This window comes from Pan troglodytes, chromosome 19 (assembly GCF_028858775.2).
Source record: "Pan troglodytes isolate AG18354 chromosome 19, NHGRI_mPanTro3-v2.0_pri, whole genome shotgun sequence".
NCBI lineage: Eukaryota > Metazoa > Chordata > Mammalia > Primates > Hominidae > Pan > Pan troglodytes.
Window position 1 is genome coordinate 49,125,135 of NC_072417.2, and position 282,806 is coordinate 49,407,940.

The 282,806-nt window shown below is 50.2% G+C and overlaps 7 protein-coding genes, 1 long non-coding RNA gene and 1 other non-coding gene across 64 annotated transcripts; 2 read left to right on the plus strand and 7 right to left on the minus strand.

Annotated features, from left to right (window-relative positions):
- Positions 1–879: 879 nt before the first annotated feature.
- ALKBH5 (alkB homolog 5, RNA demethylase) lies at positions 880–29,610 on the minus strand. 3 transcript variants are annotated; one of them, XM_063798883.1, is made up of 5 exons: positions 29,212–29,610; positions 26,036–27,735; positions 16,006–16,086; positions 3,884–4,039; positions 880–2,624 (listed from the first exon to the last, which is right to left on the minus strand). In XM_063798883.1, exons 2-5 carry the CDS (start codon positions 26,803–26,805, stop codon positions 2,447–2,449), a joined length of 1,185 nt encoding a protein of 394 aa, XP_063654953.1. In that variant the 5' UTR covers positions 26,806–27,735; positions 29,212–29,610; the 3' UTR covers positions 880–2,446. The 3 variants fall into 3 exon arrangements, with proteins under 3 accessions (XP_063654953.1, XP_063654954.1, XP_054526320.1); XM_063798884.1 differs by lacking the exon at positions 29,212–29,610 and adding an exon at positions 28,705–28,792; XM_054670345.2 differs by lacking the exon at positions 29,212–29,610 and having other exon boundaries at positions 26,036–27,988.
- Positions 29,611–31,243: 1,633 nt separating this feature from the next.
- On the minus strand, positions 31,244–92,358 carry MYO15A (myosin XVA). Of its 50 annotated transcripts, none has more exons than XR_010152944.1 (64): positions 88,643–92,358; positions 86,490–86,572; positions 85,824–85,887; positions 84,610–84,719; positions 84,201–84,275; positions 83,901–83,991; positions 79,710–79,813; positions 79,521–79,584; positions 78,486–78,599; positions 77,666–77,827; positions 75,220–75,333; positions 74,570–74,628; positions 74,359–74,482; positions 73,366–73,461; positions 72,799–72,930; positions 72,109–72,234; positions 71,434–71,511; positions 70,380–70,528; positions 70,213–70,258; positions 69,902–70,026; positions 69,275–69,392; positions 68,792–68,967; positions 68,206–68,290; positions 67,256–67,337; positions 67,052–67,182; positions 66,458–66,553; positions 64,934–65,169; positions 62,847–63,028; positions 62,489–62,561; positions 62,105–62,296; positions 61,682–61,842; positions 61,478–61,572; positions 60,519–60,633; positions 60,297–60,364; positions 60,149–60,226; positions 59,772–59,952; positions 59,535–59,667; positions 59,111–59,216; positions 58,878–58,950; positions 57,155–57,276; positions 56,861–56,920; positions 56,296–56,371; positions 55,826–55,941; positions 55,619–55,737; positions 54,715–54,856; positions 53,986–54,097; positions 53,821–53,895; positions 53,151–53,329; positions 52,413–52,528; positions 52,054–52,126; positions 51,704–51,776; positions 51,372–51,445; positions 51,034–51,116; positions 49,604–49,734; positions 48,376–48,470; positions 47,734–47,811; positions 47,217–47,313; positions 44,518–45,500; positions 43,315–43,448; positions 41,420–41,559; positions 39,266–39,399; positions 38,747–38,880; positions 37,117–37,257; positions 31,244–32,281 (listed from the first exon to the last, which is right to left on the minus strand). XR_010152944.1 is itself a non-coding variant. In XM_054670318.2 (63 exons), the coding sequence occupies exons 1-63, from the start codon at positions 92,267–92,269 to the stop codon at positions 32,180–32,182; spliced, it is 10,551 nt and encodes a 3,516-aa protein (XP_054526293.1). In that variant the 5' UTR covers positions 92,270–92,358; the 3' UTR covers positions 31,244–32,179. The 50 variants fall into 50 exon arrangements, 7 of the variants coding, with proteins under 7 accessions (XP_054526293.1, XP_054526292.1, XP_054526302.1 ...); XR_010152939.1 differs by having other exon boundaries at positions 44,518–45,648; XR_010152961.1 differs by lacking the exon at positions 52,054–52,126 and having other exon boundaries at positions 31,244–32,333; positions 44,518–44,678.
- Positions 55,633–56,911, plus strand: LOC129137590 (uncharacterized). Its single transcript, XR_008540283.2, has 3 exons — positions 55,633–55,799; positions 56,332–56,444; positions 56,817–56,911. It is a non-coding gene; the product is annotated as an uncharacterized LOC129137590 (long non-coding RNA).
- LOC129137785 (small nucleolar RNA U13) lies at positions 64,390–64,489 on the minus strand. Its single transcript, XR_008540576.1, has one exon. It is a non-coding gene; the product is annotated as a small nucleolar RNA U13 (small nucleolar RNA).
- Positions 92,359–103,096: 10,738 nt separating the features above from the next.
- LOC129137588 (developmentally-regulated GTP-binding protein 2) lies at positions 103,097–123,106 on the minus strand. Of its 5 annotated transcripts, none has more exons than XM_054670348.2 (13): positions 122,899–123,106; positions 117,042–117,202; positions 112,703–112,792; positions 111,985–112,045; positions 111,343–111,433; positions 110,631–110,703; positions 110,407–110,497; positions 109,476–109,573; positions 109,069–109,145; positions 107,181–107,269; positions 106,389–106,447; positions 104,586–104,639; positions 103,097–103,912 (listed from the first exon to the last, which is right to left on the minus strand). In XM_054670348.2, the coding sequence occupies exons 1-13, from the start codon at positions 122,960–122,962 to the stop codon at positions 103,826–103,828; spliced, it is 1,095 nt and encodes a 364-aa protein (XP_054526323.1). In that variant the 5' UTR covers positions 122,963–123,106; the 3' UTR covers positions 103,097–103,825. The 5 variants fall into 5 exon arrangements, with proteins under 5 accessions (XP_054526323.1, XP_054526325.1, XP_063654956.1 ...); XM_054670350.2 differs by having other exon boundaries at positions 106,389–106,510; positions 117,047–117,202; positions 122,899–123,099; XM_063798886.1 differs by having other exon boundaries at positions 104,602–104,639; positions 122,899–123,091.
- A 22,630-nt stretch (positions 123,107–145,736) lies between these two features.
- LOC129137716 (glucose-induced degradation protein 4 homolog) lies at positions 145,737–167,751 on the minus strand. Its single transcript, XM_054671132.1, has 7 exons — positions 167,638–167,751; positions 167,356–167,394; positions 156,835–156,942; positions 154,295–154,351; positions 152,082–152,183; positions 149,078–149,208; positions 145,737–145,880 (listed from the first exon to the last, which is right to left on the minus strand). The coding sequence occupies exons 1-7, from the start codon at positions 167,749–167,751 to the stop codon at positions 145,817–145,819; spliced, it is 615 nt and encodes a 204-aa protein (XP_054527107.1). The 3' UTR covers positions 145,737–145,816.
- On the plus strand, positions 165,829–181,908 carry EVPLL (envoplakin like). Its single transcript, XM_054670988.2, is given in 11 exon segments — positions 165,829–166,076; positions 168,997–169,095; positions 169,462–169,616; positions 169,704–169,831; positions 170,621–170,755; positions 170,939–170,977; positions 171,138–171,184; positions 171,186–171,299; positions 171,385–171,488; positions 171,602–171,700; positions 176,352–181,908. Coding segments are annotated over 10 exon segments (924 nt in total). The 5' UTR covers positions 165,829–166,076; positions 168,997–169,032; the 3' UTR covers positions 176,392–181,908.
- Positions 181,909–211,839: 29,931 nt separating this feature from the next.
- LOC749948 (C-C motif chemokine 3-like) lies at positions 211,840–213,782 on the minus strand. The gene is made up of 3 exons (XM_016947700.4): positions 213,625–213,782; positions 212,760–212,874; positions 211,840–212,342 (listed from the first exon to the last, which is right to left on the minus strand). The coding sequence occupies exons 1-3, from the start codon at positions 213,728–213,730 to the stop codon at positions 212,252–212,254; spliced, it is 312 nt and encodes a 103-aa protein (XP_016803189.1). The 5' UTR covers positions 213,731–213,782; the 3' UTR covers positions 211,840–212,251.
- Positions 213,783–221,541: 7,759 nt separating this feature from the next.
- On the minus strand, positions 221,542–250,984 carry LOC129137717 (keratin, type I cytoskeletal 14-like). Its single transcript, XM_054671133.1, has 4 exons — positions 250,406–250,984; positions 242,211–242,293; positions 241,781–242,088; positions 221,542–221,714 (listed from the first exon to the last, which is right to left on the minus strand). Exons 1-4 carry the CDS (start codon positions 250,925–250,927, stop codon positions 221,542–221,544), a joined length of 1,086 nt encoding a protein of 361 aa, XP_054527108.1. The 5' UTR covers positions 250,928–250,984.
- Positions 250,985–282,806: the final 31,822 nt, after the last annotated feature.

Sequence of the window (282,806 nt, forward strand, 5' to 3'; positions counted from 1 at the left end):
ATAGAAGCCCTTTACCAGGCATAGGGAGCCAGGTCTGAAGTCTAGAGGGACTAAAACCCTCTGGGCCCCAGCCTTACCCACTGAAAAACATCTGCTTCATGCCAGTACCTGCACTCCACACTATCATGAGCATCTTGAAAGGAGGGACCAGAGTTTTGCTCACTATTGGGGTCCCAGTGTGGCTTGGTATACAATAGGAACTCAAGAATTTTTTGTTGTTGTTTTTTTGAGACAAGGTCTCGCTCTGTTGCCCAGGTTGGAGTGCAATGGCACAATCTCGGCTTACTGCAACCTGTGCCTCCCAGGCTCAAGCAATTCTTGTCTGTCTCAGTCTCACTAGTAGCTGAGACCACAGCTAAACGCACCTGGCTAAATTTTTGTATTTTTAGTAGAGATGGGGTTTTGCCAAGTTGCCCATGCTGGTCTCGAACTCCTGAGCTCAGGTGATCCACCATGCCTGGCCAAGTATTTGTTTAATGAGCAAAATCACTCGCATATTTTCCACAAAAGCCAGGTTCTCCCTTGCTTTTGTGCCTGCCATTTCCCCCTTCACCAGCACCAGCCTCTCAGTGATCATATCTAAAAGAGGGACTTCCAGAACTCCAGAAGGTGTGGTCCCTGGGCACCTGGACATTGTGGTTTATGAAGTTCACCCTCCTTGGAGTGGGAGAAAGGACAGTGGGGTGAGGGCAAGTCCACCTTCAGCCATAAACCCGAGGCTAGGCACACAGGAGGCCCAGTGTCCAAGACCAACCAACTCCTCTGGGACGCTGGTGGCCAATGAGCTCTGCCTCCCCAACCCGTTTCAAGTTTAAGAAAGTAAAGGGATTAAGGAAGCACCAAAGGCAAGCCCTCTCTTACAACAACATCAGACAACTGTTTCAAAATATATTAGATTTGGTTTTTATTGTAGAGCACACATATCAGGGCGAAGTGCTGCACACACAACTACAAATCATTTTTGGGAAAAAAGCTGTAAAAAAAATAAAACTGCAACTGCTTTAATTATGCAGTCCCGACTTGAGAAATCCACGCTGGCAAAGGAGTTCTGGCCCCTGAGAGGGGCTTCTTGATGGTGGCTGCCCCAGATTTCTGCAGCCTATGAGGTCTCAGACCCGGACCTCTGTACACAAAGCCCCCAAAGTGGTGGTATCCTGGTTGCTGGGAGGGCCTCTGCTCTTGGCAAGCCCGGGTCCTGGCCTGGCTGACAAGAAGACATTCCTAATGCATCTAGATCCACAAAACCTTGCTGCCTTCCAGGATCTGAGTGGATAGAAGCTACCAAAGACTTTACCTTTTTTTTATTATTATTTTTTGAAAGCCCCTTCACCAACTCCCATACCCTGAAGCGGAGGAGGCACCAGCCCAGTCTGCAGGCCTGAGCTCTGGCCTTGGATGCATGCTGCCGGCAGACAAGATGGGGCAGGCGCCTTCCTAGAATGATGACATGAGGATGAGGCCCAAGCTGGCCAATGGAGAAGGGAAGGGAAAGGAAAAAGCCAGGAGACTAAAGGGGGAAAAAAAAACTCAAAAAAGAAAACAAAAACCCTACCACACACCACAACAATTTTCCATACCCCAAATGCTAGACTTGGAAGGACACCAGTCCCTCTAGCTAGAAACAATTTCTAAAACTGACCCAACGTGGCAAGTCTAACTGTTCCAAATAATCACACGCATATGCTCAAAAGGAGCAACCAGCAAAGAAGTGTGCTCTCGATAAGAGAGGTCAGGACCACTGCACTAGCCCCTCAGCAGCCCAAGGAACTGTGGACATGGCAGGCTAGTGGGCGTGGGTGGAGGACGCCTGGGGGGCTTAACAATAGCTTTGGGATGGCAGGGGCTGGCACTGTTTAAGCCCCTGCCCAGGCAACCTGAACAACTCTGCCACAGGAGGAAGAAAGGGTGTTTGCATGAGCTTGCAGGGCGTGGATGGCAGGTGAGAAGTGGAGAACAGCAGAGCCTGTGAGGCTCCAGGAGACCTCAACCAAGTGCAGACATCAGTGGAGGAAAGGGGCGAGCAGAAGACTGAACTTTGTTTAGAACACTACGAAGATTTACACTGAAAGCAAAATAATTTTCTTAACCAAAACATTTTGTTGCTTTTAAATAAACCCAGCCTGATACAGCCCCACTTAAAAGATGGCTGCTCTGCTCCACCACCTCTACTGGCCACTCCAGCATCAGCCTCTGTCCCCTATTGATGCCAACAGCCTTTCCATCCAGGAGGAATACCAAGAATATGAGAACCTAGGTCCTGGCCAATTCTATTCTTCAGCCTTAACAGGCAACAAAACCAAGGAAAAATATATAGAATAAAAAAAAACAAAAAACAAAAAACAAAAAAACAAAAACCCCCCAATAAACAAAAACAAAACCCTCAAAACAAAAGGAGGGGCAACTACGTAAGGATGAGCCAGAGTTCCCAGGAGGGCGGCGGGTAGACTCAGTGCCGCCGCATCTTCACCTTTCGGGCAGGGCTGCCTGCTGCCTCAGAGCAGTCCTCTGAGGACTCGTATGACTTGCGCCAGTAGTTCTCAGAGCTGAAGCTACCCCTCCGCCGGTGTGTGGGCAGCAGCACCGAGCGCCGGTTCTCTTCCTTGTCCATCTCCAGGATCCGTGGCCTGCAAGGAAAGGGAGGTAGGACGTTATCTGAGAGGCTGGCAGGAGGCGCCTGGCTTTACCGCTGTACCTCGTCTCATCCTTGGGATGGGTCACTTCGGCTCAGTGGTCCTCAACGAAGGGTAGTCCTGGCAGAGGCCCTGGTATCGGAGGTTCTTGCCCACTAAGTGCCAGTGACCACCCCAGTCTTTGGGACATTTCCCAATTACCCTGTGGGGTCTGCCTGGCTTGGAGTCTGGTGCCCTGGGACACTGCCAGGGCTGCTGGACAGAGGTCTTCCCTACCACAGCCTCAAGACTCTGCATGGTTCTACCATCTACCTTTACTTCCCAGCTCTACCCACTTTCTCTCTCTTGGGCCTCCCAACACCCCCTTCTCCACTTACTAACCCCATTACCCCCTGAAACCACAAAGCTCTTTTTTATCTCAGGGTTTAGCTCATACAGTATTTCCTGCCTAGAATGCTCTTCCATGTCTTCCTTATCCTTCTGGAATCAACTTAAACATTACCTCCTTGGAAACCTTCCCCAACACTTAAAAAACATTTTTTTTTTTTTTTTTTTTGAGACGGATTCTTGCTCTGTCGCACAGGCTGGAGTGCAGCGGTGCCATCTCGGGTCACTGCCAGCTCCGCCTCCCAGGTTCACGCCATTCTCCTGCCTCAGCCTCCCGAGGAGCTGGGACTACAGGTACCTGCCACCACGCCTGGCTAATTTTTTGTATTTTTTAGTAGAGACGGGGTTTCACCGTCTTAGCCAGGATGGTCTCGATCACCTGACCTCGTGATCTGCCTGCCTTGGCCTCCCAAAGCGCTGGGATTACAGGCGTGAGCCACTGCGCCGGCCAAAACATTTTTTTTTCTTTTAAAAAAAATTATCTCCTCAAATATCTTTTATCCAATCCTTTTTGAAATAAGTCCCGGGTTCACTATTATCCAAGTCCCAAGATTCCCTCCTGACATCTAAGTATAATTCCACAAGGGCGTCTGTCTGGGTGAGACTGAACAAGGAAAGTCATGGGAAAGCCATGATATTGCCATTTGTTACAGTCTCTGCCTGACCCCTTCTCTCTGGGTGTACAGGCAGTTGGCCAGGGTTAGATGGGAATGTCACCAATGCCACCAACCCAGAGGAACCAGACATAAGGTTTTGAAAGGATGAGCAAGCCAAGGCTCCTAAACAGCCTACCCCAGGCTTCTCCACCCTTCTCACCCTGCAGCCAGGCCTTTGCCAGCCTTTGCTGAGGGTCCTAAACTGAGTACCTGTGGGCAGCATCAGGGTCTGCCTTGCGGTGGGACCGCTTGGGTTTCAGAGCAGGGTCCCTGTTGTTTCCTGACAGGCGATCTGAAGCATAGCTGGGTGGTAACACGGAGCTGCTCAGGGACTTTGTTTCCAACCGGGGTGCATCTAATCTTGTCCTGCAAAGGAAACATGCATGGGGTCACCAAAGGGCCTCTGGTGAAGGTGTGGGCACCATCAGACCAATTCTCTGGCCAGGCCAAGTGGGAGCCAGCTAGACCTGGAAGCTAGCAGTCTCTGCTCTGTACCTCACTCTCCTTGAGGTTCAACTAGAGATTGGTCTAGCTGACTTTCAAAGACCCTCCTCAAGTCCACGTTTAGGAGTAAGGAATGGGAACACTTCTGTCTGGAAACTCCCAATGACAGGCTGTGCTACCCTAGGGGCAAGATTCCAGGGCTCGCTCTTAGCTGAACCAAGCAGCCTCACCTCACTCCACTTGGACCCACAGGTTCTCTGGGGCCATCTACTTCATTTGCCAGAGGACCAACGGCCCCACTGGTGGGTCCCAACACAGGAAGGATCCCTGGTCCAGGCCTGTAGAGGGGCTGGAGAGAAAGAGAGCCAGAGCTACCCTATCTTCTCACTGTACAGACAGGGATGCTGAGACTGAGTGGCAGAGCCAGGGTAGGGAACCCAGGCCCACTCCACAACCATGAGCAGTCATCTGGCAGTTTCTGCTCATTTCAGGATGCTGACAAGGTAAAGGCCAGAGGGCTTTTGAAGGCACAGTCCCCACCAAGCAGCAGGTGTAGCTATAGGTTTCAAGGAATACATTGCCTAGTAAAGGGAAGGCACACAAATACAGATGAGGAAGAGGGGGATGGAGAAGCTGGGTAGAGGTAACTCAGGGCAGTGATCCAAGTCCTTTATGAAGCCAGAACAGAAGGGAGCTGGCATGGAAAACCTCAAAGCCCTCAGGCTCCTTGTGTGGTACAGAGAAGGCTGGCCAGTCAGGCAGGTGGGAGCAAAGGGCAGAAGGACCCATGTAATAGACTGCGTGGGAAGCTATAGGACATAGCTAGCAGAGACCCTGAAGGCACCTTTTCCAGGGTCTGCTAGACACAAAGTAGTAACTTAGTTCCAAAGGAGTAGGGGCTGCAGACAGAGCAGGACTCTAAAGATACTAGAGGATGCTGGGGAGAAGTAAGCAGGAGGGAAATCCAAGAACTGCCTTGGGCTAGGCTGCTTGGCATCCTTGGTAACAACTGCATCTGGTCCTCAGTTTCCCCCATTCCCCATGGCTGCCTCCCCACATTCCATTGGCTGGCCTACTGTACATAGATGGGAAAGATCAGAAAGGCAGTAAGTCATGCATCCTGCAAGTCACGGGGGAAAGTTTAAAGCCAAAGTGAGACTTCAAGCCTGACAGGCAAGAGTTACTCTGAACGTGGGTAGGAAATCTCTCTCCTAAAGGCAGCAGGGGCATCTCCTTCCTTCCAGTGGGGAACCAATGTTCTGATGCCTCAGGCCCAAACTGGTGGGTAGGCAGGTAGGACAGGCATCCCCATCCCTTTGGGTTGGCCTTGCAGAGGGGGATGCCAGTAGGGCCCAGCTGCAGTGAGTGGCTCTTCAGTCTGAGACTCCACTCTGGACTCCTCCAGACTCATGGATGCAGAACCTAACATCAACAGGAGGATGATCTAGTCTTGGCACTGCCATTCAGAGTCCAAGCTAGTCACCATCCTTCCTCGGGCCTCAGTTTCCCCATCTGAGCAAAAGAAAGAAATGTGACTAGCTCTAAGGCTTCTTTGCGCTGAGGGTCTAAGGAATCGAAGGCAAGTTGCCTCCTTCAAGGCTGGGATTCTCTGGGTAGAGGTGGTACTGGGCAACTACCAGAGATGAGTATGTGAAATAGAATAGAATCATTCTTTTTTTTTTAAAGAGAGATCGTGTTTTGCTCTGTCGCCCAGTCTGGAGGGCAGTGGTATGATCATAACTCACTGCAGCCTTGAACTCCTAGGCTTAAGGGATCCTCCTGCCCAAGCCTCCCAAGAAGCTAGGACTGGGCCACCATGCCCGGCTAATGGTTTTTTTTTGGCGAGACAGGGTACCACCATTTTGCCTAGGCTGGTCTCTAACTCTTCTAAGTGATCCTCCCACCTCAGCCTCCCAAACTGTTGAGATTACAGGTATGAGCCATCAAGCCTGGCTCCAGATGAGCTTTTTATTTTTATTATTATTTTTTGAGACAGGGGCTCCTTCTGTCGCCCAGGCTGGAGTGCAGTGGCGGGATCTTGGCTCATTGCAACTTCAAGCGATCCTCCCACCTCAACCTCCCAAGCAGCTGAGATTATAGGTACCCGCTGCCACACTCGGCTAATTTTTATATTTTCAGTAGAGACAGCATTTCACCATGTTAGCCAAACTGGTCTCAAACACTGGGGCTCAAGCGATCTGCCCATCTCAGCCTCCCAAACTGCTAGGATTATGGGCCTGAGCCACCACACCTGGCCCAATTACCTTTTCTATTTTATTTATTTTTTTTTTTTAAGAGAGTTTTACTCTTGTTGTCCAGGGTGGAGTGCACTGGCACGATCTTGGCTCACTGCAACCTCCGCCTCCCGCGTTCAAGCAACTCTTCTGCCTCAGCCTCCCGAATTGCTAGGATTACAGGCATGCACCCCCACGCCTGGCTACTTTTGTATTTTTAGTAGAGACGGGGTTTCTCCATGTTGGTCAGGCTGGTCTTGAACTCCCGACCTCAGGTGATCTGCCCGTCCTGGCTTCCCAAAGTGCTGGAATTAAAGGCGTGAGCCACCAAGCCTGGCCCAATGACCTTTTCTTTACCAGGCTTCGTGTCACCAAGTTGAGAGGTCCAGGTGGCAGAGATCAGACTAAATAAAATGTTAGCCGTTATACTTGACTTAAAGGACTCTAAGGGCCTCATTGAAGAAAGTCCCTCCTCTGGTACCCATAAAGCTAAGACTCTATAGGTGCCAGGGAGCCCATGTTCAGGGAAGGAAGTCCCCTGTGTGCCCCAAAAGCCCCAGTGAAGCCCTAGTGGGGGCACTCTGGAGTTGTTTCTTCGGGTGAATGATGGATGGTAGGAGAAAAGCAGAGCCACCAAGATGAGAGCTCTTGACACATCCCCTGGGACTGTTATAAGTACATCTCATAACAGCTGGAGAAGCTCCTGCCCTCCCTACACTTCCAAAAATTCACCAAGCTGCAGGATGCCAGGCTAGAGCTTGACTCCAAGCCCAGTGCCCACCAGTAGCTTAACTTCAGAACATGCCCCTGTTAAAAGGCAACCAACTCTCATGGCGTAGGCCAGGTCCTCAGGGGTTAGCAGAGAGTCACAAATCTGGATTCAGGAGGCTCAGTTCTAGCAGTAAGGTCTGGACCCAGGCCTCCTCAGGTGGCAACAGGAATGAAGACCTGCCTTACAGATGAGTCAGTATTCAAAGGTCAGAGCAAAGCACCTCGGGCATGTGACCTCGGGCATGTGAGGTTGACCGTGATACCCAGAGCGGCCACCTACAGTGTCAGGACAAAGCAGGGACAAGGGAGGTCACAACAAAGGATGGCTGTAGCACTAAAGTGTGAACCGAAGGGAAGGGAGGGAGTTGATCCTATCCTAGGTCCTCCAGAGAAGCTGCTGGGGTGAATTATTCTCCCTGTAGGGACTGGAGAGCAAAGCTAAATCCCAGAGCAAATCACTAGCTTGAGTCACAAAGCTACTACCTACTACTCTGTGATGGCCTCTAAAGCACAGGTGGGGCCAGTGCTTTACTTACACAGTGGCTCACACCTGTAATCCCAGCACTTTGGGAGGCCAAGGTAGAAGGATTACTTAAAAGCCAGGAGTTTCAGACCAACCTGGGCAACAAAGTAAGACCTTGTCCCTATTTAAACTCTTTTTTTTTTTTTTTTTAAAGACCATCTTGCTCTGTCTCCAGGCTGGAGTGCAGTGGCACGATCTTGGTTCACTGCACCTCCACCTCCCGGGTTCAGGCAATTCTCCTGCCTCAGCCTCATGAGTAGCTGGGACTACAGGTGCACGCCACCATGCCCAGCTAATTTTTGTATTTTTAGTAGGGACAGGGTTTCACCATGTTGGCCAGGATGGTCTTGATCTCTTGACCTCGTGATCCGCCTGCCTCAGCCTCCCAAAGTGCTGGAATTACAGGCGTGAGCCATCGTGCCCGGCCCTAATTTTTTTTTTTAATTAAAAAATAAAGTGCAGGTGGGCCCTCCTCAGTGCAAGAGAACACTGTGCATGCAGGTGGCAGCACCACCATTTCTGGGAAGATGGTAAACCAGACCGCACTCAGGCCACGATGACTCTGGAGCGAGGGCAGTCCCCAGCCAGCTACCAACTACTCTCCAACGTCTGGCACCACCTTTACCAGGCATCCTTGTGCTAAAAGCTTGGCTTTCCAACAAAGCGAGGCAGAGACCAGTATTGTGAGCCTGTCCAAGCACCCTCTTGCCTATTTAGTAACCTGGGTCCCTAGAGCTAAGGTCTAAGCTCCAGCACCTTTGAGAATCAGACTCCCACAAAGCTCAGGTCTGTACCTTGCTGGCTCTCCTGCAGTAGTACCCACTCCCCTCACGGGACTCTCCCCACCCATCTTCCACCAGCCCCCTGCCAACATCAGACTTCTGTTTTTTTTTGTTTTTTGTTTTTTGTTTTGAGTCGGAGTCTCGCTCTGTCGCCCAGGTTGGGGTGCTGTGGTGCGATCTCGGCTCACTGCAACCTCCGCCTCCCGGGTTCATGCCATTCTCCTGCCTCAGCCTCCAAGTAGCTGCAACGACAGGCGCCTGCCACCATGCCCGGCTGATTTTTTTTGTATTTTTAGTAGAGACGGGGTTTCACCGTGTTAGCCAGGATGGTCTCGATCTCCTGACCTCACGATCCGCCCGCCTCAGCCTCCCAAAGTGCTGGGATTACAGGCGTGAACCACCGCACCCGGCCAATTAATTACTTTCTTTGAAACTAGGTCTATCACCCAGCCTGGAGTGCACGGGTGGGATTACAGCTCACTGCAGCCTTGACCTCCTGGGCTCAAGCGATCCTCCTGCCTCAGGCTCGCGAGTAGCTCGGACTATAGGTATATGCCACCACACCTGGTTTTATTTATTTATTTATTTAATTTATTATTTCTTCTGCCTCAGGCTCGCGAGTAGCTCGGACTACAGATATATGCCACCACACCTGGTTTTATTTATTTATTTATTTATTATTTCTCCTGCCTCAGGCTCGCGAGTAGCTCGGACTATAGGTACATGCCACCACACCTGGTTTTTTAAATCAATCAATCAATCTATCTATCATCTATCTATCTATCTAGCTATCTTATCTATCTTATCTATCTATCTATCTATCTATCTATCTATCTATCTATCTATCTATCTGAGATGGAGTCTCACCCTGTAGCCCAAGCTGGAGTGCAGTGGTGCAATCTTGGCTCACTGCAACCTCTGCCTCCCATGCTCAAGCGATTCTCGTGCCTCAGCCTCCCAAGTAGCTGGGACTACAGATGCATGCTACCATGCCCGGCTAATTTTTTGTATTTTAGTAGAGATGGGGTTTCACCATGTTGCCCAGGGTGGTCTCAAACTCCCGCGCTCAGGCAATCCGCCCACCTCGGCTTCCCAAAGTGCTGGGATTACAAGTGCGAGCCACCGCACCCAGCCAGGAAGAGTTTAGAAGACCACCTAGCATTCACAAGTTTAACCACAACTGCCCAATTTACAGGTGCAGATAAGACTGCATTTGGAGAGGAGTGGCAGAGCCAGGGCAGAAGCACAAGTTTGTCACCTCCCTGGTGATCCCATTGTACCCATATTCCTTGGGCAGGCCACAGACACATCAGAACAGTCAGGCTGCCAAAAAGGCAGGGTGTATGCACGTGGACACAGACTTACTGAACCAGGGAACCAATGTAAGCTAAATCTAACCACAGGAGACACAAATCATGGAGAAAGGAGCAGCACCAAGCCCTGGTCAGAGAAACTAAAAGCTAGCCACCCCTCACCCCACTGCTGAGGAACGAGGTCCAGAATGAGACCTCCACTTCCTTCCACTGCTCATCCATCCACTCAGCCTCACATTCAGATTGCTCTGCTCTCATGGAAGGTCTCCTGACTCCTCGAACTCTGTGGATCTAATGACCAAGTAAGCTATTGAGCTTCGCTTCCTACAATCTCTCACATGCAAATCCCTCACCCCACTGCTCACATGCCTCCACGGCTCCCCAGCGCCCTTAACATTTCTCTGCACAGCGTGAAGCTTTTGCTGTCTTAGGCCGGTGTATCAAGTCCTCCACTCCTTATCTATTCTGTGTTTCAGAACAGAGTTCCTGGACTCCAAGCCTCTGTAAAGAGCATCTCTTCTGACTGAACTATCTTTGCCCCTGAGCCTCATTCTATGCTGGCTAAGGTCCAAGCATCCTTGACTACCTTCAGGTGGCACTTATCTGGAAAGCCTTCTTTGACCAGTTCCTGTTGAGATGCTAAATGTCTGCCTTTTCCCAAAGGACAAAAGAGAATAGGAACCCATACAAACCCCATTCCGGGCACTAGCACAGAGCCTAGCACACACCAGCTTAGGTTACCACTTGGCAAAGGGATCTCCAGCTGCATTTCCCAGCTTCAGACCACTCTGAGCTGAGTTCCACTTGACCAAAAGCAAATAAATGGGCTATATATACTGCTTTGTGCCACTTTATCTGGTTAACTGGAGAGTACCAATCTCAAGAATACAAGTCTCACAGTGCAATCCTGAGGGCCTCCTAAAAACCAAGGGATTGGGTGCCCTAGTTACCAACTAAAGGCCCCGAAGACCCATAAGCCATCTCTTGAGAATCAAATGTTGACCTAAGGCCTCCTTCCCTCTTTCATTCCTCATCTACAGAAGTCCCCTATATTTCCCTGCCTCCTAGCCTTTGAGCTTACCATTTCTGCCTGGCCAGCAATTTCTAGCTCAGGGGCCAGATCTACCAAGCTCACCTTTACCCTTCCTCCCGCAAAGCTGGATGTAATTTAAAAAAAAAAAAAAAAAATTTTTTTTTTTTTTTGAGATGGAGTCTCGCTCTGTCTCCCAGGCTGGAGTGCAATGGTACAATCTCGGCTCACTGCAACCTCCGCCTCCCAGGTTCAAGCAGTTGTCCTGCCTCAGCCTCCCCAGTAGCTGGGATCACAGACACCTGCCACTATGCCCAGCTAATTCTTGTATTTTTAGAATTTTCATCACGTTAGTCAGGCTGGTCTTGAACTCCTGACCTCAGGTGATCCAACTGCCTCGCCCTCCTGAAATGCTGGATTACAGGTGTGAGCCACCACGACTGGCCTGGGTTTTTGGGGGTTTTTTTTGCAGGGCTCCCAGAGAATACCCTGTGCTTTTACACCAGTGTTCACTCTGCTTTGTGTTGGAATGGCATGCAAAGTGCAAACTTATTACATGTGAAGCACCAAGGGGGCACTAAATTTCCTGCGGTGCCCACCTCAAGTGCCTTGTACATAGTAGATACTTGATGTTTCCCTCAAGTCAGAAATCCCTGCTCAAAGGTCATTCCAACTAGCAATGACCTGAGGCAGCTCACTTCCTACCTGAGCCCCTTTCCAAACAGAGTTCATACCTTCTAGCTTCAAGGTTAATATGTGGATGCTTGGCACAGGGCAGCTAGCAAGGCCTACCAGGAGCAGAAGCACAGAGTGCACTAGTGCAGGAGCACTAGGGAATCATGGAAAAACTGGAAGACTCCCCTCACAGACGAATTATTATACCCCAGAAGTTTGTCAGCCTCTTGGTTATCTAACTAGTAATTTAGAACTTTAACCACACCTCCAGTAAGGTTAGGTCCAGCCTCCCCTTCCAGGGTTACCAACGATTACAGAGAAAAGACTTGCATGTTGCGGCAGCTTGCCCTCGGTCGGCTGGGAGACAGTAACATTCAGGGAAGTTTGGGGGTGCTGAGGCACCTCAAAGAGCCGACTAGCCTGTAGCTGCTGCCTCACCCCACTCTCTGTAGAGTGCCCCCTACATACTCATAACATTCTCCCCAATCAGCACAACTCTCTACTTGCACAGCAGAGGCAAGAAAGCCCTTCTATATCTGAGCTCCAGTTTCCTAACTCAAAGCATCCATCCCAACGACACACTGGGGGAAAGGGCAGGACTTGGGGTACTCCACTGTGCAAACCACCAAGGAACCACAAGACCCAGGTTCCAGGTGTCACTCAGCCATTTATTGGCTAAGTTGTGACCCCAAACATTGTAACACCAAGGGACAGTCTGAGGATTCCACTCTGGGGAGACTTTTTTAAAAGGTTACTTCCAGCCTCCCCGTGAGAAACAAGGGCACATGTGCATGAAGACTTGGCACCACCCATGTTCACAGAAGCTGCGTTCTGTCCAACCAGAAAGCACTTGGCAGCTGCCCACCCATTTCCTTCTGTGAGGCCCTTAGAAAGACCTTTCCAGCTCTGACTGACCTGAGCTGGTGACAGAGCTCCCAGGGTCTCCACCAGCAGCCTGTGCAATCTTTATCTGAACTTATGAGAAGGCAGGACCGGCTCTAACTCCTCTACCATAATCAGGGCCAGGCTCAATGCCCAGATTCTACCCACTGTAACACAACCACACCAGAAGACATCAAACCAGCCAGGTATCTTCCAAGGCCACATCATACTTATCTCCGGGCAATGCCTGGGCCAAGATGCTCCCCTTTTTAAACTTGTCACAACCCGTCCTTTCCCAAGACAAGCCCATGTAGCTACTCTGGAGCTGCTCCTCACTGGCCTGAATTGTTCTCCACACTAGTTGATGCCTCCTCTGGGCTGCACCTCATGCTAGGCACCAGATGAACAGGGATCTCCTTACTCCTACAGAATGCAGATTTGAAAATTCACAATGGCAAGCGTATGAGCTGTGACAGTCCAAACAGGGGTGTGTGTATGTGTCTGCATGTGTGCTGAAAGGGCTTTAGGTGATGCTAAAAAGCTAAAGGGTTTATATGATGCTTTCTGCATGTCAAAATGGTCAATCTGAACGATGAAGAATGACTAGGTTATCTGAGGAGTTGGTTATCATGTAGATTTATTTGGGGAGTTGGGATATGAATCAGAGGATGAACATGTTAGATGAGAAGGTATGCCCAATGGAGGCCACACTGCCACAAGAGCCCAGGCACAAATCCATAAACCGTAACAGGAGCTGCAGATACTTTAGAGTTCCCCACAGCTGTGCACTTCCCCAGCTCAGCTACCTGGGGAAGCTGGGACATCCTCCCACTCTTCTCCAGTCCCCTTACACCACAGCTCTGTGCTTCTGCACTCCAGCCCAGTCTGTGAATGGTTCCTGGGCCCACTGAAGTCAGAAGGTAGAAGAGCTTCAGTCACCCAGTAACAGCCATTCCCAAGGTCAGGCCACTGGCAGGGACCCAGCTGGCTGAAAAGCTTCCCAGGGAGCTGATTAACGGTGCAGACTCCTAGCTGTGCTGAGGAGCATCTGACTCAGTTGGACTGGGCAGCCAGGTATGGGAGTCACCATTCAATAAAAGAGTAGCAGGTGGAAGACTGACACTCCAGCTATGGCCACTACCACCTGCACATCCAACTAAGATTTCTCCAAAATAAGCTATTATGGGAAGATGAGAGGAACTCTTGGGAAGTTACTGCTCTGGTTCTATATAACATTAGAAGTTGCTCTCCAGGTTCCTGGCCTGGGCAGGCCACCCATCCCTGGCTGCAGTTGGAGGTACCAGGTACAGCCTGAGAAGAAATGACTGGAGGAGAGGCTGGAAGAGTGCTACACTCTGGACTCCATTGTTTCTGAGTTCTTGCCTATGCTGGTTATCACAGAAAAATAAAGTACAAGGCAGATAAAAACTCTTCCCTTCCTCTGACAAATTCTGGGAACAGTCTTAGGCTAGAAAAGAGAGGCTGCCAACCCCACCAAGTTGACCCAAGTTTCTGGAGCTCCCACGTGTTCACTGCTCTGCCTGTACCATAGGACTGTCCCCCAGATATGGATCATACCCATCTACTATAGTTAAAACAGACTAAAAGTTTTGACTTGGCAAAGTGGCAAAGCCATACCAAAGAGACTTCACCACTACAATATTCTGGAGTTATGGGCCCAAAGGACCAGGATGCCAAAGTTATTGTTTACTGACTAAAGTTGATGAGCCAGAAAAAATTCCCAATGACCAAAGCTGGAAGAATTTGAGCATAAAATAAATTCCCAGGAGTCCATACTTACATAAAAATTATACTTATATAAATAAATGATTGAATAAATGAAGGAGAGTAGACCAATCCCCCCTGCAGAAGAATTCTAAGTAATTCACCTGCATGCTCCCCCTCAAGGAGATGGTGCTAACTCCCACACTCTTTAACTGTGGGCATGCATGGTGACTTCCTTCCTAAGGGTACAGTATGGACAAGGAAAAGCAGTAATTTTACAGTGGAAAACCTGACAGTGCATTGGCCAGGTGATCAATATCAATAGTGTTAAGTTACATTGGTAGTATATATTCTTGGTTATGTAGTAAAAATGGCATACACTTTACCATAAAAACATCAGACAAATTCTAATTGAGAGATTTTCTATACAATACCTAACCAGTCAATATCATCAAGAATAAGGCAGGCTGGGCATGGTGGCTCACACCTGTAATCCCAGCACTTTGGGAGGCCAAGGCAGGTGAACCACTTGAGGTTGGAAGTTAGAGACCAGCTTGGCCAACATGGGGGAAACCCCATCTGTACGAAAAAATAAAGTTATCTGGGTGTTGTGGCACACGCCTATAGTCCCAGCTACTCAGGAGGCTGAGACACGAAATCACTTGAACCTGGGACGCAGAGGTTGCAGTGAGCCGAGATGGTGCCACTGCATTCCCGCCTATTCCAGCCTAGGCGACAGAGTGAGACCCTGTCTCAAAAAAAAAAAAAAAAAAAGAATAAGGCAAAGTCTGAGAAACTGTTACAGCCAAGAGGAGTCTAAGAGGAGTCTGAGTTGATATGTCGACTAAATGTAATGTAGGATGATCTTGGGACAGAAAAAGGACATTAGGAAAAACCTAAGGAAATCTAAATAAAGTATGGACTTTAGTCATACCAATAAAAAATTAACAAATAGGGGAAATGGGATGCAGAGTACATGAGAACTCTGTACTATCACAATTGTCTATAAATCTAAAACTATTCTAAAAATAAAGTTTAATAAAAGGAAGGAAGGAAGAAGACAGACAGACAGCAAGTTATATGGGTCAAGCCTAAGTTTACGTGCTTGTTTTGCTCTGCTCACTGACTTCTATGACTCTGGGCAATCACCTATCTTCTCTGGGACTCTATTCAAAAGGTAGGTGTGAACCAGGTATGGTGGCACTTGCCTCTATTCCCAGCTATTGGGGAGGCTGAAGCAGGAAGAGAGCTTGAGTCCAGGACTTTGAGGATGCAGTGAGCTATGATGGCACCACTGCATTCCAGCCTGAGCAAGATGGGTGGACAGTGGGGCAAGGTTTGTCTTGATCCAATGTCTGTGAGGCTATGGCTTCTTCCACTCACCCCGTGAAAGAAATAAACGCTGGTGAAGCCAGGTTTGTTGATGTTAAGTAGCACATCCCTGATTCCCTCCCCAGAGAAGAGCCACAAGCCATGATTCTGCCGAATACTACATCCTAACCTCCCACCCTTGTCTCCTCTCTTCACTCCCTGTTCCTCCCAGCAGTGAAAACCCAGGCATTTTTAAAGCAGGCTGCTAAAGGCACAGTTTAAAAATAATCACCAAGAGTACGTGTAACAAATAAGAACCAAGGAGGTGAGGAATAGAGGCTAAGGGGTGGGGTGAGGTTTGGAAGAATGTTGCCCAAATCTTGTCTCAAGATTATACCCACAAATATTGGGCGTATATGCTTTTGCTCAGTCCTAAACTCCCTAAATAGAGTACTTAATTTTCTGATAAAACAACAAAACAACTTTATCCTCACAGGATTCAAATAAAAAGAGAACTTAACAGTTCTGCTCTCCACTCTGCCATGCCACTGATACATAGGAGCTGAGTTCTAAGTGGACCCAGAGCTACATCTCCAGACAGGCCTGCAGGTGAGGCAGAAAGTCAGACATCAAGGCACTTACTTCCTGAGGATGATGACTGCTCGGCGCTCCTTGATGTCCTGAGGCCGTATGCAGTGAGTGATTTCATCAGCAGCATATCCACTGAAAAGAAACACAGAACATGTGACCATGAAGAGTAGACAGACAACCAAAGTTCCTGGGGGATATAACAGGACAGGAACATGGCCTAGGTCTTACGGCTGCTCTCTACCCATTACTTGAGAGTTTCAAGGATCTACATGGAAGGGAATATCATATTAAGCTCCAGGATGCTTTTGCCAAGAGACTGTAATACTCAAGGAAAAACCTGGTATGACACAAAGGAGACCCCTTGGCCACTTAAGGCAGAGGCCCGAAGCAAGACTCTCCCTGAACAGGCCAGGAACCCTTTTTTAAAAGGGTACTCCAGAGAGTACACTGTAGCTCCTCCTCATTCTCCCTCCATTTAGCAGGTAGAGAAAGCCAAGGCAGCCACTGATAGCACTGAGTCACCAGGGAGAGCTAGGACTGCCTCATTCCAAAATAGAATGTCTACATGAAGTCTCCATTTGGGGGGATCCAAAATTTTGAAGACAGTTGTGTGTGAATATTTTAAGAATTTCCGGCTGGGCGTGATGGCTCATGCCTGTAACCCTAGCACTTTGGGAGGCCGAGGTGGGCGGATCACCTGAAATCAGGAGTTCGAGACCAGCCTGGCCAACATGGCGAAACCCCGTCTCTACTAAAAATACAAAAATTAGCCAGGCATGGTGGCGGGCGCCTGTAATCCCAGCTACTTGGGAGGCTGAGGCAGGAGAATCGCTTGAACCTAGGAGGCAGAAGTTGCAGTGAGCCAAGATCACGCCCACTGCACCTGGGCAACAGAGCGAGACTCCGTCCCCACCACTGACCCCCACCCCCTGCCCCCCGCCCAAAAAAAAAAGGATTTCCATCATACTCAGATATCTGTTTATTTTCAACAAGTTACATGACTTTTAAAACCGCTCAGAGACCAACTAATGTGGGTAGATGACTGTCCTCTTCTCAGCTAGCGTCATTCCAATTTGAAACTCTGGAAGCAAGCTCTGAGCTTCCTATACCCCTCACATGCTATCACTGGAAGCATGGCAGCCACAAGATACTCCCACTCCAAGTTACTCTACTGAGCTGCAGCAGTTCTACACACCCAGAAACTCAGCCACAAGCCTAGTAGGACAAGTATGGCTTAGTTTCCCTACCTGGCCCTGTACCACAAACCCTTCTCTCATGGCTGCTGATCAGCTACCTTCTCAAAGGCTAGTTGTACAGACACAAACTTAACTATTAAAAACACTGCAGGCCTGGGAAGGACCCCTCAAGATGGCCAGGTTGGCCAAACCTCAGCTCTAATAACTGGATGCAAGAGCCAACAAGAGATAAAAAGCCAGACTGCTTCAGGCTCAGCCTTAAGGAAGCACCTCTGATTTGGAAATCTGATTTGAGCTCATGCTGGGGATAGAACAAACCTTTATTTAATTTTTTTTTTTTTTGAGACAGTCTCACTCTGTCACTCAGGTTGGAGTGCAGTGGCACAATCTCGGCTCACTGCAACCTGTGCCTACCGGGTTCAAGCGATTCTCCCGCCTCAGCCTCCCAAGTAGCTGGGACTACAGGCGCACCCCACCACGCCTGTCTGATTTTTGTTATTTTCAGTAGAGATGGGGTTTCACTATGTTGGTCAGGATGGTCTTGAACTCCTGACCTCGTGATCCGTCAGCCTCGGCCTCCCAAAGTGCTGGGATTACAGGTGTGAGCCACCGCGCCCGGCCCAAACCTTTATTTTATAGATTCCACCTTCTCCCTCAAGCTGCTCCTAGACAAGAATTTTTCAAAATTTTCTCCATGAACACCAGTCCCATAAGAGACAGTAGACAGGCTGGGCACGGTGGCTCACGCCTGTAATCCCACCCAGCACTTTGGGAGGCTGAGGTGGGCATGTTGCCTGAGGTTAGGAGTTCGTGACCAGTCTGGCCGACATGGTGAAACCCCGTCTCTACAAAAATACAAAAATAAGCCAGGCACGATGGCAGGTGCCTGTAATTCCAGCTATCGCAGAGGCTGAGGCAGGAGAATCGCTGAACCTGGGAGGTGGAGGTTGCCGTGAGCCGAGATAGTGCCACTGCACTCCAGCCTGGGTGACAGAGTGAGACTCCGTCTCAAAAAAAAAAAAAAAAAAAAAAAAAAAAAAAAAAAAAAAGACAAGACAGTTGACAAATGTCTACAGCGAAATCAATTTGTAAAATACTGATTAGAGTTTCAAAAAGCATTAATATATTTAAAGCACATGAGAATTACTACAGCAAAAGAACCCACTGACTTTGAGCACTGACCAAAGAACCTTCTCTCATAATACCTATTAATACCCATCAGCCCACAGTAAGAAGTATCACACAGGAGTTAGTGAGTTGAAGAGACCTGGGTTCAAATGTGAGCTTTGTCTCCTACTAGCTTTGTGACCTTTGTTAAATCACATGCTGAACCTAAAAACCTGTACAGTTTCTTCATCTGTAATAAGGAGAACAGTAGGTTCTTGGGTATTCATTTTGTTATGCTTTATAATTTAGCTATTCTTTTGCTGCTACTAATACTACAAGATTTTAAAAATGGGGACAGTTTTAAAGATTACAAGATTAAAGTTTTTAAGATTACAAGATTTTAAAAACGGGGCCTCCTCCCTTCCAGGCAGAAAAACAGCATTATATGACTACATGGTTGACACTCCTGGAAAGGGGTGGTGAGAGGCCTACCTGCAGGGGTATTGCGAGAATTAAGTCAGATAATGCAGGGTGCCTGACACCCTACAATCTTTACTAAGCACTCTGACAAAAGTCAGAGGGCCCTGGACTATCCTGGGGCAAGCCAGAGCCCTGGATTCAGCATCTGCCAAAGAGACATGGTCTGGGCTCCCCCTGCAGGGATCTGCCAGTAGTGGGGGCCGCCTGGGCCCCATTTCCAGAGCTAGGAACTCTAGTTCTCATCCCATGCTTTTATCATTCCACACTGGGGGAATGGGGGTCTAGACTGCAAGACTGTCCCATATAGACACACAATACTTTCCCAAAGAGCTGTCAAAGGTCTCAAAGGCACTTTTTTTTTTTTTTTAAAGACAGAGTCTCACTCTGTTGCCCAGGCTGGAGTGCAGTGGCATGATCTTGGCTCACTGTAACCTCCACCTCCCAGGTTCAAGCGATTCTCCTGCCTCAGACCCCCAAGTAACTGGGACTACAGGCTAATTTTTGTATGTTTAGTGAAGACTGTTTCCCCATGTTGGCCAGGCTGGTCTCGATCTCCTGATCACACGTGATCCACCCACCTCGGCCTCCCAAAGTGCTGGGATTACAAGTGTGAGCCACCATGCTCGGCCCCAGAGGCACGTTTCTAAGTCCTGAATCTGCAGTGCTGGCTACAGGCAACCTTCCCTGCCATTGACAAGTGTTATCAATCTGTTTGACTAGGCTATATGCATAACCAAGGGCCCTGACTTCCCATCTCCAACAAGGAACCACTTTTCTTAATGCAGTTCTGGAGCAAATCCAGATGTTTGTCAAAGCTTGACTGCCCGCATGCTCCCTGACCCCATCCCCCAAAGGGCTCTAGAACAAACAATAAGCCATGTCAGGTTCCTGCCACGGAGCCCAGGCCTTGGAAGAACTAGTATGGAGGTAGGGCTGCATAGGCCCACAAAAATGACTTTGGCACTGACCCAACCTGGAAGGCTTATTAGTACTGGTCTTCTAGAACTTCCTAGCAGCTATGACACAGCCCACTGACCCTTTCCTCAGAATATCCGGCTGCTCTGGCAACATGAGCTCAAAGTCCTGATTAAGGGAAGCTCTCCTGGCCAATCTCACAAAGTGTCAAGCAGAGACCACAGGGTATTATTTACTATTAAGGAACCTACTTGCTACAAAATAAATTGTCTGAAAGTCTCAGTCGGCCAGCTTGCAACTTAATATGCCCTTGGGTCCAGCCCTACTGCTGGCACGAAAAGTTCCAGGACCTCCTGCTTTTTTGTTTTCACAGGGAAAGGAGAAGAGGAAATAACCTTATGCCATCTGGCTTGCCTGCTCCCTCTCTGGGCTGAGCCCCCAGCCCCAGCCCCAGAGGCACTGACCAGTATATGTTGCAAATGTCACCCACTAGTCCTATACCTCAGAGTGACTCTCGAAGGAGCTGACATGTCTATCTCCTCTTTTGGGGGCCTTTCCCTGACTCCCCAGGCTGGGTTCCCTCCACATTGCTCAACCACACCCTCTCATGCCTCTTTGCTATTCCATCTGGCCTGGTGGAAATTGTGTCTTCCCTTCAAGACAAAGCTCTTCAAAGGCCTTACTCATCCCTGCACAGTGGACACTAAATGAAATGTGTGTTGAGCTGAACTATTCTACCACTTAGAACCTGTTTCTGCCTCTGCAAAACAAAGATCACAGCAAACCCCTCCTCAGAAGATTAGGTGCAAACTAAATGAGGTGTCTGGAAATTTTTTTTTTTTTTTGGAGACAGAGTCCCACTCTGTTGCCTAGGCTGGAATGCAGTGGCGCAATCTTGGCTCACTGCAACCTCTAGGTCCTGGGTTCAAGCAATTCTCTGCCTCAGCCTCCCGAGTAGCTGGGATTACAGGTGCCTGCCACCACGCCCGGCTAATTTTTGTATTTTTAGTAGAGACGGGCTTTCACCATCTTGGCCATTCTTGTCTTGAATTCCTGACCTCAGGTGATCCACCCGCCCTGGCCTCCCAAAGTGCTGGGATTACAGGCATGAGCCACCGCACCCGGCCCTGAAAAATTCTTTAAAGGAACTATGCAGGACTGTACATCTCTCCTCTAGGGGACGGTCTTGGAAACTGAGTTGTTATGACACATTTCCAAGATGGCCACCATTTTCCATCTACTCCATGCCCTGCCTAGGCCAGGATGAACCAGAGATGGAGGGACTGGCCAAGATTCCAGCCTGGTGACTGTCTCTCTCCGGCTATGGCTACCTGCCTTACTGACAGACCCACAGGACCAAGAAGGTCAGGCTTTTGGGGGCAGCAGACCAGCCACCTGGACCCAGGGGCAGGATTGTGAGCTCAGGCTCAATTATTTACCAGACCCAAGCCTCCAAGACGACCCATGGCCTAACTTTATAAGAAGTCCTGGGGCTTTCTGAATCCAGAGGGAAGGTCAACCTGCCAAGTCCCAATTCCGTACACACCAAGATAGACAGTACTAAACACAGAAGGTAGCCCATCTCCTGAGACACTTTTAGCTAAATTTCAAGCATTCAATAGATGACGAAGATTCAACTTTGTATAACAACTCTATAGCATCATTAGACTGGTTTTGCAGATGAGGAAAACTGAGGCCTCAAAAAGATTAATTTCCCCGAAGTCAAATTAAAATGGTGGTGCTGTAACTCCAACCAAGTCTGCTGTCAAACTTTTTGGATTTTGTTGTGGAGGCGGTAGGAAGAAAAGCCCATCTGTGTTTCCTGGTAACAAGCCTGTCCAGGGGGCCTTGCTGGCCTCACCAAAGGGCACACGTACACCCACTAGCCCCATGAAAGAGATTTGCAGAGATGAACCTATATCCCCCAGAGAGCTAGCACTGTATCAGTGAAGGCTATCCACCAACTGGCCAGCCAGCTCTGAATTTTCTTTTTCTTTTTTTTGAGACGGAGTCTTGCTCTGTCGCCCAGGCTGCCAGGCTGGAGTTCAGTGGCATGATCTCGGCTCACTGCAAGCTCCGCCTCCCGGGTTCGTGCCATTCTGCCGCCTCAGCATCCCAAGTAGCTGGGACTACAGGCGCCCGCCACCACACCCAGCTAATTTTGTTTTTGTATTTTTAGTAGAGACAGGGTTTCACCATGCTAGCCAGGATGGTCTCGATGTCCTGACCTCGTGATCCACCCACCTCGGCCTCCCAAAGTGCTGGGATTACAGGCGTGAGCCACCGCGCCCGGCCTTGAAATTTTTTTTTTTAATTTTTTTTTTTTGAGACGGAGTCTCACTCTACAGCACAGGCTGGAGCGCAAGGGCTCGATCTCGGCTCATTGCAACCTCCGGCTCCCGGGTTCAAGTGATTCTCCTGCCTCAGCCTCCTGAGTAGCTGGGATTAGAGGTGCACACTACCATGCCCGGCTAGTTTTTGTATTTTTAGTAGAGATGGGGTTTTACCATGTTGGCCAGGTTGGTCTCAAACTCCTGACCTCATGATCCGTCCACCTTGGCCTCCCAAAGTTCTGGCATTACAGGCATGAGCCAGTAAGCCTGGCCAGCTCTGAAATTTTTATGGCCTATTTATTCTCTGCTTGCTCTGAGCTTCATGATTAACACCATGGTTCACTGTTAGCTTCCTTTCTTTTACTGCCCTCTGCCTTGTCAGGCTCTGGCAGCAGCAAGGGCAGCCAACCCCCCTGGCCCAGAGCTCCTCCTGACGGTGCACAGCCCTGACTTCATCCTGTGGTTCCTCCCCCTCCAGTGGAATCAGAAGAGTCCACACAAGAGATGTGGCCCAGGACCTATCTGCCCTACTTTCCCAACTATTTTAAGCCAGAAAGCTAAATTTTGCTTTCAACCAGCTGAACAAGATCAGACTCTCCCAGAACTGACAGGGGTGCCCACTCCACCCAATATCAACCGTTAACTGGAAGAGTCACAGGCTGAGCTCACCAGTGCATGCCCCGTGCCTGGGTGATACACAGTCATTTCCAGACGGCAGGCCTAGGCCTGGGTCTCTGGGCATGTGGCCACCACACCACAGACCACGTAGCAGTGATTAAAGATAGCAGCAAGTAAGCAATTAGCCTTGAAGTAATTATTCTAATTAGTCCAATCAGAGTCTGTTTTAATCTGCCCCATGCAGCCAACAGGGAATAGGAGAATGAATGACAGATAAAGTGATATGAAGATAAAAAATATTTCCTGAAAGAACAGCCTTAAGAGGGGATCCACCCAGGCCTAACATGGGAAGGTTACAAAAAACAACTGACGATTAGGTTTGGAAAGGAGTTTGAAGCACTTCCAGAAGATTCTGTGAGGCCTTGTTCTAAATGCCCAGGTTTAGACACTGCTGAGTCAATGTTTGTGACGCACCAACATCCATGCTGATCACTATTAAATATAAAATTGTATTCTTGCCATGCGGTCTTAGAGGGGTACAGATACCATTGCCACCAACACCAACTGAAGTCTCACTAAGATGCCTACTACTAGAATCCCTCCCCATCTGCACTGCACCACTGTTTTCACCAGCCCCTCCCTTCCAATCTGCAGCTTTACTGCTCATCACCTCTGGGCTAGGATCTGTACCAGGAAAAGAGAAAGCACCACTTCTTAGCAGTTTATATGCAGGATTTGACGATGGGCACTACTAATAGGCAGGTGTTCACCCACCTGCATGCCAGGTAAGCTAAGTATGCAGGTGCAAGAAGATTTAATCAGTGGAAGGGTCCAGACCCTAGAGCAGTGACTCTCAACTAAGGATTCTGCACTTCCCCTGCCTCGGCATTTGGCAGTGTCTGGACACTTTCTGGTTGTCATAAAAAACACTATTGGCACCTAGCAGATAGAAGCCAGGAATGCTGCTAAACAGTCTACAACGCACGAACAGCCTCAACAATGAAGCATTATCAAGCCCTGAATAACAATAGCACTGTTGAGAAGCCCTGATCTAGAGTTCACCAGAGCACCCTCAACCACAGTCTCTACTAATGAACTCCATCTGCCTCCCATCAACATCCACCCCCTCTTACCTATGGCTACTCCTGCTACTGCAGCCAAAGACACTGCTGTTGTGTATTTCTCCACCTTTCTCTGCTTGGCTCATTCCTAGTCACTTTTCACATTCCAGTTCATTTCCTCCCCTAAACTTCCAACACTCCAAAGTGGAAAAGATGTCCCCCTTCAGTGTGCTTCTGCAGTTACCTTCCTGGGCTATAACTTATCCTCCTGTCTGAGGCCTCCATGGGGCTTGAACTACATGAAGGGAAACTGTCATGTTTCAGGCTCCACCAAATCCCTAGTTCCTTTCCCAGTGAGGGAGCAGGGGATCACTGAATGGTTGTATATGAAAGCAAGCAGCCATTTAAGTACCTACCCTGTGCCAGGCCCTATCTTAGACAACAAATCACCACATTTAATTCTAATAGGCTTTGGAAGTTGGCATCATCCCCACTTACAGATGGGAAAGCCAGCTCAGAGAACGCCTACAAGATCCCAAAGCAAATGAGAGAAAAGCTGGATTCAAAGCCTGGGGCAGCACTTTTCAGGACATGGCTGAGCCTCCCACACTAACACCACAGCCAAGTCTGAATCTAGAAGGGCTGACAGGGACTGGGAAAGCTTTAGGACTTTACTATTCTGAGGAAAAGATGAAGAGAATTTTCCTGATGATGCAATCCTGTTGCTGATCACTAACAGACCTGCATACTAAGAACTCGAAACTTCTGTTCTTAAAATACAGGGTGGGCATGTGTTAAGGAGAGTAGTAGTCCCAAAACCAAAAAAAATGCCTTGTGATCCCCTCATTAAGCACCAGACCACTACTAGACCTCCTGACAACCACCCTGAGGGCCAATGACTACGCAGAAAATTAATATCCCGCTAAGAGACCAAATGGTCCTTGTGTGAGGTAATTTTTGCACTGAGAACCCGTCAATGGGGTCAGACCCCAACCTGCCTTACACAGCAAGCACCCTGAGAGGGTGTGTCCTGGAAATCCCATCTTAAAGCATTTTGCCAAGACATCCATCTAGGAGCGCCATGAAGATCTGAGAAGCTCAGAAGCCCATTATAAGAAGGCATCTGACAGCTAGGTTGTCCTCTAAGTTTCAGATGCCTAAAGAGCTAAAGTATCGCTTCTGCTACTACTGACTTCCCACTTTCCCACCAGGAGGTCTTGGACATTACAAGGCTCTGCTGCCATCCCCAACATGGAAGCAGCCTCAGCTGTTAGACTCAAATGAAACAGATGACCTGCTCTCATAATATCAAGAAGGCTCCAGGGACCCTGCTTCTCCTCATGACTTTGGCCCTACGGACTCACTTCAGAACCTGGGCTGCTCACGACAAAAGCCCAGTGTGTCCTCACCTTGTGTTTGGTGGTGGTCAACCAAGCTGCTCTGAGAACAGCTGCGGTCTAGACCTAAGAGGTTTTGGGTATTACTCAATTACATTACTAGGTTTACCTTTTTCAGGACTGGAAGGAGGCCGCTTCCAAATAAATTTTCACTTCACATAAACAGCAAAGGTGTTCCCAATGGCAATCTCCTCTGGGGGCCAGGGCACTGAGCTAATTCTCAGCAGGATCTGGGAACCGAATATAGGCCAAAAGCCTAAGTTCTGCTGCTCACGCAACTGTAAGGCCAAACAGTCAAGAGACCAGCTGTATTCTGTTGTATTCAGTCCTGACTACAGGTAACACGTTCTTACAAAGAACTGATGGGCTCTTCTGCAGCCAGGAGGGAAGAATTTTAAGAGTGTGCTGCTCTGTATGCCTGACCCAACCACTAATCTGTTCAACTCCAGGGAAGTCACTCCCCCTCCTGGGAATGGAGAATGTGCTTCAATTAAATAATCTCTGGGGCCTTTGCCTGTGACTACTTTCTCTGTTAAGGAATCCAAAAATGGCAGAACAAGAAAGACTTTTAGATAAATTCAAAAAAAATTTTTTTTAAAGCATAGATTTGTAAATGGAAGGCCAGAATGGAAAACCGGAAAATCACAAAGGGACTTATGCTAAGAAATGGATGGTGGGGAAAAAAAAAATCAAAGGGAACAGCCTTCTGAAAAGATGGCTTTCGATGAATTCTCAGCCAAGTCAGTGATCCCGTCAAACCTGCCTTCGGGGACAGGATTTCCACATCGGTTCCCTATTTTCTTGCTATAGGTATCTTAAACACAGAACCCTTCTCTCGCTCCCTACAATCTACAAACAGAAGAACTGGTCAGAACTGTAAAAAACGCAGACTCCTACGGGCTGCTGCTTTCTGGGCCAGGGTGGGTAGCTAAGGCAGCAGGCGCAGGGCCGCCCCCTCCACCCGGGTGGGTTACCTGAGCACAGTCACGCTTCCCCTGCGCACCGGCAGGGAAAGCACTGGTTCCGACACCCGAATAGGCTTGAACTGGAACTTGCAGCCGAAGCACAGCGCAGAGTCGCTAAAGAAGGACACGGACACGATGGGGCGCTCGAAGATGTGGATGGGGTCCACGTGAGACACGATGCAGCCGCCGGGCTGGTAGTCGTTGATGACGGCGCTGTTGACGAAGCCCTCGGGGATGACGCGGTGCTCCACCAGCTTTTGGATCACCAGCTGGTGCACCCACTCGGGGATCTCGTCCACGTCGCCCGGCGGGTAGAGGCGCTCCTGGCCGGGCCCGCGCTTCTGCAGCTGGGCGCCGTAAGTGTAGCCTTCGCCGAAGAAGTACTTGTTGCGCAGTGGGGCCCGGTCCACCGTGTGCTCGTTGTACAGGCCCTTCTCAGCGCGGGACACCACCTCGTCAATGCGGGCCTCGATCTTGGCGCACTCGTCCTGGCTGAAGAGGCGCATCTGGCGGATGCCGCTCTTCACCTTGCGCGCCTCCTCCTCCTTCTGCAGCTGCTGCTCCTCATAGTCGCTGCGCTCGGGGTCCGAGTCCTCCTGATACTTGCGCTTGGCCCCGGACACAGGGTAAGGTTCGGCGGCAGCGGCGGCTGCGGCTGCGGCGGCTACGGCGGCTGCGGCAGCGGCGGCGGCCTCCCGGCTGCCCGCCTTATAGTTGTCCCGGGACGTCATGGACTTGAGCTTCTCACGCAGGTCCGTGTAGCCGCTGGCGGCCGCCATGGCCCCCACGACGCTGCTCTAGGGTCCTCCGGGGCGGGCGGAGCAGCCGGGCATGGCTCTAAGGGGACGCGCCCCGGGGCCCCCGGAGGGAGGGGGGTCCTTAGCGCCGAACCCCCATGCGTGAGTGGGGGACCCGGCGGGGGGCGTCGAGGGTCCGGGCGTGGGGTAGGGCCTCAGGAGCGGCGGGTCATGCAACGGTGGCGACAACGGGGCTTCTTCTTCCTCCACCTTCTCCACGTCCCGCGGGGCAGGGGCGCCGGCAGCGCCTCATGCCGCGGAGGGCTGCTGCGGATATGCGGCCCGACTCCCGACCAGACCCTCGGACGCCCGGCCCGGCCCGCACTTTAAAGCTCTCCGCACGACGTCACGGGCAGGCAGCCCGACGTCCGCCAGCGCCGCTCCTTAGCGGGCTCCTCACCGCGCACGCGCAGTGCTGCCGGCCACCGCGGCTCCGCGCGCTACGGGCATGCGCGTGCGTGCAGGCCGGGTCGGCAGAGGCGCCGGCGCAAGCGCAGACAGGAACCGCTTGCCGTCTGCCGCCCCTCCCCCACTCTCTGAGGAGCTTCAAGGGAACGCTCTCAAATAGCAACCTGTCTTCACGCCGCGCCGCCTCCAGGACCGAAGGGCTCCCTCTACAGGGGTGCGCTCACATTGCCAACAGTGTCGCCATGCCGCGTCACGGCATCGTCCGAACGCCCGCAGACGCCTCAACCCCAGCGCGCATTCACCAGGGAACCGCCACAACGTAGGCCGCTCCGTTACCTCCCCCTTTGGCGCTTCCACTTCTTTAATTGGGCCGTGGGCCACGCGCCGGGCAGGCCCTGACTGGAGTTTCCGGAAGTCGGTTGGTAATCATGCGTGTCAATCAGGCAGTCTCCTTAGCTACTGTGTCCGTCACTTAATTAGCGGCTGGGCGAGCAGCGAGGACCCCTAAAGGAGAAATGGGTGGTTAAATAAGTGCCTGAATGGAGACTCCACCTGAGTAAAGCCCTTAGAACGCCTAAGGAGACTTCTGAAACCCGCGAAAACTTCTCAGACTGCGGGACCTGCAGCACCCGGCCCCAGTTCTGAACCCAGATAGGAACGTCCGGCAGAAGCCAGACGCGCGTTGTCGGGGTACAAGCCAGCCTGCCGCCGCTGCCGCCGCCGCCCGGAGCGGACGTTTCACGAGTCACGTCCCGGTGACGGCGAGCGTGGGGGCGCGCTGGGGTTGGCGTCGAGCCTCCTTGGTGCTGGAGATGGGCGTGGGGGCACCTCTTACGGGGACGCTGGAAGAAAACTCCAGGAAACGAACGGGCGCAAGGCTAAGGCTAAGCTATAGATAATGACTACAGTCAATTCAAAAAAGTTTTGAAGCAGTCAGCAAAGGCGTTGCCGGGCGCGGGGCCTCACGCCTGTAATCCCAGCACTTTGCGAGGCCAAGGCGGGCGGATCACTTGAGCCCAGGAGTTTGAGACCAGCCTGGCCAACATGGCAACCCCATCTCTACAATAAAATTTTAAAAAATGAACCGGGCGTGGTGGCGCGCGCCTATGGTCCTAGCTACTCAGGAGGCTGAGGTGGGAGGATCCCTTGAGCCCAGGGGATTGAGGCTGCAGAGAGCCGAGCTGGCGCCACTGCACTCCGGCTTGGGCGACAGAGCTCCAAAACAAAACAAAAAGGCGTAGCCGTGCAGGATGCACTGGAGGGCCCCGACAAATGGGGGTCGGGGGGGGGGGGGATCTGCTGGAAAATCTCCCATGTCTCCCAGGATAAAGTTCCCCTGCTTTATTTGGCACTCAAAGCTTTTCTTCAAGACTCTTCTGGCCTTGGCTCCTCCTCTCCTCTCTTTCCATGTACACTGAGCCCCAGCCTGGTCCTCATCCTGTAAGCCAGGTCTACAAACATACTGTGTCTCACCTCCTGGCCTTTGCCCAGGCTGTTTGCCATGGCTGTTGCCCATGCCAGTTCCTTATCACCCGTCTCCCTCTCTCCCTCCCCCTCCCCCTCCTCCTCCTCGTTCTTTTTTGACAGAGTCTCTGTTGCCCAGGCTGAAGTGCAGTGGCACGATCTTGGCTGACTGCAATCTCGACCTCCCGGGTTCAAGACATCCTCCCACACCTCAGCCTCCTGAGTAGCTGGAACTACGTAGAGGCGTGTACCACCACACCCCGCTAATTTTTCTGTTTTTAGCAGAGATGGGGTTTCACCATGTTGTCAAATTGGTCTTGGAACTACTGGGCACAAGATCCTCCTGCCTCGGCCTCCCAAAGTGCTGGGATTACAGGCGTAAGCCACCGCGCCCAGCCTGGAATGGACATTTTTTTAAAAAGCTTATCAAGTTTTTACTATGTGCCAGGACCTGTGCATATACTAGCCCAATTAATCGTCCAAACAATTCAATGAGGAGGGCATTATTATTATTACCATTGTATATATAGGGAAACAGGCCCAGAGAGGTGAAATGACTTGCCCAAGGCCATACAGCGAGTATGTGGCCTAGTGATGATTCAAACCCAGGCTGCCTGGTTCCAGAATCTGTGCTGTCCCTCACCCTCACCGGGGCTCCGAGAGGGGAGAGTCCTAGCTCAAGAGCAGTCAGGGAGGAACACAGGGAAGCTTCCAATGCAGTGTCCGTTATGGGAGAGGCTGTGTCAACCTAGAGAAGAGGTGATTCACATTTTGGCTCAACCTGGATGATCTACTTCCAAGAAGCCGCTTGTAGTCTGTGTGGGAGGCCCCAGTTGTAATCTGAAAGCCAAAAGGGCCCCCTCGTTTTCACTCTGCCACATCATCCCTTCCTGAGCCTCACAGTTTAGCTTGACTAGGGAAAAGGTTTTGGGGCAAAAGAATTAGCCTGACACCCCCACCCCCTCACACACACCATGTATGATCTCACAACAATGAGAAATGAGGGGCAGAGGGCAGGCCTCAGGGCTGCCTCATGTTGGAGCGCACTGTGCTCTGTTTTGGGGGTCCCTATACTGAGCATCAGCGCCGCAGGCAGAACCCCAGGGGTTAAGTGAGCTGCTGCCAGGCATGGCCCCTGCGCAATGGTAACTTGATTGACACCACACTCTTTCTGGTGAGTTCCTTACTTTCCTCACCTTGGGGTCTGCTTCTGGGGAAAGCCAACCCAAGGCAGTGGTGAAAAGCAGGACAGCCCTGTGGCATTTGTATCAGGGGCTCTTTCTTGATCCTCTCCATCCCAGGATGGTCTGATTGACCCCCTAGTCCTGCCAGCTGGGCCTTCTAATCTCTCCCCAGTTACCAACTTCTCCCCACCCATCACCACCACTAGAATCTATGACAAGTTTTCCAGCTAACACTGCAGCAGCCCCCTCTGGTCTCCCCAACTCCTACATTCGCTCACCGTTCAGTGGTCAGAATGGCTTTAACAAAGTACAGTCTGTGCAAGTTGCGCCTCCCCTTCCCCCTCTGGAAAACCTTTGAAGGCTGCTCATGGCTCTTGGGATGAAATCCTAAATTTTTTTTTTTTTTTTGAGACCGAGTCTCGCTCTGTCGCCCAGGCTGGAGTACAGTGTCGCGATCTCGACTCACTGCAACCCCCGCCTCCTGGGTGCAAGTGACTCTTGTGCCTCAGCCTCCTGAGTAGCTGGGATTACAGGTGCATGCCACCATGTCCGGCTAATTTTTGTATTTTTAGTAGAGGAGAGGTTTCACCATGTTGGTCAGACTGCTCTCAAACTCCTGAGCTCAAGTGATCCACTGGCCTCAGCCTCCCAAAGTGCTGAGATTACAAGTGTTAGTCACCATGCCCAGCCCAGAAATCCTAAATTCTTTTTTTTTTTTGGAGATGGAGTCTCACTCTGTCACCCAGGCTGGAGTGCAGTGGCATGATCTTGGCTCACTGCAACCTCTGCCTCCCAGGTTCAAGCCATTCTCCTGCCTCAGCTTCCTGAGTAGCTGGGATTACAGGGGCAGGCTGCCCCTGTATATTATTCGTATTTTAGTAGAAACGGGGTTTCACCGTGTTGCCCAGGCTGGTCTCGAACTGCTGAGCTCAGGCAATTCGCCTGCCTCAGCCTCCCAAAGTGCCGGGATTACAGTCGTGAGCCACTGCGCCTGGCCCAGAAATCCTAAATTCTTAATGTAGCCCAGAAGCCCTATCGAAACCATCTTTGCCAGCCTCTTCAGTCTCAGATCCTGCTACAAGTAATGCGCACCTCAGGGCCCCTGCGTATGTTGTTCTCTTTCCTCTTTCCCTAGCTAACTCCCACTCACAGGTCTTATCCTAGTTTGCGGTGATTTGACTGTGATTAACTGCCAGTGCCTGGTATTTGCCCATTCACAGTAGGTATTTAATAGCTATTGAATGGCTGAATAAGTAGATAAATCCTTTCTCTGCTGCCATGGATCTCGCAGCTATGCCCCCATCTACCTATCTAGTCTCCCCAAGTGTCCTCTGCCCCGCACAAGCTCCCCAAAGCACCAGCACTTTCTATCAACATTCATTCGTTTATTTTTTCATTCATATGACAAATATTTTTTAAGTGCTTACTCTCTGTTAGGCATCCTCCTAGGTTCTGGAAGATATAGCAGGGAATAAACATGATTTTCTCTGGAATGTTTATCCTGCTGTCTTCCATCTATTCTTAGCAAACTCCTACTCATCTTTCAAAACTCAATGCTAATGTCCCATTTTCCAAGAAGGCTTTTCCCAAACTTCTCCCTTGTACCACTCTCAAACTTGTGTGGCCCATCAAGTGATGGGGGTCTGGGGTTGGGGATACCCAAGGAGTGGGGGATGGTCTGTTCGTAGGCAGTGAATCAGGGGCCTAAGGTAACTCCAACTCCTGCCTCCTCCCTCAGGCTTGTTTTCCAGCCACTTAGCAACTCCATGGAGAAATGGCTGCCAGGCACACCTTTTGTTTGCACAGAAATAACCAAAGACCAGAAATCCAGGCTGACTGGCAGCACAAGGAGGGGCCCCTTAGGAGGACATGTAAGGGCTAGGGTGTGGAGTTGGAGCAGATTCCAACATCAGACCCTGAGTAAACCAAAGGCAGAGGCCAGTTCATCTGGGCAACTAGTGTGGGGCTTCTGTGTCATAGGCAGGAGTTAGGGGCAGGGTCTGCAATGGGTACATGGCAGGAGGCCTCATGGTCCTGCCTTCTGCTCCACTGCACAGTGGGCCAGACTTTTGAAAGTTCCTCCTGCTATCTGATCCAAGTTTGCATGCTGCCATTCCATCCCAGTTCAGGATGGGTCTTCTTGTGTTGCTGGGGATTTGAGTTGCTCCTCCTGCCTCCTCTTAGTGTCCTCCAAGGCTCTGGCCCCTTACAGGGGTCATTGATCCTGAGAGGTTCAGTGATTTCTCTGAGGCCACACAGTGAGTCTTCTGGCAGAAGGTACTGGAGAGCTGGGGGCTGGGTCAGAGCAGGGTGATCTCGCTGGGGGGCAATGTGAGCCGCTTCTCATGGGCACTGAGCAGGTTCTCCACGTGCACGGCCACCACACGACACAGTTCCAGTCCCTGCAGGTGACAGTGACAGTCCACGCCCATCCAACACTTCCCCAGCTCTTACCTTGGGGTGGGAAGTACAGAATGGAGAGGTGGTTGGGAGATAGGTGGAGACCATCATTCATGCAGGGACCCTTGTCCCCACCTCCCCCAGGGCCTGAGAGGAGCATGAAGGGCTGGAAGGCCGAATGGTGGGGTGTGGGCTGCAAGGGGTAAGCAAGCAGGAGACCAAGTGCCTCTTCCGGCTTTGCTCCGTGTGAGCTGTGTGACCCGGGGTCTATCGCTTCACCTCTCTGAGCCTCAGTGGCCTCATCTGTAAGGTCTCAATTGACCAGGGGCCTGCCTCACAGACAGGGCTGTGGTGAGGATTCAGTGAGGCTTTATTGCATGTAAATTCTTTTTTTTTTTTTCCTAGACGGAGTTTCGCTCTGTCGCCAGGCTGGAGTGCAATGGCGCGATCTCGGCTCACTGCAACCTCCGCCTCCCAGGTTTAAGCGATTCTCCTGCCTCAGCCTCCCGAGTAGCTGAGACTACAGGCATGCACCACCACGCCCAGCTAATTTTTGTATTTTTAGTAGAGACAGGGTTTCACCATGTTGGCTAGGATGGTCTCCATCTCTTGACCTCATGATCTGCCCACCTTGGCCTCCCAAAGTGCTGGGATTACAGGCATGAGCCGCCGCACCCGGCCACGTGTAAATTCTTTAGATTTAAAAAATATGAATCCAATCAATAAATGGTAACAGTTTCTAACTGTCTGTTGCCATGGTTACCGCCTGGCTCCCACAGTGCACAATGGGCAGTGACCCAGGCTTAGTGCTCCCAATTGGAGCAGGGTAGGGGAAGGCATCAGGGAATTGCGGAAATCAATCTGTGAATGTGGTTCTCAGACGAAAGCCATTGTTGGAATCCCCCCAGGGAAGCTGCTCTGAGAAAGGATAAAATCATGTTAGAGGCGCACTCTGAGTGTTAACTGTGTGCCAGGCCTTGTCCTAAAGGCCTGATGTGTCCTACCTGTTTTAATCCCCACAGTGTCTCTAAGAGACAGGAGCTATTATATCCCATTCCACGGGTGGGGAAACTGAGGCACCGAGCCTTGAAGCTCCAGACTGCACAACTGGTAGGTGGTGGGATTTGAACCTGGATGGTAAGAGGCTTGAGGATCACACTCTGAAGTGCTCTCTGTTGAGGTTAGCTGTGCTGGCCCTGCCTTGGGGGCCACCTCGACTAATTAAATCAGCGTGTGCAAATGGAGTCTTCTCCTCCAGCCAATCCTTTACCTACCTACATGCTGCCATGTTCTAGGCCTTGCTGGGATTGTTGCTGCATTTGACAGTGTGGAACCTGAGGCTCAGTGAGAATCAGGGACACCTCAAGATTCCCTCACACAGCCTGTCAAAGGTAGGCAGGATAGGGACCCAGGTCTGTTAGTGCAACACTGCTGCACTTAGACATCACCTCCTCCTGGAAGCTCTCCCTGATTACCTCCCAGATAGCTCAGGTCCCCTGTATACCCTCCCAGCACTGATCAAGGTATATTTTATATCTGAGACCTGAGGCTCTGTGAGGGCCAGAGCTGAGGGGGTCTCAGTCACTTCAGTATCTTTGCTACACAGAGATGCTCAGTGGATCTATACTGAATGAGTGAATGAATGTAGCCCCTGACACATACAGGCCAGAGGCAGAGAGGGCAGCATAAGGAGGTCAGGTGGTGCTGCAAGGAAGTGGGAAAAGCAAAGAGGCCTTCATCCATCCATCTATCCACCCACCCACCCATGCAACCAACAAATATGTATGGAGCATCTACTATGTGCCAGGCGCTGAGTTATGGACACAGCATGAACAAGATGGATACGGTCCTGCTCTCTTGGAGCTGACATTCTGATGGGGGAATGATACAGTTTGGATATTTGTCCCTTCTAAATCTCGTGTTGAAATGTGATCCCCAGCCAGGCATGGTGGCTCATGCCTGTAATTCCGGCACTTTGGGAGGCCAAGGCGGGTGGATCACTTGAGGCCAGGAGTTTGAGACCAGCCTGGCCAACATGGTGAAACCCCGTCTCTACTAAAATACAAAAAAATAGCCGGGCATGGTGGCACATGCCTGTAATCCCGGTATTTGGGAGGCAGAAGAATCACTTGAACTGGGGAAGCAGAGGTTGTAGTGAGCCGAGATTACTCCAGCCTAGGCAACAGAGCAAGACACTGTAGTAAAAAAAAAAAAAAAAAAAAAAAAAGAAAAGAAAAGAGAAGAAATGTGATCCCCAATGTTGGAGACAGGGCCTGGTGGGAGGTGTTGGGTCATGGAGGCAAATCCCTCATGAATGGCTTGGTTACCCAAGGTAATGAGTGAGTCCTCACTCTAATAGTTCACACGAGAGATGGCTGTTTGGGCCCTCTCTCTCTTGTTCCCTCTCTTGCCACGTGATGTGCCTGCTTCCCCTTTGCCTCCTGCCTTGAGTAAAAGCTTCCTGAGGCCTCCACAGAAGCCAAACAGATGCTGGTGCCACGCTTCTTGCACAGCCTGCAGAACTGTGAGCCAGATAAACCTCTTTTCTTTGTAAATTATGCAGCCTCGGATATTCCTTTATAGCAACGTAAAACAGACTAATATAAGGAGACAATACATAAACAAATAACTAAATGATTTCCAAGCCATAAGTAGGGCTATGGGGGCAGGGATCGTGAGTTCTTAGGGAGGAAGGTTAGGGAAAGCTTCTAGAAAAAGGTGATATTTGTGCTGAAACCCAAATAAAGGGAGAGAATGGGCCCTGTGATGAATCAAGGAAGAGCATTCCAGGTGGAGAGGACAGTGAGGGCAGAGGGCCCAGGGCAGGGAGAACAAGCTCAGCACAAGGGAGCCAGGGTGGCTGGAGGAATGAGCAGAGATGGGGGAGGTGGGAGAGGAGGCCACAGAGGTCATGGGAGGAAGGGACAGGGATGGGAAGGACTCCCAGATTTGGGGCCTGAGTGCCTGGGAGGATTGGGAGGAAAGCTGGAGCTGTTGGTCTCCAAGGGGGATGCTGAGGGAGCCTGGAGCTCAGGTAGTCTGGGCAGGAGGTAGAAGTATGGATGCTGTGATGGTAGACATGGTTTTGAAAGCCTCAGTATCAGATAGGGTGCCCTGGGGAGAGACCCAGACTCAGCAACGTTTAGAGATTGTCTAGGGGGTTAGGAGTGGTGGCTTACACATGTACGCCCCTCCCTACACTTTGGGAAGCTGAGGTGGATGGATTACTTGAGGTCAGGAGTTCAAGAACAACCTGGCCAAAATGGTGAAACCCTATCTCTGCTAAAAATACAAAAATTAGCCAGGCATTGTGGCATGCGCCTGCAGTCCCAGCTACTTGGGAGGCTGAGGTGGGATTATCACTTGAACCCAGGAGGTGGAGGTTGCAGTGAGCTGAGCTCACACCACTGCACTCCAGCCTGGGCAACAGAGCAAGACTTTGCCTCAAAAAAAAAAAAAAAGATAGTCTAGGGGAGGAAAGACCAGAAAAGAACCAAAGAAGGAATGACCAGGCTCACACAAGAAGGCTGGAGAAGGCTGGGTGCAGTGGCTCACGCTTATAATCCCAGCACTTTGGGAAACTGAGGTGGGAAGATCATTTGAGGCCAGGAGTTTAAGACTAGTCTGGGCAACATAGCAAGACCCTGTCTCTACTGAAAAAAAAAAAAAAAAAAAAAAGAGGTAGGAGAACACCACAGAGCCACTGCAGGGGCTCACGGAGGTGGCCTCTGGGAAGGAGGCAGCAGACTCCAGGCAGGAGCAAATTGGGGTGTGGTGAGGAGTGCATTAGGACCCTAGACCCAAGTAACAGGCTCTCCAAGGGGCACAGGGGGCCAAGGAGACTTTGTCTGGTCCTGTCCCTCAGAGGCAGAGCTAGGACAGTGGAAGTCTCTCTCTCTTGCCCTGGGAAATCACCCCCTCCAAGACAGGCCCTGTCATGGGAGTGGTGCTGGGCCCAGACCTGGAGGGGGGATGTTACAGGCTGGACAGGGCAGACGTGTGGGTGTCAACCTCAATTCTGCATCTTCTCTGGGCCTGAATCCTATCTCTTCAGTGGGGTGAAAACGCTAGTCCTGCCCTGACCCCAGGGGCGTGTGAGACTTGGACAGGAGTCTAGAGGTCATCCATGCTTTTTTACATTTTATTTTAGAGATGGGGTCTCACTTTGTCACCCAGGCTGGAGTGCAGTGGCACCATCACAGCTCACTGCAGCCTCGAACTCCAACTCCTGGGCTCAAGCAATCCTCCCGCCTCAGCCTCCTGAATAGCTAGGACTACAGGCACTTTTTTTTTTATTTTTGCAGAGACTAGGTCTCACTATGTTGCCTGGTCTCAAACTTCTGGGCTCAAGTGATCCTCTTGCCTTGCCTCAGCCTTCCAAAGTGCTGGGATTACAGGCATGAGCCACGGTGCCTGTTTCACCCCTGCCTTTTAAGTAACAGCCACAGTTGCTACAAACATAGGAAGGCACAGGGCAGGTGGGTCTCAGTTTCACCATCTGTCACACAGGAAGCCCAGTTTCTCCACCCTCAATCCTGGGGCCTACAATCCAGCCTCCACATCTCAGCCCAGGTGAACTTTCTCAAACCTCTAGTGTCCTTGCCCTCTCATCAACCTTCTATGGCTCCGTACTGCCCTTTCCTGTGTTCCCACTGCCAAGTTGCTTCCCTGGATGGCCACCCATAATGATCTGCAGTTCCGTGCTGTGCTGTGGTTGGTTCTGTCCCATGCACTGGCCTGGATACTCCCTGGGGCATGGCAGGGACCTGACCTATCTTGGAGCCAGGCCCAGAGAAGGGCCCAGTGAGTGGAATGTTGGGCTTAGCGCTGGGCCCACCTGCTCCAGCTGCAGCTGCAAGGTGCGCTGGGCTGCCACGTCCCCCAGCGCAATCTCCACGTAGGGGTAGCTGGAGTTGGCCGTGGGCCGCTGGGTCCGCGTCGACTGGATCTCCTTCAGGGGGAACTTCACCATCAATTCCTGGGAGTAGGAGGAGAGGGGCCGGACAGGCCTGTGGGCGAGGATAGTCTCAACCACTCTTACCCCTGCCCTGCAAATCAGATCTGTAGGAGGCAGGAGACTCACTCCAGTTCAAGTACCAGTTCCCCAGTGACTTGCGTGACCTTGAGCAAATCACTTTACCTCTCTGGACCTCAGTTTCCTCACCTATAAAATTGATTCAACAAATACTGATGAGATGATGCATCTATCATGTACCAGGCACTGTTCTAAGTGCTCTAAGTGCTTGGGATAGAGAGGTATTGGTGCCCTGAACTTCACATCAAAGTTGCTTCTTGTGAACACCTCCACCTCTTTTTTAAATTTCCTTTTTGTGGAAAATGGGGCCTCCTGTGTTGCCCAGGCCAGTCTTAAACTCCTGGGCTCAAGGAATCCTCCTGCCTCTGCTTCCCTAAGTGCTAGGACTGCAGATGTGAGTCAAGTACCTAGCCTGTCTAGGGGCTTGTTTTCTGGCCCAGGAAGCAAACCTGGACCACATACAGGGAAAGTCAGAGTGATAGATAGTTAATGCCTCAGAAAGAAGCTCTTGCTAATGACAGATGGGAAGTGTTGAATGGACACCCCAGCTCCCTCACCCCCAGGAGAGAAGGAAAGCTCTAGTCTGTCTCTCAGGGCTCCCCAGCTGGACTGACCTCCAGGTGCCCACATCAGCAACTTGCTTGCTAACACCCCCTCTACTGGCTCCATCCCTTCCCTGTCTCACTTCCTCACTCCAGTGTTTCCTGGAATCAACTCTAAATCAACCACTTGCCCTGGAATCCCTGTTGCAGGGTCTAGTTCTGGGAGCAAAAACTAAGGGGGTAACAGGTCCTACTTATTATGGGCTGAATTATGTCCCCCACCAAATCCCCATGTTGAAATCCTAACTCCCAGTGCCTCAGAATGTATTTAGAAATAAGGCCTTTAAAGAGGTGACTAAGTTAAAATGAAGCTGTTAGGATGGGCCCTACTCCAATATGACAGATGTCCTTATAAGAGGAAATTTGGATACACAGAGATACCAGGGCTGTGCGCACACAGAGGAAAGGCCATGTGAGGACACAGTGAGGACAGCTGTCTGCAAACCACCAAAGAAACCAAACCTGCTGACACCTTGACCTTGGACCGCCAGCCTCCAGAATTGTGAGAAATAAACTTCTGTTGTTTAAGTTACTCAGTCTGTGGTCTTTTATTATGGCAGCCTAAGCACACAGATGTACTATTTGAGTGCATAGAGTATGTTTTACCTCATCTCACCTTCACAACAGCCCTATGGGTGGGGCTCAACTCTTATCCTCATTTTCCAGATGAGGAAAGCAAGGCTCAGAGAAGGGAAGAGACTTGCCTGAGATCATGAAGGTGGTAAGCAGTGGAACTGGGCTTCGGCGGCTGGAGGTCTTGGCCTCTTAGAGGGGGTTGGGGACCAGGGAACAGAGGGTGGCGATGGCAGTGCCAGGCTGAGGCCACTCACATGAGTCTCTGTGCTGAGAAAGTTGAGGCCATTGTGGTTGATGGCAAGGATGCAAGGGGCTGGCACAGCAATGTTGCTGCAGCTCTGGATGAAGAAGAAGGAGGAGCCGAACATAGGTAAGGCGCTGAGGAGGCCTGGGCAGGGAGAGGGGGTGGCAGTTACGTGCTGGGCAGGGCTCACTGACAACAGCCATGGCCCTGAACTGCATAGCTTCTCTGGGCTGTGTCCAGCCAGTGCAGAAGCCCTTGGTCTGGGTCTCCTCCCATCTCTCTGGCCTCCCTTCTCATGGCCTCTTCCTCTATCCCTGCTTGCAGCTCTTCTTCCTCTGCCCAGGGCCACTTTGAGCCTAGGTGACATTTCCATAATGTAAAGACATGTTTTCTCCAGGCAGGTGCTCAGCTTGACTGGCACTGAAAAATGCCTTTGTGCAAAGAAAGAGGTGCCTCCATACCCATCCTCCATGACCACCCTCCTCAGCAAAGCCCCCTATGATCACCTCCCCTGCCCTGCAGCTCTTACCCAGAAACTGGGCACGGGCCTGGTGGGGGCTGAGCGCCTGTGTCTGCTGCCGGTGCTGGCTGACCAGGTTGAGCCAGGTCGAGCCTGCCGTTGTACGGTAGAGCTGGGCTGGGATGTACTCCTGGACTTCCCGCCTGTGTACGGAGGAAGGGGAAAAAGGTCCTGAGTGAGCTCCCAGGCTCAGGCAATCCTCACTGTGCAGCGGGCATGCAGAGCAGTCCTGATCTATGCACCTCCCTGGAAGACTAAATGCTAGGGAGTGTAAATGGGCTGAAAGTGGGGTAGAGGTGCCCACAGTGCCTTGGTACTGCTTAATCATGGCTGGGGCCAGTACTGCTAGGATCCCTGTTTGCAGTTAAGGGAACTGAGGCTCTGAGAAGTTCACTGACTAGTTCAAGGTCACACAGTGACTGAGTGAGTTAGCGGCATGGGTTGGTGGGGGCAAGATGTGAACTCAAGGCAATTTCATCCTTCATACCTTCTGCCCCCAAGGAGAAGCAAAAGCCGGAGGGGTGAGAGGAAACATCAGGGTAGGCAAAGCAGCCACAGGGCTGTGCAGAGCCTTGAGCAGAGGAGTGCTGGGCCTCCAGGCTGAGGCCCCTGGGCATCAGCTTGCCCCAGCCCTCTTCCCTCTGACATACGCTGGCTGCTACCTCAGGCAGCCCCTTTACCTCTTTGGACATCTGGAAAATACCAATAGCAGTACCAGCCCATCCTGACCAGCTGGAGCTGCAGATGAAGGAAGGGTGGGGAGAAAACCAGGGGAACCCCCTCCTCCCAAGAGATCCCCTGGGTAACATCTGTCCTTCTTTCCACTGCTGGGGTAAGGGTCTGGCATCTGAACCCAGCCTCCCCAGTTTTGGATTCTAGTTCCCCCACCATTAGCTGGCTAGTCTTCAGTAAGCCATATAACCTCTCTGGGCCTTATCTGTAAATGGGGAAAATAAAATGGAGTTGGGAAGAATAGCTGACATAATGCAGATGCAGAGTCCCTTGCAAAAAGTAAGAACTCAGTGATTATTTTCATCCAGGATTGGGATTATATCTTTATGTGCTTCCTGCTCTTTTCACTTAAAATTATACATTAAAAAAAGAGCTTTGGGCAAGGCGCGGTGGCTAGCGTTGAGATTACACCTGTAATCTCAACACTTTGGGAGGCTAAGGAGGGAGGGTAACTTGAGCCCAAGAGTTCGAGACCAGTCTGGTCAACATGGTAAGACCCCCGTCTCTACAAAAATTTAAAAATTAGCTGGGCATTTTGGCATGCACTTGTGATTCCAGCTACTTGGGAGGCTGAGGTGGGAGGATCACTTGAGCCCAAGAGGTCAAGGCTGCAGTGAGCCGTGATGGGGTCACTGCACTCCAGTCTGGGTGACAGAGAGAGACTCTGTCTCAAAATAAATAAAATAAAATAAAATAAAATAAAATAAAATAAAATAAAAATAAAAATAAAAATAAGGAGCTTTACATATTGAGCCCTTACTGTGTTACAGGCACTGGAATACACATGGTACGGACATCATCTTACTATTCTTTTTTCCAGGGGTTCTCAAAGTGTGGTCGAGGGGGTTGAAAATCATTTTCATCACATTAGGAACTTGTCATTTTCTCTCTTGTGCTCTCAACAAGTGTACAGTGGAGTCTTCCAGAGGCTGTATAACATGTGAGATGGTAACAGGCTGACTGCAGAAGCAGATCTGGGAAGCCAGCTGCCTTAAGTCAGACAGTACAGAGCTTTGAAAATGTAAAAGTACAGAGCTTTGAAAATGTAAAATTCTCACTAATGGTTTTTTTTTTTTTTTTTTTTTTTTTGAGACAGGGTCTTGCTCTGTTACCTAGGCTGGAGTCCAGTGGTGCAATCACGGCTCACTGCAGCCTCAAACTCCCAGGCTCAAGTGATCCTCCCACCTCAGCTTCTCCAGTTACTGGGACTACAGGCATGTGCCACCACGCCCATGAATCACTAAATTTTTTTTGAAAATAGAGTTATTTTTCATAAAAAGTTATTTATATTGTCATTTAGTGGGTTAATTTTTATTTTTAACTGAATTAATAAATCAATATTTTAACAGGGTAAATATATTCATTGATATAACCCACATAAACAAAAGCTCTTTGAGGTCCACTTTTTTTGTTTTTGAGACGGAGTCTTACTCTATTGCCCAGGCTGGAGTGTAGTGGTACAATCTCAGCTCACTGCAACCTCTGCCTCTTGGGTTCAAGCAATTCTTCTGCCTCAGCCTCCCGAGTAGCTGGCGTTACAGGCGTGCACCACCATGCCCGGCCACGAGGTCCTGTTATTATTATTATTATTATTATTTTGAGACGGAGTTTTGCTCTTCTTGCCCAGGCTGGAGTGCAATGGCATGATTTTGGCTCACTGCAACCTCCCTCCACCTGCCAGTTTCAAGTGATTCTCCTGCCTCACCCTCCCAAGTGGCTGGGATTACAGGCATGCGCCACCATGCCCGGAATTTTGTGTTTTTATTAGAGATGGGGTTTCGCCATGTTGGCCAGGATGGTTTCAAACCCCTGACCTCAGGTGATCCACGCACCTCGACCTCCCAAAGTGTTGGGATTACAGGCGTGAGCCACTGTGCCCAGCCTATTATTATTATTATTATTATTATTATTATTATTATTATTATTTTGAGATGGAGTTTCGCTCTTGTCACCCAGGCTGGAGAACAGTGGCACAATCTCGGCTCACTGCAACCTCCACCTCCGGGGTTCAAGTGATTCTCCTGCTTCAGCCTCCTGAGTAGCTGGGATTACAGGCACCTGCCACTACCCCGGGCTAATTTTTTTTTTTTTTTAATTTTTTTAGTAGATATGGGGTTTCACCATGTTGGCCAGGCTGGTCTCAAACTCCTGACCTCTGGTGATCCGCCCATCTCGGCCTCCCAAAGTACTGGGATTACAAGCGTGAGCCACGGCGCCCGGCCAAGGTCCTCTTTTCAAGAGTGTAAAAAGGTCTTGAGACCAAAAATTTGAGAATGACTGATTTACATTGTGAGCATTAATTATAACTTAGAGAACATCAGTTTAAAGGCTGTCTAGGCCAGCCAGGGTGGCTCATGCCTGTAATCCCACTGCTTTGGGAGGCTGAGGCAGGAGGGTTACTTGAGCCCAGGTGTTCAAGATCAGCCTGGGCAAAGTAGCAAGACCCTGTTTCTTTTCTTTCTTTCTTTTTTTTTTTTTTTTGAGACGGAGTCTTGCTCTGTCACCCCGGTTGGAGTGCAGTGGCGCTATCTCGGCTCACTGACTGCAAGCTCCGCCTCCCGGGTTCACGCCATTCTCCTGCCTCAGCCTCCCGAGTAGCTGGAACTACAGGCGCCTGCCACCATGCCTGGCTAATTTTTTGTAGTTTTAGTGAGACGGAGTTTCACCATGTTAGCCAGGATGGTCTCGATCTCCTGACCTCATGATCCGCTCGCCTTGGCCTCTCAAAGTGCTGGGATTACAGGCATGAGCGACCACGCCCGGCCACAAGACCCTGTTTCTACAAAAATAAAAAAGTTCAGCCTGGTCAACATAGCAAGACCCCGTCTCTATAAAAAGTGGTATATCATTTTTTAAAAAATAAAGAGAAAATCAATAATTAATTAAATACATAAGTAAATAAAGGCTAACACCCATAATTTACTTGACGACTCCCTGTTGCTGGATATTGAGGTTACTTCTGATCTTTTGCTCTTGTAGCAGCATTGCAGTGAATGCTTTTGCGGCTGAATCTTTCTGCATAGCCACATGTATTTCCTGGACCACAGGGAACATGTGTCCTGAAAGCTTTTTTTATCATTACCTTTGCTCTGAGCTAATAATACCAGCCAGAAGCAACTTGCGAAAGAGAGGCGGGGGTCCCAGCTCCTGTGGCTAGTTGGAAGACTTCAGCCCCCAGGCAAGGACAGCCCCTTCCCAGACAGCCCCACTGGTATAAGAGGGGAGTCTGAGGGCCTGGGGACTGCCAGCTCTGAGGAGGGTGGAGGTGGGCTGAGAGGGCAGGGTTGCCTGTCCACCCCAGCTGAGACGGGAGGGCAGATGCTCACACGCTCGGCAGGTAGAAGTGGTCCTTGGCGCGATGCTGCAGTGAAGCCAGCTTGGACACCTGCTGCAGCAGCTGCTCGCTGGGCCGGCTGGCCGGCACACTGCTGAAGAGTCCCTTCAGGTAGTCAGGCAGGACCTGCAGGGAGCACCTGGGTGAGGGGCTGCCAGGCAGGCATGCGTGCAGGCACTTGGCTGCAGGGGACCTGGGGACATGCATGTTTAATGATTGCAGCCCCATCCTCTTCTGGGATAGGATGGCCTATTACTTTCCTGGGTTTTGGGGAATGATGGCAGAAGCACATAAGGGTGACGTGGGAGGGCTGTGGCCTTGATGCCCATGAGGGAGTCCCCATAGCAACCTTGTGTAGGATGTGGGCTGGCTGGTGAGAGCAGAGCATCAACACTGCAGTGTGGACATGTATCTATCAGGCCTGCTGTTTCTCAAAACTGAGTGTGCCTGAGCCACGGGAGGGCTTGCCAAAACAGACAGCCAGGCTGGGCTCCTGAGGGTCTGAGGCAGGAGGTCTGAGGCGGGACTTGAGGATTTGCCTCCCGTTTTTGCCAGTCCACAAGCCTCAGGTTGAGTAGCATGGTGCTGGACTGCACAGGGCCATGCTTCAACAGTGACACCACGTGGCCACAAAATCTACGTGACCATATTGTGTACAATTCCTGAAGTTTTGGCACCAGTTCCACAAAAACACACACTTTCTGTCCAAGCACTTCCACACATACTGGCACAGTAGGAGAAAACCCAGACTTTGTAAACTCCATGATCCTGACTTAGAGGACTTCTAAGTCTCACAGAATAACACACAGACAAAAATGACAGTACTAGCAAAGCCTGGCTTAGCACTTGGAGCAAAGGACAGGCCCACGTTCAGAGGAGGAAGATATCCAAAGGAAAGGGGAATGCAAAGAAGGCCTAATGGAAGAGGTGCTGTTTGGGGGCAGCTTGCTGGGAAGGACTTAAATAAGCCAGGAAGCGCAGATGGAGGGATGGCATGCGCAAAGGCTCTCAAAGGTGGTGAGGGCTGTTTCGACTTCTCCAAAGAGACCACATAGGGGAGCAGAGGCATCAGGGCTAGAGACGTCCACAGGGCCTGAATCATGAACACTTCAAACACCAAGCCTGTGGAGTCTGATTCACAGGCCCAGGGGAGCCTAGAAGGTCCCAGAGTCCAGAGAAGCCTAAGTGTGCTGACCTGGTTGTAGTGCATGGTCACATATAGCTCATTCTCGAACTTGAGTGGCTGATCCCAGAGCACACGCCGGAACCAGAGCATGTAGCCGCCGTCCACCTGCTCCATCTCTGAGGCCACATCCAGGATGTAAGCACGGCGACTGAGTGGGCACACATGCTGGCCTGCAGAGAGCAGGGAGGCAGGGCTGGGTGGGGGCATGTGTGCACACACATGTGTGCACCTGTACAGAGCATGTGTGCAGACCCCAATCTGCTACCCAGGTGAGGTATCACCTCGGACAAGCCACCTGCCTGTTCTGGGACACAGCTTCCTCATTAAATTAGGAGAGCATGCTTGTCGAATGGGGTGTCCTATGTTTTACTGAAATATTGATGACCACAGATGGTAATAACTCCAATTCAAAGCTTTAAGTAATGCTCCATTTCTCCTGGGGAAAGAGGGGCTCCTGAGGAGTGCCCCGAGTGTGGCCTGCCTGGATCTGGGAAAGTGCCCTGCATTATTCTCAGAGAAGGCCCAGCTCCTTTCCAGAGGAGGCTGGGAACAAGGACAAACACAAGAGGCCTCACACTATGAGACCCAGTGGGTGCCTTTCTGCAGACCTCCTTCAGGAGAGACCCCTTGCCAGGTACCTGGCATAGGTGGGGGTGGGGAGGATTGGGGTCTGAGCCTGGGAGAAGCCCAAGTTTTTCTCTCTTGCACTGACATTTTTGCCACCCATCTCACACCTGCAGTAAAATCTTACTAAAGAGAGGGAGTTTGGTATGATTACATGATTACCACTGTGTGACTGTGAGTAAGTCACAACTTCTGTGGCAGGCTGAATAATGACCCCTCCAAAGATGTCCAGGTCCTAATCCCTAGAACTTATGAATATGTCACTTTCCTGGCAAAAGGCACTCTGCACATGTGATTAAGTTAAGGATGTGGAGATGGAGATGATCCTGGATTATCCAAGCAGGCCCAGCGTCGTCAGCACATGGGTCCTCATAAGAGGAAAGCAGAAGGGTCAGAATCAGAGGAGGAGATGTGAGACCAGAAGCAGAGGCTGGCAGGGAGAGAGATATGAGGATTCTACACTGCTGGCTTTGGAGATGGAGGAAAGGGCCATGGGCCAAGGAATGCGGGCAGCCTCTAGAAGCCGGAAAAGGAAAGGAAACAAATTATTCCCTAGAGCTTCCAGAAGGAACCTGGCCCTGATGCCATTTTCATTTTAGAACTTCTGACTTTCAGAATTATAAGGTAATATATTTATGTTTTTTTAAGCCACTAAATTTGTGATAATCTGTTATAGCAACAATAGAAAACTAATACAGCCTCCCTGGGCCTCAGTTTTCCCATCTGTAAATGGAAAAGCTAACAGTCTCCATCCACTTCATAAGGTTGTCATGGGGATTAAAAGAGTTCACAGAATGAAATGCTTTTTTTTTTTTTTTTGAGATGGAGTTTCACTCTTGTTGCCCAGGCTGGAGTGCAATGGCACGATCTCAGCTCACTGCAACCTCCTGCCTCACCCTCCTGAGTGGCAGGCAAACGTCACCATGCCTGGCTAATTTTGTATTTTTAGTAGAGATGTGGTTTCTCCACGTTGCTCAGGCTGGTCTCGAACTCCCGACCTTAGGTGATCCACCCGCCTCGGCCTCTCGGAGTGCTGGGATTAAAGGTGCAAGCCACCACGCCTGGCTTTTTTTTTTTTTTTTTTTTTTTTTGAGATAGAGTCTCACTCCATCACCCAGGCTGGAGTACAGTGGCATGATCATGGCTCACTACAACCTCCGCCTCCCAGGTTCAAGTGATTGTTGTGCCTCAGCCTCCTGAGTAGCTGGAATTACAGGTGCACACTACCATGGTTGGCTAATTTTTAGTAGAGATGGGGCTTCGCCATGTTGGCCAGGCTGCCCTGAAACTCCTGGCCTCAAGAGATCCACCCGCCTCGGCCTCCCAAAGTGCTGGGATTACAGGCATGAGCCACCACACCCAGCCTGAAATGCTTTGAATTGTACCTGGGGCACAGCATCCGTTCAATAAATATCAGTTATTAGGACCGTTTTGTTACCTGCCATTCTCCCCTAATGTCTTAGCTGGATTTGGGCAGGCAGGGCTGATGGCACATGGCTGAGGGCTGAGGCAGCGGTAGGGAGAGCTGGCTGGGGGTTGCTGGAGCTGACCAGCTGGTGACAGGAGGCAAGACCATGATCTAGAGTGGGCAGTCAGCAGATGGAAGGGGCTTTGGGATGCATGACAGTTACCTAGGGTCCCAGGAGCCCTCGAGAGGGGCTAGTGACACCTCGGGAGGGGCTTCTCTGGCCATTATTAAGGCATGAAAGACAGGAAAGAAGGCTTGCACCTATAGGTTCCTACAGGTTCCATAATATGCGGCGCTATTAATGGAAACCTTCCCAGGATGTAATCTCCTTGAGGGCACAGCCTGTGTCCTCACATTGAGCATGCCCTGAGGGACAAAGGGAGGGATGAGAGAGGGCTCTCATCATAAGGTGAGGCAAACTAAGCAAAGCAGAAAGGGACAGATAAAGGGCTGGGCGTGCTTGGTACACACAGAGATCCTTCCACATGGGGGTCAAGGGGCTTCCTGGAGGAAGTGGCACCTGACTTGGGCCCTAAAATCTGGGTGGAAGGCCCCACATGGCACAAGGCCCGGGGATGGGAATGGGCCCAGCATGCTCAGTCTTCCTGGCACTCACCACGGTTGGTGACAACGAAGATAACATATTCATTGAAGGCCTCAGGGCGTGTCAGAGCCATCTCAGCACATATCTCTTCCACCACGTCCAGGGCCACCTGGGGGTGGGGCGGAAGAGATGAGGCCATGCCAGTTGGGCTTGACCTCTGTCCTTCTGGCCCCACTCAGGCCCCCAGAGGCCATGTGTGGAGTTCCTCAGCCCTCTTCACAAAGGCGCACAATCCTCTGAGGTCTCTGAGAATCAGCCTCAGGCAGGGAAAGAACACAGCTTGTGGTCTGAGACTTAGGTTTAAAATCTGCTTCTGTCCCTTTTTTGCAGGATGACCCTGAGCCAGAGGCTTAACCTCTCTGAGATGCAGTTTGCTCTTCTGAGAAATAAGTCCTGCCTTGTGGGGCTGTGGGAGAGCCTGGGAGGGCTCAGCATCATTGGGGGCTTACTCCACCCCCATCCTGGAGCCTGGGCTGTCCTTGTCCCTGCCCCTCCAGTACCTGGCTGCAGGAGACATTTCTTCACTTACAGTGCATGTTTTGATTTTGAGATGGCGTTCAAGGCCTCCAGGAAGAAGAAAGAGTTGCCTCTTGGAACTGCGGCCTGCCTGGGGTAGGTAGGTGGGAGAGGGATGACAGGTTGGGTCCTAGGATCTGGGACAGCCCTTGTCTCCTGCCCTGGGAGTTCCCAAGCCAAAGGATCCTGGGCTGGCACGTGTAGGAACACTTGAGCACCTGGACCGCGCAGGGCCTGTCTGCAAGCCCCTGAGTGCAATGCACCTGACAGAGAGGTCTCTGGGCAGGGCTTGTGTCTCCCATTCATTTTTTTGTGTGTGTTTGTTTTTGTTTTTTGACACGGAGTCTCGCTCTGTCACCCAGGCTGGAATGCAGTGGCACGATCTTGGCTCATTGCAACCTCTGCCTCCTGGGTTCAAGTAATTCTCCTGCCTTAGCCTCCCGAGTAGCTGGGATTACAGGTGCCTGCCACCATGCCCGGCTAATTTTTGTATTTTTAGTAGAGACGGGGTTTCACCATGTTGGCCAGGCTGGTCTCGAACTCCTGACCTCAGGTGATCTGCCCGCCTCGGCCTCCCAAAGTGCTGGGATTACAGGCATGAGCCACTGCGCCCAGCCTCCCATTCATTTTGAACCCACTCCCACCCCATGCTCACCAACATGGCCCGAAGCTCTATGCTGCTGGGGAGCTCCAGACGACCTCCGAAGCGCAAGGTTTTCTGCAGGTTCTGCTCACAGGCCTTGGCGATCCCTGCAGAAGCAGGGAGTCCAGGCCTTGCCCAAGGTGGACTGTGGGAGAAAGGGGCTCGCTCCTCTTGCCACCAACCATGAGCCCACTGCATTCTCTCCACAAGCTGTGGGGAAGGCATTTACTCCCCCATTTGACAGTTGAGGAAACAGTTCAGACAGGGACAGTGACTTGCCCAAGGTCAAGAGCTAGAGGTTAAGAGCTGGATTTGAACCCACATCCCACGTGGCTAAGGACCTTTTATCTAGCCCATAGTCCCCTTGGCAACCTATACGCCTGGAAACCGCTGTCACCCTGAGCTGCTGACTGGGGAGCTTGTATCTCACAGGCTCTGTGGCTAGGGTGATGCAGCTCTGCTCATGCCAGCTGGGATACCCTGCCAGCTGCCCTCCCTCACCCAGGCCTCCCAGTGCAGGAGACCCCAGCATCAGTGCTCCATTTCTCTGAGTCAAGAGTTCTAGGGCACATTCTGTTGCTTTTATGCATCTGGGAGCTCTTCCATAGGGAGCTGGGTCTATTCATCTGTGGGTTGAATGTTTGTTAATTGAATCAGAGAAGCATTCAGAGGCAGGAAGGGTAAGGTCTCCTATCTCCTCCACGGCTGCCATGGTGACTACAGGGGCCCCAGCCTCCTTCTTAGGGAGCCCCAGGGGTTGCTATGGAAACAACGCTGAAGAGCGGCCCCGCCTTTCTCCATATTCTAAGGGGGATGATACCAGCTTGGGCCCACCTCTGCCCAGATGCCTCAAGACCCTTGCTGAGTCCCAACAGTCAGAGAGGCAGGGCCGCACCCCAGTACTCTGGATTCTTGCCCACCTCCTTCTCTTCTCCCACGTACCACATATTCCCACTCCTGTCTTTGCTCCCGTCACTCACTCCACCTGGAAATCCCTCCTACCCAGGGCAATACTTCCTCCAAGGAGTCATCCCTGACCACCCCCTCCATTAGATCAGAAAAACCACCACGCCGGCCCCTGTGAAACCTTCACAAATGTTTGGGGAGTATATTAATATTGGTAAACATTGCTCAGCACCTGTGAAGACGAGGCCCTCTGGGTTTCCCCTCCCACCAGCTGCCCACCCAGTCCCCAAGGGAGAAGCATGCAGCCCTGGGTTCCCACTCATTGACCTCTCACCCTGAAAGGGCAGGCCTGGGGTCCGGCTCACGTCTTGGAGGAAGCGAGTGAGGTGTGGGTGGAGGACCTCAGAGCAGCTGTGGTAGGCGGTCACGATATACAGCAGCCTCCAGCCTCGCTGGCAGCTGTCCCTGCAAGGACACATGGGGGCCACATCACAGGTGGCCACAGCACTAGAGTGTGCCAAGAGCCTCCTGGGATTGAGCTGAGACAGATTCCAACTCTCAGGCAGCTCCTGTCCCCTGAGGATGCCCCTCCCTGCGCAGTGATATGCAAAAGGCATATTCTGCTTGGGAAGTCAGGATTGGGGATAGGGACAGAAGGGGATGGGGCCCCAGACATCTTCCCCAGGTAGGAGAAGCACTGCGACTCTTTTCTCTCCTATTCTTCTCTTTTCTGCCTCACAACAGGTAGGGGATCTCTCTAGGGAGGCTTCTGGGAAAAGGGGAAGCTGCTGAGACTGTGTAGAGGTCATGCCAGGTAAGGCCCAGGGCTGGGAGGAGCAGGAGGACAAGCTGAGTGCTTCTAAAAATCCTGAGGGGATGGAGAGCAAGTGAGGAGGTAGTGCAGATGGAGACAGGAGGGTGGACCTGATGGTAACAAGAGCATGCACACATTGGGCACCCACTGTGTGCTGGCCCTGCATGAGTGGAACACAGTAATTCATCTTCACATGGTCCTGGGTGTGAGGGTTTCATTTGTAGGGATATCTGGTGTCTGGGAACAACACTTGGGCTTCCTTTGGGAAACCACCCACCCCGCTCTGGATCCCTGTGGTTTGGAGATGGGCATGGAAGTCAGGTTTGGTCAATGTGAACACCGCAGCCCCTGGCCACAGTGATTGGCCCAGGGATAGGCATAGTTGGTTCAGGGTTGAGCCTGTGACCAACTCAGGCCTGTAAGGCTGGATTTAAGAATTTCTACAGCAAATATTGGGTCAGTCTTGCTTTCTCTGGGATTGCTGAGCTGTCGCCCCAGACCTGCCACCTTGCTACTCTGTGGGAGAGGCTGTTTGGGAATGATCAACACAGAGGAAAGCAGAGCCAGAAGATGGAGAAAGCCTGCTTCCTAATGACACCTGGATCCAGCTATGCCTGAGGCCACATACTCACTGACTTTTCACTTCTCTGAATCAACAAGTTCCCTTTTGGTTAAACCAGATTGAGTTGGGTTTCTGTCACTTGCAACTAAGAATCTGGACTTACACATTATCATTGTCATTTTACAGATGAGGGCACTAAAGTTCAGAGAGCAGAAATGGTGTGTTCCAGACCAAGTAATTCCAAAAAACGTGCTCTATTGAGTGAGGATGAGGGTGAGGGGAAGATAATCCAGGAGAGGTCAGGCCTGAGGAGGTGGGAGGCTGAACTGGTCCCTCCTGGAGCATGGACACAGTGAGGGGATGGTGGGGTAAAGTCCAGTTCACTCACTGCTTGGAGCTGGTATTGTCTGTGATCTGCTTCACAACTTGGCAGTAACATTCATCCCGCATGACCTCATGGTCCCCGCACAGCTGAAGGAGGGCAGGGAGGTTACACACCAAAGACATGCGAGGGGCTATGTCATATACCAGGTACATAAGAACAGGGTGGGCACCTGAAGACCGGCCTGGTGTCCCTTTCCCAGCCCCCTCCCCACCAGCATGATGCATTCCTCTTTGGACCATGGGAGAGGTTTCCCACCCTAACGTCCTGTGACTCATTGACAGATGGGGAAACTGAACCACAGAGCAGGAAAGGGGGCATCTGGCAAAGTTGGCTGGACTGACCTTCAGGAGGTTACAAAGCACGTCCAGGTCACTCTGGCCCTTCAGTGGGGCATCCCCCATGAACCTCATTACAGCTGTAGGAAAGACCTATCCCACTCAGACCCACCAAACCCCCAGTTGCCCACCCACCCCAGGAAGCCCCAGGGCTGAGCCCCTCCCTGGGAGCCTTGGCCACAGGCAGCTGGGAGCTTCTATTCTCTTAAATGTGTTCCATGTCTGAGCTGGCGGGAGGGAAAGAATCTGAAGATCAGGGAGGAGTGGCAACCAGTAGAGATCACACAGTGCTGGATCCCACCTAGCCCAGAGCCCTGGCTGCAGTCCCACTCCCACACCTAGGAACATGTCGGTGGCCATCTTGCTGAGGCTGCTGTCGCTGAGTTCGATGAGGGATTCCTGGAGGGGAGTCTGTGGGGGAAGAGGGCTGTGTCACGATGGAGGAGGGACACGTCAGAACAGAAAGGGGACACATTGTGTTCCAAGGCCATATGATAACAGGAGGGTCCACGTCACAAAAGGGGAGCCAGGCCCAACACTGGGGACAGAGGCTGTCCTTGGGAGGGAATCGGGGTGCTGAGAATCAGAGGGTCTCACTGAGAACAAGTTTGTTGGCCCCAGGGGCCTGGGAGGGGGCCCCTGCATCACCATTTTACAGATGGGGAAACTGAGGTCCTGGACTGGACACCTTGGTGAAGCAAAGCATGTCCTCCAAGGTTCTGGACTCCCTAGGCTCCTTGGATTTCAGCCTGAGGCCATCCCTGCAGTGGGAGGTGGGTGCTACTGACCTGTCCTGCCCAAGCCTTGGCTACATCCTTTTCCACATGGGAAAGAACCCCCAGGGAGGGGGTTCTTGACCCACCACTGATCAGTCTACCGGTCACGAAGACCCCCAGAGGCAGGCACTGAAATGGGCCTCACACCTGGGTGGTCTCTCATCTCTCCCACCAGAAGTGGGGCCTCCAAGACTGACAGCCTACAGTTTGGATGGCAGCAAGAAGCCCAGCACCCTCCCACTGTGGGAAGAGGGGTGGGGCCGCCACTCACTGGGGTCTCCTCTGAGGGTCTCGGAAATACTTCTGGGCAAACTCGAGCATTGTGTAGGGTGGGAGCGCCAGGGCGTCCTCCCCATGGTCAGCAGAGCGGGCCCTGACTGGGGGACCCTGTAGAAGAGGCGGAGCTAGGAAGGCCCAGTCCGGCCACACCACGCCTAGCCCTTCGGTCAAAACTGACAACGCAACCCCTAGCTGACTGGACCCAGATTCTCAAGCCGCCCACCCACCCATCCCTCTGGACCCACCCGCATCCCGTTGTTCTTACCCCTTCAGCCCGCCCACGCCTTTTACTTGCTGTGCTAACCTGGCTCCCTGCCCCACTTGGCCACGCCCTTGCCCGGGGTTGACTTCCGCAACTGCCACGTCACAGCTGACCCCGCCCCTCGGTAGCTCCACAAGCCGCCCACTCACCTGGCCCCGCCCCAAACCCAGTAGACTTCACCAACTGGCGGGCCCCGGCTGGTCTGACCCCATTGTCCTGATTACAACCAGCTGATCTTCATCCTTCCCTACCCCATTTGGCCACACCTCCAACCATCTCTGGTCCCATCTCCCGGGTCTCACCTGCGGCTCACTCTCCCTGGTTCACCCTCACACTAGTCCAAGATCAGCCACGCCCCAAGAGCCTGGCCAGGCCCTTGGCCCACCTTATCCCCACTCGCCTCACCCCTTCTGCAGCGGCCCCTTCCCCCTGGTCTACCCCGCCCCACCCCACCCACACTGGTCTCACCTCTCTCCTGCGGCCCACCTCCTGTGCAGCGGCTGCAGAGGCCACAGCAGCGGCCACGGCGGCTGCTCGGCCGCGGCCTGGCTCCGTTGGCAGCTGCAGGAAGTCGGGGGCAGCAGCGGGCTGCACCAGCTCCGAAGGGAAGCGGCCCACACGCCCGTGGATGGTCCCGAACCTCCAGCCTAGGGGTGGGTAAAAGGTCTGAGGCAAACAGGAGGGTCTTGTCTTGTGACTAAGGGGGTCCTTTAGGGAGATTTGGGAACCTTCTTAACCCTTCTCTGGAACTCTATGAGGCAGGCCAGGCCATCAAACCCATTTTACAGATGAGGAAACAGGCTCAGGGAAAGAAAGGGATTTTCTCAGGGCCACAGGACCATAAAGGGGAAGTGAAGCAAAAAGGCAAAGCAGGGTTTGTGGACTCTCAGGTCATGTGGAGACATAAAGAGAGATTCAGGCCACAAACATGGAAATGCCCACGGAGACCCCTCAGGCAAAGCAGAGGGCTGGGCTGTCTGGCCACCAACAGATACTGACAGGCCACGGCTGGACCTTAGGAGACCTGACTAGCCCAGGCCACTTTCGGGCACCAAGAAACCCTCACTGTGCATCTGCACCACGAGTGGGTGAAACTAGGATGCGCCCTGTATGGGGTTCCAGGTTCTGGGGCACACACCAAAGTCGGGGCCTCTACGTCGCAGCTCCTCCAGGTACACCACCTTCCTGCGAACCACGCAGCCAGCACTGTAGCCTATGGGCCAGGCTCGGGTCAGCATCTGCCAGGGAGGCCCCCTTGGCCAGCCTCCCCTTCCTGCCCCCAGCCCACCCCAGTGGCACTGACCCACTCGAGGTGGCTCTAGGGGCTGCAGGTGTATGATGTCACCCTTGTGGAAAGCCAGCAGCGCAGGGTCCTCAGGCAGGAAGTTCCTCACAGCGACCACGTAGTCAGAGTCCTGGGTCAGCCAGAGGCAGGGTGAGGGCAACAGCCCTATCACCCCACTCCCAGAGGCCTAGGGCCACCCCTGCTCCTCACATCCTTCCTGACTCATCAGGGAAGGGAGCCTTCATTAGGTGAGAAGAGGGAAGGGCATTCTGGGTGGAAGAAAGGGCTGGAGGGTGAGTCTGAGGGACACAGATGGACTTTAGGGCACACACATAGGCCTTCCCCACTCAATCCCTCACAGACTTTCCTGCTGAAGTCTTCCTCGGGCCTGGGGCACAGAGATGACCTGCCCTAGGCCTGGGGGCTGCCAGTCAGGAGTGGGCAGAGGGGATGGAAAGAGATTGTGATGCAGTGGACGGGCCATGCAGCCAAGGCAGGAGGGTAAGGAGTACAATTGCTGCAGACCTCAGAGGAGGTGCTGTGCCACCCGGCAGGGGGCATTGGCAAAGGTTTTCTGAAGGAGCAGGCAAAAGGGAGAAAGGGTATTCCAAGTGGAAGGCACAGCCAGTGCAAAGGACTTAAGGTAGACAGAAATCTATGGACACAGTCATATTTCCCCGGAACAGGGAGATCCCTGTTGCTGGCCCTCAGCCTGGGTGGAGGGAAGATCTGTGAGAAGATCCTTACCTTCTTCAGCTCCAAGATGAAGTCATCTACCAGGGTCTTGACCTGGTGCGCTCGGGCTGAGAAGAGGATGACCTTCTCACTGGCCAAGTTGAACTCCAGCATGTTCTGGGAGGGCATGGTCACAAACAGGATATCTGCAAAGCTGGAGGATGGGCCGGTGGCATGACTCCCCTGCCAGAGGGATGCCCTCCTTCCACCTATTGTGCTGCTTCTGATCCTGTCCTGCCCCATTTGAAGCCCAGCCCCACCTTGGCCCCATTGTGCCAGCTCCCACAGGACCCTAAGCTTCCTGCTTCCCCTCTCTGACCCAGGCTGTGGCTTCAGCTCAGTTCCTACCACCCTTTGGGCCGACACTCCGGCCCCTCTCCACCCTTTGTCCCTTGGTCCAAGCTCTAAATCTAGATTTGCACCTACCCAAATCTCTCTTTCACCCATTGACCAAATTCTCTCCATCTTTCAAAGCATGCAGGTTTTACCTAACCAGTTGGCAAGGTTCCATTCCCATCCTCGTGTTAAAAAGGACAAAAGGGACTTCTAGCAGGGGAGGGAGTCTGAGTACTCAGTAAGGTGTCACTGCTGGCAGTGGTTCCCTCCCCAGCTGCATCAGGATTTGGTCATTTCCAGCACAGCTGCCCCTCTGCACAGTGCTACTGCTGTGCAGGCTGGGGGGAGGGCAGGGGAGTGGGTGCCTAGCTCAATCCCTTCCTGGCTGTGTGACCTGAGACAAACAACTTCTCTCTCTGAGCCTCAGTTTCCCCAGCTCTAAAATGGGTTTGCTTCAATGGCTTGGCACAGAGCCTGGCGCATCATGGGTACTTGGTAAGTGGCTGTGGAGGGGAAGGAAATGCCGATGCCAGTCTGTATCCCAGTCTCCAGCCAGCCCCACTTCACCCCTGCTGGTCACCTGTATGCACGCAGGACCCGCAGCTGCCCGCCGGCCTCCTGGCCACCCTTGACCATCCTCAGGAGTTTGATGCCCACGTGGGACACAGCTAGGAGCTGCACACCAGTGCCCACGCTGCCCTGGGGCAGAGATGAAGGGCGTGTGAGGATCCTCTTGTCTCATCCCTGAATCCTCTGGACAGGTAGGGGGCAAGTGAGGGGCTCGCACCATGGCGGGGAAGATGCGGGAGAAGTAGACCTCCCAGGTGTCTCGTGCAGTGCTGACCACGGCCCGCTTCACACTTTCCGTTACCAGAGGCCTCTGTGTGTCCAGCTGGTTCTGGGCTATGGGAGGCCAGGTCTGGTCAGGACCCTCTCCCCACTCCCCTGGCAACCCCCATCTCGGGGATGTCAGGGAGGGAGGTGGCTGATACCCAGCAAGAAGGTATCTGACCAGTGTCTATACTAGAAAACTGAAACCCAGAAACGGATGAGATGGCCAGGACACACAGTGTGTCAGGCATTGCCAACCCCAAACATGCAGCCCGGCCATGTGAGAGGCCAGAGAAGCGGAGCAAGGAGGCACATGTCTGGGAGATAGTGGGCCTGGGCTTGTCAGCCTCAGTCTCCCTCTGGGACAGGGCTGGCTGTGCCTCTGACTGGTTGCCCCATCAGTACCCCTCCTCTCCCCCGAGATACCAAACAAGGCCTTCATCCTGAGCCTCTCATCCTCAGAGATGCGAAGGCAGGCCTCGGAGAGCGTGTCGTGCAGGATCTGTGGGAACAGGCTGTGATGCAGGCAGCACATGGGACTCCCCCAGCCGGGACCCAGGCTGGACTATACTAGGGTGAGTGGCAATGTGGGAGGTGTCCCATTTTGCAGCAGTGGGGTCATCTGTAAGCTGGGTCATCTGTGTAAATCAGATCCCACTTACAGGGCCCTCTCCTTTCTCCTCACCCCCACAATCCAGGCCACCCTTCCTAGGCCACCGTTTCCTAATCTATATAGGGGGGTTTACAGGGTTTACATTTGATCTCTGGGCCATGTCTAGCTCAGACAGACTATGGCTCTGATTAGGTTGAACTGTGGGCTCACTGACCCTGCCCATGGGAGGGGGAGATTCAATAAAACAGCTGCCCATCCTCACCCCTGTCAAGGACCCCAAATCCCAACATGCAGAGGCAGGCTTTGCAGCTAGCTCATCTTTGCGTCCACACAGCCCTGCTGAGTTCACTGAGGCAGAAAGGGGAGACAGGACCTCACCTGCCGGAACAGGAGGTCAAGCTGCACAGGATGGCTGTAGCTGTCCTTGGGGTAAAACACCTGCAGGGGCGGGGCTTCAGTGGGTACTGTCCGACTGCCCCCTGGCCTTGCTTCACACCCGGCCCCGCCCCCTAGATGCCGTTCCGCCCCGGCTGTAACTCCACCCCTGGTTTCAGCCCGGCCTTTTTCTGTCCTCCTGGGCTCCCTCCCCAAGTCCTAGACCCTCCTCTGCCCGCTTCAGCCCCTCCCCTGCCCCGCTTCAGCCCCTCCCCTGGCTACGGCTGTGCTCGGCACCTCTTTGCGCAGGAAGATCTTCCAGGGGGCGTCCTGATAGCCGTAGAAGTTGGGATTGATGAGGCGGTGCAGCCGCGTCTGCGTGAGTTCCTCAGGGGGCTCCAGCGATCGCGAGGGCAGAGCTGGAGAGCGCGCGGATCAGGGAGTCAGGAGAAGGCACCTCGTTTTTTTATTTAATTAATATATATATATATATATTTTTTTTTTTTTGAGACGGAGTTTCGCTGTTGTCCCCCAGGCTAGAGTGCAGTGGCGCAATCTCGGCCCACTGCAAGCTCCGCCTCCTGGGTTCAAGCGATTCTCCTGCCTCAGCCTCCTGAGTAGCTGGGATTACAGGCGCCCGCCACGACGCCTGGCTAATTTTTTGTATGTTTAGTAGAGATGGGGTTTCACCATGTTGGGCCTGCTAGTCTCGAATTCCTGACCTCAGGTGGTCCGCCCGCCTCGGCCTCCCAAAGTGCTGGGATTACAGGCATGAGCTACTGCGCCCGGCCACAGGCACCTCTTAGGATGAAGTGGGAGAGGCAGGGCGGGTGGAGGAGGGGACCCAGGAGCGGTCCACGGAAACAGCTGCTCACAAGGGTCACATATGACCCAGCCTTTCATTCAACACATAAAAACACCTATTGGATGTGCCCACCACCACGCCCAGCTAATTTTTGTGTTTTTAGCAGAGAAGGGGTTTCACCATATTGGCCAGGATGGTCTTGATCTCTTGACCTTGTGATCCGCCCGCCTCGGACTCCCAAAGTGCTGGGATTACAGGCGTGAGCCACTACGCCCAGCCAAAACACCTATTGTATACAGGCCTGGGCTAAAGGCTGAGATGGCCCCGCAAATAAGGTAAACAATGCCCCTGCCCTGGAGTTTAGTGCCCATGGCAGGTGTGGGTGGCACAGATCATTCAGAAACAAAGCTCTCACTGCCCGAGGCTGGGGGGGCAGTAAAGCAGGGTGGTTTAGGATGGATCCTGGAGAGCTGGTCTGTGAGGTCCTTCACTCCTAGCAATCTAGGCAGACCTTGCCGAGGTGACAGAGGTGACATTTGAGCTGTGACATGAATGGTGAGAAGGAGCCAGGCATGCAAAGGTCTTGGGGAAGAGCATTCTAGGCACAGGGAACATGCAAGGCAGGAGCGGGCTTGGAGTGTTCCGAGAACAGAGAGGAACAGAATGTGCCAAGGGGAGGAAGAGAGGAGATGAGGCTGGGGAGGTGGGCACGTCATGTCGCGTCTCATAGGCCACGGTGAGGAGTTTGGAGCTTATTGTAGGAGCCATCAGAGGGTTTTTGTCAGGGGCAGGATGGGAACTGCTTTATAGCTGTTAAGATCACTGCAGCTGCTGAGAGACAAAGGGTGTAGAGGTTAGGGCTTCAACTGTGATGCCAGGAGGCCTGAGCTGATATCCCTGGTCTGACACTTTTGAGCTGTGTGACCTTAGGCAAGCCAGTTAACCTATCTGTGCCTCCATTTCCCCATCTGCAACATGTAGGAACAACAGTGCTACCTTGAAGGGTTCTGGTAGGATTACATGAGGCCAGGATGGGCCTGGCCTGAGATCTGTGCTACTTAAGTATTGACATTATAATTACACCAATGTGCTCACAAGATGTACACAGGGGCTCAGGGAGATAGACACACACACTCCACCGACACACTCACCTGTGCCCACAGACTTCCTCATATACTTGGACACCCTGCCCTCCCTCCCTCCTGGCCCTCTCACCTGAAGTGGGTGCCATGGATGGCCTTGGTGCACTGGTCACCGGCTTCACCAGGGCCACGGCCTCTCTGGACACCTGTCCCACCCCAAAGAGACTGCTCAGGGGGCAACAGGCAGGCCCTGTGGAGGGGCAGTGGCAGGGCCACAGCTTATAGGGGTAGCTGGTTTCTGAGGATCCCTGAGGCCCCTCTTTGTCTTCTGTTCCACCTGGGCTCAGCCCCACCTTCCCCCCTCACCTGGGTGCCAGGTGCAGCTGCCAGGTGGGTCATCTGCCCTTTCAGGATCATCAGGGCCTCCTCGTGAGGGTCTGGCCGCTTCATGAACACTTTCCCGCCATCCTTCCTGTGGGCATTGGAGTACTGTGGTGGGTTGACACTGAGTCTCCCTTTCCCATCACATAGTTTGACAGTAGGAAACTTCCTCCTCCTCCACCACCCCCTATCATTATAAATGAGAATCCAGGGAGAAGCAGAGACTGGCCTGAAGTCCTACAGCACAACCTAGACAACAGCAGGGCCTCATCTGGACTCATCAGTATAAAGAAACTCCCTCCCTAACAGGAGCTGGGCAGGGCGCTTCAACCCAGTAAGCTGGTGGGCCATGATGGACACTCAGGCACAGTGAGGGGGCTGGAGGGCTGGGGGCAGGGGCAGTGCTGACCTGAGGGCCTCAGGCCGGCCTCCCCGGAACGGCTGCTGGTACTGCCTGACAATATTCTTGATCTGCTGTGTGGGCTGTGGGAAGTGCTCAGAGTTGAGCGTAGAGTACCGGACCAGCTCTGGGGAGGGTGAAGCTGTGGGCAAGGGGCGTGGTGGGAACAGGGTGAGGCCACAAGGGGCACAACCACACCACCAGGCCTGTCCTGGGAAGCCCCAGAGGCTGGGATAGGGCACTCACTGGTTTCTGGAGAAGCCTGATCCTGAGCTAGAACAGGGGCAGCCACAGGCTTGAAGGGGAGCCTTGGAGCCTTGGCCAGAGGGGCTGGGGCTAAGGGCTTTGGAGTGGCACGCAGGAGCACGGGTTTGGCAGGGGGACCGGTGCCTACAGACGTCGGCTGTGCCTCTGGTGCTGGGGGTTTCTGTGGAGAACAGGACGTGAGGGTGGGCTGCCTGGGATATACCAGGCTGCTCTCTGGGACTCCAGATCTCTGTCAGAGATGGGTTGTGGAGCTCCTGGGCTCAAAGAGGCACAATAGTGCCCTGGAGCAGCACAGCATTCCTCTTTACAGCTTGTGTCTCCAAGCAACCCCTGCACCCTGGGCAGGCCAGGCTCACCTCTGCGGGCAAGGATCTCAGGGCAGCACTCAGGGGCTGCTGCTGGAGTGCCATGGCCTGCAGGGTCATCTCCCGGGCCTGGGGAGAGGTGGCAGTGGTGACCAGGCAGGTCCATTCTCCACCCCCCAGCAGTCCCTCCCTCACTCACCAGCAGCACGGCCTGTTTGTGGATGAAGGCTTGCTGCAGAGCCAATGTGGAGGCATCCAGGCCTGGGACTGAGGGGAGGGGGCAGAAGGCACAGATGGCACCGGAGATGCCCTCCTCCCTGTCCTCTCAGCCCCCATCATGCTGTGGCTGCCTCCATTCTAGCACACCAGCAAGTGGCTCTGGCCCTGCCCAACCCTGGAACCACCCTGGGGAGGCACTGACTTGGCTTTGGCTCTGGGGGTCTCCTGGGGGTGTCTTCAGTACCACTACTGCTGCCTCCACCGGGCTGGCCTCCCCCTTTCATGCGGTAGGCAATGGCTGTTGGCTTCTCCAGGTCCTGGGGGCAGTGGGTGGCTCAAGTGACCATCTCATTGTTGTACTCCCAAGGTTCCATGGCAACAGGCACCTGACACTGGCCTCTTCCCCACTCTCTCGTGGGAGGGGGCAGCCTCCCACCGGGCTCAGTGTCTGCTGTATGCTCAGCCTTTACCCCTATGGCATCCCAATCAGTCGTATCCATAACCATATGAGCTCCCAACCCATCCCCTCATCCCCAGAGGAGTAAACTGAGGCTCAAGGAGGGGTTGTGCCCTGCTCAGGGCTGCGTATCATGCCAGGGGCAGTGGGGGTGGGGTGGGTTCTGGAGTTTCCAGAGTGAGTAAGGGTACCTGAGGGGTCTCGTGAGATCTGGGGCTAGAAGACCCGGGGACCAAGGTCATTCAACTCCATCCAGATAGAGATATTTTAGTGGCCCCGGGGGGCTGGCTGCCACCAAAGGTGCACTTCTTCCCTTTCTTTTTTTTTTTTGTTTGAGACAGGGTCTTGTTGTTGCCCAGGCTGGAGCACAGTGGTGCAATCACAGCTCACTGCAGCCTCAGACTCCTGGGCTCAAGTGATCCTCCCATCTCAGCCTCCTAAGTAGTTGGGACTACAGAGGCATGCCACCACACCTTGCTAGAGGTGCACTTCTAACTGTGGGTCCTTCCAGGATCAGCCAAGAGCAGCTCTAGCTGTGAAGAGACCCTCATCCTTTGTCCAGCCTCCAGCAGACATCCAGATGGGACACACCACCCCATGACCCTGGCTGTGAGAAGCTCTCAGGTCACCCTGTACAAGTGTGTGACTTGGGTGTACATGCTGTGCCTGCTGTCTGCAAATGACCCACCCCACACCATCCCTACCGCATCCCCGTAGGACAGCACAGGGTCGAAGAGGCTATCCAGGTAGCAGTCCAGCCCCTTGTGGGGCACAGCAGGCTCTCCAAGACTGTCTGACTCTGGAGGGGAAGGCACAAAAATGTCAAGTTCTTTTTTCTTGATGATTTCCACCCCACACAGTCTCTAAGGCTCCCTCCCCACCAGAGACAGCAGCCATTGTTGGTTGACCTTGGTGGGTTGCTGTCCCTCTTTGGGCCTCAGTCTCCCCATTTGTACCGTCCTGATTGTGGCTGCTGTACCCATCAGAGTCAAGTACTTTGGGCATGTGCTCCTGGGGCTGGGGTCTAGTGGACATGTCCTCATCCGAGTCCCAGCTGTTCCCAAACACCCTGTGGAGAAAAGGAACATGGAGCTACTGACCCCCAGAGAGATCCCAGAATCCCCCAAATTTTCTTCTGCACCCTGGTATTCAGTGGCTTTCTCCATTTAAAAGCAGGATCCTTTGGTGAACTCTACCTCCTTAAGAACTGAAGTCTAAGTTCAGGGCTCAGCCTGTCCCAGCAGCTGGGAGGGGCAGGCCTTCTGCCTGGGAGTGGCCGGCCTTCTGCCTGGGAGTGGCCATCTGTGAAGGGGTCCCCCATAGCTACCTACACTTTGGGGCCTCCCCTGCTGGCTGCAGGCCCCTCTGTGCCCACAATGAAGTAGGACTTCTGTCGAGGGAAGTCCCTGAGCAGCTCCAGGTCCGACACCAGGTCTAACACGTAGTCGTGGCCAGCCAGCTCTGCCCACTGGACACCATTCTTCATGGCCACGGTCCAGCCGCGCCAGCCATCTGCCAGCCCCCTGGTGATGGCATGCACAGGAATGGAAATGAGGGACAGAGTCATCAGGCACTACCTGGGGAGATCCTGGGTTATAAGCCAGACCCTAAACATGAACAGAGTGGACCCTATGGGACCCTCTGGGGGATCTGACCTCCCCCCACAACATTCCAGGTACATAAGAGTGTGCTGGGAGGGCATCCTAGGAGCCAACCTGTGCCTCAGAATGTCTCCAGCCACCTCTTCCCCCGTACTCCAGGAGTGCACCGGGCAGGAGAACTGGTCACCTGGGGCGCAGCAGGTGCCGGGCTCAGGTTGGAGCATCTGAGTCCAGTTTGGCTGTGCCTCCCTGCTTGCTTCTTCCTTTCAGGCTTCCTGTATCTGTAGCCTCACTTCCCTGGCTCCCCTTTCCTGGGCCAGGTCCCACCCCCACACACAGACTTTCACGCAGAGCCACATCTGAGAAGGCCCCTCGCCAGCTCCAGAACATTCAGTGGCTTCTGCCATCCCCGGGGCTCACTGGGCCCTGCTGACTCCCACTGCCCTCACTGAGGTGGGGGAAGGCAGCTTACCATTGAAGCAGCCCACGTCCAGCGCCATGCTGGCCTTCTCATAGGTCGCTGTCCACTCGAGCTGGGTCGGGGGTAAGGTGCGGGCAGCCCCCGAGCCCTGCTGTTGGGCCCGGCCCATGGCCTGCATGAGGCGGTGCTGACACACAGCCTGGAAGCCATTCCGCCCATAATCAGACACAAACCTGATGGGTAGGAGTTGGAGCCAGGATCAAGAAGGATCTGAAGCTAGCTTGGGGCTGAGGGCTGGGGGGTGGGGGTAGGAAATTCTGAGGCTAGTCTGAGAAAGGCCCAGGCTATTCCAGAGCTCCAAGGTGAGGCTGAAAAGGCTCCAGGCTAGTTCAGAAGGGTCCCAGGCTAGAGTCCAGTGCTCTGGGACTGCACTTAAGGGGTCCCAGGCTAGCCTACAACAGATCTCAGGGTAGTTTAGAGTCCCATGGCTAAACTGAAAGGGTCCCAGGCTAGTCCAGAAGTATCTCAGGCCAGCACAGAGGTCCAAGGATAGGCCAAAGAGGTACCAGCTTGTTGGAACAAAATGTCTGCAGCTGGGTGTGGGCAACAACCAGAACTCTGTCTCCATTCTCTCACAGGGCAACCTTGGATGATTATCTGCCCTCTCTGAGCCTCTCCTCCAAGTTTTCACCTATAAAAGGGACAGCTGAGGGTTCAACTCAACCCAGGCCCAATGAGCCCAATCCCTACCAGCCATTCCTCATGCTTCCCTCACCCCCACGTCCTACATCTCCTGCAGCTAAGCCTGGCCAAGAGCAGCACTGGTGCAGGCCCACAGTAGCTAGAGAGGGAACCTAGCACCATGCCCTCAGGAAAGCCCCAGGCAGGCAGACCAGCAACGGCCTTACCCTGCTGTCAGCTGCCACAGAGTCACAAGACTGGCCAGGTGATGTCCATTTGCTGCATGCTGGCCTAAGCAAGATTCTGTACACTCTGTAACTCACAGCCACCCTGTTAGGTGGGTTCTGTTGCCATCCCCAAATTATAGGGAAGAAACAGGTTCAGAGAGGGACAGTGACTTGTCTCAGGCCACACAGCAGGTAAGTATCAGAGCTGAGATTCACACCCAGGGCCTGCCTGAGCGATTTCCTTGCAAATCATCCTTCTCACCCAGCAGGGTGACATCATTGTGATGGTTATACCCACATAGCACCCACCACGTGCCCCTCTCTGTTCTAAGCACTTTACGTGTGTTTATATATTTTATCCACACAAGAGCCTAAGAAGTAGGTATTATCATTATGCCATTTTTTTTAACATCAGACAGGGTCTTGCTCTGTTGCCCAGGCTGAAGTGTAAGTGGCATGATCTTGGCTCACTGCATCCTCAACCTCCTGGGTTCAAGCAATGCTCCTGCCTCAACCTCTTGAGTAGCTGGGACTACATGCCTGTGCCACTATGCCTAGCTAATTTTTAAATTTTTTGCAGAGACAAGGTCTCAATACATTCTCCAGGCTGGCCTTCAACTCCTGGGCTCAAGCGATCCTCCCATCTTGGCCTCCCAAAGTGCTGGGATTACAGGCCTGAGCCACTGCGTCTGGTCTTGTGCTGATGTTTTAGCAAGGTTTGAGGGTGACACATCTCATGCCTGAGCATGAAAACTCAATCATCACACTTATAAACTATAAAAGAATAACCCCCATTTGATATGTAAGGAAACTAAAGCCCAGAGGGGTTAAGTAACTTACCCAAGGTCACACAGCTCATATATGGCTGAGCTGGGATTTGAACCCTGATTGTCTGAGTCCCGTATCCATGCTCCTAACCACCCCATTAAACTGTCATGCTGTGAGAGGTCAATGCTCTTTTCCAAATTCTCCACATGCTGGTCTTGTCCCACTCTGAGTTCTGGAAGTCCCTCATCCAGTCTGACCTAACTCCTAGCCCCTGCAGTGAAGGCCTGCCCTCCTTTCTTGCTCTGAGCCCAGCAGAAACGCAGAGCAGCCCTGGCCAGCCTCCATGCCTGAGCTTCCCAGCATAGAGATCTGACTCCTGGCCTGACCTTTAAGACCCTGCCTTGGGCTCCACTGCTGGTGCCACCGTCCCTCGTGTCCCAGCCCCTATCCAGTCCCACTCACTTGAGAAGGTACTTGTTGAAGCACGGGGAAGGTGCAAAGCCACTGAGGCAGGCGGCCAGCAGCAGCCAGCCCCGCTCAGCATTGTGGGCATTGTGATTGTGCCACACCTGATTGGCCAGCTGTGCCAGGATCTCGTCCCGCAGCTCAGGCACCGCCAGCCCCTTCTGCACAATGTAGTTCCCGAAGATGTTCTCCCGGGCACCATGCAGGTGGGGGTCGCCCATGAAGCGCAGGATCTGGGCCACGAACAGAGTCTCCTGGGCATCTCAGAAAGTTGTTCCTTCCAGTCCCCACCCCACAACATGCATCCCTCTCATGTCCCTCCCATGTGTGCCCCTGCCCATATAAATGTCACTTATATTACAATATAACTGCTATATATATAGAATATTTTTTTGAGATGGAGTCTCTGTCACCCAGACTGGAGTGCAGTGGTGGGATCTCAGCTCACTGCAGCCTCAACTTCCCTGGGCCTAAGTGATCCTCCCACCTCAGCCCCTCAGGTAGCTAGGATTACAGGCACATGCAGCCACACCCAGCTAATTTTTGTATTTTTAGTAGAGACAGCGTTTCACCATGTTGCCCAGGCTGGTCTCAAACTCCTGGACTCAAGGGATCTGCCTGCCTTGGCCTCCCAAAGTGCTGGGATTACAAGTGTGCGCCACCGTGCTTGGCCTACAACTGCCATATTCTATGCCGAATGACCAGGCAGTTTACCTCAACTATGGGAAAACTAAAGATCCAAAGTATGTGTCATCTTTCCTGTTCATGAACCTTCTAGAGCTCCCCATGCAGCCCTAGCCCCCTCCCTGCACCCCTGGCCTCCAGCCAGCCCCCACCTCCTGCTCTATCTAGGCCGCAGAGGGTTCTTTTTAACATTCAGATATGACCACAACCCTCCCATGGAAGCACCTGCCTTGGCTCCCTAGGTGCCTTGGGATGAAATCTAAGCTCTGGGTCTGTAATCAAGGCCTCACTGGCCAGTCTCACCCTTGCCCTCTTGACTCTGTTCTGACCACACCAATTTCCTCTTCTCTGTGTACTTTCTCCACTCTCCCTGCCTGGCAAATTCCCCTCCAGCTCAAATGCCTTCTCCTCCAGGAAGCCCTCTCTGGCCCTGCCCAGGGCTGAATTAGTGGCCCCATCAGACTCCCTAGACTTGGTGCTTCCCTCTGTCCATACTGGTGGTCACTGGCTGGGTCAACTCTGCCTCCCCCTTCAGACTGAGAAGTCCTTAAGGAGAAGATCTGGGTCTCTTCTTGGTGTCCTTGAGAGGCTCCAAGGCAGAATTTTTTTTTTTTTTTTTTTTTTTTTTTGCCAGGAAGATGGCTGGGAGAAGAAAAGCCACCAGTCCTCAGAGAGGAAGCCAGATTTCCCCCTCTGACATAAAAGTCTGTCCTTTGGGGAAGAGGTGTGGGGCTCATGGGTTGGGCTTGGGGAGGGCTGGGAAGACTGGGAGCCTCATGGCCCAGCTTCAGGGCCAGGGGCTAAGAATTAGAAGGTGGGCTGAGGCAGACCCCATACCAGCTTGAAGATGCTCACGGCTTCTGCATGGTGCTCGGCTGGCAGCTGCGTGAGGGGTGTCCTCAGGGGCACTGTCAGCATCCCAAAGGCAGGTTCCTAAGACACAGGGCAGGCACATGAGCAGACAGAGCTGGGACTGACAGGCACATCTGGACCCACTGCTCTGTGCCACATGGGGCTCCAAGGCCTATGAGGCAGGGGCTTTGGTCCTCAGTGTATGGATGGGGAAACTGAGGGCTGGTGAGGGGCCACCACAGTGGCCCTCAGCAAGTCGGTGGTAGGGACAGGATAAACCTTCATCTCAAGGGGAGGAAATCAGAGCTGGGCTGACATGCTATGGCTCCACCAGTTGTTCAATTTCTGAAATATTTCCAGACTGGTTGGTGGTAAACAGCCCTGCCCGAGCCCCTGAGGGCTCTCCACTGCTATCCAGACCTCAGGGATCTCCCAGATTCCCTATGATCCAGCAACTAAAAGGCTCATACCCAACACCACAGGGCACAGCCAGGAGCCTGCCCCAGGGCAAGGACAATGTCCATTCTAATTGGTCAGCGCCTATCAGCCAGGGAGCCTTGGACTTCAGCTAGCCCTTACCTTGAAGTGGCACTGGACAAACTTGGCCATAGGATAGTTGTTGATGTCCAGGGGCAGTGTGACACGGGGCTCAGCCTGGAGTCGAGGAGTCCTCACAGGGGCCACCTGAGGCACCTGGGCCAGCCCGAGGCCTGTGGAAAGAGGAGAGAATGCGGTGCCTGCTCTGATCTGCCTGGGCCCTCCCCCCGCCTGGTGCTGACCCACCTGCCACTGCTTGCAAGAGCCCAGCCAGCTCAGCCGGTACCTCCAGGTGCCCCACAGCGACTACCTCCCGCTTGCTCAGCTCCTAGAGGGACAGTGCATGGGACAGGGACAGGCCTGCCACATCCCCACCTGCCAGCCTCCCTCCTTGGCCCTGCTGCCACCCAGACCCACACCCACCTCCTGCTCCCATAGCAGCGCCCCCTCCCCCTGGCGCCTCCACTCTGCCCTCAGCTTCAGAAGAGAAGATGTCAGGTTGGGGAGTGGCAGGCAGAGGTGACGACGGGCACCCAGGCAGGCCAGGCCAGCTTACGCAAGGCGGCCACACTCAAGCAAGGGGGGCAGCTTGCCTGTTGTGTGGAGGTGACTGCCCCACTCCACAGGTGGGGCGGGAGGGTGAGGTTGGCCAGAGAAAAGGGGAGGGAAAAGGAGAGAGCAAGAGAGAAACAGAGGCAAGCGGAGGGAGAAAAACGCTGGGGAAAGAGACCCACAAGGAGGATTTGTGGGAAGTGGCTGAGCACTGTGTCATGGGAAGCCCGTAGCGCCACCTTCAGTAAAGGCTACCTACTGCTTCATTGCTTTGGGAACTGCATTTGTCTTTCTGGTGGCTGGTTTACATGACAGTGGGTCAAGACATGAAGGTAAGAGCAAAACCATACCCAGTGACATTCAGGTCACCAAATTCTAATGGCCCTCAATTCCCGAAGACCCCACTGTGAACCCAGCACCAGGCCAAATCCTTCAATGCAACATCTCATTTAACCCTCTCCACAATCACAAGGGGTAGATGGGAAAATCGAGGATAGACAATGGCCAAAGTTAAAGAGCTAGTGGGTGGCAGAGGCAGAATTTGAACCCAAGACTGCCTGAGGCCAGTAGTCTCCTCTTGGGTGCTAAGTGCCCTTTCCCCTTCTCTGCTGTCCCCTTGGACCCAGATAGGGTAGGGCCTATACCTTGAGATAGCGTCGGCGGCTCACGTATGCGTGTACCAGGGACCGGAACTTCACCAGACTCCTCCTCATCTGCTGATAGCGTTGCCTGGGTTGGGGGAGTGGGGAGGTCAGGGATTGGGGCCACAGGGTGACAGGGTGACCAAAAGGTAGAGAGGCCCTTGCCAGCCTGGCCTGGGAGCCAGTGCCCACATCTCACTCTTGGGGTCCTTTGGCTTAAAGGGAAACTGGAGCTCAGAGAGGGGCAGTGACTTTGCCAAGGTCACACAGCATATTAAGTAGCAAGGCCTGGATTAAACCTGCCTGAATAATTTATTTCCCAACAGCTTATAATCTCAGGTCCCTGAAATGCAGGGTAAGGCCCCTCTTGGCTGAATGGATTCCCACCCACCAGTCACAAGGGCCTGGGGTTGGCTGGGAAGGGCATTCAAAAGCAGAGACACAGAGAATCTGATCATTCTCCTGCAGAGGCCTCCACCCTCAGCTTGCATGCCTCCAGGGATAGGGAGCTCACCACCTAAGTTCAGGCGTGACCTCTCCCGAGCCTGACCATAGGTCTCCTAGGAATCCTGCCTTTTCTGTGCCTCACCTGGCAAGGTAGCCACGGGCCCGGCTTTGCAGCAGGATGATCTTGTGGCGCAGAGAGCGGAATTGCCGCTTAATGAAGAAGCCACGGAGGCAGCGCTGCAGAGTGAGGGCTGCCAGATTCAGGACATGCTCTCGCATACTCTCCAGCAGCTGGTATAGGTGTTCCTTAAGGAACAGCTAAGGACAGGAGGAAGGCACTGAGGCAGATAGGAGCCAGGAGGCTGGACTAAGGGCCCCTCCCTCTCTAGAAGTCCGTGGAGACAGAATAGGCAGGGCAGCCTCCTGGAGCAGGGCTAGAGGGATGCGGTGGACTTGGAGAGGTTGAAGAGAGGATGCTGGTGAATCAGGTAGTTAGCATTCCATATCCCAAGCTCATCTGGGTTGCTCCTGGGATGGCAGTCTCTAGCTTGGACATTTCTGACTCAGTAGTTGTGGAGCCCCCAAACTTGGGGTCTCCAAGGGCTGACTGTCGGGCAGGACTCACCTTGCTGACCCCAACACGGTACATGTTTGGCATGACTTTGCACAGGCGACTCAGCACTGACACACACATGTCCCCATTAGCCGGCAGGTCATGCTTGAGGGCCACTAGACAGCAGTACCTGGTAGGGGGCCCAAAGTTAGTCTGGGGCTATGAGACCTACCCGAGGTGCCTGCTAGACCATGGGGTTACTGCCCCCAGCCAGGTGTCCAAAAAGCCTGGTCCCAGTGGTGGCTCCACAAATAGTTTATTCTAATCTGAAAAAAGGCACTCCATCCTCAAGACTCTTTACTTCTGGATGTCAGACAATTGTTATAATAGATGATTTCAGTACAACAGGACACTTGACTGCCACCTGCTGGAAACTTGTCATTGTAACTACTAAAACCTTTCTAATAACACGGAGCGTTGATTAGACATATTATATGTTATATAACATATAACTACAAAAAAAGGCAAAACAATAAATGTATCTACCACATTAACAGTTAGCATGTGGTAGCCTTGTGAAGTGTACAACCTGAGCAACTGTGCATGGCAAGCCCTGTACTGCCTGGGTTGTGTATTCCTGGGGCCATGGGGAGTTGGGCAGGGATTTGTAGAGCTCAGGAACTACCGTAACCAAGATACCTGTCGATGAACCCCTGGAAAGGCAGGCGCACTGGAAATCCCTCCTTGCGGATCCTCACGGTCTCCAGCACCCCTGAATAGCGTAATTGTGCCATTACCACATCTGGCTCAAAGAGACCTGGCTCCTGTAGGGATGCCCAGAGAGGGAGTCTGCACATTGGCTCAGCCATGTGCAAAGGGCATTATCATGGTGAATATTCCCAGTGCTAGGCTGGGCAGATGCAGGTCCTGAGAGGCCAAGCCACTTGCCCAAGGTCACACAGCATGGGCAGGAGGATTTGGCTCTCTCAGAGGCCTCAGCTCTCACTCACCTTCTTGTGGTTGGGCTTCAGGCAACGCATGAACAAGGGGTTACACCTGGCAGTGGCAGGAAGACGACAGCATGAGGCCTCAGAAAAAGAAGGCGCTCAACCTCTGAGGGTCATGAGGTGGGTTAAGGATGAGGCTGGGTGCTCCGCCCACCTGCCCCCCACCCCACCTCTCCATCTTTTCCACCAGATCCAGGAGTGACTGCTGGAACTTGGCGGCCACAGTGTGCGCCTTGTAGAGCCGAGTGACGGAGCTGCTCTTGCCCAGGCGCTGAGGGGCAGCCTGTGGGGCATGGCTGGAGAAGAGGTGTGCCACCACCTGGGCAGGGGTCGGGGCAGGGAAAACAGACAGGCAGGGTCCGGGAGACCGAAATGAGGAGGAACAGAGAGCAGGAGTAAATCTCCGGATCAGGGGGATCTGAAGACTAACTGGACCCCTGTTCTCTCTGCAAGGCCTCTGTCATCCTGGCTTGCATGCTTCTCAAAACAGGTGGGGCTCAGCATCTTCCAAGGGATCCATCCCATAACTGGCTTTTTCCCCTTCAGTCTAAGGAACACACAGTTACTGACTGTGTGCCTGGCCCCAAGGTGGCCTGTTAGATACATGGTTGTGAACTCTGGCTATGACCTCATGAGGAGGTTGCCCAGTTGACAGGAGGAAGCGGAGGGCCAGATAGGGGAGGTGATGTTACCAGGCCTGTGCTCTGTCATAGGGCCATCTGCTGGCCGTAGTGTAGCTGGGATGCAGGGCCTCCCCAAGCCTTCAAGGAACCCAAAGTTGGTCCCCCTAGCTCTTCCCCGGGGCCTTATGGGTGGGGTGGGAGAAACTGAGAACACCAGGAGGTGGGACTGGGGGAACAGGTCTGGCAAGAAGCCAGGAAAGAATGGGCCAGGGAATGGGGTTGGGCCCAGAGTGGGGTAAGTACAGGGCAAGGCCACAGCTGGTGGGGTACAGGGTTAGAACTGGGAGCGGGGCCAGAGTCTAGCCACTGGGGCTGTGGGGAGCCAGAGGACAGGATCAGGATGAGGCGCTAGGTTTAGGGCGGAGCCAAGCTAGGTGGGAACAGGCCAGGAACAGGGTGTCCAGGCCACCCTTGTCTTTGTCTGGCCAAAGCTAAGCGGAGCCAGGACGTGGCAACACGGTCCCAGGCCTGAAGGCAGGCTGGGTGTGGGGGTGGGGACATGCCTGGGGGCAGGGCCAGAGCGGTGGAAGGCGAGGCTTACCCGTGTCCGGCTCCGTACAAACAGGTCCAGCACATCCTGGCGCACTTGGTCGTGGTTCTTGTCCAGGAACTTGTGCACCTGAAAAGGGGAAAAATGGCCTGGGTAATCCTGGCTTCTGTCTCTCTGTCTATCCTAGGAGGGACTGGATCCTCCTCACTTCTATGGTCCCCACCCCTCCAGCCCCCACCATTCTCCCTACTCCTGGGGGAGGGGAGCATTCGCCATGGCTTCTCATGACCAACCTGGGTCTTGGCCTCACCCTCAGTGAAGGACATTGTCCTGTGCCCATTCTACAGATGAGAAAAATAAGGCCCGGATGGGGACAGAGGCATGGAATCCTAGCCTGAGACACCTCCAGGGCAGGAATGTGCCTCAGATAATAGTGATGAGGGTGACCACAGTGATGTCACTATTGATGAGCTACTCTTTATCAAACCCACCCTACATTTTTCACACCCACCCCATGAGTTGGGCACTATTATTACCCCATTTTCCAAGTGAGAGAACTGAGGCTCAGACCGGCTAAGCAATTTGCTCAAGGTCACAGAGCTGGGGCACAGCAGAGCCAGAATTGGACCTGGCTGTGAATGTCTGGGGCCAGTGTTGTGCTTCTGTGTCTCGAACAGCTAGCAGCACTGCAGCACCAGCGGCCAGGCCGACTGTCTTAGGGCTCACCTGGTAGGTGACCTTGCCTGCATAGTGCTTGATGGTGAACTCAGGCAGCGGCATCTTGGGTTTGGAATAGAGTGGGTTGGCGCCATGATGGTAGTGGCACTTCTGTAGGAAGGTGTGGTCTGTAGCCTGGAGGCAATTTAGGGATCAGTGGGTGGGCAGGAGGCCTGGACACCCTGTTCCTGGCCCGGTGGCAACCTCACTATCCCCGACTGCTCCCAAATGAGCACCAGAGAGGAACAACTCACAGCTTCCCATGGCTGCCCATCTCCCTGGGTCAGAAGGCGAGTGCCTTAGCTAGGCACTGGAGGCCTGAGTGGTCCCTTGAAGATAGGTGTAGCTGGGTGAGCTCCTAACTGCCTCCCCTCCAGGCCAACTGCCTTTGCACTCTATTGATCTCACTGCCATTCCACCCTTGTGTTTTGCAATCAGGATTTGAGGCCCAATCCCAAGGTTACCTACTCCAGGAAACCTTCTGTGGCTTTCCAGACTGGTGTAGCCTCTCTTCTGAACACCCACAGCGGCCCATCTGGCCTCAATCACCCCAGGTTGTGAATAGTAGGTCGGGTGTCCCAACCCCCCACTGCCTGACTCAGGCCAGAGCAGAGAGGAATGAAGGAGTCAGGGTGGGATGAGGACATGAGGCTGAGAGATCTGTGACCTGACTAGGCTCACACAGTGCCTGCGGCTCACCTGGGGAAAGCAACACTGGTCGTCAAGGATCCGCAGGATGCCATAAGGCTTCAGTGAGATGAGGTTGATGCAGGGCTGGTTGTCAGCAAAGGTGATCTCCTGCCAGTCGATCTGCTCACGGATGTACTCCTCCTGCAGGCAGTGGGCAGCAGGAGCTCAACCTCCTATCCCTGTCCAGGGCCCACCCACCCTCCCTCCCATGTTGAATCTGAAGGAGCCTGGCCAGCAGCACCTCTGCTTGCATACCTCCCAGAACAGGGAGCTCACCCCCTAATAAGGCAGCATGAGCCAACTCAGGGTCCTGCTGCTCCCTCTGCCTGGGACAGCCCAGTAGAGGAGAAGAAGGACCCCCACCAAGGGGACTCCTCTCTGAGCACAGCACCTCAGCACCTTTCCCTCCAGAACAGAGGCCTTCCCATGGGCTGGTCCCCAGCTTAGAATGCCTTTCCCTCTACTGTCTACTGATGTCAGAATTGCCCTTAAACAACCAGTATATCCTCATCTGTCTCCAAGGAGGTCCACTGGCCAGTCAAGACAGGGACAGGAGTATTAATGGGGCCCACACACCTGCTCCTCCTGGAAGACGATCTTGTTGAAAAGGTACTGAAGGTTCTCGTTTGCGTAGTTAATACACAGCTGCTCAAAGCTGTTGAAGCTCAGGTCCTGCCAGGTGGATGGGGGTGCTGGGACTGGTCCTTCCTTGGCCAACAGCCTGTTTGCCCCTACCTTCCCTGGTGGCAACTTCAAAAAGCTGGAGCTCAGCCACAGGCCCTCAGCTCACAACCCTCCACAGCTCCTGCTGCACCCAGGACAGAATCTGACAGGCTCTGTCCTGACAGCACAGGCAGTGCCTGAAGGCCAAGGCTCTGGGGACTTCTGCCTGGGTTCAAATGCTGGCTCTGCCATTTTCTAGCTACATAACCTTGAATAACAGCCCCATGCCTCAGTTTCCCCATCTGTAAAATGAGGATACTGACAGTACCTGCCTCACAGGGTTGCTGTAAGGATGAAGTGAATTAACAAAGTGCTTTAAACAGCACCTGGCACATAACAGGTGCCACGTGAGTGCCTGTGATGGCTGCATGGTGATCTTGCCCTGTCCCTCACCACTTCCTTTGCTGTGCACTCGCACAACAGTCACCCCCCAACACACGAAGTCCAGTCCCAGACCTCATGACCCGCCACCCCTCCCAGCCCTTGCATATTCTGTTCCCTGCACCTACAGTGCCTTTGCTGGGTCTCAGGAGTGTCTCATCCTCATCCAGGAAGTCTTCCCCACCCAGCCTCACCTGGAAGCTCCCCAAGGGCAGGGCCCTGGCTGGTCCTTTCTGGGCAGTTGGTATTGCCCAGCACAGGGCCTGGCCCAGAGGCCTTGGGAGTACTTGTGGTGAGTAAAGAAAATGGAAGGAGACAAGGGAGATGGTGACAGGGAGGGGTCCATGAAGGGAGGATGGCACCTGCTGCAGGCACAGAAAGGGATGGGAAGGGCAGCCCGAGACGCCTGAGGGAGGCGAGACCTTGCCTATGTCCCCCGCCCCTCAGCCTCCTACACGGCCCCACCTCGAAACCATAGATGTCCAGGATGGCGATGGACAGTGTGTCCTGCCTTGGGGACACCAGCGCGTTGACCCTGGTGATGAGCCAGCTGAACAGCAGTGCATACAAGACCTTGGCGATGGCATCCCTGGAGCAGAGGTGGTGCTGGTGTGAGCAGGACACCGTGGTGGGGTGCTGGGCCTCGGGGCTCAGGCAGGGGAGGGCGTGGCCTCACCTAGCATCCACAGCGCTCTCCACAGTTAGGGGCGTGAAGATCTTCTCTCGCATTGTCTCCTAGGGAGGGGCACAGCCCTTGAGTGACATCAGGCTGGCCACTCTGCCTCCAGAAAGCCCCCAGGGGACTAAAAGAGTGGGATCATGGAGAAGGGAGGCTGGAGGGATGTTGTGACTGTGCACACAGAGACTAGGCAGGACCACCCCTGCCCCCACTCTGACTCTGCCTGGCAATGCTGGTAGTAGTGGGGACTGCAGGTCTAATGGGGGAGACAGAGGCATCAGCAGATACAATGAGACCAACCCTGGGAAGGGAGAATGGGCCTAGGACTGTGAAAGACCAGAGGAGGCACTGACCCGTCCAAAGATTAGGGAAGGCTTCTTAGAGGAGGGGATACCTGGATAGGGTCTTAAAGGATGAGTAGGTGTGAAAAGAGGAAGAGCATTCCGGGTAGAGGAAACAGCCTATGCAACAGTCTGAGACTGGAATCTGAAACGTCTTTGGGGTCTGAAATTACTCCCCTCCATGCCTGACCAGGGGACAGAGAGAGCAGGAGAGAGGGAGAGGCTGCCCACAAAGGATCGGCACAAGGCAGCTCTGTCCAGGCCCTGGTAGAAAGCTTTGTTCGAAGGCCAGATGCCCACACTCACAGTCACTTTGAAGGTGATGGCCTTCTGCAGGCCCTCAGGGGAGATCTGCAGCAGCTCTGCCACAGCCTGGATCTCTCGGGCACTCACCACTGAGGCCACCTCCTGTGCATCCGTCTATGCAAAATACCAACAGGAATGTGCTTTGAACTAGATAGGCTAAATTTAAAGTTCATATGAAAAACAGGGCCGGGCACTGTGGCTCATGCCAGTAGTCCCAGCACTTTGGGAGACTGAGGCGGGTGGATCACCTGAGGCCAGGAGTTCGAGACCAACCTGACCAACATGGAGAAACCCCGTCTCTACTAAAAATACAAAATTAGCCGGGTGTGGTGGCATATGCCTGTAATCCCAGCTACTCAGGAGGCTGAGGCAGGAGAATTGCTTGAACCCGGGAGGTGGAGGTTGCGGCGAGCCGAAACCGTGCCATTGCACTCCAGCCTGGGCAACAAGAGCGAAACTCCATCTCAAAAAACTTAAAAAAACAAAAATAGCCACGCGTGGTGGTGGGTGCCTGTAATCCCAGCTACTTGGGAGGCTGAGGCAGGAGAATCATTTGAACCCAGGAGGCGGAGGTTGCAGTGAGCTGAGATCGCGCCATTACACTCCAGCCTGGGCGACAAGAGTGAAACTCCGTCTCAAAAAAATAAAAAACATAAACAGGCTGGGCACGGTGGCTCATGTCTGTAATCCCAGCACTTTGGGAGGCTGAGGTGGGAGGATCAAATGAGGCAGGGGGTTCAAGACCAGCCTGGCAACATAGTGAGACCCTGTCTAAAAAATGTGCTGGGCATGGGACCTAGACCTGTAGTCCCAGCTACTCAGGAGCTGAGGCAGGAGGATTGCTTGGGCCTAGGAGGTTGAGGCTGCAGTGAGCTATGAAAGTGCCACTGTACTCCAGCCTGAGCCATAAAGTGAGACCCTGTCTCAAAAAATAAAAAGAAAAAAAAAGCCGATTAAAAGAAAAAAACCAGTGTAGTCATAGACACAGTACATAAATAGATTAACAAAGCACAATAGAACGTCTGGAATTAGACATAAATGTATATATAAACTTAGCACATGACAAAGATGTATTTTTCTTTCTTTTTTAAAAATAATTTTTTTTTGTAGAGATGAGGTCTTGCTATGTTGCCTAGGCTGGTCTCAAGCTCCTGGGCTCGAGCAATCCACCTGCCTTGGCCTCCCAAAATGTTGGGATTACAGGCATGAGCCACCATACCCAGCTAATAAAGATGTATTTTTCAAATCAAGAGATTAGGACAATTGAGTAACCACCTGGGAAAAAAGTTGGATTCCTACGTCACACCTTACTGGGATAAATTTGGATGGATCAAAGATTTAAAAGTTTTTTAAAACTCACAAAATCCATAAAAGGTCTTAGAAAAAGTTATGGAAGAAGGCTGTTACAATTTTAGGAAGTTTCTCCAAAAATGAAAAAAAAAGTTAAAAATTTCAAATATAAAATTTAAATGTACTAGAAAATATTGATAAATGAACTATCTAAAAATAATTTTAAAACAATTTGCATAAAAAACCCAACAGGCCGGGGCACGGTGGCTCACGGCTATAATCCCAGCACTTTGGGAGGCCAAGGTGGGCGGATCACGAGGTCAAGAGAGTGAGACCATCCTGGCCAACATGATGAAACCCCATCTCTACTAAAAATACAAAAATTAGCTGGATGTGGTGGCACACACCTGTAGTCCCAGCTACTCAGGAGGCTGAGGCAGGGGAATCGCTTGAACCTGGGAGGCAGAGGTTGCAATGAGCCGAGATTGCGCCACTGCACTCCAGCCTGGCGACAGGGCGAGACTCCATCTCAAAGAAAAAATAAATAAATAAAAATAAAATAAAATAAAATAAACACCAAAGGGCTGGGCGCGGTGGCTCATGCCTATAATCCCAGCATTTTGGGAGGCCGAGGCCGGTGGATCATTTGAGGTCAGGAGTTCAAGACCAGCCTGGCCAACATGGTGAAAACCCCCCGTCTCTACTAAAAATACAAAAATTAGTGGGGCGGTAGTGGTGTGTGCCTGTAATCCCAGCCAGTCGGGAGGCTGAGGCAGGAGAATCACTTGAGCCTGGGAGGCGGTGGTTGCAGTGAGCCAACAGGAGTGAGCCAAGACTGCGCCATTGCACTCCAGCCTGGGTGACAGAGTGAGACCCCTCCCCGCCAATAAAAACCCACCAAAAAACACTGTAAACAAAGTTAAAACATAAATGACAAACTGGAATATATATTTGCAATTCATATCAGACACAAAGGGCTGATTTCCTTAATATATATAAGGAGGAAAAAGATGAACAACCCCAAAGGAAAGAAGAAAAAAACAGGAACAAGTGATATGTGCATAGTGTAATCTGAAAGGGAAACAGAGAAGGCCTTGGAAAAGATGGCCAAGTCCAGAGGGTGCGGGCCCCATGGCAGGCTGTGGCGTCCCCTCACCTCATACTTCTCAAAGTAGACGTTGCCCAGGTGCAGGATGGAGGCCAGGATGCGGAAGATGCTGTCCTGGTCCTCACTGCTGAAGCCCAACACCTCCATGGCAGCCAGGAGCCGGCGAAAGTCATCTGCATCGCTCTTTCCTGCTATCTCACAGTTCCCACCCTGCATGAGGGCAGAGGCTGAGGGTCAGGGAGCTTGGGTGGGGCTGGGGAGCCCTCCAGGTCCTGCTCTGCCCTGACCAGCAGTGTGGTGGCCTGAGTTGGTCACTCAAGCTGTCATTTCACTCTCATGGGCACGGAGGCTCTGAGCACGGCTGAGGATGGAGTTCATAAATTCTAAGTGCAATGTGTGGCAGGGGTTGTCACCTGTTGACCTTTGCAGCTGCCCAGTGATAGTAATGAAAAGAGTAGTAAGTGTTTACTGAGCATGTACTGCATGCCAGGCCCTGTGCTAAGCTCTTTACATGCATTTCCTCATCTAAGCCTCACTACATCCCTGCAAAGTGGTACTATGTTGTCCCCATTTTACAAGTGGGGAAACTGAGGCACAGAGAGGGGAAGTGTAGAAACTCTAGACTGGTTGGTTCTGTTCCAGGTTCCAGAGAAATGAAGTCAGGTAGGCCTTTCCTGCTTCTGCTTTGGACCCAGAAGACTCCTGGTCCCCCTCACTGCCATGAGATGTCTTAAATCCAAACTCACCCTCCCTAAATCTCCTTCACCTTCACACTCCATCACTCACAACTCGGCTCCCAAGGCCCAGCCAGGGGCATCGGGGTGGGAGGACCAGGGCCAGGGGCCTTCAGATGCCTGCTGGCACTCACCTGGTTCAGATAGTAGTAGGTCTCAGCCTCTTGCAGGCTAAAGGCCTGCCGGAGCTGGGCAGGCAACCCGGCCAGCAACTCGTAGAAGATGTGGTAATTCCTCTCGTTTTTGGCCTGTAGAGTGGGTAGGTGGGCACAGAGAAGGGAGCCACCTACCTAGGTGACCCCCAGGCACACATACAAGCCCAAGCCTGCCCACAAATGCACATGCACACAGTGGGCTGCAGATGAGAACACGCGCCTCTGTGATGGGTGAGGCTCCCAGCCTGGTGCCAGCTGCGGGTGAGGGCAGAGGCAGAGGTGCCCTGGTATGATTGAAGTTTGAGAGGGTTCTGGTGGGATTTTATTTGGTTAGGAGAAATAAGAGAAAAGGGACCTGTCTTCTCTTATGTGTACCGGCCACACACACCTGCATACATGTGTGTCCATAGCCCACATGTGCACACACACAGCTTCTTGATGGCTGAGCACTTCCTGTGCACCAAGCCCTGTCCTAGGCCCTTGGGACATAGTGGGGAACAACGTAGAGAGAAGCCCCTGAACTGATGGAGCCCATCTGCTAGCTAGGGAGACAGACACTCAGCAAATAACTGCTTAAAACATAAAATATATGAGACAGGGAAAAGTACACTGGAGAGAAATAAAGCAGTGCACGGGGTAGGGGCTCTGATGGGATGAAGAGGGGCTGCGTTTTTAAATGGGGAGCTTCCTGAGTGGGTGAAATTGTAGGGGAGACTTGGAGGAGGTGAGGGGTTTGGCCAAGCAGGTGCCTGAAGGATAAGTGCTCCTGAGGGAAGGAACAGAAGGTGCAAAGGCCCTGGCAGGAGCGTGCCTGTGTGCTGCGGGGCAGGGAGGAGCCACCGTGGCTGGAGGAGGGTCGGGGAGGGGAGGTCCTGGGCTCACATGTACACATGTACGCATGTATTCGTTCATTAATTTGACGTCTACCTAGCCCTACCAGGGGCCAGGCTCTGAGTATCTGTACCTCCCACCCCCACCCTGCCCAACACAGAGGCCTGGGAGGGGGTGGCCCACCTGAAACACGATCCTGGATTTCTCAAGCAGGTACTGGGAGGTTATGGCACCAGAGATCACGCCCCTGGGGTGGGGAGCACAGTCAGCTCTCAGTGGGGGTAGGAGGGCTGGTGCTGGCTCCGAGGGGCTGTGGCAGGACATGGAAGACACTGCAAGGCTTTTGGGAGGCCCTCCACTGTCCCAACTCACCCTTCCAGAAAGATTTCCACGAACTTCCCAAAGCGGCTGGAGTTGTCGTTCCTGACGGTTTTGGCATTACCGAAGGACTCCAAGAGGGGTGTTGCCTCCAGGATCTGGACTCCAGAAGGAGATGTGGGAATTGAGGGGCTAGGCACTGTTCTGGGGGCCTGGGTGGGGGGCATAGCTGGGGACACCCAGACATGAGCCTTCCCAAGGACCTCCCTTTATGAGAGATGACCAGAGGTGGGCTCCCTAGAGAATCCTGAGGTCTCTCCAGTGCCCCCCAGTGTTTCCCACCCCATGCTGCCCAACTCCCACACAGCAAGCCCCATGCTTCCCCATTCCAGCCTCCATGGCCCCCCACAGCAGCCCCTGACCACAAGCCCCAGCCCCGCCTAGGACAGGCCTTTGGATGTCCTTTCCTGCCTGTCCCTCCACCCACACAGGAGCAGGCACATCCACACGCATTTTCCTGGACAGACACACACACACACACACACACACACACACACACACACACACACAGAGTACCTTTATCTTCAAGAGCGTCCAGGAGGGAGGACAAAGAGACAGACAAGAACAGAATGGAGTCACTAGCAGGACCGACCACCACTCTCTCCAGGAGACTAGGAGCCTCAGACCAGGGAGGGACTAGTAAAAACCTGTGAGGCTCAGAGACCCCAGGGGTCCAGGCTTGGGGACTGCCATGGGGTCTCCAAAGTATGAAAATATGCTGAGTTTGCCTTCCAAACGGCTCTGGGGATGTCCTCTTCTCCCCACCCCCATGGCTACCACCAGCCAAGGATCCTCCCTGGCCTTCCTCACTGTTCCCTGACACCCAGGCCCACTCCTGCCTCTGACCATTGGCATCTCCTGTTCCCTCTGCTTGGAAGTCACTGCTCCCACGCACCTGCATGCCCCAACCCCCAACCCCTTACCTCTCACAGGAAGGCCACCAGAATTCTCTCTCCAGTAGCCCTCAGCCCCATTGGCAAACTCTCTATTTTCTTGGGTATTATTGTCTGTCTCCCCACTAGAATGTCAAATCCTACAGGCACGGATCTACTGTTTGCACATCTCTGAGTCCCCAGCGTCTACACAGACCTGGTGCTTAATAGGCTCTCAAAAATATCTGCTAAAGGGATGGAAAAAGGAATAGCATCGGCTGGGCATGGTGGCTCACGCCTGTAATTTCAGGAGTTTGGGAGGCCGAGGTGGGCAGATCACGAGGCCCGGAGATCCAGACTATCCTGACCAACATGGTGAAACACTGTCTGTACTAAAAATACAAAAAATTAGCCGAGCGTGGTCGTGGGCGCCTGTAGTCCCAGCTACTTGGGAGGCTGAGGCAGGAGAACTGCTTGAACCTGGGAGGCAGACATTGCAGTGAGCCAAGATGGCACCACTGCACTCCAGCCTGGTGACAGAGTGAGACTGTCTAAAAAAAAAACAAAAAACAAAAACAAAAAACAAAAGGAATACCATCTCATGGGCAGAGCTGCCCAGGGGTGACCATGGCTGATCACAAGCTCCCACCTATTTAAGCACCTACTGTGTGCCAGACACATTGCCCTGATAATGCCGTTGTTAACAATCCCATGAGGTAGGTACTAATATCACCCCTGTTTTGCAGATTAGGAAACTGAAGCTTAGAGAGGTGAAATGACATGCCCAGGGACTCCAGAGTCCACTCGAGTGATGAGCATGGGCCTAGTGTGTACGTGGCACTTTCTTCAGCTGAGGCACTTCCTCAGGATAATCTTTTAGGGAAGAAGCAAAGGAGGTCCAGTCACCACAGAAACAACACCTGTAATTTTGGGGATGGGGCCAGTTCCCTCCATCTGTCCCGTTTAGTCCAGGAAATACTGCACCCATTGCATAAAGGAGTAAACTGAGGTCCAGAGAGGGATGGGGCTGGCCTGTGATTGCTCAATAAGTCAAGGTCTGCCTGGGCTTTCCTGTGTACTATCCCTTAGTCTGGGAAGCCCTTGAGGACAGGTTGGCTGCTTCTCTGTTCCCGGTGCCCAGCATACAGCAGGGCATAAAGCCAGCGGATGGAGTGGGTAAACACCAGAGGGGTGGAACCTGTGGTCCAGGCCTTAGCCAGTCAGGGCAGAGCATTCCCTGTGCTACGTGGTTGGCTCCAGTGAGGACATATGACCAAAACTTGCCCAGTGAGACGGAGCTCTGAATGTTTCATTTCTGAAATGTTGGGAGGGTTGATGATTATGGTGCCAGCTTGCTGACCAATAGGAGACAGATTGAGGATGATGCCTATACATGGGGGAGGGTGGAGCCAAGACAAGAAACATTGTTTAAGATTCTGGATCCAGCCATGCCTAAAACTGAACTGGACTGTTTGATTATCTGAGGAGGGAAGAGCCATGTCTAGGAAAGGAGCCCCATGGTCATCACAGCTGGCAGGCATATCCTCACACATTCTGTGTGCCTGGCACACAGAAACTCCCAGACTCAGCCACATCCACAGCTCCATCCGTCCTCCCTGACAGCTCTCTGCCATGGACTGCAAATCTCAGCTCCTGCACCACCTCACTCCTCCCTTCTTAGGCCTCAGTGTTCCCATCTATAAATGGATGCAAGTGTACCTACCTCCCAGGGTTGCCGTAAAGCTCCGGTGTGACGATAACTGAAGGAACCCAGCACTGTGCCTGGCCACAGGAGGTGCACGAGGTACACTCACTTCTTTCCCTGCCTACCTACCTAGTCATTCCACAAGTCTGACCTGAAAGGTTTTGAAAACTCTGCTTGGAGCAAGGGATGATCTGTTTGGTCATCAGGAGGCCTGGGCTGGGATGGGAGAGCCTGGCAGGCCAAGGCAGGCATCAGAAGGGGCCAGGCCAGGCTGGAACCTGACTGCAAAGCCTGAGCAGCCTCCACCTACGCCCCCAGGATCACCTTGCTGGGCTCGCCCCTGGCTAGGACATTGTGCCATGTGCAAACCTTTGTGGGCCCCAGGGTTGGGGAAGTCTGGGTCTGTGGTTCTGGAGTCTGAGCTGGCAGGCCAGTCCCACCTTCTCCTGAGCTCCAGGCTGGTGGTGCATCCATCACCTCCCTGCCATCTCTGTGTAGATGCCTAGCAGACACCTCTTCTCAACAAACCTGCTCCTCCTCCACTGCCCAGCCTGCCTCCATGCTGCCTGTGGCTCAGACCGAATGTCTGGGGTCACCCTCGGACAGTTCTCCCTCTCACACCCCAGTCTGTCTTCTCTGTAGGTTGCTGGCTGGCTTTGACCCGTACCTGGACCCAATCTGCTTGCACCTCAAAGTGCAGGCGCTCCTCCCTCTGCCTCTTCACTGTTCCCCTAGACTTTCCTAGAGCCCACTCTCTTGTCTTCTCAGTACAGCCTACCCTGACCACCACACTTACGATTGCAACCCCCAACACTCGCCACCCTTCTCTTCACTTTTTTCCTCCACAACTCACCACCTACCCTTTCACATACACATAATTTACTTATATAAGTGTATGTATGTGTATATATATATATATATATATATATATATATATCTCTTTTTTTTTCTTCCCACCTCCACCACTAGAATGAAGTTCCCATAAGGGTGTGAACATTTGCCTGAGTTGCCGCTACCCCTCCCCAGTGCCTAGCCTGGGCCTGGCACACAGTAGGTCTTCAGTAGATCTTTACTGAGGGAACGGATGCAGTTCTACCATTCTCAGGCTCAGAGGGCTTAGCACTGTCTTTGTCAGCAAAGCTCCAATCCTTCAGACTCTGGCCTGGCATCTACTGCCTCCCCCACCCCACCCCTAACCCACACTCAGGCCTGCCCTGCCTCTTGACCGCTGGGGGCTGCATAGCTTCTGGGTGTGAGAATATGGTGGCCCCAGGGCCATGACCAGGAAGGTGAGGCCAGGTGGGAGAGATGGGATGACTCCCCTTCCCTATGTGGACTCCCCTTCCCTATGTGGTCTCCACTCTGAACTGGACCCGGAGGGCTGGAAGCAGGAGCTGCCACAGAAACACAGACAGGCAGGAACTCTCACCCCTCAGGCACACCCCTGGGAAGGGTGGCAGAAAAAGCAGCCCTGGGCAAGGCCCCCTTCTGGAACTCAGCCTCCTCATCTTCCTGGTGGGCCAAGGAGCCTTGCCTCTTGGGGAGTACCTGAGGTGTGCTTATCAAAGGGTGTTCAGCCTAGGGTCCTGGGGAGACAGGTAGACTCACCTGCTGCATGACCTCCCGTTTCTGGTTCATGGCGGCCAGGTAGCGCAGAATCAGCTTGGTGGCCTCAGTTTTGCCAGAGCCGCTCTCTCCACTGACCGAGCAAAGGGGCAGAGTGAGCTCCAACCTTTCGCTGCCTCTTCTGGGGCACCCTGACTCCCATCATGAAGCAAGAGGATATGTACGGTGGGCCAACCCAGAGGTACCAGGCAATCTTCCAAGGTCCCACAGCAGTTCTGGCCAGATGCAGGCCTGCTACCTAAGGTCCCCCATTTATCCCCCACATAAAGGCAGCCCACTCACCTAATGATTATGCACTGGTTCTGTTTGGCATCGAGCATTTTGGCGAAGGCGAGATTTGCAACAGCAAAAAGGTGCCTGGGGAGACAGGTCATTAGAGCTGGCCCCTGCCTCTAAGCTCCCACACCTCCCAGGGATTGGGCAGGGAGCATCCGTATCCAGCCAAACAGCCAATCCTGCCCACCCCTCACCCTGTTGGGGGAATGCTCCCACCCCCATCCTGGTCTGAACGACAGTGGCCTCCAACCTGTAGCTGCGGCCCTGCCTGGGGAGAGACTGTCAGATTGAGTAGGTGGGCTGCCTTTCCCCATTACCTCTGACTCATGGCTCAGGTGCAGCCGGGATCCAGGCTCCCAGAGCAGGGGAAAGAGGGGCCCAAGAGACCCCAGGGCAGCGCCCCCGAGACACTCACGGGGGATTCTCTCCCAGGGCCCGTCCGTTGTACTGCTGCACCTGCTCCGGCCCATAGATTCCAAACATTTGGTATGGGTTCACCGACACCAGGATGCTCCCAATGTATGTCTGCTGGGCAGACGGTGGCCTCAGCGTCGTGGCTCCTTGCAGACCTCTATGTCCCTCCCTCCCCTATGCTGGGAGCCTGGCTCCCTGTTTCCATCCGGACAGATATCTGGCTGCCTGGACTCGGGATTCCCATCTAGAGCCCTCTACCAGCTAGCTGGGCTATGTGCTCTAACAGTGGAATATCAGGCACTGCACCAGGCTGAGCTGAGAGGAGTCTGGAGTGAGCAAACCCCACAGCCACGATCCTGGGTGGGCTCCTGCCTACTTCATTTGTTCAAGGTTGGGCCCAGGCTCCAGGAACTTCTGGCTCCTGTTGAGGGCAAACCTCCACTGCCTAGAGTGAGGAGTTGGGGAACTCAGGGGATCCTGATGTGGCCAGAGCCCTTCTGGGTGTCCTTCTCTTCCACACTGGCACTGAGGCCCTGGCCCTCTGTTCTGTCATTCTCAAGTCAGAGGCTCCCCTCTGACCCCTCTGGCCATCCCCACTCTGGGGTCCAGGTCTATGGATTCTAGGACTCTGGAAGTTCTATCTGTCAGGTCCCAGATGGTGGGGGTGTCACATATTTCTGGATTCTCTGTCTCCAGCTTTCTGCCTCTGGCATCCACCATTCTTTTTTTTTTTTTTTTTTGAGATGGAGTCTCGCTCTGTCACCCAGGCTGGAGTGCAGTGGCGCGATCTCCGCTCACTGCAAGCTCTGTCTCCTGGGGTTCACGCCATTCTCCTGCCTCAGCCTCCCAAGTAGCTGGGACTACAGGCGTGCACCACCTACACCTGGCTAATTTTTTTTTTTTTTTTTGTATTTTTAGTAGAGAGGGGGTTTCACCGTGTTAACCAGGATGGTCTCGATCTCTTGACCTCGTGATCCACCTGCCTCGGTCTCCCAAAGTGCTGAGATTACAGGGTGAGCCACTGTGCCCGGCCTCTGGCATCCACCATTCTAAGACTGTGTTTTAAGACTTCAGATTTTAGTTCTAGGCTCTGGCATTCTAGGCAGAGGCCACAGGGGCTAGGGCCCACAAGAGAAATCTGTGCATCCCACCCGGCCCCAGGAGGCAGCTGCCTTCCTGACCTAGGCCCAGGGCAGAGCCAGCCCCAGGCCTTACGTAGATGAGGTTCCGTTCAAATCTAATCTTGAGGTTGGACAGCACAGTGGTTTCCTGGAGGTCTCTAGAAGGGCACAGAGAGAAGCCGTCAGTGCCCCCAGGGCTGGTTCTGGCATGGGTCTCCCTCCCCAACTCAGTGCAGTGCCTTGATCAGATAGGCCTGAATTCAAGTCCTGTTTCTGACACCAACCAGCTAGGAGACCTTGAACAAATTACTTCCCTGTTCTGTGCCTTTTTCTTCATTTGTCCAATGGGTATGATAATCATTGTACCTACTTCATTGGGGGTTTGGGGGACACTCTTACGTAATCACTGTGATTAGATAATGATGCTGACCAACATGGCCCTCATGTTTTGAGTACCTCCAATGTGCTGGCATCCTCACAACAGCCATCCCACTCCCATTTTGTGGATGAGAAACTGAGGTGCAGAGAAACAAAGCGATTTGTGCAACGTCTGCCAGCTGGTGAGTGGTGGGGCTAGGATTTGAACCAAAGCCCGTCTAACTCACAAAGCACACCACATTTAGTCTTTGTGACACTTCATGACTGAGGGTCTGAAAATGTCCTGGGAGGTGAAAGGCAACTGCAGGAGGAGCTGCTCTGGCTGGGAGGGTGGGGACCCCATGGTGACCCCTTGCTGACCCCACCGGCCCTGCCCACTCACTCCAGCTGTGTCATGTCCTCCACACCATCCTCCCCGTGCTGCTCACGGAACCGCATGGATGGCAGGTTGCGGATGGAGTGCATCTGTGTGAGAGAGAGGCTGTGTCTGCAGGTTGAAGGGCACCCCCTCCCCCACTGACCCCTGGCTTGGTCATACCTGGGGCCTGCTACCATTGTTGGGGAGGGAACCCCAAGGCCAGGTGGGTCCTGCAGGTCTCCTCATTACAGAATGCTGTGGCCCCCAGAACCTGCATGCGACCCTCACACATGAGACACACGCATACGCTCAGTGCCCAGGCAGGCCCTCCCATGAGCTCCCAAGTGTCCTGCCCTAGGGGGTGAGCAAAGGCATATGCAGGTACATGGGTGCATGGGCCAGCTCCCTCCCAACCGCAACTCTTCCAGCACCAGCAGACCCCATATGTTGGCTTGTGTGACAACTCAAAGGACACTTGTGACCTGGTGCATGGGGCCTCTAGGAGGGCAGAGATGGAGACTGTCTTAGCACCACACCCCCATGCTCATCCTGGGGAAAATGTGTGGACACCTGCATATGGACCCACACTCAATGGCGTTTACAGCTCATACAACTCCCAGGCACACAGGTGTTCCTGTAGGCCTGTGGGCACATACGCAGGCCTGTGGGGCCCGGCTGGAGGCACACGGTGTGCAGGCACATGCTCTACCTGTCCACTTGGCACATACATCTGGGCGCACAGCTGGGTCCCTCCCTACCCTGGGGGTCTGGTGAATGGAAGTCCTGATGCCACCTTTGGGCTGCAGGGTCTCCTCTGTGAGCACACGTCTGTGCACATGGGCAGAGGGTGGGCAAACAACCCTGACCCCCAGGGATGCCACATCTGCTCAGACCTCATACGCTAGCTTTCGTCATTTGGCCGTGGTACACACTTGCACACATGCTCAGGCCTGCAGGCCTGCGCAGGATCCACATGACTGGGAGCACACACGTGTACACCCTCAGCCTTTCCAATCCCAGCTGCACCCTGAACAGGCGAGGAAAGAGGACACCAGGAAGGAACCCTGCATGCCTGTCGCTGGACTGCTAAGTAGGGCACAGCGAGTATCACCCTTTCGGCCCTGGCCTCCGGCCCACCCATCTGCCCACGTGCTTGCCAGCAGCCGCAGACCCTGAATAATTCAGCCACTCACGTATTCCAGGGTAAGGAGGACCCAGGCATCCTTGCCCCTCACCCCTAGGCGCCCTGCGCCCCGCTCCCGCAACGCTGCAGCCCACACAGCGCGGGGCATCCGCCGCCGGGGCCAGGGCCCCCTCAGCAGCCAGGCTGCCCCAGTTGCCATTGTTGGGCCCGGCTGGCTGCCTGCTCCGCCAGGCATGGTCTGCAGAGGCTGAGACGCACCTGCTGCCCCTGCTTGCCCCGCCCACCACCCCGGCATCCTGAGAGAGGCTCCGGTGACAACGCACCTCAGCCAAGGGCCACCCAGCATCAGGCTCGAGTTCCACCTTGAGTGTGGCAGCCAGGCATGGGCTGGGCACCCATCCGAAGGGCTGCCTACCCTGCACCCCACATGGGGTTCCAGAAGGACTCCTGGTTCAGTTTTCCCTCTGTGCAATGAGGAGTCTGGAAGTTTGGATCCTGAGCCCCTCACCCTGACCTATTCCAGAATCCTGCAGCCCAGGGGACTTCAAAGGGCAGCAAAAACCCTGAGGAAACAGGAGGCTCTAATTTGGGGGAGGGTCAGTAGGAGGCAGGAGGAACTGCAGAGACCTGGATGTGCGGTGGAACAGGATGGATAGGCATGTCCGGCAGTTTCACATCTGGCTTGGCCAAAATCTCTGAGGGGAAGTTAGGGGCCAGACCTGTCATCCAGATTGGATCAGGGCGGGGCTGCCCAGGGCCCAAGCCGAATATGAACAAAGATCCTTCCCCAGAGTGACCTGGAAGCAGTTTCCCACGTCTCTGTCCTGGGCCTGCCTGTGCTGGGCATCCTCTTGTTCAACCCTCCAGAGGTTCTGGGAGGTCCAGGCTGTTCTCCCCAAGTGACAGACCCAGAGACTGAGGCCCCAGCAAGCAGCCTCTCTCCAAGGTTGCACAGGGCTCCTCAGGCTGTCTCTCTTGCCCTGTTTCCTAGACCAGAACCCTCAAACCCTCCCTGTAATCTGTGCCTCCATACCTTGTTCCGCCAGCTTGGGGGGCCGACCTCCTCCCAGGAGCCCCTAAGGGACAGGCAGGCAGCTCCAGGGCCCAGGTGGCAGGACTGGGGATGGGTGTGTACTCGTGGCCAGGGTCCATAGGCATCTGCCCGAAGCCAGAGGCAGGACCAGCGAAGACTACAGGCTCTTGGCTTGGGGTCCTGGATGGGCTGGACTCGAGGCTTCAGGGTTGCAGGTCCAACTCGCTGGAAAGAGCTCAGCTTCTGCACACGAGGCATGACCACAGCAAAACGCCCAGGGGCTGCCTGGCGCCGTTCACCCCCCTTGGGCAGGGGCTCTGGGGCCCTGATGGGCGCCAAGGGGGCTGCGGCTTGGGGCAGTGTTCCCCAGCGGTGCCATGGTGGCCATGTGGCCCTGGTCTGGTCACACGCAGCCAGTGGGTATGAGAGGCTGGGCCTTAATGTCTTTTGCTCTGGGAGGACATCCTTGGGGGGAGTGATATCCTTGGGGGGAGTGATATCCTTGGGGGGAGTGACATCCTTGGGAGGTGCTGGGGTTGGAGGCTTGGTCTCTGCTGGCAGCTGGGGGTCCCCCAGGGTGGCCTCTTCTTCAGGCTTCTCAGGGGTTGGACCAGCTGATTTGGTGAGCTGTCCAGGCCCCGGCTCATGGTGTCTGCCCAGGAAGACCCTGGTCATATCAGCAGCTGGATCCTCAGGCTGGAGGGTGGGGGATGGCACAGGGCCCAGGAGCTGGAGAAAGGGGTTTTCCGGCACAGGGGGTGGCCTGGAAAAGCCTCGGCGGCTGCCTGCACCTCCTGGCCAGGGGGAGGGTGGGCGTTGGGTGGGAGGCATGTCCACGTCCCAGCTGGGGGCCAGTTGGGGCACGGTCCAGGGCGTCTCTGAGTCCTCGGGTTCTCGCGGGCTCTCCCGGTGTTCCAGGGGCGCCCGCCAGGCCCCGGCCCTGGGCGGTCGGTGGAAGGGCAGGCGCACTTGAGGCTTCACAGCCCGAGTGGGTGGCTCGCTGAGGCGCCGCCACGTGTGCGGGAGGCGCGAGGGCAGATTCAGGGAGCTGCGCCGCGGGCTGTGGCAGAGCCCCAGGGGCGGCGAGGGCGGCCTGGGTGAGCCCGGCAGCGGCGAGCCGGGTGGGCCCAGGCGCCCAGCGGCTCGGCGTGGGGCTGGGGACTCCTGCAGCGAGCGGGGCCGGCGGGCCGGGGTTGGGAAGGGCGGCTGGAAGGGGCCCGTGCGCAAGGACAGCTGAGGCGACCGGGGCGCCAAGGGTGAGCAGTAGCCGAGGCCCGGCGAGCTCCTCAGCGAGGGCTGGGGCGAGGCCAGCGGTGACCAAGCTCGCCTCCGCGACGCCCGTGGAGAGGCCCCGGGGAAGCCGAAAGCCGCCCCTCTCCGGCGGGAGCCCCTGAACGAGGGTCGGGGCCCTGGGAAGGCTAGTAGGTCGGGGGGCACCTCCGGGCTCACGGCAGGGGGCTCCACGAAGGCCCACCAGCTGGCCTGCGGCGCCGGTGGCACGTGCGCTGGGGCGGCCCAGGGCGGCGGGTGGCGGCGGAGGGAGCCGTAGGGCGAGGCCGGCCGGGGCAGGCCCGAGAGCGCCGGGGAGAGCGGCGGCGCGGGCGGGGGTCCGGGGCTTGGGGGCCGCGGGGGCACGGGCGGAGACAGGAGCGCGCTCCAGTGGGAGAGGGTCCTGGGCGCGGGCTGTGGCGCGGGCGGGCGGCGCGCGTCGTTGCTGCTGCGAGCGCGCGGCTGGGCCCTCCTCAGCACGATGGGCGTGCCGGGCTTCTCCGGGTCCATGCCAGCCAGCTTGTAGCCGAAGCGTTTGTAGGCCGCCTCCCTGACAGCAGGGCCGCCCGCCCGGGCCTTCTGGCTGCCCCTGAGCCGCGTGATGGGCTTCTTCTCCGACAGCGTCTTCTTGAGGAACCGCGCAAGCGAGGTGGCAGGGCGAGGCACGGGGCGGCCAAACTCAGGGCCGAAGCCCAGGCCCCGGTGGGCGCCGAAGGCCGACAGCGCGCGCTGGAGGTTGCGCTGGCGCGGCGTGAGGAAGCCCCAGAAAGGGTGGCCGTAGGGCACAGCGGAAACCGGGGGCAGCTCCTCCTCGTCCTCTTCTTCATCCGCATCCCCCAAGGGGAGAGGAATGTCCAGAGAGGGTGGCAGGGGCACCTCCAGCTTCTCCTTCCCAAACAGCTTCACCTGGGGTCGCGGGAAGAGGCGGAACTTGCGGATGAGGGACAGCTTGGACCTGGCGGGCTTATCCATACCTTGCTGCTCGAAGAAGGCGGCGCTGGGCAGGCGGAAGGAGGTCCCCTGACGCTCTACGCCCGCGTCCTCTGGTTCCTCCAGCTCGGCGATGTCATCCATGGCGTGGGCATAGGGGTTGTGGGGCGACGGGATGGGCGGTGGTACCCAGGGGTACACAAAGGCCGAAGCCGACTCCTCCGGGTAAAAATAGGGCACCTCGGGGGGGTAGATGGCCTCGTCCCCACCGCCATAGACGCCTTCGGCATAGGGGACGGTGTAGTGGACTCCGTAGGGATCAAAGTAGGGTACATCGTAGGGAGTGTGGTATGGGAGGTCATAGGGTGGGTATGGCGCGTCGTACGGCGCATAGGGATCCAGGTAGTAGCCATAAGGGTGCGCCTCGCCCTCGTACCCATCGTGGTAGCTGTAAGGAGACGAGTACCCCGACGGGGGCGCATATGGGGGTTCGTAATCGTCGTAGCCATAGCCGTAGGTGTACCCCGGATCAAAGGGGCCACCGTAATAGTCGGGGTGGTAGTAGTCATAGGGATCCTCGGGCGGGTACCCGTAGTAGTAGTCGCCGTAGGGTGGCCAGGCCGGGCTGTAGGGGCCGAGGCCCGCCAGGTAGGGTTCCTGCTCCTCGTAGCGGTGGAGTGACTGCCGGTCGTAGTAGTCGTCGCCGTCGCGGTGATAGTCATAATACTCGCCCAGGTCCTGGAAGCCCTCAAGCCCGTACAGCGACTTGCGGGAGCCCGAGTGATGGAACGGGGCCTCGTCCTCGAAGGGCAGGAAGCCCAGGGGCTCGCCTGACGCGTAGATGCTGCGGCTGCGGGGGAACCTCTGGAGCCGGCCCCCGGGCCGCAGGATCTCGGCACCCGACGGGAAGGGGAGTTTGCGGGAGCCCATGCGGGAGCTCGAGCGCTGCAGCCAGGCGTCCACTGTGGCCTGTTCGCTGCCCGACTCCTCGGCCTTCTTGAGGAGGAACTTTTTTGTGAGCCAGTTGATGGCCGTGGACGCTTTGCTGAGTGACCGGGCGCGCGGCCGCAGGCGGCCGTAGCCACAGCGGCCTGGGAAGCGGATCACCATGAAGGACGGCTTCTTGCCCTTCATCGCCCGCTTCTTCTTGCCCATGCGCATCTGCGTCATGAGCTTTGACGTGGACTTGAGCACGGTGCGGGCCTTCTTCTTGCGCTTGGTCTTCTGGGGGCCGGTGTGGAGGCCCCAGAAGAAGGCCGAGGCGCTGCGGAACTGGCCCTTCTTGGAGATCTTGGGTGTACGGTCGCGGAAGCCCATGAACAGCCGCGACGTCCCCTTCAGGCTCCGTTTGGGCTTCTCTGGCTCCAGTGCCTTCTTCCCCTTCTTCCCTTTCTTGGCTTTCTTCTCCTCATCTTCCTCCTTCGCCATGGTGGCTGCCTGCTCTCTACAGGGCCTGGGGCCGGTGTCACGGGCTCAGGGACTTGGAGACACAGGGACCTGCTCGGTCTCTTGCCCGCGGCTGGACACGCGGCCTCCTCGGGCTGGGAGCAGACCGGACTGGCCCCAGGTGGCGTGGGGAGGGCCGAGCCAGGATTCCGGGAGGGCGGATCCATAATTCATCTCCTCTAGAGCGCCTTGGGTTTCACCCTAGAGCAGTAGTGGAAAGTGTGTGGGTGTTGTTTACCGGGATGGGGAAGCCTGCCTATGAGGCCTGTGCTGGGGGAGACATTCTGGCCTCGGAGTCGTCATGGCAACATCAGTGCTCATCCTGGTTAGGCCCTCCCTGGGCCACAGCTGGCTCAACCCCATGAAGGGAGCCCTTGGGTCACTTCGGCTTCACAGAGGAAGACATTGAGCCACAGAGATGGAATGCCACCTGCCCTAAATCACCAGCACACCTGCACTGGGCCAGAAGTGGGGCCTAGGGTGGGATGGTCAAAGCCCACCAAGTCATCTTGGAAGAGAACTTTGAACCCTCTAGGTCCTAGGCAAGGGAGGAGGGGAATGGGCAGAGCAGGTGCTGGGCTGCGGTCAGTGTAACAGGAGCTGGCTGACTCTCAGGAGCTGAATAATACATGGGGTGGGGAGCCAGGCTGCCGACTCAGAAGGCAGGGCAAGGAGGGGTGTTTCAGTGGAACTCCACTTGTGTGTGTGTGTGTTGGGGCGGGGGCAGGGGTAGAGAGGCAGAAATGGAGGTTGGGTCAGGCCTGGCTCAGACCCTAGGCTCTGTCACTGACTGGCTGTGTGGGTCCAGGAAAGTCCTTGTCCTCTCTGGGCCTCAGTTTCCTCTGAAGAATGGGAGTGATAAGCTATGCCCCATCTCCTTCACCAAAAGGAAGCAAGACCTGATGGAGCTGCTGGGTAACTGGAGATGCCTCCTGCTGGCTCCTTTCTGGGGTCCCTGCCTAGCCCTGTCCTCTCCTCTTACTTTCTGCCCTGGCTGAGTAGGCTGTGGCCATGTGGTTACTGCCTTCTCTGGGCATAGCTGATTGCTTCATATGGCCTGACCTAAGGCTGCATGTCCAAAGTCTGGTTGGTGGCCAGTCTAACTCACTTTTGAGAACCTGCACTAAAAGAGGTAGGGGGTGGGGAAAACTGGGCAGGCCAGCGGGGGTGGGGAGTGGCAGCTCTGAGACCTGAAGCCTCAGAACCAGCTCTCCTCCTCCTCTTCCTCCTCAAGATGGACCTCAGTTAACATCAAGCTCCCTACTTACTGAACTCTGGTTCAGTCTTTTGGTCCCAGAGCTAATTCTTTGGTTGTTTAAGGTTTAGCATAGGAGACCCCAGAGCAGCAAGGTTCTGGCCCTGGTTCTGCCACTTGCCAGCTCCACGCCCTCAGATCAGTGGCTTCAGAGCCTCAACGTGCTCAGCTGTGAAACAGGGACAGGGTGAGGCCTTCCCAGGTAAGTGGCAGGAGCAGAGAGGGGACCATGCAGCCGGTGAGGTCTCCCCCTCTCTGTCTGCCTCTTCCCCCTGCTCACTTTCTCTGGCTCTTCACTTTCCTCTTCTTCCTGCTCCTCCTTCCCAAGATTCACCTGGAGCCAGTCAGTGCCCAGCCACTCAGAGGAGTTGCACCAGGGGCTGTTGGTGCCTGGTGCAGGCAGTCTCACAGGGATGGGGAGTGGGGCTTGATGGAAACCAGAGAAATTGGATGGAGGGCTTTTGGAGCGAATTAGGGGATACATGCAGGAAGTGGGCCTCCTGCAGAGCAGGAGTTTGAGGGGCTGCCCACTCTCCCTTCTGTTTTTGGGCAGTGGCTCTTGCCCGCTTGAGGAAAAATGAAGGACAGGGGCAATGTTCTTTCTTTTTTTTTTTTTTTTTTTTTTTGAGACAGAGTCTCGCTCTGTTGCCCAGGCTGGAGGGCAGTGGTGCAATCTCGGCTCACTGCAACCTCCGCCTCCCGGGTTCAAGCAATTCTTGTGCCTCAGTCTCCCAAATATCTTGGATTACAGGCATGTGCCACCACGCCTGGCCAATTTTTGTATTTTTAGTAGAGACGGTTTTTACCATGTTGGCCGGGATGGTCTCGAACTCCTGATCTCAGGTGATCCACCAACCTTGGCCTCCCAAAGTGCTGAGATTACAGATGTGAGCCACGGCGCCCAGCCAAGACATTCTTTCTGAGCCTGGAGATATCAACAACTGCCCCAGCTCCTCTTGGAGCCAGTTTCCAAAGTGAGGCCCCAGTCAGGTGTGTTGCACAGTGGTCTCATGGGACTCTCACAGCAGGTCTGTGAGATATGAGCTATTAGTATATCCATTCTCCGGATGAGGAAACTCAGACTCAAAAGATGAAGGGACTTGCTCGAGGCCACCTGGCTTGGGAAGGTAGAACCCAGGCCTGGCCGGGTCCAGAGCTACCTCCCTTACTAGGCCCTCCTGCCCACTGAGCTCCTGGGTCATCACTGGGTTTAGAGTGGCTTAGGATACTGGGCAGAGCCAGGAGCATAGTCGTGCTAACCCCACAACCTGCTCCTGCCTGGAGGGGGAGGGCCCTGACCAAGCCACTGGGCAAACCAGAGCCCAGCTGGGCCTCCAACAGGCACCAAGGCCTCTCCAGTGCTTGCCCACTGCTACCCCAACCTGGATTCCTCAGTCAGCCTGGCCCCTTTCCCTAAGGGTCCTGAGCCAGCATTTACTCACTCACCCATTCATTCAAAAGCCTCTGTGGGAAGTGTGCTGCATGCTAGGCACCGTCTAAGTGCTGGGACACAGCTGTGAACAAAACAGAGAAAAACCCTGCCCTCATGCAGTTACCATATGTGGGTGGAGAGAAAGCCAATAAACATGGAAAATCAGTAACAGATAATGGGGCGTAAGTGCTGTGGAAGGGACAGCAAGAAGTGGGGGTGTGACATTAAACAGGAAGTCAGGGAAGGCCTAGTGGCTATGGGGCCATGGAGAGAGCCTGTGGGCAGTGCACAGTCCCAAGCAGGTGGAGGAGCAGCCAGGCCAGGTGGCTGGAGGGCAGTGGGGGTGCACTGGGTGGTGAGGTCAGAGTTCAGGGGCACACGTGCAGAGCCTGTGGGCCACAATGAGGGCTTGGCTTCGACTGCCAGTGAGGCAGGAGCCGTGGGAGGAGGGTTTTGGCAGAGAAGGGATGGAATTCGACCTCAGTCTTTTTTTTTTTTTTTTGAGACAGAGTCTCGCTGTGCTGCTCAGGCTGGAGTGCGATGGTGCGATCTTGGCTCACGGCAACCTCTGCCTCCCAGGTTTAAGCAATTCTCCTGCCTCAGCTTCCCAAGAAACTGGGATTACAGGCACACACCACCACGCCCAGCTAATTTTGTATTTTTAGTAGAGACAGGGTTTCACCATGTTGGCCAGGCTGGTTTCGAACTCCTGACCTCAGGTGATCTGCCTGCCTCGACCTCCCAAAGTGTTGGGATTACATCCGTGAGCCACCAAGCCTAGCCTCGACCTCAGTCTTGATAGCAGCCTCTACTGCTATGGGAGAAGCGGCTGCAGGAGTGAGGGTGAAGGCAGGGAGGCCAGCATGGAAGCTGCTATGGAGGTCCTCCTGCACCAGGCTGCCAGCGGTTAAAGTGTGGAGAAGTGGTAGGATGCTGGGGACATGTGGCAGGTAGGACTGACAGGATTTGATGATGGGGATGAGGCAGGGTGCAGGAATGGCTCCCAAGTTTCCTTACTGAACATCAGGGAGAATGGAGAGGCCGTCAGGTCATTGACCAGGATGAGGAAGGCTGCAGGCAGAGCAAATTGAGGGAGTAGGGCCCAGGATCCAGCTTTGGGCACTGGGCACTGCTGGGGGGCCATCACAGCCACCAGGGCTGGTGACATCAGTTAGGGAGTCATTGGCATCTAGATGGCATTGAAGCCACAGCTCTGGAGGATGACACCAGGGAATGAGTATAGAGGGAAGAGAGGCCACGGAACGAGCCGCAGGGCTGCAGTGCTTAGGAGCCAAGGAGGCAGTGAGTGAGCACCACGAAGCCAGCCAGAGGAGGAGGTAGAGGCCCAGGAGGGAGTGGGGTCCTGGGGGCTGCACAGGAGGGCGGGACTGCTATGACAGATGGGACCGCTATGACAGATGAGCATGTTAGTCAAGAATGGAGAGCTGACTAATGGATGCAGCTCCTTAGAGCTCCAGGGGTGACTGTGACAAGAATGGTCCCAGTACAGTAGCAGGGGCAAGGGAAGTTACACCTGATGGAAGAGGTTTCAAGAAAGACAGGACCAGGGCCAGGTGCAGTGGCTCATGCCTGTAATCCCAGCACTCTGGAAGGCCAAGGCAGGTGGATCATATGTGGTCAACAGTTCGAGACCAGCCTGACCAACATGGTGAAACCTCATTTCTACTAAAAATACAAAAATTAGCTGGGCGTGGTGGCGCATGCCTGTAATCGCAGCTACTCAGGAGGCTGAGGCAGGAGAATCACTTGAACCTGGGAGGCAGAGGTTGCAGTGAGCCAAGATGAAGCCATTGCACTCCAGCCTGGGCAACAAGAGCAAAAACTCCGTCTCAAAAAAAAAAAAAAAAAAAGACAGGACTGTGGTGGTCACAAGGCGGGCACACTTGTGAGCATACTAAAACCACAGCATTGTACACTTTGATGGGTGAATTGTATGGAGTGCGGATTATATATTGATTGTTTTAAAAAAGAAAAAGGACAAGAGGGAGGGAAGGAAGGAAGGATGCAAGTAATTCACCCCTGGGGATCTCTCTTACACGTCCTTATGGGTAAGGACACACAAACAGAGCTGCTCATTGCTGCAGTACACCACAATGCATTCCAGGATGGAACACAACACAGCTATAACAAGGAATGTGGACGATCTCTGTGTCCTGATAGGGAGCGATCTCCAGGACCTGCTAGTGCAGGAAGCAGGCTGCAGAACAGCCTTTGACTACAGTGTTTACTGAAGCCTTTCTGTAGGAAGAGAGTGTGTTTGTGTGTGTGTGTGTGTGTGTGTGTGTGTGTCAGGGGAGGTGGTAAGAATATAAGTTTGTATTCTTATGTTTGCCTTTTTTTTTTTTTGAGACAGTCTCACTCTGTCAACCGGGCTGGAGAGCAGTGATGCGATCTCAGCTCACTGCAACCTCCACCTCCTAGGCCTCAGCTTCCTGAGTAGCTGGAATTACAGGCATGCACCACCATGCCTGACTAATTTTTGTATTTTTAGTAGGGACAGGGTTTTGCCATGTTGGCCGGGCTGGTCTTGAACTCCTGGCCTCAAGTGATCTGCCCACCTCATCCTCCCAAAGTGCTGGGATTATAGGCATGAGCCACTGAGCCACCATGCTCAGCTTGTGTTTGCTTTTTTATTTCCATATTAGAAATACTGCAGCCAGGAGCAGTGGCTCATGCCTGGGCACTTTGAGAAGCTGAGATGGGAGGAGCCCAGGAGTTTGAAACTAGCCCAGGCAATATAACGAGACCCTGTCCCTAGATAACAAACCGAAAAATTACAGGTGGCAAGCACCTGTAGGCCCAGCTACTCAGGAGGCTGAAGTGGGAGGATCGCTTGAGCCAGGATTTTGAGGCTGCAGTGAGTCGTGATCATGCCACTGCACTCCAGCCTCTGACACAGAGCAAGACTCTGTCAAAACAAACAAAAGAAATACAGCGCCAGGTGTGGTGGCTCACACCTGTAATCCTAGCACTTTGAGAGGCCAAGGTAGGCTGATTACCTGAGCTCAGGAGTTCGAGACCAGCCTGGGCAACACGGTGAAACCCCATCTCTACTAAAATACAAAAAAATTAGCTGGGTGTAGCAGCGTGCGCCTGTAGTCCTAGCTACTTGGGAGGCTGAGGCAGGAGAATTTCTTGAACCCGGGAGGCAGAGGTTGCAGTGAGCTGAGATCATGCTACTGCACTCCGGTCCAGGCGACAGAGTGAGACTCCGTTTCAAAAATAATAATAATAATACAGCAAAAGATACACAAGAAATTAATGAGAATAGTTATCTCACTGTAAATCTTTCTATATTAGTTTGATTTTTATCCATATGAATGCATTTCTGAGTCAAAAACCAAAAAAAATGTAACATTTAAAAGTGTAAATGTGGGCCAGGCGCGCTGGCTCACACCTGTAGTCCCAGCACTTCGGGAGGCCGAGGCAGGTGGATCACTCGAAGCTAGGAGTTCAAGACCAGCCCAGACAATATGGCAAAACCCTGTCTCTACTAAAAATACAAAAATCAGCCGAACATGGTGGTGCACACCTGTAATCCCAGCTACAGATATGCACAGTGTGGTGGCTGAGGCAGAAGAATCACTTGAACTCAGGATGTGGAGGTTGCAGTGAGCCGAGATTGCATCACTGCAATCCAGCCTGTGTGACAGTGCGAGACCCTGTCCCCCACCACCCCCCAAAAAAGTGTATATGTGAAAATGGAAAAAAAAAGGGATTGGAGACTGAGTGGAAACACCACTTTAGAGGGGCTCTCAGGAAGAATGTCAGGGACCTGAGATGTCACAGGTCCAACCCCACCCCCACCCCAGCATCATGTAACATTTGTTACATTTGTTGAAAGTGAAGCAGAGAGAGGTCAGAGACTTGCTGGGGAGAAGCAGGGCAGGGCTGGCCCTTCAGGCCCAAGAGCACCTCCCAGAGCCATACCTTCTGTCTGCCCCAAGTAGGGGAGCCTTGTCTGTCTGTCCAGAAGAAAGGCTGAGAGGCCACCATTCTCTAGCGGGCTTGCCCAAGTCCTGCCTCAAAGCCTCAGGCAGGCATCTTTCCACTGCAAAGCCCCATTGTCCAGATGAAGAACCTGCCTCTCAGAGAGGCAAGCCCAGCTCTAGCCCAGGGGACGTGGAGCCTAGTGGCTCAGAGCTCTGGGTCAGGTCTCATTCCTCTCCTGGATCTGACCCATAGCAAGTCATGCAGCCTCAGCGTTGGAGTCTCCTCATCTGTGAGTGTAGATGCCTCCCTTACCAGGGCTGACCTGGGCATTACATGAGATAGCGGAGAGCCGGGCACAGTGGCTGGCCTGGGCAAGCAGCTGTTGTTATGACTGCCAACATCGTTGCTACAGGCTGCTGCCTGTCTGCTCTGAGTGAGGAGGTCTGGGTGACTGCTGGCAGCAAGTCCTGCCCACTTGATCCCTCCTGGTCTCTGGGTCCCAGGCTTGACCTCAGGATAGTAGTCAGCTGAGGCTGCCCCTTCTCTGGTAGGTTCCAGGTCCTGCCTTCCTCTCAGGGTCCCCATCCTCTGTGCAGGCACAGAGCGGGTGTCAGGGAGCAAGTCTCTCATTCATTCATTCCTTAAATATTACTTGTGCATTAGTTGTGCATCTATTATGTGCCAAGCACTGTGCAGGGCACTTGGGGTTCGCAGAGTTGAGTGGAACCAGACATGATCTCTGCTCTCATGGAGCTCCCTGTGTTGTAGGGGACACAGACTTTGTTCTTTTTTTTTTTTCTTTTGAGACAGGCTCTGGTTCCATCACTCAGGCTGGAGTGCAGTAACATAATCACAGCTCACTGCAGCCTCAAGCTCCCAGGCTCAAGCAATCCTCCCACCTCAGCTGCCCAAGCAGCTGAGACTACAAAGGTGGGCTACCGCACCTGGCTAATGTTTTTTTGTAGAGACAGGGTCCCACTATGTTGCCCAGGATGGTCTTGAACTCCTTGCCCCCGGGCAATATTCCTGCCTCAGCCTCCCGAAGTGTTGGGTTTACAGGTATGATCCACTGTGCCCATCCTGGATGCAGACTTTAAGCAGAGTCACATCAACAAGAAGAGCTGTGAAGGTCAGGGCATGACCCACAGATGCCCAAACACTGCACTGGAGGTCCAGGAAGATTCTCCTGACAAGGCAACCCTGAGCCAAGATCTGAAGTATAAGAGGGAGCTTATAACATGGAAGAAGGAACAGTATTCCTGGCAGGTGGAACAGCATGTGCAAAGGTCAGGTGGTAAGAGGGGCTTCAAGGACAGTCCTATGGCTGGAGCAGAGTGATTGAGGGCATGTAAAATGAGAGGTGGCCAGGGTGGCAGGCAGGGACTAGCCCAATGACCGTGAAAGGGATGGGACTTTGGTCACTGTTCCGCATTTCCAGATGTTTACTATGTGCCAGGCTTGGTACTAAATGCTTTTCTGGAATATCTCACTAGATTCTCACATAGATGAAGGGCTTGATCTTAGAGAGGTTAGATCCCTCAGCCGAGAGCCCACAGTGAGGAAGCCATGGGGCCTGTGTCCCTGACTGCAAGACCTGTGCTCAGAACGGCCAGGCCACACAGAGCTCAACTCTCACTACAACCTCCTGAAGTCGGTGTGGTTACTCTTCCCACTTTACAGATGAGGACATGGGCCCAGAGAGGTTATGTGAGTGACACAGCTTGAAGGCGGAGTTAAGCCTGGGCAGTCTGGCTTCAGAGTGTCCACAGTCTCAACCACTGCCTCACGTGGCTTCTTAGAAAATATTATAAAAAGAAGCTCGGGCTGCCATGTGGAAAAGAATGGAGAGGGGACAATGACACAGCTGGGAGCATGCTGTGATGGTGTACAGTGGACACATTCAGGATGAGGTGAAACAGGCTGGCCCTGGTGAGAGGCTAGATGGGGCTGGGATGAGGGTGGAGACAAGTAGTCTTGGGGTTGGCTTGGTGCAACCGGGGGGTGCGGGGAGTGTCTCTGAGGTGAGGCCGGGGGTATGGGAACGCCATGTTTGGTCTGGGACACGGTGGGCTTGGGATGGCTACAGGACAGTGCAGTGGAGAGTCAAAAAGGCTGCTCGGACCCAGGTCTGGCGAGATGGAAGCTGGAGGTCAGGTGAGCTGTCTAGGAGAGGGACAGAGTGGGAAGGAGAGGGTCTTGACTCGGCTTTCTTGCCAAAGGAGGGTTCCGAAATGAGAAACTGTGGAATCTAAGCTGCAGAGGAAGAAAGATGGAGAATGAGTGAATGCACACGTGTGGGACAGATAGATGAATATTCATGTCTTTGGCTCCTATGTACCTGAGTCTTCTAAAGCTGCAGGCCATACTACCCCCGGGAGGCTGCAGGGATGCCACCTGGGAGATGAATGCAACTCTGCTGCCTGGGCATGGGCCTGCGTGAGGGTGCAGACCCCTGCCTGTGATCATCAGGGAGGGTGATGAGAACAAGGTGGCTGACAGGGTGAGGCCCAAGCCTGGAGCTTACCCAGGTGCGGGGACGGGAGGGTCAGAGACCTTTGGGGGGTCTTAGGGAGCTTCCCCAGCCTTAAGGGCACCGCAAGCTGCCACTTCACACTGACCTGGGCATACGCAGCTGCAGGATCCCTTGCTCGCTCTCTCACAAGCAAATGTAGACTGCACAACCATCCTGACCACAGATCCAGAAAGCCCAGGACATAACAGAGCCGCAGTGCCTGCCCTGATCCATGCGCACACAGATCTAGCCCAGGAACAAGCCCATCCACGGTGAGAAACTTGTGGCCCAGTGGCTGGAGCCTCTCACCTGAGCCCTCACTGCCTGAGGACCCCCAGCCTCTGGCCTCATTTCCCACCCTTTGCCAGCCAGCCTTGGGGACAAAACAGGCCTGGATCTAATCCAAGGTCTGGACTCACCCTGACACCCTGTGAACTCAAGGCCTTCCCTACCTCACCCTGGGCCCAGAGCCCCTACCTGTAAAGTGGAAGTGGGAATGGCCACCAGCCAGGCAGAAACCCTCACTTAGGGCCTCATGGCCAGGCATCAGGACAGTCAGGAGAGGGGCCGAGGTAAGCCACAGAGGCCCTGCCTGTCTTGGTATCCCACCATCGCCAGAAGGGGACTGCATGGGCATCACACCCCTCACAGATGAACAAAGTGAGGCAGAGAAGGGCCTCAAGATGAGTTAGGGGCGAGGCCCCAGCTCTGCTGCTGCCCCTTCCCTTATCACCCCTGCAGCCTGGGATGCGAGGGTGGCCAGTGATAGACCCCAAGGACTCTAGGCTAAGGTCTCCTTACCTGCGTTCTGTGGCCTGCTCCCCGCCTGCATGCCGCCTCATGGGGGTCCTCTGGCTGGCCCAGGAGCACAGTTGGCCCAGCAGAGCAGCTCAGTGTTATGGGGAAGGGAGGCCCAGCCCACCACGCCGACCGCCTGGGGCCCTATGTATATTTAATGATGTCTATTATTCCTGTTTTGTCTCTGGAAAGGAGTGAGCAGCTGACAGGGGAGCCACGAACAGCCTGGAGAGCTGAGCATGGGCCTGCTCCACACTCCAGCGGGGCCCGAGGCCCCCGGGAACTCTACCCCTCCTGGCAGCCTCACAGAACCTGCTGCATCCATCTCAAAAGGCATACCTCCTCCAGGAAGCCTTCCCCGCTGCTCAGAGGTCTTAAATCCAGGGTCTGCACTCACAAACCGTGCAGCCTACACCAGCTTCTGGGGGACAGCAGAATACTGTGGGGGGCCTGGCACAGTCCCTGGCACACGGTAGGCACTCATCGAGCCCCTGCCAGCCCCTCTACTCCTGACTTCTGAGGCAACAGGAAATGACCCGCCACCTGGTTCTCACAGAGCCTCCCTGCCAGCCCAGATGGTCACAAGGGCCTCCTGGGATGCTGCCCACCTTGGCAGCCAGGCCCCTCCGGAGGGGCCAGTCTGGGCCTGACACCCCCGAACACCAACCCCCTGGGCAGGGACTGCCTGTGCCTGGGTGAGGAACCCTGCATTCTCCTTGCCACACAAGGCCTGGGTCTGCCTTGGGGCCCAGGCTGCACCCTCTCCGACCCCCAGGCCCAATGCCTGACCTGTGCCCACCTGACTCAACCTGGCTACTGTTCAGCAAGTTTACAAAGTGTTCTCAGTCTGAACAGGAACCATTTTCAATCCTTTATTTCAGAAAGGAGAGCCAGGAGAACTGGGGACTTAGAAAATACAGATCCTAAACTCAAAAGTCCCTGCCCCAGGCGTGCAGAGCCAGGGTCCTGGGGTTTTGTGCTGGGCAGGGGCTGCCCTGGGAGGGGGAATACAGGGGGAGGCACTTTAGGACACCCCTTAGGCTGTGGAGGGTGTCAGCTGGGCCTTTGAAGCCACTAACCACTGGTTCCCATCATGGAGAGCCCTGTGTGGGGCACCCAAGGGGGTTTCCTCCTGGAAGGGCCCCCAACCCAAGTGTCAGAGAAGCTGGCAAGAGCTGAGGGAGTGAGGTGCCATGACAGCAGCCACAGCCTCCAGGGACCCAAACAGGCCCAGCTACCAGCCTGGCACTGAGCATGCCATCTGCTTTAGGCCCTGGCTGGCGGGCATGTGGGCAACTTGTTCCCTCAGTGCAGGGGGCTGGGAGGCACAGATGCAGGCTCAGCACTACAAACTCAAAACCCCCATGAGAGGGCTCAGTCTTATGGGAAATGCCTCCAACCGAGCCCCTCTGCCCCAACACACTCTTTGTCTGCCTACTGAAGAAACTTCTGTAAATAGCAGAGACTTGAGGGACCCCTTCCTGGGGTACGTGTATTTGTATTTTTCTGTTTGGGTGTTTGTGTGTCCCAGTGGGACCACCTCCCCAGGGAGACGAGGCAGGTGGGCAGGAGGCCCGGCAGGCGCCATTACTTCTTCACGATCTGGATGACGTCCTCGTGCTCCATGGTGTGGGTCAGGCCCACCCGCTGCGGACTGTACTTGGTGCTGGTGCCCTGGGTGAGGAATGGGGGCAGAGGGGTCACCTCAGCCTGGACTGGCCAAGGTCAAGGAAGATATCCCTGGGCGTGTGTGTCCTGAAGGGTAAATGCCATGGCATAAGGTGGGGGCCTCAGGCAGCAGGATGTCCGCAGTTGTCTGACCATCCCTGATCTCAAAGGTTGGGGAGGGCCAGGCACAGTGGCTAATGCCTGTAATCCCAGCACTTCTGGAGGTCAAGGTGGGAGGATCACTTGAGCTCAGGTGTTCGAGACAGCCTGGGCCAGATAGCGAAACCTTGTCTCCATGAAAAATTAGCCAGGCATGGTGGTGTGTGCCTGTAGTCCCAGCTACTTGTGATGCTGAGGTGGGAGGATCGCTTTTGCACAGATGTCGAGGCTGCACTGGGCCATGATCGTGCCACTGCACTCCAGCGTGGGAGACAGAGCCAGACCCTGTCTCAAAAAAAAAAAAACAAAAAAAAAAACACCAGAAAAAAAAAAGGGTGGGGAAGGCCCATGTCTACCCTGGGTTGGCATGTACATTCTATGGAGGACAGACACACAGACATGCCAATCCCCACAGGAAGGACAGGAACACCACGCAGAGAGTGTGAATGCCTTGCTTCATGCCTAACCCAGGGGCTGTCCTGGGTCTACCCCCCTGCTTGCTTTCCACCCAGAGACTCACCCACACCAGGGCGTACTTGAACTGGCTGGCGAGTGACCGGTGGATGCGGTGGCACTGGAGGACAGGAGAGAGTCAGGTAGAGAGGTGAGGCTTCACCTAACCCCATCCCAAGCTTGGCCGCGCACCCAAAGCTCAGGACACAGGCCAAGAGGCAGGAGTTCCTGCGGCAGGTGCCCACACAGTCTGGGCCTTGTGTGGAGGACTGACGTGCTCAATTCGCACATAGCCACCCAATCACAGCTGCAGGTGGCCCTGCCATTCCCACTCCTGATCTGCCAGCTGTGGTGCCTAGTTAGGAATGTTCCCAAAGCCACCAGGGGAAGGTCAGGGGCCTGGCTGCTAGTGGCCCTCTGCTTGCCTTGCCTGAACAGATGCTCCTTTAGAATGGGACAGGGTGATAGCTTGGAGTCCCCCTGCTTGGTCACCATCTCTCACTCCTCCTGGCCCCACCTGTGGCCTGAAGCTTCCCACACATCACATCACCCCCAACTCCCAGGGCAGTGTATAAACTTCAGTGCTCCTTGGTAGGGGTGAAGATCCCAGGGGTCCCAGATGTCATATAAAACTGGAAGGAGACCCTGGAGGAGGCAGCCAGCAATTGCCCTGAGAGTGTAGACCTCTGGTTGCCACGCTGATGGTGGCACAGTGGAGGGCGGCGGGGAGGGGACTCTGCAATTGTGCAATGTGACTCCTCCTCCCACATGCCCACAGGTCTTCCAGGCCCTGGTGGGAGACCCAACGCCTCAGCCCAGCGTCCCTGGGGCGGAGGCCGGCGCCAGGCCTGCAGGAACACTTCCTTGACACAGATGGGAAGGTGGCTGACCCTGGTCTGCAGATGGGTTTTGTTTTACTCAGCTTGCCCAGCATTGCCACTTGTGAGTGACTGAAGGGATTCAGGAGGGTAATCGTGAGTCTCCTTGGCTCCTCCTGCTGTGATCTCAAGCCTAGGCCCTGAGGGAGATGGGACTTTGCCTGGCCTCCTTTGTTTAACACCTCTAGGGTGGCACTCAGAGACCTGGGGCTGGGCTTGCGGAATGAATGAATGCATGAGACCAGATTACAGGCCCCGCCACCACTGTCCTAAGGGGCTGCAGGGACAGCTGGGTCTACAGCGTCCCTTGCCTCCAGGATACAGATCCCAAGAAGAAATGAGCTAGAGGAAAACACCACCAGGAAAGCATCAGCCCAGGAGGACGGCCATGTGACCCGAAGGTTGGCCACCATCTGTGCCTGCAGGGTCATGTTCAGGTGACAGAATCCTGGACAGGGAAAGGCAGCCTCTTGCTCCCTGAGCCCAGACCACCTCCCCTGGGGCCTGTGCATGCCTGCTCCCCTACCTGGGATGCTCCCCACCCCAACTCTTCACTGCCAGACCCACTAGTCCTATAAGCCGGCTCAGGTTGCCTCTTGAAGCCGCTGTCCTGACCTCTGTGTTAAGCTGGTGCCACTTCCTACTCTCCTTGACTGATGCCTGAATGGCATGGAAGCAGGGTTACTGGCATCTCTGCAGAGCCAGGCAGCATGCTGAGTGCCCTACACACTGGACCTCATTCAACGTGTCCTCCTGACTATCCAGGGGGCAGGCAGCACACCCCCCTCACAGGAGAGGTCAGAGCCTCGGCACATGGCTAAGAAGGGGTGCTGCAGACGCAGCCCCAGGCTGTCCAACTCCAGAGCCTGCGTTGACATCTGAGAGTGAGACCAGCAGAGCCCACCCCCAGCCCAGGGCACCTCAGGCAGAACAGAGCCCCAAAGGGCATGCAGAGCTCCCACCCCTTGTCACGGCAGGTCTTGTCAACTCACCACGTGCTCCACTGAGGCCCCTTTCCGGAGAATGATGGCGTCTGTGAAGTCTGGCCTCTCTGCAGGGCGGGATGGGGAGAACGTCAGCCACACATCAGGGCCCACACTGCCATCTTGTGATTCTGCGCGAGGGAAGAGCTGGCCACAGAGGCCCTTTCGGTCTCCTTGCCTTGGCCTAACCTCCCCCTGACATCCAGCACACCCTCCACATAGATCCCTGTACCATCTTCTACGACCTTGATCTTAACACAGTGACTCAAAATAAATCAAGTCTAGGATTCACAGTGCCTGCCACCCATCTGCTGTGACAGCACTGACAGAGACCAGGACCTGGACTGAACGGGCAGGGCGCAAAGGGATGCTGGAGTCTAGTGAGGGAAGCTGTAGCTCGCTCCTTGCCAAAGTCAGGGTTGATGCAAACTGCTCCGAATTCAGCTGTTGGGACCCCAGGGCATGTGTGTGTGCGCACCAGGAGGATGGGCAGGAGTTAGACATGGGGATGGCTCCTGTGGATTCAGGTCCCTAATGCTCCTGCGGTAGGGCCTGTCACTGTGAGGGGAGGTCAGGAGGGCACTGACTGCTACAGCCAGTGGGGACCCCAAGGTAGCCTTACCCCACCAGGGTACCCTCAAAACCAGCAGTGCCCAGTGCTGAGAAGGGAAAAGAGCTGAGGTGTGTCTAGACAAGCCAGGCCAGAGCCGGTGCTGGGGTCTCTGGGCACCACACACCGGCCTAGCAGCCTTCTAGGGATGAAGCTCAGCCTGTTTTTCAGCTACGCGCAGTGCAACTCACGTCCTCTCTTCTTGGTGTAGATGCAGGTCAGGGCCAAGTACTCCCAAAGCATCTCCAGCAGATAGTCCAGGTTCAGCTTCATGCCGCAGCTGCAAAGAGGGAGGCGGCCAGTCAGGCAGGGGCCCCTATGATTTCAGAGGCTGGGGTCTCCACTTCTCACTATTGGAGCGGATAACCTCCACTGGCCAGGCAGCCCGCTGGTACCCACAGGGAAACAAGCCCATTACTATGATGGCAGCCTGATGTTTCTGCTGCCAGTGCCTCTGGGCACCAATCACGGTCACACTCAACCAGGGTCAGCATCTCTCCTAGGGGCTGGCAAGCCTGTGCTCTGTGGAGGGTTGCAGCATGTGTGATTAGTGAAGGGCTGCCATGGTGAGATGGCCGGGGGCTGTGACGGGACCACGGGCAAAGGCTAGGAATCCTGACGCCCAGAGTTCACTCCTTGAGAGGAGCAAGGGACTGCCAGGAAGTCCGGCAGGGATTTCAGCAAGAAGAGGGGAGAACCAAGGCTCTGGAGACACCAGAGCCTTTACATGTAGAACAGGCATGAACCCAGTCCCTACCTCGCAGGACTGCAGAGGGATTAAAAAGATAAGGCCCGGGATGTGCCTTGCTCCAAATACTGGGTGGACCGTGGCTTGAAGGTTTGCGCCGTGACCCCGAGCTGTGTCCTGACCTCTGTAGAGCTATTCTGAGCACAAGCAGGTAAAGGTGTAGAAGCTCTCACGCCCTGAGGATGGCAGCCCCTCAAAGGCCTGGGACACAGCAGGAGGAGAGGACCTGAGGCTGTGCTGTAGAACCGACACTGCTCTTTGTGGTGGCTACAACCACCACAAAATGGTCCTTGTGCTCAGGCCGGGACCCTCATCCATCATTTGCGCTGTCCAGCCTCTTGGTCCCTGAGCTCTCAGTACTGTTGGCCAAGCTTCACTGTGAAGCTGTGGAGTGCCCGCCTCAAGTCAGGAAACCAGCAAAGTGGAGCACCTGAATCAGTCTGCCCCAAAGAGGAGCCTGCCAGGCTGTGGTGGCAAGTGAACAAACATCCAGAGTGCAGGCGGTACCCCAGGGACCCACCCTGCAAAGGAGGGCAGGAAGTGAGTGGCCAGGGCCTGAGAACATTAGTTCCCTTTTTCCCTTTGAGCTGTGATCAGACAGAAGCCACACCTTCCAGAGCACCAGGAGAGGTAGGCTCACACCCAGGGCTTCTTGGGGGGACCTTGGTTCACTACTAAGTTAAGAAGCCTCTTTTTTTTTTTTTTTTTGAGACGGAGTCTTGCTCTGTCGCCCAGGCTGGAGTGCAGTGGCATGATCTCGGCTCACTGCAACCTCCACCTCCCGGGTTCAAGTGATCCTCCTGCCTCAGCCTCCTGAGTAGCTGGGATTATAGGCACACGCCACCACGCCCAGCTAATTTTTGTATTTTTAGTAGAGACAGGGTTTCACCATGTTGGCCAGGATAGTCTCGATCTCCTGACCTCGTGATCCACCCGCCACAGCCCCCCAAAGTGCTGGGATTACAGGCATGAGCCACCACGCCTGGCCTAAGTTAAGAAGCCTCTTAGCCATTCAACCTTGGTTGATGAAATCCTTCTGTTTTCTTAACCAGAGCCCACAAGACATCACCCACCCTGCCCACGGCAATTCAGAACTGGAATGGGCCAATGCCTCCAGCAGCTATGAAGGGGACCCTCCTGCAGTGTCTCCTTGGCCTCATGGACAAAGTGCTCTGCCCTGGACAGGAAGTCCTGGGCTCCGTGAGGGCCGTGTGCTGCTGGAGGCTGTGCTGGCTTTTCCTCCTCCACAGCCAAAGTGGCTGGGAGGCCTGACGACTGGGGTCAGAACCCACAGCAAGGACAGCAGAGTGGCAGGATGCCAGTGGCCTCACCTGATGACCACACTGTTGGGTTTTCGGGCCAGGCGGTCCACCTCTTCCATGGAGATCTGGTCGATTTTGTTATAAACCTGAGATTGAGAAGGTGGAGGCCGGTGCTGAGGACAGCAGCAAGGCATCCAGGAAAGGGCCCTCCATCGCCCTGTGCCGGCTGCAGCCCTTCCCTGGAGAGCTGAGTCTACGCCCTCCCTCCCCTTGCTGCCTCAGGGTTGGGAAGGCTGGGCTGGAACCCTGGTTTCAAGCTCTCTATGTCTGCAAGATCCAAGCAGCCATTGAGGTGAGGTGAGGGGAGGGGAGAGCCTCAGACTCTTTCTGCTTCTCTCACAAGGTTCCGGGAGCTGAGGAAATGCATGTGGTGGAAAGGCCGAGTGGCCAGGCCAGGGCTCCCCTCCTGCACTTACATACAGGCAGGGCATGTACACCCGGTTGCCCACGATCACATCGATGAACTCGTCCGGGGAGCAGTCTTCTCGGAAGAGCACTTCTGCATTGAAGATCTCTGAGGGGCTCCGATTAAGGGCAACCTGTGCACCAGCTGCCCTGTCCCCCATCAGCGGAGGGCCCCAAAAAGCCAAGCAGGAAATATGCTGGCCGCGTGGGACTGTGGCGGTATCTGCTTGTGAGGTTTTACAAGATTGTAATGCTTTGGAAGCCCTCTGTTCTCTTCCCCAGAGGGACCACAATATATAAAAGTTTCAATCAACACAGAGTTTTAATCTTGACAGCTAGGCAGGGAGAAAAACGTACCTGCTAGAATCCCCAAAGCCCCTCAGGGGAAGCCTGGGTTTTAGCACCAGGAGCATCTGAAAGCTGGTCGAACCCAGCTTCTTCCATGCAGGACTCCACTGGGGGCCATCCTGCCTCTGCTTGCACACCTCTGGCAACGAGAGGCTCACAGCTGACTCTAAGAGTTCTCTATATGCCAGGCATAACTCTGCCCGAGGCCCTGCCCTATCCCCAGGGCCCCAGAACACAACCAGCCCCCAACACTACTTTAGAGGCACCACCCATTCCCCAGCTCTCCCTGGGGCTTCTCCAGGCTAGGAACCCCCCCATCCTCAGAGGCTGTTTCCCATGACATCTTTTTCTTCCGGATGTCATCTGGCTACCACAGTGCCCAGCACTTGGTGAGGAGCCAGGAAGCCATTGTCAAGTGCACGGCTGCAGACCTGGCAGTCTGGAGCTTGCCCAGAGACTGCTTGAATTGACAGCAGGGGCAGTGGGGGTGACCTGCTGCCACCCTGCTCCACGAGGCCTCCTGTCTTGGTCAGTCCCCCCGCTGCCCTGACGGTGGTGGCTGCTCTCCTTCATGTGTCTTTCAGGGAAGGATACTGTATTCATGCAGGATGAGCTGCACCAGCTTTTCTGAGCACTGGGTCAGCGTGACTGTCGAGTTAAAGGAGATGCCACCACCTTTCTTGGGCTGAAAGAGGAGAAAGGGATGGGGAGAACTGCTGACCGAGGGGTCACAGCAATGGTCCCACAGCCTCAGCCGCCAGCCAATGCAGTCTCAAAACTGCCACACCCCTGGCCTGAAGGCCAGAGAGGTGCCTCACCTTGAAGTAGATGTTAGGCTTGTGCTTGTTGAGGCGGATGCCCACAGACTCCAGCTCCTTCTCCAGCAGAGACCTAGGCAGAGTACCCCTTAAGCCCCTCACAGGCTGTCCACAGAGCCAGATGCACAGCTTCCCTGTTACGCAGGATGTCACTGCCCACCCAGAGACTGACTCTCTCCTCCACCCCCTTCCCCAGCAACCCGGAGAACACTCCTTCCCAATGCCCTAGAGCTGCAGGGAACTTCTAAACTCTGCCACAGTCCCAGAGGGGACTGGCCCGGTTTACGGTCGGCATGCACAGGCAAGTGGTGGAGCCCCCGCGAGGTGACCACATGAGGGTACACCTTCTGGTCCCGAGGAGGCAGGCCTGGTGTACCCCTCTGCCAGGATGTGGATGAACAATGCTTCTGTGCCTGGGGCTGGGCTCCTGGCAGGTTCTGGGCAGTGATGAGGCACCTGTGCCTCTGAACAGGAAGCAGGGCCAGGCCAAGCCCCTCGGCCCCCAGTCCCAAGATACCTCTGTGCTGGCTGGACACAAGCCTTGAGGAGAAGACGCCATAGGCTGGGTGGTGTTGGGTTTAGTCTGTGACAAGTCCTACCACTACTCTCACGTGTGAGAGAGCCAAACACCCACAGGCCGCCCAGTATGAGCTCAGGGACACACTGGCCCTCCCCAGACATGTGAGCCTGCCCCATGCCCCACCCTGCGGACCTCTGCACCTCTCCCTTGGTGGCATCCAGCATCATGATGATGACATCAGCCGTGCGCGCCACAGCGATCACCTGCCGGCCACGGCCTTTTCCTGGATGGGTGTGAGGGATGCGGTTACATATGTGGACCCATGTGACTGCTACTCAGCCCACGGTGCCCTGGACTCCTGTCCTTTACAGACCTACCACAGCCTCTGCCACATACTAGCACAAGCTTGGCATTTTTCTTTAATCCACATGTTTTACTGACGGAGACTTATTTCAGAAGAAAATCCGACACCACCATCATAAAAGGAGTAACAGGATAATAACGGCTGTCTTACACCCACCCCTACTATGTGGCAGGGCCCAGGCTAAATGCTTCCTGAACATTTCCTCACTTAATCCTCAAAACTATGCTGTAAATTATGTATTATTATGCCCATTCTACAGCTGAGGAAACTGAGGCTTGGCTTAGAGATACCCAATCACTTGCCCAAGATCACAAGGCTAGTTTGGTGCCAAGGATTTGAACTGGAACCTTTTCTGGAAAGGGGGATAATGGACCAGGGATCCAGAGTGATCTCCATGACAGCCACACCCAATTTCAACGATCAGTAACAGAGCTCCAGTCTGCCTCCCACACACCTGCCCTGCCTCCCACCTTGGGCTGCGCCTTCAATGATTCCAGGAAGGTCCAGGAGCTGGATGTTGGCACCTTTGTACTAGGATGCAGAAGAGAAGAAAGGTAAGGCAAGGCTGGGCCTCCACTGGAAAGGTCCTGTCTGGATCTGGGACATCTGGAATGGCCCCGGGGCTCAGAGGCTGAGGGAAACCCAGATGCCAACCTGTGGCCAAGTCTGAGCCTTGTCACCACCCCAGCCCAGTGCAGACCACAGCCTATGAGCTGAGTAGCCGCCTAGGGAGGGCTCAAGATCTTCCAATCCCACAACACTCATCACTGATGATACCAGCACTTTACAAATAAATTGTTTCACCATGGGAACTTAAGGCCATACCACTCAGCTGCCCAAAGCAAACACAGCCCAAGGCAGTGAAGCTTCATGGGGAGGCAGAAGGATCCAGCCAAGCAGCAATTAGTGACCAGAGCTGTGGTGGTGTTGGGGAGGAGAGCACAGGGGGCGCCAGGCAAAGTAGCCACATGCTGGCCTGACCTCCTAGTTCCAGGCCCCACCAGGCATCTCTGGGGTCCAGCAGCTAGGATCCCCAGAAGTGTCAGTGCTGGAGGGCAAAGCAGCTCAGTCCAGAGCCTGTCCTGACATGGGGACATCCACCCAGACTCACACACAGGGTGGGCACAGGCACAAGTCCAAACACAAGCATGCGCCCCTTCTCCTTCTGGGCCCAGCACACCCACTTACTTCAATGACCCCAGGAATACACGTCAGAGTGGTGAACTCATAGGACGCTGCCTCGCTGGCCGTGGAGGTCATCAGACTCAAGAATGTGGACTAAGAGAAAAGGAGATCATTGCACTGAGGAGCCTTGTCCCTGGCCTTCTGGGAGAGGCCCCAGGGGCTGGGGGCCTGCAGGTGCAGGCAGCAGGAGGAGACCCTCTCACCCTCGGCTTGGTGACCTAGGTGGCTGTGAAGAGACCTCCCAGCCAGAGGGCTCACCTCTGGCCCTGTCCTGGATGGGTCAGACACCAGAGGCCCATCTGTTCCTTGGAGGTCTCAGGACTGTCTCAGGTAGAGGCAGGGATCTGGATTCTGATGGGGTTCCCCATATACATCAGGAGCCTCTCCTAACCCCACACAATCCTCCAGGCCCTCTTGGCCCCAGAGAACTTTAAGCAGGTGGCAGTCCCACGGCACTCGTGGAACCAGTACCCAGACATGCTGTGCACCCAGGGAGGGTGTGAGGAGGTGTGCAAGGAGATGTCAACCTCCTGGGCTGAGGCAGAGACAGCTGACAGGAGAGGTGTCGCAGGGAGGGAGTGGGGAACTGGAAAGATGTGGATGTGACCACTCAGACCACCGTTCACTGTGGCTGGGAGTTGGAGAAACCTGGCTTTGAATCCTGCCTCTGCCGGGGTGTCCTGCGATTGAGCAGGAAACTCCATACTCTCAGTTCAGGGTCTTTACATGTAGAATGGGCATGAACCCGGTCCCTACCTCACAGGACTGCACAGGGATTAAAAAGATAAGGCCCAGGATGTGCCTCACTCCAAACACTGTAACATCTCAGTGATAGATGCTGTGGCTGAGGCCAGCCAAGCAGTGGGCAGACCCAGGGAGGGAAGAAACCCAGCCCCATGCCTCCTGCCCCATCCTAATCAGCAGGGCCCCAGGAACGAGAAGCCTGAGACTCTGAGTTGCAGGGCCAGCTATCCAGACCCTGCCTCCTGGCTGACTGGCAGGAAGACTGGGGGCACCCTCCCCAAGGCACCCTTAGACCTCTCAAGTCCAGAATGTGGCATGTGATGGAAATACATCGAGTTCCCAAATCCAGAAACCCTCAGCCTTGGGGATCTCCTGGAAACTCAAGAAATGAGAAAAACCTGGTGGAGTGGACAGGTATAGGGATAGACACGGTGGCTCCAAGAGCAATGGCTGTTGAGACAGCCAGCAACCAAACTCGGGGCCACTCCCTGATTCTGTCTGGCCCCTGTAAGACCTGGGCCCTCCCACAGTGGGAGAGCCTATACTCCCAATAAGGCAGGTGGGATCTGCCATGGGCCCAGACTTCAAGGGTCACGGCTCTTGGTAACTAGAGCGGCTTCTCAATCTCTCTCTCTCTGATACGTATACCAATCATATAGGCAGACAGTACAACAAATAAAACTAAACACTGCCCAGCTTGCAGCAAGCACTCAAGAAAAGGTAGCTGTTAACCACCATCCCCTATGCCTGGCCCAGAGCAATGGAAACTGGGTGTGGGCTCAAATTGTTCAGCTGAACTGAGTTAGAAGCTGCTCCCCAGCACCTGTCCAGAGCTTTGGTTGTTGCTCACTTGGCCTATATTCTAGCAACCTCTCCACTGTCCCACTTCACTTTGCCCTGCTATAACCTGCTATCTACACAACAGCCAGAGTGATTCTGTAAAAAAGTAAGTCAGCGCCCAGATGGTAGTTTCTAATGCTATTCTCCAATCAAAGGAACCAGGGCTCCTTAGAGAAATGGCAGATTCTAGGCCAGGGCAGGGAATATACAAAATGAGCCTGAGGCATCTTGCAGTGTCAGAAAGTGAGGAAGTGCTGGAAAAACACAATGGTGGAAGTACATCAAAGAAGCCAACTAAAATAGCTCCAAAGCTAAAACAATTTGAGCAGCAAAAGAACATGGTATGGGTTTAGACCCCAAAGCACAAAATAACCCCCCACGAATCCATACGGATATCAATAAATGACTGAATAAAACGAATGAATGGGAGAAGAGAGACAAATCTCCCATGCAGAAGAATTCCAAACAGTTTCTGTAGATGCTCCCCTCAAGGAGGCGATGGAATTGGACTGCACACAGTCACCTCCCTCCCCAAAGCGGCATGGCAAGGGGAGAAGACAGCGTCTCCACGGTGGAGAAACCTGACACACCTCAGCCAGGTGGTCAAGATCAACATCAGCAGGGGTAAGTCATGTTGACAGTATGTGGCCTTCATGCGATGTGATAAAAATGGCACTTTACCTCTGTGGCCTTCCTTGCTAACTATAACCCCAGATTAACCACGAGAAAAACATTGGACACACCCCAACTGAAGGACTTTCTACAAAATATGGGAATGGTACTCCTTAAAACCGTCAAGGTTATCAAATCAAGGCAAGTCTAAGGAACTGTCTAGAAGAGCCTAAGGAGACATAACAACTGAACTGTGATGTGGGATCTCAGGACAGAAAAAGGACAGTGGGGAGGAGCTAAGGAAATCTGCATAAAGCCAGACTTGAGGCAAGAACAGATCAATATTCATTGGTGTAAAATGTTAACTGCCAGGGAAAATGGGTGTGGGGTATATGGGAACTCTGTATTACCTTTGCAATTTTTCTGTAAATCTAAGACTATTCTAAAATAAAAAGTTTACTTTAGGCCGGGCGCAGTGGCTCACGCCTGTAATCCCAGCACTTTGGGAGGCCAAGGGGGGGTGGATCACCTGAGGTCAGGAGTTCAAAACCAGCCTTGCCAACATGGTGAAACCCTGTCTCTACTAAAAAAGGATACAAAAAATTAGCCGGGTAGGGTGGTGCATGCCTGTAATCCCAGCTACTTGGGAGACTGAGGCAGGAGAATTACTCGAACCTGGGAGGCGGAGGTTGTAGTGAGCTGAGATCGTGCCATTGTACTCCAGCTTGGGCAACAAGAGTGAAACTATACCTCCAAAAAAAAAAAAAAAAGCCGATCGGACATCTCTTTTCTGCTCAAAACCCTGCAATGATGTTTATTTTATTCCTCACATAAAAGTAAATCACGCCAGGAACGGTGGCTCATACCTGTAATCCCAGCACTTTGGGAGGCCGAGGTGGGCGGATCACCTGAGGTCAGAAGTTCGAGACCAGCCTGGCGAACGTGGTGAAACCCCACCTCTACTAAAAATGCAAAAATTAGCCAGGGGTGGTGGCGGATGCCTGTAATCCCAGCTACTCGGGAGGCTGATTGATAACTGCTTGAACCCAGGAGACAGAGGTTGCAGTGAGCCGAGCAAGACTCCATCTCAAAAAAAAAAGTAAACCAATATAGATTATACGCTAAACGGAGCAACTTCCAGAAGAAACCTTCTTTTTTTTTTTTTTTTTTTTTTTTGAGATGGAGTTTTGCTCTTGTTGCCCAGGCTAGAGTGCAATGGTGCAATCTCGGCTCGCCGCAACCTCTGCTTCCCAGGTTTAAGCGATTCTCCTGCCTCAGCCTCCCGAGTAACTGAGATTACAGGCATGCGCCACCACCCCTGGCTAATTTTGTATTTTTAGTAGAGACAGGGTTTCTCCATGTTGGTCAGGCTGGTCTTGAACTCCCAACCTCAGGTGATCCACAGGCGTGAGCCACCGCGCCCGGCCGAAGAAACCTTCTAAAAACTCTGCAGTTTCATTCTTCAATCCAAGCCAGGGTCCTTTCGGCCACCCATATGCTGCTATCCTCTCCGTCTTCTGCCCTCCTTGTGCTCCTCAGAGAGCCACCTGGGCCTCCCTGGACACACCAAGCGAGCACCTGCCTAAGGGCCTGTGCTCACTGTTCCCTCTGTCTGGAAGGTTCTCACCCAGGACTCTGCAAGCTCCCTCACTTCCTTCAGGCCCCTGCCCAAATACTCACTCACCCGAGAAACCTGCCGGGACCTGTCGTAACTAGCAGACCTTCGCCCTGTCACTCACCAGCCCCCACTCCTCACCACTGGATGCACCTTATTACTTATTTACTGTCCTTTCTCTTCAAGAATGGGAGATCTATGTGGGTAGGGACAGAGCTCTGTCTCATTCATGCTATGTCTCTAGTCCCTGGCACAGTGCCCAGCACATGACACCGCTCGAGATACACACTTGAGAAGTATTTGTGTGTGATGACTGAGTCGGAAGACCAAGTAGGGCTCCATCTGCTGGCAAGAGGAAAGAGCGTCCTCCATGTTAGGATGATAAAGGGCTGGGATCTGACCCCGGGGGAGGCCAGGTCTTCTGTGTCCCTGGAGCTAAGCAGAAAGGCAGCGAGGGGAGCCTGGATGGTCACCTGTTTGAAAGATGACTTCTTGCTTTCCTCCCCGAGGCCCACACTGACCATCACTGACCTTACCCACAGAGGGAAATCCAATCAGCGCCACACGGGCATCACCCGACTTCATGACATCAAAGCCCTCTCCTTTGGACGAGGCCGATTTGGACGGTTCCAGGAGCTGGGCCCGATACTTGGCGAGCTTAGCTTTCAGCAGGCCCAGATGATACTCAGTGGCTAAAGGATGGAAAGCAAGACAGAAGATGAGTGGCCAGGGTGTCCAAGCCCAGGGGTCAGGCAGGGCCCACATGTCGCCAAGTGCTGGCTGGGAAGCAACTGCTGTCAAGGAGATCAGGAGAAAAAAAAAACAACACCTCTCTGCTTAAAAGGCCCCCTTGGCTTCTCACTTCATTTAAGATAAAATCCAGTCTCTTAGACCGGGCGCAGTGGCTGACGCCTGTAATCCCAGCACTTTGGGAGGCCGAGGCGGGTGGATCACCTGAGGTCGGGAGTTCGAGACCAGCCTGACCAACATGGAGAAACCCTGTCTCTACTAAAAATACAAAATTAGCTGGGCATGGTCATTCATGCCTGTAATCCCAACTATTTGGGAGGCTGAGGCAGAAGAATCACTTGAACCCAGGAGGCAGAGGTTGTGGTGAGCCGAGATCACGTCATTGCACTCCAGCCTGGGCGACAACAGTGAAACTCCATCTCAAAAAAAAAAAAAATCCCGCCTCTTTGTTGAGACCTCACCAAATGGTTCTCACCAATGGTTCTCAACAGAGGGGGCACCGCTTCCTGGGGGGCATTCTGGAAATTCTGGGAGATGTTTTCTGTTCACTTTGATGGTGAAGTACGCATTGGCATCTATTGGGCAGGGGGCAGGGAAACCAGCTGCCCTATTAGGTGAGTCAGTCCTATGTAGCTGAGGAGAATTATCCCAAGTCCATGACTTGTCACATCCCAAAGGCATCCACAGAGGGAAAACCTGGGTTAGGGTCGCCAGGCCTAGAACCTAGCTCTGTTTACATATAAACACAGGACATTTTGTACAGTGTTAATATACACTGAAATTCCCAGGAATGCAACTATTATGTATATGAAGGGAAGACTATGTCATGCTTTGTCTGAAACTTTACCTAGAGCTGCTCACCATTCTGGGATCCCACGCTGCCATGGCAGCCCCTCTTGGGGTGTAACTCAGTGGCCAATACAACACACCTGCATCGTGGCTGTCACATCCCCAGTGATTCTACCTAGAGGCATGAGCATTCTACTGCTTCAGGGTAACTTCGTTAGATCCTGGCAGCACTCCAGCATTTATGTATTTAAATAAATACCATTTTCATTATAAATTACTTTCCTTTTTCTTCTTCTCCTTTATATTACTATTAGGGTATTATATTGGTTTTTTTCAAATTCAAGTTATATTACTGATGGGGAATTTCATTTTAGGACTGTAAATGGTGTTACAAACTCTTTGCTCTAAAAGGAGGCCGTCGTTGAGACTGAGAACCAGGACCCTATGTGACCTGGCTCCTGGCTACTTCAACACACTCTGCTACATTCCAGACACAGTTGCTTTCTCCTCTTTTTTTAAAGAGATGGGGGTCTCATTCTGTCACTCAGACTAGAGTTCAGTGGCACGATTATAGCTCACAGTCTTGAACTCCTGCCTCAGCCTCCTGAATAACTAGGACTACAGGCATGTACCACCAGGACTGCCTAATTAAAAAAATTGTTTTTGTAGAGATGAGATGTTGCTATGTTACCCAGGCTGGTCTTGAACTCCTGGCTGTAAGCAATCCTCCTGCCTCAGCCTCTCAAAGTGCTGGGATTACAGGTTGAGCCACTGGGCCTGGCCTTTCTTTTTTTCCTTTTCTAGAATATGCTGACATCATTCCTTCCTTGGGACCTTCACACTGGCGATTCTCTCCATTTCAACGAGATCTTCCTGGAACTGGCTCCTTCCCACCATTTGAGGTGCAGCTCAAATGTCACTTCTTCAAAGAGGCCTCCCCTGCCCAGTCTCAGAGGGCAGTGAGAGCTTGTGTCAGAACTCCACCCTGCCATTAGTGGGGCCATTTTACTTTGGAAAAGTTAGTCTTCTTGTGCATCAGTTTCTTAATCTGCAAATAGGGTTATTAACAGTAGTAACTTCTTAGGCAGATTTCTTTTTTTTTCTTTTTGAGATGGAGTCTCACTGTATCGCCCAGGCTGGAGTGCTGTGGTGTGATCTCAGCTCATTGCAACCTCTGCCACCAGGGTTCAAGAGATTCTCCTACCTCAGCCTCCCAAGTAGCTGGGACTACAGGCACACGCCACCATGCCCAGCTAATTTTCTGTATTTTTAATGGAGATGGGGTTTCTCCATGTTGGTCAGTCTGGTCTCGAACTCTCGACATCAGGTGATCCGCCCGCCTTGGCCTCCCAAAATGCTGGAATTACAGGTGTGAGCCACCAACAAAGTCTCACTGGTGTCACCCCGGTTGGAGTGCAGTGGTGCGATCTCGGCTCACTACAACCTCCACCTCCTGGGTTCAAGAGATTCTCCTGCCTCCGCCTCCCGAGTAGCTGGGACTACAGGCTGGTGCCACCATGCCTGGCTAATTTTTGTATTTTTAGTAGAGACGGGGTTTCACCGTGTCGCCCAGGTTGGTCTCAAACTCCTGACCTCAAGTGATCCACCCACCTCGGCCTCCCAAAGTGCTGGGATTACAGGCGTGAGCCACTGTGCCTGACCATACTTCAGCAGATTTTTGATGGTGGAATAATGGAGAAGTCTTACAGAAAGCACTAAGAACATCGCTTAGCATACAGTAAGCACCCAATAAAAGTTGGCTATAATCTACAGTAAATTCCGCCCTTCCCCAGACTGCTTCCTGCCTCATGAGCAGGTTTACTGTCTTCTCGACTCTGAAAACGATCTTATTTCTTTACTTCCCTGACTCCGATAGGTCAGGAAATGGGACTGGATCCCCAGCCTCCAGCACAGGGCCCAGGCACACAGGAAATATTTTACCAAGTGAATCAGTGAATTGATAGCAGTAAGAAATGGTCAAGAATGGGTTCTGCAGCTGGGCATGGTGGCTCACGCCTGTAATCCCAGCACTTTGGGGAAGCTGAGAAGGGAGGACTGCTTGAGGCTGGGAGTTCAAGACTACCCTGGGCAACATAGTGAGACCGTGCCTCTACAAAAAACATAAAAATTGGCCGGGTGGGGTGGCTCACACCTGTAATCCCAACACTTTGGGGAAGCGGAGAAGGGAGGACTGCTTGAGGCTGGGAGTTCAAGACTACCCTGGGCAACATAGTGAGACCATGCCTCTACAAAAAACATAAAAATTGGCCGGGTGGGGTGGCTCACGCCTGTAATCCCAGCACTTTGGGAAGCCGAGGTGGGCGGATCAACTGAGGTCCAGAGTCCGAAACCAGCCTGACCAACATGGAGAAACCTTGTCTCTACTAAAGACACAAAATTAGCTGGGTGTTGTGGCACACACCTGGGAGACTGAGGCAGGAGAATCCCTTGAACCTGGGAGGCGGAGGTTGCGGTGAGCCGAGATTGCACCATTGCACTCCAGCCTGGGCAACAAGAGTGAAACTCCATCTCAAAAAAAAAAAAAATTATATATATATATATATATATAAAAATTAGCCCGGTGTGGTGGTGCACACCTGTAGTCCCAGCTACTCAAGAGGTGGAGGTGGAAGGATTGCTCGAATGCAGGAGTTTGAAGTTACAGTGAGCTATGATCACACTACTGCACTCCAGCACTCCAGCCTGGGCAACAGAGCAAGACTGTCTCAAAAAAAAAAAAAAAAAAAAGGATTCAGGGTCAGTCAGGTACACATGGCCCTTCCTGTCATCCCAGCTCCTAAAATTCTGAGCATCTCTGAAGGGAGGGACTAGGTCTTAATCACCTTTATATCTCCTTTGTCTACCACTGCCAAAGTGGCAGCATCTCTAGCCTCCCTGTGACTTTCCTTGGGTCTTATGGGTAATATGGAATATTACAGCAGCCAGAGGGAACTTTCAAGACAGAAGTCAGAATAGCCCCTCCCCTGCTTAACACCCTGCACCAGCTCCCACTGCCTTAGAACACAACCCAGAGTCTTTCCCATGACCTATGGCTCTGCATGATCAACCCCCTCCTGTCCCATCACTGCACCCCAGCCCCAGTCCTGTTGACCTGTAAACAGCCAAGTTTGTTCCTGCCTCAGGGCCTTTGCACTAGCTGCTCTTTTCTGCCAGGAACCCTCTTCCCCCAGATGTTTGCGTGACCGGTTCCTTCTTTTCAATCAGGTCTTAGTTCAAATGCCCCATCCTCATGGTGGTCTTCTCTATCACTCCACCTAAGCAGACCCAATCCCCAGTCCCTCCCCACCCCCAATATTCTGCTGTATCACCCTGGTTTGTCTTCATAGCACATATTGCTGGCTGACATTATCTTATTTATTTGATTTCTAGTTTTCAGACCGTCAACTAGAAGATCAGATCCAAGGGCTGGGATATGCCTGCTGTGTTCACTGCTTTAACCACAGTGCCTAGCACATAGTAAAGGCTCAGGAAAGATCGGCCAGGCATGGTGGCTCATGCCTGTAATCCCAGCACTTTGGGAGGCCGAGGCGGGTGGATCACCTGAGGTCAGGAGTTTGAGACCAGCCTGGACGACATGGCAAAACCCCCTCTCTACTAAAAAAATACAAAAATTAGCCGGGTGTGGTGGCACGTGCCTGTAATCCCAGCTATTTGGAGGCTGAGGCAGGAGAATCGCTTGAACCTGGGAGGCAGAGGTTGCAGTGAGCCCAGATGGCACCACTGCACTCTAGCCTGGGTGACAGAACAAGACTGTCTCAAACAAACAAACAAAAAAGATTTACAGAAGGAATGAGTCACAGAGGGCCCTCAACTCCTTGGCCTTCAAACCTAAATGGAACCAAGGGAGGGCAGACACTGGGACCAGCTATCTAGTGTTGCTTGCTTCCTGCTCCCACAAGCCTGAATGGCTAGCCACTAGCCTGGCCAATTGCACCTCCCATTACTCTTCCATAACCCCCTTCTGATCTAGATTGTTCTCACTGTCCCATGAACATGCCATGCTCACTCCCATGTCTTTGTCTCAGCAGTGGCCCCCACCTGGGATACCCTTCCAACAACCAGCTCAAGTCCCACTTCGTCCTGGTGTTATCGTTCTCTCCTCACCTCTCTTCTGTGAGCTCCTCCAGCCCTTACATTCTAAAGTCCAGATTTGAGGCTTCATTATGTATTATCTATGTTGGGGTGTTTACTTTAAATACTGAGTGCTCACCATGTGCCCAGTGCTTTGTAAAGGCCATCTAATTTAACTCAGCTGTGTACTAAGATGGAGCAGGGGAGTATTACCCCATTTACAGATGAGGACACTGAGACTCCAAGAAGTGAAGTGACTTTCCAATGTTTTACAGAAGGTACGTGGTGGACCTGGGGCTCAAACCCAGGCCTTCCAGACTCCAGAGTCCTGATTCCCTTGCTCCAATGGGCTCTCAGCTGCTGGGTGAGGCTGTTCCTGAGAGGTCTCCTCTTGCACTTCCCAAAACAACAGAGTAGACCCAGGCCCCAGGCCCAGCCATCAGGAGACTGAGGTTTGAACCCCAGCTCCGCCTCTCTCTGGGTCAGATGCTTGCTCTGTGAGCTGGGACTACTCTACTCGGGCACACGGTCTGGGACTGATCAGATCTCTTGGGGTACGTTTGCAGTCAGACCTGGGCGTGAGACCCGCTCCCGCCTGGCCCTGCCTTGGGCGCGCAGGGCGGCCTCGGCACTTGTCTGGCAACTTCTCCGCGGCCTCGGATCTTGCCCCAGCATTACTGCTGGAGTTGTTCCCCCATTTTACAGACAGGAAAACTGAGGCAGGCAGAAAGGAAGGCCCCGCCCGGCCGGCCCTCACCCTTGTTCTTCTGTGTCCGAGCGATCTCCTTCTCGATCTCCGAGATCTTCTCTAAGATCCCCATGGCAGCAGCAGAGGTGGGCGCACAGACAGCGGTTGCGGCGGCACCGGGAATTCCGGTCTGACGGCGGCGACAGAGTAGCGTGCGCCCGGAAGCCAAAGAGAACAGCGTTCTCGTGGGCGCCTGGTGCTCCGGGATTCAGAGTCCGGGCGAGCCAAGTGCCAGACACTATCGGTTCCGCCCGCTGGGCCGGCCAGGCTGCGGACCTCTGGAAAGAGCCGGGGCGGGGCCGGGCCATGCTGTACTGGCCCACGGCTGCGGCTGGCAGGAGCAAGCAAGGAAGAGAGGGAATCTGCCCGTGTTGAACTCTGAACTGCGGGTCCCTGAGCGCAGCTGACTGGCAGTGTAAGGAAAAGGGGCTGAGCCGAAAGCCTAGTGGCTTTCATTTTATACTATAAATGGAGGTGTCCAATCTTTTGGCTTCTCTGGGCCACATTGGAAGAATTGTCTTGGGCCACACGTAAAATACGCCAACACTAACGATAGCTGATGAGCTTAAAAAAAAATCGCCAAAAAAACCCTCAATGTTTTGGCCGGGCGTGGTGGCTCACGCCTGTAATCCCAGCACTTTGGAAGGCCGAGACGGGCGGATCACCTGAGGTTGGGAGTTCGAGACCAGCCTGACCAACATGGAGAAACCCATGTCTACTAAAAATACAAAATTAGCCGGGCGTGGTGGCGCGCGCCTATAATCCCAGCTACTGGGGAGGCTGAGGCAGGAGAATTGCTTGAACCCGGGAGGCGGAGGTTGCGGTGAGTGGAGATTGCGCGCCATTGCACTCCAGCCTGGGCAACAAGAGCGAAACTCCATCTCAAAAAACAAACAAACAAAAAACCTCAGTTTTTTTTTCTTTGTTTTAGTTTTGTTTTTTTGAGACGGAGTCTCACTTTGTCATCCAGGCTGTAGTTCAGTGGTGTGATCTTGGCTCACCGCAACCTCCGACTCCTGGGTTCAAGTGATTCTCCTGCCTCAGCCTCCCAAGTAGTTGGGATTACAGGCGCGTGCCACCACACTCGGCTAATTTTTGTATTTTTAGTAGAGACGAGGTTTCACCATGTTGGCCAGGCTGGTCACGAACTCCTGACCTCAAGTGATCTGCCTGCCTCAGCCTCACAAAGTGCTGGGATTACAGGCGTGAGCCGCTGTGCCCTGCCTAAATTTCATAATGTTTTAAGAAAGTTTACGAATTTGTGTTTGGCCACATTCAAAGTGGTCCTGGGCCACATGTGGCTGCAGACCTCAGGTGGGACAAGCTTGAAGAGGTTCAAAATGGATCCCCAAGATGCTGCCCCTGCACTCCAGCATGGGCAACAGAGCGAGAACCTGTCTCAAAAAAAAAGAAAAAAAAAGTGGATCCCCATACCACCTTTTTTTTTTTTTTTTTTTGAGACAGGGGCTCACTTGATCACCCAGGCTGGTGTGCAGTGGCGTGATCACAGCTCACTGCAGCCTCAACTTCCCAGACTCAGGTGATCCTCCCTCCTCAGTCTGGAAAAAATCAGCCACCGCGCCTGGCTGATTTTTGTATTATGTTGTAGAGATGGAGTTTCACCATTGTTGCCCAGGCTGGTCTTGAACTTCTGAGCTCAAGGAATCTGCCAGCCTTGGCCTCCCAGAGTTCTGAGATTACAGGCATGAGCCACTGCACCTGCCCCCCATACCACCTTAACGCAGTACTCCAACTCAGGATCACCTACCATCAGATGCCTCCTGATACGAAGCAGGGTAAAGTAGACAGCATCTCGTGACATTTTTTCTTAGACAGGCTCTCCCTCTATTGCCTAGGCTAGAGTGCAGTGGCGTGACTACAGCTCACTGCAACCTCAACCTTCCAGGCTCAAGTGATCCTCCCACCTCAGCCTCCTGAGTAATTGTGACTATAGGCCCGAACCATCATGCCTGGCTAATTAAAAAAAAATTTTTTTTTGTAGAGATGGGGTTTCACTATGTTGCCCAGGCTGCTCCTGAACTCCTGGTCTCAAGCAGTCCTCCCACCTCGGCCTCCCAAGGTGCTAGGATTACAGGCATGAGCCACCTCATCTGGCTGACAGCATCTCTTATGTAGAATTCTTGCCAAAAATACTGTAACTGAGTTTAGGCATGAGGAAACATCAGATAAATGTAGAAAGTGGAACATTTTATAAGGCAATTGGCCTTGGTTCATCAAAATTGTCAATGACAGTGGCCAGGGGGTAAGTAGGGAGATTGTTCTAAATGAAAAAATGTTACGTGTGTGGAACTTGTCCAGATTCTGGTTGAAATTTTTATTTTATTTACATTTATATATTTTTTTCTTTTTTTTTTTTTTGAGACGGAGTCTCTCTCTGTTGCCCAGGCTGGAGTGCAGTGGCGCGATCTCGGCTCACTGCAAGCTCCATCTCCCGGGTTCACGCCATTCTCCTGCCTCAGCCTCCCGAGTAGCTGGGACTACAGGCGCCCGCCACCACACCCGGCTAATTTTTTGTATTTTTAGTAGAGACGGGGTTTCACCGTGCTAGCCAGGATGGTGTCGATCTCCTGACCTCGTGATCCGTCCGCCTTGGCCTCCCAAAGTGCTGGGATTACAGGCGTGAGCCACCGCGCCTGGCTATCTTTTTTTCTTTTTTTGAGACGCAGTCTCGCTCCGTCGCCCAGGCTGGAGTGCAGTGGCACAATCTCGGCTCACTGCAAACCTCCGCCTCCCGGGTTCGAGTGATTCTCCTGCCTCAGCCTCCTGAGTTGCTGGGACTACAGGCGCCTGCCACCATGCCCGGCTAATTTTTTGTATTTTTAGTAGAGATGGGGTTTCACCATGTTAGCCAGGATGGTCTCAATCTCCTGACCTCGTGATCCGCCCGCCTCGGCCTCCCAAAGTGCTGGGATTACAGGCTATTTTTCTTTTTTTAGAGATGGGGTGTCTCTCTATCACCCAGGCTGGAGTGTAGTGGCATGATCATGGCTGACTGCAGCCTTGAACTCCTGGGCTCAAGTGATCCTCCAGCCTCAACCTCCCAAGTAGCTAGGACTACAGGCACATGCTACCATGGCCAGTTAATTCTGGTTGAAAAATTTAAAAGCACCTATAAAAAGACATTCTGGGCCAGGCGCAGAGGCTCACACCTGTAATCCTATCATTTTGGGAGGCCCAGGTGGGTGGATCACCTGAGGTCAGGAGTTCAAGACCAGCCTGGCCAATATGGCAAAACCCCATCTCTATTAAAAGTACAAAATTAGAGGCCGGGTGCAGTGGCTCACGCCTGTAATCCCAGCACTTTGGGAGGCCAAGGCGGGTGGATCACGAGGTCAGGAGATCGAGACCATCCTGGCTAACACGGTGAAACCCCATCTCTACCAAAAATACAAAAAATTAGCTGGGCGTGGTGGCGCATGCCTGTAGTCCCAGCTACTTGGGAGGCTGAGGCAGGAGAATCGCTTGAACCCGGGAGGCAGAGGTTGCAATGAGCCAAGATCGCGCCACTGCATTCCAGCCTGTGCAATAAGAGAGAAACTCCATCTCAAAAAAAAAAAAAAAGACATTCCGAGCTGGGTGTGGTGGCGTGTACCTGTAGTCCTGATTACTGAGAAGGCTGAGGCAAGAGGATCACGTGAGCCCAGAAGGTAGAGGCTGCAGTGAGCCATAATCACACCACTGCACACCAGCCTGGGCCATAGAGTGAGATGCTGTCTCTAAAATAAATTAAATAAATAAACAAAAATTTTGAATAAATAAAAAACATTCTGAGGACAATTTGGAAGAAATCTAACTACGAATTGGATATTGAATATTCTGGAGCTTACCAATTTTCTTGGTGTGATGATGTAAGCGAATGTCTTTATTCTTAGCAGATGTACATGCAGTATTTGGGGGTTGTCTTAGTCAGCTCAGGCTGCCATAGAATACCATGGACTTGGGCCAGGCGCGGTGGCTCACGCCTTTAATCCCAGCACTTTGGGAGGCCGAGGCGGGCAGATCACGAGGTCAGGAGATCGACACCATCCTGGCTAACACGGTGAAACCCTGTCTCTACTAAAAAATACAAAAAAAGAAAAAAATAGCCAGGCGTGGTGGCAGGCGCCTGTAGTCCCAGCTACTCAGGAGGTTGAGGCAGGAGAATGGTGTGAACCTGGGAGGCGGAGCTTGCAGTGAGCCGAGATCGAGCCACTGCACTCCAGCCTGTGTGACATACCATGGACTTGGTGGCATAAACAACAGACATTTATTTTCTCACATTCTGGATGCTGGAAGTCTGAGATCAGGATGCCAACATAGTTGCACTCCGGTGAGGGCTCTCTTCCTGTTTTGCAGAGGGCTACTTTGCCACTGTGTCCTCAAATGCCCTTTCCTTAGTGCATGCTCTCAGAGAGACAAGCTCTCTGGTGTCCCTTCTTACAAGGGCACCATGCCCATCATAAGCAGTATCTTACCCCATGAACTCATCCAACTCTAATTACCCCCATAGGCCCCAACTCCAAATACCATCACATCACAAACATTCAATCCATAGTAGGTGTGACATCTGTACCTTACTCAACTAGTTCAAAGTATGTATATATGGGGCTGGGGACGGTGGCTCACGCCTGTAATCTCAGCACTTTGGGAGGCTGAGGCGGGTGGATCACCTGAGATCAGGAGTTCGAGACCAGCCTGGCCAACATGGAGAAACCCTGTCTCTACTAAAAATACAAAAATTAGCCAGGCATGGTGGCTCATGCCTGTAATCCCAGCTACTCCAGAGGCTGAGACAGGAGAATCGCTTGAAACTGGGAGGCAGGGGTTGCAGTGAGCCGAGATTGCACCACTGCACTCCAGCCTGGGCAACAGAGAGAGGCTCTGTCTCAAAAAAAAAAAAAAAAAAACCAAAGTAGGGCTGCTGCGGTGGCTCACATCTGTAATCCCAGCACTTTGGGTGGCTGAGGCGAGCGGATCACTTGAGGTCAGGAGTTCAAGACCAGCCTGGCCAACATGGTGAGACCCCGTCTCTACTAAAAATATGAAAATTAGCCGGTTGTGGTGGTGGGCACCTGTAATCCCAGCTACTCGGGAGGCTGAGGCACAAGAATTGCTTGAACCTGGGAGGTGGAGGTTGCAGTGAGCCGAGATTGTGCCACCACACTCCAGCCTGGGAGACAGAGCAAGACTCTGTATCAAAAACAAAACAAAACAACAAACAAACAAACAAAAAAAGTATGTATATATTTAGAGATAGCAGGGTAAAGTAAATGTGCCAATATGTTAACAATTGTTGAAACTGGGGGGAGGGTATGTGGGTGTTTATTAAAACATTCTTCCAACTTTTCTGTATGTTATTAATAAAAAGTTGGGGGGAGGAAACACGTCCTTGAAAATCATACCGCCTGTGTTCACATTCCAGGTTCCTAACTGTGTGAGATTGGCTAAATTTCTTTCTTTCTTTCTTTCTTTCTTTCTTTCTTTCTTTCTTTCTTTCTTTCTTTCTTTCTTTCTTTCTTCTTTCTTTCTTTCTTTCTTTCTTTCTTTCTTTCTTTCTTTCTTTCTTTCTTTTTTTTAAATGAGAAAGAGTCTCACTCTGTTGCCCAGGCTGGAATGCAGTGGAGCAATCTCAGCTCACTGTAAGCTCCGCCTCCTGGGTTCACGCCATTCTCCTGCCTCAGCCTCCCGAGTAGCTGGGACTACAGGCGCCCACCACCATGCCCAGCTAATTTTTTGTATTATTTTTTTTAGTAGGGACGGGGTTTCACCGTGTTAGCCAGGATGGTCTTGATCTCCTGACCTCGTGATCCGCCCACCTCAGCCTCCCAAAGTGCTGGGATTACAGGCGTGAGCCACCATGCCTGGCCTAGCTTGGCTAAATGTCTTAACCTCTCTGAGCCTGTTTCTACATCCTAAAAGTGGGAATAATGTGGTTGTTATAAAAATGAAGTAAGAGGCCAGGTGTGGTGGCTCACTCCTGTAATCCCAGCACTTTGGGAGGCCAAGATGGGTGGATCACCTGAGGTCAGGAGTTAGAGACCAACTTGACCAACATGGCAAAACCCCGTCTCTACTAAAAGTACAAAAATTAGCCGGGCATGGTGGCAGGCGCCTGTGATCCCAGCCACTCAGGAGGCTGAGGTAGGAGAAGCTTGAACCCGGGAGGCGGGGGTTGCAGTGAGCTGAGATTGCGCCACTGCACTCTAGCCTGGGTCACAAGAGCGAGACTCTGTCTCAGAAAAAAAAAAAAAGAAGAAGAAGATAATGGCTGTAGAGCACCTGGCATGTAGTTTGCTTGCTGATAAGTTGTCGTTGAATGCCAGAACCATTGGAAATTGTTTCTTCTCTCTGGATGTCATGGAATTTCTCAGATTTAACCCCTATTTATCAGGCATCTACTATGCACCAGGCTCTGGGCTAGACAGGAGCTTTTGCAAACTTTGAGCTTGCCACTCTCATCTGCATTTTACAAAGTGAAGTCTTGAGCTATGCAAAGTGCCTGGCCCAGTGCTCAAGCCATTCAATGGCAGGACTGAGATGTTAATCCAGGGCTTTCAATTCCAAGTCCTGTGACTCCAAAGTAACATGGTAGGCTGTAGGTGGAAATAAATGTATGATGTTTCTGTAAGGTTTAAAGAAGATTATAGTGGTGAGAACAACTTGGGTGGCCCATGAAGATGTGGAGGCCTGAAGAACCCTGACCCAGGTCGGGGGCCTGTAAGTCCTCTCTCTGCCTTCACCTTCTACATCAGTGGCTCTCGGAGCCTCCTTCACCACCACCTTTGTGCCCACAAAGGCAGGTTCACTTCCAGTTTTTAGTTGGGGAAACAGAAGAGTTTTGGAAAATGACTCACCTTCTGAGAATCCTGGCATCTTTGCTATTGTATCTGCTTCCATGAAATCCCTGTGGGCCTCAGTTCTTCTCAGGTAATGTTAGAATCATGCCTACTTCAAGGGTCAAGGGAGATGACCGCACATCAGACTTGCTCTAGGCAACCGGCTCTCCTGCTTGGAAGGTCTGGGCCCTCCAAACCCTAACCCGGAAAGCCACCTACAAGCCTTTGTGTGCATGCTGTGCAATGAGCCCTTGAGGTGGAGTTTAAATGCTTCTGGAGAGGCTGCTACTGGAACCGTAGAAACATTTGGCTTGTGCATCAAAAGACACTATCAGCCTGGCACGGTGGCTCATGCCTGTAATCCCAGCACTTTGGGAGGCTGAGGTGGACGGATCACCTGAGGTCAGGAGTTTGAGAGCAGCCTGGCCAACATGGTGAAACCCCGTCTCTACTAAAAATACAAAAAAAAAAAAAGCTGGGCGTGGTGGTGCATGCCTGTAGTCTCAGCTACTTGGGAGGCCAAGGCAGGAGAATCACTTGAACCCGAGAGGTGGAGGTTGCAGTGAGCCAAGATTGCATCACTGCACTCCAGCCTGGGCAACAGAACGAGACTGTCTCAAAAAAAAAAAAAAAAAAAAGACACTATCAACACAGTGAAAAGGCAACCCACAGAGTAGGAGAAAATATTTGCAAATCACATATCTGAAAACAACCCAATTAAAAAATGGGCAAAGGGCTTGAATTGAAATTTCTCTAAGGAAAATATACCTGGGGAGTGAGTGTTTAATGGGTGCAGAGTTTCAGTTTGGGAAGATGAAAAAGTTCTGGAGACAAAGGGTGGTGATGGTTGTGCAACAATGCGAATATACTTAATACCACTGAACTATATCCTTAAAAATGGGTAAAATGGCCCGGGCACAGTGGCTCATGCCTATAATCCCAGCACTTTGGGAGGCTGAGGTGGGCGGATCACCTGAGGTCGGGAGTTCGAGACCAGCCTGACCAACATGGAGAAACCCCATCTCTACTAAAAATACAAAATTAGCTGGACACGGTGGCGCATGCCTGTAATCCCAGCTACTCAGGAGGCTGAGGCAGGAGAATCCCTTGAACCCGGGAAGCAGAGGTTATGGTGAGCTGAGATTGCGCCATTGCACTCCAGCCTGGGCAAAATTTCGTCTCAAAAAAAAAAAAAAGGTTAAAATGGTAAATTTCATGTATATTTATATCTATTTTACCACAACAAAAGTAAATAAATAAGTAAAGCATTTCAGAAGAAATTCTGGCAAAGTAACTAGGGGCAAATCTGGACTTCACTTATAATCACAGTTATCTAACCGGGACAGTATTCCTTGTTCAAATTTGTTCATTTATTTAACAGTACTGACTCCATGTTAGAGAAAAGTTTGTTTGCCTGATATAATTATGCTTTGTTTGAGTTTGTAGATTTTTCATTAAAAACAGCCTCAGGAAAACAGGACCTTCGATAGACATAAAAGAAAATACGCTGACCAACAACTCTAGGAACAGGCTGACCAGCCTGATAAGAACAGCTTGATGGTGCCTGCAGATGGCCACAAGACATTGACCAAGGAATTAACCCTTAACTGCCAGCCTGAGACTGCGCGTTTCATAAAATGCCTTGATCATCATTTGTACTCCCCTAATTTCCCTTAAAACTCTTCATCCAGAGATAGAACTTGGAGAGGTAGTCTTCAAACAAGTTCACTGCCTCCCTCCCCAAGGTTTCACCAAAGCTTGTCTCTTGACTTTTGTTTGTTTCTTTTCCTTTTTTTCTTTTCTTTTCTTTTTTTTCTTTCTTTTGAGACAGCATCTCACGTAGTCCCCCAAGCTGGAGTGCAGTGGTGCGATCTTGGCTCACTGCAACATCCACCTCTCCAGCTCAAGGGATCCTTCCACCTCAGCCTCCCGAGTAGCTGGGACCCAATACTGGTGCACAGTAGTGTGCACCAATCTGCTCAAATCAAATTGGCTAATGGAACTGTTTGGCTGCTCAGCTGGTGTCAGGTGAGCACAACTCGTGTGTCCTCTGGATAGAGAAATGAATGGGACACCAGCCCTGCCCTCAGGAAGCTCAGAGCTTGGCTGGAGAGCTAGATAAGTGAACAAAAAGACAGGAAGTCAGCAAAAGATAGAATGGGTATGTGAGAATCATCACATTATTATTATTATTACTTATTTGGAGCTTGGGTCTTGCTATGTTGGCCAGGCTAGCCTCAAACTCCTGGGCTCAAGGGATCCTCCTAATTCAGCCTCCAGAGTAGCTGGGACTGCAAGCACAAGCCCAAGCCACTGTGCCAGGCTCTTTTTTTTTGGAGACAGAGTTTCGCTCTGTTGCCCAGGCTGGAGTGCAGTGTTGCGATCTCCGCTCACTGCAACCTCCACCTCCGGGGTTCAAGCAATTCTCCTGCCTCAGCCTCCAAGTAGCTAGGATTACAGGCATGCGCCACCATGCCTGGCTAATTTTTGTATTTTTAGTAGAGAAGGGTTTCACCATGTTGGCCAGGCTGCTCTCGAACTCCTGACCTCAAGCAGTCTACCTGCCTCAGCCTCCCAAAGTGCTGGAATTATAGGTGTGAGCCACTGTGCCATTGACACCCCTGTTCCCCCAAGCCTGGGCATTCACCAAAGATACAGGCTACCATGTTGGGACAGGCTGTGGGGGAGCATGTTGCACCTGTGATGAAAACATTCATTTTTGCTGGACACAGTGGCTCATGCTGTAATCCCAGCACTTTGGTAGGCCCAGGCAGGTGGATCACTTGAGGTCAGGAGTTGGAGACCAGCCTGACCAACATGGTGAAACCCCATCTCTACTAAAAATACAAAATTAGCCGGGCATGGTGGTGCACGCCTGTGACCCCAGCTACTTGGGAAGCTGAGACAAGAAAATTGCTTGAACCCAGGAGGTGGCGGTTGCAGTGAGCCGAGATTGCGCCATTGCACTTCAGCCTGGGCAACAAGAGCAAAACTCCGTCTTAAAAAAAAAAAAAGAAAAGAAAAAGAAGAAAGAAAATGTTTATTTTTACCCAGCATGGGGTGTTCTCTGAAGGTTGACTCTGACCCAGGAAAAAGAGCTTTTTGGAGACAGGGTCTCGCTCTGTCACCCAGACTGGAGTGCAGTGGCACGATCTGCAGCCTCGACCTCCTGGGCTCAAGTAATACTCCTACCTCAGCCACCTGAGTAGCTGGGAATACAGGTATGCACCACCACACTTGGCTAATTTTTGTATTTTTAGTAGAGACTGGGTTTTGTTTATTTGTTTGTTTTGTTTGTTTTTTGAGATGGAGTCTCACTCTGTCACCCAGGCTGGAGTGCAGTGGTGTGACCTCGGCTCACTGCAACCTCTGCCTCCTGGGTTCAAGCGATTCTCCTGCCTCAGCCTCCCAAGTAGCTGGGACTACAGGCACGTGCCACCACGCCCGAATAATTGTTTTTTATTTTTTTATTTTTAGTAGAGATGGGATTTCACCGTGTTAGCCAGGATGGTCTTGATCTCCTGACCTTGTGATCCACCTGCCTCAGTCTCCCAAAGTGCTAGGATTACAGGCGTGAGCCACTGCACCCGGCTGTTTATTTGTTTTAAATAGAGACAGGGTCTCACTACATCGCCCATGCTGGTCTCAAACTCCTGGGCTCAAGTGATCCTCCTGCCTCAGCCTCCCAAAGTGCTAGGATTTGTATATTTTTTTCTTTTTTCTTTTTTTAGAGAGTCTTGCTCTGTCGCCCAGGCTGGAGTGCAGTGGCACAATCTCGGGTCACTGCAACCTCCGCCTCCTGGGTTCAAGCGATTCTCCTGCCTCAGCCTCCTGAGTAGCTGGGATTACAGGCGTGCGCCACCATGCCCGGCTATTGTGTATTTCTGGTAGAGATGGAGTTTTATCATGTTGGCCAGGCTGGTCTTGAATTCCTGACCTCAAGAGATCCACCCGCCTTGGCCTCTCAAAGTGCTGGGATTATAGGCTTGAGCCACGGCACCTGGTCCTAAAGTGCTAGGATTATAGGCACGAGCTACTGCACATGGCCGAGACCGGGTTTTGCCATGTGACCCAGGATAGAAAAAGGAGCATTTTAATTCTAATTGATGCACACTTTATTGAAGCTGCAGTAACCTCAGACGTCTGGAGTTGGGGTAGTGTGTAGGGCTGTTTGTCCTTTTGAACCTAGTCGTGTCTTCTGTGATGAGTTAACATCTGAGGGTTTTAGAGAAAACTTCTGGGCTGAAATCCAGAAAACAAAGCCAGTAGACCTCCTAAATGCTGTCTTCATTCTTATAGGAAGCTTCAGGCCCCAGCCCTTATGGAACACGGTTAGGCAGAGACAATTGCACGGGGGCCCTCTCTAGGTGCATTGGAGGGATGATTGGCCTCAGGTGGCAGCAGGGAATGGCTCTGTGGTACACCCAGGGTGACCAGGCCCCAGAGTTCCTAGTCTTTTGTTTGTTTGTTTGTTTTGGTTTTTTGAGACAGAGTCTTGCTCTGTCCCCCAGGCTGGAGTGCAGTGATCCCAGCTCACTGCAAGCTCCGCCTCCTGGGTTCACATCATTCTCCTGCCTCAGCCTCCCGAGGCTGCCTGCCACCACGCCTGGCTAATTTTTTGTATTTTTAGTAGAGACGGAGTTTCACTGTGTTAGCCACGATGGTCTCGATCTCCTGACCTCGTGATCCGCCCACCTCGGCCTCCCAAAGTGTTGGGATTACAGGCATGAGCCACCGCGCCCGGCCAGGAGTTCCTAGTCTTGGGAAATGGCAAATATTCTTGGCCCCCAAGAGTGGTAGAAGTTGCCATTTAGATGGGAAAGGAAAGGGGTCTGGGCAAGGGGCCCTTGCATGGTAACCGGAGAGACTAAAGATGAGAAGGATCTCTCCAGAGCTTCAGCACCTACAGCCTGAGACACTGACACGAGGCCCTTTTGTGACCAGGTGAAGGGAGAGTCCCAATAAGAAACACTCAGGTGTCATTTTCTGCAACCTTGGCACGATGCAGGCTGTTAATCTGATTTGAGATAAGGAAAATAAAGTTAATGGAGTAAGATTCCTCCCCACTAAAGAGATGAGCAGCATGGGGTCCAGGAGCATGCATGGTGGACCCTAATACAGAGTGGATGGTGCAGGCAGAAACATCAGGAAAAATGTTCTGGGGAAGATGGTTCCCTTAGAGAGTAAGTCAGGCCAAGGTCAAAAAGTGGGAATGAGCAGGGCTGGGGGGATTTCCTGTGGGCTCTGCCTGGGGGCTCTGCAGGTCTGGCAGCATCTCCAGCAAGCCAGATGGATGCTGGACAGGTCACAGAGGACTGGTCACACCGGAGGTTCTCCTGAGGGGTCTGGATTTGATCTTGTGGGCAATAGGAACACTTTTAAGGTAAAGAGAGGTCTGACCAAATTTGAATGTGAAAGCTGCTCCCTTTCCAACTTTCTATTTTTATTTATTATTTTGTTGTTGTTGTTGAGACAGGGTCTCACTCTGTCACCCAGGCTGGAGTGCAGTGGTGTGATCTCAGCTCACTGCAACCTCCACCTCCTGGGCTCAAGAGGTCCTCCCACCTCAGCCTCCCTGGTAGCTGTGACTGCAGGCATGCACCACCATGCCTCGCTAATTTTTGTATTTTTTGTAGAGATGGGTTTTTGCCATGTTGCCCAGGCTGGTCTCCAACTTCTGGGCTCAAGTGATCCTCCCACCTTGGCCTCTCAAAGTGCTAGTATTATAGATGTGTGAGCCCCCAAGTTCAGCCCCAATTTTCTAGAATTCTGATTCCATCCATCCTTTGAGCCCACCAAGATCTCCAATCCATTGGTGCTACCACCTTCATCCCCTTGAAGTCCTCTCTCCCTCCGTATCCAGCTTGAATTCCATGGTCTTCACTTACTTCACTCCCTTGCACACACAACAACTCCCTGACTCTTCGCTCACCTGTACTTGCAAAACCACAGGCCTCTTCCTACTCTGCACCTGCACCTGGGTTGGGAACATCCCCATGCTTGCTTGGGGCATGCTTGACTTCCGCATCCATCCACTCTCCCTCTCCTGGACAACCATCTCGTGCCTTCTTTCTCCTCAAAGGCCCAATACCTCTCCCCCTATCCTCATCCTCAGGAGGGTTGTCTACCTTGCTCTCAAGCTCACTAAGAACCATTGAAGAAATGAGACAAGAACTTCCACAAACTTCCAACTTGCCAGCATTGGCATGGCTGCTTGTTCCCAGAAACAAACTCTCAGTGCTTCTACCTGAGCCATCCCTGTCCTACAGCTTGACCTTTGCATTCTGCTGTGTCATTTTCAACAGCATACAAATATGCTGTCACACCTCCCTTCGGAAAAGTAAGCAAAACTCCTTCTCTTGCTGGTCTGAATTTTCTAGTTTTGTACAATGCATCCCTACTGTTTCTGAATTAATGGATGGTTTTAAAAAATATTTTTAATTCAACTTTTTTTTAGCATAATTTACTTGCAATAAAACACACCATTCTCCAGTGCATAATTCAATGAGTTCTGACAAATGCATAGGGCGATGCAGCCACCCCCACATTTGACACACAGAACATCTCTATCACTCCAGAAACCACCACCCCCCCGCACTCAGTCCTCACCCCAACTCAGCCCCAGGCTGCCACCCATCTGCTTTCTATCACTACCAGTTAGACTCATCTTTTCTACAACTTCATCTGAACGGAATCACACAGCATATCATCTTCTGTGTCTAGATTCCTCTGCTCGGCATAATGTTTCCAGATTCATCTGTGTTGTATCGCTATAGTACATTTCTTTTTATAAGAAATGCTGAGAGGTGTTTCATTATATAGCTGTACTATAATTTATAATAAATGGTTACCTAGAAATTCATTAAAATTTGGCAATGATTCCTTGGATATGACACCAAAAGTACAGGCAACAAAATGAAAAAAAAAATAGATAAATGGGATTATATCAAAAAGAAAAACTTTTGCCAGGCGCGGTGGCTCACGCCTGTAATCCCAACACTTTGGGAGGCTGAGGTGGGCGGATCACGAGGTCAGGAGATTGAGACCGTCCTGGCTAACACGGTGAAACCCCGTCTCTACTAAAAATACAAAAAAAAAAAAATTAGCCAGGAGTGGTGGCGGGCGCCTGTAGTCCCAGCTACTGGGAGGCTGAAGCAGGAGAATGGTGTGAACCCAGGAGGCAGAGCTTGCAGTGAGCTGAGATAGCACTGCACTCCAGCCTGGGCGACAGAGCGAGACTCCGTCTCAAAAAAAAAAAAAACCTTTTGTGCATCATTAAGGCACTATCAAGAGCGTGAAGAGGCCGCCGGGCACGGTGGCTCGTGCCTGTAATCCCAGCACTTTGGGAGGCTGAGGTGGGCAAATTGCGAGATCAGGAGTTCGAGACCAGCCTGGCCAACATGGTGAAACCCCATCTCTACAAAAATACAAAAAGTAGCTGGGCGTAGTGGCAGGCATCTGTAATCCCAGCTACTCGGGAGGGTGAAGCAAGAGAATCACTTGAACTCGAGAGGCAGAAGTTGCAGTGAGCCAAGATCGTGCCACTGCACTCCAGCCCAGGCGACAGAGTGAGACTCTGTCTCAAAAAAAAAAAAAAAAAAAAAAAAAAAGAGATGGTAAAGAGACCCCACAGAATAATAGGAGAAAATATTTGCAAAGCATGTATCTGATAAGGAATTAATATCTAGAAAATATAGAGAACACCTACAATTCAGCAACAATGAAACAATGCACCTGATTTAAAAATGAGCAGGGGGCCAGGTGCAGTGGCTCACACCTGTAATCCCAGCACTTTGGGAGGCTGAGGTGGGCGAATTGCGAGATCAGGAGTTCAAGACCAGCCTGGCCAACATGGGGAAACCCCATCTCTACTAAAAATACAAAAATTAGCTTGGCGTTGTGGTGGGCACCTGTAATCCCAGCTACTCAGGAGGCTGAGGCAGGACAATCGCTTGAACCCAGGAGGTGCAGGTTGCAGTGAGTTAAGCTCACACCACTGTACTCCAGCCTGGGCGACACAGGAAGACTCTGTCTCAAAAAAAAAAAAAAAAAGGAAAGCAGAGATCCTGGGCAACGTAGTGAGACCCTGTCTCTACAAAAAAAAAAAAAAAAAAAAAGCAAAGGACTTGAATAGACATTTCTCCAAAGAACATATACAAATGTTGAATAAACACTTGAGATGATTTCTCAGCATCACTAATCATTAGGTAAATGCAAATCAACATAGTGAGAGCCAGTCTCTACAAATATTTTGAAAAAAAATTAGCTGGGTGTGGTGGCGTGCATCTGTAGTCGCAGCTACTTGGGAGGCTGAGGCAGGAGAATTGCTTGAGCCCAGGAGGTCAAGGCCACAGTGAGTCATGATTATGGAGTGCAGAAATGCCACTGCACGGCCGGGCGCAGTGGATCATGCCTGTAATCCTAGCACTTTGGGAGGCCGAGGTGGGCAGATCACCTGTGGTCAGAAGTTCAAGACCAGCCTGGCCAACATCATGAAACCCCATCTCTACTAAAAATACAAAAATTAGCCAGGCATGGTGGCAGGTGCCTCTAATCCCAGCTACTCAGGAGGCTGAGGCAGGAGAATCACTTGAACCTGGGAGGCGGAGGTTGCAGTCAGCCAAGATCGTGCCATTGCACTCCAGCCTGGGCAACAAGTGGAAAACTCTGTCTCAAAAAAAAAAAAAAAAAGAAAGAAAAAAGAAAAGCCACTGCACTCCAGTCTAGGTGACAGAATGATACCGTCTCAGAAAAACAACAACAAAAATCACAGTGACGTATCACTTCACACCCATTAGGATGGCCATTATAAAAATTTTAAGGCCAGGCACAGTGGCTCACGCCTGTAATCCCAGCACTTTGGGAGGCCGAGGCGGGCAGACCACGAGGTCAAGAGATTCAGACCAACCTGACCAACATGGTGAAACCCCATCTCTACTAAAAATACAAAAATTAGCTGGGCGTGGTGGCACGTGCCTGTAGTCCCAGCTACTTGGGAGGCTGAGGCAGGAGAATCACTTGAACCCGGGAGGTGGAGGTTGCAGTGAGCCGAGATCGTGCCACTGCACTCCAGCCTGGCGACAGAGTGAGACTCTGTCTCAAGAAAAAAAAAAAAAATTTAAAAAGGAAAACAGGTGTTGGAGAGGATATGGAGAAAATGGAATCATTGTGTACTGCTGGAGAGAATGTAAAATGGTGCAGCCACTATGAGAAACAGTTTGGTGTTCCTCAAGAAGTTAAGCATAGAATTATATGATCTAGCAATTCCACTCCTTAGTTACAAACTCAAAATACTTGAAAGCAGGTACTCAAACAGATACTTGTATACCAGTGTTCATAACAGCACAACGCATAATAGTCAAAAGGTAGAAACAGCCCAAATGTTCATCAACAGATGGATAAAATGTGTTATATACATACAATGGAGTATCAGCCATAGCATAGAAGGAAATTCTGACACATTCTACAAGTGAAAAAAACCAGTCACACAAAGATAAATACTATTATGATTTCATTTCTATGAGGGATCTAGACAAATTCATGGGGACAGAAAATAGAATGGTGGTTATCAGGACTAGGGGGAGGACTGGGGATTTAGATAGCATTTACTGAGTCCAGAATTTCTTTAGGATGATGGAAAACTTCTGGAAACAGTGGTGATAGGAACACAATGTGAATGTACTTAATACTACTGAACTGTACACTTATGAGTGGTTAAAGTGGTAAATTTTATGTAATACACATTTTACCACAATAAATAAAGCCTCATTACATATAATTTGCAGAAAACCCCTCCCCCTGCAGAAATAACCAAACCAACAACCCATTTCTAGCCCACTTCCCCTGACAGCTACTTCCTATTTATTTTCTTTCCTTATGCAGCACAACTCTGCAAGCTACTCACATCAAGCTAAAATAAGCGAGAGAGAGACTGACACTCCAAAACAAACAGTTTATTTGAGAATAGCAAGGGGTTGCAATCTGGGGTATATGGTTGGGGAAAGGGGAATGAATCTTTTAGAGGTAAAAAGGAGAAGTCCGTGTAAGCTGTTTTAAGACAGAGAACATTGTTCACAGGGGCTTCTCACAGGCTCCAGTTCCCAGCTCCCTTGCAGTGTGGTGACTGTGTGAATGGCCAGAAGCCACACTCAGTCCACCAACACCACAAGCCTGAAAGCCTTTCTCTCATTTCAGGGCGGGAGGCTCACTTAGTTACGCTCAAAGCTTCCTGTGCGTTGGAGTCACCCGGGGAGCTTTAAAAACATCGACAGGTTGTGAGGACTGGTCTGCATGCTGCCTGACATTAAATCAGCTCCCATGTGCTTCTGAAGTGCAGCCAGGTTTCAGAAACACTGCTCCAGGTCAAGCCAGTGAGAAGGCATGAAGATGGAGGGGCTGTGGAGCGATTATGGAGAGAAACCATGACTAATGCATTGAAAAATGAAGCGAACTGAAAAATCAGAAGGAAAAAAATGGCAAAAATAAACTTGAATCCAGCATATGTTTCTCTACAAATGAAAAGCCTTACATGTTTTCCCTGCTATGTACAAATAGGGAGTTTCAATCTTTCGATGTTTTGGAAGAAAAATCTGGAGGGAAAAGCTGTTCAACTGCAATCCAACTTTGAGGCTTTTTTTTTTTTTAATTTTTATTTTTAAATATATCAAAGCCTACTGCCTATCTCATTACTGAGCAATTTTAATGCTTCCCTTCCCAGGTGCAGTTCAGATGAGTGGAGATAGCACTTTTTTTGTTGTTGTTTTTTTTGAGATGGAGTCTTTGCACTATCGCCCAGGCTGGAGTGCAGTGGCGCGATCTCGGCTCACTGCAAGCTCCGCCTCCCGGGTTCACGCCATTCTCCTGCCTCGGTCTCCTGAGTAGCTGGGACTACAGGGGCCCGCCACCACGCCCAGCTAATTTTTTGTATTTTTAGTAGAGACGGGGTTTCACCGTGTTAGCCAGGATGAGTCTTGATCTCCTGACCTTGTGATCCGCCCACCTTGGCCTCCCAAAGTGCTGGAATTACAGGCGTGAGCCACCTGGCCCAGCCGACAGCATTCTTATAGTTTTCCTTTTGTCCTGTTTTGCAATTGGTTTCACACTTAAAATCTACACAATTTCTACTATTTCTACAGTTCCTATAGATGGCCTAAAAACAAAGCTAACTAAAGGTTATAAATTGGGGATCTAAGAATCGAGATATGAAAGAGAGTTGCTATAGCTGTTGTAGACATGTTTTATTCCTGCATCACCCTCAATACCTACAATGGTGCATGTGGCAAGGCTCAGTAGATACTTTTTATTTATTTATATTTTTTTGAGATGGAATCTCATTCTGCCACCCAGGCTGGAGTGCAGTGGCACGACCTTGGCTCACTGCAACCTCTGCCTCCCTGGTTCAAGCGATTCTCCTGCCTCAGCTTCCTGGTAGCTGGGACTACAGGCACCCGCCACCATGCCCGGCTAGTTTTTGTATTTTTAGTAGAAATGGGGTTTCACCATGTTGGCTAGGCTGGTCTCGAACTCCTGACCTCAAGTGATCCTCCCACCTCAGCCTCCCAAAGTGCTGGGATTACTGGCATGAGCCACCGCACCCTGGCCCAGTAGATATTTTTATATTATTATTAAGCAAGAATAACTTTTTACATGTTATTCAATTTACAATTATTCTTATTCAATTTACAATGTGCTTTCAGGAGCATCTTCTAGAATCCTCAACAATTCTTTAGTCCAGACAGAGGTTTTCCACTTTCTGGGTGAGGGAAGTTGGGCTCAGGGAGGTTAGCTGATGTACCTTGAGGGCAGATTGGGACCCAAGGTTGATAGGTGGAACCCAGGCCTCCCATGACTTTTCCATTCAACAAAACAGCCAATAAATGGTGTCTTGGCTGGGTGTGGTGGCTCACACCTGTAATCCCAGCACTTTGGGAAGCTGAGGTGGGTGGACAGCTTGAGCCCAGGAAGTTAAGACCAGCCTGGGCAACATAGGGAGACCCCATCTTTACAGAAATAAAAAAAATTAGGTGGGCGTGGTCACATGCCTGTGGTGCCAGCTACTTGGGAGGCTGATGCAAGAGGATCGCCTGAGCCTGGGAGTCTGCAGTGAGCTGTGATAGCACCACTGCACTCCAGCCTGGTGATAGAGAGCTTGCCTCAAAAGATAAAAATAAATGGTGTCTTAAATCCTGAGTCCAGCACTGTGAACAGTCTATTCCTTTATTGACACCACATCTCATGGGAGAAAAAAGCTTATTATTGCTTAGACAATATGAGATCAGAAAATACACACAACAGGGGAGCTTTGCCCTGCCACTGATGTAAATTCCCTTAGCATTTCAACTTGCTTAAAATTTAGACCTCAACACTTTATATGTTTCCTCAAAATCTCCATGTTTCCAGTCATGTTCCTTCAAGCCTCCTAGGGAGGTGGGACCTGAAACGTAACAGAATGGTTTGTCAGAATAAACTGTAATGGCTGATTTAGGGATCCTGCTATTTGGGGGTCCAAGTGCCTGTGCTTTGAGACTTAGGCATCTTCTCTGAGGACCACAGTCACAGTGTCGAGAGCAGCCCAACAGCATTGCCTGTCCCCATACCAGAACACAAAGCAGGCTTTGGACAGATACCTCTGCCTGCACATTTTCTCTGTGTTAAATAGAAATATAAACCCTTCACATATGGAAAAAAAAATGCTTTCACATTTCTGAAGAAATACAGAAATTAACAAAATGGAGCTTGAATAGAAGTGCTGAACAGCTGAAAACATTCAGAATAAAAAAGGAGCAACCAGACCACTGCAACAGTTGCCCAGAGGAGCCCTCGGTTTGCCCTGGCACACAGAGGTCTCCGGCTGGCCCTGGAGAGCTCCACAGCCACAGGCCCAGAGAGGACTGCTTTCCTCTAATGGAGCTGCTTTGGTTTACAAATAGGACAAACTCACTGCTTAAATACCTTTATTATTTTTTTTAAAATTATTTGGACATTGATAGCTCTGCAAAATACTTCTCCCATCCCAAACCCTCAAACTCCTTCCACATGTCCTCCATAAAGAAACAAAATATTTATACTTTGTGCCCATTCAAGTCTAATTTTTAAAAACATTTAAGATTCAAAATCAAATATTATTTTTCTTTCCCACAACTTGTTAGTAATTTTAAACCACGATACAACACAGTTAATGGCATTTCTTTTTAAAAATTAGCTTATCAGACTATTTTATGAGAAAAAAATCAATTCAAGGCCTTAGTGAGAATATTATATTCTCTGTTTCTGAAAGCAAAAGACATTGAAAAACCCCTTTGCTCCTCTGGAGTTTGTGATTTCAACATAACCAACAAAACCAGCACACAGATTGACTTCCTACTTAACAGTAGGTATTGTTTTGTTACTTTGGGACTGCAGCTGAAATGCTATCTAAATTTGAAAAGGGTGGGTGGGTGGAAGTCCAGCACAGAAGAGGGTCGAGGCTGAGGACAGCAGAATGGAAGCTTTCTGAGCAGTGGAGTAAGAACAGCCAAACCCCTAGGATCCTACCTCATGGCAGGCTTGTTTGGGATGGAAGACAGAACATCTGCAATCTGCACTAATTTCTTAAGGATGGATACAAGTGTCAACCAAAAATATTGCACATAGTTTCAGAGGCATGTAAACCACTGAGAAGGTTCAGGAAAGCATAACTACGGATGAAGATGATTCCCCAAAGTTCCTTCAGGAATGGAGAGAAAGAAGTTGATGTTGGTAATTCAGGAGTTACTAAGAGGAAGTGGAAAAATCCTTAATCCTTTCCCTATCCTCAGTGGGCAGACTTTTAAATGAACAAATCTTCTCATAGATGTGTCTGAAGGATCTAGTAAAGGTATCACCTCTTCATTCTTCCCAGTACAATGGGTGCACTTCATTACCTGGGTAAAAAAGGAAGGAAGGAAGAAATCCTGCCATAGGACTTGGGTTGTTTGTCTAGAACACAGCAGTGTTTGCAAATGGCCCTTCCTGCCCACTCAGACCACTACTCGGAGCCACAGCATGAGCCGTGGATGAGCTCAGGGATGACCTCCAGACTCAGTGCTCCAAGGGGAGGCCTATATCCCTCACAGGCCTGGAAAAATGCAGAAGGTATGGGCTCGCATGCTGTTGAGGGGAGAGCTGAAGAGAGTGGAATGGCACGTACGGCAGGAAGGACAGCACAGCCCCACGGCCTCCTTCACTTGTCCATCAGCTCAACCAAGGCCATCAGCTCAACAAGACCACAGTGAGCATCTCCTCACATGACAGCAGCTGGGCTTGACCACAGCCAGCCCTTCTGATGCCTTGTTGAATTTCAGGATTGAGGAGACTGTTCTGACTCATCTCTGGGAATGAATTATTTTTCCCTTTAAGTCATTGGGCCAACTTTTTAGGGTTCCAAAGCCCTGACCTTCCTGAATGGGTGGGTTGCCCCTCTGTACACAGTCCTGGGATAACAGATTTTAGATATCACAAGTGCCCACTGGCTACTTTCCCAAATACCTCTACCTTAAGGCTTCCCCTAACATTCAATCTCAGTAACATACAGTACATATGTCAATAAAATTAAAGTCACTTCTTAAGAACAGAAAAGGTTTCCCATTGCTCGTCTCGTCTCACTGAAGGGCTTCACGTTCTCTTATGCTGCCCGCCCATGGATATGCAGCCTCCAGGTTGCTTTGCTCCTGGGGGTTATGATGCAATCTTGTTTTTAAAGCTTTTCCTTTTGTATTCGGAGTAAGTCTTGTAAACCACCAGAAAAATGCCAAATCCCCAAAGCCCTAGCCATGTTTGTGGGCTACAACTGATGCCAACCTATTAAGCTTTTAAAACATTTAAAAAAACAAAACATCATACACACACACACACACACACACACACTTTGGCACGTGAGCCTCGAGTTATTTGAGCATGTTCATGTTTCCCACCCCTTCCCCTGTCCCAACATTTCAGAGTCACTGTTTTCAGAGAACGACGACCCCTTCTGCCTCATGGAAGGCTGCCGCCAAGCATTGCTGTTTTGAGTAGCAAAAGGAGGAGGCACAAATGCTAAACTGGCCCCAAAAACAGTTCTTGTGTTGAGCACTATAATTTAGGCAATGCTGCAAAACTTTTGTACCAGGATGACTAGTTTCAAAACTGCTGGTTGATTAAATATACATATACATATAGATATCGATATAAAAATTACTAAGTCAACATTTGCTGTTTTCAATGTGAAAACGATAAAATGTAATTCTGAATAATTGTGCATTTGCCATAGGGTCCTCGTTAAAGGGACCATAAAAATAATTTTGTAATAAAAAAACTCTTATTTTTAAGTTTAGTATTGCCCTCAAGTTCAAAAGTTTGGAGCAAATGTACTGAGTAAGCAGGACTGGAATCTGTTCCTGCCAGGGATCTGGAAGCCTTAAATTTAGTGATCCCTGATGGCAGGCCCAGGGAACCTGACAGCCACTCACTAGCTTTGCACTGTTAACAGTACAGGGCTCAGCAGCGCACGCTGACCCGTGACACAATCAGCACTGAAGACTGAGGCAGCCCAGCAGGGACTGGAGCCTCCGCCTCTCGTGCCCTTGGTGGCCGATGCTGCGGCAGCTGGCCAACTCCCTGCACAGAGCTCTGGGGGGCACAGAGGTGCTGGGGCTCTGCCTTCTCTTGAGCTACCAGACAAAGCAACTGGCGGGGGGTGGGGGTCTAGGGCCTGGGGACCACTGAGCACCAAGGCTGAGGGTGATCCGGGAGCAGACCTTCTACTCGGCTGGAGGTGGGACGGAGGAAGGAATGGGCATTTCAGTGATGTAGAAGTTAGCTGTGCAGGAAGGAAAAGTGAGTTTAAGGTAGCTTAAAAACAGGTGAAGACCAAACTGCCACTGAGGGGAGGAAGAACGAAGACTGCTCCCTCCACCTGCCCCACGGGCCAGCCATGCTCCTTGGATTCTGTGGGTTAACATTCATGCTTTGTGATGCGAGTCTGCTCGTGAAGAAACAGGAACACACTTCTCCTGGTTCTGGCAGGTACACAATTTTCTCGGCAAAGTTCTTTTTTGCCAAGTTCAGTTTTATTTGGTTGCTGTTCTGAACCGTTGTCACCGGAATTCATAGATGGGTGCACTGTGTTCAGGAACATGGGTTAGATTGAGGGACTGATACCTGCAAGGGGGAGGAGACAGAAACGGTAGGTAGTCATCTAATGCACCCTGAGCAAAGGACATTAGTAACCCCTCAAAAAGCAGAGCACCCAACAAGTCACATACTTGGACTGAAATGCACATTCATTTTCTATTTCTCAAGTTGAACCTAGTTTGATTTCATTCATTCTTTCTTTTTTTGGTTAATCCTCCTGAACCATGCACAAGATGAATGTTTTTTTTCATTCTGCTCTAAACATGAAGTTAACTATGGTAGGTTTTATAAAAAGGAGACCTCAATAAGCTGTGGGAGAAGATGGAGACCCACGCCCAAGCCCTAACCTCACCGGCTGCTCTGCCCTCTCCTGCTGTAGCATGTAATGCCAGGCTGTCACATCCTAAGAACTTTATGGCTAGCATAGGCATAAACTGATTCTCATGGTATCTAAAGAGAGCGTAGAAAAATTCATTTCACTACTGCCTTAAACTGTATTTTACCTTTCATTTAAATTTTCTCACTTTCCTAGGTACGGTATTAGGCTTGGAAAACATTAGTGATATCTGAGGTGTTTGCCTCCCCTGTTGGCAGGTGCTCCAGGGAGTCATGCAGAGGGAGGAGAAATAGGGGCAGACAATCTACATGCTGGGATGACAACCTCGGGCACATTTAGAGTCAATGTCTAGCATGTTGGCTCTCCCCTACTTGTTTCATACAGGAGTGTGGAAGAATGTAGGAAAAAGCGGCTTATTTCTTACCAAAAACAAATTATCAGGAAAGAAATATGCATTAGCCATCAAAAATATGCAAATTAGAACTACAATGAAATACTGCTTCACATCCACTAGGGTAGCTATAATTATAGAGACATGATAACAAGTGCCAGGGAGGATGTGGAGAAACTGGAACCCTCATACACGCCGGTAGGAATGCAAAATGGTGCAGCTGCTGTGGGAAACAGTTTGGCAGTTCCTCATAAAGTTAAATATAGCAATACCGTATGACCTAGCAATTTCACTCCTAGGTATATGTCCAAGGAATTGAAAGCAGGAACTCAGATATACCCATGTTCACAGCAGCATTATTCACAAGAGCTAAACAATGGAAGCAATCTAAGTGTCCACTAAATAATGAATGGATAAATAAAATGTGGTATATACCGGCCGGGCACGGTGGCTCACACCTGTAATCCCAGCACTTTGGGAGGCCGAGGCGGGTGGAACACCTGACGTCAGGAGTTCGAGACAAGCCTGGCCAACATGGCAAAACCCCGTCTCTACTAAAAATACAAAACTTAGCCAGACATGGTGGCAGGCGCCTGTAATCCTAGCTACTCGGGAGGCTGAGGCAGGAGAATTGCTTGAACCTGGGAGGCGGAGGTTGCAGTGAGCCGAGATCGTGCCACTGAACTCCAGCCTGGGGGACAAGAGCGAGACTTTGTTTCAAAAAAAAAGTTGTATATACCTGTAATGGAAAATTAATTGGCAATAAAAAAGAAGTTCTGATACATGGTACAACATGAATGAACCTTCAAAGCATTATGCTAAGTGAAAAAAGCCAGAAGCAAGGGCCATATTTTGTAGGATTCCATTTATATAAAATACCCAGAATAGGCAAATCTATACATACGTAAGAGAAAGACTAGTGGTTGCCCAGGGCTCAGAGGGGATGAGGAGTTTGGGATCATGGCTAAGGGTATGGGGTTTCCTCTTATGGTGGTGAAAATGTTCTAAACTTGATAGTTACACAACTCTATTAATATAGGAAAGATCACTGACTTGTACACTTTTTTTTTGAGATGCAGTCTCACTCTGTCGCCCAGGCTGGAGTGCAGTGGTGCAATCTCAGCCCACTGCAACCTCCGCCTCCGAGGTTCAAGTGATTCTCCTGCCTCAGCCTCCTGAGTAGCTGGAACTACAGGTGCGTACCAGCACGCCTGGCTAATTTTTGTATTTTTAATAGAGACGGGGTTTCACCATATTGGCCAGGCTGGTGTCAAACTCCTGACCTCGTGATCTGCCCACCTCGGCCTCCCAAAGTGCTGGGATTACAGGCGTGAGCTACTGTGCCCGGACCAAAGCTGTTATTTATTTATTTATTTATTTATTTATTTATTTATTTTTGAGATGGTGTCTCGCTCTGTCGCCCAGGCTGGAGTGCAATGGCCCGATCTCGGCTCACTGCAAGCTCCACCTCCCAGGTTCACGCCATTCTCCTGCCTCAGACTCCCGAGTAGCTGGGACTACAGGTGCCTGTCACCATGCCTGGCTAATTTTTTGTTTTTTAGTAGAGATGGGGTTTCACCGTGTTAGCCAGGACGGTCTCGATCTCCTGACCTCGTGATCCACCCGCCTCAGCCTCCCAAAGTGCTGGGATTACATGCGTGAGCCACTGCGCCCGGCCAGCTGTTATTTTTAAAAAGGATTATAAAAGTTTTACAAACTTGCGTGAAAACCATTACTGAAAGCCTAAAAATCGTGGCTACAGGGCTGGCATTTACTTGCAGATATAATTTTGTTACCACTGAACAAGGAATCTAGGGTAGGATCACTTCACATATAACAAAGTGTTAAATACCGGAAAGAAAGAATTTTTACCTTCAGAGAGGAAATCAGGCATTTTATCATATGGTTTGCCCTCCGGGGACAGCAAGGTGCTTAAAAAGCAGCAAGGAGGCAGGAGAATCCCTCAAAAGGTGGCAAAAGTTAGCATTCAGGCAGAGTTCAGTCCTTTACTATTGGTGACACACTGGACAGGACTGTCCACTCACAGGCCCCCAGGTCACGAGCCTTAAATCAAGTGCATGTCGGACCAACTCTAAGGAATGCAGCCACAAAATTTAAAAAGCTGCTGACAGCAAAATTCACATTGTCCAGTACTGGATCAATTCACATTTTAGTTACTAATTCAATTTGCAAGGATTAAATAAAAACCAGCAAGATTGAGATAAACATTGCCAAAAATACAGTATTGCTTAAAAGTGCTTAGAAATGAGTTCTTTCACCTATAATTCATTTTCATCTCATTTACTCTGCTCTGTGCATAGGGATAAGGCCTTATTGTGAGCAACTGAGATCACTGAAATAAGCTCTCAGCATCCAAATAAAGCACAGAATCTATACAGAGACAGGCTAAGATGTTGCTTTTGGGTTTGATGAGCCAAGGGAGAGCCAGCTGGGCAGCAAGCCCTCCCTGTGGCCTCTGGCCTCAGAGGTCCTCACCATTCTGAACTCCTATGGTAGTAGTAGCCCTCTATGGAGGCTGCTGACTTCTGAAAGCAGATGTAGTAGAACCCGGCAAAAGAAGCACCACTGATGTCTTTGATCGTGTGATCTGGGACCAGAAACTGTTCCTGCACACAGATGAAGAGGGTCAGTAACAGATAGCATTCTCTGACCACCCACGGGGCCTCCCTGTTAAGCATCAGGGGGTTCTAAGGACCACTCGAGAAAAATATAGGATCTCATAGTCTAACCTAGACTTGCTGGGTGATGGCGGGCCCGTGGGGTCTCAGCCTGACTTCTAAAAAGCGTCCATGTGCTCCTGGAGTATTCTATATACTAAAGTGACAAACTGTGTCTTGAGCTCACTAGGATCAGCAATTCAGAGAAGGTACCATGGCCGAAACATCTAATATATAAATCAATACCTACTCACCTGCCTGTCTGCCTGCCTCTCTATCTTTCAGAGACCACAGACAATCAACCTGGGAAGAGCGAAGTTTCTGCTCCAGTTCTCATAACTGTCAACAGATGCTTGATAACATCTAGAACAGTGAGTCGCTTCTGTAGGTCTGTGGGCCATTCTGAGTGCAAAGCAGTTGCCAGTAGCCCCTGTGACACCCCCTCCAAGAGCTTGACGCCTTGTCAAAAGCAGTAGTCAGAATGGTACTGTTCTTTACCAGGGACCTTAGGAGAGAGGCAAGCTTGCCACCTCTGCTGGAGCTGAAAGCTGGAAACCCAGGTCCTGGCACCTACTTTCCCAGAGAGATGAGGTCAGAAGCTCCAGGGCCTCAGGTGGTCTACTAAAGGACCACAGATGAGCCACCCTGAGACATTCTTTGGAGGCAAAACAAGCCCATTGCTTTTTAAACAAATTTAAGACACTCTCCCATTCCTTATTCAACTTCTAAAATTGTGGCTTTTAAAATTAATTTAAAATTCAGGTCGGGTGTGGTGGCTTAGGCCTGCAATCCCAACACTTTGGGAGGCTGAGGTGGGTGGATCACCTGAGGTCAGGAGTTCGAGACCAGCCTGGCCAATATGGCGAAAACCTGTCTCTACTAAAAATACAAAAAATTAGCAGGGCATGTTGGCGGGCACCTGTAATCCCAGCTACTTGGGAGGCTGAGGCAGGAGAATTGCTTGAACACGGGAGGGGGAGGTGGCAGTGAACCGAGATCGCGCCATTGCACTCCAGCCTGGGCAACAGAGTGAGACTGTCTCAAAAAACAAACAAACAAATAAAAAAACCCAAAAATTAGCCAGGCGTGGTGGTACGCGCTTGTAGTCCCAGTTACTCAGGAGGCGGAGGCAGGAGACTTGCTTGAACCTGGGAGACGGAGGTTGCAGTGAGCCAAGACTGTGCCACTGCACTCCAGCCTGGGCAACAGAGTGAGATTCCGTCTCAAAACAAACAAAATTCAAACAATAAACTTCCTTTAACAGGTTGTTTAGTTGACATGTTTCCCGCTAGATGGCAAGCTCGGGAGCATACTGTTCCCTGTTTACTCTCTGCATCTGGCAACCTACTGAAAGAGTGGTGATCCCCACTTCTTCTTTTTTTTTTTTTTTTGGTGAGACAGAGTCTTGCTCTGTCACCCAGCCTGGAGTGCAGTAGCGCAATCTTGGCTCACTGCAACCTCCACCTCCTGGGTTCAAGTGATTCTCCTGCCTCAGCCTCCCGAGTAGCTGGGATTACAGGCGTGCACCACTACACCTGGTTAATTTTTGTATTTTTAGTAGAGACGGGGTTTCGCCATATTGGCCAGGCTGGTCTCGAACTCCTGACCTCGTGATCTGGCTCTCTTGGCCTCCCAAAGTGCTGGGATTACAGGCATGAGCCACGGTGCCCAGTGATCCCCATTTCTTTTTTTTTTTTTTTTTTTTTTGAGATGGAGTCTTGCTCTGTCGCCAGGCTGGGGTGCAGTGGCATGATCTCAGCTCACTGCAACTTCCATCTCCCAGGTTCAAGTGATTCCCCTGCCTCAGCCTCCTGAGTAGCTGCGACTACAGGGGCATGCCAACATGCCCGGCTAATTTTTTGTATTTTTTAGTAGAGATGGGTTTTCACCATGTTGGCCAGGATGGTCTCAATCTCTTGACCTCATGATCTGCCTGCCTCAGCCTCCCAAAGTGCTGGGATTACAGGTGTGATCCACCACGCCCGGCCGATCCCCACTTCCTAAAGTGGTTAGTTATGCAAAATAAAGACCAGGAAAGGCAACTCAATATGATTCATCTTTACGAAAGCTGACAAGATTTCAAGATAAAACGACTTTTTCCCTGCAGACTGGGGACTAGGGGTTGGTATGTTCTCAAAGTTATTTAACAAACTGGCTTCCTGATTTTGCTATTCTGGGGCTGTAAATATCACGTTATCAAAGCAGGGAGCACAAATGACCTCGCAGCTAAAAGCCAATCCATCAAGTCAGTCAGGTGGGGCTCTCTGAGGTCTGCTGAGTCAAAAACCCGTGTTCCATTCCCGGTCCCTCATTTCCTGAGCTGGAGGGAAGTAGAGGAGGTGAGACTTTCCTGAGCTCTGGGAAAAGGATGTGGTGGAGGGCACCCGGCCCACAGATGGTGTTTAAGCGTGTAGAGGGATCTGGGTACAACTGATGACTAAGTTCAAAGCAAGTTTGGCTCTGCCTTGAATCCACAGAACACTTGGAGTGATTCAACTTGGGGGTTCAACAAGATTCTTGGGTGGGAGAAAGGAAAGGGAGAAGACAATGTTAGAGGCGGCCACCTAGGCCCAAATCCACTTGCTACCCACCAAAAGCACAGCGAGGAAGAGCTGTCTGGGACATCAGCAGTTAACCAGTGCGTGCCCTGGAGCTGGGCCCACTTTTTATAGGCGTGCAAAGACCCTGCCATGAAGACTTTGCCATGACAACCAGCTGTGACGAGCACTGGACATGGGGAGCCCTTGGTTAGAGTGGATATGTAGGTGCAATACAGGGCCTGGCTTGCTGGGAGTCTGGAGGGCCACCTGGTGGGAACTTACCTTCCACCTCATGAAGACGTAGTCTCCATTCTTCAGCTCTTCATAATCAAAGTCATCTGAGTTAAATGATTTTGCATACTGATAAAAAGCCAGAAACTTGCCCTGAAAGCAGAAAAGAGAGTGTGCCGATTGACTGAGAGAAGGAGAGGCTGCTCTCAGAACTATGCTTATGTGCCCAGGTAAACTCACCTTCCCAAGGCATGACAGCTAGGGACGCGGCTCCCAAAAGGGCAGCTAAGACCAAGTAACAGATGGGGCCCTATGGTCACCCCATTGAATGGAGACTCAACCCTGGGGCAGATACCTGGACTCCAGCTGGGGCCCCACTGCCCTACACCTGCCTTGTTAACATGGCTGAGGAAAAGGCCAAAGGATGGGAATGGTGAACAGACAGACAAAATAAACAGACGAAAGCTAAGAAAAATTAATGAGAAGACCTCTGCAAGTAAATCCAAAGTAGCAAAAAGAGCCATGCAAAACAGTTTAGAAACAGCCTGCCCAGTCTCAGAGAAGAGGGCTTTGTGAAGCTTGTGTCTCTGCATGATCTAGGGGCTTGGGCCAGCTAGCTAAGCAGACACTAGAAACACATGATAGCCTTGTCCTTCGATATCTGTGAGAGATTGGTTCCAGGACCCCCATGAATACCAAAATCTGCAGATGCTTAAGTCCCAGATATAAAACAGTGCAGTATTTGCAGATAACCTACACACATCCTCCCCTATACTTTATAGCATCTCTAGATTACTTATAATACCTAATTCAATGTAAATACTAAGTGAATAGTGGTTATACTGTATCGTTCAGGGAAAAATATCAAGAACAAAAAATCTATACATCCGCTGGGTGTGGGGGCTCACGCCTGTAATCCCAGCACTTTGGGAGGCCAAGGCAGGTGGATCACAAGGTCAGGAGATCAAGACCATCCTGGCTAACATGATGAAACCCTGTCTCTACTAAAAATATGAAAAAATTAGTTGGGTGTGGTGGTGGTCGCCTGTAGTCCCAGCTACTTGGGAGGCTGAGGAGGAGAATGGCGTGAACCCGGGAGGCGGAGCTTGCAATGAGCTGAGATCATGCCACTGCACTCCAGCATGGGCAACAGAGCGAGACTCTGTCTCAAAAAAAAAAAAAAATCTATACATCATCAGTACAGATGCAATTTTTTTTTTCAAATATTTTCAAACTGTGGCTGGTTGAATCCACAGATACAGAACCCACATATATGGAGGGCTGACTACATTTACAACAGGAGATTAGGAATAGGTTACAAAACTGTATTTTATGATCCCATTTTTTTAAAAAAAGACAAAAAACAAGTATACACCGTATACCCAAAAGAGATTCAGGAAGAGGTTAACAGCTATTTTAGTTTTAGGTGTTGCCATAGATGACTCCTTTTCCTCCAGCTTTTCTATTTTTTCAAATATTTTTAAACAAGCATGTGTTAATTTGATAAGAAAACATGTTAAATAAAAAATCAAGATACAGAGATATTAAGTCATAGATTTTGTCACATAGATTTATTTTATTATTATTTTTTGAGACAAAGTCTTGCTCTTGTTGCTCAGGCTGGAGTGCAATGGCATGATCTTAGCTCACTGCAATCTCCGCCTCCCAGGTTCAAGTGACTCTCCTGCCTCAGCCTCCCGAATAGCAGGGATTACAGGTGTGTGCCACCATGCCTGCTTAATTTTTATATTTTTGGTAGAGATGGGGTTTCACCATGTTGGCCAGGCTGTTCTCGAACTCCTGACCTCAGGTGATCCGTCTGCCTCGGCCTCCCAAAGTGCTGGCATTACAGGCGTGAGCCACCACACCTGGTGTCACATAGACATTTTTATCCTATGTAGACTGAATATATGGAATCTTGACTTTATAGTACCACTATAATAGCAACTTAAATACCACTCAGGAAAATCTGAGGATGCAATACAATATCTCTGATTCTAGTTTATAATGAAAAAATGACAGCCTAGGTGAAGTGTATTAGACATTGTAAATCTCAGACAAACCCAGGTGCAGTACAGAGCTCCAGGAGTCCCACGTGGGAACCTGGGAGTCCTTCATGAGTGGTGAAAGTTAGGGGAAATGCTGAGTACTACAAAAGCAGCCACAAACTGTTGGAGGAGGAAGCACTCCATAGGTTCAGCTCCCTGGCTCAACCACACCTCACATGCCAGTACCAAGGGTGGCCTTCTTAGTTCCTCTCTCACCCAAAATGTTTCAGTCCAGTCTAGCAGAGTCTGCAGATCCAGATATCTTCCAATGTTCTAATGGAAGTCAATGGGAAAATTAAGAGTTGCTTTCCAAGTATTTAATTTGTGGTCAACCTAGCCTAAAACTGAGTGTCACTGGGCCTCAAAGACTTTGCTTTTTGCAGGACCAATATGAAATGGAAAATAGAGTTGAATGGGAGAGAGGCTGTGGTTTACTACAAGGAAGAAGCTTCTACTCTGGGACTGTACAGGAGAGGAAGGAGCCATCTCGTGAGGCAGCAAGCCATGCAGGAAGAGCCTAGCCCTAGGCAGGGGTGGGCGCAGATGGTACTAGGGAGCCCTTCCAACTCCACCTGTTGGTGGCCAGCACCTTCATACACCACTTGGGCTCCCCCAACCTTCTGGATACTCAGGTCTTGTGCATTCTCTTGTATCACAGAGAGACACAAATGACTGTCTAGTTTTTAGTGTCCATTTGCTACAACAATCAAAATGTATAGAATTCAAAAAACGCTTTAAAAAGCTCAAGTTTAAATTTAAATTTAACTGAACCTCAGTATTTGATAGATCTCCTTTTTTTACTCAAGTGAAAAACAGCTTGGGGCTGGGCATGGTGGCTCACGCCTGTAATCCCAGCACTTTGGGAGGCCAAGGCAGGAGGATTACTTGAGGCCTGGAGTTCAAGACCAGCCTGGCTAACATGGCGAAATCTTGTCTCTACTAAAAATACAAAAATTAGCCAGGCACGGTGGTGCACGTCTGTAATCCCAGCTACTTGAGAGGCTGAGAGATGAGAATCACTTGAATCTGGGAGGCGGAGGTTGCAGTGAGCAGAGGTTGCAGTGAGCCGAGATTACGCCACTGCACTCCAGCCTGGGTGACAGACTGAGACTCTGTCTCAAAACCAAACCAAACAAAACAGAACAAAACAAAACAAAAACCCCCATAAAAGAAAAACCAAAAAAACAGGTTGGGTGCAGTGGCTCACACCTATAATCCCAGCACTTTGGGAGGCCAAGGCAAGAGGATCACTTAAGATCATGAGTTCAAGACCAGCCTGGGTAACATAGGGAGACTCTGTCTCTACAAAAATAAAAGAAAATGAGCTTGGTGTGGTGGCACGTGCCTGTAGTTCTAGCTACTCGGGGCGCGGAGGTGGGAGGATTACTTGAGCCCAGGAGGTTGAGGCTACAGTGAGCTATAATCATGCCACTGCACTCCAGCATAGACGACAGAGCAAGACCCCAACTCTAAAAAAAATTTTTTTTAAATAAAATAAACAAATAAAAAACATTAGTAAGCAAAGCAACTGATCTCTAGTGAGGTGAACTCAAGACAAGGGTCTGCGGGAGTTCTCTCCACAGACTGCTATGCCAGAACCAGGGGAGAGTTTAGATAGCCAGGTGTGAGAGGCAATGGGAAGAACGAGTTCTAGAATCTTTGCTACTGACACAGCCATTTCTGGTTGGTTTATGGAGGGTAAACCCATTGAACTTCTTCAATGTTAAACAAAAATTCACCATCACCATGGTCAACTAAAGCAAAAGGCTATTAGACAGGTTGAGAAAATGATTTTTTTTTTTTTTTTTTTTTTTTTTTTTGAGACGGAGTCTCGCTCTGTTGCTCAGGCTGGAGCGCAGTGGCACAATCTCGGCTCACTGCAAGCTCCGCCTCCTGGGTTCACGCCATTCTCCTGCCTCAGCCTCCAGAGTAGCTGGGACTACAGGTGCCCACCACCACGCCCAGCTAATTTTTTGTATTTTTGGTAGAGACGAGGTTTCACTGTGTTAGCCAGGATGGTCTCAACCTCCTGACCTGGTGATCCGCCCGCCTCGGCCTCCCAAAGTGCTGGGATTACAGGCGCAAGCCAACGCACCCAGCCAAGACACTGATTTTTGAAGACATGGTACTTATATGACAACAAATGAAAAGATCCCAGGACACTAACTGTCTTGAAGCATTCACTACTGCTGAGTGAGAATGCTCTACACTTGACAGTTAAAAAGGGGGGCAGCAGGATTTATAGTGGTGTACTTAAGACAAGACTATACTTGTCTGTCAGCAGCCAGGATAAAAAGAAATGATGTGGCTCTGCCCTGATAAGCCAGCGGGCAGGCAGATTCCCACAACATCATCTCCATCTCATGCCAGCCCCGAAGCCGGAGGTCATCATTGCATGTTTCACAGGGTTTTCCCCAAGCAGAGGTGATTTGAAAGGAACAGTGGACAGAAGATGGACAAACAGGTGGGAAGGATGGGGGGACACTGTTAAGATTCTGATAGCTGAGCAGAGTTTTGGCTGGAACTCTGGGGTTGCTATCATCAGACAACCATTTGCTATTTAAGCAGCAGGTCAGATCGTATTTAAACTGTCCTCATAAGGAAGATGGAATAACTGAGGTCTGTGTGCAGTGCAACCTTTTACTTGGTTGCAAAGCCCCAGTAATCCTCAATAAGGGACAAGGTCTCTGGCTCCCAGCATTTCTTCAATTCTCTAGCAGCCCTTGGATGACCCAGCACAGATCAGATTTACTCACCCAGTGTTTCCGATCAACATCTTCATCTGCATCCCACTTGCGAGTTAAGAAAGGGTGTTTTTTGCTGATTATTTCTCCTTCGAAGAAGGTTGTAAGGGTTGGATACTCCTATGGTAAAAACCCAAATATCAAAATAAGATGTTGAGTGAGAGTTTTTAACCTTTTTACAAAGGAAGAATAAACTTTGCTTTAACTTCTTTCCGGTACCTAGACACTGCTACCTGACAATCCAAACCAGAGTTAGATCACAGCCAGTTTGCCAACAGGCTGTGGCAATGGACCTGAATCTAAATCACCCAGAGAATGAAGGGTTTCCTGGATTTTGCCAGCAGCAGACAGCCCTTCTTTGACTTCAATTGTTACATGCTAGTCTCTTAGAAAATAATTTGGATGTTTCCACAAATAAATTTTTAATATTCTAGCATACAAAGCAGATCATAACTTGGTAGATTTTACTTTCCAAGGTTAGACCCAAAGAGGCTCCAAAATCACTGTGTCTACCACTAAGGCTCCCTCAAGCCACTGGTTCTCCAACTGGCTCAGTCATTTGTCCCTTTTACACCAATTCTCCAAGGTTCCAGGGTGGATTTTGGGGTAGAATACTTTTTTATTTTTCCTGAGACAGAGTCTTGCTCTGTCGCCCAGGCTGGAGTGCAATGGCACAATTTCGGTTCACTGCAACCTCCTCCCACACCCTGGGTTTATGTGATTCTCCTACCTCAGCCTCCCGAGTAGTTGGGATTACAGGTGGCTGCCACCACGCCCACCTAATGTTTGTATTTTTAGTAGAGATGGGGTTTCGCCATGTTGGCCAGGCTGGTCTCGAACTCCTGACCTCAGGTGATCCACCTGCCTTGGCCTCCCAAAGTGCGAGGATTACAGGTGTGAGCCACCGCACCCAGCCTAGAATGCCTTTTATTTTGGCCAGGCACGGTGGCTCACGCCTGTAATCCCAGCACTTTGGGAGGCCGAGGTGGGAGGATCACCTGAGGTCAGGAGTTCAAGACCAACCTGACCAACATGGAGAAACCTCATCTCTACTAAAAATACAAAATTAGCCGGGCGTGGTGGCGCATGCCTGTAATCCCAGCTACTCGGGAGGCTGAGGCAGGAGATTGCTTGAACCTGGAGGCGGAGTTTGTAGTAAGCCGAGATCACGCCATTGCACTCCAGCCTGGGCAATAAGAGTGAAACTCTGTCTCAAAAAAAAAAAAAAAAAAAAAGTAAATACTTTTTTTCAGTGTTCTACATGTTCAGAGAAACTTCTAGTAATGAACTATACAAATGGTCCCTGAAGGTAGTCTTAGAATACCTTGATACATAGGGATACGTTTAATTCTGTCACATGAACTAAGAACAACTTATATGAGGAAAAACATATGAACTAAAAACAATTTATATGAGGAAAAACATATGTAAATCGTGTCTGAATGTAAAAACCACACCGTTGAAAACGTAAGCAAGAAGCCGTGTGCTGGCGTGGGTGCTTTGTTAATTGCTCTTTGTTCATGCGTTAATAAGTAGGCACCAATGATTTTAAAAAAGATTAATAAGACAAAAAGTTAACACCGTAAAAAGTCTACAATTTCTCTGCATTTGTAGAAACCAACCAAGCACCCACCTCTCAGGCTACCTTGCCAAGCCCCTGGTGTCTGCCAGGAGCATGGTTATGAGAGTCACTGGCCTGGAAAACCACAGATTACAGTCCTAACGTCAAGGACTGCAGAAGGCCCACGTTTTTCCTTCAGATCAGATGTAAGCCCCTCTTATTCTGCATCAAACACCTCATTCTGATGGCTTTGCCACATCTACCAACCTGGCCTGCATGTAGTATAGGACCTTCCTGAGAGAGGCTGCCACAGTAAAAGCCACTGGCGCAGAGGCTCCCAGGAAACAGAACGTCACCACCGCTGCAGGTGGCTCAGGAGGCCTGCTTTAGGATGACACCAGGGAGGGGATCTGTTTCCTTAACAGTGACCTTAAAATATGATAAATCTAATACTGCCCCAAACCCACAACCCCCCTATCCTAACACTGTTGCTGGATTCTTCACATAAATATTTAAATACATAGACTGAAAAAATGAGAGAGGAGAAATTTTCCTAAATGTAAACCTAATTTTTAAGGTATAAGCTAACTTTTTTTTTTTTTTGGGGGGAGGGACAGAGTCTTGCTCTGTTGCCCAGACCGGAATGCAGTGGCGCAATCTTGGCTCACTGCAACCTCTGCCTCCCGGGTTCAGGTGATTCTCCTGCCTCAGCCTCCCAAGTAGCTGGGATTACAGATGCATGCCACCACGCCTGTCTAATTTTTTGTATTTTTAGTAGAGACGGGGTTTCATGGTGTTAGCCAGGATGGTCTTGATCTCCTGACCTCATGATCCACCCGCCTCGGCCTCCCAAAGTGCTGGGATTACAGGCATGAGCCACCGCACCCAGCCGGTATAAACTAACTTTTAATTATAATCTGTTCTAGGAAAGACTACTAAGGAAAAAAGTTCTCAATAAATCAGCACCTGCATTTGAGATTTTAAACTAGAAGCTATTTTTTTTTTTTTTTTTTTTTTTTTGAGATGGAGTCTCGCTCTGTCGCCCAGGCTGGAGTGCAGTGGTACAACCTTGGCTCACTGCAAACTCCGCCTCCTGGGTTCAAGCAATTCTCTGTCTCAGCCTCCCGAGTAGCTGGGATTACAGGTATCCACCACCACGTCTGGCTAATTTTTGTATTTTCAGTAGAGACGGGTTTCACCATCTTGGCCAGGCTGGTCTTGAACTCCTAACCTCGTGATCCACCCGCCTCGGCCTCCCAAAGTGCTGGGATTACAGGCATGAGCCAACTACAAACTGTTTATATTATTTTTCCAAGTTTCAAGCTTTAATCTTTTTTCTGAACTTCCTTGAAAGGGATAGGATGAAATGATAAAGAGGTTTTAATACAAGGCCAAGCCTGGTGGCTCACACCTGTAATGCCAGCACTCTAGGGGGCCAAGACAGGAGGATCACTTGAGCCTAGGAGATCAAGACCAGCTTGGGCAACATAGTAAGACCCGGTCTCTATTTTTAAAAAAGGGAGGGGTGGGGAGGAGGTCCTAATATGATTAAAACACTTATGGTTTAAATCACTAGTTTTCTTAATGAATAATTCTGCATTGACTTCTTTGTAAACATACTTTAGGCAGTATATCAGGGTAACTACAGGGTACCCTCAAACTTTGAGAATTAAATAAAATAAATACCTAATAAATGAGATTCAGTGTGTACAGAAGTCACTGAAAAGATAAAATATTCTCAGAGCAGGAACAGGAAATTCAAGCACTTTATTACAGCCCAATGAGGGGTAATTTATAGAGCGGACGAAAAACCATGTCAGAAGAAAGGATATCGAGAAATGAGTAACAGAGGCAGCAAAAGCAGGAGTGGGCATCCCTTGGTGGGTCTGGCTGTTGTCAGACATTTAAGTCCCCCAACTAATCCTCCCACTGATTCCAGGCTCACCCAAAACTGTGTGGTGATAGGTACCACGACTTTCCATGTAGACCTGTCTTCTGGGGGGTTCACATTCAATTGGCCGATAAGTCAACAGGAACTTCTGGAACATACAGGACTCTCATTCTCTGACAAAAACTGGCACTTTTGTTTTTGTGAGTTTTGGTAGGTGTGACCTGTCTCCCTAGTTAAGCACAAGTCTAGCACAACTTCAGCTGGAGCTTCCAACCCTTCCAAACCCAAGTAATGAGTAAGTGGGGGGCCTGCCCATGGCCCCCAAAGGCTGGGCTCCCAGGTACCCCCTGAAAGCTGCTGGGTTCCCCGGAAAGGTCGCCTCTCTTGACTGAAGGATGGCTCAAAAGTGCAAAAAGAATGTTATTTCATATTTATTCTTTACATTTCTAGAATTTCACTTCCGGAAGGCATGAAAACAAACTTTAAAGCTCCGTTTTGCAATGTGGCAATTCCTCAAAGAGTTAAAAACAGAACTATCATTCGACCCAGCAATCCCATTATTGGGTATATACCCAGAGGAGTATAAATCATTCTACTATAAAGATACATGCATGCAAATGTTCACTGTAGCACTATTCACAATAGTAAAAAGTGGGTCAACCTAAATGCCCATCAATGACAGATTGGATAAAGAAAACGTGGTATATATACACCAAGGAATACCATGCAGCCATAAAAAGAAATGAGATCATGTCTTTTGCGTGAACACGGGTAGAGCTAGAGGCCGTTATGCTTAGCAAACTAATGCAGGAACAGAAAACCAAATACCGCCCTTATAAGTAGGAGCTAAATGATGAGAACTCATGGGCTCAAAGAAGGAAACAATAGGCTCAAGCCTGTAATCCCAGCACTTTGGGAGGCTGAGGCAGGCAAATCACCTGAGGTCAAGAGTTCAAGACCAGCCTAGCCAACATGGTGAAACCCCATCTCTACCAAAAGTACAAAAAAAATTTAGCCTGGTGTGGTGGTACATGCTACCTGGGAAGCTGAGCAGGAGAACTGCTTGAACCTGGGAGGCAGAGGTTGCAGTGAGCAGATATTGCACCACTGCACTCAAGCCTGGGCAACAGAGCGAGACTTCATCTCAAAAAAAAAAAGAAGGGAAGAACAGACAATGGGGCCTACTTGAGGGTAGAGGGTGGGAAAAGGGAGAGGAGCAGAAGAAATAACTATTCAGTACTAGGCTTAGTACCTGGGTGACAAAATAATCTCCACAACAGTTACATAGGTAAACCGTGACATAAGTTTATCTATAGATCAAACCTGCGCATGTACACCCAAGCCTAAAATAAAAATTAAAACAAACAAACAAAAAAGCTGTGCTTGTTTGTGAATGTGAGGTAGCTAAGAGGCCATTTATCTCCTTTTTTTTTTTTTTTGACACTTATCTCCTTTTTTTTTTTTTGACACGAAGTCTCACTCTGTTGCCGAGGTTCGAGTCCAGTGGCATGATCTGAACTCACCACAAACTCTGCCTCCTGGGTTCAAGCGATTCTCTTGCCTCAGCCTCCTGAGTAGCTGGGATTACAGGTGCCCGCCACCATGTCCAGCTAATTTTTGTATTTTTAGTAGAGATGGGGTTTCACCATGTTGTCCAAGCTGGTCTCGAACTCCTGACCTCAGGCGATCCAGCTGCCTCAGCCTCCCAAAGTGCTGGGATTACAGGCATGAGCCACCGTGCCTGGCCTATCTCCATTTTAGTAGATACTTTTCCATATTGTATACGTGAGGAAGGCAACTACTATGACTAAAACCCAAATTATAGTTTAATTAAAATAAATTAAAAATTTGATATTTTTGCCAGGCACGGTGGCTCATGCTTGTAGTCCCAGCAATTTGGGAGGCCAAGGTGGGTGGTTCATCTGAGGTCAGGAGTTCAAGACCAGCCTGGCCAACATGGTAAAACCCCATTTCTACTAAAAATATAAAAATTAGCCAGGTGTAGTGGCACATGCCTGTAATTCCAGCTACTCGGGAGGCTGAGGCATGGGAATTGCTTGAACCTGGGAGGTGGAAGTTGCAGTGAGCTGAGATCACACAACTGCACTCCAGCCCGGATGACAGAGCAAGACTCTTCCTCAAAAACAAAAAATAAAAATAAAAAATCGATATTTTAACAAACATAAATGGAAAAGAAAAAAACCCAAATACAGGTACAAAATTTATTCAAAGATTCATTGTAGTTTTCTGCATTTTACTATTATCTACGGCAACCATATACTAGACTTATAATTTTAAAAGTTATCAGGCTGGGTGCGTTGGCTCACACCTGTAATCCCAACACTTTGGGAGGCCAAGGAGGGTGGACATTTGAGGTCAGGAGTTCGAGACCAGTCTGGCCAACATGGCGAAACCCTGTCTCTACTAAAAATACAAAAATTAGCCAGATGTGGTGGCATGCGCCTGTAGTCCCAGCTACTCGGGAGACTGAGGCAGGAGAACCCATGAGGCAGAGGTTGCAGTGAGCCGAGATGGTGCCACTGCACTCAACCTGGGCCACAGAGTGAGACTCTGTCTCCAAAAAAAAAAAAAAAAAGATTATAAAGATTATTTTAATGTTTTACATCGACTAAATTTATCCTTTTTCTTTTTCTTTCTTTTTTAAAGGGGGGGGGGTTGTTGCTTTGAGGGAAGTTACGCTTATTTTTTTTTTTGTCTTTTGTGTGTGTTTTTATTTTTTCCTTTTTCTGGAGAACGGGGTCTCGCTATATTGCCCAGGCAGGTCTGGAACTCCTGGGCTCAAGCTATCATCCCGCCTCTTAGCCTCCCTGAGAGCTGGGATTACAGGCGTGAGCCACCGCGCCCGGCCTACATCGACTAAATTTAACACCTGTTACACAAAATATACAACACAATATATTGGAGTGTTTTATAAAATAAGTATAATTGTTAGAATGGCATTCCAGTTCACAATACCCTACAGGTGTGGTGATCCAGCAACAGAATACTGCCTCGATTGGAATGACTGCTGTAACCTCTTTCATTAACATGAAGCCTAGCCAAATAATCCGACTTCCCTCTCTTCTACTTCACACCCCAGGCTCCATGACCCACTGTATACATTTCCTATTGCTGTTGTAACAAATTACCATGAACTTGGTGGCTTAAAATAATGCAGTTTACATTACTTACAGTTTTTGATGTCAGAAATAGGAAATGGGTCTCACTGGACTAAAATCGAGGTGTAAGCTAGGCAGCATTTATTCTGGAGGCTCTAGGGAAGAATGCTTTCTTTTTCTTTCTTTTTTTTTTTTTTTGCCTATTACAGCTTCTAGAGGCCACCAGCATTCCTTGGCTTGTGGGCCCTTCCTCCCTGTTCAGACTCAGCAAAGGCAAGTATTGTCCTCCTCATGTTGTCTCGCTCTGACCTCCTCTTCTCCCTCTCCCTTCCTCTCCCCAGGGCCCCACTTCCAATGACTGCCACCTCCCAGGGAGGGGCCAAGCTCAAAGGTGAAGCAGCCGGGCTCGGTGGCTGACGCCTGTAATCCCAGCTCTTTGGGAGGCTGAGGTGGGCGAATCACCTGAGGTCAGGAGTTCGAGACCAGCCTGGCCAACATGCTGAAACCCCATCTATACTAAAAATACAAAAATTAACTGGGTGTGGTGGTGTGCACCTGTAGTCCCAGCTACTCAGGAGGCTGAGACAGGAGAATTGCTTGAACCTGGGAGGCAGGGGTTACAGTGAGCTGAGCTGGTGCCACTGCACTCCAGCCTGGGAGACAGAGTGAGACTCCGTCTCAAAAAAAAAAAAAAAAAGAAAAGAAAAGGTGAGTCAGGGAGGCCAGGGGTGAGGCTGGCGTTGGCCCCCGTAGTCATTCACACAAACGGCTCCTTTCTGAAGACAGTTGATTGCAGGCGTACAATGAGTGGTTAGAAGACAAGTGTCACCAGGAATAAAGTGGGAGCAGGCTGGGGCAGAGGCTGAGTGGCCAGTCATCTCTGTTGGCATCTCACTCAAGACATGGGCCGGGAGCTGAGGACACTGGAGACCACTTTGTTTCCTCGTTGCTGTCAGGGGCCTCTGCTGCCCTCCCCACCCCCACTGCCCCTGTCAGCTCCTCCACCTCTAGGAATGGGGGTTTACTGCATCCGCTCTCCATGGCTGAGTTCAGGAGCTTCCCATGAGATTCACCCAAAAAGGGCACAGGCCTTTTCTATCCCATGGGTGCCTGAGGCCAGTATCAGGTGTTGGTCCCTGGTCTCCCCCATCTGCTGGGACCTTTCTCTCCTGCCAGGCTGTTTTGTCCTCAGCGAGGCCTGCCAGGATGACCAGGTGATGTCACCCAGTCCGCCTGTTCCATCCCCTGGCTCCTCCTCAAGCCCTCCTTCCACAAAAACCACGGGGATTTCAGGAATGACCTGGAAAGCGACGCCACCTCTGCAGAAGGGGCCTGTTACGCTGGGCCAGTAAAATGAGCGCCTGGAAAGGGGGGTCCCATCGCCCCTTTCTTGAAGATGCTGAGGGTCACCACAGAAGGAAAAGGCAGCAGCCCTGGTCCCCAGTGTGAGGAAAAGACCAATAAGCTGGCATCACTCTCTGCCACTCAATCTGACTTCATAAAAGCCACCAGGGGCCATTTCTGGGTGGGGGAAGAGGCAGGTAGGAAAAGCCAAGTGCATCGGGCTCCCGGGCCTCAGCCAGAGCCCAGGCTTAGTGGCACCTGAAGCCAGCCCTGGTGCTGCTGCACTGTGCACACTTTATAAAATGGGGCCAGGCGCGGTGGCTCATGCCTGTAATCCCAGCACTTTGGGAGGCCAAGGCGGGTGGATCACTTGAGGTCAGGAGTTCGAGACCAGCCTGGCCAACATGGTGAATCCCCTTCTCTGCTAAAAATACAAAAATTTTCTGGGCGTGGTGACGGACACCTGTAATCCCAGCTACTCGGGAGGCTGAGGCAGGAGAATCGCTTGAACCCGGCAGGCAGAGGTTGCAGTGAGCCGAGATCGTGCCATTGCACTCCAGCCTGGGTGACAGAGCGAGACTTTGTCTCTTAAAAAAAAAAAAATGGACCTTGTGCCAGTTGTCTGGAGTGAACGTCCCCTGGCTGCCCCATCATGTCAGTGGAGAACACAGAGCCAGGCCCTGGGCTGGCAGGACACCCCCTCGTCTCCTGGGGGATTGAGAGCTGTGGGTGGGGGCCAGCCTGGCAGCAGGGCCTCTGAGCTGGCTGGAGATGTTTATTAATCCTGAGCTCCGGAGCTGGGGCCTCTCCGCTGAGCCTGCGCCTGCATGTGCACGTCTGTCTCCAGACCCATCTGTCCTGGCCCAGCTCCTTCCCTATCTGGGTGTGATCGCCACCGCGCTCCCCTGGGCATGTGGGTGTAACAAGTCCAAACCTTCTGTGGGAGTCGGGCAGGCTCGGCCCCACCCTCAAGGCTGTGCCCTTTCCTCCCAGACTGGTTATGCAAGAGCAGGCATGAGTGTGGTTTTTGTGGGTGCATGCGCGGCAGGCCTGGGGCCGGGCCGCCTGCTGCCTCACCTGCAGGGAGTGGCCTCCCAGAAACTCCCTTCCCCAATGCCCAGCCGCCCCACCTTGCCAGACTTAGCTGACCAGCCAGCAAGGACGCCCGCTGCCTCCCACCTGCCCTCCTGCCCTCCTTCACCAGCCAAGCCCAGCCTGAGCCAGCACCTGCCTTTATGACCATGTTCAAGGGACTGAGCAAAGGCTCCCAGGGGAAGGGGTCCCCGAAGGGCTCCCCAGCCAAGGGGTCCCCCAAAGGCTCCCCCAGCAAGCACAGCTGGTGAGTGGGACTAGGGGATGGGGAGCCAGGGAGCTAGGGTGGGGGTGGTGCCAGGCCCAGGTCCTTGAGCCACCTGGCGGCGGCCCAGAGCCCGGGACCAGCCCCGTGCTGGCATTTGGTGTCCCGAGGCCAAAGGGCCCAGGGGTGGACTCTCTCCCTGCCTTGGGAGCCGCAGGCCCAGGCCGAACTTCAGCCCTGGCAGGAGGCAGGGGATGGCCTGGGGCTCCCTACATCCTCTAAGGGGGCCTGTGGGCCACAGATTGATGCTGCTCAGCGGGAGAAGTGCCGGACAGGAGCCTGCACTGATGACCTCCTCTGCCAGAGGCTGGGACACAGGAGAGCCTGGTTGTGTGACTGCAGCTCTGCCCCAAGGCTCTGCTTGGCTGGGATGACCCCTGGAGCCTGGGTGCAGGGCATGAGGACTGAGGGGGTGGGGTGGGATCCCTGGGGTAGGGACGCAGGGGCTGTGCTGCCTCCTGCCTAAGCCAGAGCCCTCCCCAGAGTTCTCACCCAGGGCCTTGTTGTATTGAAGAGTTAGGGGTTCATGGCCGGGCGCGGTAGCTCACGCCTATAATCCCTGACTTCAGGAGGCCAATGCGGGAGGATTCCTTGAGCCCAGGAGTTTGAGACCAGCCTGGGCAACATAGGGAGATCTTGTTTCCAGAAAAAAATAAAAATAAAAAACAGCCAGGTATGGTGGTGGCTCGTGCCTATTGCTTGAGCCCAGGAGTTTGAGGCTGCAGTGAGCCATGATCACACCACTGTGCTCCTGCCTGGGTGACAGACTGAGACTCTGTCTTTAAAAAAAAAAAGAATCCTGGTGCAATACCTCATGCCTGCAATCCTACCACTTTGGGAGGCTGAGGCGGGTGAATGACTTGAGCCCAGGAGTTGGAGACCAGCCTGGGCAACATGACGAAATCCCATCTCTATAAAAAATATATAAAAATTATCTGGATGTAGTGGTGCATGCCTGTAGTCAGAGCTACTTGGGAGGCTGAGGTGAGAGGATCACTTGAGCCTGGGAAGTCAAGGCTGCAGTGAGCTGTGATCACTCCACTGCACTCTAGCCTGGGTGGCAGAGCAAGACCCTGTCTGTTAAAACAGAACAAAATAGAGCTGGGGCTTCCTTTTCCAGTGGGTGTGGTGCAGGGGGCACTGGGCCTCCCTTGGACCACCCGGTTCTCTGGGGCCCAGCCTCAGCTCTCTGTGGATGGATTGGGTGGTGCTCCTCCCACTCACTGGCTTCAGCTCATCTGCAGAGGAGGCGGCAGCCCACCTGGGTCCAGGGTGTCGAGATAAGCTCAGGGATGAAAGGCTGGTGTGGGAGTGGGGGTGCCCATTACCCCGATAGGGATCAAGGCACCAACAGACACCGAGGCTGGGCATCTGGGCCGACGGGAAATACATTGGTTAAGACTCTCAGCTAACACTCTCACTGAGTGACCTGTCCTCCCTGGGGCACCTGAGCCCCACCCAGGGTGGAGTGTGCAGTTCCTGGTGGGAGCAGCCATCCCAGGAGGCGGGACCTGAGCAGGAGCGCCCAGGGCCCAGCACCTACAGCTCCCACTGTCCAGGCAGGCTCCCCAGCAGTGCGCTCCTGGCCTGGGGCAGCTCGGTCCTCAGGGCCCTGTTGGCTCTGGATCACCTCACGTGCGATCCACTCGTTTGACATGAACTTACTGAGCACTTACTGCATGCCAGGACTGTTCTAGGCACTGCAGATGTCGCTATAGACAGAACCAACAGGCCCCTGCCTTCAAGGCACTAGCCCTCTAGTGGGATAAAAACTAACACATGCGGGGTGCCGACTCTGCACCAGGCCTGCACTGGATGTTTCAGACAGATAAATTCAATTAATGCTCACAATAGCCCTAAGGCATAGATATTTTTATTAAAATCCTGCTTTACGAGTGAGGAACCTCAGGCACAGAGAGGTTGAGTAACTTGCCCAAGGTCACACAGCATTAATGATGGAGAAAGATGAAACCAGGCTGTCTTGGCCACAGAGTTCTTCCAGACTGCTGTGCCTTCACCAGCACTGTCCCGTTGCCTGGGGGGGCCCATCCTTTGACCCAGTTCAAGGCTTCCCCTGCCCCAGGATAATGATCCCCCATAAGGCACTGTGCTCATGAGGCTTGGACCAATCTGCCCTCTCTTAGGTCTGCTTGACCACGTGACCTCCACAGAGTGACTGCATGCACACAGCAGGTGCTCTATGGAGGCTGCAGGGCGAATGCACAGAAAAAGCCCTGGGGTGGAAGCAAGGTTTCCCCTCCGTCCCTGACCACGTAACTCAGAGCAAGTCAGGGCCCAATCTGGGCTTTGAACCCTCAACTCTGGAGAATCTTAGGGTGCCCAGCAGTCTCTTGTGCCTGCCTCCCCTCCCCGGCTCTGACAGTGTGAGGCTCCTCTAGATGGCTACTGAAGCCCGCACTCTGGCAAAGCTCCCCGGGGTGGAGGAGGTATAGGGGAACACAGGGCTGGAGTGGGAGGAGGTGGGGGTGGGGGGCATGCTGCTGCCTCCCTGCCCCAGCCAGCCCAACTGCCCCTCCCAGGGCCCAGCCAGGCTGGCTCAGGTACTACCGGCTCACGGGGGGGAAGTGGCAGGCAGCTGGGTGGGGTCGGGAACTCACTGCCAGCACAGCTGGCTGAGGCTGGGACACCGAGGCCGCCTGACCCCCAGCACCACACAGACCTGAGACCCTCACCTTTTGACCCCTCATGTGGCGGGGCAGTGCTAACACCCCCAACCTGGTCTAGCTCACAGAGCCTCCTGCAGAGAGAGACCCCAAAGTCAGGGCAGTGAGCTAGGCTGTGGGAGCAGGATGGGGTGGAGGGAGGGCAGGGGACGCCACCTGGATGGGGCACAGAGGGGCCTCTTCCACCGAGCTGCCCACTGTCCCCTCCACCCACCAAGACTGCCACCCAGGAGCTGGCCCTGCTCATCTCCCGCATGCAAGCCAACGCCGACCAGGTGGAGCGGGACATCCTGGAGACGCAGAAGAGGCTGCAGCAGGTGAGAACCCGGCAGCAGTTGGCAGGGTGTGGGCAGGCTGGGTGGCATGGGAGGCCCATCATCAGGCCTGGCACTCCCTGAGTGCCCCCTGGTGATGGTGAAGATGGGACAGATGACATTTGTCCTGCACCGCCTGTCCCCTAACACACGGTGGGAGAGAGGGCTCAGCTTCCTTCTTTGCTGGGCTCCCCTGTGTCCTTGTCACCTGCCCCACGGACGCCCTGGGCCTGACCCTGTGCCTGGCGTGGGCCTCGAGGTTGGCCAGCATAGCTGGGGTCCCAAAGGTGGGGCTCAGGCGCACAGTGATGGGCAGCTGGGGTGTGGGGGCTCTGGGCCCTGGCGAGTCTGCCCATCCCCTGCCCACAGGACCGGCTGAACAGTGAGCAGAGCCAGGCCCTGCAGCACCAGCAGGAGACGGGCGGCAGCCTGAAGGAGGCCGAGGTGCTGCTCAAGGACCTCTTCCTGGACGAGGACGAGGCCCGGCGGCTCAAGCACCCGCAGGCTGAGGAGACTGAGAAGGAGTGAGTGGGGCTGCGGCAGGGCTGGGGGTCCCTGGGGAAGACCCAGGCCCAGCCCTGACCTGCCGGCCTGGGTCGGCTTCTTGACAGCATCGAGCAGCTGCACGAGCAGGTGACCCAGGAGTGTGCCGAGTACCGTGCCCTGTACGAGAAGATGGTGCTGCCGCCCCGACGTGGGATCCAGGGTCGACTGGGCACACGTGCTGGAGCAGAAACAGGTCAGGAGCTCAAAGTCACACCCCAGTGTGATCAGAGGGTGATACGGAACTGCATTTAACCCAGGGCCTGACTGTAGGCTTGAACAGTCAGGGTATAGGGGTGGCTCAGGGGTCTGGGCAGGGAGACAGCAGAGGAGACAGTGCAGTCAAGGAAGACTTCCTGCAGGAGGAGGCACATGAAGAGACCTGAGGGGTGAGAGGGCTCGGTTGGGTCAGGGTGAAGTAATGAGGAGAGGACAATTCCAGAAAGAAGGAGCAAAGGCACCTGCCAGGAGGAAGCCTAGGATTCGATGGGAAGTGGGGATTTCTGGCCAGGTGGGCAGAGCCAGGACATGGGGCATTCTGATCCCTGGTTGAGGAGTTGTGCTTTGATGCCACACAGAAGGGGTGTCATCATGACAATAGAGGAACAGTGGGGAAGGGCCTGGGTGCAGCAGGGCGTTCTGAGGGCCCTAGAGCTTGGCTGGAGGTGTCCAGGCAGGAAGCACTGAGGCTGGGTCACAGACAAGGCAGGATGGAGCCTGGAGCTGGAGACTTCTCAGAGGCTGAGCCCAGCGTCTGGGAACCAGTGGGACTCAGGGGCCACTGCAGAATGGCCTCTGCAGTGGCCACCCTGCAGAGCAGAATGGCTCACCCTGGGTGAGCTGCAGGGCGTGCACCCGGGCTGCTCCCAGGCTCGTCCACGCTCTGCCCAAATGACCAAGTCCACTTCTCCGGGTGGGAGACGTGTGGGGTTCTCTGGCTCTCCACCATGGTCCTGTGGTGACTGAGCCGCCGGCTCTCCTGCAGCAGGAGGTCTGCGCAGGCCAGTATGGGCCGGGCATGGCGGAGCTGGAGGAACGGATCGCGGAGCTCAACATCCTGCAGAACGAGATCAACGACCAAGGAGAGCAGCTGCGGAGCCTGGTGGGGCCCGCCCCGTGGGTGAGCCGGGAGGATGTTACATCCGGGGCCAGCCCCAGCCCCTGTTTTTCCAGTCAGAGCCGGAGCTAGATCGGCTGGGCCCTGGGGATAGGGGTGGGTGGGGTATGGCTTGCCCAGATCTTAGGGGGCCGTCTCCCTGCGCCCCACCTCTCACGGGCTTGTTTCTCCCCTTGGTCAAGGCAGGATGCCGCCACCATCCGGAGCCAATACCGAGACCTACTGGTGAGCAGGAGGGAGGGTCGGGCAGGGTGGCTGCAGGTGGGCCTGGGTGGCCGCCCGGACCCTGCCCGGGGCCAGTGTTCCTGAGCGCGGCCCAATGGCGCCTTTTGCCCCCCACTGTCTCTCTCCCCACCCTGCTGCTGGCGGCGGGTCCTGAGCACAGAGGGCGGCGTCGTGGCGCGGGCAGAGCCTGGGCAGCCTGTACACGCACCTGCAGGGCTGCACGTGGCAGCTGAGCGCCCTGGCGGAGCAGCAGTGCCGCATCCTGCAGCAGGACTGGAGCGACCTCATGGCCGACCCTGCGGGCGTGCGGCGGGAATACGAGGTCGGCTGGCAGAGGTTGGGGCCAGGCGGGGGCGGCCAGGGCCATTCTGGTCCTCACCGCCGCTCCCCACCCGACTCGCCCCCAGCACTTCAAGCAGCACGAGCTGCTGAGCCAGGAGCAGAGCGTAAACCAGCTGGAGGACGACGGCAAGCGCATGGTGGAGCTGCGGCACCCCGCGGTGGGGCCCATCCAGGAGCGCTGGGGGCAGGGCGAGAGTGAGAAGGGACGTGGTGGGCGGGGAAGGGGGGGGTGGACGTGGGTGCGGGGGCGGGGCGTGGTCCGAGGGCTCCGTGCTGCCGTACCCAGGCCCACCAGGAGGCCCTGAAGATGGAGTGGCAGAACTTCCTGAACCTGTGCATCTGCCAGGAGACCCAGCTGCAGCACGTGGAGGACTACAGCCGGTGAGCCCTCGGGCAGGCGGCAGGGGCGGCAGGGGCGGGAGGTCCCACAGCACTCCTGCCCACAGGAGAGGCACTGCACCTCTCAACTAGACAGAGCTGGCAGGGCGCAGTGGCTCACACCTGTAATCCCAGCACTTTGGGAGGCCGAGGCTGGCGGATCACTTGAGGTCAGGAGTTCGAGATCATCCTGGCCAACATGGTGAAACCCTGTCTCTACTAAAAATACCAAAATTAGCTAGACGTGGTGGCGCGCGCCTGTAATCCCAGCTACTCAGGAGGCTGAGGCAGGAGAATCGCTTGAACCCAGGAGGCGGAGGTTGCAGTGGGCCGAGATTGGCCCACTGCACTCCAGCCTGGGTGACAAAGAGGGACTCCACCTCAAAAATAAAATAAAATAAAATAGACCTGTGTGGTTGCCACTCGGTCCCAGAGGGAAGGAAAGGCATGGGCACATTCTCAACAGGGTGAAGCGGTTCCCAGGGGGGTGAAAATTGGTTCTTAATGGCAGAAAAATAACTGTTTTTATGCATGAAGTACAGATCCACATACAGCACCTAAACTGTATACAGCATATCTGTGGTACAAATATTTCATGGGTGCCAGGTGTGGTGGCTCACACCTGTAATTCCAGCACTTTGGGAGGCCGAGCCAGGAGAATTGCTTGACCCCAGTAGTTCCAGACCAGCCTGGGCAACATAGGGAGATGTTGTTTCTATAAAAAATAAAAATAAAAACTAGCCAGGCATGGTGGCTCGTGCCTATTGCTTGAGCCCAGGATTTTGAGGCTGCAGTGAGCCATGATCACACCACTGCACTCCCGCCTGGGTGACAGACTGCGACTCTGTCTTAAAAAAAAAAAAAATCCTGGTGCAATACCTCATGCCTGCAATCCTACCACTTTGGGAGGCCGAGGCGGGTGGATCACTTGAGCCCAGGAGTTGGAGACCAGCCTGGGCAACACGACGAAATCCCATCTCTATAAAAAATATACAAAAATTATCTGGATGTAGTGGTGCATGCCTGTAGTCAGAGCTACTTGGGAGGCTGAGGTGAGAGGATCACTTGAGCCCAGGAAGTCGAGGCTGCAGTGAGCTGTGGTCACTCCACTGCACTCTAGCCTGGGTGGCAGAGCAAGACCCTGTCTGTTAAAACAGAACAAAATAGAGCTGGGGCTTCCTTTTCCAGTGGGTGTGGTGCAGGGGGCACTGGGCCTCCCTTGGACCACCCGGTTCTCTGGGGCCCAGCCTCAGCTCTCTGTGGATGGATTGGGTGGTGCTCCTCCCACTCACTGGCTTCAGCTCATCTGCAGAGGAGGCGGCATCGAAAGATGGGTAGAAAGAGATGGGGGAGAGACAGAGGAGGCTGAGAGGGAGAGGAGGATGGAGAGAGCAGAGAGAGAGAAAGACAGATGGGGAAAGGGACAAGAGATGACAAGAGAGATAGAGAAGCCAGAGAGGCAGAGGGGGAGAAAGGGAGAGAGGGAGAGAGGGAGAGAGAGACAGAGCAGGAGGCCGGGGCACTCTGGGTCCCAGTTTCCAGTGCAGTTGTAGGTAACCATCACCTAACTGCATGTGCAATAAAGCCCTCGTGCCTGCTGCTCGCAGCCCCTGAGAGTCCTTCCTCCTGGAGAATAAAACCTTTGAGGGCTGCCCTTCCTCACTGGATTTTGGTTGTTTCTAATGAACTGAGTCATCCTGTCTATCACCTTCCCGGGCTCATGGCTCCACTGAACGCTGCCCCCTCGGTTCGGGAGAACCAGTGGTGCCCCCATCTCACCAGGCTCCCAAGGAAGCTTGTGACCTTGGCTTGGGCCCAAAGTAGCCGGGTACCCACTGGGGCTCTGCTTCTCCCTTCACTAAGAGAAGAAATAGACCAAAGAATGGTCTGCACAGAGGGCACCTGTGCAAACACCCAGGGAACCAGGGAGTTGAGCCGTCTTCATTTCCTAACAGACACATTCCCTTCTGTGCCTCCTTAATGAGGGCATGAAGCACAGTATGCGTGTGTCCAGCTGTGTGCAAAGGCATGTGTGTGTGCATGTGTGTTGTGGGGGCGTGCAGTAGGCAGCAAGGAAAGGGCAGCTCCTGCTCAAAGCTGCAAGTCTCTCTGAAGGAAAGATCAAGATTCCCTGGACCACAGCAGGACAGTGTTTTCATTTGCATCCATTTTTATTAGCATTTAAACCTGTATCTTGAGTAGCATATAAACTTTAAGTTGGTTAACTGTTCTTACAAGCATTTACACAGTAAGATAAACATATGATAATATACACTGAAATTATGCACCCTGCACCCCGCCGTCCCCACCCTGGCCAGAATTATCTTGCAAACCTACACCCAGCAAAAGATCCCATAGTGCACTTTGGGAGGTATAGACAGGAAGCCTGAGTCTCCATCGCTCATTCCATCTTTTCACCAGCTGTGGGCTACCAGGCTGCATTGGTTTGCTAGGGCTTCCTTAAAGTACCACAGACTGGGCAGCTTCAGCAACAGAATCTCACTGTCTCACAGTCCTGGAGGCTGTAGGTCCAAGATCAAGGTGTCAGGAGGGAAAGTCCCTTTCCAGGGCGGTGTGGGAGGGCTCTGTTCCAGGTCTCTCTCCTGGCGTGTAGGTGGCCTTCCCGGTGTCTCTTCACCTGGTCTTCCCTCTATGCATGTCTCTGTGTCCAAATTTGCCCTTTTATAAGGACATCAGTCATATTGAATTGGGCACCCCCTACTGATCTCATTTTTCATTTTAACTTATTTCTATAAGACGCTGTCTCTAAATAAGATCACATTCTCAGGCACTGGGGCTAAGGACATCAACATAGGAATTTCAGGGGACAAATTCAACCCACCACATAGGCCCTCCCCGAGGCCACCTCTGCGTCATCTTTGTCTACAGGCAAGTTGGCATCTAAAAAGTGTCTGCCCAAGACATGCGTCTGGCCCATGGTACAGCCAGTCCACACGGCCAATGGTGAAATCCGGGTGGCATTGTTTCCTCACCGCCATGCCTCATGCAAGCGGCTGCCTTCTTATAACGGTGGACACAAATCCCAGCACTGGTGCAGACGCTTGCTGGCTGTGGGTGAAGTAGCCCCATGTCAGTGTGCTGCAAAGATGCAGCTTAGAATGTTACGGCTTGTGTGAAAGATACGCAGATTTCTATTCCTTCCAATCTGTGGTTTCAAGTTCTGCTTGAACCCAAGGGGCTCTATAGGGTGCTTCTGGAACAGCCGGGGTGTTAAGGGTGCTGAAAAGGTGTTAGGGTGCCTAGGCTCAACCCCAGCTTCAATCACACAAATAATCTTGTTGACATGATTTTTGGTTAATTTTTTTTTTTTTTTTTTTTTTGAGACAGAGTCTTGCTCTGTCGCCCAGGCTGGAGTGCAGTGGCCTGATCTCGGCTCACTGCAAGCTCCGCCTCCTGGGTTCATGCCATTCTCCTGCCTCAGCCTCCCAAGTAGCTGGGACTACAGGTACCCACCACCACGCATGGCTAATTTTTTTTTTTTTTGTATTTTTAGTAGAGACGGGGTTTCGCCATGTTAGCCAGGATGGTCTCGATCTCCCGACCTCATGATCTGCCCGCCTCGGCCTCCCAAAGTGCTGGGATTACAGGTGTGAGCCACCGTGCCTGGCCTGGTCAGTTTTTTAATTGATCTTTTGTATAATTTTTTTGTTTAAGAAAGGGATCCTTTGGCAGAAAGAAAATCTGGAACTCTAAATACTGTCCATTTTATCCATATATTGGTCATACCCCCAAAATATATCCTGATTCCAGCATTTGTCATGACCGCTTTAATCTGAGCTCCCATCATTTTTCACCTGGATAACTGTACCAGTCTCCCCAATGGCCTCTCCACTGCCACCTGGCCCCTCCACAGGGCTCAGCGAGATTTTTCTGCAAAGGACCTGGTAGTAAGCATCTTGGGCTTCGTGGACCCTGTGGTCTTTGTTGCACCTACTCAACAGTTACTCAGCTTCGCCACTGCAGCCCCAAAGCAGCCCCAGACAAGAAGTGAACACAGGGGAGGAACTGTGGCTCCAATAAATCTTTATTCACAATAGGAGGGGGGCTTCATCTGGATTGTGGGCCATAGTTTGCCCACCCCTGCCTGACTTCATGGCAACACTGACCTTCGTATTTATGCCTCTTAAAAACATGTGTAAGCCGAGTGCAGTGGCTCATGCCTGTAATCCCAACACTTTGAGAGGCCGAGGCTGGAGGATTGCTTGGGAGCAGGAGGTCCAGACCAGCCTGGATAACACGGCGAGATCCTGTCTCTACAAGAAACCATTTCAAAAGCAGCCAGGCATGGGGGCCCACGCATGTAGTCCCAGCTATTCAGGAGGCTGAGGTGGGAGGATTGCTTGAGCCTGGGAAGTCAAGGCTGTAGTGAGCTGTGTTTGGGCCACTGCACTTCAGCCTGGGTGACGGAGCAAGACCTTGTCTCTCTCTCTCTCTCTCCATATACATATATATACATATATATATGTATATATATATATAAAATTTATTTATAGTGTGTGTAATGGTTGTGTACAAGACACACCTTTAATTAATCACAGCCAACCCTCAAATAATACGCATAGTGTAGGACCCTTACAACGTTACACTCCCAGCTCTTCCCCCCACCCACCTTTTGTTTTCTTTCTTTCCACAGATTCTGTGTCCGTCTTCCTCTCCTCATTGACTCTGCATGAAGGGGATTTCTGGTGGGGTAATGGTAGCAGGCGAGAAATGAAGTACCAAGAAACTAGCAAAGGGTCTTCTGGTTGTCTGGGGACAGTCCTCCTGTCATCCCCAGCCTAGTCTCAAGGGTTCTGGGCCGGTCACCCTGCTGCCTCTGTGCTGTGTCTCTGGATCTGGCCTCCATGGGAAGGACCCTGGGAGACCCAGCAGAGTGGGGTGCCTGGGTTGACAAACATCTTCCTGTTCCTCTGGCTATGTGGCCCAGGAATAGGCCCAGACAGTGCATCCAGATGTGCGAGGCCACATCACTGCCCCCTTTGAGATGGCCCAGAGGACCTTGTGGCACAAGCGTGAAGCTCAGCACCCGGAGCCTGGGACAAACTGCCCCTCCCTATGTCCTGGAGTTGGGGTCCAGTCCCGAGAAGACTCTCAGTCACCTGTGGGTGCTGATGAGGGGAGGGAGAGGTCTGTGGACTGAGAAGGGCCATTGGTAGGGGACTCTGAACACCACCGCTCAGGGGTCTGGTCAGTGGGGGTCTGGTCAGCAGAGATTGAACTCTGGGGCTCAGACACAGAAAACCTGTTCAGTTACCCTTTCTCCTTTTTCAGCTCTTGCCGCACGTGCAGAGAGAAAGGAACTTCCAGTGCCCGCTATGGAGCCACAGCCCACAGCATGGGGAAGTCCCCATCCAGAGGCAGTGCTGCAGCTAGAGGTAGCTCCAGAGTCCTCCAGGCCCTGCACAGATACAGCCAAAGACCAGCAAAGCGACAAGCTGCCAGACCTCATGCCACCTGCCGTAGCCACTGGGCTCAGCCCTGGAGCTGAGAGCATCGCTGGAGATAGACGTGGCAGAGAAGAGGTTGCGAGCATGGCCCCAGCCAGCAGCTCACACGCTGCCAGACCTCATGCCACCTGCCGTAGCCACTGGGCTCAGCCCTGGAGCTGAGAGCATCGCTGGAGATAGACGTGGCAGAGAAGAGGTTGCGAGCATGGCCCCAGCCAGCAGCTCCCACGCTGCCCCTAGTCCTGGGCATGGAGCGAGCCTTGGTGTCAGAGACCAGGGTGTGCAGTCTGAGCTCCTCTACCTTACTAAAGAGAGGCCTCTTTTATTTACCAGAGCCACAGCCCTGCTGCCTCAGGACCTTTTCATTCTGCCGGTGCTGGGGCTGTCTATCTGCAAGCTGGAGGTGTTGAGAGCAGGAAAAGGAGGCTGTGAGGAAGGGTTCGGGCAGCTCCTCCAGCTCTCAGAGGTGGCCTCCTCCTCCAGGCATGGAGGTCTGTCCACTACTGGGCTTCTGGGCTATTTGCCCCTGATTTGCTCCCTGGTACGGGCTCTTCTTAACAGGCAGGCAAGGGGTGCGGGGACCAGGCGAGGGCTTCAAAGGGTACAGTACCAAATCTTCCAAACTCAGCACTTGTGCCCTGGGGTCTCCAAACTGTCTTCTGCCCTAGGATTTATTCATACTGTTAAATTACCAGTTTATGCAAATGATATGTAAATAAAGCTCAATTTTTTGAAACTTCATGCCTTTTTGAACTCCCTAATGTTAGATGGTGTTTTTGAGGCTATCTGAAAATCTCTGATAGTTGTGTCTTTTGTTGTGGTTGTTTGTGTGATTGAGTTACCACCACCAAATCAACTGTTATTGGAAACATTTCAGGTATGGCTTTTAGAAGACCTGGACCTACTCTTGCCTGTTTTGACCCTCCAGTTTATTGTGGAAGGAAGGATCATGTGGTTTCACGTCTCCGGCAGATCAATCACTTTCCTCCATCCATAGCAGGGAGGAGTCATGGCACCCCAGAGGGATGAAATACTGCTCCCCAAGTATTTCTTATTCTGTCTCTTCCTCTCTCTCATTCCCTGCTCCACATCTCTCTTTCTGCCTCCTTTTCCAGTTCTCTCTCCCTCCTCATCTCACTGCATGCCACTGTTCAGGCTCCTGGGGCTCCACGTGGAATGGCGGACACGGGACTCCTAGGCTAAGTTTCACGGCACAAGCACAGGGCTGCAGGACCTAGGTCCCCCACCTCCCAGCACCCTCAAAATGAGAGGTGTGGGGTGTGCCCGTGCTCTCCTGGGTGGGCGCCCCACGCTCCAGGAAGCAGAAACTGCAGGACAAAGCTGGCACAAGTGACATGCCCACGTGGCTGCCAGCTTCCCTCTTGGGATCTGCTGAGGCCAAAGCAGAGGACACCTGTCCACAACCGACCCCGCACCAGGGTGGGGGGAGGGGTGGGTTTGGGGGTGAGAATGGGGATGGGAACAGCCACTGCAAAGCAGTCCCTGGCTGGCTTCCTGCCCTGCACCCTGTCATGCAAGGCCTCTCCTCCCGCCCCACCCCTGCCCCTCACCACCTCCACCCCTAGGCTGTCCAAATCCAGGCTCCAGAAGTCTCCCAGGATCCAAGAACTAAGGGCAACCACTGGGCTCCGCAGCCCCTAGTCCATGAGTCAGCCACCCCTCTGCATGCTGACAAACCTTGGCTGTCACTTATCCTCCACCCCAAACCAGCCCCAGCCCCATCCTACTGCAGGCCTGTGTGGCTGCTGGAGAAGCCAGGCTCCTTTCCTCACCCCAAGGCTGCCTGATATACTTTCTGGATCCTGGAGAAAACTGACCCACTATTCTCATACTGGTGCAGCTTCTTCCAAGACCTCAAAATTGGACAACGTGAACTTGTCTTGTTTCTTGTCTCTTCTTGCTAGGACTGTCATGGGGACAGTCCGAGATGGGGGGTGGGGGGAAGACAATGGATGAATGGATGGATGAATGGACATCCCCCCACCAGCATTACCACCTCCTCCCAAACATAGTCCTGAGAGCTCTATTTCCTGGTAAACTTCCCCCTTCCCACCCTGGTCCAGGGAAGCCCAAAGGCCAGCGCCCTCCACCCACCCTTCCTGGGGTCCACTCTACTGTCTGCTTGCCCAGATGTCTTAACCCGGCTTTACCAAGCTAGAACAGATAGCAGGGATGAGCCCCCAGCCTGTGCCAGGAAGATTTGCCAAAATGTTCTCAGTTTAGAAGCAGGGGCAGTGACGGGGCTTAGGGATGACCCCAGGGTTGTCACTCAAGTAGCAAGAAGGGCAAGGAGCCCTGTTTCCTGCCCTTACCCTGGGAGAACTTGGCCGGGGCTCCACAAGGCCCTGCAGGGGCAGCAGGAGAGCAAATCCACGCTCCTTTTGAGGAAGTCACCACCATCCCTAGGAAGCAGCAGATGGGGGCGCACTGGCAGAGCCCTCGCGTGCTATAGGGCGAGGCCAGCAGATCTGTACTCAGCCTCAGCCCCAGGGGAGCTGCAACACAGACTGAGACCCTCACAGGTTTGGCTCTGTGTCCCCACCCAAATCTCATCTGGAATTGTAATTCTCCTGTGTCAAGGGAGGAACCTGGTAGGAGGGGATTGGATTTGGGGACAGTTTCCCCCATGCTGCTCCCCGGATAGTGAGGTAGTTCTCAGGAGAGCTGATGGTTTCAAAATGTGGCACTTACTGGTTCTCCACTCACTCCCTCCTGCCATCTTGTGAAGAAGGTGCCTGCTTCCCTTTCACCTTCTGCCGTGATTGCAAGCTTCCTGAACTGCAAGTCAATAAAGCCTGTTTCCTTTATAAATTACCCAATCTCAGGTATTTCTTTATAGCAGTGTGAAAACAAACGAATACAGTCCCCTTCCCTGAGGTGCCTTCTCCTTAGGCAACCAGCTGCCCCCATGCTCCTCCTCTGCCCCATGGTATTTCCTTTCCCCTCATGAGGCCCAAGTGATCCACATGGCCAGCCCCAACCCCATCCTATTGCAGGCCTGTGTGGCTGCTGGAGAGGCCGGGCTCCTTTCCTCACCCCAAGGCTGCCTGATATGCTTTCTGGATCCTAGAGAAAACTGATCCACTATTCTCATACTGGTGCAACTTCTTTCAAGACCTCAAAACTGGACAACATGAACTTGTCTTGTTTCTTATCTCTTCTTGCTACGGCTGTCATTGGGACAGTCCGAGATGCGGCAAGAGCTGAAAAAGGAGAGCTGCTCAGAGCTGAAAAAACTTGCTCAGTGACCCTTCTCTTTCGTCCTCATGGTGGCTTCGTAGAGTGGGTGCTGTTCCCGAATGTACCCATTCGACAGGTGAGACATCTGGGGTCAGAGAGGCGGTAACCGGCCTGGGAATCAGACATGACCCTGGATTCTGCTCTCAGCCCTGCTGTGTGCCGTGCTAGACTTCAGGCCTCAACCCTGAGACCTCCCTGCTCTAGATCCCAAATCTGCCCAGATTTCCGATCCCGATGGGGCAGAGCCTGGCCCTGGCAGAGACACTGGAATGGATCCACTGTGGGTGGGGAGGAGGGAAGGGTCCTCAGAACACACCTGGGGCCTAAGCTGGGTCCTGATGGTCACTGTGGGACCCACTGGACACACATAGTCCCTTGTCTGGGAGTGGCATGGGGAGCCTTCTGCCCTTGGGCAGTTGTGGAAAGTGAAGGAGCCCTGGAGGGCTGGCTGAGGGGAGACTATCTTCCCTTGTGTTCAAAGGGGTCCGGGCACTGGGGTTCTCCCCAAGTATTTCTTATTCTGTCTGGCCTCGCTTTCCTTTTGCCCTGAGTATTCTCAGGAGGGACGGTCCATCTAGATGTTCTCCAGGAGCAAGGACCCACTCTTCTACATCAGTGACACAGGAACATGAAGCCCCCTCCTGTAGGGACAGCTCAGAATGGTGGAGTCCACAGTCCGTCCCTGAGAGACATGGTTTCCATGAGCACAGTGGCTGCTTTGGAGACAGTAGATCATTTTTATCCCCAAAACCAAACACACTCCTGCTCAAATGGCGTTATTCTTAAAGCAGCTTCACTGGTTAGACTGAAGGGCCATGGTAGCCCAAGTGATGAGCGGGGTAGAACGGAGCAATCAGGAGAGATCTTGTTCCTCATAGGAAACTGGGCATCTCTGTGGCCCTGAGCATCCCAGGAGGCCGATCGTACAGAGACCTCTGGTGCCTGACCGCAGTTCACATCCACATCCCCGGAATAGCCCATCACAGGCTCTTCACCCTTGGCAGGTGGACACCATTCAACCTGCCAGGGCAGGTGTGTGCTCGTTTCATGGCATATGGGGACAACGGGATTCTCTGTCCAGGTCCCACTCTTCTCGAGTCCTTGGGAACATGCCCACCCCTGCTTAGGGCTTCAGACTGCAGAGACCCATGGATGTGTGGGCCACGGGGTTTGGACCCTTTTTACCAGAGTGCAGTGGTGGAATGAAGGTTATACAACCAGCCAGCATCTGGGAGCCCGGCGGGAGCAGTTCAGGGGTTCTCTGAAGCTGTTGGGTACAGTGTAACCTTTAGACAACTTTGTCTCACAGGATGGACATGGTAGAGGGCACGGATAGTGTGCAGGCATAGAAGCGGGAGGACATAATTATGAAGTATCAGAAGGTACAGTTCGGTCTGCTCCTTGGAGGGAGGCCTCTTCCAGTGCGCCCTGGTCAAAGGGTCCTGGGTTCCCTCGGAGCACAGGGCAGGGACAGGTGGCCAATACCCCCAGGCCCTTGCACCCTTTACCTTGGACCCCTCACCAAGGCTCCCTCTGGGTTACAGGGACACCGAGCTGGGCTGCCAGAGGACAAGGGGCCTGAACCTGTTGGAATCTACAGCAGCGTTGATCGCTTTGGGATTCTGCAGTGAGTCCTCTGTGCTCCCCTCACCCCTAAAGCAGCTGTCTCAGCTCAGGGATGGGTTTGCTTTTAGAAAGGCCTTTCTGACGCAGGACATGTCTCGCCAGGTGGGGCCAACCTCTTTTCCAGGGTCAGAACTCCTCCCTGGCTCCCCTGCAGGTCCAGCCCAAGATTGTTGTTAGGCCAGAGGTGCAAGGCCCATCTAGGGAGCCGGTGGGAATGGAGAGGGGGCTAGGCCAGGCCCCTGGGCTCTCAGCGGTTCTGTCGGCAAGTTAGCACAAGAGGAGTGGGGCAGCCTGAGGTTCTGGCCCTGTCTACCAGGAGACAACCCCAGTGAGATCCAAGGGTTGTGGCCACAGGGTGAGGAGACACCTGGCCCAGCCTCAGGGCTGCTGTCCAGCAGGTCTCTCAGAGCCCACCTGCCCCTGTCCTCCTCCATTTCCCTAGAACTACAGCCCTCACTGTCCCCATGGGGAAGGGGGAAAGGTGTGGGGACAGTGGGGGCTTTGGCCCAAAGAGAATGGGGGAGAAGATGGGCAGGGCCCCGCTCTGGGCATCTCATGATGAGACCAGAGAGGCAGCAGGGCTTGTGGCTAAAGACCCTGGGTCTGGTGCTGGGAAGGGATCTGGGGCCAGGTAAGAGGAGCCCAGCCAGGAGCCCATCCCTCGGGGATCATAGGATGGAGAGACAGAGGATCCCGGGGGAGGTAGGGTGGGAGGGAGCTGATGAGCCGTGCCACTTCTGAAATGCAGGGTGTGTGGCTCAGATGCAGGGAGAGGCAGGTGGATGCTGGGAGGTCAGAACCTGCAAGAGCCTTGGGGCTGTCAAGTGGGATGGGCCCCTGGTGCACCCAGAGTACACCGGGCAGGTCTCAGGGCAGGCTCCCTTGACCCTGGCGGGGTGATGTGGTCACTCCCTGAGGGACTCCTGTCAGGGCCCGGTCACCCATCCTGGGTGGCCCCCATCCCATCTCAGGGCTAACCTTTCTCAGCTCCAGCAGAAAGCACCACCTTGAGTCCAGGACGCGCAGCCCCATTGTGCAGCGTGACCACCCCCCATGCCAGGGCCCCAGTAACCCCAGCCAGGCTGTCCCTGCACTCCTTCTTCTCCCAGGTCCTGCCCCTCCTGGGAGTCAGCCCCACAGGAAGGTCCTTGTCCTCCCTTCCCTGTGACTTCTCCTGGGCTGAGCCCTGAGCTGGATAGGGACAGTGCCAGTCCTTTCTGGGGGTCGGCTCCTAGGCTTGGGTGGCTCAGGCCCTGTGCAGGTCCTCAGCTCTGCCTGGGTTGCCTTACAGTGAGACGGAACTGCCTCCTGTGACTGCACCGGAGGCGAAGGTAAGAGCCTGATGCATGGAGGGGCTGGTCCAGGGACGTAGGGACTGGGCGGGTGATCAGTGAGGCAGAGGAAGCAGCTGGCCTGGGCGGTGGCTGGTGAGGGCAACACGCTGTCACTGGGAGGGGCAGCAGAGACCTGACCCCAGTTGCTGTAACTTTGGCAGTTTGATAAAATTCCAAAGTGAGAACCACAGTCCTGGCTTGGGGGTTTCTGCCCGCTTGTGTCAGGAACCCACCTAGAGGCTGGGATCTAAGACTGGTGTGTCTGTGGCCTGAGGATGGCACATCCTGGGGTCCCAAAGCCAGCCCACTGGCGCTCATTTGCTCAAAGGCTCTCAGCCCTTAGGGTCTGCCCTTCCCTGGCTCCTTCCAGCTGGGTCCCACCAGGGCTCCAGAGCCCAAGACCCAGCATCCACGGGCGGCTCTGGGAAGCCTGGCAGCTCCGCTAACTCCAACATTCCTCATTTGGCAGCAAATTCGGCAGGAGAAAAAAAGAAAGAGCAAGTGGCTGGAAATGCTGGGCAAATGGGAGACATATAAAAACAGCAAAAAGGTAATGTGTGGAGGGAGAGGCCCCCGGAAGTACTCTCTGCAGAGACAGAAGAGAGGCACCCATGGCTGTGGCCTGGCACTGTCAGCCTCTCAGAGGGCGGGTGGCACACTGTCCTTGCACAGAAGACTGCAGGCCTAGTCGTCAGATTGCCTGCCTATTCGTGCAAGCGTCACCTTGCTGGGAGGGAATCTGAATCTAGAGCTGGGACCACCTGGAGCTCAAGGCTAGGGATGCCTTGGTGACCTGAAGGAAGAAAAAGATTCAGATCACAGTTTCGACTCTGAGTGTCCATCCACTCTTTCAGTCCTGGGAAGGGAGACCCTGTCCCAGCTTGATCTCACCTCTACTGAGGAATCATGGGGCCAAAACCGAGAATTTCCAGAATCCCTGGGCTCTGATCCTCACTGGGGTCACCCCATGGCCTGTGACACCAGATTGTTTTCTGCCCACAGCTCATAGATCGCATCTATAAGGGCATTCCCATGAACATCCGGGGCCTGGTGTGGTCAGTCCTCCTGAACATTCAGGAAATCAAGTCAAAACACCCCAAAAAATACGAGGTACGCTCAGCCAGAGCACAACAAACAGGACAGGCTGTGTCAGGGGCCCAGGCCTCCAGCTGGAGGGAACATCAAGCCCAGCCTGGGGGGGTGGGGGGGATGGTCAGATGCACTTCCTGGGCACAGATGGTGACATAGTCACCACAGATGAACTCGGCTCTGGTGACCCTCCCTGGCTTCAGTAACAAGCCAAAAAGCAGCTTTCTGCACAAGGAAACCTTCCTTCTTTCCTTCCTTCCCAAAGCGCTGACTGTGGGCTGACTGCCATTTGGGGCAGGGAGTCTTCCATCTGTTCTGAGGCTGCTTCCTCCTCTTGGCCCTGCCCTACAGATCATGAAGGAGAAGGGCAAGAGGTCTTCTGAACACATCCACCAGATCAACCTGGACGTGAGCAGGACTCTCCAGAACCATGTCTTCTTCAGGGATCGATATGGAGTGAAGTAAGCCTACGGGAGCCACAGGGTCCCAGAGGAGATGGGGTGAATGAGAGGGATGGGGACTTTCCCAGAGCAGAAGCCAGGGTCACCCAGGAGGGATGACAGAGCTGCCAAGAGCTCTCCTGGCCCAGGGAGCAGCCGGCACCATGAACCGAGCACCTCCCTGGTTCCAAGCCCTGGGCCAGGCTGGAACATGTGGGGCCAGAACCCAGGAGGATCCTGAGGAGACAGAAGACAGCAAACAAAATCATGCATAATGGTGAAAGGTGCTCTCCCTGACCCACGGGGACCCATGGTAGGACCCACGGGAGGGTGGCAGGATGGAGGGCCCATGAGCCTCCCCAGGCAACACTGACAGCACCAAATGCTGGGAGAATTAGGGGTCCTGGAAACTCTCATCCAGGTCTGCTGGGAATATGACATGGCACAGCCATGTTGGCAGCCAGTTGGGCAGTGGCTCACAAAGCTCAATGGACTTGAACCACGCGTCCCCAAGGTGTCACAGATATTGAACCCACTGATTTGAAAACTGACATCCACATGAAACCTGCATGCCACGTTCACTGCTTGATTCCTCATCAATCACACACGAAGCCTTCGGGGATGGCCTTCAACACGGGAATGGGGAGAGACAGTCTGGTCCTCCTTTCAAACGGAAGACCCAGTGAGAAAAGGGAATGAGCCAGTGATGCCCGCAGGAATGTGGGTGGATCCTAGATGCATTTTGCTAAGGGAAAGAAGCCAGACCCAATAAGCTACCACAGTAGGATTCCCATTCCTTGGCCATTCTGGAAAAGACCAAACCATAGGGACTGAGAAGCAGTCTGGGTGGCCAGGGGCTGACTGATCGGGGAGAGGCTGGGTGCATAGGGGAAACCCTGGAGATTTGGAAGATCAGGAGTCACTCCAGGAGGGGCTGGAGCGGTGGCCGGGAGACTCTGCACACTGGTTTGGAACCGTGGAGGAACTGTACACCCAAAGACTGAACTGGCATGTGTGCAAACTGAAAAAAAAAAAAAATCATTCAGAGTGAAAAGGATCGGTCAACTCCCTGTACAACTGGGCTATTTGTATGTCACAGATGTGGATTTTACTGAAACATTTCTTCAACAATCTCAGGCCCTGAAAGTTCACTGCTTATCTGGCGAATCACCTGAACCTGAAATGGGATTCGTTGTTAGGATTTGTAGACAAAGTGAAACTAACAGCATCTGCACAAACCAAACCCTAGCCCCCTTTCTCTGTTTCCTAGGCAGCGGGAACTATTCTACATCCTTGTGGTATATTCAGAGTATAACCCGGTGAGTATTCCCGGCAGTGAGGTTCCTGGGCCGTATTTCCATATTCACAGGAGTGGGTGTCTGATGGGGGTATCGTTGCTTCTTTTAAAGTTAGTATTTGTGACCCACCAGGATATAGGAGGTAGGATTCCAGGTCACCGCTGGCATAAACCTCCAGGCAAGGGGGTGGTCTCAAGGGGTCAAGCTGAGACACAAAGGACTTGGGGCCTGGATTCCTGGTGTCACCTGGGCCTGTCACCTGGGCACTTCTCAGAACAAGAAATGACGCCCTCCTCCTGGGGCTGCCCCAAAGCCCGGGAGCTTGGCAGTGTCACATGCAGGACGGTGCTCTCAGGAGACATTTTGGACAAGGTGCTTAAGTGCCTGATGGACTTGGCTCTTGTCATGAAATGAATTTGCATCCTGAGGGAGCCTCTTCAGAGGAAGCCTCCCCAGTCACCTCTGCCCTCTCCAATGACATGAGTCCTCCCAGGTGACCTCGGCCCTCCCAGGTGATGTCCTTCCATGGCGACTCTGGCTCTTGCAGGAGGTGGGCTACTGCAGGGACCTGAGCCACACTGCCACCTTGTTCCTCCTTTATCTGCCTGAGGAGGATGCATTCTGGGCACTGGTGCAGCTGCTGGCCAGTGAGAGGCACTCCCTGCTGGGTAGGTGAACAGGTGCCCGTGGGGCCTCATGCAGCCAGACCTGGGGACAGCCACCGTGGCCAGGTGATCTCGGCTTTCAGCCAAGGCACCATCCTTGTGTCGCCAGCTTGTTGGAAGCCTTTAGGATGTCTCTGCTGAGGGTCCCACAGGAGTCCGCAGCTGACCCCCACAGCCCAAGTCAGATGCCTTTCATCCCCATCAGCAGAGGGCATCTCATCCTCCCCGTGGCCACCCTCTGTGTCCTGGAGCCACATCCTCCGGCTCTGACTCTGTGCAGCTGACTCTCCCCTCCCTGAGAGTCCTCCTGCCCTCCAGCTGCCCAGGCTCCTGCTGCCCTTGGTGCCCACGAATGGGCTAACCAAGCCCAGGTGGCAGCATCTCCTCATCCTGTGTCCCCTGGCCCAACCCCACTTCCACGAGATGACCAGGAAGCCCAGCACCCACCGTGTTCTGGCCGCTCTGTTGTGACCTCAAAGTCAGGCTTGCCCTTTTTGCACCCTAGCCCAGGAGGCCTCCAGGGGAACCTCCAGCCAGGCTCCAGGGGATGTTCTTGTCCCACCTCCCCAGGGCAAAGGCCGCATGGTGGGGTCACCAAATGGGAGGGTGGGAGGCCTTCGGGTTTGGGGGCCTCTGCAGCTGCCCAGCTCTTGCAGCTGATGGCTCCACATCTTGGGGGAAGGCTCTGATTTCATGATGGGCTGGGGGCTTCTCAGGATTCCACAGCCCAAATGGCGGGACAGTCCAGGGGCTCCAAGACCAACAGGAGCATGTGGTACCCAAGTCACAACCCAAGACCATGTGGCATCAGGTGAGTTTATTGTCCCCTCAGCTCTTCTCAGAGGCCTTGCCTCCCGTGGGGCTGTAGGAGCAGGGGGACTGGAGACCCTCGTGGGACTGGTGACTGGCGGAGTCCCAGCCAGGGCCTGACCTGAGACGTCGGGTTCTCCATGGGCTGGGAGTTTGTTTCCTTTCCTGCCCTGGAGGAGACAGAGGCACAGGGATGGGGGCCCAGCTCCCGCAGAGCAAGTCAAAGGTCAGTGTGTCCACTGAGAGTGTGGGAAGGGGACAGTGTTGTGGGGAGCTCTGGACACCGCCCAGTGTTCTGCACTAGGGGAAGGGTCTTCAGAGGCCCTGGAAGATGGAGGTTTTTAGGGCAGCCCAGGGGGCCCTGAGCACCTCTGTTCCTCCCATCAGGACAAGGAAGGTCTATGCGGACAGTGTTCCTCATTAGGCTGCCTTCTCCGGATGTTGATTCAAGGGGTAAGGAGGCATAGGGAGACCCTGGCTCAGGGACCCTCCTTGCCCTGCAGTGCCCTGCTTCCCCAGTCCGGGGGTCTGGCTCACTCCCAGCCCACAGGAGGCTCAGGCGGGTCCCCGAAGGACACACAAGCAAAACCCTCTGCCCAAGAGGGGTCATCCCAGGGCAATGGCTGGGGCTCAGGCCCAGCCTCATGGGCAGACTGGGCCAGGACCCAACTTGAGAGGGCTCAGGGAAGCCTCAAGCCCTGGGCAAGCCCCTCTGTCCAGGAGCCACATCCCCACTCAAATGAGTGCCCCCTGTGAGGAGCTGCAAGACCTTGTCTGACCCAGCATTCTGGATGGCTCAGGCGACCCTCATGGGGAAGGTCACTGACTCTGGAGACTGAAGCCCCAATGTGTGCAGCTTGAGCCACCAGCCCCAGCCTGGAAGGGCCAGGTTGTCTCACACCTGCTGTCCCCACAGATCTCTCGGGCTCACTCTGCGCCTGTGGGACGTGTATTTGCTGGAAGGACAGGTGTTGATGCCGATCAGAAGCATTGCTTTTAAGGTTCAGAAGAGTAAGTCTATGTGTACCCAGTGGGGCCTGGGGAGCCCTGCGGTCAGACCCGACTGGCCCGAGGGCAGCTTCCTCACACTGTCCTCATGATCCTCTGTTCTGGCCCAGAGGGAGGTCTGGCCAGGTGGGCTGGGAAGGGCACTGTGATACCGAGCCCATCCCTCACATGACCCAGATGAAGGTCAGGAGTGTGGTGAGCACTTCCCTGTCCAGATCACCCCCCAGCCACAGTCTCCTGTGTACATCTGGACGCCTGGGGTGGCCACAAAAGGATCCGGCACCGCCCAGTGGGAGACTGAAGTGGCCACGGGGTATGAGCTGTGACCATTCCCAGGTAACTGTCCTGGCCTGATATCCACCCTGTCCCTAGAGCGCCTCATGAAGACATCCAGGTCTGGCCTTTTGGCATGTTTTCGGAACCAGTTCTTCCATACCTGGGCCACAGACGATGACACTGTGCTCAAGCATCTTAGGGCCTCTACGAAGAAACTAACAAGGAAGCAAGGGGACCTGCCACCCCCAAGTGGGCTCCAGTGCCATGTCCCCTCCCATGTCACCCTCTGGGGCAGTCAGTAGTGAGGGAGTGCCCCGGACCCTCAGCCCTACTACCTGGGCCTTCCCCTTCACCTTTTCTTCCTTCTCTTCCTCCTGGACTCTAAGAAAGTACAGGAGGCCCACCAGTCCTCAGGGCAGGCGCTCAGTGTGTGTATACTGGACATGTTGTGCACGCAGGAGGGGGATGTGGGCAAGACCCTCCAACAAGCCCCCTCCCACTTTCCACGGTGTCTCACTCTGCCCCTCACAGGGCCCTCAAAGTTACTAGAGGAGCCAGACCCATTTGTGGGAGACCCCGCCCCTCCCTACAAGCACCCACAAGCTCAGAGAGCAGCAGAGGCCCCTCACTCCTGCACCTCCTCCAAGGTTGCCAGGACAACAAGCCTTGAGCAAGGGAGACAAGGGAATTGGGTGTCCCTGACTCACAGGGCATTCAGGGAGAGGGCACAGGTGGGACCATTTTCTTGTCTACTTGATTTTAGAGTCAGTTCTTACTATTAGGCAGCTACTAATTAGTTGATATTAAAACCAGCCCTCGTTTAGGCATTTTACTTTGATAATATAGTTTTTATTATTTAGGCATTTTATAAACTTAACCTTTCTCTTGCTATCTCTCCAGAAAGATGACAAACCTGCATTTATAGTTTTGCAGCTACAGATAATTGTACAAGTAACTAAATATGTGGAATTGTTAATTTGTGTCAAGCACTGTACTAGGCATATTATATACATAATTTATTTACTCTATATAGCCCAGTATAAAGTAGTTACCATTATAATCCACATTTTTCAGATAAGGAAAATGAGGCACAGAGAATTTAAGAAATATATGTAAGTTACACTAGTAGGATGTAGCAAAACCCACATTTAAACCCACATTTCTCCCCAAAGAGCTTAAACTCCTAACTTTTATGTTATACTGATTTGGTACTTATCACTTTTGAGTCTCAGTTTTCTCATCTAGGAAGTATACTACTTCATTTGTTCATTAATTCATTCAGTCGTTTCATTGTCTACCACGTGCTAGGCTATACGGAGGTGCAGGCACAAGGATTAACCAGGAACAAAACAGACTGTGCGTGCTGTCAAGGGCATAACTTTCCAGTGAGAGGAGTCAGAGAGCCAGGAAATAAATGACTGTAACGTCATGTGGTGACAAGAACTTTTATGAAAAATGAAGTAGGCTAAAGTAGAGAGAAAGTGTTGTATTAGAAGCACATTTTACATCATATGTGGAAAATTCTGGTAATGAGACATTTGAATAGCAAGAAGAAGATTCTAGGCAAAAAGTAAGACAAAGTTAAGTAGGAGGATGTTCTGGGAAGAACGTGCCCATCAGTGAGGCCAGAGCAAAGTGCACAATGGGAGGATGGTAGATGACAGTTTCAGAGCAATGCCAGGAGCTAAATAATGCCAGGCCTTGGGAGACATTGTGGTCAGTTACTGTCCAACCAGGAGGCTGAAACTGCACAGTAATTCGAATAAGGAAAATTGAAAGTAAATAACTGTTAACTATTTCAGGGAATTCTCTCTTAAAGCAGGGGTGTCCAATCTTTTGGCTTCCCTGGGCCACATTGGAAGAATTGTCTCGGGCCACACATAAAATACATGAACACTAATGATGGCCAATAAGCTAAAAAAAAAAAAAAAATCACAAAAAAACCTCATAGTGTTTTTCTGTTTGTTTTGGGTTTTTGTTGTTGTTGTTTGGTTTGGTTTTTGTTTTTTGGGGTTTTTTTCGATACGGAGTCTCGCCCTGTTGCCAGACTGGAGTGCAGTGGCACCATCTCGACTCATGGCAACCTCTGCTTCCCGGGTTTAAGAGATTCTCCTGCTTCAGCCTCCCGAGTAGCTGGAACTACAGGCACACACCCAGCTAATTTTTGTATTTTTAGTAGAGATGAGGTTTCACCATGTTGGCCAGCATGGTCTCAATCTCTTGATCTCATGATCTGCTTGGCTCGGCCTCCCAAAGTTCTGGGATTACAGGTGTGAGCCACTGCACCCAGCCTGTTGTTTTGTTTTTTTGGACAGAGTCTTACTCTGTCACCCAGGCTGGAGTGTAGTGGCATGATCTCGGCTTACTGCAACCTCTGCCTCCAGACTCAATCAATTCTTGTGCTTCAGCCTCCTGAGTAGGTGGGATTACAGGCATGTGCCACCACACCTGGCTAATTTTTGTACTTTTAGTAGAGAGATGGGTTTTCACCATGTTGGCCAGGCTGGTCTTGAACTCCTGAACTCAAGTGCTCTGCCTGCCTCGGCCTCCCAAAGTGCTGGGATTATAGGCATGAACCACTGGCACCCAGCCAAAAATCTCATAGTGTTTTAAGGAAGTTTACAAATTTGTGTTGGGCCTCATTAAAAACCAGCCCTAGGCTGTGGGTTGGACAAGCTTAGGAAAGGCAAAGCAAACACACACACAAAATAGGGACAGCAAATTCACGGAGCTGCCAATGTGCTCTCCAGAGCTTCAGGCAAGCACTGCAGGAAGAAACAAATCTGGAAGAATCTCCCACACACACCAGAAGTGAGTGCTAGACCTCCTTGGAGAGGGTGAGGATGTGGCCTGCTTGACAGCAGAGAATTTTGCTGAGTTTCTACACTGACAAAACACTGGAAAGCTGCTCCCCTAGGTGCTGCTTGTGACCTGCTCTGTCCCCAGAGAGGTGATGGCCAGGGTTGGCTGCTGTCCCCCACAAGAGCAGGGTAAGAGGAGCACTCAGAACTAGAAAGAGCCCCAACCTTCTCCAGCGTCCCTTTAGCAGATGCTGCAGATGAAGTTTCACACCGTGCCACAGAAAAGGCAAAGCCGGCAAGCAGGGTAAAGGGGGGAGGTTTGGAACTGATGGTAATCAGCTCAACAGTGCAAGAAAAATGAGTTTTCTTTTGAAAAGACGTTCAACATCACTGATCATTAGAGAAATGCAAATCAAAACCACAATGAGCTACCACCTCACACTAGTCAGAATGGCTATTACTAAAAAGTCAAAAAATACCAGATGCTGGCAAGGTTGTGGAGAAAAAGGGAACACTTAGGCACTGTTGGTGGCAGTGTAAATTAATTCAGCCATTGTGGAAGACAGTGGCAATTCCTCAAAGACCCAAGACTGAAATACCATTCAATGAAGCAATCCCATTACTGGGTGTATACCCAAAGGAATATAAATCATTTTATTATAAAGACATATGCATGTGTATGTTCATTCCAGCACTAGTCACAATAGCAAAGACATGGAATCAACCCAAATACCCATCAACGATAGGCTGGATAAAGAAAATGTGGTATATATACACCATGGGGTACTATGCAGCCATAAAAAAGAATGAGATCGTGTCCTCTGCAGGGACATGGATGGAGCTGGAGGCCATTATCCTTAGCAAGCTTATAAGTGGGAGCTAAATGATGAGAACACATGGACACATAGAGGGGAACGACAAACACTGGGGCCTTTTGAAGGGTGGAGGGTGGGAGGAGGGAGAAGAGCAGAAAAAAAAAATAGTGGGTACTAGGCTTAATACCTGGATGATGAAATAATCTATACAACAAACCCCCATGACACAAGTGTACCTATGGAACAAGCCTGCATATGTACCCTGACCTTAAAAGTTAAATTTTTTTAAAAAAAGAAAAGATGAGTTTTGCCCTCATTCAAAGAATTTGAGCCAAAGGGTGACATTTCAAATGATATTTTTGAAAAATCAGCTAGATGGCTTCATGGAAAGACAAAAGGAACAATAGAAGGAGTAAAAAGCATCTAGAAAGACAGGCTACTAATCGAGACCTGAGATGACAGATGGGAAGGGGTGGAAGCAGTAGACCTGTAAGAGATGCTTGGATTCACAAAAGGTTTTTTTTTTTTTTTTTTTTTTTTAGTGCAGTGGTGAGATCTCGGCTCACTGCAAGCTCCACCTCCCAGGTTCACGACATTCTCCTGCCTCAGCCTCCCGAGTAGCTGGGACTGAAGTTGTCCACCACCATGCCTGGCTAATTTTTTGTATTTTTCGTAGAGACAGGGTTTCACTGTGTAGCCAGGATGGTCTCGATCTCCTGACCTTGTGATCCACCCTCCTCGGCCTCCCAAAGTGCTGGGATTACAGGCATGAGCCACGGCACCCAGCCTCATTTGCTGTTAAACTCATTTATTGAGTTACCTTTTTCTTCCTCACACTTTTTAGTCTTAGAATTTTTGTGTGTTTTTATTTACCCTAATCTGTCAATTTCATAGTTTCCACTTTCTTGTTGAAGTTTCCAAGCTTGACCTCATGCCTTTGAATATACTAATTCTAGTTGCTTTGACACATTTTTTTTCTTTTTCCTTGGCATCTGTTTATTCCTTCTCACAGTGTCTTTTTTCTTCATTGACCCTCATATCTTTGAGCAAATGTACAAAATATAGTGGGTGAACAACTGGTTTTGTCTGTCTTTAGAGGCCCAACTAATGTTTTCTTTCTCAAATGATTGCTATTTGCTCATGCCAGAAGTATAAGGACAGTCAAATTCTGAATTACTTTCATAAAAATTTGGAGTTGGAACCTTTTTGGGCACTCAGTTGGAGAGCAGCCAGCCTGCTGTGGTGACTGGGTGAATTCTGGCTCCTTCTCACTGCTTTAATGTACCAGCAACTTTTGATATCCATGACCAAACTGGGGGCCTCTGCAAGACTAGCAGAGGTTTAACACAACCTGGTAGATATCCCATCTGAAGTAATAAATGGCTCCAGGGCAAAGCAGCTCTTATTTCTCTAAATGCTGTTTCTCTCCAAATCTTAGCCTGACAATTCTTAGCTGTGCATTAACTCAGTTAGTGTTAAAAAATAATAATAAATTATTACCTCTTATTTATTTTATTCATTTATTTATTTTATTTTTATTTTTTTGTTATGGAATCTTGCTCTGTCACCCAGGCTGGAGTGCAGTGGCACAATCTCGGCTGACTGCAACGTCCGCCTCTGAGAATCAAGGGATTCTCCTGCCTCAGCTTCACGAGTAGCCATGACTACAGGCGCACGCCACTACTAATTTTTGTATTTTTAGTAGACACGGGGTTTCGCCACGTTAGCCAGGCTGGTCTCAACCTCCTGACCTCAGGTGATCCATCCGCCTCGGCCTCCCAAAGTGCTGGGATTATAGGCGTGAGCCACTGTGCCAGGACCTGATTTGTTTTAAAACGTTATGTTACATACAAAACCTAATTTAAATTATTCTAGGATACCTAATCTGTCTTTATCAGAAGCAAAAGTCTGACATTTATTCATCATAAAAAATGGTATTTGAAATTTTCTCTCACTTGTGTTGTTTTGTTGTTGACCTCACAAAATTATCTTATAAAAATGTTCTTATGTCTGATAATATTGTTTTATTTGACAAATAATTTTTTCTTTGCGCCATTCTTGAAACTTTTATATTGTAATGTTAGATGAAAAGAATTAAGAACTATTTTAAACTGGTGTTAGAAAGCAGTGCTTACTAAGGACCTATGTGTTAAAAGAGAAATGGCACTATTTGTCAAAATGTCTACACAAGCACCTAATTTGAATGTATGCTACACTGCAAATAAAATGTTTATATTTATAAATGTCTTATTTTTTGTCACAGCGTAGAATGAATTGGAGAAGGAACAAAGAAATCTGTAACCGGTGTGATCAATCAGTTGTAAACACCAGCCTCCAAATTACCTGTTATTAATTGTTGGTACTGAGCGTTCACAGTGAAATAGAACAATCAGAAAACATGGGCAAATAAAATTATTAAAAATTCATCTCTATGATGTGCCATGTTCTGAATAGGCAGTTTCTGAGTGTCCGGGCCATCTGTACAAGAAAGAGAGTTGTTATTTGGTCAAGGACACGTGCATTTTTCAGTCTAGAAGAATGTCATCATTTTCTTGAGGTAATTGCAATGTTCCTACTCGGTATCAAACAGCAAATACCTCTGATTCCTAAGTCAACAGCATAGTTATTATTTGATTTTTTCCAAGTGAATAAAATGAAAAATGAAATGTTATGTCACAATCCCAAAACACTGCTGGCATATGGAATAGTTGAGATGATAGAACATGATTTGACAACTCCAAACTGAAAATATCTATCCAAGCAGTTGCACCCCTGAAAAACTATTATATTGTCTGGCAAAAGACTCTCTCATGATAGGAAGGTTTTCTAGATATTTCTAGAAATAGAGACAGGGATTAAACTTTATGTGGCCCCAAGAAAAGGAATCAGAATTGAGTATTGTCAATGATTGCTTATGGGCTTGAGAATTAAGAAAAAAAGGACCCCTCCCCACAGGTACCAACAGTTACATAACCACGGGTGCCATGGAACTAATTTGACATACTGAAACAATTTTCTATAATCATTCAGATTTCTGACAAATCAAAATATAACTATCAAATTCATACTTATGTTAGTTACAAGTCAAATCTTATTTTTAAAAAATCCAAATTCTTTGAAGATTTATCTTAACAATGACAAAGCAATTGACTGGGAAGTAGTATTGTTAACCATTCAATTGACTATTTGACCTAAGAATGTTGTATGTATATATATTTAATTTCTATTAAACAAATGAACATATTTGTTTATACCATATATAGTTTGACTTTTTTTAAGAATTCAACCAAAACCATCAATCCTGAAGTATCAAACTCCAGTGACTTCAGCAATTCTACTTTAGAATTCAGTGATTTGGTAACAAATGTAAGTAAAATATTAATAATTTCAGCCAGACGCGGTGGCTTATGCCTGTAATCCCAGCACTTTGGGAGGCTGAGTTGGGCGGATCATGAGGTCAGGAGATCGAGACCACGGTGAAACCCCGTCTCTACTAAAAATACAAAAAATTAGCCGGGTGTGGTGGCGGGCGCCTGTAGTCCTAGCTACTTTGGAGGCTGAGGCAGGAGAATGGCGTGAACCTAGGAGGCGGAGCTTGCAGTGAGCTGAGATCACGCCACTGCACTCCAGCCTGGGCAACAGAGCAAGACTATGTCTCAGAAAATAATAATAATAATAATAATTTCATGGTAACCCTCTTCATTTTTTTCAAAATCAGAACAACAACATTTTACCTTTGCTGATTAAGGAATGTTCTCAGTATCATCTAATATTTATGTTCTTGCAAATGCAAGCACTGAACACTGGTATTTTAAATAACATCTTGTTTTTAAAAATCATGTATCTTTCATGCATCTGTAACCATCTGATCAATGATCAGAAAACGGAAAAGTCAGTAAGTATCACTAGGATTCTCTCAGAGAGTCACATTTAATTGGCTGGGCCCGTTTGAATTTCCATCTAGAATCTTCTGAGATTAATGTAGAAGTAATCACGGTGCATAAAAGCAGCTTAAAATACTGGACATAGCTTCAGTATCAGAACACTTTCAACTATAGTGTGACGTGCACAATTGCTTTATTTTTCTTGAATATTTTCTCTTCCACTTGGTTAAGAATTTAGCAGATTGTGCTTTTCTGGAGAAAAAAAACCAATGTTGGAAACCAAGTTTTATTTAACAAAATTAAGTGATTTAAGCACAGAGAGATTTTGAACTTAATTCTACAGTATGTGTTTCACAACAAATTTCCTTGTATTAACGGTACGCCATTTCATACACAGAGCAAGTTCGAGCACCGCAGAACACAGCTAATTTTGCTCATGTATCACAATTACAGAAATACCTGTGCTAAATGAACTTGTCCTATTTTCATGAAAATGAAGTGTTCAATAACCCTCAAAATATTTTATTTCATGCTGATTCAGATTTTCTCTAACCATTTTTTTCTGTGACTTTGCTTCCACAATAACATAGTATGTTTTTAAAAAGGCAAATGTAGTTTGTTTTCATATATATTTTCCAGATATTCTTTCTTAAGAAAGCATGGTTACTTGCAGTTACTACCATGCATATCTTTTTTTTGGCAAAAGGATATAATTTGTTTTAAAAAGCCAATCCAAACACTGTCCTATGTGTATACAGGGTGGCCATGCTGTTAAATTTGCACATAGACTGTCAGTGACTGAGGATGACCCAAATTGCAACTTCCTGTTTTAATGTTGCAAAGGTTGCCTATGCCTGATGGTGTGTCAAATACCCAAAGCTTGCACGGAGGGACCTAACAATGGACCTTTTTACAGCTGTGTTTCCAGAATCTTTATTGACTTTACTTCATAGTACAATAAGATGAAAACAAAAGGCAAACCGCCTGATTTCCAAGAGCTTATTTAAAACCAAAACCACCATGTGAGACTTAATTAGTTAGTATAGTACACATTAGATATGGATGACATTTCTGCAGTAAGTCATTGTAAGTCTAGTAAATATCCAGATGATAACATCTATTTAAGAACAGCACTGATAATTATATACGAGGAGGTCATGTTAAGTATTCCACAACAAATTAAAGAGATGATGTCCATGAAGTTATCTATGCTACTCCATATAACAGATGGAAAAAGCTTGGGTAATATTCAGTGCGGATACTGACTTGTGTTCCTGACTCATAGGCGGTGCTCAGACACATTTAACCCACTGTCTGACAGAATGAATGAACGTGTGCTGTAAGTGAACCCGTTCTGGGCATGAGGTTAATTATTTTCTATATGAGTACATTAAATCATTTTCTTTTCCAAGGGTAAATGAAGCCTTCAATTTGATTGAATAAAATACAAGATGTGCACCACCATGCCCGGCTAATTTGTTTATTTTTGTACAGGCAGGGTTTCACCATGTTGCCCAGGCTGGTATGGGACTCCTGAGTTCAAGCCACCCACCTGCCTTGGCCTCCCAAAGTGCTAGGATTACAGGTGCGACCCACTGCACCTGTCCTAAAAGACAGATTTTGCTTAATTTCTACACTTGATGTTCTGGTACAGACATTTGCTTGGAAATACAGTATAGTTAGCGGAAGCCTTTTCATGGGGAAATAAGATATCAGTAAGTATTCCAGGATTTTAAACTAGAATACAAAAGAAGAAAATATTTAAAATAAACTATAGGGTAATATAAAATGTATTTACATCCTTACATTTAACTGCTTATTTTACAAGCAATAAGTTATCGTTCACCAATTAATAATTTATGTCAAGTTCACCTGTATTAATACACATAAACTTCTATGAAGTTCCATAATGCCAAATAAAAAAGCAACATTTAGGTTTAACATGTATTTTATATAGGCATAACGCAACACCAGCATTACAGGATTGCATTTACAAATTCTCTTGACTCTAAGCATGAAATTATGTTAAAAGACTAAGGCAATTTAACTGTTTTTGGGTTTTTTTATATTAAGGAAACCTAAATTTGTATGAGTGAATTAAATTGAATTACATTTTCTTATAGGCATATCAGTTTACCCTTTGTTAAAATAACATGCACTGCCCTACAAAATGAATGCCGTAGTCACAATCATGTTTCTGCCACAATCTTAAAGATTTGGGGAAACAACTACAATCTAAAATCAGAGACTCCATGTTCAATGCCAAAGGTACACACCTCTATTTTTCCCCAGTAAGCCTCTTGGAAAAGTCTTTGAATTACACGTTAAAGTGCACTTCAAGGAAATGTGATGTTTTCGTTTATAGCTGGTGAACAGCAGGCAATTTGACAGCACTGTCACTAACAATCAGAGACTGCTCTGGATCTAAGTACTAAAAATGACCCACACTGCAATCACAAGATATTTGGAAATGGAAATTTATTGAACAAAGTTAGGCCGGGACTCTAAAGCAGCACTTGCTTCTTTTGCTCCAAGACGACGACGTTTAAACATTAGCATCACTATTGTTTCTTTTTTCCTCAACTCTTCTCCCCCACTGCCTTCTTCTCCCCCACCACCTTCTCCCATCGTCTTTCCCCGCTTCCCTTCTCCCTCCCTCCGCTCCTTCTTCTCCCAGCACTCTTCTCAGCCCGTCTTTCTGCCTTTTTCTTCCCCTCCCCACCTCGTTCCCTGCCTCATGCTCTTCTCTCCCACCAATCTTCCTCTCTCCATCTCTTTCCCCAAGGTCGTCTTCGCCGCTTTTCCCTCCCTTCTTCTTCCCCCCAACCCGTCCTCTTCCCTACTCCCTCCCCATCCTTTTCTTCCCTTCACCCCTTTTCCAGTCTTCTTCCCCACCTTCTGCCCTTTCCCTCCCCTCTCCTTCCCGACCTTTCTCCTTTCCCAACCCTCTCCTTTCCCAACGTCTTCCCACCTTTTTCTCCCCTCTCCCTCTTCGTCTTCTCCCCTCCTTCTTCCCTACTGCGGTCTTCCCGCACCCTCTTCTGCCGTCTCCCTACTGTCTTCTTCCCGCACCTTCTTCTCCCCCGCAGTTTTTTCCCCCCTTCCCCACCGTTTTCTTCCCCTCAGTCTCTCCCATTCCTCGCAGCACGGGTTCCTGTGGCGGCAGCTTTTCCTTCCATCTCCTTCTCTCCACCCGCTGGCTTCCAGTCTCCACCTTCCCGCCTATTCCCCCAGCAGCGTCTTCCCGCCGCTCCCTCTTCTCCCCTCCCCCTCCTCACCGTCTTCTCCCGGCCTATTACCGCCCGCCGTTTTCTTCCTCACCCCGCACCCTTTTCTTCCCACGTCTGCCTTAGTCTTCTTCCCACCCTCTTCTCCTCTCCCCATCGCCTTCTTCCCACCCTCTTCTCCTCTCCCAATCGTCTTCTTTCCCAGCCTCTTATTCTCCATTTTCTTGTCGCCTCCATATCCCCTTTCTCGCAGCAGCGTCTTCCTGCCGCGCTTTTCTCTCCCCTCACCATCTTCTCTTCCTCTTCCCCACCGTCCTCTCCCCACGCTCTCTTCTCCTCTCACTGTCTTCTCCCCGCGCCTTCCCCACAACCGTTTTCTCCCCCGTTTTCTTCCCCTCACACCGTTTTCTTCCCATGTCCTCCCACCGTCTCGCAGCAGCGTCTGTCAGTCGCAATCTTCTTCCCACTTTCTCTCCCTCTCCCCATCGTCTTTTTTCCCCAGCCTCTTATTCTCCGCCATCTTCTTCCCCTCCCCACCTTCTCGCAGCAGCGACTTCCTGCCGCGTTTTTCTCTCCCCGCACCCTCTTCTCCCCTCTCCCACTCCCCACCGTCTTCGCCCCCGATCGTCTTCTTGCCCACCCGCTTCTCGCGCTCTCCAACTGCCTTTCACCTAGAAGCGCTCCACGCGTGCGCGCGCCTGTGTCCCTGCGCCTGGTGTGTCTATGCGCCCAGGCAGCCCCATGAGCTGGGCCCCTGAGCTCCGCCCCAACAGCCAACAGGAGACCCAGGAGAGTCGCTGCCAGTGCCATCACGGCTGCCGCCGCCGCCGCCCCCGCCCCCGCCCGCGCCGCTACCTCAGAACTGAACAGTGTTGGCTGCGGGCGAAAGACAGTGGGGCCCAGAAGACTGCGGGGAGAGGGGGAGGAGGGGACGGAGAGGGTGGGAAAGACCTTGGAAAGTGGGATGGGGAGAAAGAAGGTGGGGAAGAAGACAGTGTGGTAGAGAAGACAGTGGAGGAAAACGGTGAGGAGAGGGAGAAAGGAGGGTGGAAAAGAAGACGATGAGGACAAGGCCGGGCGCGGTGGCTCACGCCTGTAATCCCAGCACTTTGGGAGGCTGATGCGGGCGGATCACAAGGTCAGGAGTTCGAGACCTGCCTGACCAACATGCTGAAACCCAGTCTCTACTAAAAATACAAAAATTAGCTGGGCGTGATGGCGAGCGCCTGTAATCCCAGCTACTCCAGCGCCTGAGGCAGGAGAATCGCTTGAACCCCGGAGGCGGAGGTTGCAGTGAGCTGAGAACTCACCATTGCACTCCAGCCTGGATGACAGAGTGAGACTCCATCTCAAAAAAGAAGAGAAAACTACAGCGGGGAGAGGGCGAGGGGAAGAAGATAGTGGGGGAAAAAGACCACCGAGAAAGGGAGAAGAGATGGGGGAGAGCTCTATTGTTTCACTGAACATTCCTCAGTTGAAGTTAAAATGTTCTCATAAGTTTGTGTGTTTTCAACTTTTGCTCTTCCAGTTGGTATATTCTTTTCTTCCTCCATCTCCTTTTTATAACTCCAACCACCTTTCTCTTTTTATTTTCCAATGTTTTTCTTTCTTCTAAGAACATTCTTAACGCTGGTAACACTTTACAATGTTGCAAAGCTCTGAATCCTATTTCCTGTCATCTCTTCATGCTTTCCCATTGAGATATCAGGAGATTTTCCTCCTATTACTTTGTTTACACTAGGAACATTTCAGCTTGGCTAGACCTGTTTTCTACCTAAATTTTTTCAACTTCAAGCTTGAGAAACCCAAATATGCTCCTGGTTTTCGTTGTTGTGGTTGTTGTTGTTGTTGTTTGAGACGGAATCTCTCTCTGTTGCCCAGGCTGGAGTTCAGTGGCAAGATCTCAGCTCACTGCAAGCTCCACCTCCCAGGTTCACGCCATTCTCCTGCCTCAGCCCCCCTAGTAGCTGGGACTACAGGCGCCCGCCACCACGCCCGGCTAATTTTTTGTATTTTTTTAGTAGAGACGGGGTTTCGCCATGTTGCCAGGCTGGTCTCGATCTCCTGACCTCGTGATCCGCCCGCCTTGGCCTCCCAAAGTGCTGGGATTACAGGCATGACCAAATGTGCTCCTTTACCAATTGTTTCTGTTTCAGGAATTGGTTTCTTGTTGCACTGTGATACACATGAAGCCATATACCTTTTTCAGCTCATTATCCCCAGAATGTATTTGTACATTATTAACACAGAATAGACACCTAATAAATATTTCTAAATTTTTATTGTTCTTCCTTGCCACAAAACAGCAATCACTTTTTTTTAGCATGATGTACATGCCCTTCTATCATGTTGCCCTGAACTATTTATCAAATCTTATTTCTTCCCACTCCCCCATTTGTTTCCCACGCTGTGGCTGTACAAAACTACTTAGAGCTCTGTCAACTCTCCATGCTATTTTATAATAATCAACACTAATGAAAAGAAAAGGGGCTTTATAACAGAGGCAGAACTCATTATGTTCTAAAAAATACACGCATGTTTCCCATGTTGAATAGTGTCCCGCAGAAAGTCATGTCCAGCTGGAACCCAGGAATGTTAAACTATTTGGAAACAGGGTCTCTGCAGATAACACTTGGTTAAGACAAGGTCACAATGCATTAGGGTGGGCTGTAAAGCCAATGGCTGTGTCCTTTCAGGAAGGTCGTGGGAACATACAGAGACCTACAGGGAAGACGGCCATGGGACAAGGGAGGCAGAGTCTGGAGTTACGCTGCCTACAGTCACGGAATGCCAAGGACAGCTGGAAACCATCAGAAGCTAAGAAGGAGATTTTACCTGAAAGCCTCTCAAAGAAATCAATCATACTCACACCTCCTTTTTGAATTTCTGGCCTCGTGAATGGTGAAAAAATAAATTTCTGTCATCTTAAGCCCCACAGTTTGTAGTCATTTGTTCTGTCATCTTAAGCCCCACGGTTTGTAGTCATTTGTTCTGCTCCTAGCCTTAGGAAACTAACACAGCATGATAAGGGAAAAGAAGAAAATTCTGCATAAAATGTCATTTTACTTTTTAAAACAACTACTGTTGACAGTAAATGAGTATTCTTCCAAGATTCATATGCAGAACATACATGCAGCCCGGAACATTTTTTGAGACCCATGGCATAAGTGATTATGATAGATAAAATCCAAATATTAACCTGCCAAAAGAGTTATTTTTTCTTTTGCAGTCATTTAAAGGTAATAAGCAGAGGTCATGAGCCCTATAAAAATTAATCTATTCATTTGTTGTCACTTGATACTTATGATCCGTTGACATATTTAGGTTTTAATTCTTTGTACAGATTATGGTTCGCCTTGCACTGTAATTTTATTGCACAACAAATTTTTTATTTATCATATATCTAAGTTGTTTCTTAAATGTGAGTAACTTTGCACTTGAAAATACTCAGAAGACTTCTGTCGACGTTCTCATAACAGCTTCTTCTAGTTAATGAAAACCTAATCCCATTTTCCTTTTATGTATAGATTACAAGTAAAATCGGCATTTAAAAAGTAAAATCTGTTCCACAATTTCTATTGCTATTGTAGGTAGTATAACATAAAATGTGTCTTACTTGTCCCTCACTCATTGACAATTGAAGTAAATTTTTTAAACCAAGCAGCTCTTTTCACATACCAGGCCCAGTGATTGGAATCGAGTATTCAGTATTGAACAGAGCAAACAAGTTTCTTATCATTAAGCTCATATTCTATGTTATAAACATTTTTCCAGTGAAATTACTGGAATGTTTTCAAGCAATATTGAATTGTGTTCTTATAATCACCTATCTCCATTTATTGTTGAGAATGAAGAAAATTTTGGAGCATACAATTCAATGCAATGATTTTTTTTTTTTTTTTTTTTTTTTGAGACAGAGTTTCGTTCTTGCTGTCCAGGCTGGAGTGTAGTGTCACGATCTTGGCTCATTGCAACCTCCACTTCCTGGGTTCAAACAATTCTCCTGCCTGAGCCTCCTGAGTAGCTGAGATTATAGACTTGTGCCACCATACCCGGCTAATTTTTTGTTTAGTAGAGACGGATTTTCACCAGGCTATCCAGGCTCGTCTCGAACTCCTGACCTCAGATGATCCACCCGCCTCAGCCTCCCAAAGTGCCAGCATTACAGGCATGAGCCACTGTGCCCGGCCCAGTGCAATGATTTGATAGTTATTATGGTGGTTTTAAAATGATCTGAGTGAAATATAGTGCTTACATCAATTCCTTGTCTGTCATGCATTTCATCTAGTAATCTGCTCTAACTACATTAACATTATTTCTTTTTATTAAATGTCTTGAGATTAAAAAGATGTTTTGTAGTTATACTCAAGCTTGGAACCATAGTGACCAACTGTTATGGACAGACTGGATTGTATCCCCTTCCAATTAAGTTACGGTGCTGCTACAGAAAGAAAAGAGGTGAACTATTTTTTAAAAGCATTTCTCCATTGGCTTTGAAAATGCCTATATCATCACGCATAGAATGTTGGTAAAATTCTGAAAGCTGAAGGCCATTCTGGTGAGATCTCATATGGAAATGAGATGCAGCTTATTAGAAACAGGAGGAAAAGTGATCCTTGTTTTCAAGTGGCAAAGAACTTGGATGTATCATGTTCTAATATTTTGTGAAAGGTAGAACTTGCAAGTGATGAAATTGTGTATTTTGCTGAGGAGATTTCTAAGCAAAGTGATAAACGAATGGTGTGGTTTCTCTTTACCACTTATAGTAAAGTGCAAGAGACAAGAGATAAAATAATACTTAAAAAGGAATCACAGGCCACATGCAGTGGTTCACGCCTGTAATGCCAGCACTTTGGAAGGCCGAGGAGGGCAGATCACTTGAGGTCAGGAGTTGGAGACCAGCTTAGTGAAACCCTGCCTCTACTATTTTTGTAAACATACAAAAAATAGCCAGGTGTGATGGCATGCACCTGTAGTCCCATCTTCTCGGGAGGCTGAGGCATGAGAATCAGTTGAACCTGGGAGGTGGAGGCTGCAGTGAGCTAAGATCGCTCCACCAGACACCAGCCTGGGTGATGGAGCAAGAGTCTGTCAAAAAAAAAAAAAAAAAAAAAAAAAGGAAATCACAGCTTGACTATCTGAAAAATCCTCAGCCTGTCTATATTGCAAAACATAAGAAACATGTTCGGCTGGGCGCGGTGGCTCACGCCTATAGTCTTAGCACTTTGGGAGCCCGAGGCGAGCAGATCACCAGAGGTCGGGAGTTTAAGACCAGCTTGACCAATGTGGAGAAACTCTGTCTCTACTGAAAATACAAAATGAGCCAGGCATGGCGGTGCATGCCTGTAATCCCAGCTACTCTGCAGGCTGAGGCACCAGAATAGCTGGAATCCGGGAGGCGGAGGTTGCAGTGAGCTGAGATCGCACCACTGCACTCCAGACTGAGGGACAAAGTGAGACTTAGTCTCAAAAAAAAAAAAAGAAAAGAAAAAAAAGGAAGCAAGCTGGGTATGTGTGTTTAGAGGTGCTGTACCTTTTCAGCATTATAAATGAATAGAGATGAGTGGCAATAGTTACTTTGGTCCATAGATTTTTGGTATCTTAACTAGTTTTGGATCTCTTCCACTAAAGGAACTGCCTGTTGAACGTTGTCAGGAATGTAAATACTGAAGGCAAACTGCCTGGGTTTGAATTTTGTTCTGTCCCTTGCACCCTGCCTGGGTTCAAATACTAGCTCTGCTTATTAAGTTCTTTTATGGTGATGACCTTTGAGCAAATGTCTTAGCTTCTGCTTTCCCAAGTAAATGGACACAATAGTTGCTACCTTGTGAAAGATTCATGTAATTGACCAGTGTTTACCAAGTGGCATCAGTGTTCAGTTTCAGTCATTGGTGATTCTGCAGTTGGACTGTGATGGGGTGTTGGGGTGGGGGTGGTGTGTGTGTGTAGCACTTAATTGCATGCGGAAAGGAAAAGATACTTTTTATAACCGAGAGGCAGCTTTTCTCTGCTTTTGTGTCAAAAGGGAAGAAGGGAGTTTGGAGAGAGAAACCAATTCTCTTTAATAATAAGCTCTCTTCTTCAAAATCAGAGGTAGATAGAATGTGTAATAATTTACAGAATTTCTAGACTGAAACAATCTGATTTTTTAAAATGTATTTTTATATTTTCAGGTTGAGACTGAGCTACAGTTAATCTGTGGCGACGTGCTGGATGCACTGGACAAACACCTCATTCCAGTAGCTGACACTGGCAAGTCCAAGGTTTTCTATTAGGAAATGTAGGTTCTATACTAGAAAGGAAAACGTAAGATTAAAAGTTGGCCTTTCTAGAATCATGACTTTCTTCTATGTAGGTTTCCAACTTTTATTTAAAAATAATTGTTTAATGTTAGAAGGATAGTCAATGTTGGGATAAAAAGATGGTCAGGCTATTATAAAAAATGCATTCGCTTTTGCTTTACCTATTTATATTCTTTTGCTTTCATGGGACCTATCTCATTCCCCTCCCCTAAACGGCCACACATTTCACAGTGCTGGCTGAAAGTTTCATGTAGAAATTTTATTTTATGATTAATACACTTGTGCCATTTCTTGGAACCACTTGCTTGTTTAATTCTAGTCTATCAAGTGATAATTTTCTTGATATTTAGAGGCTCCTCAGTTAATTTCTGTGGGATTTTTTGTTATATTTAATAAGGAAAATAATAGGAAATAGCTAAGAAAAAAAGAAACAAAGCCAATTATTCCTGAGCGTGTTTAAAATTATTGAAGTACACTTGTTAATTTTTAGTATAGAACCTACATTTCATAATAGAAAACCTTGGACTTGCCAGTGTTAGCTGCTGGAATAAGGTGTTTGTCCAGTACATTCAGAATGTCGCCACAGATTAACTTGAGCTCAGTCTCAACCTGAAAAAATAAAAATGAATTTTAAAAAATTCAGATTGTTGAAGTCTAGCAATTCTGTAAGTTATTACACATTCTATGTACCTCTGATTTTGAGGAAGAGAGCTTAGTACTGAACAGAATTAGTTTCCCTCTCCAAACTCCCTTCCTCCCTTTTGACACAAAAGCAGAGAAAAGCTGCCTCCCGGTCATCAAAAGTATCTTTTCCTTTCTGCGTGCAATTAAGTGCTACACACACACACCACCCCCACCCCAACACCCCATCACAGTCCAACTGCAGAATCACCAATGACTGAAACTGAACACTGATGCTACTTGGCAAACACTGGTCAATTACATGAATCTTTCACAAGGTAGCAACTATTGTGTCCATTTACTTGGGAAAACAGAAGCTAAGACATTTGCTCAAAGATCATCCCCTTAAAAGAACTTAATAAGCAGAGCTAGTATTTGAACCCAGGCAGGGTGCAAGGGATAGAACAAAATTCAAACCCAGGCAATTTGCCTTCAGTACTTATATTCCTAACAACGTTCAACAGGCAATCCCTTTAGTGGAAGAGATCCAAAACTAGTTAAGATACCAAATATCTGTGGACCAAAGTAACTATTGCCACATACCCAGTTTACTTCCTTTTTTTTGAGAGGGAGTCTCGCTCTGTCACCCAGGCTGGAGTGCAGTGGTGTGATCTCAGCTCACTGCAATCTCCACCTCCCAAGTTCGTGCCATTCTCCTGCCTCAGCCTCCCAAGGAGCTGGGACCACAGGTGCCCGCCACCACGCCCAGCTAATTTTTTGTATTTTTAGTAGAGACGGGTTTCACCGTGTTAGCCAGGATGGTCTCGATCTCCTGACCTTGTGATCCGCCCGCCTTGGCCTCCCAAAGTGCTGGGATTACAGGCATGAGCCACCACGCCCGGCCTATTTTTTGTTTTTTAGACAGAGTCTTGCCCTGTCACCCAGGCTGGAGTGCAGTGGCCCTATCTCGGCTCACTGCAGCCTCTGCCTTCCAGGTTCAAGCAGTTCTCATGCTTCAGCCCCCTGAGTAGCTGGGATTACAGGGGCGTGCCACTATATCTGGTTAATTTTTGTATTTTTAGTAGAGATGCGGTTTCACCACGTTGGCCAGGCTGGTCTTGAGTTCCTGGCCTCAAGAGATCCACCTACCTCGGCCTCCCAAACTGCTGGATATAGGTGTGGGCCACGTGCCGTGGCCCAACTCTACTATTTCAATGAAGCTCCTGTACCCTAGGTCATCACTGACTTTCCAGTTGCTGAATCCAGTTGTCTTTACTGAGTTCGTCGTTAATTTAACTTTCTTTTGCATTGAAGCTACTGACCACAGCATTTTGAAACTCTGTTCCTTTCATTACTGTGATTCTACTTTCCTTATTTTTCATCTTATCTCTTAGTCTGGCTTCTCAGACTTCCTCACAATTGATTGCTTATTTTAAAAATTCAAAAATTTAAACCTCCTGAGCAGTTCAAAAATAATATACTTTTGCAATTTTTTAAATTTTTCGAAGAGTCCCAAGAATAGTTCGGTGATCACCAGTTGATACCATTTTGCCATATTTTCTTTGTCTGTGTGTCCCTCCCTTTCTACCTGCCCCCACATATATGTATATCTATGAATATTCACGTTTTTTTAATTTAATAAATTTTCTTGCTGTACAATTTGAGAGTTAACTGCAGATTTCATAGCACTTCACCCCTAATTTCTTCTATATATCTCCTAAGAATAAGGGCATTTTTTTTTTTTAGAAGGAGTCCCACTCTGTCACCCAGGCTGAAGTGCAGTGGCGCAATCTTGGCTCACTGCAACCTCCATCTTCTGGGTTCAAGCGATTCTCCTGCCTCAGGCCCACAAGTAGCTGGGATTACAGGTGCCTGCTACCACGCCTGCCTAATTTTTGTAATTGTAGTAGAGACGGGGTTTCGCCATGTTGACCAGGCTGGTCTCAAACTCCTGACCTAAGGTGATCCGCCCTCCTCGGCCTCCCAAAGTGTTGGGATTACAGACATGAGCCTCCATTCCCAGCCTCTTTTTCCTTTTGTAATTAACAAGTGATCTATGGAATGATAGAAACTGTGTGAATATTCTGTCCCATAATAATCTTTACTTAATGGTTTTATCTGGATTGCTTCTTGACCAAATCAAATATTACTGTAGTGATTATAAAATGGAGACTTTTCTATTTTTTATGTATTTTTTCTATATTGTCATTCTTCTGTAAATATTTTTTTATACTCCTTTTTTTTTTTTTTTTGAGACGAAGTCTTGCTTTGTCACCAGGCTGGAGTGCAGTGGTGTGATCTCAGCTTACTGCAACTTTGGCCCCCAGGTTCAAGCAATCCTCCTGTCTCAGCCTCCAGAGTAGCTGGGAGTACAGGCATGTGTCACCATGCCCAACTAATTTTTTTATTTTTAGTAGAGATGGGGTCTCACCATGTTGGCCAGGATGGTCTCGATCTCTTGACCCAGTGATCCAGCCACCTCGGCCTCCCAAAGTGCTGGGATTACAGGCATGAGCCACCGCGCCTGGCCCTATACTCCCTTTTTAAATTTTTTTTTTTTTTTTGAGATGGAGGTTCACTCTGTTGCCCAGGCTGGAGTGCAGTGATGTGGTCTTGGCTCACTGCAACCTCCGTCTCCCAGGTTCAAGCAATTCTCCTGCCTCAACTAACTGAGTAGCTGGGATTACAGGCGCATGCCACCACACCTGGCTGATTTTTGTATTTTTAGTACAGATGGGGTTTCACTGTGTTGGCCAGGCTGGTCTTGAACTCCTGACCTCATGATCTGTCTGCCTCAGCCTCCCAAAGTGCTGAGATTACAGGTGTGAGCCACTGCACCTGGCCTCTTTTTTTTTTTTTTTTTTTTGGAGACAGGGTCTTCCTCTGTTGCCCAGGCTTGAGTGCGGTGGCCTGATCATGGCTCACCACAGCCTTGGACCCCAGGCTGCCTCAGCTCACTGCAACCTCTGCTTCCCAGGTTCCATGATTCTCGTGCCTCAGCCTCTGGAGTAACTGGGAATACAGGTGCGCACCACCACACCTGGCTAATTCTTGTATTTTTAGTAGAGATGAGGTTTCACCATGTTGGGCAGGCTGGTCTCAAACTCCAGGCTAACATGGTGATCCACCTGCCTTGGCTTCCCAAAGTGCTTCATATTGTTAGCCCTAATTCTAGTCGAATTCCATAGCATTCTTCTTCTTTATTTTTATTTTTTTGTTTTTGAGGCGGAGTCTCGATCTGTCCCCCAGGCTGGAGTGCAGTGGTGCGATCTCGGATCACTGCAGCCTCCACCTCCCTGGTTCAAGCAAGTCTCTTCCTCTGCCTCCTGAGTAGCTGGGATTACAGGTGCCTGCCACCATGCCCGGCTAATTTTTGTATTTTTAGTAGACACGGGGTTTCATCATCTTGGCCAGGCTGGTCTTGAACACCTGACCTTGTACAAAAGATAGCATAGTATCCACGCTGTTGTACTTTTAAATACTCTTTTGTATCTTGTTTTATAGAGATTTTTCTTCCCCTCACATCCCACTGCCTTGCTTTGTCACAAAACAAAGCCAATAGAATCACCAACAGGCCAAGGTGGGCAGATCACCTGTGTGCCTGGAGGGGCTGAGGAAGGGGTGTAGAGGTGTTGTGGGATCCCTTCCGACAAGCAGTCAAGAACACAGAGAAATACATTACAAAAATTAAATAATCTAGGTAAGTTGAAATGCATGTTAAGAAGAGTCCCAGAGTGAGGTTGCTTGGGTAGGGGTAGGTTCAGGAATTGAAGGGACTTCCCTAGGGCCTGGGTCCCTGCTTCCTAATCTGCCACAAATGTAACAGTGTCTTGTTGCTTCCAGGTCGCTCAGGGATTGGACTCTGAGGTCAGTGATGCACTTGGCACCAGAACTCGATGGGGTTGGCACAGACCTGCCAGCCTCAGCCACTTTCATTCTGGAAGCTGTTAAAAGAGAGAGTTATAAAAATTGAGGAATCAGCAAGGGAATTCCTGGTCCCCTCTCTGTCTTGGCAAGCGTAGGGCCTGTCCACTTGCTCAGGACTCTGTCCAACCTCATCTCCCTAGACCTTTCCTCAGTGGCTCAGGGGGTCTCCTCAGGCAGCCTCCTCCTGCTAACACTTCCTCCTCTCTTCCCTCTGCCGGGGGCAGCTTTTCCCTGTTTCCTTGCAGACCCCAGGTCAGGCCAGAAAACACATCTCTGACCCTTCCCTGTGTCCCTTCACCAGATAGCTCCTCAAAGGCCTGGGGTCCCCAGGATGGCCCTCATACCAGCTGGTGCCCTTGCAGGCTGCCCCCCTCCAAGTCCTGCTTCTCTCCAGAGATGGGCAGGAGCACCAGCCCTTACCAGGCAACAGCTGTGAGTCTCATAATTGCCATCTACCATTTTACTAGGGGTCTTCTGGGGGTCCTAGGAAAAGCAGCAGATGCCTGGGTGCTTGGGGACCTGGGCATTCTGAGGGAAGGAGCAGCGTGACCCTGAGTGATTTTTCACTGGAGACAAGTGAGCCAACTCCTTCTAACCAGTGATAAAATCAGAAGGAAGTAGATGGAGACAGCGCTGTTCAGGGGATGATTTGAGGATGAGAAGAACTGGCCGGAAGTTGGGGATTTGGGGGTGTGAGTAGAAGAGGACAGGGCTTGGGCACTCAGTCGCCAGCCCCCTTCTGGGATCCAAGCTGTGTCCCCTTCTCTTAAGAGGTAAGCCCTGAGTCATGGGAAGATGGAAATGGCGGCTGATGAGAGAGGATGGTTTTTAAGCACCGTGGTGTCTTGTTGAATTGCACATGCAAGGGGTTCTTGGTAGCCACAGGGCTCAGGGTATTTGCTGTACTATTGCATTGGTAACAATAAACAAACCAGATTAAACAAACAATGTATAAAAAGCACTCAGTAGGAGTAAGCCTCAACAATGTAAGTAATTGCTATTAACAGCTTGATTCATCATGAATATGCACTACAGAATACTCTGCTTAATGGTGTCCATTCGAGTAGTGAATTATCCTAGAGCATGCATATTATGATTTGAGTTCTAACATATTCATAGTTTCAGTGTTCCAGAACTGTGTCTCTGTTGTAAAGTGGTTAACTCTGTGGTAGTCCTCCCCATCTCCCCCAATTTCCCTCCATTTCACCTCTTCCTAATCTTTGCCTGTGATTCCTCTTAACCAGTGATTTTGATTTGCCAGAAAAACAAAACCAAACTCAATACTGGTTTACCTTTTAAAAGAGCATCTTTATTATTTCCCCAGGCTGACCACAGCCCTGAACCAAAGCATCCGATACACATTTGTCAGTCTGGTGGCTTTGGTACCATGACTGCCTACAGCAGGCCGATGACGGCCACTCGGTTGTCACCAGACACAGTGTGAGGGAAGGGGGAGGGGAAAGGGGGAACTCTCAGAGCAAACAATCACAAACACACTGTGAAATCGAAAATAAATTACAAAAACTAAATAGTATAAATAAAGTAAAATTTAAGTTAAGGAGAGTCCCACAGTGTGGCTGCTTGGCAACAACCAGTCCATAGAAGAGGTAGCTGTGGAGGTCACGGGGATGTTCCCAAGGCTCAGGCTCCTACTCCCCACTGGGCCCACCGAGGTCACTGGGCCTCGAAGCTTCTGGACCCCTCAGGCACTCAGCTCCAGGTCGCTGACATATTTCTGGACCCACTCCTCACTGGGGTCAGCACAGACCTGCCGGCCTCTCTTGGTTAGGAAGCTGTGGAGAAGGGAGGAAGGGTTAAGCACTGGGGAATCTAGCAGGGGAATCCTGGGCCCACCGTGGCCCCACTATCCCACTCTGTCCTGGGCAGCTCAGGGCCTGCTCATCTCTCAGGGGCCCCCTGCCTATCTCCATCTAGAGAGCTTCTCTCAGGGACTCGGCGGGGTGGCCCTCAGAGGGTCCTGCTGCCTCTTTCTTCCTGTCCCTTTCCTCTGGGCTGGGGCAGCCCTTCCTGACTCTGTAACACTTGCCCCACTCCAGCCCCAAGTCAGGTGACACCTCGGAGCCCTGGGTCCTGTATCCCCGATAGGCTCTGGAAGACTGAGCCTTTCCAGGATGGCCTTCTGGCCTGTCTCTGCCCCCACCCTGACCCTCCCTACCTCCCTAGAGGTGGGCAGGAAGACTGGCACTTACATGACACTGGGCTTGGAGCACTGGCTGCTGGTCTCAAAGTAGTCAGCTATGAAATTCTGTGGAATCTGCCGGGAGATGTAGCTGAAGCAGCAGGCGGTCGGCGTGTCGGCAGCAACTGTGGAGAAAGGAAGACAATGAGCCTGAGTCACAGCTCAGAAGAAAAGGCCAGGCAGCTTCTGATCCCCGAGCAGGTGAGGAAGGCAGGCTTGCTCAGACCAAGTAACTGGAAGGCATTTGGGCTTTTTTGCCGAGAAATGTCTCTTTGTTTCTGTCTATATCCTTCTTTCTCCTTGACTCTACATAGTGGGTTCTCTGTTTCTCTGTGTGATCCAGATACCTGAACGGACTGTTCTCTTATCTCAGCTCTCTTCAGGGAATTTTGTCTGGTTCAAGAAGTCATACCCCAGCCCAAGAGAAGCCTTGGACATCTCTCATAAGACATCCAAGGGACAGACCTAGGGTGAGCTGGAGAGTGAACAACAGATCCCGCTGGGAAGTAACCAGCCCTGGATTCTGCCTCTTGCAAACTGAGTTGTTTTGAACCCTGTTTTTCTATCTGTACAAGGGACTGTAACTCCCCTGCCCCTACCTAGCTTCTCATACCTGGAGACTAGGAGGGCTAAGACCCCTTCTAGAGATAAAAATAAAAGTCTTGAAGAGAAAGACCAAGATGTTTGGCAGCCCTTTAAGAAGTTCTCTTTTTTCTCTTGGGGGTTCCCAGGCCACAAGAAAAGACTGATGTGGTCTAACCATGGCCAGAGAGTGGTGATACCCACAATGACAACTCAGACTCAAGTGGTACAGAGAAGACCTGGTTGCAGAGAGGGACAGTGCAGAGGAGGACAGCAAGGGCAGCAGTGGAGACCTGAATGATTCTGAGCAGGTGATGGAATCTGGGCTCGAGTGTCAGCAGAGCCAAGAAGGGACTGACCACTCTCTGCTGCCTGTGTCCTTCTGAAGTCTGAAGCCATCTCTCCTCTTTATAGGCAGCCCTGGCAGATGGGGAAATGGAATCTGGGGGTGAGGAGGGAAATTGTTAAGCATAGTGATGCTGTCATGCTGAGTGTTGTACAACTCAGGGTCCCTGGTGACCACAGGGGCTCAGGATATCCAAGAATAGCATCTCTGAGCTATTCTAGCTTCGTGGGGAGATGGTTTCATCTCTAGCTTCATGGGGAAATGGTTTCTCTTGTGAGTGTGAAGAGGTGTGTGTGTCGACCCAAGGCTATTCTTAGCTGATCCCTTCTCATAAGAACTGGTCTGTGCAGCCGGGGCAGGATGGTTCATGCTTGTAATCCCAGCACTTTGGGAGGCCGAGGCGGTGGATCATCTGAGGTCAGGAGTTCAAGACCAACCTGACCAAGATGGAGAAACCCCGTCTCTACTAAAAATACAAAATTATCCAGGCATGGTGGCACATGCCTGTAATCCCAGCTACTCGGGAGGCTGAGGCAGGAGAATTGCTTGAACCCAGGAGACAGAGGTTGTGGTGAGCTGAGATCATGCCATTGCACTCCAAACTGGGCAACAAGAGTGAAACTCTGTCCCCCCACCAAAAAATAAAATAAAATAAACAAATAAAAAATAAAATAAAAAACTGGTCTATGCATGAACTCTCCAGCCCCGTTCCTTTCCACAGAGCTGCAATTCGGCTTCCTCAGCCGCTCTAACCACAGGGATAGGGTCGATGGGCTGATGCTGTGGAGGGCTGGACAACACCCAATCCTCCCAGAGGAAAGGAACTCAATGAAAGCTGGAGGAATAGAAAGCATGAGGTCATGTTTCAGTCATTTGTCTATTTATTAGTCATGGAGTGAGTAGGGCAGTGTGTTAAATGCTAGTTGTGGATCATAAAAATACTTTAGAGGTGGGCGTCAGTATGTCAGGTGCCTAGAAATATTTGTAGCCATTAACCTAGAAAAAACATTTCTAGGAAACAGTTCTGTGGAAACAACCCAAATATGGAGCCATCTTCAAACATAAAGATACCTGACCCAGCATCATTTATAACTCTAAAATAAGCAAAGCTAAATTTTTCTCTATCAAGGAATGATAAATTACGATATATCCACTAGATCATGTATTATTAAGTCCCAAAATGAATGAAGTGGCATAAATATGCTTATAACATCAGTGGTTAAAAAAGCAAGATACAACATTATACAAATTCTACAAAAGTTGAAGAATTGTACAAATATATATATATATATATATTCCATGCCAACCTTAGGCATGGAAAAAATAAAAATGCTTGGAAATATATGCTTTAAAGAATGAATAGTGCTTATATGTGTGTAATAGGTCCATGGGTGATTTATTTTATTATTTTTTTCTTTTTCTGAATTTTTCTCATTTTATTTAGTGAGATTTTATTACCTTCTTGGTCAGCCCACAAATTTATGAACTAATTTTGTTTTAATTTAATTTTTAAAATTTAATTTACAATATCACTGGTTGAAAAGTGTGTTGTTGTCAGTTATTTAACTGAAAGAAATTATTGATAAATATGCTAAAGTTTCTGTTCAATGGCCTTTGCCAAAATGAAGTCTTGATTTTCCATTTCTTTGAACCATTTTAAGGATACTATACTATACTTACGTAAATCATGCCAACTGAAGCAGTTTTTTCCTTGTTCTTTTCAATACATAATTTCAGTGGTGTGGAAGGGTCTCTATCTTCTCTGCCAGATCTATATGCTTTTTAAAAATGTTCCATACTTTATTATTTTATTCTTTTACAATCAATCAGCATACCTCATTTTATAATGAGAAATAGATTTAGTTGGTTTTAATGATCTTTGTTTCTGAGATGCCCCTGGTCTCGTGGGGGCAGGTAGAGTATGTGAACAGGTAATTGTAGCGTTTAGCAGAAAGTGCTAAGACTCTTAGTAGAAAAAGAAATGAAAGCTGAGAACCCCACGAGGGGAAGAAGTGACCTTCCACCAGAGGGTTGGGGAACGCTTCATGGAATGGATGGAACTTAATTGTGTCTGCATAACTGCCCGGGATTTAGGCATCTATAGAGGGGTGGGCAGTGGAGGCCCAGCTGAGGCAGAGTCCTGGGTGTGACATTGTGGGCTCAGAGGAAAGGGGGGGTGCTTCAGTGGAACTGCAGAGCGGTGGGGGCAAATATGGATGATAAAGCTAAATTGGGACCAAAACAGTACAGGCCTTGAAATCCCCCCAATGGGGTTAGAGTTGACACACTTGATGCTGGAGAACAATAACTTGAAACCAGGAGTTCAAGGCTGCAGTGAATCATGGTTACGCTTGTAAGTAGCCACTGCACTTCAGCCTGAGCAACATAGAGCCTGTCTATTTTTATACTTGAAAAAATAAGACAAGTAAAGAAAAAGCAGCCAATAAGGAATATTTCCAGCTAGGCACAGTAGCTCACGCCTGTAATCTCAGCACTTTAGGAGGCCGAGGTGAGAGGATCACTTGAGCCTAGGAGTTTGAGAACAGCTTAGGCAACATAGCGAGACCCCAGCTCTACAAAAAATGCAAAAATTAGCCAGGTGTGGCGGTGTGTGCTTGTAGTCCCAGCTACTCAAGAGGCAGAGGAGGGAGAATTGTTTCAGCCTGGAGGTCCAGGCTGCAGTGAGCTCTGGTCATGCCACTGAACTCCAGCCTAGGTGACAGAGCAAGACCTTGTCTCTAGAAAAAGAAAGTAAAATAAAAAATTTAAATGAAGAGTGTTTGCAATACCTATATACGACATCTAATATACCAAGAACCCTTGCAAATCAAAAGGTTAAAAAGCCTACAGAAAAATGGGCAAAGAATGTGAAAAACTATTGGAAACCTTATTTCTATCCTATGAAATGCAAATTAAAACAATAATACAGTATCACTTTTTCTATAAAAGTGACTAAGTTGAATGATTAACAATACCCAGTCTTGGCACGAGTGTAAACAAGAAATTTAATTCACACTTGTTGGCAAAAGTTGTCCTGAACTCTTTGGAGAGCAGTTTGACAATATCTATTTTTGACCTCACAACCCTACTTTTAGGAATTTATTTGTCTAAGGTCATGTTTTTGTACAGTCTGTACAATGTAGAGCATTGCCACTTTTATAATTGCAAAAAAGATGCCTGGGTGACATAGTGAGACTGTAATCCCAGCACTTTGGAAGGCCGAGGCGGGCAGACTGTTTGAGCTCAGGAGTTTGAGGCTGGCCTAGGGAACATGGCAAACTCCCGTCTCTACCAAAAATGCAAAAAATTAGCTGGGCATGGTTGTGTGTACCTGTAGTACCAGCTACACAGGAGGTTGAGGTGAGAGGATCACTTGAGCTTTGGAAGTGGAGGCTGTAGTGAGCCAAGATTGTGTCACTGCACTCCAGCCTGGGTGACAGAGTGAGACCCAGCTGGAAGGGAGGAAGGAAGGAAGGGAGGGAGGAAGGAAGGAAGGGAGGGAGGAAGGAAGGAAGGGAGGGAGGAAGGGAAGGAGGAAAGGAAGGAGGGAGGGCCAAAGATAAGAAATGTCAACAAAAGATTTAAAGCTCAAAAATGGTAACACAGAAGATGAGAGAAAGCTGAGACCCAGGGTTTGGGGGATTAGGAAGGGGTCAACAGAGGAGAGAGCAGGAAGCCCATGAGAAGTAAGCACATTCTCAACATACTCTAAAGAAGCTCAGAAACTGGGGCACCACAGACTTGGAGAGGAAAAGTGGAAGAGGGATCGTAAGCAGAGCTGGCTGGAAGTTTCTATCAACAACACCAGGCCCCCTCCCAGACCCCTACCCAACTAAGGCAGCCAGGGGGCCACCTCTCCCCAATTCAGGAGAAGACAGGAGATTTACTTTTCCTGATTAGACTGGCCCGCTCACAAAGTTTGATGATCTCAAGTGTAGGGAAGCTATAAGTAAATGAACCTCCTCAAACACATTGGTGGGAGGTGGGTTGTAGTAACCACTTTGCAGGGCAATTTGACAATGTCATCATTTTTTTTAACATTCACGCACTTCACGAGCTATCAGTTCCACTCTTCATGTTCACCTGAAAGAAACCCTGGCCCATGTATTGAGGAAGACAGATAAAAGGATGCCCTATGCAGCATTGTTTGCTATAGTGCAAAGACACAAACAATCATTAATGGCGGGGAGGCGTTCAGTAACTATGTAACATCCTGCTGTGGAGGACTAGAAATTAAATGGAATGAGTAATGACAATGAATAGTGACACTGAAAACCCTAAAGAACTAGTTATTGGGCCGGGCATGGTGGCTCACGCCTGTAATCCTAGCACTTTGGGAGGCCAAGGTGGGTGGATCACCTGGGGTCAGGAATTCGAGACCAGCCTAGCCAACATGGTGAAACCCCATCTCTACTAAAAATACAAAAATTAGCCAGGCATGGCGGCAGGTGCCTGTAATCTCAGCTACTCGGGAGGCTGAGGCAGGAGAATTGCTTGAACCTGGGAGGCAGAGGTTGCAGTGAGCTGAGATCGAGCCATTACACTCCAGCCTGGATGACAAGAGTGAAACTCCATCTCAAAAGAAAAAAAAAAAAACACTACTTGTTGGGTACAGTAAATCCAGTTGGAGAGCAACACACTTAATATGATAAATTCTTGTCAACATACACTCAAAAGATGACTTATTGCTAAGGCCCATATGAATATGTATGAATATTTGCATAGGTAAGGAAGGAATCTGATTGAAGGATGGTAGCCAACAGGAACCTAAGCTTAATCTCTATGGTTTTAAGTTTTATAAGAATGTATTTATGTATTTCTTGTTAATTAAAATAAATAATTTCTTAAGTAACACTAAACCATGGACATTTAGAACTAGCCAAATTTCATATAGTCAATACCCTCTTCCCCTCCCTACACTCACCACTGACATCACTGTCTCCGCTCATCCACACCAACCCTAGCCTTGAATTGAGAAATGAGAGAGGAAGTTTTGGAAGAGGGAGAACTAGATGTGAGGAGAAGAGAGACCCTCGAAAGGGTTTCTATGCTCCTGCCCCCACCCCTGGGTCCGCCAGGCTAGTTTTACTTCTTTATGAAACAAGAAGGCAAAAGGGACAAGAAGAACTTTGGAAGAGTCTGAGTACAGGGAGCACTCCTTGCAGCCGATGACTTACACCTGAGGAAAGCCCCTCCCATTCTGGCTCTCCAAGGATCCATGGTCTGGAAGCATCTGAAGTTGGCCCCACTGGGTGTTCTCACAATAGGCAACAAGGCTCTCCCAGGTGGTGGCGTGGGCCTGTGGGGCTACAGCTGGTGGCAGAGCAGAGGGTACTCCATGCAAGCCAGCAGCCACCTTGTGGGCACATGTGAGGCATTCCCCTGGGGACTTGCTGAAATAACTGGAGGAGCTTTAGGGGTGCTGGAGTGGGAGCCACCATGTGGGCCATCAGGCTAGAGCTATTGACCCAGTATTGAGGTATGCCTCAAACCAACCAATGTGATGAAGTATGTAGACAATGGGAATTATGTCTGGCTGGGGGCACTGAGAGCTATTTAATTACAGAGGCATGACCTTTGAGCAAGAAGCTGACAAACCAGTAGGCGTTTCTTAGGCAGAAGAGTCAAAAGAATGGGGGCCTGGAAAAGATGAGCAACCGGGCCCAGCTTGGGAGACTACTGGCAATTCAATATGGTTGGGCCATGGCAGGAGGGGAGGGGAGGGGGGTGCTGAGGACAAGGTCAGCTGTCGGGGAGCTGTAAGCAAGACAATGGAAAGTCATTTTCATCAGGGATGGGATGTGGGTTTTGTGTGGCGAACGGGTTGATGTGTCAAGGGAAGCAGGGATGACCAGGGATAAAGAACCCAGTTTAGGGTGTTTTAAAATAGTCCCTGCTAGAGATGAGAGGGTCTGATCCTAGCCGTAGTGGTGGGCTAGAGAGTAAAGGACAGAAACAAGACCTGCTGTTATGACCTGATGACAAATGGGAGTGATGAAAGAGAGGGGCCCTGCACAAAGCACTGCTGTGTGCCAGAGATGCTGGCCGAGTCCTGGACAGTCTCAGCTAAGCAAGACCCCTGCCACCACCGTCCCCCAGCCCTGGGACCCATGCCATCTCTTGGGGAGCCTTGCTCTCACCCAGATGGGGAAGAATCCTATTCACCATCTTGAAGAGCCCAGCACCAGGACAGGGCAGCGCCGGCCATGTCATGAGCAGCCCAAAGCCGCACTCGGGTCAGGAGGCTGATGCACTCGGGACTTGAGCCTCCCCACAGCCCAGGTCTGGCTATTTCTGCTGTAGCCCATCTCAGTGGCTTCCTGAGAAGTGGAAACCCAGGAAAGGGGGAGGGCAGGGCAAGTAAGCTAGGTGAGGATGGCACCTGGTGTTCCTCTCCAAGTCCTCAGGGGAGGAAAAACGGGCCTGACCAGAACCAGGGCAGATGGTGTGGGTGGGGAGGAAGAGCTGAGTTCCTGCACCCTGGTCCAGGGGCCAGCTTCCCCCAGGTGCCACATTTCACAGCCTGGGAAGACAGGGGCCTGGCCTCCTCCTCACTCCCTCTGCCTGGAGGGGAGTACGTGAGCAGGCTCAGGCTCACTCCACACAGGGAGGCCCCCGCTCCACCACTGATCTTAGTTGGGGTGTCTCTCTCAGCTTTTGTCCTGCCCTACTCAATTTGGGTCTTATTTGATGCCTCTGCCCCACTTCAAGCTGTGGCCCATTCCATCTGGACTGGGGCAGGGAGAGTGCCAGACACAGGACAGAGAGAAAGAAAATGTCCGGGTGCCTGCCCAGATTCCCAGCACCCAGGCAAGGGCACCTGGGTGCTTCTCTGCTCCCTTCTGGCCGACAAACTTCCCTCCCATCAGGATCCTGGTGGGCTGAGGGGGCGATGCTGCCTCCCTCAAGAACAGATTCTGGGCAGTCCCAGATGAGCAAGACCCCTCCACAGGCAAAATCTTGCCTTTCAAAACCCATCTGATCCCATGACTCCTGAGGGGAAGCTTCAGGTCTGTACTCCCCCTCACCTGGGAAGGTTCCCGTCCAGAAACTCAAATTGTCCTCCTCGGATGCAGGGGTCTTGGACACTGTGAGCATTTTCACTGAACACCCACTGTGCGCTGGAGGCCACCTCCACCCGGCGTTGGCCACAGTATCCTCCTTGCCTACCTGCCCCCTCCCTTTACCTGGAGGCAGCCATGCCAGCTCTTCTCAGTTCCACTGGTGTGGGTGTCTTCTCCCTGATATGTCCACCCTGACCCGCTCAGGCTGGGTCAGCATTCCCACCCCACCCACTTGCCCAGCACACACCACAGCTCTGTCTCTCCATCTAGACTTCGAGCTTCTATATCTAGCCCCAGGGCTGACTCCAGCACTAGTAAACATTTAATGATTATTTGCCAGAACAGAGCCTTCTCCCGAAGCCCTTTTATTTATTTTTTTTCATTTAACACCAATTATGGTCCACCTTCTGTGTGCCAGGCACCTTCTAGACTCTGGGCTTCAAGAGCAGGGCAGTCAAAAGCTGCCTGCCCTCCTGGGGCTTTCACTGGGGGTAGGGGGCAGAGTAACAAAGCCAGGGAGGGGGTCAGCAGGGAAGACCATTGAGGGGTGGTCAGGGAAGGCTTCTCTGAGGAGGTGACGCATGAACAGAGACCGGAATGAGGCAAAGGAGCCCTCAGACCCCCAGGGAAGATTATTCCAGGCCAAGGGCACAGCAGAGGCAAAATCCCTAAGGAAGAGGGAGCTTGGTCTGTTCAGGGAACACCAAGCAGGCCCAGTGGTTAAGAGGGGTGAGCCAGAATGAGGGTGTGCAGGAGATGAGCCCAGGGGAGGCCAGGACAGAGCACTCGGTGTCTGCGGTCTAATGGAGGCGCTGGCTTTTATCCTGAGAGTAACGGTGCTTTGAGCAGAGGAGCACTGGGACGCCCTCCCCGCCCCAGCTGCTCCCTGTGGAATAGACCGTGGGGCCCAGGGAGCTGGAGATCTCATAAGAGGCTCTAACAGAATCCAGGTGAGAGACACTGGGGGCTTGTTCTGGGGAGACATCAGAGGACTTCAGGAACAGTGGCCTAGTGCAAGGGATATCTCGAGGGCAGAGCCAGCAGGTCAGGCTGACGATTCATGGGGAGGACAAGGGAAGGAGAGAATCTTGCACGGCTCTTGGTTGAGGTGTGAGCCTCGCATTTGCACTGCAGTCAGGAAGCTGGTCTGGGACGGTGGTTTATCTAATCCGCCTCCAGAAGGACAGGAATCACACCCGGGGCCCTCCTAGATCTGTGTTGGAAGGCGTCCTGGCAGAATTAGGTTCTACTAACCAAGCAATGACTGTACCCCGATCTCTGCCAGTGCTGATGACCGCTGAGGGAGCGGAAAGACAAGGGCTGTGTCCACCTGGGCCCTGCCTTCACAGACGGAGCCCGCAGTTAGGGGTTGGTATGAAAGAGGTGACTTTCTTTTTTCTTTTCTTTTTTTTTTTTGAGACAGAGTCTTACTCCGTCACCCGAGCTGGAAGGCAGTGGCGCAATCTTGGCTCACTGCAACTTCTGCCTCTTGGGTTCAAGTGATTCTCCTGCCTCAGCCCCCTGAATAGCTGGAATTACAGGTACCTGCCAACACACCTGGCTAATTTTTGTATTTTTAGTAGACAGGGTTTCCACCATGTTGGCCAGGCTGGTTGCAAACTCCTGGCCTCAAGTGATCCACTCACCTCAGCCTTCCAAACTGCTGGGATTACAGGCGTGAGCCACCGCGCCCAGCCAAGAGACAGATGATTTCTAATGAAGATCTGTGTTTTCCACATTTTCAAAAAAGCAGCGGTGAGCATGTCTCACCTCTATCATGGGTTGAGGGGATGCTTACTATTTTCAATTCTGACTCATGCCAAGCTCCACTGGCTTTAGGCTGGCAAGCGGGGCTTTGCAGACTTGGGGGAGGGGTGGTCAGGTTAGTGAGTTTCTGGACCAGGTGAGCAGGGGGTTGGGGGAGAAGGGGCATTCCTAACAGCAGCTGGAAGGAGCTTCAGAGCTGCTCTGGAGACAGGATGCTGAGGCCCTGCTCATCCCGGCTCCAATCGGCTGCAGGATAAACATTCATCAGGCAGAAACCACAGAGAATCGCATAGCGAGATGGGCTGCCAGGAGCTGGGAACACCAGGAATGCCCAGGCCTGGGGACTCAGGGGGAGATGAGGGAGAACAGGGGAGATGAGGGAGAACAGGGGAGATCCCCTTTGCCCCAAGGAAGAGTAGCTGATGCCTGATCCCATGACAGGGGCCTGGTATCTGAAGGGCTTTTTGAAGTCAGTTGAAAAGGAACACCACCCCACCGCAAAGACACACACACAGAGTATTAACAGAAGACAAAGCCTCACCGGCTCCCTTAGGTATCTCACGTCCATTCCAGGCAGGAACTACCCAGTGCCAGCATCAGCCCTCAGCAGGCTGCCCAAGCACCAGCCCAAGACCTACCAGCCGTGCCAGCACCAGGGAGGCACGGGGGATGCACCAAGGAACCACAGTGCCAGGAAGCATCTTCTGCCCTCCCCTGGCTCAGTCCTGCCAAGACCCTTCCCCCTCCAGTGGAATGTGCTGCAGTTGGAGAGGAAAGTGCTTCCTCCAAAGTCCTTGCCTGGGATTAGGGCTGGAGCCTGTGGGGATGGGAAGATCCACCAGAGATATCTGTCCTCTCTTGGTAAACATACAATGAGGACCTGGCACACAGAAACCAAACAGACACTTCCCAACAGGGAGATCCGTGTCTGAGGCTTCAGAAGAAAGAGCTGGAGCATGGGGAGAAGAGAGGAGGCTTCAGGAACCCCAGGTTTCCCATTCCTGCCATGTCCATGTTACCTCATCCTTATCCTTACCTTGACTGCTAAGAAACATAGTAAGCATCTTCTTGGCTGTGCACGGTGGCTCGCGCCTGTAATCCCAGCACTTTGGGAGGCCAAGGCAGGTGGATCACCTGAGGTCGGGAGTTTAAGACCAGCCTGACCAACATGGTGAAACCCCATCTCTACTAAAACTACAAAAATTAGCTGGGTGTGGTGGTAGGCACCTGTAATCCCAGCTACTAGGGAGGCTGAGGCAGGAAGAATTGCTTGAGCCTGGGAAGCAGAGGTTGCAGTAAGCTGAGATTGAGCCACTGCACTCCAGCCTGGGCAACAGAGGAAGACTCTGTCTCAAAAAAAAAAAAAAAGAAAAAGAAACATAATAAGCATCTAAAAGCCCAGCAAGATGATTTAGACAAAACTCCTACGCTTGTAGGATGGAAGCATAGAAATCTTCTAGCCCAGAGATTTTCAATCCTCTCCTGCTGAGCCCTAAGCAGAGAGGTGGGAGCTGAGTGGATCCGCTGTGACCACCCACACTGACACACACTTACACACCTCACATGGTATTCACGCCTACTCACACATACACATGCATACACATGCTCACACATGCACTCACACACACACCTCACAGTATTCACACCTACTCACACATACACACACATGCATACACATGCTCACACATGCGCTCACACACACCTCACACAGTATTCACACCTACTCACACATACACACACATGCACTCACACTGGTTTTATATACTCAGCTTTCTGTGAGATTTTCTTCAGCAAAGATTCTCCCTCTTTTAAAGCCCAAACACGTGCTTTAGCCTACCTCCAGAAGTTTGTATAGGTCAGAAAACTGAGACAGAGTGGGGCCTCAGCCTGCCTAAAGTCCCACAGCTGGTGTCCTGCTCAGCAGAAACCAGCAGGCAGGTGCCCTGGACCCAGAATGTCTGTCCCCAGGGGATGACCTGAACTTGGGGAAGAGAAAGAGGTAAACACTGTAGGCTCCTGACAAAGGCAGGAGGCAGGCCAGGGTCGGAGGAGGGGACATAGACCCGGGGCTGCTGGAGCTCTAAGCAGTTTCTTGCTTTGCCCAAAGCCATGCCCAGGAAACACTATTCATTCCCTCATTCACTCTTGTGCTGTGCATGGGCTCTGAGCCAGGCCCTATGCCACATGCAGAATTCAGAGACGAAAGAGACTCAGGCCCAGCCCCCAGCAAGCTCCCAGCAGATGGGAGAGGGGAGAGTGGGGGAGGGAAAGATCTACACAAATAGCTACAAAACAGAGGCCCAGCAGTATAATGTAGCAGGTAAGATTAAGTGACCATGTAGCAAGGCAGTGACAGGCCTGGCCTTTGCAAAGAGCCACGCCTTGGGGTGAGAGCCACTCATTAGCCAGGCCTAGGTATTCCCCTCCGTAAGCTCCAGTTTCCTCCCCTATAAAACATGGACCATAATCACACCAGTGTGGCATGTGGTTTAGAGCCCGGGCCTTGGAGCCAGGGTGGCCTGGGTTTGATTCACAGAGCCACCATTTTATTTTAAAGCCATGTCATGCAATGGCCGTTACCTCACCTGTCAGAGCCTCAGTGTCCCCACTTCTGAAATGAGGCTAATAGCACCAACCTCAGAGGGCTTGCGGGGGAATAAATGAAAAATCAGATATAAAGCACAGTATCTGGCACTCCATAAAATCAATAGCTATTACCAGCAACGTGAAGGTTAAATGGCATGTGTCAGTCATCACCGCAGGGGACAACCACTCAGCAGGTGTGGGCTGGGAGGAGCTTTTTGTTTTGTTTTTTGGGTTTTTTCTGTTTGTTTGTTCGTTTGTTTGTTGAGACGGGGTCTTGGTCTGTCACCCAGGGTAGAGTGCAGTGGCACAATCCTAGCTCATTGCAGCCTCAAACTCCTGGGCTCAGGTGATCTTCCCACCTCAGCCTCCTCGGTAGCTAGGACTACAGACATGCACTACCACGCCTGGGCCAATTTTTTTTTTTAGAGACGTGTTCTTGCTATGTTGCCCAGGCTGGTCTTGAACTCCTGGGCTTAAGCAATCTGCCTGCCTCGGCCTCCCAAAGTGCTGAGTTTACAGGTACGAGCCACCATACCTGGCCAGGTATGGGTGGAGGGAAGGAGAAAGTGTTTTTCTAAAAAGCTGAGACTTGAAGAATGAGGAATGGGAAGAAAACAGCTCCAGTGGTGGGTGCTTCTGGCACAGGGAAAGCTGTGGGAAATGGCCTGGCCAGGTGAGACAATGCAGGGAATTCAGGGAGCAGTTCAGTGTTGGAGGCGTCACACTGGGAGAGAGTCGGAGGTCTGGAGGCTGGGGAAGGCAGGGGGTGCTATTTGCCCCTAGCGATAAAAAGGATTTTTGACTATCAGAATCTTTAGAGAATATCGTTAGCTGATATCTTGTGGAATGTCCCTTACTTTGCCTTGAAGGATTTTATTTATGCCTATATTTTTTACTTGAAATCTTGCAAGCAAAGACCACATCATTTTTGTCTTGTTTTCCTCCATAGCTAACACACGACATGCCAATAGACTATGGTAGATTGCTTGCAAAAAATTGCTTCAGTTATTGCCCTCCCTGTATCCATGCCCATTGCCATATGACTTTGCAGTTCCTCCCCTCAAGAGAAGTCTATTTCCCCTGCTCTTGAATCTGGGCTAGGTTGTGACTTGCTTGGCCAATATAATACAGCCAAAGTGACTTCTCTGAGCCTAAACCTCAAGAGGCCTTGCATGTTTCTGCTCATGACCTTGGAACACTTGCTCAAGCTAGTTGGCTGGAGGGTGGGAGTCACAGACGCCATTCATCCTCATCACCCCAACCAGCATCCAGCCAACTACCAGAGGAAGAGCCACCTGGCCGACTTGCAGCGAACCACAGATGCATAAAGTGAAACAGAGCTTCCCAGTCTAAACTGCAAAACTGTAAGCTAAATGAATGGTCGTTATTTTCAGCCATTAAATGTGGGTTCCTTTGTTACAAGCAAAAGTTAACCAATAGAAAAGTGAACCCACACTCTTTATAACAGATTGATTATCCCTTTATTCTGTCACCAAGGATGGACAATGCAGTGATGCGATCATAGCTCACTGAAGCCTCCAACTCCTGGGCCCAAGCAATCCTCCCATCTCAGTCTCCTGAGTAGCTGGGACCACAGGTGCCCGTAACCATGCCTGTCTAATTTTTTTTTTTTTTTTTTTTTTTAGTTTTCTGTAAAGACAGGTCTCACTATGTTGCTCAGGCTAGTCTTGAACTCCTGGCCTCAAATGATCCTCCTGTCTCAGCCTCCCAAAGTGCTAGGATTACAAACATGAGCTACTGTGTCCTGCCCACCCTATCCCTTCTTAATCCCAAAGAACAAATGAGTCAAAGTCTGAGTCTGATTTGCAGTAGGAAAGCTTTATTATAGTCAAGATCATGCAGGGTGTGAGATCACCCCCGGCCAGAGAGAGGAAAGAGGTCTGTCTCCCCAACTCTGAAGTCATCAAAGATCAAAGCCAAGCAGGGTTGGAAGATGATGGAAAACCAGAGGTACATATGCCAAGTCAGTCCGGTCCCAGTTGGGCACAGGGGCTCACCAGCTATCCCTGATGTCAGGATCCAATAAGCAGGCTTCATCGGGGGTCTGCCCATCTGGGGATGCTGTGTATTGTCAATACACAGTTCATATGCTGTCCTACTAAACTGGTAGATTTCAAAATGTACCATGTTCTTTCTATCCCTACTCTGTGTGACAGGTTTTGTCCTGCTCTTTTTAAGCAACTAATATTTTATGAAATTGCTCAAATGCTCAGGATCAAGCTGCTGAAGTGCCTTCCTTGATTTATTTAACACTTATACAGCCCTTACTGTACTCCAAAATGTGTTCTAAAAGATCCACATGAATTAACTCATTTTATCCCTACAATTCCATGGGTAGGTGCTATTATTATCCCCATTTTAGCCATAAAGAGGGTGAGGCATAGAGGGATCACAAAGCTAGTAAGAGGCTAAGTGAATCTATCACTCTAGTCTCATCCTTCCCAAACTTTAGTTTAGACTGAGTATTCCTTTTGTGTGCTTCCACATAACTCTAAGCACACTTCTAATTTAGTATTTATCTATCAGTCTTTTGATTACCTTTTCCCCTATAGTACATGGAGGTGATGGGCTATCTTTGTATTCCAATACCCAGCTCAAAACCTGGCCCATTAAATGTTTGCTGAGTGAATGAATGGGATGATGAGTTAAATGAAACAAGGTTAAATTTAACAGTAATGTATGTGAAGGATTCCCCCTGGGTCCCAAGGACCAGTGGTGCAATGCAGAATGAAGAACTGTGTCTTATATCAGCCTGTGATCCTATAAGATCTGTATAGATTTGTGGTTCGTTTTGACAGTGCCCCTGTTTGAGCCAACAGTGGGATGTGGCTGTCAAAATTCTAAAGGAACAGCAACCCTCATTAGCTCAACCCTTCACAGCTAGAGTCACTGCAAGCTCAGCCCTGTCCTTATCATGAGCCAATTGTGGCAAGGTATATAGTACATTTCAAGTCTAAAATGGCATCAAGTAGAAGTTGCATACAAATTTCAAAAACACCAAAAATGAAAAATGACGAGAGCCATTGTAAAATGTCATTGATTTCAAGGCCAATTTTGTCTTCAAAGAAAAGAGAAGCGTGCATCTTTAATTTGATGAAATATCAGTAGTATCTGCATCCTTAGCCCTACCACTTGGTGGGACCTAAAATAGCTTCACTAGCAATTCATTGGCAGCGCTAGGGCTAAACACAAAGTTTTTGTATAACCTCTGAGTTACAGCACTTCCCTAATCCCTATCCTCCTTCCCACTTTCTCCAACTTCTCTGTGTTAACTCAGGAAGTACAACAGAGCGTCTATCTGTCTGTCTTCATGTCCTTCTTAACATTGGATATTCCTCTGGTCCTAAAGCCCTACTCCAAATCTTAGTCCATATGGATAAGGCTGGACCTAGATCTCTGAACCTTCCAGTTCCTAGTAGAGACTACAGTGAATAAGTTAATTTTCCAAAATTCCCTGACTGTGAGAACCCCTCTACCCTTTGGGCCTCTGAGTCTCAATCAGCTTTTTCTGATGGCCTGGGCTTGCCCCACCCTTCAGACACTAGACATTAGACCTGCTAGTGGCCCCTCAAAGTCTGGCCTCTGCAGCCTAGTTAGTGTCCCCAGTACTGCTCTGCTCTGTTATGAAAAGCAACCTCACAGCTGCAACAAGAGCAGCTCCAAAAAACACTTCATCATAGCTTGAAGCCTGCCGCAGTGTTTAAAGCACATTCGCCACTTGATTATCAGTCTGTGGATCCTTTATTTTCTGAATTATCTGTGGTCATTTAGAGTCCGAGTTTGCCCCTCCTTCAATGCAGAGGCTGCATCCAGGCGCCTCCACTCTCAACCACCAGGCTCCCTCCTCCCTTTGCCAACAATGCTTGTGTGCTTGGGAAATGCAAACTCATCCTAATATCAGCCCAGGAAAAACAGAATTAGGAACAGAGGTGGCTGTAAAACAAATTCTTAAATACATCTCTAAGCCAAAAGGACATCATTCTGAGCTTATTAGTACCAATGATAACCTCAATTAGCGCATACAATTAAGAATGGACCTGATTCTCTGAAGGCACTCTAAGGCACATATAAACATGTAATCTGATGAAATCCAGGCAGCAAAATAGGCACTATATATATTTTTTAGCTGTCCAGAGTTAGATCATGTTTTATATCTAGCTGAGAAAAGACTAGAAATCAGAGAACTAGACAAAAACCCAGAGAAAAAGAATGAGATGGCCTGAAAGCTCATTGCCACTGAAAAATAAGACATGGAGGCTAAAGAGATTTTTGATGAAGAGATGAAGAACTAATAAACATGGCAGAGGAGTGGAGCAGGAGGGAAAAGGGACTTTAGACACTTGGGAACGTTTGATGTAACAATGATGAAGACAGAGAAGAAAACCAGCAGTGCTGCTTTCTGCCTGCTGCAGGGCTAAGGCAGCGAAAGAGGGCTCTAGGGTAGAACGCAGTCTGGAGTAACTGCAAGGGGCGACTCAGGGATGTCTTTAGGGTTGAGCTGTAGATATTTGCATTTACTTGTCAATTGGCTGAAAATAAAGAGGACAAGCAAGTGGTGGGGGGAAATGGTAAAAAGAAGTGATGGGGAAAAAGAAAAACCAGAAAATGAAGCCCTAAGGAGGCTGGGGCCAAGAATAAGAAGCGAGTTGTGAAGACTGAAGATTAAAAGTACTTGAGGTCCAGCTATTTTAAGAGCCTGATGTGGAGAGCCAAATGAGGCATAGCTTTGGCCATCATTGTGCCCTCAATGCCTAGTTCAGTGCCTGGCACATACCGAGTATTCAAGAAAGGTATTTGTATGATCCAGGATGTGTGTTGTGCATGTGTGAGTGTGCACATGCATGTGCATGCATACTCCTATAGAAAGCTGGGTAAAAGCAAAAAAATTAAAATTTCCACAGAGATATGAGAAACCTAGTCAAATTTATTCCTATCTCTATCTTCACTAAGGCTTTGCCCTGCAGATCATATCAAGTCCCAATAATGGCTGCCTTCTCAGGACTCCAGCTGCCCTGCTTGTGGGATCCATTTTGCTCTGAGAGTCTGATGACAGGGTTTTCTGCCTTTCCTGTGCATTCATCAGGGGTATAGAGCAGTTATTCACAACTGGCACAAAGCTAGCTACATAGTAGGTGTTCAAGACATACAGAGCAAGTGGTTTAAATACCTGGAAATTCCAAGTACTCTCCAGATAAATAGTGGCTTGATCTTATTCTCCAACGAACTGCCTTATGGTAGAAATGGAGAGCAGCAACTTTCCAGCAATGATGGCTGAAGGTTGCTTATTACTTTGGAGAACACACGACAGGGCTGCTTATTCACTCCTTCCATCTTCTCCTCCCAGAAAGTGTCTTGACCCCAAAGGTCATACTGGGAATCAGAATACTCTGTTCTTAGTAAACCTGCCTTGCTGGAAAAACCCCTGAAGATGTTCCTACTACAGGAAGACAGCTCTGGTGCATGCAGTGTGACCTAACATTTTAGGACAAATGCCAATTTTAAGGCATTTCTATTTTTTTCAAGAAAATAAATATATCTCTGCACATCATATTAAAGGGTTTACATGCAGTTTGCCGAAATGGATCCCATCTTGCACAGGATAGAAAGAGTCCCTAGAATTGTCTTAATGGAAAAAGAAATAGGAGATGATAATGACACCTAACATTTGCATAACACACTCTAGTTTGCAAAGGTTCCTTATATCTATTGTCACATATAACCCTCATGGCAACCTGTAAGGTTCAGTTTACGATTTTACAGATTAAAAACTGAGATTTAGAGAGTTGAAGTGACTTGCTGGGAAATGACAAATGCAGGATTTGAACCTGCATATATTGCAAGTTATCAACTCCGCCTAGAAACTCTAGCTGCCCAGTCCCATTGCAGTTTGCCATACCCTCCTGATAACTGTGATTTAAAGCTTCTTCCTTAGGGAATTTCTCTATCCTCCCCATGAAGAGTCTGAAACGCAGCCTGGCATATCCCTCTGGCCCACTAGCTTTCTTTGGGAGGGCCCAGTCTTTCACTTGGCTGCAACTAAGTGGCCTATATCGGGTCTGATGGATGAATGTGAAATAAGTTACTTAACCACTATGAGCCTCATTTCATCTCCATGGAGCCATTATGAGGATAAATTATAACAATGTGTGCCAATTTTCTCGTTTATCCACTTATTTATGTACTAAGGTGTCAGTGAGAAATCCAACACAGTGCTGACACAGAGTAGGAACTCAGTGACTGTTTCCTCTTGGAAAACCTCTTCTCTGACTAAAACCTCCTTCCAATCCTTCTATCTCTGTCATTTCACCCTCATCAAGATGGTGAACTTCTCCCTTACTTCCAGTTTACCAATTTCTCCTTTGTCTCCATATCTGATTAAAATCTCATAGCCCCTTTGATTAAACAGCTCATCATAGTTGTTTTGCCTATTCCAAATTCATGGGTCTCTGTGCCAAAAATTTTTTCTGGTTATTTCTCTGGCCCCAAAGGAATACAATGGAAGAAAATTACACTTTCATATCTTCAATCAACCCATATTTATTGAGCCATTTATAAGCCACACACTCAATAGGTATTGCAGATACAAAGATGAATAATATTTAAGTCACTATCTCTAGATACTCACAAGGAAGATCAGATAATAAATAAACATAAACAAATTATTACAGCACAATGAGATAAGTATTTTGATAGTTTACTCCTTTATAATGCCCTTGGCGGCAGCATTCCCCCTTAGGAGGTAACATATGACTATTCCACAGTATCGTGCCTGGCACTGTCCTGTATGTATGTGAAATAATTAATTCCCGCAAAGTACAGCCGTTCCTTGCCTCCCCTATTCCCAGGCCTTACTAGGTCTACTTATCTGTACCCTTTGATTCCATTGACCAGACACTTTCTCCTTATTGATAGGGTTTCCTCCCAATCCTCTGTGTCTTTTGGTTGTCTTCCTACCTCTTTGATTGTTCCCCTTCATTCGTCTTTCTTAGCTTCTCACTCACACCCTATAAGTAGGCATTTCTCAAGGTTATATCCTTAGCCAACTTCCTTTTTTTGCTATATGCTTTTCATGGGCTCTTTTATTCATTCTCATGCTCTCAGCTGTCATCTATATATTATCTGTATATATTATCACACACATATATATGTGTGTATATATATATATCTCTCTCTCCATATATATCACCTGTCACCTATTATCTTTATATAGGATAATATATACAGATAATACCCAAATTAACATTTGAAGCTCTGGTTCTCATTGGGGGTGCTTTTGCCCACAGGAGACATTTGGCAATGTCTGGGGACATTTTTGGTTGTCACAACTGGGAAGGATTCTGCCACTGGCATCCAGTGGGTAGAGGCCAGGGATGCTGCTAAACATCTTGCAACATGCAGAACAGCTTTCCATAACAAAGAATTATCCAGCCCAAAATGCCAATAGCGCTAAGATTGAGAAACCCTGATTTAAAGCAACCATAAATCTTAAACATTCAAGCACAGATATTCTGTTTCATTCCCAAGCAATAACAGTCATTCTTAGGACTAGGCAATCAGCCATTTTCATTTAAGAAAATGTGACACACAGAGAAACACATACACACACGCTCACATGCATCTGCATGCACACACACACACACACACACACACACACACTCCGAATCCATATTTTCAATTGACTTCTGGAGAGATCCGTTCAGATTTCTCACAGAAACCTCAACATTAGCTTGTCAAAAATGCTATCCATTGTCTATCCAATCTCAACTCTACCATCTGTGTTTCCTATTCTAAAAGCCGGGAGTCATTTTTGGCCCTTTATTTCCCAACACTCCCCCCAACAAATCAGTTAGAAATTCTCTTACTGCTACCTCCTGAATATCTCTCAAACTTAATTTCTGTTACCCCAATCCTAACGTAGTCACCATTGTTTTCTTATAAGGATTATTGAAAGAACCTCCCAACAGGTTTCACTGTCTCTGGTCTCAGTCCCTCCAATCCATTCATTACACTGCTTCCAAAGAAAGTATTTTAAAATGCAAATCTGATCACATCACTCCCATCTTCCATGGTTTAGGTTCCCCACATACACCTTGTACTCCAGCCACATAAGGTTGTTCAACAATCCTTGACGAAATTCTGCATAATCTCTAACATCCACTCAGAAGTATTACTGCATTATTTCAGTGTAAATGTGGTCAAGAGACTTCAATAGGTGCTTCACAAAATAAGATAGTCCAGTGGCCAATTAAGCACACAAAATGATGTTCAACCACATTAATGATCAGGGAAATGCATATTGAAACCACAATCAGTTACCACTACATATCAACCAGAATATCTGTAATTAAAGAGACTGGCAGTATGAAGTGTTCGTGAAGGTGTGGAGCAATAAGAACTCTCATATGCCACTGAAGGGAATGTAAATAGGCTCAACCACTTTGGAAAACTGGCATTATGTGAATCTATGTACATCCTATAACCCAGCAAATTCAGTCTTAGATACATACCCAAAAGCAACGTGTGCATATATATGTCAAAAGACAGGTACAAGAATTTTCAAAGCACCATTATTCATAATAACTGAGGAACAGAAGGTATCCACATGCCTGGAAACAATGGAATGAATAAATAACTTGTGGTGTATGCCCACAATGGCATGCTTGTACAGCTACATGCAACAACATGGATGACTTTCATAAGCACAATGCTGAGTGAAATAAGCCAAAAGAGTATATTACATTATAAATTCAAAAAGAAAACAGAATTATATATTATTTGTATATATACTATATATATTCTTTATGTATCCACTATTATATATAGTTTTGGAATACATAGTTGGGTGGTAAAACTATAAAGAAATACAGTGAAATAATTACATTGAAAGGATAGTAATTATATTTAGCGGGTAGAGAGATGATGATTGGTCAGGGACATACAAAAGGCTTCTGATATACTGGCAAAGTTCTATTTCTGGACCAGGGTGGGGGTTAGCCAGTTGTTCACTTTAAAATAATTTGCTAGCTGTACATTTATGTTTCATGTATTTTCTGTATATCTGTTACATTTTATTTTTAAAAGTTTTTTAAAGTTCTGTTGTTTTCAGTTTTTGAAATGAGTTGTGTACTTGTGGAGACTGTTTAAGTAGTTAAATATAATAAATGATTACAAGACAATGCTTTTGAAATTTGTTAAATTGGTCGTCTTGATTTTCTCTGCAACAACGTGTCAGTAAGTGTTAAGACCTTCATTAACATCTAAAAGACCCACAAAAGGGGCTACCAAATGAAGGCAGTCACCTCTAGCAGATCCACAAGGATTGGTTTGGGGTGCAAATCTCCAGGGAAAAAAAGTTTTGTGTTGCTGTCTTCTATGATCCTATGAACATTATCTGAAGCCCAATGACAAGACACAATGCTGCTGCAGAAGAAACAAATACCCAGGAATGGGTGTCTCACCCCTCTTCCTCAACCTTCCCAGGACTAGTCAGGAATATAGAAGTGTGGTAGAGCTATTGCACTATTAATTATTGGGTATTCCTTTGTCTTAATCAAAGACGATTCATTAAGAGTGGCTAGTGGAAAAGAATCTGATTTCTAAGAAGCAGTTCTACAAAAATCTCCTGCAGTAGATTTGAGATATGGCTTATTCAAATACATATCAGGAAATTACTATTTTTATTCATTCAGTAATTCAAAATTACTATTATCTGTCCCGCTCTTCCTCTCCCTATGCACACCACTAAACCTTACCAGATGCTGCTTCCTCTGCCTAGAACACTGTCCCCAATTCCCACCACAGCTCTTACCCAGCCAACCTGTACTCTTCTATCTCAGCTTAGATGATAACCCCTCCAAGAAGCCTATCCAAGCCTGTCCAAGGCTAGCCTTGATGCCATTCATTTGTATTCCCAGAGCACCCTGCACTCTCCCTCACATAGCCTATGTGATCACACTAGATTGTAATTGCTCACCTAGGGTCTTGTTTACCATGGTAGTCCCAGTATCTATCACAGTTTCTGGCATATAGTGGGTGCTTGATGAAGGCTGTTGAATGAATAAATGAAAAAAAAAATCCCTTCTATGAAGCCTTCCCCATTTCTCCCAGTCAGAACAAATTGCTCTTTCCATGTTTCATAGCACTTTTTTTTTTTTAACAGACTTCTATTCTAGGCTGCCTCATGTTATAACTAGCTGTGTACTGGCTGTCTTCCCTCACACAGTTTCATGCTTCCAGGAAGCAAGAAATTAACCTTATTTATCTTTGTACTTTCCCCAGGACTTACCTTCTTTCTTATATGTACAAAGTAGACCTCAACGAATGTTCGTTGAATTTAATTGAATTCCCCTGCCCTCTAGCCCCACTGTCACACAGTTAATGATCAGTAATGATTGGTTCACGACTTGTAAATAAAAAACTTAACTGTGCTAGAGAAATTGCTATTTAAAGGAATAAGTTAGTGACTGTTTGGGGAAAGCAAACAATAAGAAAGAATAATGAGTAATGTGAATAATTATCTTCTAGTTTATCTAGTTTGTAAGCCCAAGATTTCATAAACTGGGTTTCGGGATTTTTTTCTGCAAGTATAAGAATAGCCAGCCCTGTGATCACTTTAAATTTTGCAATTTTTCTTATTTTGTTCTTCGGGATATATATTAATTAGGTGTGGTCAGAATTAATTTTAGAGAACTAGATGAGAAGACACTGAGATGCCACACGTGCATATGCAAACACACAGACACCCACACACGTACCTACAAATGGAAAAAGGGTTGTAAATTAGAGAGACCTCTTTGGTCTCAGCTCTAAACTGAAAGGGTCCTAGTTAATTGAGATGAGAGGCAGCATAATGAATATAGCCTGACACCTTTGTAAGTCACTCATTTAAACTCAAGGCATGCATATTCAGTCTTTGTAATTTGTTGCTTATATCACACACTTGCTTGGTCACAACTTTAAAAAATTAAATGGAACATTGCCATCTCTACTCCACTGATCTCCCAGCTTCCACTCATTTCCTCGCACGTCCATTTTCCACACAGCTTTCCAGAGCATCCTTATAAAACATAAATCATATCATGTATGTCCACTGCCTAGAACTCTCCAATGGCTTCACATCACATGAGATCAAAATCTAAACTACCTTGATCTAGCAGATCTTGAATGATGCAACCTCTACCTAACTCTTTTTACTATTTACCTTGCTCCGTTTTCTTTCAGTCCCTTGAATAAGCCAAGGTATTTCCAGCTTAGAGACTCTGCAAATACTGTTTCCCTGCCTGGAGTGTTCTTCCCTTAGATCTTCCCATGGCCAGTTGCTTTTCATCTTTCTGATCTCAAATCAGATTCATTAGGAGATCTGACCTCTTTGTTTAAAGTAGCCTTATATCCCATTAGTCATTTTCTAAATTATTACCTTCATAGCACTTATAATCATCTAATATCATTATCCTACTTATATATTTACTTATTTTATGTCTTCCTCTTTAAGAAAGTACGTTCTCTTAAAGCAAAGGCTTTAGACACTGCTGTATCCTCAGCAGCTAGAATAGTGCTTTGTCCAGAGTAAGTGCTTAATAAATATTTGTGAAATGAATTATTATGAAATCAATTGGGATCCTCTGCACCACTGAGTTAGTTCAGTGTCTCGCCCAGGGATGAGCCGTTCAATCTGATTCAATTTAATTTAGTTCAAGAGGCATTTGTTTTATTCACCCCTGATTCTCCAGAAATAGAACAGTGCTTGGCACATAGTAGATGCTCAACTAACAAAGTTTAAATGAACGAATTACTTTTATTCTACTGTAGGCAACATTGAGATAGGGAGAGCCACTGGAAAGGGGGTTTGCAATAATGAGGATAAGAGCCCAGGAGCCATTTGTTCACTGCCAATAGGGCAGAGGCAAATGCTGGGCCTGGTCTCCATGGCAACCTTTCAATAGGAAGCATAGGAAGGAATCTCTCTTACACCTGTTCCCCAAGCCAATTAGGAGCTATAAGGAAGATGAGAAAAGAAGAGGCATTTTTCTGAGACCCACGTCACCTGTCATTTTCACTAACAGGGTGTGTGGATCTCTAAACTGCTTGCAGGGTACGTCTGGGAGAGAAGCCTTTCTGTCAATCTTGTTCTCACCAGAGATCACCGATGGAGGAGTGCAGTACAGCCCCAGTTTCCCAGTAAGGTGATCCCTTGGGGTCTACCTGAATCACCGCAGAGGAGGAATTTCCATAGAGAGGGCTGCTTCCCTTAACTCCACTAGGCCTGGGTGAAAGGTGGGGATGGTAAGCAGGAAGGGGCCTAGCCTGGATTAAAGCTGCAGCTTGTGTGACTCTTCCTACAGCTGTGCCTCTCTCCTGCTGCCCTAGTTACACTATGGGTGACATCTTCATGAAAAAGCACCATCTATGCTGTAGATTCTACAGAAGGGGTTCTTTCTAAAAGCATTTGCTCTAGACTGCCTAGTGAGAACTGGTCTCAAGATTTATTATTTCTATTCTTCAAAACTCCAAAGTAGGGTAATACTAGCCTCATTTTACAAATGAGGAAACTGAGGCTTAGGTTGAGTAGAAATTTAAAATCTCAGACTCTAGAGCCAGATTACCTGAGCTGAGCGCCACCACTATGGGATCTCAGGCAACTCACTTACAGAGCTTCAGCTTCCTCACCTCTAAATTGAGGATAAAAATAGTATCTTAATCCATAGGAATTCTACACGCACGCGCGCGCACACACACACACACACACACACCTATACATATGTACATGATAAGCCCTTAAATGTGCTTAGCACATTATCTGATAAACGGCACGTTGTTCAATAAATATTAGCTCTTGTCATTATCCTAGGTTACCTAGGTAGTATGGAGATCAGATTCAAACCCAGGTGTGTCTGGCCCCAAAGCCCAAATTCCTCTCATTATGCCAGGGGTTCTCAAACCTTAGCATGCATCAGAATGACCTAGAGCACTTGTTAAAACACAAGTTACTGTGCTTCATGTCTAGAGTTTTAGGTCTGGGTAGAGCTTGAGAGTTTATATGCCTAACAAGTACCCAGATGCTGCTGCTTCTGCTGGTCTGCGGACCATGCGAAATACCACTGCATTAAACTGTTAACCCAGAGCTTCACTCTCAAAAAGCATCTAAAAGCAGCTCAAGAGATTTTAGATGATAATAAGGTGTGAATGCTTGCAGAGCAACTGCATTTTAAATAGAGAATTATGGAAGCTGAGATAGTGCACGTCTGCCTAGAGAGGGGCAATGAGTAGGGTCGCTTTTTGAGAGTAAAGAACTTGCCCCTCCAGTCCCAAACAGCTATAAGCCAGCTCTTTATCCTGAGAGTGTGCAACTACTCTGTGCAACAAGAAGGCCCTAGAGGAGAATCTCCTCTTGACTGCTAACGGAGCCACATGGCAAATAGCCAGCCGTGGGGAGTGCTTGGGGCTTTTCTAGCCACATCCAAGCCACATTGTTGGCGCTGGGTCAGGCCTGAGCTCACACCTTAGGGATTTGGGAGTTACTGGGAGATAAGGAGCCTGTAGGTCTGATTTTACAGTCCACTTGGCTGAGATGGACTTTTCCTTTCAGTGGAACAACTATGAAATACTGCCTTATCAACAATCCATTTCAAAAAGGATGGAACTTGGATATGTGTGCCGTCTCAGTTGTCCCACAAACTAAAATTTGTGCTTAAGAATTCTTCACCCTGAAGCATCCACATTGATTTCCCTAACCTCCTATCTCTAGTCCAGCTACTACTGGAGTGAACAATTCACCATGTAGGGTTTATACAAAGGCCCACTCCCCACTGCTTCTTAAAGCCCCCTGCCCTATTCTTGACGCCCATTGCAGGCATCCATTTCCACTATAGACTCTCAATTATTTGGTTCCCCCCACATCATCATGGGCATCCAAAAACCAGATTTCAGCCTCCTGGCAGGCAGCCTTTCCCCACATTTCTCCCATAAACATTGGTTCAAAATGCAGTTCCTTGGCATAGGTTCCTCAAAATGCAAATTTCCCTGGCAGAATAACACTTCTAAACACAGTAAGTCTGAATACCTAAGTGTCAGTGGGTCTGGGAGTTCTTACCAAGTGTCAGAAAGCTAGGAAAAGATGGGGCACAAAATTCAAGCTTCTTGAGGGTTGAGCCCATGACTGGTACATGTCTATATTCATTACCTGAAGAAGGCCCTGCTTTTATTCTGCCCTGTTTCTTTTCCAATTTTGTTATTTCTTTGGGAAAAGCAGGTGAGTGCCCATGTGCATTAACTGCTAAGTCTTTCAAAACACATCTATACATTAATAATGTGAAAATATTACACTATTGTCTTGGCTCCCCAGTTTTCAATTGTGTAAATAATAGATAGCCTCCTTTCCAGAGAGTAAAACGTGTATGTGCTCTCTCTTTCTTTACCCCCTGCTCCCCTGACCCTCCCCTCATATTATGCTAGAACTGGAGATCCCTTGTGTGAGTCTGTTTTGCATTGCTATAAAAGAATGCCAAATGCTGGGTAATTTATAATGAAAAGAGGTTTATTTGGCTAATGGTTCTATAGACTGTACAAGAAGCATAGTGCTAACATCTTCTTCTGCTGAAGGCCTCAGGAAGCCCTCAATCATGGCAGAAGTTTAAGGGGGAATTAAATCACTTTATAAAACCACAGATACCTGGGCCCTACTCCATATCTAATGAGGCTCCAACAAGGGGACCTGGGTATCCAGATTTTCAAAAACATACTGCCTTTCGCTTCTAATACACACCCTTAGTTCATCTAGTTTAAGCCCTTCAGTTAAAAAATGTGGAAACTGAAGTCCAGAGAGGGAAACAACTTGTCCAAGCTTACATGGCCAGTTAGTAGCAAAGCTGACTCCCCAGTTCAACCTTGAAATAGCCAATTCATTGCCTTTACTCATGACTGTGTTCAGAACTGCTCTTTCTCAGTGTAGCTTACAAACTTAAATGTACCCAGCAAAATCTATAAAAGAAAGAACTCAAGGGAAGGGATAAAGGAAAAACAAGGCGAGGGGAAAAGAAAGCACAGTGGATTTCAAACTCTTCAAAGACTTAGATGGGGATAAGAACCTATGAATATCTGAAATTTCCAGTACTCACTAGCCAGACAGAATCTGCACAGAAATGATTTGAGAGTCACACTGCAAACACTATTAGGAATTTTATGATCCCTGAGCTCAGTGGCTGTCATCTTTGTATTGCTATTAATCAGCCAGGCTTAGTCTTCATTCCGCAGTATAATCTCTTCAATTGTCCCTAGCCCCAGACTATTTCATGTGATAGCATCACCCTATACCAATCTTCCATCTCTTTGTAGGTCAGACACACTCCCTGTTATCTTTTCTGCATGAAAGCCACTTAGGGAGGGGCAGAGACAATGGCCCTATGGACCTACTTACATGAGTTAGTTTTCTTTTCAGATTACTTTTTTTTTTTTTTTTTGAGATGGTGTCTTGCTCTGTCGCCCAGGCTGGAGTGCAGTGGCGCGATCTCGGCTCACTGCAACCTCCACCTGGCAGATTCAAGCAATTCTCCTGCCTCAGCCTCCCAAGTAGCTGGGACTACAGGCATGCGCCATGATGCCCAGCTAACTTTTTGTATTTTTAGTAGAGAGGGGGTTTCACCATTCAGGCTGGTCTCTAACTCCTGACCTCATGATCCACCCTCCTCAGCCTCCCAAAGTGCTGGGACTACAGGTGTCAGCCATCGCGCCCGGCTCTTTTCAGATTTCTTGAAGGCGGAGGGGAGCTGGAAGCCTCCAAAGCTTTCTCTGACAACACATCAATGACATCCCAATCTAGAGGAGGGATTTTTAGCTGTCACAATTGTCTTTTTGAAATAGGATCTTGAAAGAAATCAAGCTATTGTAAATTCAAGATTAAGAAAAAGTGAATAGGGGGTTGGGAGCACCAATTTCTCAACCACCTTAACCATTTGCCAATACACAAGTAACCCCTGCCCTCTGTATTTGTGTTTTCTGCCCTTCTGAGCCTTGATAGAAGAGGTCTCAATTATATCATTTTACACATGTAGCTTTTGGCTCCCCCATCACATTCCCCACAACATCTGTCACATACCTTCTTTGCTCTTTCATGCTCCCTCTACTCAATCTTGCCTCCCACCTTACTGAAATCAAAGTCATCCTAAGTGAGCTCCCTAGACTTCCCTTCCTCTTACATTTCTACCTAACATTCTATTTCCTTCTTTGCATCAGCTTTCTTCTCTGCAATGACTGCCTGTATCCACCCACTCACCCTTTCCTTAACCTCCAGCACTCTGGTTCTATCCCTACCACTGTCATACACTCTTTTATTTTTCATCAGTCAACCCAAGAAATGAGGTCATACTTGTAGAGCACATGACACAGTTCCTGACACAGAATAAGAACTCAGTAACATTGTAGGTCTTTCCAAATATAAGCAAGCATACACATGTGCACACACGCACAGAGTTAACTCCAGTGGCTTTCCCTCTCTCATCCACCACCTATTCATGGCATTTGACACTGTTGACCACTCGAAACTTTTCCTCCCTGCCATGGAGGAAAGGGAGATAAAATCAGGGATAAAGTCCCCTGCACCACCTTTCAGATTTCTCCCTCTGGTCCCCCCAGGGTACAAAAAGGGGACACAATTGTGAAGCCAAAGCCCACCCACTACCACAGGTGATGCCAAGGAGAAGCTGAAAGTGTCCTCAAGAGCAAAGGAGAGGGTGTCTCCCAGGTAATGCTCCAAAGCTCCCCTGCTGTCTCTGCATTTCTGCTCCTCCCTCTCCCCGGTAAGCCATAAGCCCCAGCACCCTACCACCTTATGATTCTTCTTGAGGGCCATCAGCTCCTCCTGCAGAGTCTCATACCGCATCTCCAGGTCAGACTTCTCCGTGATCAGATTGTCCAGCACCTGCCGCACGCCATTGATGTCGGCATCCACTCCTTGCCGCAGGTTTTGCTCCATCTCGAACCTGCAGACCAGCCAGGGGTAGAAAACAATCAAGAGGGAACCAGGCCCTACCAGGACCTCCAGAGTGCTGAGGTTTCAGGGAAAGGGCTGAAGACAGGAGAGGAAAAGAGTAGCAGGACTCACTTTATCCTGAAGTCATCCAGTGTCATGTGAGTGTTGTCGATGTCCAGAAGAGTTTTATTGCTGCCCACTGTCAGGTCCACAATCTGAAAAAAAAAGGACACAGCCATGAAATCATGCTGTGGACCACTGCTAGGAGGGCAAGAGGCCAGGCAAAGCCACAGGAGGTGAGGATTCCATCCAGGAAGATTCTCAAGAGGAACTTCCAACAGCTGGGACATGGCACAGACCCCTTCCAGCCTTCAGCGAAGATGTTTGGTGTGGCCTTCATTCACTCATTCATTCAACAAATATTTGAAGATCTACTGCAAAGGACATTGTAGGATTTAGAGATTACTGACATCCTGTTCCTCAAGGAGCCCACCATTGACTACAAAGTCAAAAGTGTCCTAAAAGAGTTCAAGGAAAGGAGAGGTGGCTTATGGCAATGGGAGATCAAGAAAGACTTCAGGAAGGAGGTGGTTGGCAATTGAATTGGGCCCTGAAGGATGGCTAAGATGTAACATTAGTAAATAAATGGAAGAGGTTTGAAGTAGAAGAAACAGCACATCCAGAGACGTGCAGAAGTTAAAACAAGAGGAATCACTGAGAATATTGAAGAGCCAGATTGTGAGCTCCACCAGAACAAAGTCTAGCACATCACTATGTCTATCCAGAGCAACCCTGAGGGTAGGCACTCACTGAACTGAGTGGCTGAATAAATGGATAGATAGATAGACATGTGAGTGGAGGGAGAGAGGGATGGATGGATGGATGGATGGATGGATGAATAGATAGCTTCCATTCCCAGAGTTCTGGATCTTCTCCATCACTTGAATAATCAACATGTACAATCAGGTCCAAAATACCTTAAAAGATCAAGATACACTCCTAAAGAAGCCCAGGAGAAGTGCAAAGGAAGAGAGAGTATTGACTTAGACCAGACTTAAAGGAGGTTCCACATCCAGTCCCAGCTCAGCTCATGTTAACCCAGGCCTCCTCTCTGCTCTGCCCAAACTCTGAAAGTTGAGGAAGAGGAAATAAATGCTCAGAGCACAGGCCAAAGTCCTATCCTGGGATCCCCAGAAACCAAACACAAGTTTGTTTCTGATGAAAGGGTACATTTCCAAAAGGTGGATTCCCTGGTTATTTTCTGAGTTTAGAGTTTAGCATTTTACCTTTTTTTGAAGATAAAGAATGTAAGAGAAACAGACCGAGACAGAGACGGCTTCCTGCACCTACCTGGTCCTTGAGATCATCAATAGTGTCATAATAAGAGGAGTAGTTCTTCTGGGTAGCAGCAGGTCCCTTCTTGTCATACCAATCCTGGATCTTATTCTCCAGGTCATTGTTGGCCTCCTCTAGAGCCTGTACCTTATCCAAGTAAGAGGCCAGCCGAGAATTGAGTTCCTGCATGGTGCTCTTCTCATTAGCAGTCAGAATACCACCATCACCACCTCCAGCACCACCTCCAAAGCCCCCAAACCCACCCCCATAGCCACCACCAAAGCCACTTCCAGAACCACCACCAAAGCCACCTCCAAAACCCCGAGAACTACCATAGCCTCCTCCAGAAGCACCACCAAAACCTCTGGAACCACCCCCAAAGCCATGGCCTAAACTACTGGCACTAAAACCACCCCCAGATCCTCCGCCGTAGCTGTAGCCAAAACTACTGCCACCTCTCCTCCCACAGACACAAGAGCTTCCCCCACCAGAGCCACTAGAAGAGCTGAATCGGCCCCCTCCTCCACCGCCCCCTGAGGAGCTGAAGCGGCTATAGGAAGACCTTATGCTGGCCCCACTGCCCACGCCACCCCCACCACCCCGGCCGCTGTGGCTCAAGTAGGACAAGGAGAACTGTCTGCAGCTCATGACACAGCTGGTAGCTCACGGGTTGAGAAGCGGTGATAGGAGTGCTACCGGCTCCCAAGTGCAGGGTACAGAGCTGTCCCTGGGGCTGCCTACTTATACTCCCAGCTGAAGGTGGCACACCTGGGTGTGCCCTTGGTCTCTGCCAGCCTCCCCCCACAGACCCGAGGGAGGTCTGGGATACGGAGGCAGCCAGGCTGCCCCAGGCTCAGCATCCTTTGGTGACTGCCTGGGGGTGGCCCAGCCTCTCTCCATTGTGTGGGATATTTTGATGATATTAGGCTGTCAGGGCCACCATAAATCAGCTCTACTGCCACAGGGGTGACCTAGATCCTGGAGTCTGGTCTCCGGCTGGCCCTAACAGCAGGTCTGAGACTTAGCCTCTTCGGGATAGAAACTCACAGGAGCATAGTCACCTCCTCTATTGGTGATCATTGCTGTCTGCATCCCTCATCCCTCCTTGCTCCCACCTTGTGCCCACTGTGGGCTGAGCTGGAACTAGGGTACTAAGGAGTTATCACAGAGGAGGGGGAGGCACAACCCCTGCCCTTGTAGAGCCCCAAATGGATGAAAACCAGTCCTTGCTGTCAAGATCCTCAAGGCTTTCTGCGGAGACTAAGGCTCTGCCCTTGGGAGACTCCAGTTTGATGAGGAGACAACTGGCATGGCCAAAAGATGGAAAGAGGCACTGAGACTGTGCCTGCCGGCGCTCAAGGACAGCGTGCAGAGTTCACCCAAAGGGCCGGAAGAAGAAAGTGGACCAAATAAACAAGGTGGTGCTGACACTAGCTGACCTCTGAGCAGGAATGCAAGTGACTCGACTGTCCTGGTCCTTTTGCAGGGCCCAGCAGGGAGTGTGGAATTGACCTTGGTTGAGTGCCTACCCCATACAGAGCTCGGGAGGGGATACAGAGATGTATGACTTATCCCGGCTCCTGGCAGAAACTTGGATGTATATTCTGGTCACCAAGGCCAGAAGAGAATGGTGAGGAACACACTGGTCTCCGGTGTGCCTACCTGAGCTCCATCCAGCTCATGAGCTGGATCCATCGTGCTCATGAGCTGTGTGACTTTGATAAGTTACTTAACTACTCTGTGCCTCAGTTTCCTCCTCTGATAAAGATTGATATGAATAGTTTGTCCATCTCCTAGTAAGAGACTGGTGAGAAATGCTCAAAAAATGTTCGGCTGCCTCTGATCATTCAGCCCCCTAACTCCCCGTCAACTCTGCCCTCACCCAGACCTTAGCCATGAGTTTCTAACTGCCCTCCCTGCCTCTCCCATGTCCCTCTGACTCTTCCTGCACAGCAGCCAGAATGATCTTTCTAATCCATGTCTGACAACATCACTTCACCAGTTTCCCTCCACCCTCAAGATAAAGTCCACTTTCCTGGCACTTAGGCCCATCCCCATCTTTCCATTCCTGCCCCATCTCCCACCATCCCCCAGGCCCCCTAGAAAATCGTACAATGCTCCCCAAATGCCCTTCTTCCCTCTAAGAATACTCGGGACTTGCAATGACCTCTAATTGAAATGTCCCTCTCCATCTTTTCTACACAGAAAACTACTCATCTTCAGTGACCCCTCTGAGTGCCTCCTCCTCTGTCTTCCTGTACTCTCGCCCCCTGGGTTTGTACTGTGCTCTGTTATAGTGCCTCACACTTATCTCCATGGCTCTATGAAGCACTTGATGAAGAATAAAAGTTCACGTACTGAAAAAAAAGAAGAAAGCTCTCTCTGTTGGCAGCAAGAGCTCCTCTAAGCCTGCCCCTGCTCATCTTGTACTTGCCCCAGTGCCCAGCGCCACGTCTGGTCCAAGTAGGATCCCAACACATACGAGATGGAAGAAAGATACCAGTCATTCCCGAAAGATGCTCATTGCTGAAAAGGAGCTAAAGGTAAGGAAATCTCTTTGCCAGGATGGTCAGCAAGGGCCTGAAAGAGGCAATGCCTGCATGTGTAGGTGGCATAGATGACTGGTATTTCTTGAGGAGCTTTTAACTGATGCTCAGCGACTGTTAAATAATACTGAAGTGGCCGGATGCAGTGACCCACGCCTAATCCCAGCACTTTGGGAAGCCGAGGCAGGCAGATTGCCTGAGCTCAGGAGTTCGAGATCAGCCTGGGAAACATGGCAAAGCCCCGTCTCTACTAAAAATACAAAAAATTAGCCGGGCGTGGTGGCGCACACCTGTAATCCCAGCTACTCAGGAGGTTGAGGCATAAGAACCACTTGAGCCCAGGAGGCACAAGTTGCAGTGAGGTGAGATCCATGCCACTGTGCTCCAGCCTGGGCGACAGAGCAAGACTCCATCTCAAAAAAAACCACAAAATAATAATAATAATAATAATACTGAAGCACTTGGAGAGAAGATTTCCTTTTTCATGTTTGTTTGTTTGTTTGTTTTGAGACAGAGTCTCACTCTGTCACCCAAGCTGGAGTGCAGCGGGATGATCACAGCTTACTGCAGCCTTGACCTCCTGGGCTCCAGCCATCCTCCAGCCTCGGCCTCCCAAGTAGGTGGGACTACAGGCACACCACCATGCTCAGCTAATTTTTTTTTTTCCATAAAGATGGGGTTTCCCTATGTTGCCCAGGCTGATCTTGAACTCCTGGGCTCAAATGATCCTCCTGTCCCAGCCTCCAAAGTGCTGGGATTACAGGCATGAGCCACTGCACCTGGCCTCTTTTTCTATTTCTCAATCTTCTGATTAGTCAAGGATGAAATCTCATTTGGACACTATGGCCTCTGTAACGCCCCACCACACTTGTCAATCACCCTGTTCAAAAAAAGAGAGCCAGCTTTGGGCTCAGCACCTTTAGAAAGTAACAGCATCTAGTTAGAAGTTAAGTATTTCTGTATGTCATTTCCTTCTGCTTCTGGCAAGTGATTATGATTTTCCTTTTTTGGTAGTAATGTAAGATTTCCTTTATAAATATATTTATTGAAATGAAAGGTGAGTTAATTTACCAAAATGTGTTAAATAAATATTTAAATAGGTGGTACAAAATATGTTAAATTAAAAATTGAACAGGTAGTTTAAGTTTTGAAAATTAAAAGAGAATATAATTCTCTTTTATTCAATATTCAGAGAATACTGAAGGCATTTTATGAATGGTTAATACATGGAAGACTCTTAGATCAAAGCCAGTGGGTATAATTGATTCCCTTTCTACTTTCTTAAATGGTTTTAAACCATTCAAGGTCTTTGCCAAGCTCTGCTGGGGAGCCCAGAATCTGCCGCAATGTGTTCCAAGGCCTGGGAAGTTACCCTCTTCCCCATGCCCATGCTGATGCCGCCACTCTGGTAGGGATGTAAGCCCCAGGTCCCAGGTCCCTGAGCTGGATGGGGAAGTCGGTGGTGCTATGGATGGGCCACCCTGGAGAGAGCTAGCACAGTGGCACTTCCAGAACCCTGCTCTGTCATCTGCAAATGTATCTGTGTTGGGAGATCCTAAGAATAGCTGAGACCCGCCTGACTGAGCAGAAGCTCCCAGCTGGGGCACCCCTGGCCACCTAAGCCTCTTGACAGATGGCCCTGGTTTCCAGCCCTGGTGCCAAACTCCAACCCGTGTCCTCACCCCGCTTCTCCACTTCCCACCCTCTAGCCCTGTCCGAAGCCTCACTCAGCCCGAGGCAGCAGGCTTCATCCCTCAGAATTCCTCCCAGCTGCCAGGGAAAGTGAGCTGTGCATGAGGACCACTGTGGGGTGGAGAGCGCAGTAGCTCCCCAGCCAGCCAGGGCTGGGCCACCTGCCAGTTTCATCCTCCCTCCCTCTGTGGTTCTCAAAGTTGGCCTCAGTTTCCTCATGAGAAGCCCCTTCGTGCACTGTTGCCAAGGGCCATAAAGGCAGAGGGCTTCCGCCTGTAATCCCAGCACTTTGGGAGGCCGAGGCTGGCAGATCACGAGGTCGGGAGATCGAGACCATCCTGGCTAACACAGTGAAACCCCGTCTCTACTAAAAATACAAAAAAGTAGCTGTGTGTGGTGGTGGGCACCTGTAGTCCCAGCTACTTGGGAGGCTGAGGCAGGAGAATGGCATGAACCCGGGAGGCAGAGCTTGCAGTGAGCAGAGATCATGCCACTGCACTCCAGCCTGGGTGACAGAGTGAGACTCTGTCTCAAAAAAAAAAAGACAGAGGGCTCCCTAGATGAATGCCCAACTGCTGGCCACATGTCACCCCTGCCACATTGGCCCTCGTCCCCCCACATCTGGCCTTGTTCCAATACGAAGAGGAGCTTGCTGTGCCTGCAGCTCCTACGGTCCAGATAGGAGGTCTTGCTCCAGCTGCAGCAGGGCACCATCTCTTCCCTTCTCCCAAGCTCTCTGCCTGGCATGGGAGGCAGACTGGGCGAGATGGCGCCAGGGATGAGGAAGGCCAACAGCCGTGGCCTGAGTGAATGATTTCTTCTAGGTCATGTGACATGGCTCACTCTTCCAGCCTCTCAGGGCTCAGGGTCTGCCCTCTGAGCCCCAACTTCAACACCTCCCATGGGAACCCTCCAAAGAATGAACCAGGAATGGAAACCATAGAGCCCATGACACCCCGGCACCTGAGACCCAGTGAGAATCAACACTGCCTCTCCAGCCACCATGCAAGGCTGCAGCCTGGACCCAGTGCCAGCATCCCAAATGCAGGCCCTCCATTTGGGGAGTGGATGGAGTAGGAGAGAAGGGCTGCAAGGACCCAGATAGGCAGACAGAGGGACAGAGAGGGAACCAAAGATCCTACTTGCAAGGTGTCCCCAGAGGCAAAGGTATCGTCCACTGGGGACATGGGGACCTGGAGGCAGCACAAGGACAGCTTTGCTCTGGTCGTGGGAGCCCTCTTGCTTCCCACACCCTCAACTTACTCCCCATTGCTGTCTGTCATTGATCCCCAGGTGGGGCAAGTGAGGGACCTGAGTCAGCATGTGGCTGGCTGCTGGGAGAGGGAGCACCCGCTGAGTCACGGCTCCTCCCCTGGAGCCTCCATGAGCCATCTAGGCAGGTGTGCACTGCCCACTGGTGCAGGGCTGTGGGTACCTGCACCTGTCTGTCAACACTGATTCTTTCTCATACAACAGGCACTTGCCACCATTCTGCCCAGCCAGACCCTATCAGACCACAGTGAGGGGATGGAGTGGGCCCGCATAGGTGCCTCCACCTGAGTTTAGGCACCCCAGGCTTGTGTCTGCTGGGACACACCTAGCAGGGAGGCTGAGAGCACCGGCTTCGGAGCCAGGCAGGTCATAGTGTAAAGCCGGATTCTTCCACTTATTTGGGGAAAGTTGCTTCCCCTCTCTGAACCTGTTTCCTCACTGTAAATTCAGATTCATCCTTTATTGAGCACCTACTATGTGCCAGGCATTGGGTTGAGTGCTGGGGATAAAGTAATGAGCAAGCCCTTATTTTGATGAGGTTGAGTGCTAGGGATAAAGTAATGAGCAAGCCCTTATCTTGATGAACAGTTATGGGATAAAATAGACCTGCAAAAATAAACATGCAATTCACAACTGAGGTGAGCATGGTTGGTGGGGGAATGGAGAGCACATAATAAAGGGTGTGGCATGGTTGGGGGCATCAGTGACCTTCTCCCTGAGAAAGAGACACTTGAGTGAAGGGGGAGGAGAAGTGAGCCAGGAGAAGGAAAAAGGGGAGGGGCATACAGCATGTGCAAATGTCCTGAGGTGGAAACAAGCAAAGTGACTGCCAGGGCAGGAGTCCTGTGTGGCTAAAGGGCAGTGGGTTAAGTCAAGCAAAGGATTTTCGGTGGGAGCAGGGAGGAGGGGGCTGGAGTCAGGGCACAAGCCTGCCAGGCTCCCTTTGTGCAGGGCACGTCAAGGGGCCACACTGATTGTCTCTGCAGGCTCTCCATGCCTGCCTGGCTGTGGGGAGGGACCAGACTGTACCAAGGCTTATGGGCGGCGGCAGCCACAGCCCAGACTAGTGAGCTAATGAGCGGTTTGGATGTCTTGCCTGGTCCCGTTAGAGCCTCGCTCCTCCCCTGTGCTGGAAGGTAGGACACAAGGGCCCCAGCCTTGGCTCTGCCATTAATTTGCTATGTGACCTGCAGCTGGTCACAGCACCTCTCAAAGCTTCAACTGCTTCCTCTGTAAAATGTAAGGACAGGAATCACTGATCTCACTTGATCTGAGGATTTGACATCAGAAGGGGATGAGCAGGCTGGGGAAGAGAGAGCATCCTCTCACTGATCAGCTCTTAGGGCATCCAAGACCTCGAAAGAAGGGATCTGGGGTGGGCTCTGTCCTATAGAGAAATCTTAAGGTGTCAGTGTCCTGGGGCATCTATTGTTCCCAGAAGGAGCTAGCTGGAATGGCACCTTCTGCTGCCCATTCACCCACCTTGTTCCTCAGATCCTCGATGGTCTTGAAGTAGGGACTGTAGTCTTTGATCTCAGCAGGCCGCTGCCACTGGTACCAGTCATGGATCTTCACCTCCAGGTCAGCGTTGGCCTCCTCCAGGGCACGCACCTTGTCCAGGTAGGAGACCAGGCTGTCGTTGAGGTTCTGCATGGTCACCTTCTCACTGCCCACCAGAAGCCCATCACCACCAGCAAAGCCACCACCCAAGCCACCACCCAAGCCAGCACCAAGGCCACCACCATATCCTCCCCCAAAGCCACTACCGAAGCTGCTGCTGCTGCTGAAGCCACTGCCATAGCTGCCCCCCAGCCTGTAGGCTCCCCCAGAGGAGAAGCAGGAGGAGGAGACAGACAGGCCACCCCTGTAGGTGCTGGGGGCGCGGCAGGACCCTCCGGCCAGGACGGAGGAGATGCGGCTGGAGCCGCCCCCGATGCCGCCCCCGATGTCGCAGGAGCCCTTCATGGAGCTGGAGGAGGTGAACTGGCGGCTGCAGGTGCTCATGGTGCCGAGGAGGGAGGTGAGTGAGCGAGCAGTTGGCTGAGTGAAGAGAAGGTGCTCAGGTAAATTGGAAAGGGATGCGAGTGCTTTATACTCATGGGTAGGGGGCGGGCCTGGCACTTTCCATTCCCCTTGGCTTTCATCACCCACAGGCTAGCACCAACTCCCAGCCAGGTCCCTCCTCTCCTCCACCTCATCATGTCTGTCATATTTTACTGGAAACTCATTGTTTGGGGGTGTTTTGGGCTTTCTTGTCCCGCCAGGCGTGATTCACAGGGGGAGGTATGGGCCTGCAGGCTACACTTTCCCATGGGGCCCCGGGAGTCCCAGCCCTCAGGAACCCGCACACTGGGCTCAGCCAGGGTGACAGAGAGCAGGGCCTCTGCACCTTAAACCTGGTGACCTGCTAGCTCTCCATGAACTGGATGGGCCTTTAACATCCACTTAGAGGAAGCCCACCACTGCAGGGGACAGATACCCAGCTGGAGAACACCGGCATGGCAAGGTCACCTTGGGCACAGAGAGGCCTCCCTCACCATGACCTGCTGTTAGAGACAAGGAGGTCTGGGGGGCCCTCCCGGGCCTGACCTGCCATGCTGTGCTAAGAAGCCTGTCCCATCCCTGAAATACACTCAGCCAGTCAGGTGTATGGTGATTCCCACCCCAACACCCCCATCAAAGAGAAATCCAGGCAGCTCTCCCCAGCCCTGGGCACAGACCCTAATTTCCTCCCTACGGTGAGGATCTGACATCCACCACACCATAGGGCGGGTGGCCTCATGGAGGCCAGGAAACAGCCTGGAGTCAGGTGGGTCCTGGCTCTGCCATTTACGCCCCCGTGACCCAGGGCTTGGCGCTTCTCTGAGCCTCAGTGTTCTCATCTGCAAAGTGGGAGTCATACCATCTACTCTGCCTACTGCAGTCAGCTGTGAGAAGCCAATGCGACAGCGTACGTGAAAGGCTTTTGTAAACCGAGTATGGCAAGAAGCCTGGTTGGCATTGTTGTAGCCCAGGCTTAGCCCCAAAGTGGATGGAGCTGCATCCAGGAACAGGCCTAGGGGGGCCTTTTTTTCTTCCAGCCCCAGATATCCTCTCAGACCCCCAGAACGTCCCTAGTGTAGGCAGAAGTCTGGCTCAGGTGCCCTCGTTTGAGCCCCTTGTGGAACTGGCCCAGGAGATGTTCTAGGGAGGAGTAGAGGCTGGAGTGGTGCCAGGCTGTGCCAAGGGCAAGGCTGAAGCGGACACGAGGGTCCCTGACTCCTGAAGCCCCAAGGGTCAGGGGACATTTCTAGGAGTCCACTTGGTCCTGCTTTGGAGGTGTGTATATCAAAACTTCAGCAATCTCCCAGACAACCTCCCAAAGCAAACCTTTCCAGCCCCACCCCACCCTCCCGTCAGCCCCTGGGCTCCACAGACCCCGGCAGGCATGTTGGGAGGAATGTGGTCGCGTCTGGGGCTGCCTGACGCGTCCTATCTCCTCAGACAGGCCCCAACAGCCCCTGCTGGAGGCTCCACTGCTCTTCCTGGGATCAACTGCTCCTAGAAGAGAAGCAGGACCCTCTCTCACCCCACCCCCAACCTTGACTGTCACCAAAGAAGAAGCCAGAGAGGGGAGCCCCCCACTACTGTGGCCTAGGAGCTTGGAAGACAATACTGAGACAGACACCTGTGCTGTGGGCTCCCCAAATCTGCCAGCAAAGGACTCTGGAGGATGTGAGTAAGCCAGGGCCCCACCCCGCTCCACCCACCCCTGACAGATACTCCTAATCTCCCTGCAGAGAATGGTCCCCCCACCCTGACCCAGTCCTACAATTTCCCCAGAGAGAGGCAACAGGGGTTTTGGCTGAGGGGCAGATGCTTTTGTTGGGAGGCATGTTGCTGTTGGCTGTGGGGCAAGGGAAGGCTGTGCTCACTGGAGAAAAATGCTGTGTCCAGAGGGATCTGGGAGTGGGAATGGGGTGCAGGGCCCGGTACCCGCTTCCTCTGTGCCCCGCCACCCCCACCCACCACCACCACCGTCTCCTTCTTCTGCAGGGATCAGGAATAGAAGCTCCAGAGCCCAGGACATAGGAACAGCTTTACTTTCCCTTTCATTTGATTCAATGGAACCCAAAAGAAACTCCTTCCTCCCCCTGCTCCGAGGGGAATCCAAAAGATAAAGATGGCAGGGAACCAGTGACAGATCAGTCCATGCACATAATCTTAAAAGGCACTTCTGCAGCCCCATCCCAACCCCACGCACCGACTCCGGAGCTCTAGCATGGAATATAAGCCTGATCCCCCACACCCGTTCTCAGAACCGTGGCCTAACCTGGAGCCTGAGGCCAACCTCTCTTCCCCTGCAGTCAAGGACTCAGTGACCAAGGATCTGCAAACAGCCCGGCCAAGCAGGGAGCAGACTTAGAGGACACCACACTCCCGTCCCCTCCCTGATGCCAAAGAAGCATGGTACTCAGACATTTTAAGGGAGGGCATTTTCTGGGTCATCAGGGGTTAAAGGGTTGCCAGTCTTGACAGCTGAGGCCCAGAGTACCCCCCACCTCTGGACTTCTAGGCAGGCTTTGTGTGAGCAGCATTACCTGACCCTCCCTCCAGCCTGCCCCAAAAGGAGGGGGGTAAAGGAGGAGCCCCGGGCAGGACCTCCTGTGGTTAGTGAGTCTCCCTGCACCACCCTACATGGGGGAGCCCCGTGCCAATCCAAACAGGTGAAGCAGGCAGGGCCAGGCAGCCCCCACAGAGCCCACACTGTGTGCTGAGGACTGTGCTGGGCACCAGGAGATGGCATCCTAAGGAAGGAGGAGACCTCAGGACAGCCCCCGCCCTTGGGGTACACGGCCTAATGGAAGAGACGATCCCTGCCTGTAGGAAGGTCCCAGCATGAAAGAGAAGCAGGAATGCACATCAACATTACTTAACATACAAGCAAACAGAAGAAAAACACAGACAAGAGAGATTGGTTTCCCAGGGCTGCCATAACAAATTACCACAAATTTGATGACTTGAAACAACTTGCTGGGCACGGTGGCTCATGCCTATAATCCCAGCACTTTGGGAGGCCAAGGCAGGTGGATCACCTGAGGTCAGGAGTTCAAGACCAGCCTGGCCAATATGGTGAAACCCTGTCTCTACTAAAAATACAAAAATTAGCTGGGTGTGGTGTCAGGTGCCTGTAGTCCCAGCTACTCGAGAGGCTGAGGCAGAAGAATCACTTGAATCCGGGAGGCAGAGGTTGCAGTGAGCCGAGATCACACCACTGCACTCCAGTGTGGGCAACAGAGCAAGACTCTGTCTCAAAAAAAACAAACAAAAACAACAGAAATGTATTCTCTCTGGAACACATTTCTGGAATACATTCTGGAAGCCATAAGCCCTGAATCAAGGTGTTGGCAGGGCCACACTCCCTCTGAAGACTCTGGGGAAGAGCCCTTCTTTGCCTTTTCCAGCTTCTGGCATTGCCCTATCTCTGCCTTCATCTTCACGCAGCCTTCATCTCTGTCCTTTTCAGTCTCTTGTAGGACACTCATTGGATTTAGCAATCACTCTAATCTGGCAGGCTCTCATCTCAAACCTTACCTTACTTATATCTGCAAAACCCCCATTTCCAAATAAGGGCACATTCTGAGGTCCCAGGTGGACCTGATTTGGGGGAACCCTTTTTGACCCACTATACCACGTAACAGACTGGGTGCTCGTCACCTTGCAAAGCAATAGTAAAAACTAGGTGAGGAGATGGTCGAGATGAGATGTGGGGGCGGCCCAATCTGGAAGGCTTCTGGGAACAGCCTTTAGCGTGACACGTCAAGTTGCCAGGGACTGGATGGCAGGGAGCCACAGAATTCTCAGGCCTTGGGTCTGTACTTGACATCATCCACTTTTATTTTATTTATTTATTTATTTTTTGACACAGGGTCTCCCTCTGTTGCCCAGACTGGAGTGCAGTGGTGGGATCACGGCTCACTGCAGCCTCAATCTCCTGGGCCCAAGGGATCCTCCCACCTCAGCTTCCCAAGTAGCCAGGACTGCCACTATGCCCAGCTAGTTTTTACTTCTTTGTAGAGACGAGGTCTCACCACGTTGCCCAGGCTGGTCCCAAACTCTTGGGCTCAAACGATTCTCCCACCTCAGCCTCCCAAACTACTGGCATCACAGGCACGAGCCACCACACCCAGCTTCTTTTTTTTAATTTTTATTTTGAAATAATGTTGGACTTGGCTGGATACAGTGGCTCACACCTGTAATCCCAGCACTTTGGGAGGCCAAAGTGGGCAGATCAGTCGAGGCCAGGAGTTTGAGACCAGCCTGGCCAGCATGGCGAAACCCCATCTCTACTAAAAAATACAAAAAGTTAGCTGTCTAACTATCATGGCGAGCACCTGTAATCTCAGCTACTCAGGAAGCTGAGGCAGGAAAATCGATTGAACCCGGGAGGCGGAGGTTGCAGTGAGCCGAGATCGCACCACTGCACTCCAGCCTGGGCAACAGAGCAAGACTCTGTCTCCAAAAAAAAAAAAAAAAAAAAAAGAAAAAAAGAAATAATGTTAGCCTTTAAGAAAAAGTTACAAAATAGTACAGAGAGTTCCTGTGTATCCTGTGTATCCTTCACCCAGCTTCCCCTAATGTGAACATACTACATAAGAATCATACAATTTCTGAAACCAATAAATTGACATTGACACAATACTATTTTTTTTCCCCCGAGATGGAGTTTTGCTCTTGTTGCCCAGGCTGGAGTGCAGTGGTGCAATCTTGGCTCACTGCAACCTCCGCCTCCCAGGTTCAAGTGATTCTCTTGCCTCAGCCTCCCGAGTAGCTAGGACTACAGGCACTCGCCATGAAGCCCAGGTAATTTTTTGTATTTTTAGTAGAGACGGGGTTTTGCCATGTTGGCCTGGCTGGTCCCGAACTCCTGACCTCAGGTGATCCACCTGCCTCGGCCTCCCAAAGTGCTGAGATTACAGGCGTGAGCCACATCCAGCTGACACAATACTATTAATGAGCTAAAGGCTTTATTGGAACTTCCACCGGTTTTTCCACAAATGTTCCATTTCTGCTGCGGGGTCCAATTTCGGTCTCCACATTGCATTTAGCTATCATGTCTCCTTAGTCTCCTCCTATCCATGACAGCTCCTCAGTCTTTTCATGTAATTCATGACCTTGACACATTTGAAGAGTACTGGGGTGATCAATTATTTTGCAGAATATCCCTCAGTTTGGGTTTTTCTGATGTTTTCTCATGATCACATTGAGGTTATGCACTTTGGCAAGAAAACCACAGAAATGAGGTTGCATCCCGTCAGGCATGTTGGACAGATATGTCGTGTGTCTTACCACTGGCACCATCAGGCATGTTGGACTGATATGTCGTGTGTCTTACCGCTGGCACCGTCAGCCTTGTTCACTTGGCTAAGGTGGTGCTGCTGGATTTCTCTACTCTCACGTTTCTGTTTCTCCCATTGAAATTAACAAATACCTTGAGGAAGGTACTTAGAGACTACGCAAAAATCCCGTTTCTCCTTAAAATCTGACCCACTGAATTTTGCCTCCATCAGTGGAGGGAACGAGCTCACGTCAACCTGAGTTTAAGAGCCTCATTTGAAGGAACTCGAGGGATTGTGGCTTGCAGGAGAGACTTTGGGAGATCCAAGCCCAGAGAAAGAACTCTTTCCTGTTCTCTTGTCCAGCCCCCAAACCAGACTGGGCCTCCTCACACCCTCTCTGTGCCCCAAGACAGCAGTCCCCAACCTTTTTGGCACCAGGGACCAGTTTCATGGAAGACCATTTCTCCATGGATCTAGGGGGTTGGGGGTGGGGATGGTTTCAGGATGAAACTGTTCCTCCTCAGATCACCAGGCATTAGTTAAATTCTCATGAGGAGTGCACAAGCTCGATCCCTCACGTGCATAGTTCACGAGAGGGTTTATGCTCCTGTAAGAATCTAATGCCGCTGCTGATCTGACAGGAGGAGGAGCTCAGGTGACAGGAGGTGGAGCTCAGGCGGCAGTGCTCACTCACCAGCAGCTCACCTCCTGCTGTGCGGCCTGGGTCCTAACAGGCCACAGCTGGTAGAGTCTGTGGCCTACGAGTTGGGGACCCCTTCCCTGAGACACTCCCGTGCCGGCTCGCCTTCACAATGTATTATTGTGGAGAAATAGCACATATTTCTCTCACGATTGTCAAGAGTCTTGCTAGGCCCCCACCAGCCCTGGGGAAAGAAGTGGGGAATCTGGCTCCTCTCATGTCACAGATGAGAAGTCTTGAGTCCAGAAAGGCCCGGAGTCAAGTAACAAGTTGGAGCCCACCTTGTGATTCCCAGGCCCCCAGAACCTGCCCGGGGCTGAGCTGCTCCTTTCCTCCTGGCAGAGTCCTGCGCCCCTCCCTCTCCTCTCGGCCCTTCTGCACCCTCCCCTGGAGTACCCCCCACCTCTGGATTTCTAGGCAGGCTTTGTGTGAGCAGCATTACCTGACCCTCCCTCCAGACTGCCCCAGAAGGAGTGGGGTAAAGGAGGAGCCCAGGGCAGGGCCTCTTGTGGTTAGTGAGTCTCCCTGCACCATGCTGCATGGGGGAGCCCCATGCCAATCCAAACAGGTGAAGCGGGCAGGGCCAGGCAGCCCCCCCAGAGCCCCACCCCCTTCACCTTGCCCATCCCTCTCCCCGCCAAGCCTCAGAAAACTGTGTGGAGAGTGGGTAAAGCTCCTAGAGCTCAGGACTGTCACTTGCAGAGACAGTGGGCCGGGGAAGGAGCAGCCTCTGCTGCCAGAAGGGCAGGGCTTGCGTGGAGGCCATGAGTTGGCTAGCAGGCAGGATTGCAGCACAAGGGAGCAGGAGCCTAGAGCACCTCCTGAGGCCCCAGGGTACCCTTTTCCCCATACAGCTATGCCGCCTGCTGATTTCCCAGGCCAGCCTGCCCATCTGGGCTGACACAAGAGATGGGCTGAGCCAGTGTTTCAGTGTCTGTGTCCTTGTCTGAGCCTCCGAGCTGTGCCACAAGGCTGACAACAGAGCTTGGCCAGCCCACATTATAGAAGAAGAGGCCGGGCGCGGTGGCTCACGCCTGTAATCCCAGCACTTTGGGAGGCCGAGGCGGGTGGATCATGAGGTCAGGAGATTGCGACCATCCTGGCTAACATGGTGAAACCCCGTCTCTACTAAAAACACAAAAAATTAGCCGGGCATGGTGGCAGGCGCCTGTAGTCTCAGCTACTTGGGAGGCTGAGGCAGGAGAATGGCGTGATCCTGGGAGGCAGAGCTTGCAGTGAGCACTGCACTCCAGCCTGGGTGATGGAGCAAGACTCCGTCTCAAAAAAAAAAAAAAACAAAACAGAAGAAGAAGAAAGCTCAGAGGTGGAGGAGTTCCCCCAAGGCCCACAGCAAGTCAGCTGCTCACTCAGGGTTCCAACGCAGCTCAGCTGGCTGCAAGCCTCACTTTTTAGTGACAGGCCCCCTCCTGCTAGAAAGTCCCCAAAAGTCAGAGCTAAGAACAGCCTCTAGACCAGGCTCTTAACTTTACAGATAGAAAATGTGAGTCCCAGCCAGGGCAAGGAACGTGTCCAAGGTCACACAGCAGAAGTGTCACCCAGGATTCTGAGCTAGGCAGAGTAAGAATATGCCTGGGGTGAAAATGGCTGTGGCTGCACCCCAGAATCATGTTCAGGTTTTTAAAAATGCAGTCAGGTGGCCAAAGGCAAGGAATAGATTAGTTTACAACCGTGCCGCTAGCTCCCAGTTCAGGCAAAATGCAGCTTAAATGCTCCAGCCCATCACTCATGAGGCCCCACTGTAAACTGGGTCCCCTCCCCAACAGGCCTGTCTCCTTGCTGGTCCCCACATCTCCATCCATTTCCAATCTCTGCCTGAATTTCCACATATTTCCTCTCTTCCTACCCAAACCCCTCATGTTCTTTAAGGCCAAGCCTCAGTTCCACATATAGTTTATGCAGATTCCTGCAGGCTGTGTGGCACAAAGTAGGTGCTCAATGAAGGAAGGAAGGACAGAGGGAGGGAGGAGGGAGAGTAAGAGGAGGGAGGAGAGAAGGAGGACAGAGAGAGGGAGGGAGGAGGGAGAGTAAGAGGAGGGAGGAGAGAAGGAGGACAGAGAGAGGGAGGGAGGAGGGAGAGTAAGAGGAGGGAGGAGAGAAGGAGGACAGAGAGAGGGAGGGAGGAGGGAGAGTAAGAGGAGGGAGGAGAGAAGGAGGACAGAGAGAGAGAGGGAGGAGGGAGAGTAAGAGGAGGGAGGAGAGAAGGAGGACAGAGAGAGGGAGGGAGGAGGGAGAACAGGAGGAAGGGAAAGGGAAGAGGGTAAGGGAATGTAGAAGAGGGATGGATGGATGGATGGATGGACATATAGACGGATGGATGGATGGATGGGTGGATGGATGGATGGATGGATGGATGGGTGGATGGATGGATGGATGGATGGATGGGTGGATGGATGGATGGATGGATGGGTGGATGGATGGATGGATGGATGGATGGGTGGATGGATGGATGGATGGATGGATGGACGGGTGAATGGACATATAGATGGATGGATGGATGGATGGATGGATGGATGGCAGGTGGACAGATGGATAGATGAGTGGAAGGAAGGGGAGAAGGAGGGAAAGTGGAGGGATGAACGGGTGGGGTGTGTTCAGGCAGGGAAGCAGATGAATGGATGAATGGAAGGAAGGAGTAATAATGGATGAAAGGATAGAGGGATGAACAGGAGGTGGGTGGATGGTGGGTGCGCAGGTGGGTAAAGGATGGTGGAGCAATGAGAAAGGACAGCGAGCCCAGCTGGGGACAGAGGGGGCCAGCATCCTAGAGGAGCTCTTAACTGATCTGAACCTTGAAGATGAGTAGATGCTGAGCAAGCAGCGGAAGTGAGGCTAGATGTCCCATTTGCCCAAGGAAGCACCCGGGCAAAGTGCAGACATGTGAAAGACTGGTCTGATGGAAACTGCAAGCAGTTACATATTGCTAATGTTCACAGCTCAAGGCTGGGCCTGCCTGATGAAACTGAGAGTCTTAGGCCAGGTGGTGATAAAGGTGCTGGGAAGCTCAGACTTTATCCTGACAACGCTGGAGCCACTGAAGGGTCCTAAGCTGGCAAGTGATGCCACCGGATGTTTCACAAAGGCCACCCTGGTGTCCATGCAGAACATACTTTGCCGTGGTGTGGGGGATCAGTAGGCAGAATTTGCCATATCCAGGTAAGGGATGCTGTTGGCTCAGACCTCTCCTCTCCCAGGAAGTCCCACCTCATCAGCTCAGGTCACCTGGCTTTCTCCCCATCTCTCAGCCCTCCCACTGCCTCTGTGATCTGTGCCCCCACCCTTGATTATACCTCTCCATAGTGCCTTAGGGGTCCACAAAGTGTTTTTCACATAGTCAGTCCTCAGCATTACTCTGGTCTGATGTGGGAGACACAACCCTTGCCCGTGGGCTGTCCAGTCTGATGGAGGAGGGTTGCAGAGCCCAGAGTTTTCCCTGTGCCATAGGCTGAGGGGAGCCGGGAGCACAGGAGCCACAAGGTGGGGTGGATTAGCACACAGTTTTCTTGGAAAGCGCGTGCTTTGACTCAGGTTTTGAAAGAAGGAAGAACCCTGGAGGGTGCAGTGGGGAGAGGGCGTGGCTGTGGGAACTCCAGCACAGTGGTCAGTTATGGGGAAAGTCAGCACCTGGGAGCCGGAATGTCTGTGTCAGGAGTCCTGAGCTCTGGTCGGCAGGACAGAGGGAGAGGGAAAGGGAAAGAGGAAGGGAAGGGGTCGCCGAGTAGTTCTAGCCTCATGGGTAGAAAGAGTCATTTCCCACAGTCAGAGATGTGGGAACAGATTCAGCATCTTGCACCCCACCTCCCTCCCCCAGACGTGATACCGCATGGGGTCAAGGAAGGAGCAGGGCCTCCCCGATCACAACGACCAGCTTTCAAGTCTTGGCTCCATCGCTGATGAGCCATGTGACCTTGGACAGGCCATTGCAGCCATCCAAGCTTTGGTTTTCTATCAAATGGGAATAGCACCAGTTCAGCCTGGCAGGATTATTGAGAGGAGTGGGTAAGTCAGGGCAGGTGGCCAACATGGTACTTGGCACAGAGGAAATGTTTGGTAAAAGTTCACTTAAATTAAGCCCTGGAGTTGGACCAAAGTGGGTAGGGGGTGCAAATGGAGAACAGTTGTCAAGGTTCAGCCAAAGACCTTGAGGCAGAGAACAAAGAAGAGTCCAGGATGTTACTGGAGCTCCTGTTGCAGGAGCTGGGAGCTGCTGAGGTCAGCCAGCCAGCTGGTGAGTCTGCAAGGGCCTGGCCAGGGTGGAGGCTGTGGGAATAGGGCAGGCCTGGAAACTGATGAGGAAGAGTCAGCGGATGGTTTAGGTGTGAGGGGAGGAGGCCTGGGACCTTCTAGCAGGGCCCACATTCTGTGGCTGGAATGAGGGGATGGGGAAGCAGCTTCTCAGGTTCCAATGAGGCCATCCTGGCTGTCAGTGCAATATCTGCAAAAAAATGACCATTTCTGTCTCCCAGTTCCAAAAGAAAGCATGGATGGCTTATGATAAAAGACACATTTACAATAAAACTAAAAATATCCAGCAAGGATAGAAGAAAAATAAATCAAGAATTAGGTAACAGGATATATTGATGGGCACATTTTGGTTGCAAGCAACGGAAACTCAGCTTGAATTAGCTTCTAAAAGAGGCAATTCAGGGCTGGGCATGGTGGCTCACACCTGTAATTCCAGCGCTTTGGGAGGCTGAGGCAGGAGGATCACTTGAGCCCAGGAGTTCAAGACATGCCTGGGCAACATAATGAGATACCATCTCTACAAAAAATAAAATAAAATAAAATAAATAAAATAAAATAATTAGCCAGGCATGGTGGCATACACCAGTAGTCCCAGCAGCTCGGAAGACTGAGGTGGGAGGATTGCTTAAACCCCAGCAGGTCAAGGCTGCAGTGAGCCATGACCACAGCACTGCACTCCAGCCTGGGTGGCAGAGTGAGACCCCATCTTAAAACAAACAAACAAACAAAAAGACAATCAATAAAACAATAAATCAAGCCCTAATTTATAACGGTTATTTTTTTCTTGTTGTAAATACCCCCACTGTGGCCAATTTCAAGCAACCAACAGGGAGTCACTTAACACAGGGTTGGGAAGAGATGTGCAGTAGCTCACTGCCTTATAGCATGTCCACCATATAGATAAAATGGTCATAAGTACCTCAAGAGCACAGATATTAGTACAATGTAGTAAAATAATTTGGAAGGAATGAGTTTTCAGTATGCATTACCTTTGTTCTCAATATAATTCACTTAATTTTAAGTTCGTATAATTTAATTGTTGATGAGCGCCATATTTAACAATCACCTTGCAAAATTCCTGAAATTTTAATATCCTGCTCTCAAGAGCCAGCATGAGCCAGCTCCAGCGTGCCAATGAGCCTCTAGGTTTAGGCCACAAAAAGAGACTACGAGGGACAAAGGGAAAGCTTCTGGATAAAACAAAGTGAAAGAGGGAAAACCAGATTGGGGGAGGATATTGGTGAGGGAAGGGGAAGAAGAGTTGGTGGGCCCCCGCGGTTAGGGAGACAGCCTAGGTGGATAGGAGCAGAGGCAGCATCCAGAGGCTGTCCAGCCTTCACAAGGCAGACCAGGCACTGTCTGCCTCCCAGGGAGCCCCATGGGGGGATCCAAGTCTGTGCTACCTCATTATCTCAACTATCTCATCAGTGTTCTGTTGGTTGTTCTCTCTGTCAGCATCTAGCAAGGACTCTTCTACTGCAGCACTCAGTGTGCATCTGTCCTTTGACTGTCCCAGCTTGAGTGATGTCTGTGTGTCCCAAGACTTTGTTTACTCCCTGTCTAACTTAACCCATATGGACAACACCCCCTTCAAAGAACTAGAGGAGTGATTGGGGGAAAGGAAGTGATGGTGTTGGGGGTGTTGGAGATACTGGAAGTAGTGGTGGTGGTGGTGGTGGTGGTGGTGATGGGGGTAATGATGGTGGTGATGTTGGTGGTGGTGGTAATGATGGTGATGGTGGGGGTGGTGGTGGTGGTGGTGATGGAGGTAATGATGGTGGTGATGGGGGTATTGGTGGTGGTGGTGGTGATGGTGATGGTGGTAATGGAGGTAGAGATGGTGGTAATGATGGTGGTGATTACGGTGGTCATGGTAGGGATGGTGGTAGTGGTAATGGTGATGATGATGTGGTGGTGGTAGTGGGGGTGGGGGTGGTGATGGTGGTAATGATGGCAGTGATTACGGTGGTCATGGTAGTGATGGTGGTAGTGGTAATGGTGGTGATGATGGTGGTGGTGGTAGTGGTGGTGGGGGTGGTGATTTCAGTGGTGGGGGTGGTCATTGTGGCGGGAGTGGTGATGATGAAAGTGGTGATGGTGGTGCTGGTGGTGTTAGAGAAGGTAAGTATGACAATGAAACCCCTGAGTCAAGTTTCTTGTTGTTCTATAGAACAGAACAGAACTAGTTTAAGCACTCATCCCCTTGAGCTAGCTTAGGGGTAAAACATACCCTCTTACAGTCTCATTCCACCAAAGGTTAACATGTATTGAGGACTTACCAGGGGTCAGGTCTTAACTTCATCATGTCTTCTAATCCTCAGAGCAACACTAAGGTAGGTAGGGAGTGGGGCTGGGGTTCAAGCCCAGGCAGATCTGCTCCTGGGGGTGGGTGGGGGGTGGTTATTCTCACTGTAGAGAACTCACTAAGGCTGCAATTCTTGTGGTCATAGCAGTGAAGAGCACAAGCTCTGCAGCTGAATGACCAGGGTTTGAATCTGAGTCCACCACCTGTCAGTTGCCTTGGACAAGTTACTTGTCTCTCCTAGCTTCAGTTTTTCCTTATCTGAAACACAGGGATAATAGTAGTATTAGCATCATAATACACCATTACACGTGAGTTATGAGCAATATATGACTTGATACATACATCAGAGGCATTCAAACTAAAGCGACACCATCTTGAAGGGGCTGGGTAAAATAAGGCTGAGACCTACTGGGCTGCATTCCCAGGAGGTTAAGGCATTCTTAGTCATAACATGAGATAAGAGATCTGTGCAAGACACAGGTCACAAAGACCTTGCTGATAAAACAGCAGGTGGCAAAGAAGCTGGCCAAATCCCACCAAAACCAAAATGGCAAGGAAAGTCACCTCTGGTCAAGCTCACTTCTCATTACATGCTAATTATAATCCATTAGCATGCTAAAGGACAGTTCCACCAGCTCCATGACAGTTTACAGATGCCATGGCAATGAAAGGAAGTTACCCTATATGGTCTAAAAGGGGAAGGAACCTGCAGTTCTGGGAATTGCCCAGCCCTTTCCCAGAAAACTCATGAGTAATCCACCCCTAGTTTAGCATATAATCAAGAAGTAAACATAAAAATAGCCAGCCAGCAGCCCTCAGGGCTGTTCTGCCCATGGAGTAGTAGCCATTCTTTTATTCCTTTATTGTCTTAATAAACTTGCTTTCACTTTACGGATTTGTCTTGAATTCTTTCTTGTGCAAGATCCAAGAAACCTCTTTTGGGGTCTGGATCAGGACCCCTTCTGGTAACACACATGAAGGGCTTAATAGAGTGCCCGACTCATAGAGAGTGCCCAATAAATAGTAAATATTATTGTTATTATCTCACGTTACTAACTCTTTAAACCTGACTATGGGCACATAGCCAAACTTAAGAGATGTGTATTTTATATCTCGTACCGATTAAACCCTTTATCTTGTTTCGAAGGTGTCTTAGCAATAATAATATAAGATTTTAGCATATGCAATTGTCTTAGCAATAATAATATAAGATTTTAGCATATGCAATTGTCTTTGAGGACATAAATTTAGTTTCTAATTGGAGGAAATTGGAAAACTGCGAGCACAATCAGAGTAAAAATAGGTCTACTTTGCTAATGAGTTTTCCCCAGCTCATGGTTAGTAATCAGTAGGTCTTTGCTGACTGATGTACTAATTTACAATCTAGTTAGGGACATCAGGTTGACACTTGAAAAACATATTAACTATAAAAGGAAGAAAATAAATACCATAGAAGAAACAGAATTTGGCTAAAGGAATCTCAGAATGGAATTCATAGTGTTCATGGACCGAATGGAAATTTGTACTTGAAATGATATTTAATGATACATATAATATGTAATTAAATATAAAATTATGTAATGGAAATTATAGAAGATTAGATATTCCAAAGGGAAGGAGCTTAGTGATGCCTGGAAGAATCAGAAGGCTGAATGGAGGATTCTTTTTTTAATACTGAGGATTTGGATAGGTAAAGATTCAAAACAAACAAACAAACAACTATTAAAACAACAACAACAAAAAAGAGACATCAGTAGCAGCATCGAAGTAGAAATAAAAAATGCATAGAACTGATTGAATGGTTCTAATTTTGGGACACTGAAGACAATTCCCCAAAATATGGTGCTTTGGCATGCTGAGTGCTTTGAAAATTGAAAGGCCACAAAAGTAAGCTTCAGTATCAAACTTTTTCCCTATGACCTTCCCCTGCCTCCCTGTCTCTCTGATTCTCTTTCCTGAAACACTGGAAGGGACTTAGAGAAAGTTCTTGTCTGACTAAGAAAGCTTCTTTCCAAAAGAAATGCAATTGTCTTAAGACCCTCTCCCTAGGGATCTCATCAAATAACCAGGAAAGATCAGCCACAGAGAAAAGACTGGCAGTAATTGCCATGCCCAGACAGACTTTTCATCTATTCTCCCAAGGGCAGCTCTGAGGATTACCTGGAGGGCTTGATCTGCATAAGACAAACTTTGTTCCAGCGCTGTGCCACCCTCATTTTTCCATCCAGCTTCCAAAGAGAATCATTTACAAAATGATGTCGGCCTCCCAGGTCCATACATATCTTCCCTGCAAAGAGAGTATTTAAGCCTCAACCATCTGGTCCCTCTTCAAGCCTCATACTTTCTGTATGACTTCTGTGCTTATGCATGTTAAATAAATGTTGTAGTTCTTTTTCTCTTATTAATCTGCCTTTTATCAGTTCATTTTCAGTGAACCTTCAGTGGGCAAAGAGGAAACTTTCCCTCTGTCTCTATATTAGGATGAAGTAACAACTTCTTCAAAAGGTGTGGAAACAGGTGTCTTGGTTGAGTTGCCTACACCAGCCTGTGAAGTTGGCTGATACCTTTGTTCAAGATCTTCCTTGAGTTCAGGATAGAGAGAAGGCCTCTTTATCTATATGTGGATGATCAGGGTCACCAGAGCAGGTGCCTTTGTACATGCTATGATTTGGATAAGGTAAAAATCTCTATGAGAATAAACAAGAACCTTGCCCAAAGGTAAGTCTAGACATTTAAAAATATGTCTGAGGATTTTGAGATGTGCATATATGCAATTATGTATGAATTTCGTGCGTGAATATGTGGGTGTGGGCGTGCATGTGCCTCTGTTCATGCTTTTAAATGTGCTTGTGTGGGCCCATGTTTGTGTGTGTGTGTGTGTGTGTGTGTGTGTGTGTATATCTAGATTACAGGTATGTACAGGAGAGAGGCTACTGAGAGAAAATCACTATGAAGAAAAAAGCACCCAAGTGTGGCCTCAATTCAGGACAGGGCAGCCATGGAATGGTGGCTCCCAGGACAGTGCCACATTAGGATGGAAGAAGCCTCTCCTCAGGGTCTCTCTGGTGGCAAACTTAAAAATAACAATTTTCCCAGAAGGCCAAATGTTTAGGGAACATTTTCCCCCAGAGGACTCGGGGGCAAAACGAATCTGAAGACCTTAATTATTCAATGTCCCCAAGCCTCTCTTCCTAAACATGGAATGGGGATGAGAAGGAATTACTTACAAGCGAGAGAACTGTGTGCTAAATATCAGGAGACAAGTCGCCAAAAATTCTAGGTAGTGGTAGTGAAGTAAGAATAGGCATCCTAAGGTATCAAAGGTCAAACGTGGTCCCCCAAACACCTGACCTGCAAACCTAGGCAGATAGCAGCTCTAGAGAAGAAGAAATGGCTGGAGCAGAGAGTACGTGGCTCAGTATATTAGACCTTATTTGCCACATAGATGACTCCCAAAAATACTCTTTTGGGCAATGCGATCTAGAGTTTTTTTGTTGATCAAACTCATCCTCAATACTTGATAGGGATGGTGGAACCCCTGCCTCCTATATCTATCGAATTAGAATCTCTAGGGGAGAGTCCAGGAAGTTCTATGTTTAATAAGCACTCCAGGTCATTCTTATCACTAGGGAAGCTGGGGCAGCAGTCATTTAAGAGACTTCTAGAAAGGAGCAGGAGTGGAAGGTGGCGATCTGTCCACTTAACATGCAGAGGCTACTGATGCAGCAGAACTGTTAAAGTGAGTGATGCTGGCTGGTGGAATGTAGAGGACATTTGGGTGAGAGTTGTAAACAATTTCGAGTTGGCATGCTTTGCAGATGTCAGCCTGTATCTGTGGCATGCATTAAACAGACCACAAATCCTGGGCAAGAGGGACAGTATGCCATCAGCAAATGCATCATAAGTCTTTTTCCCCAAGAATTTTCCTGATGACAGTGGAGGAAACAAATCTAGATATTCCACTGAATCAATGTTGTCATTAACAGATTTACAATTTCATCAATGATATAGGCACTTTAGTCAAATGAACCACGTAGGAATAAGGGTATTAAATCTCTGACAGCGTTAGAAGTTATTTATCTGTTCATCTCTCTAATGAATTTATATGTATTTTTCTATTGATAAAAAAAGAAATACCTACAGTAAAATAGATACTTTCTTTTTGGAATAACTTCCAGCTTCCACTTAAACTACTGTCAATTTTTGAATGGCATTCTAAATATAAAATAATTACAGCATAAAATGCCTGGGGGTTGGAATAAAGTGTTCTTGCCCCTAAAGACAATGTTTTTACACAGGGCAGAGAGAAAAAGGCTCATGGAATCTCACTGGAGAGAACCTCTATATCTTACCATCTTTGCATTATAGAAAATATGTACATTGCAAGTTGGAAGTATTTCATTCCTCTAGTATTAATTTGTATTTCCTGCCTTATATTGGTTTGGCTGAAGTTCATATAAACTGCAGTGCTTTGGCCCACCAAGGCAGAAAGTCATTCACGTAAACTTTTCTTTCTTCCTGGAATTCACCCCATTTTCTTCCTTTTCTCCCTCCCCCTTCACCTTAACCCCTCTCTCAGCCCAACTCTGCCCTTCCCTTTAAAAAAAGTTGCATTAGTTCTTTACAAGTGAGCAAGAACAGAACCAAATGTTTCACATCTGCTCCCTGAGTTCACGGATTAGCATGAGAATGAGTAGCCAGTGTTTCAATGATGCACAGTCCAGTGAATGAGAATGGGGGCTCAAGCCTGGTATCAGAGAGCTCTCTGGCTCCTGCCAGATGTCCTAGGCCCAGGGCACAAAAGCGTGAACCCAGAGTTTTAACAAATCACCTTTCTCTGAGGCTAATCACTCAAGAAAAGCTTTTGTTGTGGGTTGGAGAGGGTCAGGTTGGTACTTCTCCAATGATCTGTAGCCTTGCTCAACCTCTCTAGCCTTAGCCCTTCAAGGCTTTCTAAAGAGACCTCTTATTTCTTTCCCTCAAATCCAGGCAATGAGGGCAAAAGCTGCATGCCAGAGGATCCTGAAGGCACTGGGGCAGCTGGGGCTCATTAATCAATGGTGGCCATGTTGCTGGTCTGTCACTCACTCTCTCTCTCTCTGAACAATAAAGACTTTAGCAAGAATAAAATAGCTCAGTGGGCATGTACAAGGTCAGGCTTAGTGGCAAGATGGGTCTGGCGTAATCATAGTTGGAGGAATCCTGCACTTTTCACAGAGAAGGTTTATCAGCTGTGGGGTGGTGGTTCTAAGGGTATGGTCCCTGGACCAGCAGCATCAGCCTCACTGGGGAACTTGTCAGGAATGTAGATTCTCTGCCCTACCCTGACCTGCTGGGTCAGAAACTCTAGGGTGAGCTCAGCATCTATTATTCACATACCTTCCGGGGGTTTCTACCCCTGGAAGTTCTTCTTATTTCAAACTAAAGAGACTCTAGCCAAATGCCTCTTGGTTTTTTGGACTGATTTTATACCCAGGCCTCAGCCATACCTCTTTTAAACTCTCATCCTTGTAGGATGGGGTGACATTCTGATTTGTCCAAGACTGGGAATATCCCAGGATGCAGGGCTTTCAGTTCTAAAATTGAGAAAGTTCAGGGCAAACTGGGACAAGCTGGTCACCCTAACTGAGAAGCATGGCCAGTTTAGACCCGGAACCCATCTGCATGCCTTTCTACCTCACTGTCATCGCCCTCACTATTCTAGTGGGGTCAAGGAAGATCAAGAAAGAGAGATCAAAGAGACAAACATCAGCCAGAGGAGATCATTTTAATAATGCAATCAATGTGAATGTATCAAAAGCCTCAAAACAAAACAAAAATAGATCAAATGAAAACAAGTGGATTTTGTATAAAGAAAGTCTCCTGAGCCAGGTGCGGTGGCTTATGCCTGGGCAGATCATGAGGTCGGGAGATTGAGACCATCCTGGCCAACATGGTGAAATCCTGTCTCTACTAAAAAAAATACAAAAATTAGCTAGGGATGGTGACATGCACCTGTAGTCCCAGCTACTCGGGAGGCTGAGGCAGGAGAATCACTTGAACCCGGGAGGTGGAGGTTGCAGTGAGTCGAGATCGCGCCACTGCACTCCAGCCTGAGCAACAGAACGAGACTCAGTCTCAAAAGAAAGAAAGAAAGAAAGAAAGTCTCTTGTGATAAATTAGTGATTTCTTCCTTTAGAGAAAAGATCCAGAAACTTCTTCCTGGACTTCTGATGAGAGAATAGATTATTTTCTCACCTCTCTGTAATCTTATCAGCAGAAAGTCATTAGATCATTTAATTCCTCGTACTACCACTGTGCGTTCTACGTATTTCACTTTTGACACAGCACTATTTTGCTCAAATTGATCTCCTCAGCTTCCCAAATTATAAAAGTGGATCCCTAGGCCAAAGGAGAGACTTGAGCATATATATAGTTTGAGGAGTTCTCCAAATTTCAGAAAGCATTCAAAAAGGGAACAGTTGCCTTTGAAAGTCAGGATCTATTGGCAAATGAGTTCTAGGATACAGGTGAAGGGAAGGGTTAGTCTCCCTCTGGTTTGGAGGGGTGTTTATGAAAAAGGTATTTGAAGGTCCCAGCATAACTGCCCTACTTGGCTTAGAGGTTTTATATCGCAAGAAGTGATGTGATCTGGTGGCACTGCACAGTTAGAGAGGCAGTATTTGGCCCCAAAGATAAGCAGAAAGGGTCTGATAGTGACTGTGAGGAATACGCTAAATTTTGCATAGTTTAGAATGCATTATTAAATGCCTGATTGAATTTGGGAGTGTTTTGTTTAAAATTTATAGAATAATGAGAAAGAAAATTATGGTACAGTAAAAAAGGCATAGATTTTGAAGCTTAAAAAGTTTGGTTCAAATCTTGCCCTTTTACTTAATGTATCATCTTGGGCAAGTTACTTAGCCCCATTTTACCAGAAATTGGGAATAATAACATCTATTTCAAAAGAGTTATTTGAGGTTTAAATAAGGTAATATATGCAGCATACATTGCAGAGTACGCGGTACACAGTAAGTGCTCCATAAATGTTAAGAAGCAGTGTGATACAGTAGAAAGGGTTTGCAGTATTGCTTCAAAACAGACTCAGGTTCCACTCCTAGCTCTGGCTCTTTTGAGTATATGGCTTTAGCATTTAACCTTCATCTGTGAAATTTAAACTGCATTTGTCTCTGGGAGAATGCTTTAAGGACTAAATTAGATTACATACATAAAGTGCTCAGCATTCTATTAGATGTTTTCCCCCTGACCAAACCATGTTAACCACATCCTTCTTTCAACTCCCTCATGGATGCATTTGAATTTCCACCACCCTCTGCCATGCACCATTACTGTGCACATGCTGGCTTCCTCACTTCTCTCTAGTTTGCCTTTGTGTGTTTCTAACACAGCCTCTGTATGGCAATGAACTCTGAGATGAACTGAGCCTTCCCATAACATCTGGTTATTATGATGACCAAAATCAATTTAACCTCAGAGACTGGGATCTGGGAAAGGCAGGTCTATAAACACTTAAGATGTTCACAAAATTCTCTGATCACAAAGCCTAGGCAGACGGGGGTGAGGGGAGCGGAGTTTGGGCTCAAGACTCTGTTTCTGAGTGAACTCTCTTCCCACCTCCACGCTTCGTCCTGCTGTTACTCACCCCACATCTGTGAGGGCTCTGGATGGAGGCTGCTGTCCTACGTGTAGAATGGGATCAGTGTTGGGCTTCACCAGACCTCTGATTTTTGTGTGTGTATGTCTGCTGTTCTTCAGGCAGCAGAGGAAGGAATCCTGGAGTTGGAGTCAGCCATTGGAGTCAGACTCTATCACTTCAAGTTGCATGAATTGGGCAAGAACAAGAATAGCCACCACTGCTACCATTCAGGAAGCCCAGGTGGTCCTCACCACAGCCTTGTGAGGCAGGAGGAAAAGTTGGACACTAAGATGTGGGATCACACTAAGACGTGACTCAGAAAGATTGAATGAACTGCTGCGTGTCACTTAGCTGGTATGTGGCACAATTAGGACTCTGAGCAAAGTCCCTGTAATTCCCTAATGTCCACATTCAAACCGTTTTACCCATCTGTTTCCCTCTCTGCAAAATGAAAGAGTTGAGTTCTGTGCTTTGAACTTTAAAAGGTACAGTTGAAAGCAGACCAGGGTCTCTGGACTTAAGCCTCAATTCAGGGTTCTGTTCCCTGTGTTTATTTGATTCCCCACTTCTAGCCTGGCTCACTCAGCGTGGTGTGAGCTGAAACACCATAATGGTAATGGTAATTCACATTTGCTGAGCATTTACTGTGTGCCAGGTACTCTTCAAAAATCACAGTATCAGACTGGGTGTGGTGGCTCATGTCTGTAGTCTCAGCTACTCAGGAGGCTGAGGTTGGAGGATCGTTTGAGCCCAGGAGTTTGAGGCCGCAGTGAGCTAGACTGCACCACTGCACTCCAGCCTGGGTGAAAGAGAGAGACTCCATCTTTAAATAAACAACAACAATAATAATAATGATAAATAATAAAATTATTGCATCATATTGCAACAACCCTCATGTGCAGATGAGAAACAGAGCCACAGAAGTGCTAAGTTGCCTAAGGTGGCTTAGTAAATGGCAGGGCCTGGTGTAAGACCATCAAAGCAAAGCAAGCTGGAGCTTGCAGAGCATCAGATCTTAGGAAGGCACCAAAATAAGTGATGAAAGGTGAGGCCAATTGTCCTAGAATTTGTTTCTTAGTCAGCAAACTCAGCTGCTCCCAAAGGGCTGCCTGCAGCCAGTGTGATTCTGTAAGAGGAAAAAGGGAAGGGATGGGCTTAAGGGCTGATCTCTTAGCAGCAATTGCTTAACAACCATATCCCCTTGTGTTTGTAAATCATGAGTGGAAGACGATGTTTTTGGAATAATCCTAGCAGTGATATTTGTTGACGAGCCACTGGCTGCACCTCCTGTTTAGGATGATTCTATGAGCATGAAGTATCTTTGGCTTGCTAATGCCATTTCCATTCCAGAATATACCAAACAGTGTCAGGAGGGAGACAAAGACAGGCTCATTCCTCAAGTGTTTTTGTTGCAGCATCACAAGCAGATGGCAGCATGAGCCCTGCTGTAGTTGGGACAAATTGAACGTATCAAGCACCAGCTCATCAGAGACTCCCTTCGTGCTGTAAATCAGGGCATAAAGCAGCTCGAGGCCCCGGTAAACTGAACAAGAAGCAGCCCATCACTGATCTCATTGCCCACAAGCACAGGGCCAAGAGGAAGTGGAACAAAAGGCAGGCCCTTTGCAGAATGGAGCCATGAAGAGCAGCCCAAACCGGCTTCCAGAGGCCGTTGGACACTAAATCTTGAATTGGGATTCAAGTGCTATTTAGCATGGGTGAACTGGGATTTGAAGCAGAATTAATTGCCTCCAAATTGTATCTTTCCTCCCAGCCATCCATTAGTTTTCTTTGGCAGAAGGATAATGATACTTCATGAAATATAGCTGCAGAATCTAGCCTTGTTCATCGCAACCCTAGAATGAGCTCAAAAAAGCGAAAACTTTCAAATAATATAGTTTTCCCCAGGGTGAGAATGAATATACATATTAGGTCACTATTAGTGTCTCTTAAAACAAAAATGCATGCATTTGTTTTCAAATGATGGGATTTCAGAAACTTTCAAATAAAATGCTATAAGAGCATGTGTTGTGTTTTAAATTGTAGTAAGAAGAGTCTGATTCTGGTATTTGTTTTTGTTGAAGTTGTACCTGCATTGTATCACTTTCTTGGTGAATGTCATAACTCTAGGACAGGGAACTGGGGACAATCAAAGCTGAGACAGTGCCGTTACACAGTCCCTATGTAAGAGACTTCCAGTCGCTTTGGAAAATCATTAGAGACAGTTATGGATAAGACATAGATTCAAGTAGATGCTGAGAGTTACATCCATGAAGTCACTGCCTCCCTTAGAGGAAGAATTATGCCAAAATAATTTTAAATCCCTTTGAGGCCATTTAATGTACAGAATGAGTGGCAGGAAGATGTCAATAAGGTTTTTAATGCCTGACTGGCAGCCAAATAGAAGCCAGAATGCTCCAGGATCAGTGAAGTCAATTTGCAGTTTATGGAGGAGCTGAAAAGATCTAACTTGCAATATGCATGTGTGTATTAGTCAGCTCAGGCTGCCATAACAAAATATCATAGACTGAGGGGCTTAAACAACAGAAATTTATTTTTTCACAGTTCTGGAGGTTAGGAAGTCCAAGATCAAGGTGTCAGTGTGGTTGGTTTTCAGTGAGGGCTCTCTGGCTTGCAGATGGCTGCCTTCTTGCTTTGTACTCATGTGGCCTTTCACCAGGGCATGCACACAGAAAGTGACTTCTCAGACATCTCCTGTTACAGGGGCACTAATCCTATCAGACCTAATTACTCATTTTTTTTTTTTTTTTTTTTTTTTTGACGCAGAGTCTCACTCTGTCACCCAGGCTGGAGTGCAGTGGCATGATCTCAGCTAACTGCAACCTCTGACTCCCGGGCTCAAGTGGTCCTTCCACCTCAGCCTCCCCAGTGGCTGAGACCACAGGTGTCTGCCACCATGCTCAGCTAATTTTTTAATTTTGGGCAGAGACAGGGTTTCACTATGTTGCTCAGGCTGGTCTCAAACTCCTGAGTTCAAGCGATTCACCCGCCTTGGCCTCCCAGATTGTTGGGATTGTAGGCATAAGTCACCGTGCTCAGTCTATCGGACCTCATGAAACCTTACTTACCTTCTTATAGGATCTATCTCCAAATACGGTCACATTTAGGGGTTAAAGCTTCAACACATGAATTTTGGGGCTTATAATTCAGTCCATAGCACAATATATATAAAACTTAGAATGTATATATATGTTAGAATTTTAAAAAATTCAGTGCATATTTTGGCTATAAGCAGAAAATAATATTACCTAATTTATGCTATTGCTTAAGTCAGGGCCCCTAAGTCAAAAGCCCACAGAGGGAAGAGAGGTGATGTCCATGAATGAAGCAATGAATGAAAGAAAGCAAGCCAGTCCAACTCAAGCGCATCGTTGTCGAGATGCAAATCTATTATTATCACATAGATCGATTCTTCTTCTCCTCTTTAAGAGATCAATTCTCTTTTTCAAAAAAATATCTAGACATTCTGCTTATTTTTTATGTGAAACTTTAGCAAAATTTTGGCTTGTTAAACATATAAATGGATGACCCCATCTGTGTTCCTTATCCACCCCACAGGCTTCCAATGTGAAACATCCAGTTTAAATAAATGCTTTTGCCTTAAGGAAGGATGGAGCAAGTGCTTTGACAGTTACTGGTACACATGGAATTTCAGTTACCTGTGTCTGAAGTAAGTGGGAACAGAATACACAAGTGTGAGCTAACATGGATTGCCTGGAAGGAATCAAAGCCCTCTTCAAAATTGGTCGTAACCATACAAGCCCTTACGTGAAGACAATGTTACCCAAAACCAATATTTTTTTATTACTCTCCCTTTTCCACAGCTCCCCTTCAAGTTTATGACGTTTTTAGTTTACTGCTGATTGCCTCTTGGTAATTCAACAGAGAGACATAGTAAGAACTGCAGAACTCTTTTGTTTATATGTTGAATCAACAGTGGAGAAATCTAACAGCTGACACTCATGTGGGTTCTCTAAAAATAGACCTGGGGTTTTCTAGGAGGATTTGAAATGTGGGAAAGGTCTGTGAACCGGAAGGCAGGAGTCCTGGGGTCACATCGTGGCCCTGCCATTAAGTTGGTGTGTGACCCGGGAAGTCCCGTCTGCTTCCTTTGCCGTGATGTGACTTTGGTTGGGCCATGTCTAAGGCTTTTCCAAGTTCTCATCATCTTGAATATTGACTCTTCTTGTTGGTTTTTAGTGAGGGCTCTTTGTTTGGATGAGGACAGAGGTTGAACTTGGGTAGTAAGCAAATTCAGTTTTATTTTTATATGTGTCTGCTGTGTGTGAGGCACTGAGCTTGCCATTGAACTAAATGTGTAGATGAGTAAGACACAGTTATTGCCCTCAAAGAGCCTATAATCTAGCAGATAAAATTGTACTGAGATACTATTTTTAGGTATTAGCTCATATTTTCACAATTTCTTCTGTATTTTCTCTTTTTTCTTCTTCCAGCTGAAGTAAATAACTGGCTCTGCCTTCACAGCTACTAAAGAAGGATTTAATAGAATATTCTAGAAAAAATCTATAAAAACATCTTTATGATCTTGGAAAGGCAGAGATTCCTTAAACAGGATACCAAAAAAAAGCCATAAAAAATATACTGATAAATTTTGAACTTCATGAAAATTAAGTACTTCTATTCATGAAAATATACTATTAAGAGAGTAAAGGCAAGTCATTGTCTGGAAACAAAATATCTGCAATACAAATAACCAACTAAGGACTTATATCCATAATGCATGAGCAACTCCTACAAATAAATAGTTTTAAAAAAGAAAAAAATTCAGTTGCACAGTGAGCAGGAGATTTGAATATGCACTTCACAAAAGAAAGTATCCAAAAGATATCCAAATTATATGTTTTATATAAATATATAAAAATGTGCCCTTCATGATCATCAGGGAAATGCAAATTAAAGCCACATTGTGATATTATACACCAGAATGTATAAAATTAAAAAAAACCGAAAATACAAAGTGTTGATGAGGGTGCATGGTAATTACAACTCCTATACCGTGTGGATGGAAGGGAAAATTGGTACAACCACTCTGGAAAGATGTTCGGTAATATTTTCTCCAGCTCCGCAGATGCCTAACCTATGATTCCAAAACGCTGCTTGTGGAATTCTACTTCATCACAAATGAATGGCTATGTCTACCAAATGACATCCACAGAATGGATCATAGCAATTTTGTTAGCCAAAAACTAGAAATAATCCACCGGATAAATAAAGTATAGTTTACTCAAATAATGGTAAATTGAACAGCACTAAAAAAGAAGCAACTAATGGCAGCAAAATGAATGCATCTCACATTCAAACTATTGAGTGTAAAAAAGCGAACAGACACAAAAGAGTTCATACTGTATCATTCTATATAAATAATGTTCAAGTATAAGCAAAATAATATAGGGTGATAAAAGTCAGAATAGTGGCTACCTTTGAGAGGGTTTGACTGGGAGGACCACCAGCCAGCTCTCTGGTGTGCTGTAATTGCACTATAATGAACTGGATGATGTAGCCAGGGGTGTCCAATCTTTTGGCTTCCCTGAGCCACATTGGAAGAAGAATTAGGCCACACACAAAATACACTAACATTATGGGAGGCTGATGTGAGCAGATCATGAGGTCAGGAGTTCAAGAACAACCTGGCCAGCATGGTGAAACCCTGTCTCTACTGAAAAAAAAAAAAAAAAACAAAAATACAAAAATTAGCTGGGCATGATGGCGCTTGCCTGTAGTCCCAGCTACTCGGGGGGCTGAGGCAGGAGAACTGCTTGAACTCAGGAGGTGGAAGTTGCAGTGAGCCACGATTGTGCCACTGCACTCCAGCCTGGGTGACAAAGGGAGACTCCGTCTCAAAAAAAATACAAAAACAACAATAACAAAAAAACACACACTAACACTAACAATAACTGATGAGCTTAAAAACAAAAAGGTACATGCATAAATCTTATAATGTTTTAAGAAAGTTTATGAATTTGTGTTAGGCCTCATTCAAAGCCATCCTGGGCTGCATGCAGCCCAGGGACCACAGTTTGGATATGCTTGGCATAGTTGCTAAAAATGTATTGAGTGATACAGTTAACATTTGTGCGCTTTATCTAGCCAGGCTCTCTAGCTTTTGTTTTTGAAACACATATGCAGTGGTTTGTAACACACATTGGGATTTTTCAAGGACAATTTTTAAAAATTACTGTTTGTTGGACAGGCGCGGTGGCTCATGCCTGTAATCCCAGCAGTTTGGGAGGCCAAGGCAGATGGATCTCGAGGTCAGGAAATCGAGGCTATCCTGGCTAACACGGTGAAACCCCGTCTCTACTAAAAATACAAAAAAATTAGCCAGGCGTGGTGGCGGGCACCTGTAGTCCCAGCTACTCGAGAGGCTGCGGCAGGAGAATGGTGTGAACCTGGGAGGCGGAGCTTGCAGTGAGCCGAGATCGCGCCACTGCACTCCAGCCTGGGAGACAGAAAAAGACTCCGTCTCAAAAAAAAAAAAAAAAAAAAAAAAAAAAAAAAAAAAAAAAAAAAAAAAAAAAAAATTAGTTTGTTGGAACTTGTTCCAGATCAAGTAAATCAGAGAAGGATTGGGGAAGCTCACGTTTGTGATGTGGGAGAATTACTATTGAAATAGAATAGAATATAAAAAGGATAATACATTTATGTGTCTCCTAATGATGGGGATGCGTTCTGAGAAATGCGTTGTTAGGTCGTTGTGTGTACCTTATAGAGTGCATTTACACAAACCCAGATGGCACAGTCTACAGCACACCTAGGTTATATAGAAAGGCCTATTTTTGCTCCTAGACTACAAATCTGTACAGCATGTTACTGCAGTGAATACTGGAGGCAATTGTAACACAATGGTAAGTATTTGTGTGTCTAAACATAGAAAAGGTAGCATGAAAATACAGTATTGTAATCTCACCGGCCCCCCATCCTGGAAGTAGTCATTGTTGACTGAAACATCCTTAAGTAGCACGTGACTGTATATAAAATAGAATACACACACATACACGCATACATACTTTCTCTCTCTCTCTCTCTCCCCCACCCCCGTCCCTCTCTCTCTCTCTCTCTCTCCTCAGGTAGTTCTAATTCGCAGCCAGCATTGAAAACCAATGCCTCAGGGGAATTTCAGGTAGTTATGAGTGAGATAAATAATTCATGCACACTGGACAATTATCTTGGTTAACAACAGTAGAAAATGTGGGCCTTCCATCTATACCCGGCAATAACCTAAAAAAGGGTTCCCCTGGGTAGGAGGAGAAGAGCAGTAGTGGACAGCTCAGGTGAGACTTCAGAGAGGAAGCAGGTGGGGGCTGCTCCAGGAGTGCTTTGTGATCTGTGAGAAGTGACCCAGGCTTTGGACATTTACATTCTTGTGTATTTCCCTCCCACACCAAATCAGAGATGCTCCATGTGACCAATAGGGTAGGGCTGCCGGGACGGTGGGACTTCCAAGATTAATCATAAAGGGCATTGCAGCTTCCACCCGGGCTCTCTTGAAATGGCTGTCTCTGTGGGAAACTAGTGGCTGTGCCTTGAAGATGCTAAATAGTCCTATGGACGAACTCAGATGGAGAGGAGCCAAGGCTTCCTCATCCATAGCACCCCATCCACGTTCTCCTCTGTACTGTGCTCTGTCAGCTTTCCATGGGCCTCGCTGTGCCCCTTGGCACACCTGGAGGTATGTGCAAAGAGCAATGATGAGTGGACCAGGGCTCCATGACTTACAGTTATCACAATGCAGATCACAGAGAACTGTCAGAAAGAAGAATGGTGCAAATCAGCTTATCACTTTCTATCATTTTTTACTACCCATTTGGCATGATTTATGTTTTGGACAGCTCTTAAGATGACACTCGAGAGATTTGGTCCAGATAAGTGATGCAGAAACTGCAAAAAGGAAAGGATTTTTCCCAAAAAGAACCAGGATTTCAAGATCAATCTATGAAACCTGATCACTTTATTTTTAAAATGATTCCTTATTTCTAAAAAAGAATTCACATTTTCTGCATGTGAAAAACCTATTTTCTTATGCTCTGTTCAGAAAAAATGCACATAGAAATATATATATAAATATTAGTATATGTTAATAATACATGTGCTAAAAATAGTGCTTAATATACTTAGACTTAAGGTCTTTCTGAGGCAGGCATAGTTTTCTGAATCATTATATTAACTATTGACTATCCTTAAATTGTAAATTATTATTTATTAAAATGCCATCTAATAACAAATGAGCTATGAAAATGTAAGAAGCTTTTAAAGTACAGGCATTCCATGGAAACCTCTTCTCCATGATTTATGTTTACATGATCCCATTGTCTAAAATGTGAACAATGAAAGTTTTTTCTTTAAATCTCTATTGCATAAATGAAATAACTCTCACAATATTTTCATTGAATTGATAATGTCATTTGCAGGCCAAATGCACATAATATACAAAATTTACTGAGTTACGTAAAAAAGAATGCATTTAGAGTTATTTAAAGCATGTTTTCATGCGTGGACTATCACTTTTATTGTTCCAAGTTGATAAACAAATTTTAAGAATTTACAAGTCATACTTTAGTTATTCAAAACACAGCACACAGAGAAATTTGTGCAATAAATGCTTCTATGGTCCCTAGTGAAATATAATAAACTAAAATTTTCTTAGCAAAGAACATTTTAAAAGACAACTTCAGAGAAGTTTTATTTTGTAAAACAGGAAGGAAAAGCAGTGAAGATAGTGAGTGTAAATAACAATAAAGATTGCACTGCAGGATTTATTCTCATCAATAGTTGAGGCTTATTCCATGCAATGGAAATAAACTTGTCTCTTTAATTCATTCAGATTTTACCTAATGGCCAGAAGAAGGCAAAGAGGTAAGATATCTAGGAATCAGGCACTGAATGTAATCAATGTTTTAAAAGTATTTTGTGAAAATATGTGTAACCTAAGATTTACTATTTACCCTTTTAAATCTACAATTTAGTGGCGTTAAGTACACTCGTGTACTTAAAATCACCACCATCCATCTCCAGAACTTTTCATCATTCCAAACTGAAAATTTATACTCCTCAAACAATAACTCTCCATTCTCTCTTCTCCCTAGCCCCTGGTGATCTTGTTTCTACTTTCTGTCTCTATGAAACTGACTACTCTAGGTACCTTGTGTAAGTGGAATCATATAGTATTTGTCTTTTTCTGATTGGCTTATTTCGCTTAGCATGATGTCCTCAAGGTTCACCCATGTGTCAGAATTTCCTTCTTTTCTTAGGTTGAATAATAATTCCATTGTATAGATTTACCTCACTTTGATATCCATTCATCTGTTGATGAACACGTGGGTTGCTTCTACCTTTTGGCTATTGTGAATCATGCTGCTATGGACATCAGTGCACAAATATTTAATCAATATTTAAACTCCTGTTATGGCCTGTAAACAGAACACCATCTGATTATGTTTGTGATCAGGCTTTCCTAGTGACATTAGGATATATGGGTTAATAAATCACGTCAATGCTGGAAAATATGACTGAGACTCAGAATAGTTAAGAATTCTAAGACACCAGATACTTTAAGGTAGAAACTAAGCCTGAAGAAAGAAATGCTGCCTGATAGAGTTTGGATGTTTGTCCCCTCCAAGTCTGATGTTGAAATGTGATTCCCAGTGTTGGAGGTGGGTGCCTGGTGGGAAGTGATTGGATCATGGGGGCAAACCCTTCATGAATGGTTTAGCACCATCCTCATGGTGATAAGTGAGCTCTCACTCAATTAGTTTGTGATATCTAGTTGTTTAAAAGTTGGGGACCTCCCCCTTCTCCCTCTCTCTTGCTCCCACTCTCACCATGTGACATGCTGGCTCCCTGTCACCTTCTGTGATGATTGGAAGCTTCCTGAGGCCTCACCAGAAGTAGAGGCTGGCACCATGCTTCCTGTACAGGCTGCAGAACTGCGAGCCAAAATGAAATATCTTTTCTTTATAAATTACTCAGCTTCAGGTATTTCTTTATAGCAACATGAAACTGACCTAATACACTGCTCAAGTTTGAATATCTATGAAGCAATGAGGTGCTATGCCTTTTGCAAATAATTACAATCTCACCCACCCATTTGCAGCCAAAACAGGGTAATAGACATTATGAGAAAGGTGTGTGAAATATGTCCTAGGGGCATGTAAAAGGATGCCTTGCCTAGACTTGGGCTGTGGGGGTGGGGACACAGAGGGAAGGGGGTTGTCTGGGAGGGGTGGCAGAAGTCAGACAATGCCTGAGTTGGGCATAAGAGCCATATGAAAATTGGAAGGGAGATAAGTTGCCGTAGGCAGACAAAAGATGTGAACTAAGAGGGAGATGCGATAAAACATTGGCATCCTGGGCTGGACAACACTAAGATGTAGTCTGAAACTATCCTTAGAAGCCTTGGGTTTCTCATTGTCTTAGGAAATGAGAAAAAGAGAAAAGAAAGAGATGCCAGTTTTATTTCCTCTCCCCATAGCCATAACTGAGACCAGCTTTTCCAAAATAGTTTTCAATGACAAAGAGTCCTGTGGTTCAAATAAACATGAAGGCTGCTGGTATAAGTCAATGCATGCTACAGGTTCTAAAAAATTCTACCATCTCACTATGTATATAAGTATATGTATATTTGGGTGTTTTATATACTCTCTCTTTATATGTATATTATATTTCTATGTATTCATATACTTATATCTATTTTATTTAACGGTTAAACCTGCAGACCTCTTTGCATGGGGGAAGCTTTCTCTTTCTCTATTCTCCACTAACATTTTTGCTCAACTCACAACATTTTTCCCTTACTACTAGCTTGAAAGACACTGGGCCTGAGGGTACATTAGTGAGTAAAACGAACAAATCCCTACCCTCAGGGAAGGGATCCCTGCCTTCATTTTCAAATCCCTACCCTCATTTTAGTGGGGAACAGACATTAAAAATTAAAATATTTAGCATGTTAGTGATAAGTGCTAAAGAGCAAAAAACAAAGTGAGAAAGGAGGCTAGATGTGTTAAGTGGGGTTAACATTTTAGAAGGGGTGGTTAGGAAGACCCCACTGAGAAGGTAACTTTTGAGTAAAGACTTGAGGGAGGAAATCCTGCAGCTATCTGGGGAAGTACTTTCCAGGTAGATGAAACAGCAAGTGCAAAGGCCCTGAGGCAGAGCCATGCCTACTTTTTTCCAGGAATCTCCAACAGGTCAATGGCTGAGGCAGAATGAGCCCACTGCAGGGTAGCAGGATATGAGGTGGAAGGGGCAGGTTGTATAAAATCTTCTGGCTTCTTTTCAATTCTTTTAAACATTTACCCAAATAACGTTTGCATTTTAATTGTTTTCATTATAAACAAGTGTCCTAACTGTGTTTTCTTAGATTCTGTACTTGTCTATTTGGCATCCATTAACCACAGGTCCAAATAATGGCCAAAGTTGCCTGCATCTCTTCTGCATGGTCTTGCTGCATCTCTTGGCATGCTCTTGCTCTGAAATGTGATTTTGCTAGTCTTTATGAAAGTTCCTAAGTTCAATGTTCTTCGGTCAAATACGTTATGTGCCATTTGATAATCAGTTGGGAACCTGGAGCCTCCTATGTAACCCTCTGAAAAAGTTGGTTTAGAACTTGTGGTCAGACTCAA

What these genes read in the sequence shown, in the direction of transcription:
- ALKBH5 (XM_063798883.1), bottom strand. Translation starts at nt 26,805, where the DNA reads ATGGCGGCCGCCAGCGGCTACACGGACCTGCGTGAGAAGCTCAAGTCC. An exon ending in GGAAGCGTGACTGTGCTCAG is followed by an intron (nt 16,087 to 26,035) that starts GTAACCCACCCG and finishes GTTTCTTTTCAG; the next exon opens with TGGATATGCTGCTGATGAAA. An exon ending in GACCCTGATGCTGCCCACAG is followed by an intron (nt 2,625 to 3,883) that starts GTACTCAGTTTA and finishes CTTTCCTTGCAG; the next exon opens with GCCACGGATCCTGGAGATGG.
- MYO15A (XM_054670312.2), bottom strand. Translation starts at nt 92,269, where the DNA reads ATGGCGAAGGAGGAAGATGAGGAGAAGAAAGCCAAGAAAGGGAAGAAG. An exon ending in GAGGACATGACACAGCTGGA is followed by an intron (nt 85,888 to 86,489) that starts GTGAGTGGGCAG and finishes GTGCCCTTCTAG; the next exon opens with AGACCTCCAGGAAACCACTG. An exon ending in GGCCGGCCTGAGGCCCTCAG is followed by an intron (nt 59,217 to 59,534) that starts GTCAGCACTGCC and finishes CAATGCCCACAG; the next exon opens with GAAGGATGGCGGGAAAGTGT.
- LOC129137588 (XM_054670346.2), bottom strand. Translation starts at nt 122,962, where the DNA reads ATGGGGATCTTAGAGAAGATCTCGGAGATCGAGAAGGAGATCGCTCGG. An exon ending in GATTTCCCTCTGTGGGTAAG is followed by an intron (nt 112,793 to 117,041) that starts GTCAGTGATGGT and finishes CTTTTCTCTTAG; the next exon opens with TCCACATTCTTGAGTCTGAT. An exon ending in TCAAGTACGCCCTGGTGTGG is followed by an intron (nt 103,913 to 104,585) that starts GTGAGTCTCTGG and finishes TTCCTCACCCAG; the next exon opens with GGCACCAGCACCAAGTACAG.
- LOC129137716 (XM_054671132.1), bottom strand. Translation starts at nt 167,751, where the DNA reads ATGTCAAACGAGTGGATCGCACGTGAGGTGATCCAGAGCCAACAGGGC. An exon ending in ATGTTGATCGGAAACACTGG is followed by an intron (nt 154,352 to 156,834) that starts GTGAGTAAATCT and finishes GACTTCCATTAG; the next exon opens with AACATTGGAAGATATCTGGA. An exon ending in ACTGGACTGAAACATTTTGG is followed by an intron (nt 152,184 to 154,294) that starts GTGAGAGAGGAA and finishes TTCTGCTTTCAG; the next exon opens with GGCAAGTTTCTGGCTTTTTA.
- LOC749948 (XM_016947700.4), bottom strand. Translation starts at nt 213,730, where the DNA reads ATGGCTTCAGACTTCAGAAGGACACAGGCAGCAGAGAGTGGTCAGTCC. An exon ending in ACCTGCTCAGAATCATTCAG is followed by an intron (nt 212,875 to 213,624) that starts GTCTCCACTGCT and finishes CTTTCTCCACAG; the next exon opens with TTGCTGCCGACACGCCGACC. An exon ending in TGCTCCAAGCCCAGTGTCAT is followed by an intron (nt 212,343 to 212,759) that starts GTAAGTGCCAGT and finishes CCTTCTCCACAG; the next exon opens with CTTCCTAACCAAGAGAGGCC.
- LOC129137717 (XM_054671133.1), bottom strand. Translation starts at nt 250,927, where the DNA reads ATGAGCACCTGCAGCCGCCAGTTCACCTCCTCCAGCTCCATGAAGGGC. An exon ending in CTGGATGACTTCAGGATAAA is followed by an intron (nt 242,089 to 242,210) that starts GTGAGTCCTGCT and finishes GCTGGTCTGCAG; the next exon opens with GTTCGAGATGGAGCAAAACC. An exon ending in GGCATCACCTGTGGTAGTGG is followed by an intron (nt 221,715 to 241,780) that starts GTGGGCTTTGGC and finishes ATGTCTCCCCAG; the next exon opens with AACAAGCCCCCAGTGTCTCT.